At 47.7% G+C, this 259,246-nt stretch overlaps 3 protein-coding genes and 1 non-coding gene across 6 annotated transcripts; 2 read left to right on the top strand and 2 right to left on the bottom strand.

Moving 5' to 3' along the window:
- Window positions 1-7,495: 7,495 nt before the first annotated feature.
- On the bottom strand, window positions 7,496-7,631 carry LOC129550810 (small nucleolar RNA SNORA1). The gene has a single exon (XR_008684939.1). It is a non-coding gene; the product is annotated as a small nucleolar RNA SNORA1 (small nucleolar RNA).
- Window positions 7,632-16,546: 8,915 nt separating this feature from the next.
- Window positions 16,547-175,876, top strand: CEMIP (cell migration inducing hyaluronidase 1). 3 transcript variants are annotated; one of them, XM_055417950.2, is made up of 32 exons: window positions 16,887-17,808; window positions 19,245-19,443; window positions 20,225-20,412; window positions 105,647-106,551; window positions 108,823-108,932; window positions 111,365-111,511; window positions 112,026-112,164; window positions 112,901-113,137; window positions 117,356-117,535; window positions 120,737-120,807; window positions 121,567-121,662; window positions 122,243-122,364; window positions 128,228-128,360; window positions 129,154-129,345; window positions 137,090-137,265; window positions 139,413-139,622; window positions 146,117-146,322; window positions 147,081-147,150; window positions 148,456-148,584; window positions 151,090-151,175; window positions 152,169-152,300; window positions 153,536-153,571; window positions 153,652-153,807; window positions 157,154-157,334; window positions 158,579-158,794; window positions 163,670-163,881; window positions 165,080-165,265; window positions 168,271-168,475; window positions 168,661-168,747; window positions 169,364-169,521; window positions 173,225-173,325; window positions 175,442-175,876. In XM_055417950.2, the coding sequence occupies exons 4-32, from the start codon at window positions 106,544-106,546 to the stop codon at window positions 175,567-175,569; spliced, it is 4,110 nt and encodes a 1,369-aa protein (XP_055273925.2). In that variant the 5' UTR covers window positions 16,887-17,808; window positions 19,245-19,443; window positions 20,225-20,412; window positions 105,647-106,543; the 3' UTR covers window positions 175,570-175,876. The 3 variants fall into 3 exon arrangements, with proteins under 3 accessions (XP_055273926.2, XP_055273927.2, XP_055273925.2); XM_055417951.2 differs by lacking the exons at window positions 16,887-17,808; window positions 19,245-19,443; window positions 20,225-20,412 and adding an exon at window positions 16,547-16,801; XM_055417952.2 differs by lacking the exons at window positions 16,887-17,808; window positions 19,245-19,443; window positions 20,225-20,412; window positions 105,647-106,551 and adding an exon at window positions 16,547-16,801.
- A 21,628-nt stretch (window positions 175,877-197,504) lies between these two features.
- Window positions 197,505-208,067, bottom strand: MESD (mesoderm development LRP chaperone). The gene is made up of 3 exons (XM_055417954.2): window positions 207,801-208,067; window positions 202,453-202,685; window positions 197,505-201,168 (listed from the first exon to the last, which is right to left on the bottom strand). Exons 1-3 carry the CDS (start codon window positions 208,005-208,007, stop codon window positions 200,910-200,912), a joined length of 699 nt encoding a protein of 232 aa, XP_055273929.1. The 5' UTR covers window positions 208,008-208,067; the 3' UTR covers window positions 197,505-200,909.
- Window positions 208,068-222,205: 14,138 nt separating this feature from the next.
- TLNRD1 (talin rod domain containing 1) lies at window positions 222,206-230,415 on the top strand. Its single transcript, XM_055417953.2, has one exon. The coding sequence runs from the start codon at window positions 223,577-223,579 to the stop codon at window positions 224,663-224,665; it is 1,089 nt and encodes a 362-aa protein (XP_055273928.1). The 5' UTR covers window positions 222,206-223,576; the 3' UTR covers window positions 224,666-230,415.
- The last annotated feature ends 28,831 nt before the right edge of the window (window positions 230,416-259,246 follow it).

Raw genomic sequence — 259,246 nt, 5'->3', positions numbered from 1 at the left:
ATGCTTTGTAAGAGGTAATGATGTCTCGGACCCACTCATTAACTAGATGGCTGAGTTTGGGTTAGAACAAACCAGAAAGCATTTTGAAAACTCTAGTTTAAGACTGTCTGCCCTGTCGTAGCTTAATCATTATGCTGCTGCTAAATCATTTACCATTTGGCCGGTCCCGGCTTGTTGACACCTGGCCTTGTCTGGCTCTGTCTGTGTGAAGGTGGGAAGGACCCGGGCCTTCCAGACACACACAGATACTGCCTCCTGTTTTAATGCTGTTTAGAGTTCCCTTCCCGGGACTTCCAGATGCCCCTTAGATGGGCCTTCGAGGCATGTGTAAGTCCTGAGCCCATCCAGAACTTTTTAAGATGGGACCTGGAGTGAGCCAGTATCTCTGGGATGAAAAAGATCCAGGTGGGCAGAGCAGTGGGTCCATTTGCTCGGCCCTGACATCTCAGCAAAGGTGAAGAGAGCCAGCTCAGAGCAGAGCGCAGAGGAGGTCTGGGGAAGGGCGAGGTGCTTTGAAGAAGGCAACTCAGAAGAAGGGATAATAAAAGGTGCCCTCTTAAAACATTTTTTAGACTTTAAAATTTTATCCAAAGGAGTGCATAAACCCTATTTTTATAGTTTAAGAGGAAGAAAGGAACACCAGTATTCCCCACTACTGAACATACGAAATGGAATATTAGCAGGGAGACTTCCCTAGTGGTTCAGTGGTTAAGACTCCATGCTTTCAATGCAGGGGGTGTGGGTTCAATCCCTGGTCAGGGAATTAAGATCCCAATTGCTGCATGGCATGGCTGGAGAAAAAAAAAGAATATTACCAGGACCTTAAAAATTCACTTTCTCCCCCATTCTCCTCCAATCACATGCCTTTTCCTTCCACACCTCACAGAGTAACCACTATCCTGAATTTCCTATTAGTCACTCACCTGCTTTTCTTTATAGTAAGAATGTGTGTGTGTGTGTGTGTGTGTGTAAAATCTGCTATTGGTAGACATTTTGGTTATCTTCCAGATTTTAGCTATTAAAGATACTTTTGTGTCTCTCATAATATGAGAGACATCTGCTTCTTAACCCTAGTTATATGTTGAAATGAGAAGCTTTTTAAATTGCTAATGCCCAGGTCCCACCCTGAGATTACCGTTTAGCCGGTCTGGGTGCCACCTAGGCCTCTGGGCTTTTGAAAGCTCCCCAGGGGCCTCCAGTGGGCATCTCAAGGCAGATCTTGACTCCATAGGTCCATAGGTCCATGATGGGGACCTGGATTCTTCATTTCCAGGAGGCTTCCAGGCGATGCTGATCACAGGGCTCCATTTTGAGTAGTGTGGAGTTGTATGGGATCTGTCTGTTCAGCTTCACTAAGTAACGTCAAGTCATTTCCAGAGGAAGAGCACCGATTTCCCTCCCATCAGCTGGATAGAAGTTCCAGTCATTCACACAGTTTTTTTTGGTCACGCCACTGGGCATGTGGGATCTTAGTTCCCCCACCAGGGATCAAATCTACACTCTCTGCACTGGAAGGACAAAGTCTTTATTACTGGACTGCCAGGGAGGTTCCAAGTCATTCACACTTGACATCTTCTAACTTTGTGAATTTTTGCTTTAAACAGTGGATGTGAAATATTACTTCCCTGATTATGCATGAGAATAAGCAACCTTTTAAAAACACATGGGCCTTATGTAAGTTCTTTCATGCAAAATTTCTGGGCATGACTCTGGTCCTTTTCTGACAGAGTTCTCTCTTTTCTAGGTGATTATATATTCCTGTCCTAATCTTTTACTTTCACATGCTGCAAATATATCCTCCCAGTTTGTTCCTCGCCTTTTTATTGTCTGGGCTTTCCAGGTGGCACAGTTGGTAAAGAATCCACCTGCTCAATGTGGATACCCAAGAGACATGGGTTCAGCTCCTGGGTTGGAAAGATCCCCTGGAGGAAGAAATACAGCCCACAGCAGTATTCCTGCCTAGAAAACCTCATGGACAGAGGAGCCTGGCGGGCTACAGTCCACGGGGTCACAAAGAGTTGGACACAACTGAGCATGCAGGCATGCTTCTTTATTGTCTTCATGACATATTTTGCCCAACAGATATTCTCACTTTTACTTGGAGAAACCGTAATGGGCTTTTGCTTCATAATTAATTTAATAAGTAGACTCAAAATACATTAAAAATTATTTTTTCAAAACCACAAGAAGAAATCGATAAATATCATCAATGCCAATAACCCCAAATATTTAGGTGGCCTAAATATCAAGCTCCTTATAAATAAATCATGCTTCCTATATCCCTAATGTAGTAAAACTTACATTCTAGTGACAGTGGGAAAACAGGCAATAATCAGATAAATGTATTATAGGCTAAGTATTACCGGGTGCTTGGAGGAAAAATCAAGTACGGTGGTCAATCAGCTTACTTGTGCCTGACCCTCATCTCACTTAAGTCTTTTCAGATATACAGACAGATGTTTGTATTCCTAGAAATGCTAAGAAAGGTTTTTTTTCGGCTGAGAGTCACAAAGAGTCGGACACAACTGAGCAACTAACACACACTACCTTCCTAGTAGGCAGAAAGAATCCAGTTCTGTTAACTTGTTTCTCTATTTCTCTTTTCTATGGGCTGGGTGGGGGAGGTGGGACACTGTAAGGAATTTAAAAGAAACTATTTTAGATCGAGGGTTAGAAAATGTTTCCTATAGAATGTTGGAGAGTAAATCTTTTTGGTTTCGAGGGCCATATGGTCTCCACCCTTGAACCCTACCGTAGTTGTACTAAAGCAACCATAGCCAGTATGTAAATGAAGGGGTGGGCCTGTGCTCCAAGAAAACCTGATTTACAAAGCAGGTGGTGGGCCAGATTTGGCTCATGGGCTGTAGTTTGCCAATTCCTGCCTTACAGATTCTTCTTTTGATATTGTTTATTGCTGTTTCAGTCTAGAAATAACGCATGCTCATGGGTGGGGGTGGGATTCGAGCAATACAGTATTTAAAGTAGAAAGATGAGAGGCCCTTGTCTTCTCTCTCCTGCTTTACTGATCCCACTTGTCAGAGATGACCCACCCGACACCCTGGAAGGAAGCCTGGGACACCCCCCCCACCCCGACACACACACACACAGCCACACGAGCATCTCCGGGGTCTCAGGGTGACCTAAGGGAAGATGCACGCAAAGGGCAGGTGGAGTAGCTGGAGAGCGCTGCGCCCTCTGGACTGCCCGCTGTCACCTTAAAGGGGAACTCTGTTCTTTTCAGTACGAGAAACTGATGGGGTTTTTTTCTTTAAAAACAAGACCGGGACTTCCCGGGCGGTTCAGTGGTTGAGACTTCACCTCCCAATGTGTTGGTTCGATCCCTGGTTGGGGAGCTAAGATCCCATATGCCTCGTGTTTAAAAAGCCAGAAACATAAAACAGAAGCAGTATTGTAACAAATCCAACAAAGACTTTAGAAATGGTCCACATCAAAACAATCTTTAATAAAAAGAAAAAAGAAAAACAAGATCACTCAGTGCACAACTAGCAGTCAATAGAAAAAAACAGAATATAACAGGCATTCTTTTGTCAAGTCTCATTTACCAAGGAGACTCATACACAGAATTCTTTCTGTCCCTTCTCCTGTCCCTCCCTGCCCTTCTCCCTTCCTCGCTTCCTCCTTCCCTCCTTTCCTTCCTTTCATAAATGTTTTTGGTTCTAAGGATGCAGCAGCAAACAGACAAAGCCCTTGTCCTCTTGCAGCTTCTCTGCTAGGAAGGGAAACAGACAGTAGTAGGTGAGCACTTGAAAAAGTCGGATCACAACGTCTTCTAAAGGAAACAAGAGACAACCGAGAAGGCAATTAAAGGGATGGAGTCTTTAGGCCTTTGAGATGTTGATGACCTCGGGGTTCAACTTGCATCTGTGGAGTCCCTCTGCCTGAGCCTGAATCTCAGCTCCACCGACTTCTTCCTGTGTGTCACAGGGACACAGTGTGCCCTCTCTGTGCCTCAGTTTCCTTGCTTGTAAAATGAGAATGACTTAGGATTTACATCATAACACTGAGGTGGGGACTGTATAAAGAACGTACTGAGCTCTCAATAAAAATACCAGCTCTTATCAGCTGTAGAAATAGAACACTGTGGTCTCTCCTGAAAGAATTTTGCACGTGAACACATTAGTAAAATCCTCCCGGGAAGATGTGGGCACATGGCAGCATTATTCAATATGTGCTGAGTCTCTATTCACTCTCCATGTCACACAGAGCACTGGCTTTTGTGTAGAATAGAATCCCTGGGGGCTCTTTTTCCTTAATAAGAATTTTCTTTGTAAAAATTTTCCTCTCCAGAAACACAAAGTGTTTTGAATTCTCTCTCATAGACTTACATTGAACAACCCCCCCACCCCACCCCAACCCCCACCAGAAGGTAAGAGTATAAACTCAGGAGAGTGCCAGGCTCTCCTTCTGAGAACAGTGTGTGTCCTGCCAGCAGCATGGTTTATCTTCAAAGACACAGAACAACCTGATATCACCCAGCACTTACACTGAAACAAACAGGGGCCATTCTGCTTGAGTACATGAAAGAGTTTCTAAAGTCAGCCAGCCTCTCCCCGTTGTCTTGTAAGCTTCCTTGCCCCCTGTATATTTGATGTAGATAGGTTTACTAATGTGGCATGGTGACCCACCCTAGTATTCTTGCCTGAAGAATCCCTTGAACAACATTCTATAGGAAACAGAGCCTGGTGGGCTGTGATCCATAGGGTCACAAAGAGTCAGAGTGACTGGAGCAACTTCGCAGCCCTAATGTGACTCATACCTCGACCAGAAGTTCGTATGTTAAACTACCGTCTGCTGCTTGGAGCTTCCTTGGGAAGCTATCAGGTCTAGGATCCCCCAGGACAGGATGGACCACACCTTCAGAGTGGGGAGGAGAGGGAAGGGAGGGGAGGGGAAGGATGAGACAGAGTTTCTACAATATGTCCTGGAATTCATATTTTCTAGTCATTAACTTTAGAAGGAGTAAGTATTATCTTTCTCCTATATATTTACCATTAGTTTTCAAAGGTATATAGATATGGCTGTGATTAAAAGCCATTTTACAAAATCATTTACAGAATTCTTAGACTCACTAGTATCCTATTGTGTTAAGTAATATATTGTTACTGTTGTTGCTTAGTTGCTAAGTAATGTCCAACTCTTTGCAACCTTTACAAATACAATTTTTTTTTCAGTTAAAAAATATTTTTTTTTGGTCATGCCATGCAGCTTGTGGGATCTTAGTTTCTTAACCAGGGATTGAACCCTGGCCCCCAGCAATGGAAGCACAGAGTCTTAACCATTGGACCACCAGGGTAGTCCCTAAATATTCTGTTTGTTGTTGTTTAGTAGCTAAGTCATGTCTGACTCTTTGAGACCCCATGGAATATAGCCCTCCAGGCTCCTCTGTCCATGGGATTTTCCAGGCAAGAATACTGGAGTGGGTTGCTATTTCCTTCTTCAGGGGATCTTCCTGACCAGGGATCAAACCTGAGGCTCCTGCATTGGCAGGTGTATTATTTACCACTGAGCCACCAAGGAAACCCTCTAAATATTTTCTTTGATTACCTTCAAATCCTACACTGCTGGACCAGTAGTTCTCAAAGTGTGGTCCCTGGACCAGCAGTGTCACCATCACCTGCAAACTCATCAGAAGTGTGGATTCCTGACACCATCCCATACCTGCAGAATCAAAAACTCTGCAGGGGAGGGACCCAACAGCCTGTTTAACAGGTCCTCCAGGGGATCTGATTTGCTTCATTTTAAGTTTGAAAGGCTTCCCAGGTGGCGCAGTGTTAGGTAAAGAAACTGCCTGCCAATGTAGGAAACATGGCTTCCGTCCATGGGTCAGGAAGATTCCCCTGGAGGAGGAAATGGCAAACTATTCCAGTATTCTTGCCTGCAGAATTCCATAGACAGAAGAGCCTGGCAGGCTACAGTCCATGGGGTTGCAAAGAGTCAGACACGACTGAGCGACTAAGCACGCACATGCAAATTTTGCAAATCTCTGAGCTGGATTATTTGATGTTTAAATCCAAAAGGGGTCCTACTGAGAGGAGTTCAGGAAAAGACCTGTTGTTCTTTGACCCCTGGAACAAGTACCAGGGGAACAGGTTTTAAAGCTGTCCCAATTCATCACTGACAGCCTCCTCTGGTCAGTACACATGCTTCTGAGGGCCAGCCAATCAGCGACAGCCTTGTTCCAGTGACCTGGCTTCCTTTGCTAAAGGTCACTTAGTGCCTGAATACTCCCACTGTTAAGAGTCCACTAATCCCCAGCCTCATGCTTCCCAACCGCTAAGAAATCCATAGTTTACTGTGTTTTGTCGTTGTTGTTCAGTTGCTCAGTCGTGTCTGACTTTTTGCGACCCCATGGACTGCAGCAGACCAGGCTTCCCTGTCCTTCATCATCTCCCAGAGTTTGTTCAAACTCATGTCCATTGAGTCAGTGATGCCATCCAACTATCTAATTCTCTGTCCTCCTGCCCTCACAAACAGCAAATTCAGCTTTTTGCTTCAGATGTAGCATAGACACCTCTTTCTGCAGCATCCCGCGCAAAACATTGTGTTTAGTTCAGAGATGACAGTTGCTGACACTTATAGGGGCAGAGAGCATCATGAATGCATACAGTGGGCCAGGTGTAAGGCAGTACTGGGTATAGAAGTAGGCATGTGAAGAGGCAGTCGTTATTATGACAGATACACCCCTGCAGGCCCAAATGAGGCACCCCGCAGCCCTGGGGTCTGCAGGGTGTCAGTCTGTAGCATCCAGATTAGCCCTCCTACCTGGGCTTTACTGGGCTTCCCAGGTGGCTCAGTGGTAAAGAACCCGCGTGTCAATGCAGGAGATGCAAGAGATGTGGGTTCAATCCCTGGGTTGGGAAGAGGCCCTGGGGAGGGCATGGCAACCCACTTCAGTATTCATGCCTGGAGAAGTCCACAGACAGAGGAGCCTGATGGGCTACAGTCCACGGGGTTGCAAAGAATCAGATACAACTGATCAAATGAGCACACACACACATTGCACTTTTATGTAAGAGGTGATCTAGGTAAAGAGAATTTGCCCAAGAACAACTGATTAGTGGCAGTTTACATGTCGTCCATTCCCACACCACTGTCCTTTCTTTTTTTCCTGCTCAAAGTGTAAAGGTGTGTAACATGAAATCATCAATAAATTTTTAAGGAATTTCATGTCCCAGTTCTTTTCACTGTCAGCCACCTTAGTTCCACCAAAGTCATAATCGTCCAGCTAAAATAGCCCTTTCAGAAAGAAGTTCTGCCCAGTCCACAGCTGGCATGTCGGTCAGTTCACAATTCTTTTGGTTCAGCTTCTTTGATCTCCAGTGGAATACGGACATGCTTCAAAACTCCAAATTCAAATTTGTCATCTCTGGGATCCAGTTTTCTCAAGCAGTTTACTTTAGGACCCTAGAAGTTAGATATAGCAAGTACATTGCTATTTATTCTTTCATCTTTTCTAATACTGAAGAGGCTTGTGATATGTTAACAGGTCTCCTTGTCACCAGTGTAATAAAATTATAGTAATAGAAGCAGAACCTCTATTCTCAATATAGCCACATTAACAGTTTATGGACACCATGAACAACAGTGCCCATTTTCAGTAGAATGAGGCTTTGCTGTACTTTCTATACTTTTGGAAAGAAGGCAAAAGATTTCATGGCATCATACAAAAACATACCAAATGTGTTTATTATGTTGCCGTTGAAACCATGAAGTATACATGTTGTAGCTAAGGGTATTAGCAGTAAAAGCAAAACCAAACCCTTTGTCTTGGAGGTCTAGGAATTTCATGGAGGATTCAAATACCATTTCATCTATATATATTTGTTTCCCAGGCCAGGAGTTTCTTTGGGCATATTCTATGAATCTCATTGGAGAAATGCTATTTATTTATTACTGCATCTGCTAGGCATCTGCTCAGTCTGTCACTGTGTTAGTCTGGGGACAGAGGGAAGAGGGAGATGCATGTCTGGTCCTCAGAGCTCACAGCTGAGGAGGGAAGGAGGAGGAAGGAGAGGAAAAGGACGAGAGGGAAGCAAACACACATGGTGCTGTGATTCCACAACAGAATTCTCTACAAGCTTCCAGGAGAACCCAGGATCGGGGAGAGCTGACAGGGTACCCAATGGCAGCAACATCTGAGTCGTGAGGAGAGGCTTCACGTCTGCCCTGCAGAAAAGAGATGAAGAGATCTCTTTGAGCAGTGCCCTAATGATCCTGAAACGTAAACATGGAGCTGTCAACTAAACACACTCCGCTCCCAATGGCATTACGAGAATTAAAAGTGAATTCATTGATCATTGGAGAAAGGTCCCAAACATCTCAAGATCCATGACAAATCAATCGGTTTGCTGTACCGATGCTTTGTGCTCAGTCGTGTCCAACTCTTTGTGACACAATGGACTGTAGCTCGCCAGGCTCCTCTGTCCATGGGATTCTCCGGGCAAGAATATTAGAGTGGGGTGCCATTTCCTTCTCCAGGGGATCTTCCTGAGCAGTGATTGAATCTGGATCTCCCGCATTGGCAGGTGTATTCTTTACTGCAAGTGCCACCTGGGAAGCCCAACTGATGTTATAGTGAAATAATTAATATGTATTCGGGCAGCGATGGAGAAGGAAATGGCAACCCACTCCAGTATTCTTACCTGGAGAATCCCATGGACAGAAGAGCCTGGCGAGCTACAGTCCATGGGGTCACAGAGACTCGGATATGACCGAGTGACTGAGCATAGGAAGAAAACAAATATTTGTGGAGTGCCTCTTATTTTATGGAGGAACTGCTCTGGTCACTGGGAATACAGCAGATAATAAAATGACTATATCTGTTTTTTGTCTACATCTTAGTTCCCCCACCAGAAATTGAACTCTTGCCCCCCTGCAGTGGAATTGCAGGGTCCCAACCACTGGTCTACCAGGGAAGTCGCTGGTAGTTCTATTTTTAGTTTTTTGAAAAATGCCATATTATTTTCCATAGTGCCTGCCTCATTTTACATTCTTGCCAATAGTGTACAATCTCTCCACATCCTTGCCAACACTTGTGATCTTCTCTCTCTCTCTATATATATTTTTTGTTTGTTTGTTTTAATAGTGGTTGACATAATGGGTGTGAAGGGGTATTTCGCTGAAGTTTCAATTTCCCTAATGATTAGTGATGTTGGGATCTTTGCACGTGCTAGTTGGCTATCTGTATACCTTTGGAGAAATGAGCACTGCTTCTGTGACCTGCCAAGACGCTATCTAATGTCAAAGTGATTTAGAACCCTCACGGCAGCAACTCTCCCGTAGCATCTACTAAGCTCACAAAGGTTTGGTGTGATTGGTCCGTGACATGTTCTCTTCCAGAGCAGGCAACTTCCAAAGGAAGAACTACAAATGCTCAGACATCAAAGTGTTCCACTAGAAACAATGAAAACTAAAACTACAATGAAATATATTTTTATACTATGTTGGCAATGGGTTAAAAAATAAAAATACCAGGTATTAAAGTGAATTCAGGGAAAGAGGCCCACTGGCATAGACTGTTAGAATGGAGACTGATCCAACTTTTCTAGAGGGTAAGCTGGGTTTAAGTTGATGCAACCTTACATTGATCCCAAGGAAATAATAATAGAGAGATGCAAAGGTGTTCGAAATCATAGTCTTATTTAGAATACTGAAACCAATATTAGGGAACTGATAGTATAAATTATATCCTTATTAGGGAACAGTATACCATTCAAACACTGTGGACGGAGACTTAAGATTTAGGAAGGGAATTCCCTTGTGGTACAGTGGATAGGAGTCCTTCTGCCAAAGCAGGGGACGTAGTAGGTTTGATCCTTGATCTGGGAGGATTCCACAGGCCACAGAGAAACTAAGCCCATGAGCCACAGCTGCTAAGCCTACATGCTGCAACCTGAAGCCATGCACCTAGAGCTTGTGCTCCACAAGAGAAGTCCTCATAACAAGACGCCATGCACCATAATGAAAAGTAGCCCCCGATCGCTGCAACTAGAGAAAGCCCACTCACAGCAATGAAGACCTAGCATAACCAAAAAAAAAAAAACAAAAGACCTGGGGAAATATGTATGCAGTATACTATTAAATAACAAAGGCTTATTATTACATATGAACATAATCTTTTGCCATTTAAAAATTATTCACTTTTTCCTCAGGTAGTTCATTTACTTGGTTCAAAATGAAAAAGCATAAAACCATACACAACAAAAATGTCTATTTTTTATTCCTATCTTCCATCATCCTGTCGCCCCACCAAAACCATCACCAGTAAGATAGGAAATCATGTTACTGGTGTCTTATATAGCATCCTAGATGATTTCTTATGCATCTATAAGTAAATGCAAATAATCATTTTTCCTTTCCCCTTTTGGACAAATAGCTTGTTATATACATTGATTTACACTTTTTCATTTTAATACATAAAACTGATCCTTATTCTTTTTTTAAAAAAATAGCTGCATAGTATTCTATTATATGGACTTTCCTGGTGGCTCAGTGGTAAAGAATCCGCCTGTCAATGCAGGAGACACAGGTTTGATCCCTGGGTTGGGAAAATCCCCTGGAGTAGGAAATGGCAACCCACTCCAGTATTCCTGCCTGAGAAACCCCATGGACAGAGGAGCTTGGTAGGTTGCAGTCCATGGGGTTGCAAAGAGTTGGACACAACTCAGTGACTACACAACTTTCTATTAGATGAATGTAACATGTTAGGTAGCCCTACCACTAGGCAATGAGGCTGTTTCTAATTTTTTGTGATTACAAATGGGGCTGCAAGGTATAACTCTTACATGTCATTTCATATATGGTGCAACTCTAGCTATAGGATATATTCCTGTAAGTGGAACTGCTGACTCAAATATTATGTACATTCTCAAAAATCTTGGCCAACTGCCCTCAGAGGTTGTACTAAATGGAGCTTTCATCAGCCAGGTATGAGGCAAGGCTCTGTTCCCCAACCTCACCCCAACCCCAACAAAAGTATCATCAAACACTTGAATTCTTGCCAATCTGATAGGGATTTCAACATAGTGTTACTTTGCATTTCTTTGTTTATGGGCAAAGTTGAGTCTCTTTGCAAATGTTTATGAACTATTTGAGTCTCTTTTTCTATCAACTGCATGTATATCATTTTAATTAAAAATGTTCATCTAAGGAACTCCCTGGTGGTCCAGTGGTTAGAACTTGGGGCTTTGACTGCAGGGTTCAATCCCTGGTTGGGATGCTAAGATCCTGCAAGCTGCACGGCACAGCCAACAAAACAATAAAAATTAAAAAGTTCCATCTGTGTATTCATTCATTTACAGTATAAACACTTCTTACATACCAACTCTCTGTTGGACATTATAGGAGCAAGTAAAGGGCTTCCCCCGGAGAAGGAAATGGCAAGCCACTCCAGTACTCTTGCCTAGAAAATCCCATGGATGGAGGAGCCTGGTAGGCTGCAGTCCGTGGGATCGTTAAGGGTCGGACACGACTGAGCGACTTCACTTTCACTTTTCACTTTCACACATTGGAGAAGGAAATGGCAACCCACTCCAGTGTTCTTGCCTGGAGAATCCCAGGGACGGGGGAGCCTGGTGGGCTTCCATCTGTGGGGTCACACAGAGTCGGACACGACTGAAGTGACTCAGCAGCAGCAGCAGCAGCAAAGGGCTTCCCAGGTGGCAGTAATGGTAAAGAATCTGCCTGCCAATGCAGGAGACACAGAGATATGGGTTCAGTCCCTGGGTCAGAAAGATCTCCTGGAGTAGGAAATGGCAACCCACTCCAGTATTCTTGCCTGGAAAAATTCCATGGACAGAGAAGCTTGGTGGACTACAGTCCAGGGGCTGAAAAAGTAGGACATGGTTGAGCAATTAAACGCGCACACACACTGTAGGTAGAAGGCTGAACTTGGGAAACTCTGCTCCTTCTCTCCCAGGATATGTGACCTGGTCAAAGAGAAAGATTTTGAGTTTAATGTTGAACTACTTATGGAATATTTATTGGGTTGGCCAGAATGGGTTTCCAAACAAGCTTTATGGCCAACACAATACACACATGTACATGTGCATCTGTATATGTAACTTATCCATAGAAGAATACTTGATTATATACTACTATGAATTAATAGAGAAGATCTTTGAATAGAAGTGATATTTTTTCTTTGGGCTTTTCTGTATTTTCTAAAATTTTTGTAATGTCTCTATTACACACATAATATTTGCAGTTAGGTGATTTCTCCTTTGTTCAGTTTCTGAATTTTCAAAGTCTTTTTGTTTGCTATTTTGCAAAGAATATATATGATTTTTGCATTTAGGAAAAAGAACTAAGTGATATAAAATCATCATGTACACACATACAAGTTTATATGTATTTTTTAGACAGAGGAAAACACAGGAAAGCATGTTTTTTCTGTATGGTAATGACGACATCGAAGAGGAAGATGTAGAAATCTATTTTCAGAGCTCCTAAGTGGTTGGCCAGTATTCCAGAACTTCCCATCTCAAATTCCAGTGTGGACCTCCACTCACCAGAAAAACTGAGTACTTGTCTCTTCTCAGCTGGGCAACCTCATCTGCATCCAACAAAACAGGAACTGAGCAGTTAAGAGTCCTGGAAATCTGGCCCCAGAGCCCAGGGCTGGGAATTTCCCCTTTTCCATGCCAGCTTCAGGCTCAGTGTCCAAGGGCGACCCCTGTTGGTGGAATTTAAAAGTGCCCATTATTTGTGATAGCCCATTATGTGTGTTAGAGGAAATTCTAGTTAGGAAATCAACCCTGAATATTCATTGGAAGAACTGATGCTGAAGCTGAAGCCCCAGTACTTTGGCCACCTGATGTGAAGAGCTGACTCACTGGAGAAGACCCTGATGCTGGGAAAGATTGAAGGCAATAGGAGAAGGGTGCAGCAGAGAACAAGATGGTTGGATAATATCACTGACTCAATGGACATAAGTCTGAGCAAACTCCAGGAGCTAGTGGAGGACAGGGGAGCCCGGCATGCTGCAGTCTGTGGGGCTGCAAAGAGTTGGACAAGACTGAGCGGCTGAACAACAACAACAATTAGGACTGGTATCCCTGAGTGGGATTTTCTTGTGGGGTTTGCTGAAAGCCTTGAACTGACAGCATTCACTCCTTACCCTAGCTCCTTCCCAACTCTCCATGGCCCCCTGTTGCCCCAGATTTGTCCACTGTTTGCCTGGGAAAACCAGCAGTGGCTCTTGAAGGATGAAACCATAGCTGTGGCCGGCTTTTAAATGTCACACAGGCAGGCTGCTTTTGCAGCAAGGACTAGCTTTGCTGGCCAGAGAGTAGAGTGTGGTAACTCCTGCTCTGAGTGACAGAGTTAGATCCTGCCAGTCGACTGAAAATACCAGACTTGGGCAGCTTATGGGAGCAGCGAGCAGGCATATCATTCTACTATAAGGATGTGGTGGAGGAGGCTTCACCTCCCCTGAGAAAGGTAGGCTGGAGGCAGATGCACATGGAGGAACAGCAGGCTTTCTGGATGGACTCATACCATTTAAGATTACTCCCTGGGATTTCCCTGGTGGTCCAGTGGTTAAGACTACACGCTTCCAATGCAGGGGGTGTGGATTCAATCCCTGATCAGGGAACTAAGATCCCACATGCATCAAGGCAAAAAAAAAAATAAAAAAATTTTTTTTTTCTTTTTAATAAATAAAAAAGATTATTTTCTTCCCTATCTGGAGATTTTGCTGGAGGATTCTGACACGAACCAGAAAACCCAGCATGCCCTTTCTTGACCAGTTCCTGTGCCTGCATTTATAAGAACAAGACCTTGGATTGAAGAAAGTATGGGTAGTAATTATGTCAGAGTCATGCTGCCAACATTCATCCAAAAAAAGAACTGCCCACATACCCCGTCCATCACTGAATGCTGAGTGGAAGTGCTGAATGGAGCTCTGGCTGGAGAATCTGGTTTAAGACACGCAGAGCCTGTTTGTAATTCATCAGCATCGCTCTTTCCCCAGGGGCATCAGTCTGTGATAAAGAAAGCTGGACACTGAGGAATGTGCTGGGCATTTCTGGGCTTTGAGAAAACATGACTAAGCACTTCTCAGAGTCCATCAGCAGACAGGACTCCTCCTTTACTGGCTTCATCTCTCAGAGGCCTGTGGTAGAGGCGTCTCACCAGAGACCTCGTGTCATGCATGTCTCAAATCTGCTTTCTCCTGATGGGAGGAGGCGGGGAAGCCTACTTATCACTCTCACTGCTTTAAGCAAGGCTGATTCAAGGTTGGTCCAAGGTCTCCATTTGGACTAAATGCTCAGCATTCTCCAAATGCCTGGTGTCTGCGGGATCTTATTAAGAAAGAAAAGAAATCAGGAATTAAGGAAGGGATGCGGGGGCCCTTGGGTACATTCTATCTAAATTTGCTGGAAAGGGAAGGCTGAGTGGGGGAGAGGCGGGGAAAGGGGAGAACCTGCCATAGTACCCAGCCTGTTACCTGTCAAGAAAGGCTGAGAATCCTGGTAAGGGACCTAGTGATGGTCAAGATCAGTTTTCTGAGAAAGGTCTGGAGAGGCAAGGCGTTGCTTCCCTAGTTTAGTCAGGTAATTAAGGCTTCTGTCCCAGTGCAGAAAACACAGACACAGAGCCCAGCAGTTTCTGTCTGACTTCAAAGCCCAGACATGGATTCACAGAGCCATGTGTGCTGCCTGGAATGAGGATCGTACCTGCAGAGTCAGTTTTCACATTGCACTGGAAGGGAAGGGAGAAAGGACTAGCTATTTTAGGAGGACTCCTGTCCACCAGGTGAGTGGCTGAGCTGTAAGCTCCAGGAAAGTGGAAGAGGTAAGCAAAAAGAAGAAAAATGGATGATTCCAAACCACAAACCAGGTTAGTGGCTGAGTTGGGAGAACATACCAGGTGCTCTCGGGCCCCGTTATGGGCTCTTGCCACTAGGACTGTTTCTTCCAGCAGGGAAATATCTAGACCAGTTGTGCCTTTTTGATCTGACCCTGGAGGGCCTCAATCTGTCCAGTCAAAGGTAGAGAGCTCTCCCCACATACAGGGAGGAGTCTCACTTACTGAAGACCTGCTGTGAACTAGGTATCTGCACTCCTGTGCCCTCACATCCTACTAGTTGGTAAGGAAGCAACACATTTTCCTGATGAGGAAACTGAGGCCCAGGGAGGTTAAGATCCCTGGAAAGTGAAAGTGTTATTCTCTCAGTCGTGTCTGACTCTTTGCAATCCCATGGGCTGTAGCCCACCAGGCTCCTCTTTCCATGGGATTCTTCTGGCAAGAGAACTAGAGTGGGTTGCCATTCCTTTCACCAAGGGATCTTCCTGACCCAGGGGTGGAACCCAGGTTTCCCGCATTGCAGGCAGATTCTTTACTGTCTGAGCCACCAGGGAGTGATAAGATCCCCATCCGCAGTCACATACCTGGCGTGTCTGACTCTGGTTTCAAACCAAGATCTCTTTGACGGAAAAGCCCACGGGTCTTACACTCGGAGCAACTGCTTAATCTTATACTAGGATCTCTTTCTAAAGCCACTCTCTCCTTACCAAAGGCAAGCTTGTGTGCCCAACACACAGTGAGGCCAAGCAAACCTAAATGTCGGAATTTGGAGGAAAAAGTCTATTGCAGGACCTCAAAACCTGAACTCTGGGAAGAGTTTCAGCAAACCATTTTTAAAGGCAAGGTGAGGGACAGGGCAAGGTTGGTGGTTGCAAATGTCTTAGTGTAGTAATCTTTGTCCACTGAAATCGGGTCACAGTGTTCCTATAAACCTCCAACAAGACAAATGTTACTCTCTGTTCTGCAGCTTTTTCTCTCTCTATGCAGGAACAAGTGTTATGCTCAAAGGTCAGAGCCTTGAGAATGGGCTATCCTTTATATTTCAGGCTACAGGCAACATTGTTAAAGCAATAGAATACAAAGGTTAAAGCAAAAGAGATACATCTAATACGGACTCAGATTTGTTCTTCCCTATTACACCCTGATAAGAGTTGGTTATGGACAGGGAGGCCTGGCGTTCTGTGATTCATGGGGTCGCAAAGAGTTGGACACGACTGAGCGACTGAACTGAACTGAAGATTAGGGGGGAAAAAAAAAGATTCTGAGACTTAATAACCCTGAACCTCATCTCTCCGCGATTCTGTGCTAGGCGCTGGGCTTTCTCTGAGAGCGCCTCTCCCCTCGCTGGTTTGGAGTGGGGATTCAGGCCTACGCACCGCGACCCCAAGCCCTCTGAGCGCAGAGAAGAGGCTTTCCACGGCCAGCCGCGGCTGCTCCTTCCGTGTCCTGGGCTCCAGCGCCCTCACCTGGCTGCTGCCGCCGCCGCCGGCGGACTCCGCGCGCCCGGGCTCCGCGGGCTCGGGTCTGCGTCTCCCAGAGCTGCCGCCAGAGCCCGCCCGGGTCCGGCCGGGGCCCGGGGCCCCCGCCCGACTTGGGCAAGGGGGAGGCGAGCTTCAGCGGGGGGCGGGTCGGTGGCGCGCGGGCGTCAGGGGCCCCGGGGAGGAGCCAGCCTGGCGCGGCCGGCTGAAGAGCAGGCAGCACTCTATAAAAGCCGCCGCTCTGGCGGGCGGCCGGGGAGCGCGGGCAAGCGCAGCGCGGTGCACCCCGGCTGAGCCTGGTGAGGACCAGCGGCGCGCGGAGCCGGCGGAGCTGAGCGCGGGCAGGGGCTGAACCCCGCTTTCCCGGACGAACTACCACTCGGCTTGCCCGAGTCCCGGGACATAACCAGGCCGGTCAGTGTGCCACCCGACCGCTCCGACCGCGGCGCTTCTGGCCCGCGAGGCGTGAGAGTGTCTCGGCTACCGACCCAGAGGTAAGCGGGCCGGCTCGGCGCGCCGGGGCTGTGCGGACTGCCCAGCCTCAGAGGGGAGGGGAGATGGGGGGTTCGGCGCCTCCACCGGTGATAGGGAAAACGCACCGCGTCATGGGCTTGTCTGTCTGTGCACTCTGTGCTGTGCTGTCTGTTCGTCTGTCTGTCCACGTGTCTGTTGATGGGCACACGGCCGCTGTGGGATTTCTCTGAGGTTGTGTGAGACTTTGCAAGGAGCAGGTGCCGGGGGGGGCGCCAGTGTCCTCGGAGCGCATCCGGCGGGGAGCACGTCCCCGTTTTCCGTAGAGTTCCCGCGTTCTGAATGTCTCCGGGGAGATACTTGCTCCCCGAAGTGTCTCGTCGAGGAGTGACTGCTCCGAGGGTCAGATCGTGGAGTCCAGCTCACAGGGAGCCGGCTCACACCGTGCACTAGTGAGCGCGCACCTGGCAACAGGTCTGCGCCCTGCTGCTCGGCTTTGAGCACCGTCTTCCTTCTCGTTTCCCATCCGCCTCCTGCTGCCTCCCCGTGCGCGCTCTCCCCGACGGCTTGAGGCACCCAGCATCGCTCTGGCACACGACGGGCGGAGGTTAATTGAATGTTAGATGACAGGAGAACCCCTACTGATGTCTAGACTGCGACGCCCAACCTGGCATCGCTACAAGAGGGTTCAGCAGTCCCTGGCGAGAAATGTCAGCTCCAAAAAAGGTCAAATAAGGTTGGGAAGAAAGACAGGGACCTGGCGAAGCCCAGGCCAGGGCAGTGGCCAGGTCTCCAGCTCGCCGCTCTGGGAACCAGGGCCAGAGACACTCTGGAGTGGAGCCTGCGGGACGCATATGCTCTTGAGAAAGGAGCTCAGTGCGCCGAGGTCCTCCGCCGCAGACTCGCTGTCCGCGCTCTCAAGACCGCCGCGGTTTCCCAAGGGTCCAGCACTACGGCCGTCCAAGGCGCGCCGCCAGGAGCTGGGTTTGAGGTCCTGAGTCCTGCTTCGTGCGGCCAAGACTGCCCACAGGTGAGAAAACCCTTTTAAAACTGAACTTTTGATGTGTGAGCCAGTGCCTGGCTGCAGGCTGGGAGCGAGTCTGTCTCTCCATTCCGGCGGTCTGGAGCGTGATCCCGGGCGCGGCCGGGGGCGGGAGCCGGCGGCTCTGCGTGCCCAGGCGCGGCGCCACCATGGACAGCTCCCAGCCGCTTCCTCCACTCCTGGTCGGTGGCCCTGGGTCTCCCGGGGAAGTGGCGCGGCTTTCCTTCCAGACTCGGAGACTAGGGGTACAGGGCAGGTGGAAAGGGACCGATGGTCTGTGGGAGCCCTCGGGATCCCGTCCCGAGGCGACGTGAGCCACTCAGGAGGATAAAGGAAGCCTGGGTGGTTTGTGACCCTTTCCGAGATCGCCCTGAGGCTGAGCTCTTACACGACTTTCAGTGTGATGTCGTGGGGGCTTCTCTGCAGCACCACGGGGCCCTCCGAGGTGTTGTAATCGTACAACGCACGCTGAGACAGTGAGATGATGCCAGACCTAATTAGAGACCCGCCCACCCCAAACTGTTTCAGGCGCATGACATAGGATCATGTTCCGCTTTATTAAATTCTTTAGTAAATATGATACCGGAAGGCGATACTAGTTTCACAGTTACAGGGACAGAATGGAGAAAAAGCAGATAGATCACGTGTACAGAGAATGAGTTTGGATGCGTTTGCAAAAGCAGCTGTGCTGTTTTCCGAGCCCAATCGCTTCTTCCCAGACGCATAACACTCTTAAAGAAGCTTCCATTGGTTCCTCTTCAGCCCAGTAGAGCATTTTGCAAGTTGGTTGCCTGGAAACAGGCTTGGGAGAACCTGTAGGAGTTAATCTGGGCAAATTAAACATCTCCGTTCTCTGATAAGAAATGACATTGGCTGAGGCTCTTCTTTTTGTCATTTTTCAGCTATGTAGAAGATGTAGCTTCCTTCATCTTAACATTGCCAGAAATTCAGAAGATTTGCTTCTGTTTGTGTCTGGTAGAAAGCCTATAGGGAGTAAAAACACTCAAGCATCTTTATTTATTTATTTTTGAAGACACCTTGTGTGACTTTTCAAAGGTCGCTTAAACTCTGTTTCCCCATATGGAAACTGGGGACAATACAACCAACCTTGCAGAGTTGCCAATGAGAATTAAGTAGTAAAATGTAAAGCACTTATATCCATGCTAAACACAAAGAAAGTTCTTAAAATGGTAGTAATTATAAGTATTTTTACTTTTTTTTTTTGCCATGCCACTCAGCATGCAGGATCCTAGTTCCCCAACCAGGGATCAAACCCATGCCCCCTGCATTGGGTGCTCAAAGTCTCAATCCCTGGATCACCAGGGAAGTTCCCAGAGGTATATTTTAAAGTCGGTTGTGCACTGCTTTTGGATTACATTCACCAGCCTTCTGCTCTCTCTCCTAACCTAGTGATTGTTTGCTAGGGACTCCAGCTCCACTTTATATTCATGTTCAAGAACTTGTTGATAGAAATGATGAAAGTGCTGAAGTTGATTACAGTGTTGGAAAAAACAAAAGCAACAACAACAAAAAACCCCAACGTGTTCACCAAAGATCAGTGGAAGAATGTTTTCATGAAACAAATCAGTTGCCTGTTTTTCCCACCTGTGCCACTTGGAGAAAGTAAGTCATTTTCAAAATGTTATCACAGCCCTCTGGTTGAGATGATCTGTTCTTCCTGATCCTTCTCTCAGAGGAATTCAGGATCTTCTGAGGGAACTCCTTGTTCTCTTGGAGGTGAGGTTCCCTTGGGTATTGATGGGAAGTGCCCTCTGTAGCCCCATTTTTTGATTCCTGGAGGATGAAGTGTGAGGTCGATGTACTAGGGCAGCACATGGTCTAGAAAGCCCCTGAATGGTTGCTCCCAGTCAGGAGGCACATGTCCTCGTGTTTGAACCTTGCTTGGCTGTGAGACCTGGACCAAAACACTACCATACTCTGTTTGGAGCATTGCCACTTAGGTGGTCACAGATAGATCTGAAGATTTCCTCCAGCTCTGTCTTTGAGGTTCTGTCTGGTTTGTGCCTGCTCAATCATGTCTAACTCTTTGCAACCCTGTGGACTGTAGCCTTCCAGGCTCCTCTGTCCGTAGGATTCTTCAGGCAGGAATACTGGAGTGGGTTGCCATGCCCTCCTCCAGGAGATCTTCCTGACCCAGAGATCAAACCCTCATCTCCTGCATTGGCAGACGGATTCTTTATCACTGAGCCAGGTTGAATATGTGACTTCATGCAGAAGTTTGGATAATGGAGTTGTACTGAGTCCAATCTCACAGTTAGATTTTTTTTTCCTACAAAAAGTATGGATGTACATGTGGGTGTCTGTGTGTGTTTTTGCCAGTTTCACATTCTGATGCTCTTAGATTTTCCATATATATATTTTTCCATATTTTTTTTTTCCTTAGTAGATCAAAGTCATCTTAGCTCCCTCCATCTGGAAGGAGTGGAACTGATGAATGCAGTCCATGGATTCTGGGAATCTTTCGTCCACCTGGTGATGTGAATGACGATGTGGGCCCTGGCTGAACTTGAAGTCAGATTCTCTTCTCTGGACTCCTGTACTGTTCCAGTTTCCAGTACACAAGACTTACTGGTAGGAAAACTATCTAACTACAGAATCCTCTTGGAGTAGAGGGCCAAAGAAGGAGAGGAACTGGTGTGAGAGGCAGAAAGAGGCTCTTTATGGATCCTGTAGCATTCTGTCTGCTGCAGCAGCTTCCGAGTGACTGGGACAGACAGATCAAATAGCAAGGCTGGCATTCAGTGGGGATGGCTGGTGGGCTGATGGGGGTGACTCTCAGCATCTTTTGAGGCCTGCCACTTAAGTGACCCCCTTTTAGTACTTCATGTGGTATTGATGGAGCAGCACAGTTTGACAGGATAAACACATTTTGCATTTGTAGTTATAACTCAAAAGATAAATATAAGCATGTTGGTTCCTAAAAGAGACAAAGTTATGTTTATGGGTCAAATCCACAAGATCCCATATCCATGATCAGTCTAGATAACATCTCTCTCTTTTAAATTTTTTAATTAAATAATTTGGCTACACTGGGTCCTATTGAATGGGCATGAGTTTGAGCAAACTCTGGGAGATAGTAAAGGACAGGATAGCCTGGTGTGCTGTAGTCCATGGAGTTGCAAACAATTGAACACGATTGAGCCACTGAACAACAAGAAGCCTGGGTCCTAGTTGCAGCATGCAGGATCTTTAGTTGTAGCATTTGAACTCTTAGTTTCAGCGTGTGGGATTTAGTTCCCTGACTAGGGATTGAACCTGGGCTCCCTGCTTTGGATGCTTGGAGTCTTAGCCACCGGACCACCAGAGAAATCCCTACATCTCTCTTTCCACATGATGGCAAATACCAAAATGGTTCATCTCCTCCACGTATTGCATCAGTTGTTTCCTTTCGCTGCATTTTTTATCATTATATGGAGGCAACTCAGTTTCTTTTCAACAGGGAACTGGAAGTGATTACACTCTTACTCTCCTGGGTCTGGTTAGGTTAGTAGGAGGTTAGGATGGTAATGGGTCTGGGCAGAGACTGAATTCCTTTTTACTGTTTTGCCGGATGATCAGCTGGGCCCAGAGCCTCCTTTCCCAAGAGCCTGGCAGATGGACATTTTGATAAATTGGACAGAATTGTGGTGCCTATTGTGCTCCTCTGGTGGCTCAGCTGGTAAGAACCTGCCTTCCAATGCAGGAGACCCAGGAGACTGGGGTTCAGTCCCTGGGTGGGGCAGATCACCTGGAGAAGGAAATGGCAACACACTCCAGCTTTCTTTATTATTCTTATTATTCTTAATTTGCTTATTTTTAATTGGAGAATAATTCATTTGCAGTATTGGGTTGTGTTTTTTTTTTTGCCATACATCAACATGGATCAGCCGTAGGTATGCATATGTCCCCTCCCTCTTGAACCTCTTTCCCACTTCCCACTCAAGTATTTTTGCCTGAGAAATTGCATGGACAGAGGAGCTTGTTGGGCTAGTGTGTGGGGTCGCAGGGTCAGATACCACTGAGCGTGCACGTGCACACGTGGTATATATCACAGTGAGTCTTGTTAACATCTCCACTTCCAGGGGCTCTCCTAGCCTCTCCGGGAGGTCCCCTATCCTCTTTCCTCTCTCTGCTTTGGTACCAGGCTTCATTCAGACTTGGCTCTTTGGAAGAGAGGCTGCCTGCAGAGAAATGTCATCAAATATACATTTGCTTTCTGCTTTGTACCCTCGGTGCCAGGAAACTCACTTCCCCACCCCAAGGGAGAGAAGCTGTGACTCTCCCCTCCTATGTTACCTTCCAGGGCCCCTCTCTAGGCTCAGTTTGGCTCCAAGTATCTGAGTCCACCTCTCCCTTCCCACCCGCTGCAGGTGAGGGAGCGCTGGTCTGTGTGTGGTGGAGCCCAGGCAGCCACCTCCCCCACCGACGCTCACTCAGAACAGGTTTCCGCTCTCCAGCTCCGGACAGTCTGGCTCCTCGTGTGGGGAAATTGCTGAGGCATTATCTGAATCTTTCACAAGGACAGCCACATGATAGATATAACTTGGGTTTAAAGTGCTTTGACCAGACAACAGCTTTTGCAAACCCTAAGCATTTCTTTCCTTCAGCTGTCCATAGAAGTTCTTAGCCATTAGGCATTTTTTTTGTCACAGGGAAGGCCCATCTAGAAAAGGGTCCTTCTGGCATGCAAAGTATTTGTGCTAGACTATTGCCTCTCTTGTCTCTATCCATCATGGGAGGGGGGCGGGGCAGGGGGCTGCAGACTTCTCCAGAAGCCTGCTATACTATGTGGCCTTTTCTGGGATCAGGAGTTCATTTTGGTGGCCTGAGACTTTAAGGCTATGAGGACAGACACAGCCCATGGGGCTTCCTGGGTTGCACTAGTGATAAAGAACCTGCCTGCCACTGCAGGAGACTTAAGAGACCTGGGTTCAATCCCTATGTTGGGAAGATCCCCTGGAGAAGGAAATGGCAACCCACTCCAGTGTTCTTGCCTGGAGAATCCTCATGGACAGAGGAACCTGGCGGGCTACAGTCCATAGGATCAAGAAGAGTTGAACACAACTGAAGCAACTTAGCTAAGCACATGGGACCAAGGAAGGTACAGTTGCAGAGGTTTTTGAGACTTGAACATGCAAGCAAGTCCCTGGGGCACTTGTAAAAATGCAAGTTCTGATCAGACAGATCTGGGGGGGTGGGGCCAGCATCTGCATTTCTGACAAGCTCCCAGGTGATGCTGCTGGTCCACAGAACTTCCTTTGGGTTGCCAGGGCCTATATCATTATCGACGTTTTGTGACACTAATGCAACTTTTTTTTTTTAAGGTCTTCATACTTAAAAAAAATTTATTTATTTATTCATTGGCTGTGTTGAGTCTTTCTTGCTGCTCAGGCTTTTCTGTAGTTGTAGCGCATGGCCGTCTCATCGCAGTGGTTTTTCTTGTTGCGGCTCATGGAATCTAGAGCACAGGCTCAGTAGTTACAGTACATGGGCTTAGTTGCTCCAGGCATGTGGGATCTTCCTAGATCAGGGATCGAACGTTCTTCTCCTGCCATGACAGGCAGATTCATTACTACTGAGCCACCAGGGAAGCCCTAACTCAACTCGTTTTGGTGTAGTTAGAATCCATTTCTGATGTCCAAGTAGATGGGGCCCAGCTGGCTGGTGTCCTTCTAATGACCTGCTAACGACCCTTCAAATTCTTGGAGATAATTGTTGTCACTCCTAAGCTGTCTTATCAGTAGACTAAATATCTTGAACCCCTTTGAGTTTCCCCTTTTCCCGGTCATAATAAATTTTCCAAAGCTCCCTGGGCCAAGTTACTTTTAAGTGCAAGACCATTGTGAAAATGGCAATTTATCTTTGCCTGGCAGAGGCATTTGAGTGTAATTTTGGTGGTATTAAGAGATCACTTGGGGAATTTCATCTCAGTCCTCTTCCAGACACTGAGAATGCGTGTTTACATTTCAACAACTTTATCTGACTCTGAAGATCACAACTTTTTTTTTTTGGAACCTGAAAATGAAATTTAGGCTCAATGATCTTCCTCAACTGCCCTCCCTATGGCATTACAGTGGGGATGAACTGGCCATCAGAGATGCCCCCTGCAGCCCAAGATGCAGGTATACAACTGCATTCAGTCGCCACTGCTGCATCCAGGAGCAGGGAAGAAATTGACTACTGGTTTGAGCATCTTCTAGTGGGAGACCCTGTGTTAGCCATGGAGGAGGCATAGTTGAATAAGTGATCTCTGTCCTCCAGAGCCAACAGTCCCATGAAGCAGTTGTTGTTGTTTAGTCACTCAATCGTGTCCAGCTCTTTGTAGCCCCATGGACTGTAGCCAGGCAAGCTCCTCTGTCCGTGGGATTTTCCAGGCAAGAATACTGGAGTGTGTTCCCATTTCCTTCTCCACGGGATCTTCCTGGACCAGGGATCAAACTCGTGTCTCCTGCATCGGCAGGCAGATTCTTTACCACTGAGCCACCAGGGTAGCCCCCCCATGGGGAAGCAAGCATCCAAATCAACGGTTGCCATGCAGTGTGACTGGGGCTAGGACAGATGGGTCAGGAGGTGTGGTGGGCAGAGGGCCTGCTTGGGGGCAGGCAAAGCCAGGGGACATCCCCTGAGAAGCAGCATGAAAAGAGGTGCATCTACAAGGATTAGCAGGAGTTTGCAGGGCTTTTCTGGGGCTTCTCAGGTGGCTCAGTGGTAAAGAATCTACCTGCCAATGCAGGAGATGCAGGTTCGATCTCTAGGTTGGGAAGATCCCCTGGGGAAGGAAATGGCTACCCACTCCAGTGTTCTTGCCTGGCAAATCCCACAGAGAGAGGAGCCTGGCGGGCTACAGTCCATGGGGCCACAAAAGAGTTGGACACAGCTGAGCAACTGAGCACACACAGGAATTTTCTGGTGAGACAAATGTGGAGAGTGGAGTTCAGAAGACATTCGACGCAGAGAGGAGGCCATGCAGAAAAATCCAGAAGCACAGTCAGTTCGTTGTGTCTGATTCTTTGCAACTCCATGGACTGCAGCATGCCATGGGGGAAAATGGAGAGGCCATGCAGAAAAATCCAGAAGCACAGACAGGCCTAAACATTTCATTTCTTGCAACCCTTCAGTTCCATGAAGCTCTGTAGCTGCCTCAGGTGTGTGAACTCTCTAAAGCTGAAGAGAGAGAACATCCCTCTGGGCATCTGTAGGTCTCTGGAGCCTTTGTCTCTCGGGCCAGTGGTTTAAAACTACTTTAACCATAATTTTTTTTTTCCTACAATATCTTACTAGATCCAGTTTACAAACCAGAGAAAACGTGGCTGTGGCTGTGAGGGTTTGGGTTTTGTCTTGTGGCCTCTAAAGAATTCCACAGAACTGTAGGGGTACCGTGGAGCATGGTTTGGAAACCTCTGTTCTGAGAAATTTTTATTGCTTTTGGCAGCCCTATGAAGCATGTTATCTTAGTTTTATTGTGATTGGTCTTGACATTCTGGATGCCCTGCTGGTTGTTGTGTCAATAGTTGTCAGTGGAAGGAAACCAGAATTGTCTGTGTGACACTCTGACAAACGTGGGGCACACGGGCTGCCCGTGAGAAAGGGAGTGTGGGAAGTGCTGGCTCAGAAGTCTCTAGCAGTAGCTGTCCACTGGGGGAAGCAAAGAGAGCAGTGAGCTTCTTGCAGAAATGGGCTTTTTACTTGCAACCTTGTCTAACCGTCCAAGACTTTTCAGATTCTAAAAAGGTTGGCAAGGGAGAAAAATAAAAGCATTTTTCTGGGTATAAGACTCAACAAATTCTACCCAGGATCTCGCATCTCTTTTCATCGGTGTAAACTAGCCAAATGTAAAATTTAAAGGCAGGATGTTTTTGAGAGTGAGTTTTGAAAAGGGACTGTTAAGCCAGAAGCTTAAGAATGGAAAAGTTCCACTGGCCCAGGGTGAGGCGGAAGGTTCCAGTTCAAGCTGGAGCTCCTGTGTGCGTCTTACAAAGCTCTCTCAAAGGAGAAAATTGATGCTCTAAATGGAACAATGCCCGAAGGGAGCCCCACCCCTCACTGATGGATGGTCCTCATCCTTAGAAAGGGATCTGAAGAGCTCCCTGAGTGCACTGTGTGGGTGTGCGTGCTAAGTCACTTCAGTCATGTCCGACTCTTTGTGATCCTGTGGACTGTAGCCCTCCGGGCTCCTCGGTCCACGGGATTCTCCAAGCAAGAATCCTGGAGTGGGTTGCCATTTCCTTCTCCAGGGGCTCTTCCTGACTTGGAAATTGAACCCCTGTCTCATGTCTCCTGTGTTGGCAGGTGGGTTCTATATTAGTAGCACCACCTGGACACAGAGCAAGCTCTGAAAGCATCATCATGTGACTGATTTAGGGTGATGAATGTAAGGCATGCTCAGTCTAGAGAGCATTACTGGGTACTTGAGAAACCCTGATGGAGGGAAGGGACAGTGAGGGTTCCCTTCAGGAAGTACACTTGCTGTTGCCTGGGGCTGGGTCTGCTACCAGACCCACAACCCACTGAACTAGACAGTATCAAGAAAGAGCTGGTGATCAGCAGCCTCTCTATCCAGATGGCCTGTGTCCAAGGGTCTTGACATCAGCCCCCATTGCTTTGGAAACTGGCCCACCGGGAACTATGGGATTGACTCCCAAACTGTGAGGATTTGGCTTCCTCTTGCCTCCTAGGGCTGGCCTTACACTGGCTCTTAGGTTGCCCTGATCTGTTGGGACTGGTGACCAATGACACTGGCTTCCTAGATCTCACATGACTGTCTGATGGATGGCCAGTGATGAGCCTGAGCTGTCTACTTGGTTGCAGCGGCTACTGCCCGGCTCTCACCCTACTGGGTGTCCTCCTTCCCTCCGCTCCCCGGAGGGAAAAATGGTGCCTGCGTATGAGTGATGAGGACACTGATGCCCAAGCGTTCAGAGCTGGTACAGAATGATCTTTTTTTTTTTTCCCCTGCATGGTACGTGGAACTTCCCAGACCAGGGATTGAACCTGCACCCTTGCAGTGGAAACTTGCAGAGTCTCAATCCCTGGACCCTGAGGGAAGTTCCAGGAGGACATCTTGTATGTCTGTCTAGCTCTTAGTCCAGTGCATCAGTAACCTGTCTTCTTTCCAGGGCTCTTGTCCTTACTGTGTAGTAGGGGCCATTATTCCCAGCTTGGTCTCCTTGAACTCCCCTAATTCTTGGGGCTTAGGACCCAGAGCTTCTCAGGCAGACAGTGGCCATGCAGAGCAGTTCCCCATCCCGTAAAGAACAACAAGAATGAAACTCAAAAGTACTGAGCCAGGGAGCAGATTTAGGCAAACCGTTAACGTGTTTTGTTTGAAAAACAAACTGGTGGTTTATGACGAGCCTGTTTCAAAGCCGGCTGTGTTATAACCACTGAGTAATTCACTCGTGTGTCAATTTTCCAAAGGATTGGGTTCAGGAAAACCTCAAACATAGTGGCTAAGTACTTTTCCTTTCCTTTAAAAATTGTGTTTATTTTGGGAGGAATTTAATCCATATGTTTCAGATTTATTTCCATGTTACTCAGCGAAAGGTTGGTTTTCTTGCCCAGCATCGCTAAGCCATGAGTCCACTGGGTTCCTTTCTCTTCCCTTCCCACAGCCATCCCCAAGCTTCACCGTACGGGTGCTCACAGCTGAGTCCCAGGCTTGTGGCTGGTTAATTCTATAGCCTTTTATGTGTACTAAGTGCTGAATCTTTTCAGTCATGTCCGACTCGGTGAATCCCATGGACTGTAGCCCGCAAGACTCCTCTGACCATGGGATTCTCCAGGCAAGGATACTAGAGTGGGTTGCCATGCTCTCCTCCAGGGGATCTTCCTGAAGCAGGGATCAAACCCATGTCTCTTACATCTCCTGCATTGGCAGGAGGGGTTTTTTTTTTTTTACCACTAGCACCACCTGGGAAGCCCATTTTATGAGACACAAGCAACTGTAGGTCCTGGAGGCAAGAAGAAAAATCAGTGATACTACTTCTGTTCTTTTGAAAAAATTTTGATGTTTGATTCACTATAGATTTCTGGCATTTATTTAGATTTGTTAAATGTTGTGATACAATATTAGTTATATCGATTGACTGAGTTTTTGGTCCTATCTTAAATTTTGCATCTTTGCCTCAACTTTCTTCTGACCAACCTCCTTCAGGGCTCTTTCCTGTAGTCAAAGTCCTTATCATCAGTGCTGGTTCTGTTCTGATATTTTCTGACACAGGGCTCTCTGTGATGACGTAGAGGGGTGGGATCGGGGGTGGGTACGAAGCTCAGGATGGAGGGGCTGTATGTGTACATACAGCTGGTTCACTTTGTTGTAGCTCAGAAACTAACACAACATTGTAAAGCAATTATACTCTAATAAGACATACATATAAATATGTATAAATAGACAATATGGTTGTCTTGTAAGAATGAAAAGAGATCCATATAGGAGGATACATATCCTATAGGTATGTTGCAGAATGCATGAAAATTTTATGTATGACATGTGCTGTGCTGTGCTAAGTCACTTCAGTCCTGTCCAACTCTTTGCAACCCTGTGGACTTTAGTCCTCCAGGCTTCTCTGTCCATGGGATTCTCCAGGCAAGAATACTGGAGTGGGTTGCCATTTCCTCCTCCAGGGGATCTTCCTGATATAGGGGTCGAACCTGCATCTCCTGCATTGCAAGGGGATTCTTTACCTGCTGAGCCACCGGGGAAGCTCCAATGTAAACATAGGCAGTATCACTTCAGTGAGGGAGAATGTGGTTTGTTCAGTAAACATATCTGGGTATTATTATTATTTTTTACAAAAAGATACCAGTGTCAGGGGAGCAAGCTTTGGGGATGCTAAATGTGCCTCCGGCTCTTAACCTACCTGTTGATTTGAATTGGGGGTGTAGGAGTCTTAGGGAAAGTGGAGGAGTGGTATGTGGGCCCTCTCTAGACATCCATGTGACCTGAAGCTGATATTTTCCGTTCTCCGTTGCTTGTCTTCCTTTCTGGGGAGAGTGGAATTGTGGTGTTCCATGGTAAATATTTTGCCAATTATGCTGGACTGATGTGTCACTGTGTCTGTGAGTTCTTAAGAAGGCACTGAGTTCACCAGATTTCTCAATTCAATTCCTGGGAACAAAAGAGAAAGCAGTTATAGGATCTGGGCTTCGGAGCTTTCATAGGCAAGGATTTCTTCTCAGTGAAGTGATTTTGTGAAAATAAAAAGTACAGCCATCTCGGAGGCACCGACTTGGTTCTCAGCGTTGAGGAACCTCAGAGTTTCCTTTGATGACCTAACTGTGGGCTGTGTATATACTTGAACTTACTTGGTGGCAGAGCTGAAATCTGTTTTTAATTTTAAAATCATTGGGCAACGTTGTTACAAATGGTAATAGATAAACACATCCCGGAATTTTTTGAGAAGGACAGGTGCCAGTGAAGTTCATTTTTACTTTAAACATGCCCCACATACAGTTACTTTAAATAAGAAACTATTTTTAACGTGGAGAATAAATGATGTTTCTATTGAATCTTGCTTATTAAGTGTGAACTTGAGCTTGTACTCTGCTGGGGTTGTTTGAGGACGTCACCTTTTAAAGGTTGGGGGGTCAGAGAGGTGTGGGGTCATATTTTGGTTTTATTTTTCTTTTTTGGATGAGCCTCCTAGCTAGGGGTTGCATTCTGTCACCTCATCCCTTCCCCTCTTTTTTTGGCCAGGGCACATGGCAGGTGGAATCTTAGTTCCCCGACCAGGGGTTGAACCCCGGGCTCAAATCCTGACCACTGATCCACCTGAGGTCATTCGCCTGGGTGTGATGGAGTTGGCAGAGGGACCCAGGTCCGTGTGAGTCTGAAGCCCATGCTCCAAATAATGAGTGAAGTTGCTTGATTCTTAAATTTTGAGGAAGCACATTTAGGGGAATACTGTAATTCATAGTAAAGCGTTTTGAGAATAACAGGAGTTTTAAGAAATACTGGTAACCCAAACACAGTTGTTGATTCACAGTTCTTTCGGGACACCTAGGATTCAGAAGTGACTTCATGACATTTCCGTGCCATGGAGAGGCTCTCAGTTGAGAAGATGGGTAGGCCTTCAGGTGCCTATAGTCTGTGCGGTAAGACGGGTGGACAGTATGGAAGCACTGCAGACTGATGAGAAATAACTTTACTGGGGAAAGAGACAAGGTGTCATGGAGGCAGTGTTTTGAGTATACAACGTTGTGTTAGTTTCTGCTAATACACTAATGTGTAGTGACTCAGCTATACATATACATATATCCCCTCTTTTTTGGATTTCCTTTGCATTTAAGTCAGTACAGAGCATTGAGTAGCGTTCCCTGTGCTCTACAGTAGGTTCTTATTCAGTTCAGTTCAGTTCAGTCGCTCAGTCGTGTCCGACTCTCCGCGACCCCATGAATCACAGCACACCAGGCCTCCCTGTCCATCACCAACTCCCGGAGTACACTCAAACTCATGTCCACAGCGTCGGTGATGCCATCCAGCCATCTCATTCTCCGTCGTCCCCTTCTCCTCCCGCCCCCAACCTTTCCCAGCATCAGAGTCTTTTCCAGTGAGTCAACTCGTCGCATGAGGTGGCCAAAGTATTGCATTTTCAGCTTTAGCATCAGTCCCTCCAGTGAACACCCAGGATTGATCTCCTTTAGAATGGACTGGTTGGATCTCCTTGCAGTATAAGGTACTCTCAAGAGTCTTCTCCAACACCACAGTTCTTATTAGGCATCTATTTTATATACAGCAGTGTGTATATGTCAATCCCAATCTCCCAATTCATCCCACCCCTCTTCCCCTTTAGTGTCTGTATGCTTGTTCTCTATGTCTCTATTTCTCCTTTGCAAAAGTGGTTAGTCTGTACCATTTTTCTAGATTCCATATATATGCATTAATACATGATATTTGTTTTTCTCTTTCTGACTTTACTCTGTATAACAGTTTCTGGGTCTGTCCACATCTCTGCAAATGGCACAATTCCATTCATTTTTATGGCTGGGTAATATTCCATCGTATATATGTACCATATCTTCTTTATCCTTTCCTCTGTTCTTGGACATTTAGGTTGCTTCCATGTCCTGGCTGTTGTAAACAGTGCTGCTATGAACATTTTTGTGCACGTATCTTTTGTAATTATGATTTTCTCAGGGTATATGCCCAGCAATGGGATTGCTGGATCATACAGTAGTTCTGGCTTTAGTTTTTCAAGGAATCTCCATGCTGTTCTCCACAGTGGCTATACCAATTTACATTCCCACCAACAATATAGGAGGGTTCCCTTTTCTCCACACCCTGTCCAGCATTTATTGTTTGTAGATTTTTGATAATATTGTTTGATTGGGCCTTGAAGGAGGATCTGGTTTGCTGGCTGGAGGAGAGAAGGTTAGGAGGGAAGGACTAGCCTGAATTTAGTTTAGAGAATCCAGAAATCAGATATCTGGGGGAAGGTCTAGGAGTTACCTGGAAATGAGACCGTAAAAGTGAGGACAGGTGATGGTGGTCCTTAAAAGCTGAGTCAGGGCATTTTTGTATGTGACTTTCATGAGGGGAGGGGTGTAATCAGTAGGTGAACACTACACCATTGCTCCTGGTGGCAGGTGGCTTGGGTGTCCCTCATTTCTGAGGGTAGTGTTCTTGGCAGGAAGTCCATTCGAGAATACCAGCTCTCACCTGAGAATGTACTTCCTAGGGTCCAGTGAAGGCATTAAGAACTGCACTGCCTATAACGAAACACTGGTGCTGGGGCCAGAGGGAGAACATTAAGCTGGAAGTGCCTCAGGGACCTCATGCCCTCACGTGAGGCCCAGTCTCTCTTTTGAGGAGGATGTTCTGAGACTCGTGTGTCTTTGGAATTATCCTTCCAGGCCAATGCTTTCTGTATCCACTCTTAGTGTGCGAGCAGAGTGTTCGAGCCGTCATCCTGTGACTTTTGTGCTGATTATCTTTATACTTAAAATTTTTTTAAGTGTATTTATTTATTTAGGGCTGTGCGGGGTCTTTGTTGCTGCTCGGGCTCTTCTCGAGTCGTGGTGAGCGGGGAGGCTCCTCTCTAGCTGCAGTGCACAGGCTTCTCACGGCAGTGGCTTCTCTAGCTGTGGAGCGCGGGCTTTAGGGCAGGAGTGCTTCAGTAGTTGTGGCGCATGGACTTAGTTGCCTGGTGGCACGTGGGATCCTCCTGGATCAGGGATAGCACCCCTATCCCTTGAACTGGCAGGCAGAGCTCCACCACCGGACCAACAGTAAAGTCCTATGCTGAATCTTTATAAGCACCTTCCTAATTCTTCACAAATTCTTGGGGAGATTCCTGACTGCTTTGTTTGACTGACCTGCAGCAGAGGTGGTGGAAGGAATGTGGTTGAAAGGGACGGAGTTTTCATGTACAGCTCACCTTTAGGGAGGACAGAGTCATCACTGTGAAGGGTGCTAGTTCAGTTCAAATAGTCCAGCTCAACTGGAGGAGGTGGGTACCCTGAGCGCTCTCTGCAGAGGTGCCAAGGTGACCTTCCAGCCTTTAGCTCTTCTCTGCCCTGGAGATGCAATTAGACATTCGGTGGTTTCAGTGATGAGCCCATCCAGGGTGCCCTGAATATCTGAGAGTCCCTTGGACAGAAAGGAGAGCAAACCAGTCAGTCCTAAAGGAACTCAACCCTCTTGATGTTGTTCAATCACTAAGTCTTGTTTGACTCTTTGCAGCCCCATAGGCTGCAGCATGCCAGGCTTCCCTGTCCTTCACTATCTTCCAGAGTTTGCTCAAACTCATGTCCATTGAGTCAATGATGCCATCCAACCATCTCATCGTCTGTCACCTGCTTCTCCTCTTGCCCTCAATCTTTCCCAGCATCGGAGTCTTTTCCAGTGAGTCAGCTCTTCCCATCAGGTGGCCAAAGTATTGGAACTTCAGCTTCAGCATCAGTTTGTACCAGAAAGCATTTCCTTAAAGAGATGCTTTCCTCCCCACCCCACAACACTTTTGAAACACCTTTAAACAGACCTTAGCAAGGATTTAAAACAGAGATCTGGGTTAGCTTCTCTTTGCTGATTACACTCAGACCACAGAGTGTTTTGTAAATGGATAGGACTGCAGCAAAATTCAGAGTCAGTAATGTGTACCCTCAGCGGGTCCATTTTTCATCGTGGATGCTCTGTTTGAGAACTTGAAACCCAAGATGTACGCTAGAGGAGACTGCTGGAGAAGGAATGAGCAGGCTAAAGGTACTCTGGATGAAATGCTCTTATCACAGGACTTCTGGTGCATGCCCTGTGTCCCACTTACACGGGTGATAAGTCAGTATTGCATTTATTAGTTTGACTTTTATTGAAAAAGATACCAGGGACTTGAAGCTTTGAGTCAGTGCCAGGTGAATCAATAAAACCAGGACATGTTGCATTTGTTTAGCCAGTTTATTCAGCAAACACTTATGAATCCACCACTCTACACCAGACATGGAGTGTACTAAACCCAATAACTCATGCACCTACCTTGCAATTCAAGTTGAGGTGGGGTCATGTGAATAAAAGAGAATAGTAAAACATTCTGCATCCATTCAAGGCACAGAGTGGGCAGGAAAGTGAGAGGATTCCTTTATTCCTGGAGGATTATTGCTTGCTTTGAACATGACAACATAGTGAGAATCTGTCAATCAGAGGTAGGACCTTTGGATACTGGGAGGTCAGACCCTGTCATGAAAGGAGCTACCAGCAATTTAACAAGGTGAAAGTATATGCGCAAAGCCAAGCGGTGTGAGAGATGAAGCTTTCGAGGGAGGGATGCCAGGAGACGGATCTCTCTCCCTGTCTTCCTTTTTGGTTATTTTGTAAAATACATGATATATTTTCATGAGTCCAATCTGTTGACCATTTCCTTCAGATTTTGCCTTCTTCTTGTTCTTTAGTCACTCCGTTGTGTACGACTCTTTGCGAGCCCATGGACTGCAGCATGCCAGGTTTCCCTGTCCTTCCCTATCTCCCGGAGTTTGTTCAAACTCATGTCCATTGAGTCAGTGATGCCATCCAACCATCTCATCCTCTGTCACCCCCTTCTCCTGCCCTCAATCTTCTTCTGTCAGTATATAATTCTAAAGTCTTAGACTACCACTGGTAGTCCCATGGATTGATTTTTAAGCTCCTAGACCTGTGTGGAATTTATTTCAGTTCATGGTACAAAGAGAGATTCTCACTTCATTTTCCCCTGTATCAACCAACCCATTATCCAAGCACAGTTTTCTTGAACAAGCTCTGCTTTATCCATTGGCTCCTGCTGCCAGTGAAAGCTTAGCTGATCTGGTTACAAGTGGAGGAGATAGCAGGGATGTGATAAGGCTAGCATGGCAGGAATTCAGCCAGACATTTGATCTGACCATCTGGGCAGGCTTCAGAGATTCCATCTCGGCGGACTAGACCTGGCTATGTCTGGAAAGCTCTGAAGAGACGCGGCTAGCACTGCTGGCTGTTCTACTCTGAAAATTTAGCCAAATGAGGGTCGGTCCAGTGGCACACTGGGCTGCTAACCTCCCTGGGAAGCGCTGCCTGGGGGAAACCTCCCTGGGAAGCGCTGCCTGGGGGAAGGAGCTCGATCATTCCTCCCTGGGGAGGGTGATCATCTATGTGTCCCAATGAGTCAAGGTCTGAGAAAGACCACCCATGGGAACTCCCAGGCATGCCCAGACTATGGGAGCCCTGGTCCAGAGGGATGCCAGCATTCTGAGTGCGGTCTCTTCCACGAAATAGGAGCTTGTATATACACAGTGTAAGGAAATTTGTTCCTGACCTATGTTGAAGAGGCAGCTGAAATAACCTTCCCATCTTCTGGGTTCCCAGACGCCATAATTTATAAGGCTAGATGTCCAGTCTTCTCCTCTGTTTAGGGGCTCATGTCCTATTTATTTATGGAAACTCAAAGTTTATTGTAGAATGTGATGGAGTCACTGCCTGCTGCCTCTATTGAATGAATGGATGAATAACTAATGATTGACTGTGACTGTATTTTCCATGTCTTCCCACAGCTGTACTACTTAACATTGGGAGTGACAACTCATTGTAAACTGCTGGTCCTTCTCTTTAATAAGATCCTGGTAAAACCTTGACTTTAATGTCATATTACTTCAAGACTTCTTCCTCATTCCAGGCTTTTCTTTTTCATCGAATACATGCAATAGTCACACTCTCTTTTACAAACCATGTTTTCAAAAACCTTCCTTTATATCAGAGTTAGCAAAGAAATTCACATTCTAGAAAAGACTTGCAAGGTAATGGAGGTTCCTACTGTTTCGGATCCTATTTGGAAGATATGTTGGGGCAAAAACGTTGAGTTTACCTATTCTTTTAACTTCTCAGAAACCTGTTAGAAAGTGGAGCTGTTGACCTGCAAGTGTGGGGGTCTATGGGGCACACAGCTTAGCCTGGTGCACCGGACCTTCTGTGGCTGGACTGCACCTGCCAGCCAGCTGGCTCATCTGCATCTCAATTCAGCGGGCAGAACAGCTGGAGGCTGGCTGGTCTAGGATGTCCTGACCCACGTGCTTGGTGTTGGCGGGCTGTCGTCCGCGGGGCTGAGGGGACCATGTGTACTGTGTCCAGTATTCTGGACCATGTATCTCTCATCATCTAGCATACTAGCCTGGGTGTGTTCTCAGCTGGCTGATCCGGTTCTGTGAGACAGAGGAAAAGCATGCATTGATCTCAAAGCTCAGTGGCATACCATCACTTCTACTCCCCTTTAAAAAATGTCTTAGTTTGTGTATTTCTTTTTAAAAATATTTTATTAATTTATTTGGCTGCACCGGGTCTTTTTTTTTTTAAATAAAGTTTCTCTTTGTTTGGCCCCAAACTTTCTTTTGTTTACTTTTGGCTGTGCTGGGTCTTTGTTGCTATACTGGTTTTTCTCTTGTAGCAAGCAGGGTTACTCTTTAGTTGCGGTGTGTGGGCTTCTCATTGCAGTGGCTTCTCTTGTTGAGGAGCACGGGCTCTAGGGTGTGAGGGCTTCCGTAGTTGTAGCTCCTGGGCTGTAGAGCACAGGCTCAGTAGTTGTGGCACGAGGGCTAAGTTGCCCTGTGGCATGTGGGATCTCTCTGGACCGGGCATCGAACCTGTGTCCCCTGCGTTAGCAGGTGGATTCTTTACCACGGAGCCACCAGGGAAGCCCTGTACCGGGTCTTAGTTGGGGCTTGTGGCATCTAGTTCTCTGACCAGGGATCAAACACCAGTTTCCTGCACTGGACGCTCGGAGTCTTAGCCACTGGACCACTAGGGAAGGCCCACTTCTGCTTCCTTCTTTTGGCTGAAGCAAGGCTGGTTCGTGTTCAAGGGGAGGAGATTCTGATTCTGCCTGGTGATGGGAGAAGCTCCAATGTGTATTGCAAAGGACATGGATCCAGGGAGAAGAGAAAAGGGTGGGAGTGTGTGTGTGCTCAGTCTTGTCTGACTCTGTGACTCCATGAACTGTAGCCCATCAGCTCCTCTGTCCATGGGATTCTCCAGGCAAGAATACTGGAGTGGGTTGCCATGAACTCCTCCAGGGGATCTTCCCAACCCATGGATTGAACCCATGTCTCTTGTGTCTCCTGTGTTGTCAGGTGGATTCTTTACCACTAGCGCTACCTGGGAAGCCCACAAAAGGTGGGGTATGGGGCCATGTTTGCAATCAATCCACCACACCTACATTTGATAGAATTCCTTCCTCCATAGTAATCTTGCACTTGGATGTACTTACATGGTGACACCTTGCATGATTTCTCTGAGTCTCAATTGTGCATACATGTCCTGGCGTTTGCGTTCATCTCAGCAGGCAGCTGGGTCATCAGTTCTTCTCTTGGAGATGTGTTGGCCAGCCATCCTCCAAGTACAGTCACAAGGACAAGCCAACACCTGAGAGTGGTCATGTCCAGGAGGGAGGGGACTGTGAGGTGGGAGGGGGCATGCCCCACAGGATCTTGGCTGCATGCCCTGAAGGCTGGCCGAGGCAGTCAGCTGCTGCAGGGCAGATCCCAGAGCCCCAAGAAAGCCCTGTTCACCCTTCCTGGTGCCCTTGCTTTCAGCTGGGTGTGGGTGGGCAGGTCTTGCCAGCTGAGGTTCCTGCCCTGACCCACCGTGTCAGCCGTGCAGCTCCCAGAGGACCAGCCCCAGGTCCTGCCCACACACCCGGATGTTGACAGGGGCACGGCTCCAGCACCAGCTTTCATGGATGGTCTCATCGCTTTTAAGATAATGACCATGGGGTGTGGGCTGGCGGGAGCAGTGACATCACTTTCCTGAAATTCTGGGTCAGTTCCTGCTGCTTTACTCTGCGTCTCTGAATGACTGAAATAAATCTACGGGTTGGGTACATGTCCTGGAAGTTTTCGAGCCTGCCAACACGCCTGTCTTGTGATGTGGCCAGGAGAGTGATGGCTTTGAGATCACAGGTCCTGGGTTCAAGATTCTGTCATTGGTTTGTCGTGTGAACTTGAATGGTAGGTTTCACTTTTCTAGGCCCGAGTTTTCTTATTTGTACCATGATGGATCCATCCCTGATTTTGTGAAGTAATACTGAGGTTGACCAAACCAGTCAGTTCTCAAGGAGATCAACCCTGAATATACATTTGAAGAACTGATGCTGAAGCTCCAATACTTTGACCACTTGATGCGAAGAGCTGACTCACTCATTGGAAAAGACCCTGATGCTGGGAAAGATTGAGGGCAGGAGAAGGGGGTGACAGAGAGTGAGATGGTTGGATGACATCACCAACTCAATGGACAAAGGTACATATGTCTCTTCCCTCTTGAACCTCCCTCCCACTCTTTCCCACCTCTATAGGTTGTTACAGAGCCCCGGCTTGATTTCCCTGAGTCATACAGTGAATTTCCATTGGGTACCTATTTTACATATGATAGTGTATATGCTTCCATACTATTCTCTTCATTCATCTCACCCTCTCCTTCCTCCCCATCGCCCATATCCACAAGTCTGTTCTTTGTGTCTCCATCTCTGTTGCTGCCTGCAAATAGGTTCATCAGTACTATCTTTCTAGATTCCATATATATGTGTTAATATATGATATCTGTTTTTCTCTTTCTGACTTACTTCACTCTGGATTCATCCACCTCATTAGAACTGACTCAAGTGCATTCCTTTTTTATGGCTGAGTAGTATTCCATCACATATATGTACCACGGCTTCTTTATCCATCCCTCTGTTGATGGGCACCTGGGTTGCTTCCATGTCCTAGCTATTGTAAATAGTGTGATGCAGACCATTTTTAAAGTTTTTTATTGAATTTGTTCAATATTACTTCTGTTTTATATTTTGGTTTTCTGGCCACAAGGCATGTGGGATCTTAGCTCCCTGACCAGGGATAGAACCCACACACCCTGCACTGGAAGGTGAAATTTCAACCACTGGACTACCGGGGAAGTCCCTCAGTTGGTTACTATCGTAACAGATCTTTACATCCTAAATCTATCAATAGGAAGAAAGGGTCATTCCAGGCTCACAGATTAGAATCATAGAGATAAGAGTTGGGTATTTCCTTCCTTCCTACCTTGATTTTATCTGGAAGGATCCCTTGTGGGTAAGGAGACATATCTTCACGATGACGAGACTCAACAGAGTTTCTCATGTTTCCACCCATGAGAGCCAGCATTCCAGTTGCCTCTGAGTCCCACGTGGTCTTGGCCAGAAGGAGAAAAAGTACCCAGGGCTTGCACTGGGCACAGACCTTCTGGGGCAGGATGGCTTCTCCATGCCACTGTTCTCCACTGACGTTTCCCAGAGCCCGGAGGAGATGGGGGGGTTCTTGACTCCACCATGAGTCACCCTGCCTCCAGAGCCCACCCTGTATGTCCTCACATAAGAAGACCAGCAGTTACTGCCTCATCTTTTCACCCAGCACAGAAGTGAGGTGATCCCAGGAGATGATGGATGAAAACCAGACTTTGCTCCTCCATGGGTGAAGAGTACCCAGTGTGGACTGTCCCTCCCTGAGGGCCGTGGGATGGCTGCAGTGGGCAGCATTTCTCCCTGGAATGAATGTGTAGTCTTCCAAAGGCTGCGGATGACTTCACACGGCTATCAGGTGACCAGGCAGGAGTGCCATCCTCCCAATAGATGTATGAACAGTATTCAATTCAGTTTTGATCCATATTTTTAGGTCAACTTGGATTAGGAAGTGTCCAACCAAGAAGGTTTAGTTTTAGGAAATTCTATTTTTTATTACAGTATAATTGCTTTACAATGTTGCATTAGTTTCTGCTGTACAGTGAGTGAGTCAGCTATACATATATCCCCTTTCCTCTTGGACCTCCCTCCCACCCCCATCTCACCCCTGTAGGTCATCACAGAGCACTGAACTGAGCTCCCTGTGCTATACAGCAGCTTCCCACTAGCTATCTATTTTACACGTAGTCATGTATTTATGTTAAATCTAATCTCCCAATTCATCTCACCCCTCCCCATGTCCACGAGTCCATTCTCTATGTCTGCATCTCTATTCTTGCCCTGCAAATAGGTTCATCTCTACCATTTTTCTAGATTCCACATATATGTGTTAATATGCAATACTTTTTTTCTCTTTCTGACTTCACTCTGTATGTATGACAGACTGTATGTCCATCGACATCAAAGCAAAACCGAAAAGAATCTTGCAGGAAGCAAAGTTAGTCATGGAAAATTCCCTGGGCTGGAGGTAAGGCATGAAGGTGGTGATAATGATGGTTATAGTTTTTTGAATACCTGCTATCCTTCAGGCATTATGATCAGTATTTGCATCTCTTGCCTCTTTGAGCTCTCCCTGCTGCTCCACAGGCTTGGGTCTGTGTGATCCAGACAACCTAGATGAGGTAAAAAGAGGCCCAGAGAAGTTAAGCAACTGGCTGAAAGACACACAGTAAATCTGTATGTGTGTGTGGTGGTGGGGTGGGTGGGGAGGTCTGCTGTTTGAACTCAAGTCTCTCTTCTTGGTTTCTCTCTCATCTTCTGTTATGGGGAGCCTCCAAGATCCTATCTGGAAATTGAATCTGCTGGACTCTATGATCCCTTTCCAGCTCTGAATGACCCTGATCTCTATGACTTAATGTCTTGCTGAAGAAAATGGTGCCTTCTGCTTGCCCTGTGTGTAAGTGATGTTGCTGCACCCCCAGAGAGTATATGAGACCAAGGTGAGAGTTGTCATTAGATTGTAAGCGTTCCGGGAGAAGGACAGGCACCCTAGGGTTTTTTGTTGTTTTTTTTTTGGCAGCACTGCTCAACATGTGGGATCCTAGTTCCTTGACCAGGGATTGAACCCTCGCCCTTCTGCATTAAAAGAATAGAGTCCTAACTACTGGACCACCAGGAAAGTCCAGGAACCCTGATTTTTATGTTCGGCTTCCACACCAAGTGGCTGTGTGGCCTGAGACAGGTTGACCCTTCTGAGCCTGTGTCCCTACCTAGAGACAAGAAGCTTGGCTGCAGTTGTCCCTAGGACTCTTTGAGTCTTGGAGGAGAATGCCATCTCCTTTCCCCTGCTGCTCCAGACACGGGAGGGCAGGTTTTTAGGCAGAATCAGACTTTTTTTGGCTGCACCACGCAGCATGCAGGATCTTAGTTCCCTGGCCAGAGATGGAACCCTGGCCCCCTTCCTTGGGACCTCGGAGTCTTAATAACAGGACCACCAGGGAAGTCCCAGGATCAGGCTTTCTTGAAGCATCTGTGTTTTTCCTAATGGAGGACTGGGATTTCTTCATATCAGGTGAACATTTCAAAACTTCTGGAAAGGACTCTGACATGAGAACAAATGGATCTCCCTTTTGTAGTAAAATCTCTTCCTTCTGGTTAGGACAAGCCTTTACAGAGTTCTTATCACGATACCTAAACCGCGTGGCGAGCGAAAGACAGAGACTTTTGCCGTTGCTTTTGTCGTTGTTGTTGTTGTTCAGTTGCTAAGTCGTGTCTGACCCTTTGTGACCCCATGGACTGCAGCACGCCAGGCTTCCCTGTCCTTCACTGTCTCCCAGAGTTTACTCAGACTCATGTCCGTTGACTCAGTGATGCTATCTAACCATCTCTTCCTTTGATGCTTTCTTTTCCTTTTGCCTTCTATCTTTCCCAGCATCGCAGTTTTTTCCAGTGAGTCGGCTCTTGGCATTAGGTGGCCAAAGTATTGGAGCTTTAGCTTCAGCAACAGTTCTTCCAATGAATATTCAGGGTTGATTTCCTTTAGGATTGACTCATTTGATCTCCTTATAGTTGTTCAGTTGCTAAATAGTGTCAGACTCTTTGCAACCTCCTGGAGTACAGCACGCCAGTCTCCTCTGTCCTTCACCATCTCCCAGAGTTTGCTCAGACTCTTGTCTATTGAGTCGGTTTAGTTCCTCTGTAATGTGAGCGATAGCCCAGGCCTGAGCTTCTCAGGGAACCAGTGCTGGAAGCAGGTGACGTGGCTGAACCATCATTGCTGCCCTGTGAGTGTACATTTGCCCCTGTGTGCCTTCAGCTAGCACGAAAACCCTAGTTTCTGTGTTAATACCCACCCCCATCCCAGCTCCCACAACCACAGGAAAACAAGAGAGGGAGGCAGACTGATACCTCATCAGCTCAAAGAACCAGCTTGGCACGCTGATAAAACCACCTGAGAGATCCTATCACCCTGGGGAGAAACCAGTCGGCTTCAGCCTGACAAAGCTGCTGGAGGCAGTTTGTGTTCTGTGAGTCCAGTCCAGGGCAAAAGGAACACACAGAAGATGATGATTATGGGTGTTTTAAAAATCTGCTTCTTCCTGCCCAGCCCGGGACAATATTTACAAAGCAGACACGCAAACAAGAAGACCTTCTTTTCAGGTTTAAATGGCCCCATGAGCCAGGCTCTCCCCATGCTGGAGTCCTTGTCTGGCAATCCCTGAGGTAGGTGTTTAAAGAGCGCCTTTGCCAGCCAGTTGAGCCCGCCTGCACTGTGGTGGTTACGGTGTGGTTAGTAAGTCTAGGGCAGTGTTGCTCCTACTTGAATAAGACACAGACCCCTTTAAAGGAAGAACTTTCTCAAGGATGTCCCAGTGTTGACTTAAATTACCCTTATTATTATGTTATTTAAATATGTACAAATATCACACCGGGTATACATTCCTTCAGCCTAGAGTTTTTGTTTTTTAAAAATTATTTATTTTATTTATATTTGGGCTTCCTAGGTGGCGCTAGTGGCAAAGAGTCCACCTGCCAATTCAGGAGACGTAAGAGACGCAGGTTCGATCCCTGGGTTGGGAAGATCCCCTGGAGCAGGAAATGGCAATTTCACTTTCTTTCATTTGCATTTATTTTATTTTTGGTTGCTTTGGGTCTTCATTGCTGCCAGCAGGCCTTTCTCTAGTTGTGGCGAGTGGGGGCTACTCTCTAGTTGCGGTGTTTGGGCTTCTCATCGTGGTGATTTCTCTTGTCACAGAGCACCAGCTCTAGACACTTGGGTTTTGGTAGTTGCAGCAAGTGGGCTCTAGAGAGCCAGCTCAATGCGAAATCCTCCCAGACGAGGGAGGATTGGCAGACAGTTTCTTATCCACTGTACCGCCAAGGGAGTTCCAGCTTACAGTTCTTATACAATTATAAATTTAAAACAATTTTACAAATGATATGCCAACAGAACTGTAACATGAATGAAATTCAGATCATCCACATTAGCTCAGTACACTACCTTGCCAATCTCTGATGTCGGGCTTCAAGGAAGAAAGCTTTATTGCTGACATCTCATATTTCACTTGTTAGGGTCTTGATTGATTTGATTTTGTGCATAAAGGACCGTTGTTTGAGTTATCCTGTATCATCCGCCTGCTCCACGTGATAACACTGAATTCATTTGGAGCCACAAAGCCATTATTTTATTAAGCCACTCTCTAAAAGGAAATCAATGTCTAACAGCAAAAGTAAAAAAAAAGAAGTCAAATACTGGTTCATGGGATGTTCTTCATGGCATGTTTACTGACTGCTGATGAACAGCTGAATGTTAGTGCAGGTGAAGTCAGGATTTGTCTAGTGCATCTGCTAGCAACCTTCAGAATCTCCTACCATGTGGGGAGATTGGTATGCCCGTACCAACATGCAGTCTGGTGACTCACTTCTACCATTTATTCTAATTACAGTGAAAACTTTTTTGAGGGCATTTAGATATCGTTCAGTCAGAACTGGATCCCAGATGATGCAAATGTGGGCGCTGAAACTACACAGCACTTCATTAGAAGGTACTAATCTGGGTGATCCTGAATTTACTTACATTGTAGAGCCCCTGAGACTATGTCAGTAGGGGTCTCTGATCTCCCTAATGGTGGCGGATGGCCCAAGAGAACAGTTTTCTGTTTTCAGAAGCCAGGAAAGAGCACCTGACGCCGCATTCACAGTGATCATCTAGTCACTGTATATTTTTTGGAACTCCATCTTTTTTAAAAGATTTTTTCAATGTGGACCATTTTTTAAAGCCTTTATTGAATTGGTTATGATATTGCTTCTGTTTTATGTTTGGGTTTATTGGCCATGAGGCATGTGGGATCTTAGCTCTCCAACCAGGGATTGAACCTGTGTTTTCTGCATTGGAAGGTGAAGTCTTAACTACTGGATTGCCAAGGAAGTCCCTGGAACTTCATCTTTTTCATATACCTGGCATAAGGGATGGGAAAAGAGCAGTGGTAGAATTAAGTATAACGTCTCCCTTAGACAGTGGCTTAGGAGAGTTTGAAAAGCTCTTTGGAACTGCTCTCTGAACTAGACTGTCAGCCCTGGAAGAGAATTAATATCTGAGGTTTAGAGTTTGGCACTCACTTTGCACAGCAGTATATTGGGTTTTTAATTTTTTTTTTTATTGATTTATTTGGCTGCACTGGGTCTTGTTGTAGCATGTGGGATCTAGTTCCCTGATCAGGGCTCGAACCCAGACTGTATTGGGAGCATGGAGTCTTAGCTACTGGACCACAAGGGAAATCTCTAGTGTACTGTGTGATCATTTTTACTTTCCAGTTCTTTTTTCAAATGATGTCTGATTATCTCCAGGAACTGAATCCTAAGAATGGTAAAAATTTGCCACCTTTAAGTAATGTCGAGAATTGCTGCAGCCTTTCGAAGGCCACTCCCTGCAGAGAGATGTTAGAATAAGTTCCCAGTCTGGTCAGAGGGTGTGTGGGATAAGATAAGAACCATCTGGATGTCTAAGTTCTGGTGCATTTGTTTAAAATACAAGACCCTCAGTTTATGACACAGGAAATAGCCTGTGGAAGTGATTTGATGGTCAGTGCTAAGTGAGCATCAGAAACACAAATTACCGTGAGTTTTTGTGAGAGGTTTGGATTGTGGGGTGGACTTGCTCAGGGCAGATTTAAAGAAGTGAGCAACTGTTTTGGGGCCTAAATCACATCTGCAAAATCCTTTCCCAGTAGCACCTAAGTTAGTGTTTGGCCAAATGACTGAACAGGTGCCAGGAATCTTAGTGAGGGAATCCTGAAACCCTGACGACCACAATTGATACACTGAGTTCTTTCTTAATAGTGATATGTATGTACAACATGATGACATGGTTGGGACCACCCTAAGTGTCTTATAATGCAAAATAAGGCTTCCAAATATAACTTGAAGCTATTTTGCCTTTTGATTTGGGTAAGATTCATTTTGAATTCTCCTGAAAAATGGTTTACCACTTTTTTGAATCATGCTCTTTGAACTTGTTCCTAAAATGGTTCAGTGACTTGGCTTCTTGGGAACTTGTCTGTTCCTTGTTGATCCACCTACCTTCCCTGCCCATTCATCTATCCATCGACTAGTCTCTCCATCTAACAAATTACCCACCAGTCTGTCTGCCCATCCATCTATCCTTCCATTCATCTGTCCATTCACCCATCCATCCAGCCATTCCTTCATCCATCTGTCCTTCCATCTGTCTAACCATCCACCCATACACATACCCATACACATACCCATCCATCTAGCGTTCTGTCCATCTGCTCACCTGTCCAACAGTACATTCAATTCTACTTCCTCTATCCCTCTGCATTCTCAACCTTCCAGCCACTCATTTACCTATCTATCCATCAGCCTACCCATCACGCAGACATCATCTTTGTTATTGATTTGTTAGAACTGTTTGAACACTAATTACGTGCTAGGTCCTGCAGTGGGCACCAGGATGCTAGGATCAAAACATTTACCTTTAATCTGCTTATATCCTACTGGACAAGGGGGACAGAAAAGTAAACAGATCATTACAATTCAACATGAAAATTCTTTTAATAAGAGAATATGTGAGGTAGCTTATAAGCCCAAAGCAGGTGGGAACTAATCACTCTGGGGAAATTAAGGCAAAGGGGAGACTTATGAATTGGCCTTTGGAGGATGAGTCATCTAGCCCCAGTGAAAGCCTGTTGCTGCTCCCCCAGGGCATGGAGAACGCAACTGCTCTAATTCCTTCTGAGTTCGTTGTTTCACCCGGTGCAACTGATACACTGCAGGAATCCCAGCACACAGCCCTGGAGGGCTAGATCAGTGGCATCAGTTTTAGTCTCTCCTGGCCATGGTCAAGGGTAACTGTCATGAACACTTGAGACATGCCAGAGGCAGCCCTGATCCACTGACAGTGATGACTGTCATCTACCATCACATTTTCTGTGAGCCTCATTTAAACACGGCCCACAGACACCTTGATTTCTCTGGCGTAATTTGTCTAGCTGCTTTGAGTGCCAGAGAATTCATGTCACTGTGCCTGAGGGCTCACTGTCGGCATGGCTTTCATTTTGACTCCACGTCCTCTGATTCAATGCAGGTTGTCTGTGACCAACTTTGGCAAACCCCTCGTGATAGTAGGTTGTTCAGCAGTATGTTGTTCAGAGTATGGTCACCTCAGTGGCCAGCTCCAGGAACCACTTCAATGCTTTTCTCTTCATGTCCATTGGAAGCTTTTTTTTTTTTTTTTAACAAAGGTACAGAGTCAATTTAATGGATAAAGGATACTCTTTTTAGCAAATAGTAGGGGGAAACAATTGTATATGCAAATGAAAAAAAAATCCTTTACCTTAACCTCACCCCCCCTAAACTATAAAACTTTAGAAGAAAACATAGAAGGAAATTTCTGTGACTTTGAGTTAGGCAAATTATTTTTAATTATGATACCAAAAGTACAATCCATAAAAGAAAAAAATTATAAATGGAACTTCATCAAAACTTCAAAATATTTTTTTCTGCAAAAGACACTGTTAGGAGAATAAAGCTGCAAATTGTAGAGACTGCTTAGACAATATTTTAAAATCTCCTGACAAAGGACTTGTATGCAGAATTTATAAAGAACTCTCAAAATTTAACAGTAAGAAAAAGCCCAATTTAAAAAATAGGCAAATGATTTGAAAGGACACTTTATCAGAGAAAATAATAAGGTGACAAGTAAGCACAGGAATATATAGTCAACATCATTAGCTATTAGGGAAATGCAAATAAAAATCACAATAAGATATCATTACATACCTAATGCACTGGATAAACAAACAATTGACAATAAGTGCTGAAAGGATATGAAGCAAGAAAGTATCACTCATTGGTGGGAATACAATATCATGTAGCTACGCTGAAAAACAGTTTCTTATAAAGTTAAATATACACTTATATGACTCAGCAGTCTTGTTCCTAGGTATTTACTCAAGAGAACTGAAAACTTATTCACACTTATTTCACACAAAAAATTGAAAACTTATTTAACACGAAATCCTATATATGAATGGCTATAGCAACATTGGGCTTCCCTAGTAGCTCAAATGCGGAGAAGGCAATGGCAAGCCACTCCAGTACTCTTGCCTAGAAAATCCCATGGATGGAGGAGCCTGCTAGACTGAAGTCCGTGGGGTCACTAAGGGTCAGACACGACTGAGCGACTTCACTTTCCCTTTTCACTTTCACACATTGGAGAAGGAAATGGCAACCTACTCCAGTGTTCTTGCCTGGAGAATCCCAGGGAAGGGGGAGCCTGGTGGGCTTCCGTCTATGGGGTCACACAGAGTCGGACACGACTGAAGTGACTTAGTAGCAGCAGCAACAGCAGTAGCTCAAATGATAAAGAATCTGCCTGCAATGTGGGAGACCTGGGTTTGATCCCTGGGTTGGAAAGATCCCCTGGAGGAGGGCATGGCAATCCACTCCAATATTCTTGCCTGGAGAGTCCCATTGACAGAGGTGCCTGGTGGGCTACAGTCTATGTGGTCACAAAGAGTCGGACACGACTGAGCGACACAGCACATAGCAACATTATTCATAACTGCCCAAACCTGCAAATGCTCCAATGTTTTTGAATGGGTACATTGATACAATGAATGCTTCTATTATATAGCATCCCCAAATATGAATATCTCCATATAGTGGGATGATAGCGACCAAGTAGGAGGCATTAGTCATCATCAGGGATTAGAAGGAGAAATTTTGCCTACAAAGAAATAGCATAAGGAAATTTGGGGGGTGATGGAGCTGTTGTGCATTCTGACTGTAGTGGTGGTTGTGTAAATTTATGCATGCATGTGTTAAATCTAATAGAATCAGACACCTTTTAAAAATAAGTAAATTGTCTGTCTCTTTTATTTTATAAATTCAACTTTGTCTTGGCAGTAGATTGTTTTAATGGTATTTTCAGCAAATTGGCATTTGACAAAAATAAAGTACTATGCTACCATTTTTTTTTATTAGGAAGGTACCAGGTATTTGGGAAATAGGCATGTTAACAAGGTACTGACATTTCTCCCTCTTAAGTCCTGTGCTAGGAAGGTCACTCACCCAATTAAGCAGCCACTCCAGATCTCGAAGTTTCTGTTGTCATTTTTCTAGCTCCTCACTACCCCTTTCAAAACATTATTCCCTCACTGACAAAGAAAAAAAAAATCTTTGTGGAGGCTAATTTTTAAAAATTCGCTTATTTAATTTTGGCTGTGCTGGGTCTTCATCACTGTGTGTGGGCTTTCTCTGGTTGCAGTGCTTGTGTGGGTCCTTGTGGCTTCTCTTGTGACACTAAGGTTCAGTTGCTCTGGGGCATAGGTGGTATCTTCCTGAACCAGTGATCGAATCCATGTCCCCTTCATTGGCAGGAGGATTCTTAACCGCTGGACCATGAGGGAAGTCCCATGGAGGCTAATTTTGATCAATATTTCAAGATTATTTTTCCTGTTACTACCCCTGCACTAGTATCCCAAACTGAAATAAAAGGTGTGTCCCTCTGGTGGGGGATATTTTTAAGGGAGGAGGCTGTGCTTATTTGGGGCAGGGAATAGACGAGAAATCTCTGTACCTCTGCTCAAGTTTTCTGAGACCCTAAAATGTCTCTAAAAAAATTAAAGTTTATTATTATTATTTTTTTAAAAAACAGCAATTAATTTTGAAGACTGATTCAAATCCTAGCTCTGCCACTAACCAAGTGTATGGCCCTGTGTGAGTTACCTGTTTTCTCACCTGTGTAATGAAGCAAGTGACATCTGCTCGAGGGCTTGTTCTGAGGATTATTTGGGCTCAGGCAGATGAAGTGAGAAGCCCAGGGCACAGGAAAATACTCAGAGAAGGGGACTTGCTTTTGTCCTCAGCTATTGTGGTTATTTCTAGGGGCATTTGATCTTTTCAAGTTGTAGTGTGAGCATGCTCCTATTTTTCCACAGGCAAACTTGGCTTTCTGATCAGACCAATCAGCTTTATGGTTAACCACGCTCATAAAAAACGTTTGGTCAAGTCTTGCTTAATGCAGTAGAATAGCAAAGTGCTGGGTCTAATTTATTAGGCTAAGAAAACACTGAAATGAATCGTGCAGTTAGCAGACACTCAGCTTAGGCCAGGGGATCATCATGTGCACTTTATCTTGAAAGGTTAACACGCCCCGTCATGGAGAGGGACGGGGCCGAGGCCAGTTATACTCATTGAAGACAGAGCTTGACCAGAAAGCCCTGTACTTTGGAAGTTATTGAGCCTCCATGAATAAACCTAACATTTGGATTCAGTGTTTTTTAAAATTTATTTATTTTTAATAGGAGGATTATTTCTTTACAATGTTGTGTTGGTTTCTGCCATACATCAACAGGAATCAGGCATAGGTATACATATCTGCCCTCCCTCTTGAACCTACCTCCCACCTCCCACCCCTGGTGGCTCAGATGGTAAAGAATCTGCCTGCAATGCAGGAGACCTAGGTTTGATCCGTGGGTCAGGAAGATCCCCTGTAGAAGGGAATGGCTACCCACCCCAGTATTTTTGTCTGGAAAATTCCATGGACAGAGGAGCGTGGTGGTCTGCAGTCCATTGGGTCACAATGAGTCAGAAACAGTTGAGTGACTAACACTTTCACTTTTACCTGGCTAGAACCTGGGAAGAAGGATGACTCAATGATCAAGAAAGAAAATCCCCTCAGTGCCTACACATTCAAATTGTCCTATAACTATTATATTTGGTACTTGCTGGTCTTGAGCATCATTTTGATTAATATTTGCTTGCATAATAAAGTACCTCTTGCTGTTAGGATTTTAAAAAGACAGTTGAGCACAGAGAAGCTTACAGCAGTCATGCTGAAATACTAGAGGACAGGCTTCAAAAGAAATTCATTCTTTTACATCACGGCGTGTTTTTCCTTTTACAACACAGGATGAATTGTCATTTTATGAATGGTTTTGTCTCTTGGAAATAAAGGTGGAATATGAAAAATGAAAATGAGAGCTAATAATACGTATCCCCACTTGACCTTGAACAAGTTAATTACCCTTTTGGAACCAACAGCAGCTCACTTCTAATTCCAGAGGGGTTAGTAAAGTGGGAACATTTTAGCACTTCCTTCAGAAACTTGTCGTCAGGACTAAATGGGTTAGCACAGATGTTCTTCAGACAGCGGTTGGCACATTATGAGTGTTCTGTAAGCGTTAGCTGCTATCATCACCAGCATCATTAGTTGTGTTTATTTATTTATTTTTGACATGAGGGATCTTAATTCCCCGAGCAGGGATCGAACTCATGCCTCCTGTATTGGAAGCACTTTTTAAAAATTGGAATATAGTTGCTTTACAATGTTATGTTAGGTTCTGCTGTACAACAGTGGGAATCAGATATGTGCATACATATGTCCCCTCCCTCTTGAGCCTCCCTCCCACCCCCTTCATCCCACCCCTCTAGGTCGTCACAGAGCACCGAACTGAGCTCCCTGGAAGCCTGGGGTCTTATCCACTGGACCACCTGGACCACCAGGGAATTGCCATCGCCATCACCATCTGTGATAGGAGCAGTGATACTGTCTTAAGAGTAGGCACCAGAGGCACCAGGAAGGTGAGGAAACTTGCCCATGGTCAGAGCAAGGGGCCCCATCTGATTAGAACTTGAGCAGGTAATCTTCCCTGGTGACCTAGATGGTAAAGAATTCGCCTGCAAGGTAGGAGACCCGGGTTCCATCCCTGGGTCAGGAAGATCACCTGGAGAAGGGAATGGCTACCCAATTCCAGTATTCTTACCTGGGGAATCCCATGGACAGAGGAGCCTGGTGGGCTGCAGTCCATGGCTTGACAAGACTGAGTGACTAATACTTTCATAGGTGGTCTCAGAGCATTTCAGAATAATTTTGCGATTTGATAAGTACAAATTACAAATATCTTTCTGAAAGGCAAATTTGATCATGCTCTCTCTCATTTATTTTAACTTAAAAAAAGAATTGGCCACATCCTGCAAAATGTGGGACTTTAGTTCTCTGATGGGGGATTGAACCCATACCCCTGGCATTAGTAGGTAGAATCTCAACCACTAGACCACCAGGGAAGCCCCTTCCCTCTCATTTAAAACCCACTAGTCTCCTTGCTTCTTAAGGATGGGAGGGCAGGATTGGTTTGCTGGAGTATCTCCAGGACCTGGCTTCTTAACTGGCAGTAGGAGAAACTTACTGATTAAAGTTGAGCCTCTGCCTCCCATCCATAGTACCGTCTCTGGCAGGCACTCAGAGCAACTCAGAGCTTGGCTACGTCTCCAACCCTGCCGGCTTCCCGCTGTTCCCTCTGTGCTCCAGCCAGGGCAGCATGCTGGCCCTCAGCTCCAACTCTAGTCATTTAATCCTTTGCCTTTAAAGGTCCTCTTCAAGTTCCATATGTCCCTGACAATCTGTTGTTCGTCCTTTAAGACCAAACTCAATGTCACCACTTCTTACCTCAATGCAGAACATGCGGGTACTTAGAATGTCCTCATCCACTGAGGCTCTTTGGTTGGACCTTAAAGGAACAACTGACTTTGGGTCTGTGAATATGGGAAGGGTACCCAAGCCAGAGGTATCAGCATGGCAAAGGCACAGACCTAGAGGCACTTCCCTGGTGGTCCAGTGGTTAAGACTCTGCCCTTCCACTGCAGAGGACAAAAGTTCGATCCCTGGTCTGGGAAGATCTTGCATGCCACATGATGAAAAAAAAAAAAAAAGGCACAGACCTAGAGAAATGCGTGGTTCTGAGAGAACCATCCAATACTTCCTCCAAATGATGATTTTTCTCCAGTGTTAATTCTGTGATCTTTCCAATGCAGATTTAAATTCTACTGTTGCATCTTCAGTTTCCTTTTAAACTTCCAGGGTCCCCCTTTTACCTCTGTTTTCAGTAGCAGCCTTGGTTTTGCCTGGGTCTTACCTTATCTTGGATTTTTTTTGTTTGTTTCCTGGAATCCACATGTTCTTCAAATATGTTGAAATTGTGAATTAGATATACTGTCAAACTTATCCTTGTGTCTGGCCTCCTGTGAGGTATCTGTTTTTTATGCTGACAGAGTTTTTTCATAGGATCCTTTCTAAGGTGTCTTGTTTTTCACTCATTTTTAATGAGAGGTTTATCTAGACTTGAAAAGTAGGGAACTGTGTTCTGCCTGCACCTCTCACTGGGTGTGGGGCATGTCCAGTGACTCACAGGCTGTAGGAGCTGGGAGGTGGGGAAGTGGGTGGGGGAGGTGGTGAGGGGCCAGACTCCACCAGGGAAGCTTCTCTCTGCAGGGGGCTCCTCCCCTAAGGGACTAGATTTCATTTTTAAAATATCTGTCCATTTTTGGCTATGCTGGATCTTCGTTGCTCCATTTGGACTTTTCTCTGGTTGCGGCGAGCGGGGTCTGCTCTCCAGTTGCCGTGCTTGGTTTTCTCACTGCAGTGGCTTCTCTGGTGGAACATGGGCTCTAGGCATGTGGGCCTCAGTAGTTGTGGCTCACGGACTTAGTTGCTCTGCTGCATGTGGGATCCTCCCAAACCAGGAGTAGAACCCTTGTCCCCTGCATTGGCAGGTGGATTCTTAACCATTGGACCAGCAGGGAAGCCTGGGGCCAGATTTCTGTATCCTACTTTTGGTTCGGTGTAGCCTCCTTAGCAGGGACAGTCTCTGACTGTCAGCACCTTCCTTTCAGATGCTGACAGCGTGTGTCTGTGTTCTACTGGTTGTGTGCCTTCACCATGCAGGGCCCCTCAGTCCTGTGGATCCTCAGGGGCAAGTGGAGAACCTGGACTTGTCCCTCGGTAGCATCTCAGCCCCCTCCACTTCTACCTGTTGGAGCACGTTGGTGAAGCTTGCCTGGAATGGTCCCCTCTGCCTACCCCGTGATACTCTTTCTCAGAAGGGAGAATTTCTAGTGTTTCTTCTGAGGCTTCATTTATCCTGGCCCAACCTATAGCATCCTGGGCAGAAGAAGCTGCTTGATCCATCCAGCCTGTTCCTGGCCTCCTCTCCTCATTATCTGCACCTGTTTTTTAGCCAGGGTCATTTCCATGAGAATCTTATAGGGTAGCTATCTGGTGATTTTCCTAATAGCGTGATCTTGCTCAGACATTATAAAAAGGGTTTTAAGAGAATTACAGTATCATCTGACATTGACAGGAAAACAAAGCAACTCTGGTGGCAGAATTCTAGAATATTGGCTGGGGATAGGCAAAGTCAATGATGTTGATTTTCTGTCTTCTTCCAGTGTTCATATTCATGGGTCTGAACCAAGGGACATAGCTCCTCTGCTTTATACACTTGCTTTGATGACTGGACAGAAGAGCCTGGAGGCTGCAGTCCATGGGGTCACAAAAAGCTGGACATGGCTGAGCATGCACCTGCTTCTTGATGACTGGCAGGTGCTCCGTGCAAGTGGACAGTTCCCCTGCTCCTCTCTCTGAACCCTGAGAGAGTCTTTCCGATGAGATTATAGTAGCTATTCACTTGTTTGGGAAAACGGGGCAGAAAGAGGTTCAAAGATATATGCAGGTAATTCTTCTGCCTCTCTTAAGACTTCTGTGGCTTCAGAACTGAGAAGGCTACTGACTGAGCCTGGCCTTGAAGAGCTCATGCATATGCCAGAGTTTAGGCTGGCAGGGAGGTTACTTCTGTTCTGCCCCCATCTAGTTGCGTACCATTGGGAAAGAAACACGGGGGAACACCATACCTCAGATTCTTTGATCATGAAAATAAGACCACAAACAGTTGCCAGATAGTTTGATGATGAGGATGAAATGAGGTACCTGGTGGAAAAGTGCACAGCATGGTACCTGGAGTGGAGTAGAGACTCAACAAGGTCTCTTTCCCTCCTGCCCTCTTTCCTTCCTTTCTCCCCCCTCCCTCCCTTCATTCCTTCCTTCCCTCCCCTTTGTTTCTTAGCTATAAAAATGAGGAGTTAAAGATTATTTAAGTAAAGAAACTGAATCTGTCCTGTTTTAAAAGTAAAAGACCATGTTTTATTACTGGGCTATAACTTAGAAACATCAAGAAATAAGATTTTTTTTTCCAAAAGGAGGGGGGAAAAAGTCCAGATCTTTTCTGCTCCAGGAGCTCCAGGAGTTAAAGGAAAAATGATAAACATGTCAGAATGACTTCTTTATTTCTATTTATAATCTTTGCCATGCAGCTCAGTGGAGGGTGAGGTGCTTTTTCCAGCAGAGAAGCTTTCCTTGGCCAAGGAAAGGCAAGAATAAATACTTTTCCTGGGATGAATCCATCAGCAGTGCCTTCTTTCCAGTATTCTTCCAGATCGAAATTTATGCATAAAATCCAAGTGAGTTAAGAGTGGCTGTGACTTGCTAAAGCAAGTGTTCTGCAGTGCGATTTTGCCATGCACAGTCAATGCTATTATTTTGGTTTATTTATTGGGCTGCACTGGGTCTTAGATGCAGCGAGTGAGATCTTTCGTTGTGGCTTGCAAACTCTTAGTTGTGGTATGAGGGATCTACCTCCCTGACCAGGGATCAAACCCAGGCCCCCTGCATTGGGAGCATGAAGTCTTGGCCAGTGGACCACCAGGGAAGCCTCTGAAGCCACAGAAGTCTTGAGAGGGCAGAAGAGCTGTCTGGATAGTTCCTCAAACCCATTTCTGCCTCATTCTCCAGAGCCTCCTTCAGGCTGAGGTCCATGCCCAACATCATGGTCTTCTCGTCTCCCGCCTCCTAACCTTGCTTCTGCTTCACCTGGGCCCCCTCCCACTGCCCCTCAGAGAATCCAGGTTTCCCAGCCCAGTTCAAGCTGCAGCTCCTCTGGGATGCCTTGCCCGGCCACTCTGGATCTCGAAATGTCCTTTCCTGACTTGTTCCCAGCCTCCACTGCTGCCAACTCTGTGACTTCCTCCAGTGTTCTAACATGGCCCCATCTACTGCATTTACTTTTTTTTTAATTTTTAAAAAATATTTATTTATTTGACTGTGCTGGGTCTTATTTGTGGCACATGGGATCTTTTGTGGCAGCGTGTGGGATCTAGTTCCCTGACCAGGGATTGAACCCTGGTCCCCTGCATCAGGAGCATAGAGTCTTAGTCACTGAACCACCAGGGAAGTCCCATTTTGCTAGATTTAAACTCTTCTCAGCTTGTTTCTGTGAGGAGGGGAGGGCATGGGTCTTGGGATAGAGTGCTGGGAGAAGAGACGGGTGAGTTGAGGCAGGGAGAATATTGTATCCTGTATCTTCAGCCCCAAGCACAGCACAGGGCATAGCTGCTACTGCTGCTTAGCCACTCAGTTGTGTCTGACTCTTTGCGACCCTATGGACTGTAGCCCACCAGGCTCCTCTGTCCATGGGATTCCCCAAGCAAGAATACTGGAATGGGTTGCCATGCCCTCCTTCAGGGGATCTTTCTGACCCAGGGGACAGAAAAAGGACCAATTCATACTGGTGTTTAGGAACCTACCACATACCCTGACTCCAGGAGAGGAACTACAAACCAAGTGCAAGGGATGGCTTCCCCTCGCCATGACTTCAGATCTTATTTATGTGCTTGAAGAGAGTAAGGAGAAATCAATGGTTATATTTTTATGTTGGTAATATATACTCTGCCTACTTCCAGAAAAGAATGGAGCTAGCTGACAGTAAAGGGCTTACAATAAGGCTATTTATGTAGAAATATAAATTGAAAGCCAGGCAAAAGGAGGAAGGAGCTAAAATTATGATGCATTAGCTGATATAATTATTAGGATTATATATAGCTCGGAACTGGGGATGTGGAAGGCCAGAGGGCAGGCTGCCCAGGAGTGTGTAGTATCTACCATTTGAGAAGAAGTGGCAGGAGAGTGGTTTAAGGAATTGGAAAATAGGATTTCCATAAATAATATGCGTGCGAAGGCAGAGAGATTATGGGAACATTCAGGGGTCGGGTGTGGCTGGAGAGGAGGATTTGGGTGACAGTTGCAAAGATGAGTGAGGTTTTTAATTTAGGAGATTGTGGTGGTAGATTCTGACTTTATTCTTTTTTAAGATTAAATCAAAACTTTTTGGCCGCATGTGTGGCACGTGGGGATCTTAGTTCCCTGACCAGGAATAGAACCTGAGCCCCCTGCAGTGGGAGTACAGTTTTAACCACCAGGGAGGTCCACTGACTTTATTCTTAAATGGTTGTGTTGGGTCATTTTGGAGTTGATTTTGGTGTTTCAGGGTCAATGCTCAAATGATGTTTAATTTTTCAGTGAGATCTATGACTATTTCCATGCCCCACCCCTTGGAAAAAGGTTCTGAGTAGAGTATGTAAGTTTCGGCAAGAAGGGGCTACCCAGAGTAGTCACCCAACTGAGTAGAAGCTCTATCTCAACACAGACTTCTACAATCACCAGGCGGAAGGAAGGGAAAATGGGAACCACGAGCTGGTCCCTAAAACTTCACATATATGATATGCATAACTTCTGCTCATCTGTGATTGGCCAATTGAAGTCACATGACGCCTAAATTCACAGCAGGCAGGAAAGCCCAGACTTACTTTGGACCCAAAGGAGAGGCAAATGTGAGTGTCTGTAGATGGGTTTTTTTTTTTCTTTTTTTCTTTTTTTTGCGTACAGTTGGTTTACAATGTTGTGTTAGTTTCAGATGTACAGCAGAATGAATCGGTTGTATATATATTCATTCTTTTTCAGATTTTTTTCTTGTATAGGTTATCACAGAATATTCTTTGAAGTTTTTAATTGGAGAATAATTGCTTCACAATGTTGTGTTGGTTTCTGCTGTGCAACAAAGTGAACCAGCCATGTGTATATGTATATATCGTCCCTCCTGAGCCTCCCTCCCACCTCCCCCATCTCAGCCCTCTAGGTCATCACTGAGCACCCAGCTGAGCTCCCTGTGCTGTACAGCAGCTTCCCACTAGCCATCTATTTCACACGTGGTGGTGTATCTATGCCCACGCTACTCTCTCAAGTCGTTCCACCCTCTTTTCCCCGCTGTATCACAGGATATGGAGTAGAGTTCTCCGTGCTATACAGTAGGTCCTTGTTGGTTATCTGTCTTACTCTGTGAAAAAGTGAAAGTGTTAGTCGTTCGGTCATGTCCGACTCTGCGACCCTGTGGACTGTAGCCCACCAGCTCCTCTGTCCTTGGGATTTCCCAGGCAAGAACACTGGAGTGGATTGACATTCCCTTCTCCAGGGATCTTCCCAACCCAGGGATTGAACCTGGGCCTCCTGCACTGGTTTTAATTTTGGCACACTGCTGCATACTTGCCCCCCAACAAATAAGAATGTTTCTATGCTTCGACCTCCTGTGTTTGTATCACAACAGAAACCCTGTAAGCTTCAGGGAGCATCCACCCAATGTCAGAATTTATCAGCTATGCCCACAGGGGCCCATACCTACAGCAGGGATCCAGACAGAAGCTACAATGTAGCTCATGAGCTGTTGCAGAGAGAGTGGAGAAGTGTCACCTCATGCCAACTCCTAATGAGCACTGGTGGATTCTGGAAGAGCTGTGTCAAAAGATTGGGTCAGGGGCTCAGACAGAAGGAGAGCTGGGATTGAGTTAGTAATGTCTAAGATGGGAATGAAAAGTAGGGTATGGGAGCGGTCTCCAGGCCTTTGTCATTCTGGATCAATTGTACCTCTCTAAGGGCTTCATGGGCCTTCCCAACTGATGCTAGTGGTAAAGAATCCACCTGCAATGCAGGAGATGCAAGTTTGATCCCTGGGTCAGGAAGAGCCCCTGGAGGAGGAAATGGCTACCCACTCTAGTATTTTTGCCTGGAGAATCCCATGGACAGAGGAGCCTGGTGGGTTACAGTCCATAGAGTCACAAAGAGTTGGACACGACTTAGTGACTTAACAGTCATGCACACACAGGGGTTTCACAGTGGCTGGTATAGACGTTGTATGCAGAGATTTCAGCCAAAGGATGACTTCCAAACTCCACTCCCTTGTGAGAATTCCAAAGCCAGTCCAGAGCTTATAAGGGCTCACCCTATGTCCCCATGTTGCTGTTGTTGTTCAGTCACTAAGTCGTGTCTGACTCTTTGCGACCCATAGACTGCAGCACGCCAGGCTCCTCTGTCCTGCACTGATTCCCAAAGTTTGCTCAAACTCTTGTCCGTTGAGTTGGTGATGCCACCCAACCATCTCATCCTCTGTCTCCCCCTTCTCCTCTTGCCCTCAGTCTTTCTCAGCAACAGGGTCTTTTCCAATGCGATGGCTTTTCATGTCAAGTAGCCCAAGTATTGGAGCTTCAGCTTCAGTATCATTCCTTCCCGTGAATATTCAGGGTTGATTTCATTTAGGATTGACTGGTTTGATCTTACAGTCCAAGGGACTCAAGAGTCTTCTCCAGCACCACAATTTAATAGCATCAGTTCTGCAGTGCCTAGTCCCAGTGTAAAGTGCCTTTCTCCAATAGTTCAGCCTCGTGTGGGCATCTTCATTCATCTTTGGTGACACTGGGTGAACATCTTTCTAGAGACCCAGAGAGAAAGCCATTTTCTGAGTTTCTATGGGCTCTCCAGAAAGGCTACTCAACAACTCACCCAGCCAGTTCTTTTCCAAAAATACCCACTCATATTTTTTAAAAATGGAGGATTATATAATCCTTAAACCGACCTCACCCATTTCCCTTCCTGCAAAGATGCCATGGCTGTCACTGTGTGGTTAGGACCTCAGGAAGCTGTGGGGCAGCACAGGATTTGAAATCTGAGGCCTTGTGAGCCAAGAAGTTGCTCCCACTCCCGGCAGGACTGGGTCCTGATCGGAGCGATGGTCGCTCTTAGCGATGGTCCCAGATTGCCAAGCTGGGTTCAACTCGCCTTCCGTTTGCTTTGTTCAGGAGGCCAGTGGCTGCGATTCAGAAATCACTTTTCATCTGGGGCTTTTGCCCTACCCGTTTATGTCTTGCTCATGGCAGGATATGACCTGGAGTGGGAGCTGAGGTGAGATTCCTCAAATTTATATTCACTGGGACCGTAACACTTTGTGTACATTCCCTCCTGCATTCTACAGGGGTCCTCCACTTCAGGGATCTAATGCCTGATGATCTGAGGCAGAGCTGATGTCATAATAATAGAAATAAAGGGCACAGTAGATGTAATGCACTTGAATCATCCCCAAACCATCCCCTCGCCCCCAGTCTGTGGAAAAATTGTCTTCCACGAAACTGGTCTCTGGTGCCAGAAAGGTTGGGGACCGCTGCTTATAGCATTTATGACAAGAAACTGGGGCATGACTCATTGAGAATGACCATCTAGATTTTTTTGTCAGCCTAGTTTATTATTTTATGGGGGAGAGAGAAGGATCTTACAGAGAGAGTTGGGAGGGAAAGAGAGGAATGTTTATTGAGTGCTTACTATGTACTGTTAATAGGTCTGTGCAAGGCATGTCTGGTACATTATTCATTGAGCCTCATAACAAGCTCAGAGCTGTGGGTCTCAGTTTTCCTGTTTGGCAGATGAGAAAACTGAGGTTCATCAAGTTGAATGACTTGGTCACGTTAAAGCAAGGTCAGGATTCAGAGGCAAGTCTAGGACCCTGGGCTGGGAGCCTAAGAACCGGATTGAGGACATCCCAAACTGCAGAGCATGGTGGTGCAGGGAGAGGGAAGCTTCATCAAGCCTGTCTCTTACTGCTATTCATCCTTCCTCCTCTAAAGTCACAGCTCCTACTCTGGACCTTTCCAGAAATCTTTGGAGCTGTGCAAAAACATGCACTTATTTTTTATGTGTGTGTGTGGTGTGTGTGTGTTCCTTGTCCCTGATTGATTTTCCTTTATTTAATGTGGAATTCTCTTGGACAGTGGTATTCCGTGGTAGCGCTGCTCCCCAGACTGGGTTGGAGGAAAGTGGGCAGCCTGTTCCTTATAAATACGGTGAGTCACATGTCTCCCCAGCTGCCAAAAAAATTCATGCAGAACCCAAGTCCTCCTTTCTCTGGCCTGCATAAATTTCTCAAGGGCTGGCAGAACAGTGCAGCCTTTGTGTTCACAGATTCTCACATTCTCCCGGGGTCTTCTTATCTTGGAAACCTGATTTTCCATGGGTCAGTGTTCTTTCCTAGGTCCACCCAAACCTCAGTTCTGATCACTTGACTCAGGGAGTAGTGGTGGACCTCAGCAAGGGACGTGGAGTTGGGAGGCCTGGCTCAGCCACTCACCAGCTGTGTGATCCTAAACAACTCCCTAAACTTTCTGAGCCTCAGTTTCCTCATCTGTAAAATGGGGTGATAATTGTTACTGAAGGCATAGGCTATGGAAACTGATAGGTCTGGCTTTGATTTCCAGGGACTTGAGAACTGGGTAACTTTGGGAAAGTCTCTCACCCTTTTGCGAACTCAGTTTCCCCATTCATAGAGTAGAGATTGCAGTAGTACTTAACCCAGTAGTTTGTTGCATACAGTAAATGAATTAAAACATGGGAACACTTAGGACAGTTGTTGGTGTCGGCAATGCTCAATGAATGTTGGATATTACAATTTTACTGTTATTATTATCCACTTTACAATGTTGTAGTGAGATTCAAATAAGCTAATGATGTAAAAGTATCTGATACAGAGTTTGGGGGGCTTCACAGGTGGTGCTAGTGGTAAAGAATCTGCCTGCCAGTGCAGGAAACCTAAGAGACTCAGGTTCAACCCCAAGGTCAGGAAGATATCCTGGAGAAGGAAATGACAACCCCCTCCAGTATTCTTGCCTGGAGAATTCCACAGGCAGAGGAGCCTGGCAGGCTACAGTCCATGGGGTCGCAAAAAGTTGGACATGACTGCAACGACTTGGCATGCATACACACACAGAGTATGGAATACAAGAGTTCCTTCAAAATAGTTAAATTAGGGACTTCTCTGGTGGTCCAGTGGTTAAGACTTGGCACTTTCATTGCTGCGGCCCAGGTTTAATCCCTGGTTGGGGAACTAAGATCCTGCAAGCCACGAGGCTCAGCCAAAAGAAAGAGCTGAATTAGGTCTTCAACATAAAGATGTGAAACCTTTGAGAAAGTTGGAGAGGAGCTGTTCAATTGCCAGAGTTCTGTTCAACAGGTTGGATGCCTACTGTGCCCTGAGCTCTGTGCTAATTGCTCAGAACTTAGTGATGACCCTCGCCCATCCGCTGGCCCCTTGGAGCCCATCCTCACAGGGAAACAGCCATTAACCGTGATGGAGAATGGAGGTGGCTAGAGCATGGAAGACCATATTCTTTCTTCCCTGGCTTGTTGTATTCAGGAAGCTTGGTTTCTATTTTATTCCTAGTGGTTTCATACACTAGTGCTGTGTTGTGAGTGACCAGAAAGGTGAACAGAGGCCAGATTATAAAGGGTCATGCTAACAAGTTATGACCCATCAGAAACAGAGCCATGGAAAGAGTTGGAGCAAGAGAAGGGTGTGGGCACATTTGCTTCTTTTTTGTTTTTTATATTTGGCCATACAGCCTGAGGGATCTTAGTTCCCCGACCAAGGATTAAACCCATGTCCCCCTGCATTGGAAGCATGGTGTCTTAACCACTGGACTGCCAGGGGAGTTCTATCACATCTGCCTTTTAGAAAGACAACTATGGCAGCCACCTGGGTTGGATGGGAGAGGGTCAATAATGGTAGGGACCCCAACTTGGAGGTTTTTTGTTTCCGTCAACCAGGTAAAAATAACAAGAACTCAAAATAGACAGATTTGGGGGCTCTATAAGAGATTAAGTCAACAGGTTTTATCCAAGAAGACAGGATGACAGGTCTTAATCAAGGTGTGAGGCAGGGAAGTGAGAAGAGTGAAGATTAAGTCTTGTGGGAAGAAGAGGGGCACTTATATCCCCATGGGTCTCCTCTCTTTCTATGGAACATCCTCTCATGGGCTCCCTTTGACATGACCATGGGTCATGGGATAGAATTGAGGCTGAGAGGAGAGAACTAACCTAAGGTGGAGCTCTGGGGTCCCCTGAGGGGGCCTCCAAGGGGAATCCCCAGGTGAGCGTTTCTGCTTCATCATGGGATTGGAAAGGCTACAAGTCAGGAGCTCTTGATAATTCTTGAGCTTGCTAGAGACCACCATGTTGGAAGACCGTCTGTTATTGGGCCAAGGAGAGTGACTTAGCCAGTTTCCTTTTCCTCCTGGTTATTGTACCTTGAGACTCTGGTCTGGTGATCTGATCATATTTCATCCTTAAGAGGGAAACCAATAAAGGTGCGCTAACTTATCAACATCTTGCCTGTCTCTGATATGGGGTGGGTCTGAGAGCCCCTTCAGAAGCGTCTGGTTGGTTTTGGCAGATGCTTCTAGACATGGCTGAAACTTGACACTCCTTGTACACAGTTGCCCTGCTCCAAGAGGCCCTTGATCAGTGCATTTCCCTTCAGTCCCAGGGCCAAGCCCATGGCCTGGCTCCCCGAGTGGTTCCTGGCTGAGTACATGTACTTCCTTACTGCCTGCTCCTGGGGCCACCACCTCTGAGCCCTCGCAGGAAGTGAGGGTGATTGATGTTTGTAGTGACCTCATGTTGTTTTGATGGTCTTTTCGTGTGTGTGGGCACAGCTCTGCCCCTTTCCAAACCAAACCCATTCTGAGCCAGGCCTCAGGTCTCTGAAACAGAGGCAAAGTTCCCTTTGACGTGGGTCTCGTGAGCCTCCTTTTAAGCTCCCTCTGACTGGCTCTTGTGGTGACGGTTTGTATGAGCCCCATGTCTCCATCCTCAGTTTTCCACTGGAAGAACGAAAGAGACGGTGGACACACACAGAGCAGAAAGCTCTGACCGACTTTAGCAGAGTCAACACCACGTTTAGAAGAGTCACCTGCCCAGCAGTGAAGGCCACCGCAAGGGAGTGCAGTGTTTGTAGAAGCAAGCACAGCTGCTTGGCTGATGGTCTAGTTTATTTCCTCCTGCCTTGTTGTTTGTGGCATAAAGTGAGGACATTTCCAGTTTGAGAGCATCCCTCCACACCGCGTGGTGCCATCTGGTTTCTGTGCCTGTGTCCACTTCCATCTGCCACCACGCAGGGCACCTCGCTCCTCAGCTTTTCAAACAGATGGTCATGAAGCAGAGCCAAGTTTGGGAAACTTTCAACCCCAGAGAGAACACGGCACTGGGAGTGGGGAGTAGGGGGTCCGGAATCCAGTCTTGGCTGGGCTACCAATGGATGGTGTGATTGCAGGAAAATTGTGTCCCCTCCCTGGGCCTCAGCGATCCTGCGCATGAGGACAACAGGAAGACCAAACCGCGAGCACCCTTCTTGCACATTTTGGAATGGAAGAGAGCAGGATTCTGGGAAGGGAACTGGGGAAAGCAGTTTGTTTGAGTTCCTTGTTGAAGCGAGAGTGTGCCTGTGTTTACGCCCCTGGGGAGTGCCAGCCTGTGTGGTTTTCCAGACGTTTGTATGTGCTAATTCCCGCTGAGTTAAGTACAAGCCGTTCCATTGATGGCAGCCAACTTCAGACACGCTTGGACTCCCCAGAGGATTGACCAGTAGCAAAGCATCTACCTGTATGAGGGCCTTTGGAGATGATGCCCTCAGCCAGGGGACTCCAACCTGCCATCCCAGGGCCAGAATTACTCAGGACAGGGAAGAGATCTCAGGATCCCACTGGCAACCACAGAGGCCTCCTGATGGGGACCCTGCTTGACTTCTCAGTCCCAGGCTGACTCTCCAAGAAGCCCCCTTCTTGCCCTGCCCTCTTCTATAATCTGCACACACACACACACCATCACCTGCGGTCTCCTGTTCTGAGACTAGATGTGAGGACTTGCAGTTTTTCCATCCGAGCCATTGAGATGCCCCCCACTAAGCCATACGTAGGTTAATCATAGCAGGCTTGATAGTTATTAAGAGAAGACTTCCCTAGCGGTCCAGTGGTTAAGAATCCACCTTCCAATGCAGGGACTTGGGTTCAAGCCCTGGTCAGGGAACTAAGATCCCACATACCATGGAGCAAGTAAGCCCAAGTGTTGCAACTAGAGAAAGCTCACTTCTCTCAATGAAGACATAGCACAGCCAAAAAATATAATAACAATAATTATTATTAAGAGAAGGATGGAACAATCGAGAGAGTGGCACTGAAACATATACAGAAGTGGCAACCTACTCCAGTATTCTTGCCTGGAAAATTCCATGGACAGAGGAGTCTGATGGGCTACAGTCCGTGGGGTCTCAAAGAGTCAGATATGACTGACTGGCTGAGCACAAATAGATAGCCAGGGGGAATTTGCTGAATGATGCAGGGAGCTCAAACCCAGTGCTTTGTGACAACCTAGAGGAGAGGGATAGGGTGGGAGGTAGGAGGGGTTCAAGAGGGCGGGGACATATGTATTGTTATTGTCGTTCATTTGCTAAATTGTGTCTGACTCTTTGCAACCCCATGGACTACAGCCTGCCAGGCCTCCCTGTCCCTCACTATCTCCCCAAATTTGCCCAAGTTCATGTCCATTGAGTTGGTGATGCCATCCAACCATCTCATCATCTGCCACCCTCATCTCCTTTTGCTTTCAATTTTTCCCAGCATCAGGGTCTTTTCCAATGAGTTGGCTGATCATGGCTGATTCATGTTGATGTATGGCAGAATCCAACACAATATAGTAAAGCAGTTATCCTCCAATTAAAAATAAATAAAACTAAGAAATCTACCAAAAAAAAAAAAGAGCAAGAGAGAGAGGGAGATGATAAAGATGCTCGGTGAGTTGTGTATTTGGTCTGAGGTCAGATGGGGGAGCCTCCAGAGGGGAAATGATGGATACAAGAAAAAAGACAGCCAACCCCCTTTGAACATCTCATACGTGCACGACCAGCAGGCCAGGTGTGGGAATTCTCACGTACACCTGGGACGTGTCCTGACCTCACAGAGAAGGAAGGGCCTGGCTGATGAGTGGTAGGGTTGAAATTCAATCCCCAGTGTGCAGACAGCAAGATTCTAGTGTAGACGTGACACAGCTGAGGCCGATGTGAGCATTGACTCGGCACATCCAGAGTGTGGCACCCTCTGTTGGTCTTTCCTCTAGGCCCGGGGTAGCAATCAGGTGTCGTCCTTCAATATCAACTCAAGGGAGGATTGTGACGACACCTTCGTGGTCCCTGGGAAAGGGTGTGGTGTTTGATTAGTGATGTCTGCTTGGCACTGGAGAAGGGAAGTGAGTGATGTTTGCTTTACCTCTGGTGGGTTCCAGTCAAGTGTCTCGGGCAGGAGTTCATGACTCGGGCTCGACCACCCCCTCCTGCTGGTGCTTCTTCCTCCTCTTGCTCCCCTTTACCTACTCTTGGCCTCTGGAGGCATGAGGTTTTTTCTTGTTTGGGCCTCAGGCTCTCATCTTTGAAGTTTCCAGTGGAAACTGCTGGCGGGCAAGACACCTCTATCCATGCTGGCTGGCCTCCCTGCTGTCTGCCGTCAAGAATCCTGTGGGTCATTGCGGTCCTCTCCTTCTCTCCCCGCTGGCACTTGGAGCTATCTGTGTCCCCGGCCATACATCTGGAATGGTTGTCCTCTGTGTTGGGGGCTGGAGTGGTGTCCACATCAGCCTCTGCCTCCATCCTGTTCTGACATCAGCAGCCTGGCCGGCTTCCCTCCACAGGGCAGCTCTTACCCGGTCTCATTTCACTGATTTATAACTTCATTAATAATGTGAAAGACCATTACTACATAGGAAGGACTCACTGTCTTTTTTTTTTTTTTTTTTGCTTTGGGCCATTCTAGGTCTTGGTTGCTGCGTGGGACCTTTTCTGTTTGTGGCAAGTGGGGGCTATTCTCTAGTTCTGGTGTTTGGGCTTCCCATTGCGACAGCTTCATTGCTGCAGAGCACAGGCTCTAGGGTGTGTGGACTTCAGTAGTTGTGGCACATGGGCTCAATCGTTGGGGCTCCTGGGCTCTAGAGCACTGGCTTAGTAATTGTGGTGCATAGGCTTGGTTGCTCCGAAGCGTGTGGGAGCTTCCCTGACCATGGATCCAGCCCAGGTCCCCTGTGTTCGCACACAGGTTCTTAACCATTGGACCACCAAGGGAGTCCTCACTGTCTTTCATCTTTGATTCCCCTGACCTCTTTGAGTTTGCGGGAGGTGCGGGGGCACTTAACGTTCTCAGTTCCTGTGTGGTGAGTAGACCACCTGGGACAGAGTGAATCAGCCACCTGCCGCCAGTTCAGAAAGTGACCCCCCTGAACCTCTGGGAGAAGCAGGTTGGTCCTACCTGTGGGCCCAGCTTTCATCACTTGGGTTGGGACAAGTAGTGTTCTGAGAGATTTTCCAAGGAGCTGGTACCAGGGAGTCTGAGTGAGGTGGACACTTCTTTCTCCATCTGGGTTTGTCACCATCAGCTACAGAAGAGAGGACCCATCAGCCCCCCAAACTGTTCTCGTGGTTTATTTTACGGGCTGACCTGATGAACGTGCGACGTGGCTTTGAGATGCCTCGGTGTTCCCAGCTGCAGATGAAGGCTGGGCGCTGAGTGTCTGCTGTCTGTCATGTGTGCACTGATGGTGTTGCCGTGCTGTGTGTGTGTGTGTGCTCATTAAATGGCTCTCACAACTAACCCTTCCATTGACAAATGAGGCAACTGAGGCTCTGAGAGTTAAGTGATATCCCTAAGGACACCTGCCTAGGGAACATTCCTGAGCCAGGATGAAAATGCCAAATTCCTAACTACAAGGCCTAAGCTCTTTCTCTCACCCTCAGTAAAGCGGGCATGATTTTCTTCTCTTATTCTTGGAAATGTTCATAAGAATTTCCAGGAGAGGGCCGGGCTGGGAAGGCCTCTATCTGACCCTCGGTTTAACCACTCCAAGTGCTGAGAGTCGGCCAAGCCACTGCATAAATGGCCAGGGTTCAAACGAGTAAGCAAGGCCATCGCGTCTTCTCATTAACATCTGGGAAGAGAACAAAAGTGAGAGAACCCAAGTCTCCATCAGCCACTGCATGCTGCAGCCAAGCCACAGGTCACTCTGGTCAAGGAAGGACTCGTGGCTGACCCTTAGGCTTAAAGGCTCTTCCTCTACTTCAGAGCCTGCAGACAGGCCTCCCACGAGGCCCAGACACATTCTCAGCACCCTGACCCTGTGGGCCGCCTGAGGGTGCTTCCGGGCCTGTTGTCCCGGCCACTCAAACATCTGTGATAAAGGCGAGACCTGGCCTTCCTCCCTGCTGCTATAAACGGCAGAGATTCACCTCCTAGACGTTCCTGCCCCCAGGTGTGTAAGTCATCACTTGTGAACTCCACAGTTTGCACGTCTTTCTTTTCCCCAGGAATAGCTTTCCATCACGTTCATTCTTCTGTGGTGAACCAAGCGCCTTTTGTGAGTGAGTTCAGGCAGCCTGTGTGGTGCGTGCTCATGTACTCAGTTGTGTAACCTGCCAGGCTCCTCTATCCATGGGATTTCCCAGGCAGGAACACTGGAGTGGGTTGCCATTCCCTTCTCCCAGGGCTCTTCCCCACCCAGGGATAGACCCCGAGTCTCTTGCATTGGCAAGCAGATTCTTTACCACTGAGACACCTGGGAAGCCTGCCTATGCATGGTAGGAAAATTAAAAATATATATGATCCCACCTTCAAAGAGGGAATTCTAACTTTATTTCACAGAACGGCACACTTTTTCCAGATGCTTCAAATTCTGCATTATTTATAAAGCTCATTTGCCATTGTTACCAGTTGGGTGTGTTTGTCATCTCCTTGGACTTGAGGAGAATGCAGCTCTGCCCTCCTAAGGCCATTACTGGGGAGTAGGCAGTAAATGAGAGGAAGCTGTATATAAACAGAGACCACTGTATAGCCTGACCCTTGTTAACCTGAAGACAGTGATCTGAGAACTTTAAAAAACTCTCAGAGTCTGGGATGGACATGTACACACTGCTATTTTTAAAATGGATAACCAATAAGGACCTACTGTACAGCACAGGAAACTCTGCTCAATGTTATGTAGCTACATGGGAAAAGTATTATTTGAAAAAGAATGCTGTAGGTGCCTGTTTATGTGTATAAGTGAATCAGTCTGTTGTACAGTTGAAACGAACACATTATTGATCAAATATTCTCCAATATAAAATAAAAAGTTTAAAGAAACTCTTGCTAGAAAAATCCCACTGAAACAACCAAACAAATTATAACAGGAAACTTTATTTGCCTCTGAGAATTGGGGTGCATGCATTCTTATACCTGAGACTTAGAGAGGTTTTAACAAGATATAGTGGAGTTCCTCTCCATCCTCTCTACATGACTGAATCTCTAAGCTGACAAGATTCATTTACTATCAGTTGACTTCTTGGCATTTCTACAATAAATCTAAATGGTCCCCATCTTTTCTTTCCTGTCTCTGAAAGGTTTGAACAAAGGTCTACACCATCTCTGTGAAAATCCCAAATAGATAGGACCAGTTGAGATGTTTGAATGGAAGGTATAAAGGAGAAAGGCATTATTGAAGGGTTTTTAAAAAAAGGATTTTGTGCAAAAAAAAGCACGTTGACTTCCTCTAAGGCTTCTTCAGAACACGGAGTACTAGAACCTGGAAGTTAAAGCTCTGGTCCAAGTCTCAAGCTGTCCGAAATAAATAAGGCTATGAACAGTGTGAATAATTCCATCACTGAGCTTGATTTGAAAGACATGTCTTGAACACTGGCCTTTACTCTTTCAAGCAACCCTATAGCTAATCCCTGGTAATATGACTCCCCTTTTTGTATAGGCAAACGTTTTTCTGAAAATGTACATATATTCTCTCTAGCTTAGCGATGAATTTCACATATGAGGTTTCCTCAACGCAGGGCATACCAGACTTGGATCTGCTAGGAAAAGTAGTAGAAGCTCTGAGATGACAGGTGATGGTTTTCTGCTTTTATTTTTCCCAGCCTGTGTTGCAGTTTCTATAATTACAAATACGTTTTCAGGATAGGTGACACCAACGAATGGATCTCTATGGGAGTGGTCTTGGTAGACTCAAAAATGGAACCTATATTTTGGTGCCAGTTGAATCTGGATGAGCTGGGAATTGGGTAGACATCTACCAGGTGGCTCGGTGGTAAAGAATCCACCTGCCAGGGCAGGAGACATGGGTTAGATCTCTCGGTCGGGAAGATCCCCTGGAGAAAGAAAGGGCAACCCACTCCAGTATTCTCATCTGGGAAATGCCATGGACAGAAAAGCCTGGTGGGCTACTGTTCATGGAGTTGCAAAGAGTTGGACTCAGCTGAGCGACTGAGCATGCACTCATGCATGCACTAGCGACTGCAATTTCAGTCTGGTTCTTGCTTCTTATTTAAACAAAGGGCCATGAGACAGCCTGCCCTTTCTTCCTCCACAGGAAGTGGTTTATAAAATTAAAGTGGAGAATGGCCACTAGGAGTCCATGCCGGGGCCCCACAGTAGAGCCTACACTTTGAGCTAATGGAGGCATTCTCAAGCACAGCTCCTTTTCTGCTCTGCCAGCACCCTGCCTGCCCCGATGGATGCCTGAACCATCTGCCTGGAAGCCCTCAACCTTCCACCTTGAAATCCCTGGCATGGTCCCACATCCCTGACCTTCCCTTAGGTCTCAGAGGGACTTGTCCTTCCCACCTGGGCCCCTCCCTCCCCCTCCTCCATCTCCTGGATTCCTGATGTCTGGACACCCTTGTGGAATTCCTCATCCTTCTCCAGCTGCTGCCTTCTTTCCACTGATACACTGGGGAAGGAGCAGCCTACCTCTGCCTCTCTCAACGCCCCATCACTTCGTCCCTTGTGACCTCCTGCTGTCCCATTCCTGCCTTCACTGCCTACAGAGATTGTTTCAAAAGCCCCCAATGTTTTTTGTTCTTCTGGACTGCCCTGCCACCTTGGGCACACTTTAGACCAGCAGTTCTCAAACGCTGTTCTGTGGAACCCTAGAATCGACATAGATGTCTCAGGTGTTTGGAGGGGAGGCGGTAGCCAGCTGCCCCGAGATCCCACTTCAACCAGTGTACCTCCGTTCTTACCTGTAATTACTGGGATCTTGTGAAGAGATTATGAGATGGGCCATGCTGCTCATGCTCACAGATAAAGTTTGAAACCACACTTCTGTCCACTTGAATTGCTCCTGTTTCTTTTCCCCAGGTAGACCCATCTGAAAGGCCCACCCTGGGGTACTGCACTGCAGGTGCAGGGGTTTCTGCAGGTTGACCAAATACCTTAATTTGTGTTGGGTTTTTGTATGGAGTTTGGGAAGGCCAGCAGACCAGCATTTCCTTGATGGAATTTCCCCAAATTCTACTGTTCATGAATCTCCTCTTGCAAATTTCCAGCTAGTATCTTGTTTTGAGAGCCTCTTGGGAATTAATGCATCTGACAGAGCATAGCAGAAGGGCTATGTGTTTGTGTCTACGTGTGTGTGTGCCTGTGGGTGTGTGTGCGTTCTTCCCATGGGTAGCCGGGCTCCAAAGTTCTGGCCACTTCTGACCTGGTTTTCGTGTTCTTAGGGGATTTGGGACAGTGCAGCACAGAAGACTGTTTGTCTTACAATCCCATGTGGGCCAGGTTTCCTGGTTTGGACTGATGGCTGGCCACTTTCACATCCGCCTGTAGACTTTCTTTGTTCAATATTTCTATTTGTCATTTGCTCCAGATTTTGTAATTTAGTGCTTTCGTCTGTTGGCAGCAAATCACGATTCAGTTTCCTGCAGTAATTACTGTAATCAGTGTGACGCACCAGCCCATAACTAACTCTGATCGTGACGCCCTTAATAGCCTGTACCCACAACTTTTTGTGTCTTGTTAGTGTTACAGTGTTAGAGCAATGCTGTACGGAGGAAGAGACTCCTCTTGCTCAGGGACCTCCCTGAAGTGTCATTCTGGTTCTAGAGCTGTGATCCTCTCCCTCCCCGTGTGCCCATGGCTGAGGCCAGTCTAGGGGGCCCAGAACCTACCAGGATCAATCACCATCCCCTCCCTCCTGCCTAGGGGCAGTGTGGGCAGGGAAGGGGCCCAGTGGAGTTGCCTTATGGATGAATGTCTTTAGTTTCTTTTAGGAGATTCCTTACAGTTTATTTCTGCCATCTGTGAACTCTTTGGAAGGCTGTGTTAACTGGGAACCCAATCATCTTAATTTTTTTTTTTTTAGAAACTGATGTCTTTATATTTGGGGCTTCCCCCAGGGCTCAGTGGTAAAGAGTCTGCCTGCCAAGCAGGAGACGTGGATTCGATCCCTGGGTTGGGAAGATCCCCTGGAGAAGGAAATGGCAACCAACACCAGTATTCTTGCCTGGGCAATCCCATGTATAGAAGAGCCTGGTGGGCTACAGTCCGTGAGATCACAAGAGTCAGACATGACTGAGCACGCCCCCCAACACACACAATTTGTGTTTGTTTATTTTTTGACTGTACCACACCAAGTCCCCGACCAAGGACTGAACCAATGTCCCCTGCATTGCAAGGCAGATTCTTAACCACTGGACCAGCAGGGAAGTCCCTGAACTGTCTGGTTCTTGATTGCTTCACAGAGACCTGCACTTCTGGATGTCAAGAGGGTTGCATGCTGGGAAAGCTTGGTGGTGAGTGTCAGGTGTCGCTGGGTTGACCGCCAGCTCCAGCTTGCTATCCCTCCTCCTGGAGGGCCTCTGGGCACAGCTTCTGGCCACAGGGCTCTTCAGAGGGCTGCAGAGCCACATCCCTCCTTCTTGTAGCCTTCCCCATGCCGCTCTGTATACAGAACTCCCGAGGAAAGGTGGATTTAGAAACAGACTGACCATGAGGGTGAGACAGAGATAGAACCCGTTGTAAGCATTTCCCATCGACTGTCAGTCAGATGAGTCCTACCGAGCATCACTTGCTCTGGCCCAAAGGGATGAGGGTATGTTTGCAAAAGCAGCTCTGGGTGCCTAGCATACACTGAACAGAAGGCCTTCTTCCAAGTTGGCCTGTTTGTTTTGCAAAACCAGGTTCAAAGGTTATGCCCTTTCTGCATTTAGAAATATCTCAGTGGGTGTGAACTGATGGCAGTCATGGTCCTGAGTAGTTCCTTCTTTGATCTAAGTTGCCTAAAATTTACCATATCAGACACTACTTCAGGTTTCTAAAGCATTGGTTTAAAGTAAAGCTTGCAGGGGGTTGGAGGGGTGCTTCTTGAGTAATGAAGTTTTGTTATTTTCCAAAACAGGGATCTATTTGTGTTCAAAGATTCTGTTTCCTGAAAGTGGTCCCGATGAACCTGTTTGCAGGGTAGGAATAGAGATGAGGACATAGAGATCAGATGTGAGGGCCATAGGAGGGGGAGGGAAGGTGGAATGAATGAGAAGATTAGAATCGACACGTACACCACCATGTATGAAAGAGCTGGTGGGAAGCTGCTGTATAGCACAGGGAGCTCAGCTCAGTGCTCTGTGATGACCTGGAGGGGTGGGATGTGAGTGGATAGGAAGTTCAAGAGGGAGGGGACATATGCACACACACAGCTGACCCACTTCATCATATAGCAGAAGCAACACAGCATTGGAGAGCAATTATCCTCCAATTTGAAAAAGAAGTAAGTGTCTTGGGCTAAAAATTATTCTGGATCCTCACTGCTTGGCATTCTGTGGGTTTGGCAATCCACCTCCACCCTTCTGCCTGCCCCTTTGTGTCCCATCTATGGTATTTTTATTTTTTGGTCTTGTGTAGCTAATCCTCCCAGTTCACCGTGTCTCCTACTGTTCCCTCTGCCTGGCATGTCTTTTGTCACAGTGGCTCCCTGATAAAATCCTGCTTGTATTTCAAGGCCTCAGCCAAGTGTTTTGAGCACCCCCATCCCCAAGCAGAATGAACTGCTTCGTCCTTGTGTTCTTGTCACACCATCCATCCTTATATTTGTCACTGTCTGTAGAGGTTGGTTGTGTTCTAGTCTGTCTCCTGCTTAGGGTGTCGGGTATGTTGGCCAACACTCATTGATTCACTTACTAATCATATCCTGAGGTCCTTCTTTTTTAATTAATTTATTTTAATTGGAGGATAAATACTTTACAAGGTTATGTTCAGTTCAGTTCAGTCACTCAGTCGTGACTGACTCTTTGCGACCCCGTGAATCATAGCACGCCAGGCCTCCCTGTCCATCACCAACTCCCGGAGTACACTCAAACTCATGTCCACAGAGTCGGTGATGCCATCCAGCCATCTCATTCTCTGTTGTCCCCTTCTCCTCCTGCCCCCAATCCTTCCCAGCATCAGAGTCTTTTCCAGTGAGTCAACTCTTCGCATGAGGTGGCCAAAGTACTGGAGTTTCAGCTTTAGCATCAATCCTTCCAGTGAACACCCAGGATCGACCTCCTTTAGAATGGACTGGCTGGATGTTTCTGCTATGCAGCAACATAAATCAACCATAGGTATACATACGTCTCCTCCCTCTTAAACCTCCTTCCCTCCTCCCTCCCCATCCTACCCCTTCATGTTGTCACAGAGCACCGGGTTTGAGCTCCTTGCGTCACACAGCAACGTCCATGGCTAGCTGTTTTACACAGAGACACGACTGAGCGACTGAACTGAACTGAACGTATATGTTTCAGTGTTACTCTCTCAGTTTGTCCCACCCGAGGTCCTTCTGAATGTCAGTCCCGGTGCTGGGCTCCTGGATTATAGAGAGGTCCAAACCATTCAGCCCACCCTCAAAGAGTTCCCAAACACAGAGAGACGACTTGAGCACACATGGCACGCCTGGTGATACAGGTGGACACAGACGAGGAGCATCACACACTGGACCTAGGGTTAGGGCTGGAGTGGGCAATATCATGGGAGACTTTAAGGAGAACAGCACACTAGTGCTGAGTCTTGAAGAAGGAGGAGCATTTTTAGGCAGATCGCCTCTCATCAATGCCCAGCGCAAGCACAGACAGGGTGGGAGCTCAGTCAGTATTGGCTCAGCTGTGACATTTATAGTGTCCTGGGTCTACGTGAAGGCCAGGGCCCTGTGTGGCCACCCTCACCCTCTGGGGGCGGCCAGCCTGGGCTGGTCTCGCCCGTAGAAGGGCCCAGTTTGTCTCAAGCATGTGGAATCTTCCAGGCTGTCTTTGGGTGGTCTGAACCTACAGTGTGTCCACAAATTCTGGAAACAAATCCTATTTGATTTTCTATAGATGGGAGATATCCATGAAGACATTGTGCATGTTCTCTTGTGTCTCGAGAGTTTGTGGACACCCTGGATTTCTCTAGGGTTGCCTCAGTCCAAGGGACCTTGAACGTGGCACTTTGTCCTTCGCGGTCTCCCTTCTCCTCCAGTCCCTTTCTCTCTGTCTCACCCTTGACCGCAACCAGTCTAGACAGATCAGAGTCTTGTCCCGACTGGAACATGGCGTTTTTGTTTTTTGTTTTCAAAAGAACATAATAAAAATCTAGCTGAAAATGGAAATATCTCCATATTTATTTTTAAGTGTCTTTTTAAAGATGTTAAGTCCCTTTGTTGGGAAACATCAAAGTAGATCCATGTATAACTTGGTTTGCTCATAAAAAAGTGGCTCCTACTTGATATATTTAGGGAGAAGTGATTTTTCACATTAAGTTTTCCTCTATTTTTCTTTTCAAACCAAAAAGGGCTTGGAAAATGTCTCCACCCTCTCCACCACTGGTGTATTTTCCTGGCTTCACAATGCTGGTTTGGTCTTTCGTTTCCTGAGCTGAAGAGTTAAAGACGCTCAGCTTTGACCTTCAGTTCTGCTTCTTTCAAATGGAAAAAGCATCTTTTGGGGGCAGGTGTTAGTCATGGGCGGGGAAAGGCAGAGTTTGGAAGAGCAGGACATTCTCTGTGAGAAATGAAGGTAGCGGTGGAAAGAGTGGTTTTCTGACATGTAGCTGTCTCTGCCAATTATTGTTCAGTCGCTCAGTTGCGTCCAACTCTTCCTGACCCCATGAACTGTAGCCCGCCAGGGTCCTCTGTCCATGGGATTTCCCAGGCACGAATACTGGAGTGAGTTGCCATTTCCTTCTTCAGGGGTTCTTCCCAACCCAGGGATCGAATCCACGTTGCCTCTGTTGGCAGGTGGATTCTTTACCACTGGGCTACTGGGGAAGCCCTGATTCAGTGCTTCCATCATTCCTGCTTTCTCACTCACTGTGCAAGCGTTCAAATCCTTTCTCTTCTTTCTTTCCTCCTGGATATTCTGCCAGCCACTCCCCTCTTCTCCTCCCCCATCAAATCCAAAGGCGCCCCATCCTGTATCAGGCAGAAAATTTTGGTCTGCTATCAGATTCCAAGCCCAGATTTTCATTTTCCAACCAATAGGGTTTTTAGCAAAAGGCTGTTACCAGAATCATAGCACTAGCAAGTTTTAGGTCATCTTTTTATAAAAAGCCAGACCAATAAGGTAGTACTGGAAGGACCAAGCAGAGAAGTGCTAGACGGATTTCAGAGACCCTGGCTGCATTGAGCCCTATGCTTGTTGTTGTTTTGTCACCAAGTCCTGTCTGATTCTTTTGTGACCCCATGCCCTGTAGCCCACCAGGCTCCTCTGTCCATGGGATTCCCCAGGCAAGAATACTGGAGTGGGTTGCCATTTTCTCCTCCAGGGGATCTTCCCGACCCAGGGATGAAATTCGCATCTCCTGCATTGCAGGCGGATTCTTTACTGCTAAACTACCAGGGAAATCCCGAGCCCTAGCCCACCAGGCTCCTCTGTCCATGGGATTCTCCAGGCAAGAATACTGGAGTGGATTGCCATGCCCTCCTCCATATTCTAGAAACGTTACTTCCAGTTTTTCCCACCCCAGTTCCCAGCCTGCAGAGCTGGCCCGGGAATCACCCTCCCTTTCTCTCGTGACAGACTCAGCCCAGAGGTCCCTTCCTATCTGCAATCCTCAGCTGAACGTGGGCTAAGGGACGGGGTCTAGTTCGAGCTGGGGTGCACCCTGAGGTGCAGGTGGTGATGCTATAACCTCAGAGCAGCACCAGCCTCTCCTGATAGCCTGGGTCCTTGGGGAATCTGACTGCCCTGCAGGATTCACTTTATACAAACAACAGAACTAAATCAGATACTTTAGGACACTGCCAACGGAGAGAGAATGTTGCTGCACAGGATTCCAGGCTCGCCAGACTGATAAATAGATGTGTAGATGGAATGGACCAAGAGAGACGGGAGGTGTATAGATGACCAGTGATACTGTCTGGAATCAGGTCAGTGGAGGGATTCCCAGGCTTTCGGGAAAGAGGCATTCAAAACAGCAAGACCTGAAAGAATGCTGAGCTTCCCAGGTAGCTTAGTGGTAAAGAATCCACTTGCCAATGCAGGAGGTGCAGGAAGAGTCAAGTTCAATCCCTGGGTCAGGAAGAGTCCCTGGAAAAGGAAATGGCAACCCACTCCAGTGTTCTTGCCTGGAGAACCCATGGACACAGGAGCCTGGTGGCCTATAGTCCATGGGGTTGCACAGAGTTGGACACGACTGAACACATGCGTGTGAATATGTGTTGGAACCACATCATCTCTTTGGACATAAGGCAAGAATTCCCATTTTGCAACGGAATACACTGAGGTTAAGATAAATTGGGCAACTTGCTTTAACAGACTCAGCGAGTAACCATCAGAGTGAGTGTTGGGTGTGGCCTGCCTGGCTGCAAGATGCATGCTCCCCACTCCTCTTGGGGCACCCAGAGTGGCCTGTGCAGCTTTGGTGCCCAGGTATTAGGCACACACAAGGGTGTCTGGCACACACAAACTGAGGCATCTTGACTTGCAGCTGAGCCTTTGGAGAGGGAAAGGAGTGGAGGCTGCAGCTGGGGCTTTGGGGGTGGTGGGAGGACGGAGGAGAAGCAGCTGACAGGTGGAGGCGGCAGGGACTCTCACTCACACCCACTCAGGTAAGAGGCGCCCTGCCCAGGGGCCCAAATGCCATTTCTCCTCGGTCAGCAGGAGCTGCATGCCATAGCACAGCAGCGCTCTGTTCAGAGGAGGCGCAGTCAGAAGTCAAGGCTTGTGTGCATATGTGTGTGTGTGTGTGTTGTGTTTTCTAGGCAGGCCAGACTTAGTAATGAGTTAAGCAAAATAAAGCATCTGCCTGCAATGCGGGAGCCCCAGGTTCGATCCCTATGTTGGGAAGATCCCCTTGAGAAGGGCATGGCAACCAACTCCAGTATTCTTGCCTGGAGAATCCCATGGACAGAGGAGCCTGGCAGGATTCAGTCCATGGGGTCGCAAAGAGCTGGACACGACTGAGCAACAAGCACTTTCAAGGAAAATAAAATAAAAGGGGAAAAAAAAGAATGAGTTAAGGACACAAAAAAAGGAAAGGGAAGCTTGTCCGCAACAGGGTGAGTTGAGTATGGAACCTGAGGAAACGAGCTTCTGAAAAAGTCAAGTGCAACGTTGCTGGTGGCTTTCTGCCCTGCTTTTCATCCCTTATCCCTGCCCCAGATTGGGCCTGCAGGGGTCCCCGCACCTCCTTGGGTTGCAGAGCAGGCCAGACAGCCCCTGGCCTCCCTGGGTGGCAGAGGGCGTGCAGGGCACCAGGCCGCTGCAGACTGCAGAGTGGGGAGGGCGGCTGGGACAGAGGTGTTTCTGGCTTCTGCAGCGTCTATGTGGGCTGGGGAGATCAGAGCTGGCTTGTGAAGTGCTCCCACTGCTCTGGGTCACCCACCCAGAACTGAGCAAAGGGGATGAGGATGAGAGGCCTTGCTGAATTGGCAACTCTCCAAGCAGGACTCTGCAGGCAGGGAGCACACAGGAGAAAAGCTATTTCCCTTATACACTGCCACCCCTGTGGGCTGTGTGCAGCCACAGCACAGAGCCAGATGCATGCGGAATGCACTCATTCAGCCGTGGTTCATTGGAACTTTTTAACAAAATAATTGTATTTATATATTTATTTTTGGCTGCGCTGGTTTTTCATTGCTGCATGTGTTTTTCTCTACTTGTGGCAAGCTGGAGTATTCTCTAGTTGCCGTGCGCGGGCTTCTCAGTGCGATGGTTTTTCTTGTTGTGGAGAATGGGCTCTACAGCAGTCAGGCTTCAGTAGCTGCGGCTCTGGGGCCCTAGAGCACAGGCTCAGTAGTTGTGGCGCACAAGCTTAGTTGCTCGGCGGCATGTGGGATCTTCCCGGATCAAGGATCGAACCCTTGTCTCCTGCTTTGGCAGGCAGATTCTTTACCACTGAGCCACCACGGAAGCCCCATCCAGGCTTTTTATTTGTCCAGACATCGTGCTAGAGACTTCACATGTATTTTCATTGTTTAAAAATTGAAATATAGTTGATTTACAGCATTGTATTAGTTTCCAGTGTACATTTTTGCAGATTGTCCTTCATTATAGGTCATTACAAGATAATGAGTATAATTCCTTGTGTTAAATAGTACAGTATATCCTTGTTGGTTGTTTCATTCTTTCTTGCTATTTTATTTAATTATTGGAGTATAATTGCTTTACAACATTGAGTTAGCTTCTGCTGAACAGCAAACATCACACGTATTTTCTTCCTTCATCGTCACAGCAGCCCTGCCAGGTGGGCACTGTGAATCCCACTTGACAGCTGAGGAAACAGAACTGTAAGAAGAGGGGTGGTGTTGGGTCCCAGGTCACAAAGCTGGTAAGCATGGGGTCTGGATTTGAAATTGAGGCTTTTTGAATTTCCTCCTCTCAAGGGTTGCTGAGGCCAGCAATGGAAGAGAAAATCATAAACGCACAATTCTGGTAGGAGGTAGAAAGTGGAAAGGGGGGCGGGTTCAAAGTCCAGAGAGACTTCGGAGGGGATCGGAGGCTGGGTCCCAGAGGGCTGGTGCTCCCCAGGGCCCTGGAAGGGAAGCTTGATTTGGAAATGCAATAGAAGGGAGAGGATGCCAGGCAGAGAAAAAGCAGAGATGACCCAGATTCTCAGGTTCCACAGGGTGATGCAGGGGCTCTGGAACCGGTGAGCTGGAAGCAGGCAGACCCTCTGGGAGCAGCTGGACCTTTCCCGACCCTCCTCCAGGGCCCGGACCCCACCGCAAGTTCCTGTTGTCTTTGCCCTCTGCCTTGGTGCTTCCTCTAGGACTGTGGAAAGATAGTCATCTCTAAATATTTGTTTGGATTTTTTTCTGGAAGCTCCTTGAAGTGGGAATGAAATATCTGGTGATTCTGAAACAGGCTACCCCATTGGCAGGCCTAGTTCTGGCAGGACCCCCTAATGGCCCCGGGAGGGACACAGGCCATACTGCTGGGACTGTTGGGGGCCCCAGCCTGAGGCCCTGGGCCCTGAAGCCCCTGAATGTTTGCCCAGGTGCCCTGGATGCAGCAGCCTGGGCCATGAGAGGGAACGCTAGGGGGTCCAGGCCAGGAAGCCAGAGGTGATTTTGGTTACATTAGAAATACCAGCAGGTTTCCTGGAGTGGACAGAGTCCTGTGGTCAAGAAGCAGGCAGGCTCGGAGGCAGGCTGGCTCCCCACGGAGTGGCCACCTCGCTTCCACTCCATTAGCTGACAAAGCTGCCCTCTGTCCCCACTTGCCACAAATGGAGGAGCTCGCAGCTTGTGGAAACATTCAAGCTGCTAGCCCAGACCCCAGCCCAGCGTGGCTTCGAAGCCACTCCCTTCTCTTACAAAATGGGGAGAGACCATGCCCGCTGTGAAGGAGCAGCTGTAGCTCAGTGCCAGCTGATTGCTGCCATGTGAGAATTTGGCCTCAAGTTGCCAGATTTTCCAGTAAAGCTGAACATCGAGACACTTGTGTGAAATTTCTCAATTTCTGAAATTCTTAATGATGCTATGCAGGCTGAACTACACATCTGCAGGCCAGACTTGGTCCCTCAGCTGCCAATTAGTGTCCTCTGCTCTTGGCCTTGAGAATCCAAGTACTACCTAAGCAAAGGGTCCCCACGCAGGTGATGGGATGAAGGTGGGATGGAGAGAAGGACTGAAGAGGGGCCTTAAAGTCCACAGGCAAGGAATGCACCATCCTGCCTTCACTCCCCCACAAGGGTAGTGCGTGCGTGGTAAGTTGCTTCAGTCATTTCTGACTCTTTACGACCCCCTGGACTATAGCCCACCAGGCTCCTCTGTCCATGGGACTTTCTAGACAAGAATAGTGGAGTGGGTTGCCATTTCCTTCACCAGGGGATTTTCCAGACCCACGGATCAAAACTGAGTCTCTTATGTCTCCTGTATTGGCAAGCAGATTCCTTCCCACTACTGCTACCTGGGAAGCCCCCAAAAGGGCCAAATCTGCTCCAATTCTTCTGCATCTGCCATCATGGTGCAGTTATAGGGGCAGGAGGAGAGGGGGAACGATTTCTAGAACTGGAACCTTATTTCTCTTTCAGGCATTTCCTGTGGCACTTGTCCTGACCTTCTGTGGGTTTAGCTGATAAGGTCTGCCAATGAGGAGGCTCTTTTCTCCCTTACTGTGCCTTCTGTCCACAGCTTACATCCCATAGGTTCTTGTGGCCACCAGAGCCCTCCCCCCTAGGAGGATTGGCCAATGAGGAAGGTGCAAGGCTGGTGGTCAACCAATCAGAGCAGTTGGGAATGTTGGTGGGAATTAAAGACAGTTCAGTTTAGGGGAAGAAAGCACAAGATTTAGAAACAGACAGACCTGGAGTCAACTCACAACTCTTCCTCTAATGAGCTACATGGTCTTGAGACAGTTACCAAATCTTCCTGCCACTCTCTTGCTTCATCTGTAAAATGGGAATAGGAATTCCTCCCTGGAGGGGGTTAAGTACAAAGATCATGGAAGATGCCTGGCATAGTACACAGCACATATGTTAACAGCTAATCTGTGTTTGTCATTGATCTTCTCTCTCTTTTTAAAATTTGTTTATTTATGGCTGCTCTAAATCTTCGTTGCTGCATGCAGGCTTTCTCTAGTTGTGGTGAGCAGGGGCAACTCTAGTTGCAGTGAGTAGGCCTCTCATTGTGGTGGCTTCTCTTGTTGCGGAGCATGGGGTCTAGGGTGCATGGGTTCAGTAGTTGTGTCTGTGGGTTTAGTTGCCCTGTGGCATGTGGGGTCTTCCCAGACCAGGGATCAAATCAGTGTTCCTGCATTGAAAGATGGATTCTTAACCACTGGAACTCCAGAGAAGTCTGTCATAGATCTTGATTTGAATTTTTAACAGAAGATGCAATGCCATGTTCTAAGCAACCAACTTATAAACACACTTTTGGAACAAATAAGTTGGATACCATCTGCTCATGTTTTATAGATGTATTTCCATTTCATCTTTTACCTTCCTCTCTTTTAAATGAAACCATGGTGGACTGAAAGGTAATAAATTATGCAGAAATTACGCTTCCACTTTTCTCCTCTTCCTGCTTCGCCTCTCTCCACCCACCAGGACCTTTCCTCTGGTCTCCAATGTTCACTGACTCATCAGTCCAGCAAATATTTATTGAGTACACGTCTTGCTCCCTGCTCTCCAGGGGCCCATAGCCAGTGAGGGTGGCAGGTGGGCAGATGGATGATTGCAGCCAGGGTGGGGTAGAGGGAAGTTCATGGTGCTGGAGGAGCCTGGGCCAGGGGGATGTCCGGCAGTCCCTGGAGTGAGGCTTGAGAGAAGATCGGGGCTGTGGAGGCAGGGACGGAGAGGAGATAGAGGCCAGAGACCTGCAGAGGGAGGATGAGGGGGACGCACTGGGTACCACGGTGCCAGGGATGAGAAATGAGAAGAGCCAGGAGGAACCCTGGTTTCTGTTTAGACGCTTGGGTGGATACCACCAACTGGGCTTGAGAGCAGCAGAGGAAAAGCGTTGCCCTGAGAAGTATTAAGTTAGATGGTGCAGGGTGGCCTTTGAAATGTTGGTGTTAGGTAGAGTGATCCTGTTAGTGATAATAGTGAACCTGCTTTGTGCCAGAAAGCAAAGCGACTTCAATGGTCTCTCTTACTTCATCCTCACCATGGTCCCAGGAGAGCCAGGTTCACTTTTCTGGTGAATATATAGTGAGATTCAGAAATATTAGATAATTGGGATTGACACGTGTACACTACTATGTATAAAATAGATGACTCATGAGCGCCTACTCTGTATCATAAGGAACTCTCCTCAGTGCTCTGTGGTGACCTGAATGGGAAGGAAACCTGAAAAAGAGGGGATATATATATATATATATATATGCACAGCTGATTCACTTAGCTGTGCAGCAGAAACTAACGCAACGTTGTAAAGCAACTGTGTGTGTGATCGGGCACTTAATTGTGTCACTTTTTAGACCCCATGGACTGTAGCCCACTCCACTGTAGGCTCCTCTGTCCGTGGGATTTCCCAGGCAAGAATACTGGAGAGGGGTTGCCATTTCCTTCTTCAGGGAATCTTCTCGGCCTAGGGATTGAACCTGTATCTCTTGAGTCTACTGCATTGGCAGGTGGATTCTTTACCACCACACCATCTGAGAAAAAACTATATCCAATAAAAATTAACTAAAAAATGTGTATGGCTACTATAGAGTCAATGATGGTATTCACTTTCTCCTGTCCAAAAAAATATATATGTTTTTTAAAAAGTCTAAAATTCCTTATAGTCCCCTATCAGGTATACTGTGGTTTTTGTTTTGGTCCTTCAAGTTAAATTACCAAGTTGTAAAGCTGAAGCTCCAATACTTTGGCTACCTCGTGCGAAGAGTTGACTTACTGGAAAAGACTGATGCTGGGAGGGATTGGGGGCAGGAGGAGACGGGGACGACAGAGAATGAGATGGCTGGATGGCATCACCGACTTGATGGACATGAGTTTGAGTGAACTCCGGGAGTTGGTGATGGACAGGGAGGCCTGGCGTGCTGTGATTCATGGGGTTGCAAAGAGTCGGACACGACTGAGTGACTGAACTGAACTGAACTGAAAGCAATTCTTCCTCATAGAGATCTATTTTCTTAAGAATAGCTTATAATAAATATTTTTAAAAGAAAAAAAAAAGAAACGTAAGGTAATCAGCTGATCCAGGGTCACACAGTGAGCCAGCAATGTGAATCCGACTTGAGAGCCCATCTTCCCACTCAGTTGTTCATGGATTTGTTCAACTGCCATTTCCTGAGCACCTCCTATGAGACTTCCCTGGGTGGCTCAGATGATAGAGAATCTGCCTGCAATGCAGGAGACCCAGGTTTGATCCCTGGGTCAGGAAGTTACCCCCAGAGAAGGAAACAGCAACCTGCTCCAGTGTTCTTGCCTGGAGAATCCCATGGACAGAGGAGCCTGGCCAGCTACAGTCCATGGGGTTGCAAAGAGTTGGGCATGACTGAGCGACTGACACTTTTACTTTCCTATGAGACTGGTACATTTTGGTGCTCTGGGTATATCAGTCAAGGGTATCTGCCCTTCCGTGGGTCCTGCACGTGCCCCCTGTGCTGGGAGGTGGCTAGGCCGGGTGTGTAGACAATGCTTCTTCCAGGTTGGAGGTAGGTACAGTGGGTGCCCCTGCATGGTGGAGACAGCCCATCCTGCAGACTCTTATCCTGGGTCCCCTCTACCTGTCTCCTAGCATCCCCTTGGGGTCTCAGGAGAGAGGCCTGCCGCTCACCAGGAAGGAAAGTTATACTGCTGGTGGCATGGCCCTGGGAAGATAAGAGACCTCCCCTTGTTCTGCCTGGACACAGGGAGGAATCAGACATGGCCCATGGCCTCCCAGTGAACCAGGGACAGAGCCAGTGAGAACGCAGCCCTGTGTTCGCTTGTCTTCCCCTGGTTCAGGTCAGTGACTTTCCACAGGGGCCTGCCGAGGGGGGAGCCAACCTCATATGCTCCTCTCCGAGAAAGGCAGGGCCCCCCAAGGCTGCCACCAGCAACCGCTTGCACAGGTTGGAGCAACCCAAGCTGACCTCCCTGGTACCCACAGCCTGCTCACAAGCAGCTGGTCAGTGGGCGTGGACTTCCTGCTCGAGTGACCCTGGCCGCTCGTGTGCCACCTCCCTTCCTGGGGCTGAGCCGCAGCTGCCCGAGCCCCCCAGGCGGCCTGCACCCCCTCCCTAAAGGCTCAGGGTGTCTCAGGCAGAAGAGCTGGCAGGGCTCCCTCCAGAAGCAGAGGCCAGTAAAAAAGCCAAATGCCAGGATGTAGGGGCAGGAGGGGGTGGCAACAGCTGCAGGCCCCTCTTCCAGATTTAGCTCGGCCACTGCTCTGCCTGCTGCTTCCTCTCTGGGCTTTTTGGGTGGCCCTTGCCTCCACAGTGGGGGTGGAATCCTGAGACCCACCCCCAGAATGACTCACGGGCTGGGGCGGCCTGGAGAGGAATGTCTGCTCATTTCAGTGAAGGCTTTTTTTTTTTTTTTTAAAAAAAAAGCTAGTTGAACCTGAGCAGCTGCTCCATGGTGGGCTGGGGCTGCCCCTCACCTCCTGGGTCCCCACCTCCCCTTCAGGGCCTGCCAGCACCAGGGAGCTTACCTGGTGATAGCAGAGAGTTTGGGGGTGATGGAGGCTGATCTGGGAGCCCGGTGAGGCTGGGGTGAGGAGCCTGTCAAGGCCGGGCTGGACCAGTCCTGGTGGGAGATCTGGGGAGACACCAGACCCAGCTGCCCTGGCAGGCAGGGCCCAGGGCCCTAGGACCATCACATACCACGTCCAGTGCCTGTTCGTGCTTGAGAAAGAATGTCCACGTCAGCTAGTCCACAGTGTCCCAAAGATGAGCGATTTATGAAATGATTTCAAACATGGACAGACTTTAAAACATTTTTGTAGTAATGAGTGATTTGCTGTTGCTGCTGCTGCTAAGTCGCTTCAGTCGTGTCCGACTCTGGATGAAGGTATTGTTTGGAGAGGAATACATTTAAGATATGTATTAAGCAAATGTTGTGTTCCAGCTGGTATATTTGCTGTGCTAAGTTGCCTCAGTCGCGTCTGACTCTTTGTGACCCCACAGACTATAGCCCGCCAGGCTCCTCTGTCCATGGAATTCTCCAGGCAAAAATACTGGAGAGGGTTGCTGTGCCCTCTTTGAGCAGATCTTCGCAACTCAGGGATCGAGCCCACATCTCACGTGTCTCTTGCATTGGCAGGCAGGTTCTTTACCACTAGCACCACCTGGGGAGCACCAGCTGGTATATAATTATTTCATAAAGAAAAAACCTCAGGGATAAATCGGTGAGTAAATGCTGGAAATGCTGGTTGCCATCTTCTCTTCTTTCTGGTTACCTGGTCTTCTGGTCTCCATCCAGGGAAGACAGGTGTTTGAGTAATGTTGCTATGAATTTGATTTTGGTTCAGTGGGACCAGGCCAGCACTTATTCCAGCCTTCAAGAGTTCTGTGGTGACTTGAGCTGTCACCTGCAATGGGGCAGGTGAGCCATAATGAGATAGAAAGTCCTGTCTGTGAGGCAGGTCGAGTCACTGGGTATGACAGGCAGGGCAGGATTAAAGCCAGGAATGTGGGAGAAGGCCGAGGTCATGGAGGCTCATGCAGCTGCACGCAATGACAGGCAAAGCCAAGAGACGATCCAGGGCTGGCCCCTCCCGCTTCTGCCATTCAGATCTGGGTGAGCCCTTCCAAAACACCTCATCCCACCCATCCCATCAACAGCTCAGTCTGACCCCATCCTAGGTGGGCACGCCTCCGCTACACCAGCCCCACCCCGAAACCACTCCTGGAAGGTGACAGACAGGTGCCTCCTCTCCCCGCCTGCTCAGTCTGCATCACCACATGATCTTCCTGCTTCGGGCCGGAACACATGGAATGAGGAAGGACAGTTGATGGAGCAGTTTTTGCCTAATCCTTCTGCAGTATCAGTGGGTGCCTCCGCCTCCCACCCACTCATGCACACAGTGGGTGGGGGACCCGCAGTCACGTGCTCACACAGTCACTCAGCCCGCCAGGAGCACCCTGCCCCTCATCCTGGGGCAGGTCGCCTGCGTCTTGCAGGTCTGGGTATCCGGAGGCTCTCCCTGCCCACCCCCTTGCCAGCCTACATTTGTCAGTACTTCTCCTGCTGTCCTTCATAGCATCCCGTGGTTTCACTTAACGTAACTATGTTGTTTGTTGTTATGCACTTGATTTTGTGACTGTTTGATACATGTTGGTCACCCCAAGAGACTGAACTTCAAGAGGATTAGGATCAAGGCTGTTTTGTTGACTGTTGGTTCCCCAGTGCCTGGATCAGAGCTGGACTATTGAATGAATGAGAGAATGGATGAATGGACGAGAGACTTGGAGTGAGACAAGTCGAGGTCTGAATCTTCATTCAGCTGCTTCCTAGGTGAGGGCCTGTGAGCATCTCTCTGAGCCTCATCTCCATCTGTGCCTACGAACAGAAGCAAAATTGTTCACGGAGCTGTGCTGTTAAAGGCATTATAGTGATACATGCAAATCACGTAAGCCGAGTCCAATTTCATATTGTGATTCTTATGATAGTAATGATTGACGGCTCTAGTGTTTAATGAGTACTCATAAGTGTCCCATGATTCACAAGCACTCTCTAGAGCATTCCCATCCCCACTGTATAGATTAGGATACTGAGGCTGACTTGTCCAAAGGCATATGGCGAGCAAGTGACAGTGCCTAGGGTTTTTTCTAACAGCTTTATTGAGATTTTAATTTACATGCCATAAAATTCACCTGGGGCTTCCCAGGTGGTGCTAGTGGTAAAGCATCCACCTGCCAATGCAGGAGACATAAGAGACTCTGGTTCGATTCCTGGGCTGGGAAGATCCCCTGGAGTAGGGAATGGTAATCCATTCCAGTATTATTCTTGCCTGGCTAATCCCATGGACAGAGGAACCTAGCAGGCCACAACCCATGGGTCCACAGGGTTGCAAAAGAGTCAGATAAGACTGAGCAACCATAAAATTCATTCTTTTGAAGTGGATTGAGATGGCCAAAACGTTCATTCAGGTTTTTTGTAACATCTTATGAAAAAAAACAAGAACTTTTTGACGAACCCAATAAAATGCAATAGTATTTACTATATTGACAGAGCTATGTACCCATCATCACCACCACTATCTATTTTTTGAACATGTGGTCACCCCAGTTAGCAGAGACCCTCCCCATTAGCAATCGCTTTCCACTGTGGCTCCCCAGCCTATAGCGACCAGAAGCAGAACCTCCTCTGTCTCTATGGACTTGCCTGTTCCGCTGCACTGCGTTTTAGTGGCTGCACACAGAATCTCCCATCTTCCTTGGTGCACGAGAGATCTTTTAGTTGTGGCAATTGAACTTTCAGTTGTAGCATGTGGGGTTTAGTTCCCTGACCAGGGATCAAACCTGGGCCCCCTGCATTGGGAATGTGGAATCTTAGCCGCCTGACCATCAGGAAAGTCCAAGAGTTTGCATATTTTTAAATGCCCCAGATGGTAATTATGTAGCTTTTGTGAACTAGTGACTAGTGAACTTCGGGCTGTGTGATTAAAACTACTATCATAAAGCAAACCTGAGCCAACAGAAGGCTTCCCGGTATGAGGCAGAGCCTGGGCACTCCAGCATCCCCAACAGCAATTGAGGACCACTTTGGGAGGATCCAGTGAGCTGAGCGCCGAGGAATTGATGCTTTCAAACTGTGGTGCTGGAGAAGACTCTTGCGAGTCCCTTGGACAGCAAGGAGATCAAACCAGTCAATCCTAAAGGATATCAACCCTGAATATTCTTTGGAAGGACTGATGGTGAAGCTGAAGCTCCAGTACTTTGGCCACCTGATGCGAAAAGTTGACTCGTTAGAAAAGATCCTGATGCTGGGAAAGATTGAGGGCAGGAGGAGAAAGGGGCGATAGAGGATGAGACGGTTTGATGGCATCATCGACTCAATGGACACAAGTCTGAGCAAACTCCAGGAGATAGTGAAGGACAGGGAAGCCTGGCGAGCTGCAGTCCGTGGAGTCGCAAATAGGCAGACATGACTGAGCAACTGAACAGCAGCAATAAGAGAGCTGAGAAGCCACTTGAGGTGGCAGTCAGGTTTGGCAGGGTCAGCTAGTTCCTCCCTTTCCTCTCCAGCAAGATGCCTTTGACCATCCTCTGCAGCTGGTGGCTGTGTGGTAATGCTGGTTGCCAGGAGCAGCAGCTGGCAGTGCCACTGAGAAGACAGGTCCTACTCCACGAGCTCACAAAGACCCATTCAGAGCTCATCCTCTCCCAGCATGGCAAAACCATGGGCTTGTTCAGAGTGTTACAGAGTGACAGGATGCTGAGGCAGGACGTGAGTGCCAGCCGACCATGTGGCAGATGCTAATCAGCCAGTCTGCCCAGACCGGAGGGACCAGAAGCAGCAAGCGCGGATAATGAGCTGCAGAGAGGTATGGCTCCTCCTGGGAGGCTCTCTGTGATTTTCCTAAGATGGTGATGTCACCCATGAAGAGCTCTCCAGCCTGTATCCCCACCTCCTACAGAGACAAAGGGGACTTTAACCCCAAGAGGGGGGCTGCAGAGCTCTCCAAACAGTGAAGAGGATGATCTTCAGACCATTAAGAGGAAGATGACCCTGATAAAAGAGAAAATGGATTATTTAGCAGAAAGTTTGGAAAAATCCCGTGAGAGAGCCCTGCATGGTCTGGGAGAGCTGACGGGGAGATCTCTGACTGTGGCCTCCGGGAGCCATGTAGCTTCCTCCTCCTCTGTCCTCATCACCTGGCCTCCACCAGCATTTTTCCTCCCGAGATCCTGGAGAAGGGGCCGATGAGACAGATTTGGTGCCCAGGCAACCACCCCTCAGCTGTTCCTGCCCCCGTGCTCTCAGCTCTGACACCTTGGGTTGGCCTCACACAACCTGAGAGACACCTTGTAACACATTTACAGGCCCGTTGGCTCAGGAGCAGCTGGTGGGGAGGCAGAGGCCCCAGCCTGCCAAGCCCTAAGCCCCCGAGGCCCGTTTCTCCTTGGCTGGGGCTCACGCAGCAGCTGGCATTTCCAGGGAGGGAGATGAAGTTCTGTTCACATCCCCTGTGTGGGGGAGAATCTCTTCTGGGGTTACTCTTTCAATGAGTATCTGTAAGAAAGGAAACCACCCCCTTGATATTCCTGGAGAGGATTGGAGACTCCTTGGAGCGTCCCATCAGCCTGGGGCCTGTGGGAGCTGGCAGCTGCAGGTGGAGGGGAGGCAGGCACCTGAGCGAGCAGGTGGTGGGCTTGGCCGGCGGCCAGGTGCTGGTGGGTGGATCGCGGGCCCCACACACAGGCACCAGGTGGGGACTTCAAATGCTCTGACGGCTTTGCTGGCCCAAAGGGCACAGGCTGCCCATGGACGGGAAGGCGTGGGGGGGCGGCGGGGAGCCTGGGCTGGAGGATGGGGTGGAGGAAGCTGCCGTGCAGAAACTGGTTTCCCAGCCTCTGAAAGTGGGGCCCACCCTGCAGTGTGGGGCGTACCCACATCAGAGGGGACTCTGCAGGGTCACCCCTGCTGAAGCCTGCTCCCAGGGCTCTCACAGTTCATGTGGCCCCCGTAAACTCACACACCCTCCCCCATGGCTTTGGGGACTTTTTTAAACTATCTACAGCCCACACTTCTCTCCTGATCCCTGGATTTCCCCTCCTCCACACACACACAGAGCTGCCTGGTGCACATTACACTTGGCCGTGACGGCAGCTCCAATCCCGCAGGCTCTTCCAGGCAGCTAAGAAATCTGCGCGCCCTTCTCTTGGTGGGGGTCCCACCCAGGCCACGAACCCCTGAGTCATCCCAGTCTCCTCCCTCTGGCTCACCCTCCCCACCCGCCTGCACACAACAGGATGTTACCCCCTCTGCCGGTGCCTTGGCTTCCGTGCAGGCAGGAGCCAGATAATTGTAGCGGAGGAAGGTCACAAAGGATGTGGAGGGTGTCTTTTAATTGGAAAGTTGGGTTTGGTTAAGAGGAGTGAGCAACACCGAGAAAGAGTTTCTCAGGAAGCGAGGCATCAATTAGGGTCATTGGGAAGTCCTCAAAGTGAAGCAGAATGGAAATAGGCAGAAATAAGCAAGATAATATGAATGAGTGGGGGTGCTTCCCTGAAAGTCCAGGGGTTAAGATTCCATGCTGCCACTGCAGGGGGCATGGACCTGATCCCTGGTTAGGGAACTAAGGTAAATAAGATTCTGTATGCCTTGCTGCTGGGCCAAAAAATAAAAATGGACAAGGGAAAAAACACCCAAACATCGGGTTTGAGTTTCCTATGTCATAGAGCAATTTCCCACTGTCTATCTGTTTTACATATGATAAAGTTAATGTTTCAATGCTACTCTCTCAGTTCGTCCCACCCTCCCCTTCCCCAACTGTGTCCAGAAGTCTGTTCTCTGTATCTGTGTCTCCACTGCTGCCCTACAAATAGCTTCATCAGTACCATCTTTCTAGATCCCATATATATTCATTAATATATGATATTTGTTTTTCTCTTTCTGACTTACTTCACTCTCTAGAACAGGCTCTAGGGTCATCCACCTCATTAGAACTGACTCAAATGCATTCCTTTTTATGGCTAAGTAATATTCCATTTATATATGTACCACAACTTTATCTATTCCTCTGTTGATGGACATCTAGGTTGCTTCCATGTCCTAGCTATTGTGAATACTGCTTCAGTGAACATTGGGATACTCTATGATCACCTAGAGGGATGGGATAGGGTGGGAGGTGGGAGGGCGGTTCAAGAGGGAGGTAGCTGATTCATGATGATGCATGGCAGAAACTAACACACTATTGTAAAGCAATTATGCCCCAATTAAAAATGAAATTATATATATATAAAGAATAAGTGGGAAAGGCATAGAAAGTATCAAGAGGTGAGGCTGTGAGGGGCAGCTGGGGACCTCTTCATGAGGGGCCTCAGACATCAAAGGCTTTACAAGGGTGTAAAGTACAAGATGCCGTAAGACTTCTGGCAGCAGTGCAGTGGATGGATCAGAGGGAGGAAGAGGTTGGGGACAGCAGGCTGGTCAGGAGGCAACTGAGAATGCTCAGAAAGGCAACACAGTGGTTCACGCCCATGGTTGAAGAGATGATACTGCTGTAAGAGGTCACTGCAGAATGTATTGTGGGCGGGATGGGCAAGCAAGACTGGGAGGAGGCACAGTTTGCTGGGCAGGAAAAGGTGCTGGTCTGGGAGTTCCCTGTGGTCCTCCCGAGAAAGCATCGGTTCCTTATGACAGTGGAGCAGGCAGAACAAAGGGCTTCCCTGGTGGTGCTAGTGGTAAAGAATCCGCTTGCCAATTCAGGAGACATAAGAGACCCAGGTTCAATCCCTGGGTCAGGAAGATCCCCTGAAGAAGGAAATGGCAACCCACTCCAGAATTGTGCCTGGAGAATCCCATGGACAGAAGAGCATGGGAGGCTACAGCCCATGGGGTCGCAGAGTCGGACATGACTGAAGCGACTTAGCATGCACACACGCAGCCAGAACAAAGACAATGGCTTGAAAACCAGACAATTTGGACCCTAGAAGAGACATATCACTTACCCATTATGTGAATTTGGACAAATCACTCAATCTCTGGAATATGGGAAGCGGGTGGGCTAGTTAGTAAGTAAATAAATAGCCCAACGTCTGGCACATAGGAGACACTCAATGTGTCATTTGAATCAGAGTCAGAATCTTTGGGATTCAGTGGCTGTTTTCTATATTGATTTTTGGAAATTGGAGAGGTACAAATAATAACTAATACCAGTAATGGAATTAGTCAAGTCTTGAGGAAGGCAGTTTATTTTTATGGCACCAGAAATGTTCTGACTGGCTTATGGTCATTTCCTCTGGCACCATCTTCCTTTGTACTGAAACATGTTTAAAAAAAAACATCTTTTGTCCCATTCAAAGAAGGGCCTGACTCCTCCGCTTTCATGTCATAGCATACTCTGAGGAATATTCTCATTCCCTTCCTTTCACCTTTTTGTGCCAGGGCTCTGGAGAAGAGCCAGGCAAGGTGGTGCTTATCTCATTTGCAGTCCTCAAAGAGAAGACAAAGTGTGTGCTGTGCTAAGTGTCTGGAAGCTGTTTATTTGATTTTTTGGCTTGTCTTTGTTCCAACATGAATTGAACTGTAAACAAGTGGAAGCAGCTCCTAGTAGGTGCTGAAATAGCTGAGCAGTGAAATGCCCCCAATGGCCCTCACTCACGTCTGCCATCTCCATGAATCTTGCTAAGCTCGCTCCTGTCCAGTCCTGGGATACAGAGACAGATAGGGGGCATTGCATCCTCTATCAGTGCAAAGTCTTGGCCACCAGAAGTGGGGTTGTAGCAGCACAAGAGAGTCAATGGGAATAAGGTAGAAATCCATGCGGAAAACTGTGTTGTCTGCAAGATTTAAGGCCCATTTAAGACCTTAGGAAGGCAACGCCAGATCGCTCTTTTATGGGCTGACAAACTAAGACTCTTTTGTTGCAAGTAACAGAAATTAAGTTGAGCTAAATTTAGCAAAAATGAAAAAAAATCAGAAGGGTTGGACTTCTTGTAAGGACACAGAGGGTGTCTGCTAGAATCAAAGGCAGATATAAAGCCAAACCTCAAGAAGGGACTGGACGAAAAGAAAAATCAGCTTAGCTTTGGTCAGTTTCCCCCTCCCCACTGGTCCGATCAGTCTGGTCTAGGATCTGGGACTTCTTTTTTTATATATATAAATAATTTTATTTATATATTTAGGATGTGCCAGATCTTTTTGGGGCTTCCCTGGTGGCTTAGATGGTAAAGAATTCACCTGCGATGCAGGAGATGCTGGTTTGATCCCTGGGTCAGGATGGCAACCCACTCCAGTATTCTTGCCTGGAGAATTTCATGGACAGAAAAGCCTGGCGGGCTACAATCCATAGGTTCGCAGAGAGTTGGACACGACTGAGTGACTAACACTTTCACTGTCAGTTGGATCTTCACTGCTGCTTGGGCTTTTCTCTAGTTGCAGAGTGGGGACTACTCTCTAGTTGCAGCACACAGGCTTCTCATTGCCGTGGCTTCTCTTGTTGCAGAGCGTGGGCACTGGGGCATGTGGGCTTCAGTAGATGCAGCAAGAGGGCTCAGTAGTTGTGGCACATAATAGGGACTGGATGCATGGACAGGTTGACTCATATGAAATTACTGTTTCTGAGGTTCAATATGGTTGAATAGCACCAATTTCATATTGTTCAACTGAACAGAGACATGTGTATGTTGAATTGCACTGGGACCTGGCTTTGAAACTTCATGATGGAACTTGGGGTAAATCGTGGGTTCCATGGGTTTGAAGGTCCTTCCTGACTCCAAGGTGCTGGAAATACAACTTCCAGGTTGAATCCTGGGGCAACAGTCGGAGGCAAGAAGAAGCTTAGCCACCAGAGAACTCTGGGTCATATACCAGCCAGGCATGACCCCTGCTTGTGCAGGCCCTGGGTGAGTCAGGTAGACCTGCCCTGAGTTGATAGCACCACCTCCTCTCTGAGCCAACTCCCTCCCATTTAATGGTGAAAAAGCAAGGGGTAACTTTTTCCAACTGAAGCTTCTGGAAGATCTTAGGCAGCACAGCCAAACTGGGCTGAACCCAGGCCAGCATCCTGGGCTGCAGCTCAGCTCAGCAGAGGAAACCAGAGCTTGAGGTGAGCGCTCTTCCTGGCTGGGAACCAGGTGTGGGCGGCAGCTGAGGGCCCAGGGGACATTTCAGGCTCTGTGCAGTCCCTCCCCTTGAACTCCATCTTCAGTAGCATCCATCTGGCAAGAGGCCCAGGACTGACCCGCACACATGCCCGGGGTCCTGACTTCTCAGGGCAGGATTCTCAGAAGCATTCCGTCTGAAAGAGTGTCCGCTGTTTTCAGCAGATATGAATCAGTCACTGTTCCGCCTTTTCTGAGAGCACAGCTAGGAATGGAGGGTAGGTTTTACAGCATGCTAACTGAAGAGCAGGGGCTCACCTAAGCTCTTTGTGTACATTCTCTCTCTTAATTCTCTCAAAACCTCCTTCAGATGGAAGAGGCTAACAGCCTTGTGTGCTGGAAAGGAATCAGCCTAGAGCACTGGGCAGAGAGCATTTGAATGGGAAAGGGGAAAACAGGAAGAGGAAAAAATAATCCACAAGATACTATCATAAAATATTCTTAAGCCACTCCAAGGTTAAAAAGAAACCACAGAAATTTCCCAGAATTTAAGAGCCCCTTGCTGCTGCTGCTGCTGCTAAGTCACTTCAGTCGTGTCCGACTCTGTGCGACCGCATAGACGGAAGCCCATCAGGCTCCCCTGTCCCTGGGATTCTCCAGGCAAGAACACAGGAGTGGGTTGCCATTTCCTTCTCCAATGTGTGAAAATGAAAAGTGAAAGTGAAGTCGCTCAGTAATGTCCGACCCTTAGAAACCCCACGGACTGCAGCCTACCAGGCTCCTCCATCCATGGGATCTTCCAGGCAAGAGTACTGGAGTGGGGTGCCATTGCCTTCTCTGAAGGTTAAAAAGAAACCACAGAAATTTCCCAGAATTTCAGAGCCCCTTAGTGGATGGTAAGCCTTCCCTTGTGGCTCAGACAGTAAAGAATCTGCCTGCAATTCAGGAGACCTGGGTTCAATGGTTGGATTGAGAAGATCCCCTGGAGAAGGGAATGGCAACCCATTCCAGTATTCTTGCCTGGGAAATCTCATGGACGGAGGAGCCTGGCAGGGAAAAGTCCATGGGGTGGCAGAGAGTCAGACACAACTGAGCAACTAACACTTTCAGCAGTCGTAAGAACTGGACTATAGATTCATGTAACAGTGTGAATGAATCCCAGAGGTGTTAGAAGGGAAAAAAGTTTCACCCAAAACACTGCATCTTGGATAATTCCTTTTATATGATCTTCTAGAACAAGCAAAACAAATCTGTGGTTGGGTTCTGATATTTCTCTGCTAGAGCAGTGGTTGCCTCTTGCGAAAGGAAATTATCTTGGACAAGGCATGAGAGAAGTTTCTAGGTGAATGGTAATGTTTTGTACCTTAGCAGGTACTTGGGTGATGTGGGTATATGCAATTGTCAAAACTCAGCAAACCTACACTTAAGGTTTGTGTGCTTCGTTACATATAAACTTTACCTCAAAAGATTAAAAAATTAGATAAATATTGAGCTTTATTATTAACTAACTGCATGCTGAAGCAGTTGAGGGGTAGTGTACCAGTGCTTACAATTTGCTTTGAAATGCAATTGTAAAAATAAGGTTGATTTCTTGGAATATTACTTAGTCATAAAAAGGAATGCATTTGAGTCAGTTGTAATGAGGTGGATGAACCTAGAACCTATTATACAGAGTGAAGTAAGTCAGAAAGAGAAAGATAAATATCGTATTCTAACACGTATACTTCACTTTCACTTTTCACTTTCATGCGTTGGAGAAGGAAATGGCAACCCACTCCAGTGTTCTTGCCTGGAGAATCCCAGGGACAGGGGAGCCTGGTGGGCTGCCATCTATGGGGTCGCACAGAGTTGGACACGACTGAAGCGACTTAGCAGCAGCAGCAGCAACATGAATATACAGAATCTAGAAAAATGGTTCTGAAGAATTTATTTACAGGGCAGCAGTGGAGAAACAGACATAGAGAATAGACTTATAAATATGGGGAGAGGGGAGGAGAGGGTGAGATGCATGGAAAGAGTAACATGGAAACTTACATTACCATATGTAAAATAGATAGCCAATGGGAATTTGCTATATGGCTCAGAAAAATTAAGCAAGGGCTCTGTATCAATCTAGAGGGGTGGGATGGGGAGGTAAATGGGAGGAAGATTCAAAAGGGAGGGGATATATGTGTATACCTATGGCTGATTCATGTTGAGGTTTGACAGAAAACAACAAAATTCTGTAAAGCAATTATTCTTCAGTAAAAAAAATAATTAAAAAAAATAAGGCTGGTTTCTGGATGAATAGAGAGATGGATGAATAGATAGCTATGTTATAAGGCAAACAGAGCAACATCTTTCTAGTAGCATTTAGGTCGCGGGTATGTTGCTGTTTGCTGTGAAATTCTTTCAACGTGGCTGTGTTTGAAATTTTTCATAGTAGTGTTGGGGACATGCAATGATGTGGAGCCCTGGGGTCCCCTAGTGGTGAAGGAGAGGGGGTCTCCAGAGCTTGTCCTAGAGCTCCTCCCAGCAGGCACCATCCACCATTTTTCCATCCTTATTCGCCACTGTCACAGCTCTCATGTGGGACCCAGTTCTGAATAGGCACAAAAATACACATCTCCCTGGCTCTTCCTTTACAGAAAAAAAAAAAAACCAAAAACAAAACCAGAGGCCCAGAGAAGCCTTGCCCAAGTTCTCCCAGGACTGCTGATCTCTAGTCATTTCTCCACATCAGGTTTATCGGAGCCCATTTGCCCCCCAAGAGCACAGGCTTTTGTTTCCTAGCCTGGAGCGTTGAATCACACCTGTGTACAGGAATACGGGTAACCGATCCCAGGCGTGAGGAGTCAGTGACACATGGGACAGTAAAACAAACCTGGGCTGGGACTCTGCCTGGCGTCAGCTCCCTTATGTGTATTTGAAGTCATAGGAAACCAGAGCAGTTTCTACAAATAAATAACCCAGGGAGAGACAAGCCCCTCAGATCAAAGGAGGACTCTAGCCCAAACTTGAACCAAAACCAAGCCTGCTCTCTCAACTCCGATCTGGCGGGCAGAGAGAGGAGTGGAGAAGGCCTATCGGCTGTGCAAACATTCCCCGTCTCTGCCCTTCCTGGGTTTGTGTGAGTCTGAGAACGGGAGCCGGGAGGAAGGCTGTGCTCTCTGAACTGTGGCCAGGCCCTGCCTCAGGACATTCCAGCCTGGCTTCCAGACACAGCAGGTGCCAGCACATTGGCCTCTTGTTGTGTCCGAACCTAGGGGGCTCCCCCGTGGGCCGCACGGTAGTCTCAGAGCACTCACATCAGCCCTCTGGGGCCCCTGGCCCTTTGTGGTAACTTTCACAGCCCACCTCCCTTGTCCTAAGTCTGGTGGCCCTAATGGACCACTAAATATTGGGCTTCCCAGGTGGCATAGTGGTGAAGAATCTGCCTGCAAAGCAAGAGATGTGGGTTCCATCCCTGGGTTGGGACGATCCCCTAGAGGAGGGCATGGCAACCCACTCCAGGATTCTTGCCTGGAAAATCACATAGACAGAGAAGCCTGGCGGGCTATAGTCCATAGCATTACAAAGGGCTGGACACACCTAGTGACTAAACAACAATGAGAACCTACTGTACAGCGCAGGGAACTCTTCTCAGTGCTCTGTGGTGATTTAAATGGGAAGGAAGTCCAAAAAGAAGGGAATTATGTATACATATAGCCGATTCACTTTGCTGTACAGCAGAAACTAACACAACACTGTAAAGCAACTATATTCCAATGAAAATTAATTTTAAGAAAAGGGCAGGGATTTCCATCAATTGTTCTGCAAATAGTTGTGATTCTGGTGTGCCCGTGAGACGAGATTAACTCAGGGTCTTTGTAGTCTGCTCTCCTGGCTGACTCCATCTGGGCTTTAACTGAGACCCGAGGATTAGTGGAATGGAGGATAGCATTCCAAGGACTGTATGCAAAAAAGTCCTGGGGCAGGAAGGGAGCTTGGCATCTTCAGAGGAAATGATGAAGTGGCCATGGGGGCAGGAATGGAGCCTGGTGTGAGAGCATGTTGATGAGGAGGCTAGGCTGTGTGGGGCTGGACGAGGAGTTTGGACTTCATCCTACATTCGATTGGAGCCATTAGAGGGTTTTATACCAAAACATGTCATGCTTTGGCACACTGGTTGGTCTGTGGGTGATGGACTAGGGTGGGGGTGGGGAGCAGGCTGGTAGGTGGTTCTTGTGGAATCCTACAGAAAAGTCCTGGACCATGGCGGTGGCAGTGACTATCTTTTTTCCTAATGTGAGTCACCCTTCCTAGGGACACACAGGTTTGTGGGGAGGGCACACACAATTGGAGAAAGGAAATCTCTTTTCCCAGAAAACTCATTTGAGGCCTCGTCGATGAAAATGGACGTTTTATGAGAGCAAAGAGACTTGTAAGAATCAACCTTCATCTTGCCCTCCCCTTTGGGCTCCTTAAGGTTGTTTTTCCACAGCAAATGTCAGAGACACAGCTCAAGTTGGCTTAACCAAAAAGGAACTTTATTGGCTCAGGTAGCTGAGAAGTCCGGGGACAGCACTAGCTTCAGGCAGAGTTGGATCCGGGTGCTCAAGTGCTGACTCTCTCCAGGGCTAGGCTCTGCCTGCTCTGTACAAGCTTCATTGTCAGGCAGGCTCTCCTTGCACTGAAGCCAGGATGGCTCCAGCAGTTCCAAGTTTGTCAGCCACGGTAGGATGAGAACCAGCTTTCCCATTAGTTCTTTGTCTCGCATCACGTGACCACCCCTGAACCAATCACAACAGCCAGGGAACTGAGCCAGGCTGGGTCACATGTCTACCTAGGGAACCAGGGTGACTGAACTGGCCCAACTTGAACACAGGGACTGACAGTGGGGAGATGCAGTTCCCTATAGGGTGGTGGTGGTGGTTCAGTCACTCAGTCATCTCCAACTCTTTGTGACCCCATGGACTATAGCCCACGAGGCTCCTCTGTCTTCCACTGTCTCCTGGAGTCTGCTCAAATTCATGTCCATTGAGTCAGTGATGCTATTTAACCATCTCATCCTCTGCCACCCCCTTCTCCTCCTGCCCTCAATCTTTACCTTCATTCATGGATCTAACATTCCAGGTTCCTTCCTATGCAATATTGTTCCTTTACAGCATCAGACTTTACCCTCTCCACCAAACACATCCACACGTGAGCATTGTTTCTGCTTTGGCCCAGCCACTTCATTCTTTCTGAAGCTATTAGTAATTGCCTTCACTCCTCCCCAGTAGTATATTGGACACCTTCTGACTTGAGGGGAACTCATCTTCTAGTGTCATATCTTTTTGCCTTATCGTACTGTCCATGGGTTCTCCAGGCAAGACTGCTGGAGTGGGTTGCCATTTCCTCCTCCCGTGGACCATGTTTTGTCAGAACTCTTCACTGTGATCCATCCATCTTGGGTGGCTCTGTGCAGCATGGCTCCTAGCTTCCCTGAGTTACACAAGCCTCTTTGCCACAACAAAGTTGTGATTCATGAAGAGGTCCTTTTTAAGCCAACCCCCCGTGATTGGATAATTGATGAAGCGCTGATCCAGGTGGGCTCTGCTGTGACTAGAGGCATCGTCTCTGTCCTAGGTTTGTGATCTCCTGCCATCCTCTATCTTCCCCATTGAGCTCCAGCTCCTGACCTCGTGCTCCACCCAGCCCCAGCCCCCTGCTGGGTCCCTCTGCCTGGATTCCTCCCAGAACCCCTGCGCTGTCCCTTCCTTCAGGTGTCCCCTTCTCAGTGAGAACTTCCCTAACCATCCACGTAAATCAGCAGCTTCTCCCCACATCATCTGCTTAACTTTTCTCTATGGCTCTTGACACCATCAAACACATACAGGATGCTCTTATTTGTTCTTTATGCTTTCTCTGCTCCCACCCACCCCCAGTAGACTAAGCCCTAACCTAACCCAGGGCAGGGTCTTTTCCTGAGTGGTTTCCTCTATAGTCCAGCATCTAGAACCAGCATACAGGAGGCCCTCAATAAATATGTGTTTGATTCATCCAACTCCAACAGAGTCCTCTGGGCGGCACTCTGGTTCTCGCCCGTCCCTTCCCTCCGTCCCCGCCAGCAGCATCCTTACAAAATACTTGTGTTACCCTGGCTCCTCTGCTCTGCCAGTGTCCCCCACCCCCACCCCAGCTTTCAGGATAAAGTCCAGACTCCTGAGCGTCACTCCGAAGGTGCTTCAGGTCTCGTGCTGTGTTTGTCTTTGCTGTGTCTCGGCGCAGGCTGCACCCTCCCTCTTATTTAGCACGGATTTTCTGCTCTTTGAAACAAAGGTATTTGTGGGATCGAGCCAACACGTCTCCCTGTGGAGGATGGATAGGAGGGGGCCAGCAGATATCCCAGGAGGTGGCGGTGGTGGGGGAGGGCGGGGGCATTTTCATAGCAATCTTTCTGGAGTCTCAGACTCAAGTGGGCACATCTATGGGGCAACTGCAGGTCAGGAGAAGTGCCACACCAACTGCTGATGCTAATATTTTAGGTTAAAAAACACAGCAGATGAAGTGTTTGTGGCTACAGTCACTTATCTAGCTAGGACGGTGGCCACCACCCACCAGAAAGATGTGGAGCCCGCGGTCTGACACAGGCGGCTCCATGTTCTGACTCTGTCCTGGGAGAGGATCCCCTTTGAGGGTCGCTGTACTCTGTGATCAGGCTGCTCTGAGCACCACCTGACTTTCCAGCTGCCAGTCTCGGGGGTACACAGGGCTCTGACGGCTGGACCTCGGGGCGTTTGCCTGGGACAGGGTGCAAAGGACTAACGCCCCATAGCCAGGCAGCATCTCAGGCTCCCTGATGAGCTTTCCTTCGGCAAGGAGAGGAGAGTCAGCTGGTGGGGCTTCTGTGCCTTCTGTGGTTTGGGACCTGCAAAGCCAGAGTTGGGACCCAGCTCAACTTGTCCTCGTTGTGGCAGTTCCTGACTTCCCAGGCGGCTCTAGTGGTAAAGAATCCCACTGCCAATGCAGGAGACATGGGTTCAATCCTTGGGTCAGGAAGATCCCCTGGAGAAGGAAATGGCAACATATTGCAGTATTCTTGCATGGGAAATCCCATGGACTGGCAGGCAACAGTCCATGGGGTTGCAGAAGAGTCAGACACGACTTAGTGACTAAGTTACAATGACTTATCCCCTCAAACCTACTTACATCTACTGATGTATCTACTGATACATAAGGAGATGAAAGAGGCTGAGGAGGCTGGGGTGGGCTGCTGGAATGTACCCTGTCTTTCCAGATGGGGGTTGCTTATCTGTGGCCCCATCTGATGAACTGGTAAGACCAGATAGATGCCCAGTGGCAGGGAAGGGCAATCTTGGGAGGCTCCTGGGAGACCGATTTTGTAATGGCAGAAAGCATCATGTGCCCTGAAGACTCAATGTTGGGGCCAAAGGGACAAGGTAGAGGGGGACCCAGCTGGCCTAGCAGGGTGCTCTCTCCCCACACCTGTATACTTGGAAAGAATTGGGACACCACGACACTTGGGTTATTATTATTATTTTTTAATATTTTGGCCGTGTCACACGGCCTGCGTGACATCTTAGTTCCCCAACCAGAAATGGAACCCATGCCCCCTGCATTGGCAGCCTGGAGTCTTAACCACCGGACCACCAAGGAAGTCCTGGGTTACGTTTAGAGTAGACATTGCCCTCTTCAGAGAGTTCTGGGTTTGCTGGAAGAAGCCAGGATCCTTGGCTGCAGCCTCTGGGCACCTCAGGCAGTGGCAGAGGCAGGCTGGCCTTGGACTTGGTGAGTCTTGGGAGAAGCACCCATATTAGTAATCTGACTTCCTCTCTTCCTCCATGATCATAGGGGAGAAAACCAGTTTTAACCAACAAGGACCTATTGCAGAGCACAGGGAACTCTGCTCAATGTCATATGGCAGCCTGGGTGAGAGGGGAGTTTTGGGGGAGAATGGATACATGTATATGTATGGCTGAGTCCCTTTGCTGTCCACCTAAAACTATCACAACATTGTTAATCAGCTATGCATGTCGCTGCAGTCATGTCCGATTCTTTGCAACCCCATAGACTGTTGCCTACCAGGCTCCTCTGTCCATGGGATTCTTCAGGCAAGAATAATGAAGTGGGTTGCCATGCCCTCCTCCAGGGGATCTTCCTAAACCAGGTATCGAACCTGTGTCTCTCAAGTCTCCTGCATTGGCAGGCGAGTTCTTTCACCGGGAAGCCCTTAATCAGCTATACTCCAATACAAAATAGAAAGGTTTAAAAAAAAGAAAACCAGTTTAAAAAGGAAAGTTATTCTTTTTTTCCTCAATTGAGGGCAAGCCTTAAAAGGATGTTTTGAAAAACAGTTATAATTTAAAAACTTATTGGCTTGTTCATTGCCTCCGGTTTCTGCTTCAGCACTCCCACCTGTTTTTTCAGAGATCACTGGACACAGAGCCCAAAGTCGCAGAGCAGGCAAACCTCCAAGTGGGTTGTTCCTCCAGCAGTTGCTGGGCAAACCCATTTGCTCATTGTCCACGTCCATTGGGCAGCCACTGTGTGCCGGGTTGTAGGAAAGAAAAATGGGTTTATGTAGTGGCCACCTTTCAGGAGCCTATAGCCCAGTGTGGAAGACATCAAGGTGCTCCAAAGACAGAATGAGAGAATTTAAAGAAAGGTTTGATCAGTAAGCTGTGGATGAAGAGGAAGAAGCAATTGCTGTAGACTTTAGGGCCAGGGGCGAATTCCTCAGGGGAGGTAGACAGGGAAGCTTAAAACAAATAGCCAATCTCCAAAGGTCAAGTGTGGCAGCTGGAAGCATGGTGGTAGAGAAAAAACATTTTAGTCAAGGAATTAACAGAGCATGCTCGAGTCCATCAGGGGTCAGCAGGAAGTTGGTGTAACAGTCTGGGACTAAGAACAAATCTGCTTTCTTCTTTTTTTGTTGTTTTGTGTTAATATTTATTTGGCTGTGCTAGGTCTTATTTGCAGCACACAGAACCTTTAGTTGCAGCGTGTGAACTCTGAGTTGTGGCGTGTGGGATCTAGTTCCCGGACCAGGGATCCAACCCAGGCCCCTGCATTGGGAGTGGGGAAACTTAGCCACTGGACTGCCAGGAGAGTCCCGCACAGATCTGCTTTGAGTACTATTTCCTTCTCCCCCTTTGCCACCTTCCCAACAGACCCCCTCACCCCACAGGTGTTGTGTCTTCATCCATGGAATCTTTCAGAAGAGTGGTAATTTAATACTGGGGAGTGTCAATAAGTCATCTTTTATTTATTTATTTTTGCCTCCCTCCTCTTCCCTTTTGGGAGCTCTGTTTTGCTTGAATCTGAGCCATAAGCCAAGCCCTTGTGAAATAAAACATGAACCAAACAACCAACCCAAAGGACTTCCTCCTCCTGGGTCTCAGAGGGGACAGTCGTCTCCCCTACCTCGCCAACAATCTTTAGAAAAAAGAATTACTTATTTGGCTGCGCTGGGTCTTGTTGGCACTCAGGGTCTTAAGTTGTGACATGAGAACTCCCAGTTGCATGTGTGGGATCTTAATTCCCCAAACAAGGGCTAAACCTGCACCCCCTGCGTTGGAAGGCGGATTCTTAACCACTGGACCGACAGGGAAGTCCCTCGTACTTTTTCTAATAAGAAAGCTATTTCAGGACTCATGACTCTGGCCCGCCGTGTCTGCCACACTTCACACTGTCCAGGCAGAACTTTTGCCCAGAGCCCAGGGTGGGCTGTCCACTAGGTCACATTTGTGTTTTCCCCCCGCTCCATAAATACGTCACTCCACTGGGCATGAGTTTCCTATGTAAAGTCCTCTGTGTTGAGCTTTTGAAAAAGCATTTTTGTGTAGCGGTACCTCTCAGGGAATGGCATAGCACTACCTATCTGTCAGTGAAAGAGGTAAAAAAATCCCATTTGGTAAGTCAGGCCAATGATTGGCCGAAGTAAGTCAGGCATTAAACAGAAACCACAGGGCTGATGGTGATAAACTGACAAATGGCAGCTTACAGTCCAGCAGACCACTCACTGTCCCTATATCTCTCAATCCGTCTAGTACCCTTGAAAGGAAGCTGCAATGATCCCCTCATTTTACAGCTGAGGAAATGCAGGCTTGACAGTTAAATGAATGGCGAAGTTCACCCACGGCTCCTAAATGGGAGATCTGAGGCTTAAATTTGGATCTTGTCACACAGTCTGCATGCTTAGCCAAGGTTCTGCCAAGCATTCCTGAGGTTGACACTTAACTGGTGGTTGACAAGTGTCTCTGGACTAAGTTGATTCTCTGAACTGGTGGTTCTTGAGCAACATCAAAATCCCTGGAGGACTTGTTAAAACACAGATGGCTGGCCCACCCCTGGAGTTTGAATCAGCCAGTCAGTAGGTCTGCAGTGGGGCTGAGAATCTGAGGTTCTAAATGGTGGAGTCAAGGATGCCACCATAAAAACCGTTGCTCTGAACCGTCTCAAAGCTCACTCTAGTTTGATCTTCTAAACCACTCTGAGTATCGAGGCTCTAAACTAGAAGTTTCTACAATGATGGAAATGTTGTAGATCTATGCGCCCAACGTGGTTGCTGTTGTTTAGTAGCTAAGTCGTGTCTGACTCTCTTTGCGATCTCATGGACTGTAGCCTGCCAGGCTCCTCTGTCTATGGGATTCTTCAGGCAAGAATACTGGAGTGGGTTGCCATTTGCTCCTCCAGGGGATCTTCCTCACCCAGGGATCAAACCCCCATATCCTGCCTCTCCTGCAGTAGCTGGCAGATTCTTTACCTCTCGGTAGCCACTAGCTACCAGTGGTGACCAAACTCTTAAAAGTGCCTAGCGTGACCAAGGAACTGAGTCTTAACTGTGTCTGATTTTAATTTAAATGTCCATAGTCACACATGACTTGCTGCTAGTGTATTGGATAGCCTAGTTCTAAACCAAAGGGCAAGTTAGATATGTCAATGTGGCTCAGTTGTTTACTCCAGTATTTAATCTCCAATAAGTCATTGAGGAACTCTTCATTAGGGAACATCTGGTTTGCAGAAGAGTCAGGCTCATCATTTAGACTGCAATGCCTGATGCGGAGGGTAATGGGACCTCGGGATCCCTGTGGGGGCAGGGATCTCACTTCCTTTTCCACCAGGACCAGTGCAGTGCCCACTTGTGGGATGCACAGTCCATGTGTGTTACATGAACAGGAGGGGAGACTGGTTATAGACCTGCCTTCCTACCTGCTCTGATGGTGGAAGGCTTTGTTGCTACCAGCCCCGGTGGCTGATCTGGTGATGAGATGAGAGATCTGGGTGTGATGCCACAGCAGGACCCGACAGGATTTGTTCAGATATTCTTGGGGGTGGGAGTGATCTGTGATGGTGAAGTTCTCTCATCACATGAAACTCTCCTCCTTGGTTCTGCAGGTGGCTCCCCACTGGGGATTTCCCCTCTCAGAGGAAGTATTTTGTTTGGGGAAGATAATTTTAAGACTTTATGGAAGTATAAAGGGTTCCTGAGGCAAGTGTTTACTATCCAAACTGTGACTGAAAGCTATGTCCCAGTTGAAACAGGGGCTGAAACAGAAATGGGCCCAGTCTTACCTCTCCCTTTGCACCCAAACAAGCAGGGTGGCCAGGAAGGTAGCGTGTGCCCCATAATTTGGAGTCAGATGGCAATTCTCTGATCCATTTACTGCTCCTGATTATAAGCAACAATCTTCTGCACTGTGGGTCTCAGTTTACTCATCTGTAAAATGGGAGGGTGGGACTGCACGAGATCCTTGCTACTCAAAGCATGGCCCACAGCCCAACAGCAGAGGCAGCCTCACTTGGGAGCTGGTTGGAAATGCAGAATCAGATCCCACCCCAGACCCGCAGAATGAGAATCCACATTTTAACAAATTCTCCACATGGTTTAGGTGCACAGCCAAGGGCTGGCTAGAAAGGGTCTCTGATCCCATCAGCTCCTACATTCTGTGAGCCTGATGCTAACTGGCAAGTTGCTTGGTGGCGATGGTAGTTTAGATCCTAAGTCATGTCTGACTCTTTGTGACACCATGGACTGTAGCCCACCAGGCTCCTCTATCCATGGGATTCTCCAGGCAAGAATGCTAGAGCGGGTTGCCATTTCCTTTTCTACGGGCTCTTCCCATCCCAGGGATCAAACTCAGTCTCCTGCATTGCAGGCAGATTGTTTACCATCTGAACCACCAGGGAAACCCTCCTGCTTATGAGGAGTATTATTGTTCCCATTTTAAGAATGAGACAACTAAGGCCCAGAGAGGTTGAACGACTTGTCTAAGGTCACATGACTGTTGAGAGCTGGAACTCAGATCAGGTTCTCAGAGTTCATCTCCCAGGCTCTTTCTCCCTTAGTAGCAAGCATCCTTCATACCAGCAGCTCCCACAACTTGTGTACTGACCACGGGTCAGGCCCAGAGTGTTACCATCTTCTATAGAGCCTCTCGTTTGATCCTCAAGTGAGAATCAAAATGACCTTGGAGTTTAAGAGGCATTATTTCAGTTTTATGTGTTAAAAAAGCAAGGCTTGAGTGGTCAAATGATTTTCCTGATGTTGAGCTACATGGCTGGCCTGGAGGCCTCTGGGGCCTGTGCTCCAGGTCCCCACAATGTCCTGCTGGTCTGAGCCGAGCCTAGGTTTGTGGGAAATGAGACTTGCCTTGGTGCAGATGTGACAGAGAGTGACAGCTGTCCGTGCTGTCCCACCGCCCAAACCAGCTTCCGGGTCCCCCTGCAGCCCTACCGCACCTCTCCACACACACTCTCTCCCACTTCCCGCCCCCCACCCCCAGCCCCCACCCTCAGGCTTACACTGAGCCTACCCCACCCCCTTCTCCTCCCTCTCTTCATGGTAATCCCTCAAGGGAGTTGGCTTCTGCTGGCTGCAGGCTCTGAAGGCAGCAAGGGCCCGCCTGCCCCTGGGGGCGGGATGCTGTGGGGCGTGGACCTGCTAATGCTGCTCCTCTGGGGGTTCAGGGGCCTCTCTGGAGGCTCGAATAACCCTGTGCTTCTCTTCTCCTTCAGGTGATGGCTTCTACTACCCCAGGGCAGCTGGAGGAAGAGCAGAGCCCCCGCCCGGGCTGTGTGATGGCAGCGAGGAGAGGCAGAGACAGACGCCCTGCCCCTCTGCGTTCCTGGGAGGCCTGGCAGACACTCGGAGCTACAGCTAGATAGAGTGGGGGTGCCGAGCTTCTGGAAGACTTTAGCTTGTTATTGTGAAGCCTTGTGAAGCAGAGTGTCCTGGAGTTCCAGTCGTTCCTCCTGCACACGACTCTACCCGAGGGGCTCACCGTGCCCTGCAACAAAGGGGCCAGCTCACGACCTGCAGGACCCAGCCAGGCTCCAGCCAGCAGCTCCCCGAGGAAGCTTCTAGCATTGTTAGCCAACTTGCGTGCTTCCCAGGCCTTCCGCGGCTGGGCACCGTTTCCAGACCATATCTTGCCAGCTAGAGAAGCTGAGTCCAGCTCCCGCTGCCAGAATGCTGTCCGTGGCCAAGTGGAAAAGCTGTCCTCCTCCCCTGGGGAAGAAGTCCCAATTGAAATTTGAGAACCTTTGGGATGCATATCAGCAGGACTTTTCTCCATGTTTCTGGGCTTAGGGCCCTGGAAGCCACTCAGGGGGCACAAAAGCCCGGAGGACCACCCCACCCCTCCCCGGGCAATGTGGGGTCACAAGCTCTTTGAGGCAGGGGGCTGCAGTTCTCTCTGCCTCCAGTGCCTCAGACACAGCAGATCTGTTTCATGTTAGGAGAAAGATTTTGAGCATTATCCTGCCCAGTGGAATTGTTTTTACATCCATCCTGAAACTGACGATTTTTGTCTCTGAAATGACCTAGGCTGTAATCAGAAGGTGTCAGGGTCACAAATCCCTGTATCCCAACCTTCCACTGTGCATATCAGGAGTCGAGGCCCAGAGAAGCACATGCCTGGGTGAGGGTCACCCAGAAGTTAAGGTTGGAGGAATGCCCACACCCAGATTGCCTCCCATCCCCTGGGCACCACCCTGCTTAGTGTCGGCCACATTCCTCTCCTAGCTCATGGCCCGAAGTTCAGGTTCATGAAGCCCCAGGATGGCTTGGGGCTTCTTAGCAGCAAAGAACAAGTCAGTTTTGGTTTTGCTGAACAGACGGAGGTTCAAGAGCTGGGCCCTGGCTTTCCCTGAGGACCACAAGACACTCCTGTCCCCAGCGTCCCCTTCTTTCTCTTGCAAAGAACGTGAAAACAGACCCCCTCTTCTGGGGGCCATGGGGAGAAAGGCACTGTTCGATGCCCCACTCCAGCGGCTCTGTTGAGGCAACTAGAATGGGTCCTGTTGTTCTCTCCAGGTCAGGCCAGGGCCAGGCAGGGTGCCCGCCAGGAGGACACTGTGGGCGTTGATGCTGAGAGCATTGTGCCTCCCTCCCCCGGCCTCCCCAGTGCACCTGTGCGGGAGGGACCAGGCACAAGGCCAGGGCGCTTTCTTTCAGACCCTCCTGCCTATTCCAACTCACTGAACTCACACAAAGCACTTCACCTGGATCTGGGAGGTCAGGGATGATCAGATTTATCCCTGAGCTGGTTCAGAGGCAGGAGCCTGTGTGGCATGAGAGACATCTGGCCCATTCCTCCGTGTGGGAGAATATCTGTTTGTTTCCAGGCTCCGGGGAGGATCTGAGGACATGGGCAGGGGAGTTGGAGCAGGCTGCTCTCCCAGCCTCGTTTACGTACTCTAGTGCGCAACAGAGTACTCGAGGACAGAGATCTTTCTCCAAGAGCATTATATTCTGAAAGGGGCATCAGTCATCTATTTTTTTTTTTTAAGTTCCTGTCTTGAGGATTACCTAGACAAATTCCCATAGTCAGCTTCTGTCTGAGTAAAAGGAAAAAAAAAGTGGCTTTCATAAAATAGAAATGAAATAAAATTAATTTAATTCTGTCACACAGAAAAATAAATCCAGAGTCTAGGGCTATTTCAGTTCTCCATGGAGTCAGAGCCTAGCGCTACCATCTTCAGCACAAGGCTCCAACTACCTATGTGGCCAAAGATAGCTGCTAAAGATCCAGCCATCATATCCATATTCCAGCCAGCAAGGTGGGGGGCATGGAGAAAGGCTTCCCCTCTTCTGTGAGGACATATCCTGGAATTCACACACTGTACTTTTGCCATATTGGCTAAAACAATTCCTGAGACTGAAGAAGGTAGCCATTATTCTAGGTGGCTGTGTGCCCAGATAGGGGCACACACGGGTTCTTTTCCAGGGAAAATGGATATTAGGGGACAATTAACTATCTCTGCCCTGCCTTCCTCTTGGATGGGTAATATTAAAAAGGTTTATAATACACAGGCATCCTATTTAAGATCTCAATATTATCATCAAGACTTGTTTTAGAAGCACAGACTAACACTCAGTCAGTTCAGTTCAGTCACTCAGTCGTGTCCAACTCTTTGCGACCCCATGGACTGCAGCATGCCAGGCTTCCCTGACCATCACCAACTCCCAGAGTTTACTCAAACTCATGTCCCTTGAGTCGGTGATGCCATCCAACCATCTCATCCTCTGTTGTCCCCTTCTCCTCCTACCTTCAATCTTTCCCAGTATCTGGGTCTTTTCCAGTGAGTCAGTTCTTCGCATCAGGTGGCCAAAATATTGAAATTCCTGCTTCAGCATCAGTCCTTCCAATGAATATTTAGGACTAATTACCTTTAGGATGAACTGGTTGGATCTCCTTGCAGTCCAAGGGACTCTCAACATTAGAAATCAGCTAGTCCACAGCCTCATTTTTCAGATTAGAAAACTGAAGCCCAGAGAGGATAATCAAATCAGCTGCAATCACACAGGAAGTTAATGGCATCTATTTTCCAGCACATGTTCAGTGGGAGTGTTTTTTGGTTTTCTCTGTTTTTTGACTTAAGAAGAAGAAAAAATAAAGCTTTATTCTGGAGGGTAGCAAGCTCAAGCACAAAGGATGAAATTCCATCCGTCACTGGGTCTCTGAGCTGCAGGACACAGGCAGGAAGTGGATAACGGGGCTGGCATGCCCCGATCTGCCCAATCCTGAGTCATGGCAGCTGAAGACTCGGCACTGGCCGGCTGGAGGGTGCCCATGCTGGCATGGCTTCTGTGTGTGCACGTGCCCTGTGTGTCTCTATGTGTGTCTGCCCCATACACTGACTCCAGCCTGGTAATCTTGCAGGTCTGACTCTGTGTGCTTCTGTTTCAGGGAGTACTCTGCCAGGATGGGAGCTGCTCACAGGCTGGACGTCTCCTTTAGGGTGATGCTGACCATTGGTTGGTTCATCCTAGCCCACTTTCGTGGTGCCGCATCCACAGGTAAGCCACTGCAACAAAGAAGGTGTAGCCACTTCTGAAAGCAAGGGACTGGGGGCCAGGAGCAGGAGCCTCGGGGTAGGGGCAGGGCCACGGGCTTCTGGCCTGACCCTGCTGACTCAGTGACCCTGGGCAGGTCTTACCCTGTGCTTTGGTTTCATCAGGCAGCTTTGGGGGTTTCAAATTCAGTGTCTACAGGTGCCAGGCACGTGATGCAAAGCAGTGAAGCTGGCCAGGTAGAGATGTGGTCACCTGTAGAATGCAGGCCTCTCTTAAGGAACTCACCCTTCTTAGTCCTAGCCAACGGCTCCCACATGGGAAGAGGAGGGCACCTACTGCAGGGTCTATTGAATTTTTAAGAGAAGCCAGAAATATAAACTTTTGCATAAAAGCTCTCTACTTGTTAAAGGATGGCAACCAATTGAAATTTTATCAAATACTCAGGGTAGGGTGGAACAGATGAAAAACACACAGCTGCCAGCCAGCCTGCTGTGTGGGAGCCACCTGACCTTCATGTTCCCTTCCTGATTTGCCATAAGATCTGGTGCATTAAGATACAGCACATAAGATCATGGGCTTCCCTGGTAGCTCAGACAGTAAAGAATCTGCCTGCGATGCAGGAGACACAGGTTCGATCCCTGGGTCGGTAAGATACCCTGAAGAAGGGAATGGCAACCCATTCCAGCATTCTTGCCTGGAGAATCCCACGGACAGAGGAGCCTGGTGGGTGACATTCCATGGGGTGGCAGAGTCTGACGAGACTGAAGTGACAGCATGGACACACACCTTCCCGCTGCTCCATCCCCTCCCCAGGTATTTAAAAATCTCCTGTTTCAGGCTCACAACTTAATTCCTAGTGAGAGAAAAAAAAAGAGGACATTGAGGCTTGTTCACTGAGCAAGCATTCTCATCTTGTTTTGCCCGTGGCCTCTTCTGATCGCTTTCCCCTTCAGGGAGAGTCTCCCTGTTTCTGAGACAGTCTTCTCTGTTCATGGTACCCCACTGGGGTATAGATCTTTCTGAGCAGTAGAAGGAGGGACTCTTCCCAATGCTTCTATTTGCAGTGTAACACCCACCATGGGCGCTTTGAGCTCAGCTAAACCTTCAGACTCACGAGGCTACCACAGGCTGTGCATGTGTGCCTACTTGCTTCAGTAGAGTCTGACTTTTTGTGACTTTATGGTCTGTAGCCTGCCAGGCTCCTCTGTCCATGGGATTCTCCAAGAATACTGGACTGAGTTGCCATGCCCTTCCTCCAGGGGATCTTCTGAACCTAGGGGTCAAACGCATGTCTCCTGCATTGCAGGCAGATTCTTTACTGCTGAGCTACCAGGGAATCCTGCAGACCATAATGAGCATCAGGCTAACTTTGAAGGGTTTAGGACAGAAACACTACCTGCCATTGGTGTTTCATCAGGCATGCCTCTTTCATGGGAGTGGTCTTACTAACATCCCACAAGCCTCCCAGAAGTTATCTTCTTTGGTTTCCCAGGTAACAGCTCCTTAGGTGAGAGGAAACAAGGCCATCATTGGACAGGTGTGGAATTGCCCCATCAGAGCCACTCCATAGATGTAACTTTCAGGGTTGCCGTGTGGGATGTGCCCAGTTATCAGAGTCCCTGCACTCAGGGAAGCCCATAGTAAGACATCTCCAGCAGGATCGTTATAAATATAACGACTGTGTGTATGCACAGTCACTCAGTCATGTCCGACTCTTCATAGCCCCCTCGACTGTAGCCTGCCAGGCTCTTCTGTCCATGGGCTTCTCCAGGCAAGAAGACTGAAGTGGGTTGTCATTTCCTTCTCCAGGGGATCTTCCCAACCCAGAGATTGAACATGCATTTCTTGTATCTCCTGCATTGGCAGGCAGATTCTTTACCACTGTACCTCATAGTTCCTGGTTTAGATGCCACTGATGAAGCAGGGGTCACTTTTGTTATAATTAATGTTGCTTGGTAGCATGGTTTATAGAATACTATCTTTCTCAGGTTTCTAGGGAACAGGGAGAACTAATTAACTAAAAGTCAAGTTCTCATGCAGAAGGGGAAAGGGCTTTGCCAACTTTTCAAACATTCTTTCCAGGGGAAAGGATGCCTTGGAATAGAAGTAATCTAGATATACCATTGTTTAACTTTAGATCCTGGAATATCTTAAGGAGTCATCTGGTCTACCCTTCATTCAATAAAGGGAAAAACTGAGCCCAGAAGAAGGAAATTCACAGAAAATGCATGATGAACTATTGAAGGGCAGGGAATAAATCCCAGGGCTCCTATGTCAGGGGTTCTCTTTTCTCTCTAAGGCCCTGCTTTTAGCTCTAGCAGGGAGGAAGCCAGAGCCAAGAAAGCGCATGATAGCTCCTGCCACCCCATGATCTGTGCCATCCTTGCTGGGGAGGTTGGTGGATGGCGGCAGTGACACCTCTCTGTACTTGGCAGGGTCAGCTGAGTGCCCTGACCAGTGGCCTGAGTTGCAGCCCTGGAACCCTGGCCATGACCCAGCCCACTGTGTGTACATCGGCCAGGGCAGAGCCCTGTTGCTCACCTCTTCTGCCACCGTCTACTCCATCCACATCTCAGAGGGAGGTAAGCCAGTCTCCTTCCCCCTAAACTCCCCATCCCATCTCGCTGGTCTGCTGCCTCTGAGCCCAGCAGATAGATGCAGGTTGCCATAACTTTAGATGGACAAAACAAATGTCACATGCTTAGAGCTCAGGTCAGAGCATCTGGTTGTTGGAGATAACCATCAGCTCTGAGCACTGGAGGAATGCCTTGTCAGAGTCCAATCTTAATGAAAGAAGCATTTATAGAGGAAACTCCTCATTGGTGCTCTGAGCAGTTCCACTTATCTGACTTTCAGATGCTTACTCATTGAAGGCAGAGCACACAGTGAAGGCAGAAAACCACGCAGGCAATATTTACCCATCGCAAGACAGAGAAAAGTAAACATCACAAGCACAGCAAACACAGAAGTACATGAAGGAGGCCTTCTTGCCTGCCTGGAGGAGATGGGGGGCTTGGGAGGTCTGCCTGTCTCTCTGCTCAAATCTTATCACTAACACTTGTGTTCTTCAACCTCACTCCATTCCTACCTTTTCAGGAAAGCTAGTCATTAAAGACCAAGATGAGGCCATTGTTTTGCGTACCCGGCACATCCTGATTGACAGCGGAGGAGAGCTGCATGCTGGGAGTGCCCTCTGCCCTTTCCAGGGCAATTTCAGCATCGTTTTGTATGGAAGGTGGGTAGACGGTCCCCACGCTACCGTGAGTAGCATGCCACCCTTGGATCTGATGCGGGGGAGATTGTCCATAGAAGAGAGGAGGGTGAGACAGCAAGCCTTTAGTGCAAGAAAGGAATTCTCATTACATCCTGCCAGATCACAATCACGAGCAAGACAGACACTGGTGATTTGGGTGAGTTGGAGAGGTACACGAGGTATTTTATTTACTGTGGCTCAGGTCTGGACTTAAGTTTCAGAAACCCCTGCCAGCCTTTCAGCTGCTTTCTAATCATGTCATGGCTCAGGGAGTCTCTGTGAATGTTTATTAATAGGCTCTGATGGACAAGATAAAGAAAAATTCCAGGCAGTATTTGCCTCTGGCTGTGCTCCATCATCAAGCAATTGAGAGTTCTCAGAAGTGGTAGCCAAGAATACACAGGGTATGCAGTAGTTGTCCAGGTGATTCCACATCTGATATGGACCAAAATATAATGCACTTAGACCTGGAAAGAAGTGCCAACATGTTGACTGTTGATGAGTATTTCTGCTTGGCCTGTTGGACTCATTTTGTTCTGGCTTGGGACTGTCTTGGTTGTTCATGTTATGTCTGTGTCTACTGATCTTGGGCAGTCACCAGGTGTGATTGGTTCTACGGTGGCCACAGTGGGAGTCAGCAGCAATGCCATCCCCTCTGGGCTAAGCAGCCACTAAACAGAGATGTTGGCCGACCACAGAGAGCCGTTTTCTCTCATAGGGCTGATGATGGCATTCAGCTAGACCCCTACTTTGGCCTCAAGTACATTGGTGTCGACAGAGGAGGTACCCTTGAGTTGCATGGACAGAAGAAGCTCTCTTGGACGTTTCTGAACAAGACTCTTCACCCAGGTGGCCTGGAAGAGGGAGGCTATTTTTTTGAAAGGAGCTGGGGTCACCGTGGAGTCATTGTCCATGTCATCGACCCCAAATCAGGAACAGTTATCCATTCTGACAGGTAAGGTTTGCCTTCACATCAACACATTCATTCATTCAACACACACTTATGGACGTGTGTCCTAGCCAGAGGCCACTCAGGGTGCTGAGCCGTGAGCAAAACAGAAATCCTTGATCTCAAGGAGTTAGGACTCTCCTTCCTGAGGCATCTTCCTCGTGAGCTGAATTGAACAGGAACAGGCACATTCATACACACATATCCACATGTACACACAGCATAGTTTTAGGCTGGGATCATCAGTAATTAGGGGGAAGACATAGGTGGTGCAGAGTAACTCAGGAAGGTCATCTTACATCACGTGGTCAGGGAGCCTAGTGTAAACAAGAGACATTTGAGCCGAGGACTTTGGGGTGAGGCTGAGTCAGGGAATGATTGTTCAAGACTGAGAGCAGCAAGTGCAAAGGGCCAGGGCTGAGAAAGTGCGTGATGTTCTCATAGGACGGAAGGGCCAGCAGAGAGGTGGGAGGGCAGAGAGTGATGGAAACGACATGCAGTGATGTCGGAGTTTCAGGCAGAGGCAGGTGTGCGGCCTGGGAGGCCCAGTGAGGAGGTAGGTTTTATTAGTAGAATGCAAAACCACCAAAATACTTTAAGAAAAAAAATGATCTGATTTAGCCATAACTATGGAGAAAGAAATGGCAACCCACTCCAGTATTCTTGCCTAGAGAATCCCATGGACAGAGGAGCCTGGCAGGCTACATACAGTCCATGGGGTTGTAGGAGTCGGACACAACTTAGCAACTAAGCCACCACATTTACATTATCCCCTCCCTCTTGGGCCTTCCTCCCACCTCCCCTGCCCACCCCTCTAGGTCATCACAGAGCACCACTCTGACCCCCTGCACTATACAGCAGCTTCCCACTAGCTAGCTGTTTTACATATTGGAGTATGTATATGTCAATGCTACTCTCTCAATTCGTCCCACCCTCTCCTTCCCCTGCTGTGTCCACAAGACCATTTTCTACATCTGCATCTCTATTCCTGCCCTGCAAATAAGCTCATCAGTACCATTCTTCTAGATTCCTTATATATACATTAACATATACTTACGGTTGATTTACATTTTTGTACAGCAGAAATGAACACAACTTTGTAAAGCAATTATCCACCAATTAAAAATTTGTAAAATTAAATAAATAAAATGAAGTAAAAAATAAAGAAGAATACCTTCTAATTTGAAAGAATTGGCTACTCTATAGAGAGTGGATTGTTTGCAGAGAGCTAAAGTAAAGCTCAGGACTTCCCTGGTGGCTCAATGGTAAAGAATCTGCCTGCCAATGCAGGTGACACATGTTTGATCCCTAGTCTGGAAAGATTCCACATGCCATGGAGCAACTAAGCCCATGCACCAGAACTATTGAGTCTTGCTGCAGAGCCCAGGAGCTGCAACTACTGAAGCCCGATTGCCCTAGAGCCTGTGATCAACAACAAGAGAAGCCCCTGCAATGAGAAGCCGTGCACTGCATTGAAGAGTAGCCCCCTGCTCCCTGCAACTAGCTAAAAGCCCACGCAGTAACGTAGACCCAGCACAGCCAAAAATAAATACATAAAATTAATTTTTTAAAAGGTAAAGCTAGCAGAGGTGGTTCAGAGGCTTCCACATGGTCTGGGCAAAAGATGTCACTGGCGAGGATTCAGGTAGAAGCAGCGGCAATAGAAGTGGATGGACTGAAGAGATATTCGGGAGGCAGACACAGCAAGTCTCTTCTCCCTGTCCTCTCTCCAGGCTTGGGTGTGAGCTGGTAGACTCTGCAGAGGCTGGACCTGACCAGTAAGTTCCCAGGGCTTCTTGTTCAGAGCCTGCAGAGGCCAGTCCAGGCCACTTGGAGAAAAAGAGACATGAGGAATGGCACAGCTGTCCTGGTGCTGCTGGAGGATTGGGATATTGAATTCCTCAAAAACAGGGCAGGAGCCATGAGCATCCATAGGAAGGCAGCAAGAACTGGCTATGATATGGTGTAGGCTGGCCCATTCACCTTGCTCTCCAGTGAATATCAGTAACAATAATACAGTCACTTGACTTTGTGCAAAACCCTGTGTTAACTGCTTTCTCCACCATATATAACTGAATCTTCATAAATGCCCTGGGAGGTGATTCTGTTTTTATACAGATGAGAGCACTGAGGTTGAGTGAGGCTAAATTTGCTCAGAGACTTCCCTGGTGGCTCAGATGGTAAAAAAAAAAAAAAAAGAAATTTGCCTGCAATGCAGGGTTTGACTCCTAGGTTGGGAAGATCCTCTGGAAGAGGAAATGGCTACCTACTCCAGTATTTTTGCCTGGAGAATCCCTTGGATAGAGGAGCTCAGCATCACAAGGCTTGGGAGTGTTGGAGCTGGGATTCAAACCCAGATCTGCCCAGACCCTGAGTCACTAAATTGCCCCCATGGGTCCCCTGGTGACAGCCACCTGCTTGGCCTAGGGTGGAGCAATCCTCAGCCCAGGGGTAACGCAACCAAGATGCACTTGATTGACACAAAGGCTATCAGAGAGCTCCTCCCTTCAGAGGAGAGAGAGTGGTCTACTCAACTGTGCTCTGACTCCTGGATGCTGCTTCTTTCTTAAAAATTTTATTATACTCAATTTATTCTTATTTTAGTTTTTGTTATTAACTCTTATAGTTGCTTTCCAATCTTGTATTAGTTTCTGCTGTGAAGCAAATTGAATCAGCTATACATATACATATATCCCCTCATTTTTGGATTTCCTTCCCATTCAGGTCACCACAGAGCACTGAATAGAGTTCCCTGTGCTGTACAGTAGGCTCTCATTAGTTATCTAGTCTATACACTGTAGTGTATACATGTCAATCCCAATCTCCCAGTTCATCCCACTCCTTTTCCCCCCTTGGCATCCATCTATTAGTTCTCTACATCTATGCCTCTGTTTTGCAAATAGGTTCATCTGTACCATTTTTCTAGATTCCACATATCAGTGATATAATATGATATTTGTTTTTCTCTCTCTGACTTACTTCACTCTGAACGACAGTCTCTAGGTCCATCCACATCTCTGCAACTGGTGTTGTTTTGTTCCTTTTTATGGCTGAGTAATATTCCATTGTGTATATGTACCACATCTTTATCCATTCCTCTGTAGATAGACAGGTTGCTTCCATGTCCTGACTATTGTAAGTAGTGTGGCACAGAACACTGGGGTGCATGCATTCTTTTGAACTCTGGTTTTCTCCAGATAGAGCGCTGCTTCTTAAGTAGTACAATATGGATTACTTGTGGCAGCCAATCAAACTGAATTCATCATTGAAGTGGATAATGAGATGTTATACTGATAGCTGGTGTGGAGATTCCAAAGTCAGGATGTCTGCTCCTTCCTTGTCTCCTTTCGGTAAAGTATGAGTCAGTGGGCTCAAGAATCTGACAGCTGAAGGTGTCTGAGTAAAGATATTAATAAACACTAAACACACATGGAAATGCAGGCTATGATCCCTTGAGACCTGGTCACCTGGAGGTTACTTGCATAAGGTTACTCGGAGAAATAAGAACTTAGATCAGCTTTGGGGAGGTAGTAAGCATTTGATTGGCTGGAGAGAAGGTTAGAATGATAGAGTGAAGGCAGGAATGGGCTTGTGGTATGATCATGAGACCCTGAGATATGCTAGGATTGTAGCAGATGTTTCATGGAAAGGTCAGTAGAGAAGGAAGGGGCCTAGGTGGGGGTCAGACAAGGTTATGGAAACAATTAAAAGTAAGTTTGAGGACCCCTGAGCATCCACACATTCCCCCCACCCCCATCCCCTAACCGCCTTTGTTTTCCTTTTCTCAAATCTTGGCTATTTATGCTGGTTTATTTTTCTAGATTCCTTGTAGAACTATTTTGCTTGTTAAGTTCCAAGACAAATTTTTTTGGAATTTCCATTGTCATTGTAAAAACTCTTTATACTTAATAAATATGCTTTATATTTAGAGTTGGGATCATGACAAAATTTTATCTTTCCTTTGTAAATTCTTGTTACCTGTGGTGTAGGTTTATTGAGATCTCCATTTCATAGCTGCTTTATATGTATGAGGATGGATTATCTTTGACAAGTCTCAGATGATTTTTTTTTTTTTTTGCTGTAATAAAAGCTCTTTTCTTCAAAAATCATGACTCTTGACATTTTGGATGGCACGTTAGCTGTCTTACCACAGGTAGGTGCTTAGAGCTCTCTTTTTGCGCTGCTGTTAGGACTATTAATATCCCCTCTCCCTGTCCCTTTCAGATTTGACACCTATAGATCCAAGAAAGAGAGTGAGCGTCTGGCCCAGTATTTAAATGCTGTGCCCGATGGCAGGATCCTTTCTGTTGCTGTGAACGATGAAGGCTCTCGAAACTTGGATGATGTGGCCAGGAAGGCAATGACCAAACTGGGCAGCAAACACTTCCTACATCTTGGATTCAGGTATCGGTCATCACTTCCATCACTTCCCCAGGCTCCAGAACACTAAAGCAACGCTAGCCCAGACAGACTTTACCTAACTTTTCTTGGTTTCCCCAGGCCCACGTGACCCTCAAGGGTGACCCTGGAGGATGCAGGCACACATATCCATCTGCATTGGATGTATTATGACTTGTTTTTAAAGCAAACCTAGTTTTTCTTACAAGCATATTCCACTCTTCAAACTTCAAAGCTCTCTGTGTATATAAACTGCTTCATTCAATCAGTCACTTACTAAATATTAATTGAGTATCCACTGCAGGTAAGAGCTGTGCCTCAGATGTACAAGGAATGATCATTTTCATTTCCTTTGGCAAAGGGATCATAATGTGCCTTGGGGGGTTGGCAGACATCTGTATAGAGCCTATATGAAGTGCCTCTGCCCTGCCAAGACCCTCCCAGCAGAAGGGGCACTTTGATGTGCTCCAGGGCGAGTTCTGTTTGCCTGGGTTTGCAGCATCATGCCTGATTCTGGCGGTGCGCACGCTTTGGCACCAAGATAAATGTGTTATGGTTTATCCGACAGTAGCCACACCTTTGAATCGTGTTGAATCAGATCTCGGTTTAGCGGAAAGTTGAGATCATCTTTCCTGTGGCTGTTGGAGATAGAGATGCCCCGCCCTTCGGCTCTGCAGAAGATGGGCAAGATGGGGGCAGGCCAGAGGCTCTCCTGGGCTCTGAGCAAAGCAATTTTACTGACTGGGTGGAGTCCCCCTGAGCAGAAGCCGGGCTCCGGGTTTCAGGGTGCGTTTTCCACCTGCCCCTGGGCAACTCCCTCTGGAAGGATTTGGGCAGGAAACTTGAGCAGCCAAAGATGACAATGACACTGTAGTATTGCAAAGCTCCTTTTGTTGATAAAAACTGAGGGCATTGCTATTTCATTGTCATATAAGCCAAAAGGTCAGTTTGTTAATCTACACCGAGAGGTAGAACCACAAAGAGACTGGCTACATATGGCCTCAGCAGAAGGGCCAAGATCTGGCATCCAATTTGTCCTGAATCTTGAGTCTTGGCTGGACCTCCTCCTAGGTGATGGCATGCAAATGACTCACCCTCTCTTTGAACTGTCCCCGTGATGTGTAAAATGGGATATTTCAGGAGTCAGCTCAGAGGACTCTGGGGAGGGTAAAGGTGATGATATGAGCAAAGTATTTGCCACTGTGGGTAGCACAGAGTAAAACTCAATGAACATTAGCAACTCTTCTTGAGAGCCATGGAAAGGATTGTTGTTCAGACACTCAGTTGTATCTGACTCTTTGTGACCCTATGGACTGCAGCACACCAGGCTCCTCTATCCATGGGATTGTCTAGGCAAGAATACTGGAGTGGGTTGCCATTTCCTCCTCTAGGGGATCTTCCTTATCTAGTTATTGAACCTGCATCTCCTATATCTCCTGCCTTTCAGGAAGGTTCTTTCCCTGCTGAGCCACCAGGGAAGCCCCAATGTATGACATAGGCAGTATCAATTCAGTGAGGGAGAATGTGGTTTGTTCAGTAAACATATTTGGGTATTATTACTTTTTTAAAAAGAGATCAGTGTCAGAGACAGGAAAACAAGCTTTGGGGATGCTAAATGTGCCTCCAGCTCTTAATCTATCTGTTGATTTGAATTGGTGATGTAGGAGTGGAGGAGAGGCATGTGGGTCCTCTCTAGACATCCATGTGACCTGAAGCTGATATTTTCCCTTTTCTGCTGCTTATCTTCCTTCCCTGTCTTCCACTATCTCCTGGAGTTTGCTCACACTCATGTCCATTGAGTCGGTGATGCCATCCAACCATCTCATCCTCTGTTGCCTCCTTCTCCTCCTGCCTTCAATCTTTCCCAGCATCGGGGTCTTTTCCAATGAGTCGGCTCTTCATATCAGGAGGCCGAAGTATTGGAGTTTCAGCATCAGCCCTCCCAGTGAATATTCAGGGTTGATTTCTTTTAGGATTGACTGGTTTGATCTCCTTCTGTCCAAGGGACTCTCAAGAGTCTTCTCCAGCACCATAGTTTGAAAGCATTAATTCTTCAGTGCTCAGGATGGGTGCTCTTAATATGTTCTATAAGTAAAGGAGATACATAGGCAGAAATTAAATTGTTACCGTTCATTTGTATATAGACCCACTTTGAATGACAAACTCAGAGCACTTAAAACCAGCAGAAGATCTGAAACTTTGGCCCATTGTGAGTTCGTTCATCCAGGAAGTGATTATTGAGCAGAAATTGAAATAAAGCACCAGGAAGGGACTAGTCATACTGAGTTCTTGCGGGAAGTCGTGAGGTCTTGCGGGAAGTCTTGAACTCTCAAGGGAAGGCAGACATAAAAGAATTGATGACGGTGTGTGAAAGAACAAGAAGGGGAAGGAAGAGAGATGAAGTTGGCAAGGTGGGCACAGGATGGCCTTTTGCTCAGGGCCGAGAAGCTTACTGTTTATCCAAGTCAGTAGGCATTGAAAGATTTTAAGCAAGTGTGACACAGTCTAATCCCCAACCTCAGTGAACCCCAACCTTTGATCTGAAGATGAGATAAAAAACAAACAAACAAACAAATATGAGCTATTGATAGCTCATAGTAAGAGCGGGCTGGCTTAGGCATTAGAGGTTGGATAAAGGTGGATAAGAAAAACTCCCTGCCTTAGAGCAGTGCACATTTAGATGGAGAGAAGAGTGTGCAACTTTTCAAAATCAGACCCTTCTTTTTCCTCCTTCGCTCCTCATGAAAAAAACTCATCTCTTTCCTTCCCAAGGCCCAGTGCCGATTGCTGGGGACTCAGACACATCTGCCCAGTTTTCCTCGAGCTTGACTTGGGAGAGAAATAACCTTTCTCCCTTGGGGCGTGTCTCCTTATTTTCCTGAAGGACTCAGAGCTCTTGCTTTAGGACCTCATTGAGCCTGGCAAGTGGTATATGGGTCTACGGGCTTGTTTGTTTGTGATTCATGCCCCATCTACTGCCAGAATGGAATTGCAGAGGCTCAGGATCCACAAACATCAGGCTGGTCAGATGGCCTTTCAAATGGTTAGGAAAGCCAGGCTTGCTGAGAAAGGCTCTTGTTCTTTTGGAAAAAGGAAGCCCAACCCGGGAACTCATTTCCCCAAACAGCCTCACCATGACACCATGTTAACTCCAGTACAGGCTCAGACAGGTGAAAACTTTGCTTTTTGTTGTTGTCTTTTTTTCAGACACCCTTGGAGTTTCCTAACTGTGAAAGGAAATCCCTTTTCTTCCGTCGAAGACCACATCGAGTATCATGGTAATAAATGGCAAAAGGCCATTCCCCCCTGGGTTTTTCTGACCAATAGGCTCAGGGGCTTTTTGAACCACTCTCCTCCCAGATGGTGCAGTGGTAGAGAATCTGCCTGCCAATACAGGAGACATAAGAGACGCAGGTTTGATCCCCGGCCTGGGAAGATCCCCTGGAGGAAGGCATGCCAACCCACTCCAGTATTCTTACCTGGAGAATCCCATAGACAGAGGAGGCTGGCGAACTACAGTCCTTGGGATTGCAAAGAGTTGGACATGACCAAACACACACCCTTCTCCTTCCCCAGAATGTGGCTGATCCATCTTCCAACACACTGTTGAGTGACTAGCTGCTTAATGGCCAGGTTACATGAGTGGCAAAAGTCCATACTGGTTTAAGGCCGATCACTAAGATAATGTTTACATTTGCAAAGAGATCATCATTGGTTTAATCCCAAACAAGTGACACAGGAAAGATGAGAACTGGATCAGAACCAGCAGGAGTAATATTTTGATCTAAAAAGATGCTTTGAGGACTTCCCTAGCAGTCTAGTGGTTAGTGGTCTGTGATTTCACTGCAGGGGACATGGATTCCATCCCCGGTTAGGAAACTAAGATCCCACATGCTATGTCTTGTGGACAAAAAAAAAAACAAGTAAGATGAAGAAGTGCTTCAAGATCTACATGTGCAGGGGACTTTCTCTGCCTTAGCATCACATCTTTCTTAATTTGGGGGTCTGTGTGGTTTCTGATGCCTCCTCTTTGATAGGACACCACGGCTCTGCTGCTGCCCGGGTGTTCAAACTCTTCCGGACAGAGCACGGTGAGCTTTTCAACGTCTCGTCATCCAGCGAGTGGGTTCAAGGTGAGGAGCTTGGGACCCCTTGGTAAAATTCCACAGTGGGATAAAAAGTCGGGACTTTGCAGAAGGAGAATTTTTCTTTCCACCAGTAAGACTGCTTGGCAGCTGAGAGCTGTCTTTAACCTGGGTTCAGTGGGGAATAACCCAGAGGGATATGCCCTTTCACGGAATGCCTCTTCTGTGCCAGGCGATGGCACTGACAGAGAATGTAGACAGCAGTAGGCCCTGGCCTTCAAGGAGCCCACACACGGGAACATGGAGGGTGGTGTGGAAAGCAAGAATCTTCACGAGCACCCTCGGACAATGGGTTCATGACTGGATCTCATCTTTCTCCTTTTGGCAATAATGAAGAATATCTGTTGCTTTTATAAAATAAGATAGTCAATAAGAGGCACTTGCAATGAAAAGTTGGGGGAGGTGGGGAGGTTGGCAGATGGATTACAAGCCTCTGGGAGCCAGCCTGGTGAGAGCCTGGACATATGGTATTTGATTCCCACTGGGCTGAGGGTACTTGGAGGCTGCGCCCAGCATAGCCAGTCTCAGCACCCTGCTTGCCTGACCCTGATCTTTGCTTTCTGCCCAGATGTGGAGTGGACAGAGTGGTTCGAACATGACCAAGTATCTTACACGAAAGGTGGAGAGAAAATTTCAGACCTTGGGGTCACTCACCCAGGGAAAATCTGCAATCGCCCCATTGATATACAGGTAACCAAGAAGTTATCAAGGCTTTGTCTTGAAGAAGATGCTGTAGATCACAAACTCTCTTACTATCTGAGTGGTATGAGTCTCATGGCCCTCCTGTGATGTCGGGAATGCCAGAGAGTAGTGTTCTTATTTTAAAGACTGACCTGGAAGCTGATTGTCTGCTCCAGGCCTCCCACCCGTGACTTTCAAAGCCAGGATTCAGATTCTCTTCTGGGTCCTGCTGAAGAGTTCCTTTTCTGTCTCCTCAACCCGCATCTTCAGCCATGGGTGAGGGTGCCAAATGCGGGGAGTGTTTGACCTTCTCGGCTTCACGCACCCATTCATTTCTTTTGGGGCTTCAAGTTCACAGGGTGTAGCTGGAATTCAGGTGCAGGCTGAGACCAGCCCAGGTGGAGAACACCCACAGCCTTGTTCTCCACTTAGTGAAAGTCAGCTTTCACAGAATGGACAGTATTTGCTTGGGATCTTCACTTGGAGTTAACTCTGTTCAAAGGGGATCTGGGCTTCCCAGGTGGTGCTAGTAGTAAAGAACCCAGGAGATGCAAAAGATGTGGCTTCAATCCCTGAGTCAGAAAGATCTCCTGGATTAGGAAATGGCAACCCACCGCAGTATTCTTGCCTGAAGAATCTCATGAACAGAGGAGCCTGGCAGGCTACAGTTCAGGAGGTCACAAAGAGTCAGACACAACTGGGTGACCGAGCAAAGAGGACCCAGGCTTTCTCAGCTGGCTCCATCATGCAAGGGTGGCACAAACGGGCGACTCTCAGAACTCAGTGGCTCAGCTGGTGAGCGCTCAAAGGAGAATAGGAAAGACAGAGACACAGGCAAGAAAATGGAGTTTATTTCCTTATGCCTGGTCTTCTTCCAAAACAAGATTTGGGGCCACTTAAATGTCTGATAGAGAATTTGGCTTCCCAGATGGCTCAGTGGTAAAGAATCCTCCTACCGATGCAGGAAACGCAAGAGATAAGGGTTAGATCCCTGGGTTGGGAAGAACTCTTGGAGAAGGGCATGGCAACCCACTCCAGTATTCTTGCCTGGAGAATTCCACGGACAGAGGAGCCTGACAGGCTACAGTCCACAGGGTTGCAAAGTGTCCAACATGCCTGAGCACACACACACACGCGCGCGCGCGTGCACACAGACACACACACACACGCAAGAATTTGGAGTCACTTCAGGAAGACCGTCTCTGCCCATTTTATCTTCTTTCAGCCAATAAAAATAGCAACATTTGTATACCACCTTTTCTCAGATTATCTAACCTCAGGTCCCAGATCATCTGACTGTTTCACTCCTCCATATCCCTCCACCCCCAGGGCATGACTTCTGCCCTCTGCCTTGCAATATAGAGGGACCGCAGGACAAGGGACCACCTTTCCAAGAGAGGACAGTCGGTTCTGCGGTCAGGAAAGGCCAGGGGAACCTTTCTCATTGTTTGGCCAAGGCTATCCGTTCACATGGCTCCAGTGTGTTTGAGAAGGATTTACCCAGATTCCATTACACATTATAGGCTCTTCTCGGGTCCAAGAGAATCAAAAAGTGCTGACTCCCCCAAAGCACATACTTCTCAGATTTAACTTTAATTTTTTTCTTGCAACCCTGCATGTTCCAGCTCTAATCCTAAGAGCGCCCCAATTGGATTCCTCCAGTTCATTTGGCTACAGGAAGTCCAGTCCTATACCAGGGCTGATCCCTCCTCAAGCATTTCTGGAAATCCTCGAGGAATGTGTCCATGCTCTGCAAATCCCTCCCAGTGCTTGCTCTGCCAGCTGTCTGGCTCCAGACCACTGTTGTTGAGAAGACCACTTCTCCATGCCAGGAAAATAGCTTTCCTTAGGGATTTCTTACTCTCAGGAACTTTGCTCCCAGCTGATATGAACTCTTCCCAGAGAGTGTCAAAGCACCACTAATCCCAGGCTCAAACAGTCTGTAAAACTTTACTGAAGGCTTGGAGACAGCAGAGGAAACCAGTGAAAACATACGTATTTTTCTCATATGTCATACATATAATAGTATATGACTGCTCACGTCCCAAGTGGCTCAATGGTAAAGAATCTGCCTGCACTGCAGAAGACTCAGGTTTTATCCCTGGATCAGGAAGATCTCCTGGAGAAGGAAATGGCAACCCACTCCAGTATTCTTGCCTGGAAAATCCCATGGACAGAGGAGCCTGGTGGGCTATAGTCCAAGGGGTTGAAAAGAGTCGAACATGACTTAGTGACTAAACAACAATAACAACATGACTGCTCACCAACTCAGTAATCCCAGACCTTCCATGGGGACCCAACCCCAGACTCTGTAACCACTAGTCTGCCACCACACTGCAGGGCCCATTTACTTTGCTGAACAGTAGAAACTAATGCAACATAGTAAAGCAACTATACTCCAGTACAAATTAAAAAAGAAAAGAAACAGAGGAAGTGCTCTATCCTGAAAATGTCAGGCTCACCTCTTTTCTCGCAATCAACCTTTTGTCAGTAGTGGCCCCAGCCTTAGCCAGAGCATTTCTTTATAGTCAGCAGAGGCAATGAGGTAGAAGATACTCTGGGTTTTTCTGAAGTCAAAAAAGCAAAACCAGGCTTATGCTATGTTTACCACAGGTGAGAGAAGCAAGATTTCATTTTCTTTATCAATAGAGTGTGAGACACATCTGCCAGGAGCTAAATGCCCAAGTTAATTAACCCACCAGAGAGACTGAGACAAAACTGAAATGCCCAGGTGCCTATTTTTGCCACCATGGGAAATCACAGGTTACTGGGGTCACTTGCCACCTCTGATCACCCTGAGGGCCCCACACAAGGGGTCCCTGAGATACCTGTCATCAAATCCTTTGGAGGGGAGGGGCTGTTAGGACACTCATCACTTGGGCAGGATGGTGAGTTGGAAAGAAAAAAGAAATAGTTAGGACTAGCACAGTTGACCTCAACTCAAGGAAAGTTTTTCAACATTTGATCATTTGTGATTCTGCAAAATCAAGCCCCAAAACCATAGTCCCCAGTTCCCATGTCCTCACCCTTCTGATGGTTCTCCTGGGCTGAAATCTCCTTGCTTCCCACCTCCTCTCTTAAAACTGACCCGCCTTTCAAGGCCTGTGGAACCTAATGGACTCACATGGCCTCTGGGACCTGTGAGGTACCCAAAACGCCAAATTTAAGGTGGCACTGCCTCCCAGGTGCCAACTCTGCACTCACATGACCCTGGAGAGTGAGTGCTGCCTTAAATGTTGCACCCTGGGTTCCTCACTAGCAATCTTGGCCATATCTATCAGTCAAGCTGTTTATTTTAGTGTCTCAGTTTCCTCCTAAGCAAAAACGGAAATAAAAATTGTTCCTTCTTGGGATTATTTTGTGGATTTAATGCAGCAATACATGAAGCTTCTGACCTACAGCGAGTGCCCATAATTTTCTTATTTTAAAATTATTTGCTTATATTATTATTTATTATGATGTTGCTTGTTTAGTCGCTAACTTGTGTCTGACTCTTTTGTGACCCCAAGGACTGTAGTCTGCCAGACTCCTCTGTCCATGGGATTTCCAGGCAAGAATACTTCAGTGGGTTACCATTTCCTTCTCTAGGGGATCTTCCCGGACCAGGGATCAAACCTGTATCGCCTGCATTGGCAGGCAGATTCTTTACCACTGAGCCACCAGGGAAGCCTATGACATTGCTAGTTATTTTATAATTATTATCAAGAATAACAATCACATTGTATCTACTTAAAGTGAAGATCAAGTTCACAGAACAGTGGGAAAGCCCTTTTTACTCTTCTTATCCAAAACTGAGGTCATTCTTATGATTTAAAAGGGAAAAAAAGAAAAACAATAAAATTGAATAGAGGTTTTCTTGAAATTTTTATTGGATGTTGTACCTTTAAAAATGTCCAACTCCCCTGGATGATGTTTTTAGGCTCAGGTCTCAATATTCAGGGATGTCCTACTGAAAAACATGCTGGCCTCAGGGGGAAAGATCTGGGAATCAGAGGAGTGGGCTTGACAGTCAGGTGACCTTGAACTTGCACCTAAATCCCTGTGAGCCTTCGTGATTTCCTCTAAGGGCGAGTCGGCAGTGCCTGCCTCTCTGCTGCAGGAACCACCCCAGATAAGGACTGTGAGCGTGTTGCCTGCAGGAAAGGGCTGAATTTTCATTCTGGCTAAACTCACATTTCCACAGCTCTCCTCCCAAACCACAGACAGCGGATATCTGCTGGGTTCAAAACAATGTTTCCTAAAAGTGCCCCCCCGCCCCACCTTTTTAGATCGACTGTACTTCGCTTTCCTATTTGCCCAGCCCTGGCCCCTTTGGTCTTTATGCCAAGAAGGACAACAGCTGCGGCACTTGCTCTAAATTGCAAGTCTCTGATGACAGCCACCATCGTGGTGCAGACACACCCCGGCCCAGGGGTGAGCCCCAGCTGGCAGGGACCGTGCCCTCCTCTGAACCCACTCCTGAACCCAGCTCCTGGCCTTGGAGCTGCCATCAGCTGAGACTCTGCTGTGTGCCTGGCCCTGGGTTGGATGCTGAGATCAGGGAAGAAGCAATGCCTGGCCCTTCCAGAGCCCACCACCCCCCTGGTAGGAGACAGACACTGAACACAGGACAGTAGGAACAGCAGCGCGAGGGGCTGCGAGGCACCGCTCTATCACTGGATGAGTCCAGATTCAGATTCTGGCCCTGCCTCTTACCAGTTGTGTGATGCTGGGCAAGTTACCCAACCTCTCTGAGTATGTTTCCAGATCTGTAAAACCAGCATCAACCTCATAGACCTCAGAGCCAGGAAGAGGGAATGCGATAATGTATGTTAACAATGTATGGAACTCGGGGACTTCCCCGGTGGCCCCCAGCGGTTAAGATTCAGCGCTTCCAAGGCAGGAGGTGAGGGTTCATCCCTCGTCGGGGAACTAAGATTTCATGTGGTGCACAGTGAGGCCAAAAAATAAAAAACAAATTGAAAAAAAATGTATGGAGCTCCATAACTACAAAAGGGACTCTCAAACTTAACTTCCCATTGGAATCGCCTGGGGCCATTCAAAGTTCTCATGTCCAGGTTGTACCCCGGACACAATCAAATCCGAGACTCTGAGGATGGGGCCTGGGCATGAGCATTTTTTTTTTTTTGGTGGCTGCACTGGGTCTTCACTGCTGCATCGGCTTCTCTAGTTGCAGAGAGTGGGAGCTACTCTAGTTGTGGTGTGCAGGCTTCTCGTTTTGGTGGCTTCTCTTGCTGCCAAGCACAGGCTCTATGCACTCAGGTTTCAGTAGTTGCAGCACACGGGCTCAGTAGTTGCATCTCACCGCCTCTAGAGCACAGACTCAGTAGTTGGGGTGCACGGGCTTAGTTGTTCCGAGGCATGTAAGATCTTCCCAGACCTGGGATCAAATCCGTGTCCCCTGCATGGGCAGGTGGGTTCTTAACCACTGGATCACCAGAGAAGTCCCAGCAAGAGTATTTTTAAAGACTCCCCACAGGATATGGAGTCACATTTGGGCACCAGCAGATTGATCCAATGAGTCTTCAGTAAATGTTGGCCACTGTGGACAAGTTGTAGAAAGCAGCCCGCCCAGCTCTTAAAAGAGCAAGTGCTGGCGATAAATGCTCTGTAAACCGTTCCCGAGTGTAGTCACTCACTGGTTTGAATACCAAATATGGTGGGACCCCAGGCAAGATGTTTATCCACCCTGTGACTTCACGATGCCCTTCTTAGAACAGAGAAGGGGAAACGTTAGAATAATAGTCTAAAGCCATTGTAAATAAGTTTTGCAGCAGCAATTTTAGACTTGTGAGTATATGTTTGTAACATTAATCATCACCTTTCTTCTTTACAAAGAGAAATGACTTTGTAATTTCTGTGCCATTCCCAGGCCACTACATTGGATGGAGTCAACCTCACCACTGAAGTTGTCTACAAAAGAGGCCAGGATTATAGGTTTGTGTGCTACGACCGGGGCCAAGCCTGCCAGAGCTACCGTGTGCGGTTCCTGTGTGGGAAGCCTGGTAAGCAGCCCCTTACTGGGGACACACTTACCTCCGTGGCTTGGTTCCTCCAGCTGGCAGCTATGCACTGAGAGTTTGGGCGGCGGAGTCAGCCGCCTCCGGGCATCTCAGTGACATGGTGCTCCTGCCAAGTTCTTGATGGAGAGCCCTTCTATGACACAGGAACCATGGGAGGGTCCTCGGAGTTGGCAGGAGCCAGTGGAGCCCCACCCTGCCCATACGCCTTTCAGGAAGGGGAAGGGCCTACTCAAGGCAACCAGGGTGCCGTGGACAGAGCTGACCTTCCTGCAGCCCGCCCCCACAGAGATACGCAGCCCATGGCCTCTCTGGATGCTATTATTTTAAACCCAGTTCCCGAGGTGCTTGTTAGCAGGGGTTGGAAATGGTCGGTTTCTTCTCGAGGGCACTTGGCCATCTCCAGAAGGCAGTCATTAGGGATGGGAGTTTTTTGGAAGGGGAGGCTGACAGCTACTGTAAATAATAGTTGAGAGAAACTATATTTGTTTTACATCTTTTGCAAAGTGGGTGTGGAGAGACAGCCCCATTTAACTCCAGCTAAGGAGTTAGCGGAAAATTCCCCTGCCCAGAGCTAATGAATGGCTCTTTTCTGGTAGAGTTTTTTGATGACTTAAAAAAAAAAAACCCATACCAAGACTGGTTCGGGGCGAGCCTGGTGATTTGGGGTTTGGATAGGCAAACCTGGCATTTACTGATTTAGGGAGGGTCAGGGAAGAGGTGGAAGTTTGCCAGGAGCAAAGGTTTATCTCTCAGTCTCTCCTATTTTGGGTTACAGTGAGGCCCAAACTCACCGTCACCATCGACACCAATGTGAACAGCACCATCCTGCATCTGGAAGACAATGTACAGTCATGGAAGCCTGGGGACACCCTGGTTGTTGCCAGTACGGATTATTCCATGTACCAGGCAGAAGAGTTCCAGGTGCTCCCCTGCAGAACCTGTGCCCCCAACCAGGTCAAAGTAGCAGGTAGGATATTTGCTTACCCCTTCCTAGGCTAGATGAAACTGAAAATTGCTAGGCTTAAAGTTGACTGAAATAAAAGCAAATTTGTATCAGTCAGCTATAGCCATGATAATGCTGCATAACAACAACAACAAAAATTTCTTAAAATTTCATGGCAAACTTTTATTTCTTACTAATGCATCGACAGGCTCTGTAGGGTTCAGCTTTTCTAGACTAAACTTGGTTCCAAGGGTTGGGTTCGGGTCAGTTCCATGTGACTCTCATTCTTCCCAAGGACATATTATTATTCATGGTGGAGACGTGAACAGAATCATAGGCGGACTCCTAAGGCCTGCCTGAGCTCCAAACTTGAACCCTCTCACATCTGCCTTCCAATAGATCATATCGTCCAGCTCAACGTGAAGGGGGAACTCTATTTCTCTCATTAAGACAGAGAGGAGGGAGTGAATATTTGTTAGCAATAATTTAACTTACTACGAAAATGTAAATGTCTTCTTTCTCTACCTTTTACATTTCCTTTTTCTTCTAAATCTTGACTTAAATGCCCTGGTTGTTTATGTTATGTGAGGTTACTGGGACTATAGATGGTTAGAGGTAAAAAGGGTGCTACCCAAATGGCTCAGTGGTGAAGACTCCACCTGCCAATGCAGGAGATGAGGGTTTGATTCCTGGGTCAGGAAGATCTCCTGGGGGAGAAAATGGCAACCCATCTAGTATTCTTGCCTGGGAAATCCCATGAACAGAGGAGCCTGGTGGGCTACAGTCCATGGGGTCACAAAGAGCTGGACACAACTTAGTGACTAAACAACAACAAAGACGTAAAAAGAGACCTTGCTTATAGTCCAGGTCAATTATTCTTTGGGGGGAGGAGTCATGTATTGATTAGAGTTGTTGGTTATAAGCAGCAGAATCCAATTCGACTACCTCAAACAAAATAGGAATTAATTGGGAAACTATTCAACTTAGAGAGCTAAATAGAAGCTGGGCAGTCATGCTGCAAACAAGGACCAGAAATAGGGCAGCTTCAGGGGTCTGGGGTGCAGGAGTGCATGGGCAGCCTCCTTAAGGCATCACTATTTGCATGTCCTGGGACATGGTGGTCGAAAGTTACCTTCCAGGGAGATAGCATTGATTGGGTTGATGGCTCACGTGCTCACCCTCTGGCTAAGACACCATCATTAACTGTCCTTCGAAGACTGCATTGCATGGATACAGTCACTCCCCAGAGGAAAATCGAGATGTATTAGCAGAGAAAGGAAAACCAATACTAGGCATTAAAAATATCAGCTGCTATGTGTGGAATCTAAAAAACAGGTACAAATGAGCTTATCTACAAAACAGAAATAGAGTCGCTGATGTAGAGAACAAGCTATGGTCACCAGGGGCTAAAGAGCAGGAGGGATGAATTGGGAGATTGGGCTTGACACATACACACTGCTGTGTATAAAATAGAGGACTGATCAGCACCTACTATACAGCACAGGGAACCCCGCTCAGTCCTCTGTAATGGCCTGTATGGAAAGGAATTTTAAAAAGAAGGGATGTGTGTGTCTGTGTATATATATATATATATATATATATATATTATATATATATATATATATTATATATATATATATATATATATATATGAAATGGATTCACTTTGCTGTACAGCAGAAATTAACACACCACTGTAAACCAACTATAACCCAATAAATTTTTTTTTAGTACATCAGCTGCCACAGGACCATTGTACCTAGAGAACTATTAGAATCTGGGGGTAGAAGAATACTATGGATTGAGAAAGTATAACCAACATATTGAAAGTATCTATTATCTTAGAAACAAAACTACAAAAAGGAAAATTTGACACAGTCTTTTTGGCTAGTGGGAGTGTGCTTGAGAAAGAATTTGGGGGCTTTCTTCTAAGTGCAATGGCTTCTTAGACTTCCTAGCTTCCCACTTACAGGATGGCACCAAGGGAAGCAATTCCTAGTGAGTGCCAGACCCTTCGGTCTTCCCTGGGTGCCTTCTGTGGCTCCCGAGGACAGTAGACACAGGCCTTCTGGGATGCCAGGTGTCCTCTGGGACGCTTGGCAGGAGTGGCATTCAGACATTTGAGCTTTGTCACTGCCCTCTGTGAGGTGACCCTGATTCTGGGGCTGCCCTTGTGGCTTCCAGCGGGGTAAAAGCTTGCCCTTGAGGCCCAGCCTTCAGGGAGGGAGAAGAAGGAGCACCCCTGGAAGAGGCCCTGGTCTGTTCACACCAGCCCCCATCTGTACCTCAGTGTGGGGCACCTCTAGACCTGGAGGAAGATTTCAACATGAACAGGACCTAACAGGGCAGCAGGTAGTGCCACGAGTGACCTTGAGAAAGGGAACCGTGTGATATGAGGGCACGTCTGCCTCGCCCCACAGCATGGTTCAGGGGTAAATGATCGAGCGTGGCTCCAGGTGGCAGTGTTTGACCAGTGGTTCTAGGAGCTTCTTGAAGATTGTTCAGGCTGGACAGAGTGTGAGATGGGGCTGCTCCGGGTCCTGGGAGGACCAAGGAGGAAAGAGTGAGTAGGGAGGCGTGTACCCCTACGTCAGGACCCTCCAAGCTCCTTTGGTTCATGACTGCCCATGTCTGTATCTCCAAGTCCCACAGTCCAGCCTCCCCTGTTCCCCCTTAAGCAAGGATGGGACCATCTTGCTCAGAAGTTTTAGGACTTTTGTGAAAACAGCAATTCCAGTGAGAAAAGTCCCAGGGAAAGGTATCTGTAAGGAGTGTGTATGTGTCTGTCTGTCTGTCCTGGGGAGGCCCTCATTTCTCCTCTTCGACTCCAAGCCCATTCTCTGGCTGTGCATCCCCCATTGACATGGAGCAGGGACTGCAGCTGTTTTGTTCTTTTCCAAAATGGCGCCACCACCATTTATTGGTGACCATTAGTTACCAATCAGTGTTCTCCTCCCCAGCCTGGCTGCAGAGCGGGATGCAGCCTTCCTGGCTCCTCTTTCCTCACTGCCCCCAAATTCCAGTAAACAGGCCTTTTTGCATTTTAAGGCTTTTCTGATGGGAAACAGATGAGGATAACAAAGTCATGAAAACGTGTGAATCATCTAAAAAAAAAAATTTCCAAGTTTTGCCAACCACAGTGCGATTCTCAACACCTCCTGACATGGCAATAGGAAATGTCTTCAATTTTCTACCCTGTTTTCATTCTCCACTTCCCACTTTGCTTGTAACCACCCAATATCACTCACACACACTTTTAAGTAATACTACTGTTAATTAGTAATAACATTTTTTCAGTTTCCTACAATATGCTAAACACTTTACATGAACCATCTTTCTCACTCTCCATGATAACATAACAAGGTGAAGGCTACTGTTTTCTCATCTTCATGAAACATCTTCATTTCTTCATGGAAATTAAATGTCTAGACTAATGCTTTCCACTATGGTAGCCACCAGCCACTTATGGCTGTATAAATGTAATTTAAATTAATTTAAAAAAGGGAATTCCGTTCCTCAGTCATACTAGCCAGATTTTAAGAGTTCAGTGACCCCTGGGGCCAGTAGATGACACGGAGGACAGCATGCCCTTCATCTCAGAACTTTCTGGGGATTGCTGCTGTTGTAGACCCAACAAGTCTGCTTGGAGGATATAAGCCAAGATCCAGACTCAGAGCTCTCAAGTTCAAAGGCTACGTGTTCTCTCAGCATCTTCATTCAAAGATGACTAGACAGGAGGAGGAATCTAGGGCACTCTATAGCTTAAATCTGCCTCTGCAGGACCCTCCAGCCCAAGTCCCTCTGGGCTTGTCCACATGGTCTGAGAAGGGCAGGCCCCACTGCCCCCTCCCCCAGAATCCCAGGATCATGCTAGGTCGGGAACCACATGCACAGGGTGGAAGATCCTCAATGTCCAGTTTTCTCTCCAGCCCAGAGTGTCCTGTGCCATGATTGCGCTGTAGCGAGGGGGCATTGTAGAACCTGGCCAGCCGTAGGTTGAACACTCAGAAAGCTCAGAGTATTTTTCCTGTGTGGGTCCCTCTGCACCCCACGCCTTTCCCACCCCTCCTCTGTGCTCACAGCCCTTCTGAATGATTTGGGACAAATCCGGCTTGGCCATGCCTGCCTGCTTTACCCCACACCCCCAGTCCAACCGCTCCACCCCCGCTCTCAATACCTGCTTCCTTTGGCCTTCCTGTGTCAGAGCTTAGAGAAGGAAGGGAGGGTGGGCGGAGGCCGGCTGGGAGAATTCTGCAGACAGGACAGGATGCTGAGAAAGCAGAGTGCACAGCTTCCCTGGCATCGCGGCCTGGGAGCGGCCTGTGAACACAGCGGCAGGGCAGATAAAGCAGCCGTGAGGTCTGTCAGAGCCCTGATAGGAAGCCCCGTGGCAGGCGGGGGAGGAGGTGGTGGGACTGGAGAGTTCGCCCAGCTCTCAGTCTGTCTTCCCACCTCTTCTCCCAGGACTCTAATCAACACAGCGCCTCCATCCACCTGGAAGTGCCCCCTACCCCTGGCTTCTTTCCCTCCTCCACCCCTCCACCCCAGCCCATGGAACCGAGAAAGCTGTCAAACCTACTTTCTATGAACGCCCATCATAAGTGTGAAGCCAATGGTGGGAGCCATCAGGCCAAACCTTTGCTTGGGAATAGCTGCCATGCGTCACTTGTGTCACACTAGCCCCCTACCATGTGCCCAGGGCTGTTCCAGGCACATTTCCTGGATAAATTCATTTCACAACTATCTTTGCCTTTTGAGATGTGTGCTATGATTGTCTCCATTGTATACATAAAGAGTCTGAGGTTCAGGGAGCTTAAATGACGCGTTCAGGGATCCACAGCTTCCGAGTCAGATTCAGAATTCTGAGTCAGATTCCGACCTCAATAGCCTGGCTCCAGAGCCACAGTCCTCCCCATCCACGGTCTCTCCCCTCCAGTTGTGTTGAGACTGAATTCCTGAGGAGGGCCCTCGGCCACCCCCAGGAACAGAAACCTCTGGTTTCCATTCTGTCTGCACATCATTTTTTTTTGGCCATGCCACTCAAGATGGGGGATCTTAGTTCCCTGACTCTAACCTGCTCCCCCTGCATTGGAAGCACAGAGTCTTAACCACTGGACCATCAGAGAAGTCCCTGGACACACCATATTTTAAAGTGGATGCTGACAAATCGAGAGGAGCCCCCTGAACTCTCAAATGCATACACTCTGAGGGGTAGTTGGAAATCTGGGGATGCATGGCCTGGTTTCTTGGCTCTGCCGAGCACTGTGGGGACCCCAAGATGTGAAGGCTGATGTTGAGGATGGTTGGGGAAGACTTCACTGAAAAGGAGCTAGATCTTGAGGAACAAAGTGATTTGCTCCATGGACAAAGGGAGGAGGCTGTCCTGGCCAGAGAGAGCAGATTAGGTAAAATCTCTAAGATGTAAAAAAGCAGAGGCTCGCTCGGGGTAGGATGGGTGGTGGGGTCTGGCTGGAGCAGAAAGGGCCATGAGGGAGTGATGGTGTATAAGCCCACAGGAGTCTGGGTTTTACTCTGTCCATCCTGCGGGTGTCTGGGCAGGGTGCTGTGCTTCTTGGAGCGATGTGCGAATATTACCTTGGGGGCAAAAGAGACTTGGTTGATGTCCTTAAGTTAAGGCTCATGAGATGGGAGGTGAGCCTGGATTATCTGGGTGGGCTCGGTGAAATCAAAAGGGTCCTTAAAGTATTTATTTATTTATTTTGGCTGTACTGGATCTTCGTTGCTGCATGAGCTTTTCTCCAGTTGTGGCGAGCAGGGCAACTCTCTAGTTGCAGTTGCCATGCATAAGCTTCTCATTGCGGTGGCTTCTCTTGTTGCGGAGGCTTCTCTTGTTGCAGAGCATGGGTTCTCGGGTGTGCGGGCTTCAGTAGTTAGAGCACTTGGGCTCAGCAGTTGCGGTTCCCCCGCCTCTAGAGCACAGGCTCAGTAGGTGTGAAACATGGGCTTAGTTAGTCCGCAGCATGTGGTATCTTCCCCAGGCCAGAGCTTGAACCCACGTCTCTTGCCTTGGAGGTGGATTCTTTACCACCGAGCCACCAGGGAAGCCCAAAACGGTCCTTAAAAGAGAGAAATAGGAAGGTCAGAGTCAGAGGGAAAGATTGAAGGCAGGAGAAGTGGATGAGGATGAGATGATTGAATGACATCACCGACTCAATGGACATGAGCTTGAGCAAACTCCAGGAGATAGTGAAGGACAGGGAAGCCTAGCATGTTGCAGTCCAGGGGTCACAAAAAATCAGACATGACTGAGCAACTGAACAACCCAGGAACATTGACCACTATCTGGATCTGCAAAAGGCCAGGAGCGAACTCTCCCTGGAACCTCCCAACAGAACCGGCACTCTTGACTTCTGACTGTATGGTGGAATGGATTTTGGACTTCTGAACTCCATGACTGTCAGACATTTCTGTTGTCTTTGGACTTCCCTGACGGTCCAGTGGTTAAGACTCCGTGCTTCCACTGCAGGGGTCATGAGTTTCATTCCTGGTTGGGGGACTAAGATCCCACATGCCACATGGCATGACCAAAAAAAATAAGAAATTTCTGTTGTCTTAAACCACTAAATTTGTGGTCAGTTGTTACTGTAGCCAGAGGAGGCGAATACCAATTCCAAAGGGAATATTTTCTCAGCTTTGCCAGGCACTGGTCTCACATCTTGAACTGAGATGCTTCAAAGAAACCACCACCTTCCTGAGTCTGCAGAAATCCAAGGCAATAAACATCCTCCAAAAAAGTTCAGACCCACCCACAGGATGTAAGCTAGGTGAAGGACTGGACGGAGGAGCCAGCCCTCCCCGTGGATGAGAGGGCAGGTTGAGGTCACTGTCAGTGGGTGCTACTCAGGGCTCAGTACCACCACAGCCTTTGCATATGGGCACCAGTGGTATCAAGGGGCTGAGCTCTGCGTCCTGCTGCTCTAGTCAAGGTCACAGTGAAAGCCAAGCGGTGTCCGTGGTATGGTTCGGGCTGCAAATCATCACAAGAGATTGTTGCTGTCTATAATTACATCCTCGGAAGAAAGAGACGGCATCTAGGGGCCATGTCAGCAGCCTCAGGGGCGAGCTAAATGTAAAGGCAACCTGTTGTTTTTGTTGTTGTTCAGTCCTCTGTCTAGTCTGACTCTTTGCAACCCCATGGACTGCAGCATGCCAGGCTTCCCTTTACTGCAGTGGCTTTGAAGAGGGGGTTTGTCTTGTGTCCATAAGAAACCCAACTGGTAGGCAGTCTAGGGCGTGAGTTCTGTGGGATCATCTAGAGCCCAGGTTTCTCCCCTCTGGTTGCTGTGCCATCTCCAGGGTATATTCTCACACAGGCAAGGCTGGCCCACCACCAGTGCCCACATCCCAGCCCCGGGTGGGGGGAGCGGGAGCCACCTGCAGGGTGCACGCATTGCCTCTGCTCATCCTCTGACCACGCTGACCTGCGGGGAGGCTAGGGAGTATGGTTGTCCCGGTGAGTCTTGTGTCAGCTAAAATAGAAGTTTCTAGTACTGACAAGCAGAAAGGGGGTAGAAGTTAGGGGACAAATAGCCATTTCTGCCATGGGCTTCAGATGTGAGCATTCATGGCTGGCTCTTCATCCCGGCAAGTAATTTCACCTCCCTGGGCTTCACTCTTCTATAAAATGGGGCTCAGGGTCACGGACAAGCCCATGGACCATGGAAGCAGTGGAAGCACCTGGTGGGTCCTGGGCACAGTGGATACAAGCAGCACCTCTGATGCTCCTGCTTCCCCTCTTCTGCCCTAGGCAAGCCGATGTACCTGCACATCGGGGAGGAGATCGACGGCGTGGACATGCGCGCCGAGGTGGGACTCCTAAGCCGGAACATTGTGATAATGGGGGAGATGGAGGCCGAGTGCTACCCCTACAGCAACCACCTCTGCAACTTCTTTGACTTCGACACCTTTGGGGGCCACATCAAGGTACGACGAATCTACCTAGCAGAGTCCGTCAGCCCAACCAGGAGGATTCGCACGATGCCATCCTGGAGGCAGGGGTGCTTGGTAGGGAAGGGATTGGGAGGCAAGGGGTAGGATCAAGAGAAGGGTACTCTCTGGAAGCTGGAGGAGTCTTGTGTATTATCCACCGGTGTGCAGTTCCATCTGTCAGTACTTGGGGATGAGAGAGATGACGAGGAATATCTCCTACTCCCCAGGCATGTGGCACCCATCACACTGTGCTTCCTGCCTTCATGGTTTTCCATTTTCAATCAAGGCTTTCATTCCCTTTCTTCATTAGTTAACCCTGAGGACTTTCTAAAAGAAGGGTCATTTAACTCACACAAAGTCACATTTATAATAGATCTTTCCCAGGTGGTGCTAGTGGTAAAGAACCTGCCTGCCTATGCAGGAGACATGAGAGACTCAGGTTCGATCCCTGGGTTGGGAAGATCCCCTGGAGGAGGACATGGCCACCTACTTCAGTACTCTTGCCTGGGTAATCCCATGGACAGAGGAGCTGCAAAAAGTTGGACAGGACTGAAGCAACTTAGCACACACACACACTGTTAAAATTCAGAGAAGGTGATAAGCAAGGGAGAACTAAAAGTTCTAGCTTCACATTTACCTGTGAGTTTCCCAGTAGAGATTCAAGACCAAGGCAGAGATGATGAGCTACAGGGGTTCTCATTGTGCAGCAAAGAAAAATGGTATCAATTCACTGGAGTTCATGTTTTCCTAACATTCAGCTCATAGGGGAATTCCTTTAGCATCTCTCTATAAGGTGCCTGTACCTGGCATATTGAATATCCTAAGACATGCCAGCCTTCTTCATGAAGCCATTGCTTCCAGTGATTTGAGGTTAAAACTGGTAGAATAACAGTAGTACCCTGGAGATTTGTAAAGATAATTCTTTTGAAGGTAAAATCATATGCTCTAAGGATAAGACATTTTTAGTAATCTAACAGAAAGGAATAATTGAGTGAAACAGTTCATCATGGGGTCCCTGCTGGCATAGGTAAGACAATTTTTTTTTTTTTGTCACAGGGGTCTATATAATAAGATTTCTAGCATCTCCGGCCCCTGCTGATTAAATTCAAGCAGTACATCCCAGTCACTGCAACCTCTAATACCACTTCTACATATTTCTAATCAGTGTCTGGGGAGGAGTGGGGGAAGGGGTGGTAGTATAAAATCATTAGAGAGATTAAAGCCAAAAAAGCAGATTTATGTCACTCAGGCTGCTACAATCCTGTTTCCCATCTTGAGAGTAAATCCCTGAGTGACCAGAGCACTCCTTCCCACTTTGCCCAAATTAGACGCAGAATCATTCTTAACACAGCTCTCCAGGGCAGCCACTGCTAGAGTCGGCATTTCAATGTGTACCTGTTTTTGGAAGGAATGGCTAGCATGTCCTGAAGTCATCCTTCCCTAGTGGAAGTTAGCAGAGCTCAACCTGGGGCAGGAGTTGTTTTGAACCGTGCTTTCACGGTGAGTTCCTGGAGTATAGACATTCATTGCGATCAAGTGGGTCCCTTGAAATGTGTACGAACGGCTCTGGGTGTACTATGACATAAGCGTGTGGAACACCCTACAGCTCACACACACACTGCTAGAGTCACGGGCTGATGAAGACCCCAAGCTCAGCTTCCCCTTCCCCCAACCAGAGAGGGCCTCACATGGTGGACCACACCCTGGGCTCTTACTGCCCCAGGGCCCATCCTCTCTTGGACTCCCTAACTCTCCTAGGGCACACTTCTTGCTAGCGTCCCCCAGGTTATCTCAGGGTTACCCCTTTCTCATAATGCTCAGTAGCTTGGAGGCAGGAAAAGAAGGTTGAGGCAAACCCCAGTCACTGCACATTCCCACTGCACGTCTTGATCCCACACAATCCATTGCCCTGCACATCACTATATTATCAGCAGCACCCTGTCTCCAGTGAGGTAGGAAAAGTCAGGCATCTCAACCCATTTGCAGAGAATGTCTTTGATGTACTGAGTCCCTGAGGTGGGGCTCAGTGAAGCATTCTGAGGACAACACGTGTATGTACATTTCTGAAATGTGGGCACCAGCGAGGGGGATCAGGGAGCAACCCCATGGACCCCTCCTGACTCTGGGCTCTGCTCTCCCAGTTTGCACTGGGATTCAAGGCTGCACACCTGGAGGGCGTGGAGCTGAAGCACATGGGCCAGCAGCTGATTGGTCAGTACCCAATTCACTTCCACCTGGCGGGCGACGTGGATGAACAAGGGGGCTACGACCCGCCCACGTATGTCAAGGATCTCTCCATCCACCACACGTTCTCCCGCTGTGTCACCGTCCACGGCTCCAATGGCTTGTTGGTAAGCACTTCCTTCCCGGGGCAGCAAGGGGTCCAGAGCCCCTTCATCTCCTTGATTTCCCTCCCTGATGCCAATCTGCTCACTGCTGGGCCCAGGGACCATTAGCAATGGCGGGATGTTTTAGATCTAGTCACTTGGTCCAGGGCCATTGGGGGTAGAACCATCCTTGGCTCAGATTTGAGAACAGTATCAATTGAGACGAGGTAACCCACCAAAGAAGAAGGAGAAAATAAGTGTATCCTTGCTAAAGGGCACCAGGCTACAGACATGGGTGAGCACTCAGTGGTCACGGGGAGCCTAGCTCTTCTGCTCATTGCTTTGCCCAAGGATCATTCCATGACTGTGCGTCATGACGAATCTGTTTAACTGCAAATGAGGCAGGGGTCACACCAAGCCTGCCTGACAGGCTTGCAGTGGTGGCAGGAGTGGGCCCTTTCCCCTTTTCTTCTGTTGAACCAAGTGTCTTCAGAGCCATAAGCACTGGGGGAATGCCTTCATTAGTAAGTTGGTGTGTGTGTGTGTGGCTTGTCTTGATTTGCACAGATAAGTTTTACACTCAATTGATCCTTCTTTAAGTGAACTCAGCTTACATCCTCCATAATTTTAAAGCTGGACGTTACAAAATGGCACCCTGCACGCTGAATTCAGTTTGTGTTTTGTTTGGCTTGTATCATATTTAGAGAAACATTTGATAATTTTACACGAAATGGAACTTTCTTTCAATGGACCAAACTCACATTCTCTGTGTACTTTTAAACCGGATGTCACAAAATGGCGCCCAGCAACGGAACCCAGTGGCCAGATGTGTTTTGTTTGGCCGAGGTGTTTAAAGAAACATTTGAATGAGTTTTCATCACTTGAAAATGAAGAGATTTCACATAAAATCTTCGATTCTTGGCTTCCTTTGAGAAGTAGGCTGAATTGGCAACACTAGACCCACATTCCTGCCTGGCCACAATGGACTGGGGCAAAGTCATAGCACCCCCGCCCCAGGGTGGTCTTTACTCTGGTTTACACCATGCCCACCACTTCCTAGTACATTATAGTAAATTCTCCAAGCAGGGCCACTCATCAGTATAAAGGAGAAAGCATGGGTTTGAGGGCATAGTCTAGATGGGCTTGGTCCACAGGTGTTGAGCTATGGACCTTGGGCAACTTGCTCACCCTCTCTAAGCCTCGTGTGGGAAACAGGCTCACGTGGAGTGGGGGATGGTCAGAGCACAGAAAGTGCTGTGGGTGGGGCTGGAGGGCTGCTCTCAGGGGCTTCTATCAGGGCAGTGCTGCAAGGAAGCATCTCCATGGAGACGAAAACTGTGGAGAAGCCAGGGGAAGTGGGATCTTCCTGAATTAGGAATCAAACTCATGGCTCATGCACTGACAGGCAGATTCTTAACCACTGGACCATCAATCAGGGAAGTCCCTTACTCATTTCTTGATTGATGAACTGCTCTCATCTCTCCTTCCCTCCTGAGCCCAAATGAGGAAAACTTGGCCCTGTTTTCCCCCAAAGGCTCAGAGGCTAGGGCTTTCCTTGGCAGAATGGGAAGGAGATGGGCCGAGTCGGGGTGGTGCGGAGTGTGCATCACAGACCAGCACAGACCAACTGGAAATGGAGAGACTAGTTTTTCTTCTCAAGCCCTCCCTCCCTCTACCTGGTTGCGGGGTTCCTGCAGTGCCCTCCCCTACCTATTCCGGACCACCTTAGAAACTCACTCTTTTCCTCATTAGGCAGAATGATTGAGTTCTCAGTTTCCTTTTCCAACTTATATTTGCATTTTCAAAAGCTCATTAACACAGGCTGCAAAACAAATCACCGCCTACTCCGCTCTTTTCCTTAGCAGCTCAAAAAAAAAAAAAGAGGAAGCAGAAATGGCAGAAGCTCAGAAATTACAGTCTTCCTTTTAATAAGGTCATACTTGTGGCCAAGTTTCTCACTAAGACGAATTATATCATACTCACCCTAGAAGGCAGAATCAGGTATACAATTCACTTCTGTTTGTATCTGTTTTACGTTTTAAATTAATTTTTATTGGAGTATAGTTGCTTTACAATGTTGTGTTAGTTTCTGCTGTACAGCAAAGTGAATCAGGTATACAGACACATATATCCCCTCTGTTTTGAATTTCCTTCCCATTTAGGTCACCACAGAGCACTGAGTAGAGTTCCCTGAGCTATGCAGAAGGTTCTCATTAGTTATCTGTTTTTTAAAATTATTTTAATTGCAGGATAATTACTGTACAATATTGTGATGGCTTTTGCCATATATCAGCATGAATCTGTTTTATACATAGTCGTATTTATTTGTCAATCCCAGTCTCCCAATGCATCCCATCCACTCCCCCTATTTGTATTTGTTGCAGTCATTTCCTTTTCATACTGTGTGCGGGTTTTAGGAGGAAGTCCTCATAGTTGGGGTGACCCTATGCCCTGATTTGCATCGAACAGTTCCAGTTTACACCTGTTGTCCCTAAATTAATTACTAATAAATAACAGTTAATTTATGCTTTTGAACTGTGGTGTTGGAGAAGACTCTTGAGAGTCCCTTGGACTGCAAGGAGATCCAACCAGTTCATTCTAAAGGAGATCAATCCTGGGTGTTCATTGGAAGGACTGATGCTAAAGCTGAAACTGCAATACTTTGGCCACCTCATGCGACGAGTTGACTCACTGGAAAAGACTCTGATGCTAGGAAAGGTTGGGGGCGGGAGGAGAAGGGGACGACAGAGAATGAGATGGCTGGATACCATCACCGATTCTGTGGACATGAGTTTGAGTGAACTCCGGGAGTTGGTGATGGACAGGGAGGCCTGGCGTGCTGTGATTCATGGGGTCGCAGAGAGTCGGACATGACTGAGCGACTGAACTGAACTGACCTGAACTGAATTAGTAGTTATGTTAAATAATTATTAACATAGTAATTATTAATTATAGTTAATAGTTGATAGTTAATTGGTATTAATAGTTCCCACTTTCACTCTCAAAAATGTCCTGGTTGAGACAATAAACTACAAGGTCACTCTAACTGAAGCAGTTCCTTAGAGCTGAGGAATTTTACCCCTCAAATCTCGTGCCTAGACTCCACTTCACAACAGTTGAAGACTTAAAACGGCTGTCAGGAATCACTTTCATGATCTCAATCACGAGGGAAGATATCCAGAAGAACGAAGGGAAAATGCAGTTTGGGCAAGAGAATGGCCAGGAGTGTACACACTGCTTCTGGATAGCGTACATGAAGATTCGGTGGGTACACCACATGTCGTGTGTGTGTCTGTTTATCCAGCTCCTTGCTGTCTATCTGAGAGTCCCTTGGACTGCAAGGAGATCAAGCCAGTCAATCCTAAAGGAAATCAGCCCTGGATACTCCTTGGAAGGGCTGATGCTGAAGCTGAAGCTCCAGTACTTTGACCACCTGAAGCAAAGAGCCGACTCACTGAAAAAGACCCTGATGCGGGGAAGATTGAGTGCAGGAGGAGAAGGGGGTGACAGAAAATGAGGTGGTTGGATGGCATCACCGACTCAATGAACATGAGTTTGAGTGAAGGACAGGGAAACCTGGCATGCTGCAGCCCATGGGGTCACAGAGTCAGACACGACCGAGAGACCGAACAACAGCAATAACATCTATCTATCTACCTGCATATCTGTCTGTCATCTGTCTGTATGTACCCATCTCAAGCCATATCACAGCTCAAGTGTCTTAATTCTAGGAACTGTTCTAAGGAAGAACAGTCATCCAGTGTTAGGGCTGGAAGGGATTTCAGAAGTCTCCCTAAGGACACTCAGACAAATCACACAGCAAGTCTGTGGTGAAGCCAAACTTGAACTTGGGTCTTCCACTCCCAGTCCAGGGCTTTCTTCTACCTTATCACACTCCTCTCTTGACTCTATATGCTACTTCACCCCACTTCTAAAGAGAAGAAAGAAATGCAACACAAGACAGGAGAGTTTTTTTCTCTGGTGCTGTTGAGAACTGGTTCATACACAAAGTTTAGATCAGACAGATGGAGAAGCGAGTCTCCATCCGTCCTTGCAAGAGAAGGGACTTGGGCAGCTTTCTAAGTCTCGGTGTCATCGGTCAAAAGGGAATAGTAGTTTGGATGAGGATTGGATGAGATAATATATGTAAAGCATTTCACACCCAGCAAATAGGAGTTATTTTTATTCCTTTCAATAAGGATTTTTCTCTCCAGAGCACAACTCAAGAAGAGGGAATTTCTTTTTCAGGCATTTGTTAGAATAAGAATGTATTCATTATTCACTTGGATTCAAAGAATGACAACCAAAGTATGATCCAGACAACGGGCAGCTGGGTGCATGGGATTTAAGAGGAACTGTGGGCGGCAGGCAGGAGGCCCAGGTCTGAACACGGCTCCACCTCCCTCCTCTGGGCCTCAGTGTCCTCTGTAAAGTGCATTGAACTTACTCTCAGATGTCCCTGCCAGGACAAGCAGCCCATGCTTTCTCACCTCTTCCTCCCAGGCTTGTCTGCCCAGGCTATTCATAAGAAACTTCATTGCTCATTAGGAGGAAATGAAGCAGTCCCATTGCATGACCTTGGTATTGGCTAAAATGCTTATTGAGGGACTGAATAGCATTCAAGATCACTCCCTTGCTTATTATCAAAGATTAAGGGGGTGATACTTGTTTGAGAGAACAGAGAGCTTGCCTGGCACAGGGCAGCTGTGCTTGTGACCCACCCTTATGGGTGAATGGACACAGAAACCTGGGGTTTCAGCCCTGGTTTCACACATGTGGGTTGCATGATCTTGGGCAAATCACTCAACCTTTCTGAGTCTCATTTTCCTCATCTCTAAAAGAAAAAATATCAGTATTGGATTATGTAAGATTTCAGCAAGATTAAAAGGTATAAGTACCCAGGTCAGTGCTGGGACACGAAGGGTCCTAATTCTGGATGCTTCTAGCACAGGGCTGCATGGGAGCTGGGGAGGTAGGTAAGATTTGTCGTAAAAGAGACTTCAGAGGGAAGTGGGGTGTTTACCCTGGATTAGTGCTTCTCAGACAGGGGCAATTTTGTCATTTCCCTTTCCCAGTGGAATTGTTGTTTAGTCGCTAAGTCGTATCCGACTCTTTTCAACCCCATGGACTGTAGCCTATCAGGTTCCTCTGTCCATGGGATTCTCCAGGCAAGAATACTGGAGTCAGTTGCCATTTTCTTCTCCAGGGGATCTTCCCAATGCAGGGATTGAACCTGTGTCTTCTGCATTGCAGGTGGATTCTGTACCATCTGAGTCAATGGGGAAGCCTATCCCAATAGGATTCTTGGAAATGAATGTCTGGAGACATTTCTGGTTGTCACAACTGAGAAGGTTCTCCTGGCATCTAGTGGGTAGGGGCCAGTGATGTTGCCGAACATCCCATAATATACAGGATAACCCCTCTAATGGTAGCAGTGCTGGAGGGGAAGTTGTTTGGGGGTGATGGATGAATTTTTTCCAGGGCCTGTTGCAGCATCAGGTTGAATGATGTCATAGGGGAGCCACAGTTTCCCTGGTTGGGTGACGTCATTGGGCAGTCAGGACCCAGGGGCAGGGATGTGGATGGAAGATCTCAGTCAAGGTAGTGAGGTGTTTCTTGCCATCCTCACACCCCACTGTGGATAGGGTACCTTGAGAGGTAGCCAGCATCTCATCTGGGCCATTCAACTGAACCAGGATGCCCATTTGTCAGGGATGCTAGTGAGCAGAATCAAGAAGGTACACTTCTGCCCAGAAGCCCTCTGAGGACCCTCTAGCTCTCAGATTAATGAGTTCATTGAGATTCAGACCCAGAAGGGGCCTTGGAGATCCTGGAGCTGGACTCCTTCATTGTGAGGTGGAGAGGGTGTGCTGGAGAGAGTTTGAAAGACTTGTCTGAGAGACTGTACCCCAGGCCTCTGCATGTTTTCAAGTGGTTTCTAGGCTTAGCCCCCTGACTCTGTGATTCCAAGAAGGATATTGAAGACCTGGAGTTTGCAACCCTTTCTGGCTTTCTGCAAATGAGGCTTGATATGGATTGCGGGCTTCAAAGCTGGCTTGGGTCTATGGGTGAGGGCAGAGTGAGAAGCCAGTCTTACTGCCATAAGCCCCCCTGGTCTGGTGCTGTTCCCAGGTGGCACTCTCCCCACCGCCCTTTCTGGGGACCTCTTGGTGAAATCCTCTAAGTCCTCGTAGGCAGTGTAGTCGCTGTGTCCTCGCCAGGTTAAGCTCACAGGACCTCGTCCACAGTCTCCTCTGGGGCTCATTCTAACATCTCGTCCTTTCCCCCACCCTGGGAAGCCTCGGTCACAACACCTTCAGCTGGAAGGGACTTTCAAGTCCGGCTCTATCGCCCTGACCCACCCGCCCCAGGCCCAATACCTGTGTCAGGTCCATCTTCAAACGCCCAGTGCCCCTCTCAGAGCCTGGTGGCGCCTGAGGCTGTGTGTGTGTGTGGAATGGATGAATGAGCAAGAGTGGCGACCCTGGGTGACCTGTCCCCTGTCTTGACCCCGGCAGGTCAAGGATGTTGTAGGCTATAACTCTTTGGGCCACTGCTTCTTCACGGAAGATGGGCCAGAAGAGCGCAACACCTTTGACCACTGTCTCGGCCTCCTCGTCAAGTCTGGAACCCTCCTCCCCTCCGACCGTGACAGCAAAATGTGCAAGACAATCACAGAAGACTCCTACCCGGGGTACATCCCCAAGCCCCGGCAGGACTGCAAGTAAGCATCTCCTTCACGCGACTTCCCACCCAGCTTGACTCCTCAGTCCTGGGCTCCTGTGTGGCCCGGACCTTGCAGCCTTAACCACCTGAGGCTCTCAGCTGCTCAGGCACAGTGTTTTCTATTCTCCCTTCTCACTGGGCCTCACAGGCATCGGTCTTGTCCGGAGAGACCACTGTTCTCATCCTTGGGTTTTTCCGGGTGACACACAGGGCTCCTTTGAGGAGAGGAAGCGGGCTGCTACCTCGGTGCCCACAGCCTATGCACACGGCTACCAGCTTCCCAGTGTGCTTCCTGACATGAGAGAGTCAGGACAGAGTCAGAGACAGAACTAGTCAGGGAGAGAGAGACAGAGACAGTCAGAGACAGACAGTCAGAGAGAGACAGAGAAACAGAGCTTCCTATGCGATCACCCTTCTGAGTCCAGGGTCTCTTCCTTAGAAACAGCCACTTTCCTGGGTTCCCCTCATTTCCATTTATTCTAGGATCCATCTCAGATTTAACCCACAAACTTACTTCTACCATCAAGAGCCAGACTCCATTCAAATTCTGAGCATGTTATGGGTGTAAATGCATACCACTTTAATGAGAAAATTAGGCTTCAGATCAACAAATCAAGGGCTTCTCAAATCACTGCTAAGAGGTTCCTCGAAGCTTCATTAGAGCCCTTAACCTGGGGCACCCCTCCAACCCGGACGGCAGAACGGGAGCCAGTGGCCCTCTGTCTGATGCCATTCCATCTCTGCTCCTGCCCACAGTGCTGTGTCCACCTTCTGGATGGCCAATCCCAACAACAACCTCATAAACTGTGCTGCTGCGGGATCCGAGGTGAGTGGAAACATCCCTGCCTTGGGTGGGGCTGGGGGAGAGGAGATGGCCAGGTCCAGCATATGGAATACGTATGCCTTGAGCCCCAGTCTAGACATCTGCACAGACAGGAGCAGGGTGAGGAGGGAAGGGCCAGCTTGGGAGGCAGATGGGCTTGGTTTTCTTTTTCTGTTTTTGGCTGCACCAGCTCTTCGTTGCTGTTCACGGGCTTTCTCTGCTTGTGGTGTGAGGGCGTCTCATTACAGTGACTTCTCTTACTGCAGAGCACAGGCTCTAGATAGTTGTGGCACAGAGGTTTAGTTGCCCTGAAGCATGTGGGTCTTAGCTCCCAGACCAGGAATCAAATCTGTGTCTCCTGCATTGGCAGGCAGATTCTTAACCCCTGAACCACCGGGGAAGTCCAGGTGGACTCGGTTTTAAGTGATGCTTCTGGCCCTTTGTCACACTGATAATCATAGCTAACATGATCAATAACTCACTATTAGATGCCTGGCATATCAGTGTTCTAAGCTCCAATAACTTAAAATTGTTTTCACATTTTAATAATAATTTAAAATTTTAATAATTTAAAAAATTATTTTGTGTTGCTGTGTGTGCAAGTTTATTTACTTTTATTTATTTTTGGCCATACCATGCAGCATGTGCGATCTTAGTTACCTGTCCAAGGATTAGACCTGTGCTTCCTGCATTGGGAGCGTGGAGTCTTAACCTCTGCACCACCAGGGAAATCCCATAAACTCCAGTAATTTATCAACCTTGTTTCATCCCTATGAGATTTGTGCTAAGACCTAAAAGCTGACGGGGAGGAAGATCAGGCGGGGACACGCAGCGAGTCCAAACACGGCATTCTGTCTACCCCGCCTGCCTCTCACCCAGCCCTCTGTGCTTCTCACCTTCCTGGGGGTCCTGAGCAGGTCAGCTGCTGTCTCTGGGCCTCAGCTTCCATGTCTGTGGAATAAAAGGGAAAAGTTAAGAAAAAAGCTCAGGCGACCCTCGTGTTCTGTGTTGGGAGAGGCGGTGGCAATGGACCCCAAGGTAGCTCTGAAGTCCAGTCATTTGTTTCTCATGGCTGATACAGTAGGACCCCACAAAAGGTTTTAACAGTCGGGATGGAACTCCGCCTGCCCGCAAAATATATTTGCCTCATACTTTTCACTGTTTCCTGCAGGTGTGTTTGGGGGTGGGCAGTGGGGCTGTTTGGGTGATAGCCCTAGGCTCACCCCAAGTCTGGGCCATACAGTTACCCCCACAAGAAGCTCCCTGGTGCTGAATTCTGTGCCTTTCCCCTGTGTCCTCCTCCACTAGGAAACTGGATTCTGGTTCATTTTTCACCACGTCCCGACAGGCCCCTCGGCCGGCATGTACTCCCCGGGTTATTCAGAGCACATTCCACTGGGGAAATTCCTTAACAACCGAGCGCACTCCAACTACCGGGTAAGTGCTTCCAGACTGCGCCTCCGCCAGCCCATTGGTCAGTCTTCCCAGCCCTGTGTGGGGTTAGAGCCAGAACTGCCATTGCTGACAGCCCGGAGCAAGTGCATTCCTAGCTTGGACTTGAAGGACACAAAGCGGCCTTCCGTGGCCTCCCGGGTCCTGGCCGTCCTTAGCAAGGCTCTCCTGTGGCTGTTCCTGCCTTGGCCTCTACCTGGCAACTGGTGGGAGCCAAAAGGAGAAGCAGGAAGTGCCATCACTCAGGCTGCTCCTCCTGGTGGCCCCTGCTTGGGGCACCTGAGTTTGACTTTGCAGCGCACATGGTGGGGATGGGAGCAGTGATGAGTGTGCAAAGCCAGGTCGTGTGAGCTGGAGGAGATTAGAACCTGGTCCTGGAGAAAAGTCAGAGGCAGCGTCAGCATCCTTCCCTCTGTTCGCCTTTTTCCCTTGGTGTGCAGCACTGCAAAGGCAAGTGGAAATAGAATTTTCCGGTCATCTTCATTTACTGATCAGCAGCTCTGTGTGTAAGGAAATCGCAACCCTCTCCAGTATTCTTGCCTGGGAAACCCCATGGACAGAGGAGCCTGGCGGGCTGCAGTCCATGGAGCCGCAAAGAGTTTATTTACTTAGCAAATAAACAACAGCAACAACAGCTCTGTGAGTCCAGCCCCAAGCAAGGTGCTGGGGAAAGGACTGGGGTCTCAAGGTGCCCAGGACCTCCAAAAAGGACAACATCAAGACCAGTTTCATGGTCACGCAGGAATGGAGCCTGGGAGCGGGGCTGGGACTGGAGATGCTGCGATGGGGACAGAGGTAGCCTTGGGAATGCAGGGACAGCACGTATATAGAAAGGGTCCGGAATGTCAAGGCTGGTCTTCTGGTCCTCTTCCTAGTGGTGCTGATGGAGGAAACTGATACCCTTAGCGGGGAATGGATGCATTCAGGGTCAAAAGAAGAGATTCAGCTAGAGAAAAGTGTAAAGAAATAATCTCAGAACAGCCCTGGGAGGTGGAGTGGGGAAAGGGGTCCTGAGAGGAGGACTAGGCTGTGTGGGCAGAGGGAGGACCCTGGGCAATGTCATGTCCTAGAAGCCAAGAAAGACGAGCTTCCCTGGACAGAGAGTGGAGGCACAGTGCCACCTGGACAGAGGTGAGGGAGTTAGCACAAGCTCCAGGTGGCTTTTTCTGAGGCTGCTGCGGGCCTGGGAGAGCCATCTCTCTGCAGAACAGGCTTAGGGGCCACATCTCTGTGGGGGAAGAGAGGCCGTGGAGAGACAACTGTTGGCCGCTTGTCACGACCCCTTCCTAGAGAAGCCTCCCCATGAGCGGGGGCTGGGCCACATAGGACCCTGACGTTTGGGGAGGTTGGAAAGGAGAGGAATACTCGAGGGAGGATGGTAACCAGGACTCCTGGGCACAGAGGGAGAGACGGGCCCTGAGGAAGGTGGCAGGGAGAGAAGAGGACAAAGAAGACCCTTGAGCCAGATGGATTCTGAGGCCTGAGTCAGGGAGGAGCCCCATGCATGGTGTTGGCGCCCATGCCAACATGAGCACTGACCCTGTGTCACCGGGTGAGGGCTCTGCCCTGGGCTCTTCACCTGTCCTGTCTTACTTGGTCCTCACAGCAGGACCTCAGTGTCATCAGCCCATCTTACAGAGGCTGCAACTGAAGTCCCAGAGGTGACGGGATAGGTAACACTCATGAGGGAAGTGCTGAGGATGGAGCCCCGCTTCTGACTCACTCACCTCCCACCACTTAATTACACGCCAGCTGAAGATCACAGTAGACAGCATCCTCAGTTCTATAAAGAGGAGATGATGTATTCAAACCTTCCTAACAGGCCGCGGGAATCCAGCCCTGCTGCTGCTGCTGCTGCTAAGTCACTTCAGTCGTGTCCGACTCAAATCCAGCCCTGAGGGTAGACTAAACAGAGTGACCCTGGACAGCCTTGTTCGGTTGCCCAGACTCACACTCACCTGTGGCTGGCAAAGTGTACACCTTGGGGGCCAAATAAGAAAGTGAGATTTTTTTTCCTTGAGTCAGGCAAAAACTGAGACAAAACTAGGGGAGGATCAAAGACCCCTGCTTCAAGGTAAAGACAAAGCTTAAGCTCAGCATTTTCTTTGCATCATTGCAGACACATTTCCCAAGACAGCATACCTATTGTCTTTAGTTTGGAACCCGGGCTTATAACTGCCCAAAGCGGTGTGAGTTCTGGTAATGGACTTAGCTGTATGTCCTTGGACAAAATACTTAACCCCATCTAAACCTCAGCATCCTCATCTATACCTCAGCGACAACACCTTATTCCAGATTTGACTTGAGCCATGCAGAGCAATCCATGTTCTTCACCTCCCTCACTGCAGACCCCCTATCTCTATTAATACATTCTGAGAGCAAAGCTGGTTTTACTGGAGCTTTCAAGAGTACACCGTGAGGCTGGGTGTAAGAAGATGCCTGCAGCCTGTGGTCCACAATAATGTGTCCCTAAATGTCCCCTCTCCCCAGGCTGGCATGATCATAGACAACGGGGTCAAGACCACCCAGGCCTCTGCCAAGGACAAGCGGCCCTTCCTCTCCATCATCTCAGCCAGGTGAGCAGCCCTGGGGAGTCCATGCACTCCGCGGGGACCTCTGCACTCAGCCCTACTCCCTTCATCCACTCATTCGTTCATCCCTCAAGTGTCTTTTGGCACGTTCTGTGTCCTGTGCGTGGAGCTAGCTGCTGGGGGTACTTTATGGGAAAAACTGAGTGGAGCCAAATCTGAGTCAGGGTCGAGGCTTTAGCAGTTGTAAGGGAAAAGAAATTTCAAGAGGTTTCTAGAAACATCAGCAAAATCCAAAACCTGCTTTTTAATAAGTTAACAGGGCCGGGGTATAAAAGGTGAAGAGAAGAGAAAAGAAGGGAGGAATTTTGCCATCAATTTAATAGGCAGAAACATTGAGGTTGTATCTATACATCCATCTGGAGCTCAGCCCAAGACCAGGAGCTGCTTTAAAAATGTGTTGTCCAAACCACTGGGTAGTTGGGAAAATCTGTACCCTTTGAACAGACCAAGGTGCTTGGTCTCTGTCAAGAGTAGGCAACACCAGTGACATGATCCTCCCAGTGGAAGGAACATCCAGGCTCAGCACTCCATTTGGTGGCTAAGATGTAGCAGCCCAGAAAAGACACAAGGTCAAGGTTACTCCCTGGGGAGTAGAGAGCAGGGCATCTCAGACTCCCCCTCCTGGTCTGCATCAAGTGCCAGGGTTAGGACTGGCTGTCTGAACTTTCTCCAGGGCTTTGATCCCACCTTGGGGCCAGGGTTGAGGGGAGCGGTCCTCAATGGCGTTGATGAACAAGAGAAGCGACATGTCTGCAGGCTGCATGGGGCTGGCGCCTGAAGAGAAGACCTCTGACGTTGGCGTCAGGCTCAGAAAGCTCATTGCAGAGCCCAGGCTGGGCAGGTTGATTGCTCTTTAGCCCGAGTCTTCTGGGCACCGAGAGCAGAGAGAAGCTCACCACCGCCCAGAAGGGCAGTCAGTTCAAGAGTGCCCCTTCCCCAACAACTCGGTCACCTGTGCCTCCCCATGGTGCGTTCCAGATACAGCCCCCACCAGGATGCCGACCCACTGAAGCCCCGGGAGCCAGCCATCATCAAACACTTCACCGCCTACAAGAACCAAGATCACGGGGCCTGGCTGCGTGGCGGGGACGTGTGGTTGGACAGCTGCAGGTGAGTGAGGCATGGGCGCAGTTTGGAGCCCAAGCTCCTCCCCACCTCCCCCGGGTGGGAGACAGACACGAGCAAGACAGAGGAGTCCAGACAGACCGATGTTTGACCTTCTGGCTGCCCAGCCAGGCAGGGACGTGGAAGGGCAGCGGGCAGTGACCCAGGAGGCCTGGTCGAGGCAGCATGTGGCTTCTGTCCACCGTGTCAGCGGCTGTGGGTCATGACTGCCCCCAAATAGTCACTGGGCTTGGCTCTAGGTCACAAAGGCGTTCATGTCGCCAGTCAGCAGGAGGAAGGAAGGAGAAGGAGACCAACACATTCTAGGCACTTCCCGTGTGCTGGATATTTAGTCGCATTTATTTCTTACCGTGTTTCTCAGAGATATAAATCCTCATCTCCGTCTTAGACATGGTACACTGAGACTCTGTTGAATGAATTTCCTGCAAGGTGAGCAGTTGAACTGGAACTTAAAATAGCAGCACATCAGACTCCAAGCCCAGAGGAAGAAGACAGGGAACCCCGAGCTCCGATAGAAGGTCCCCATGGACAGCTATGGCCACACTGGGCAAGAACCAGAGGGACAGGCAGCTGAGTTGGGCTTTCCTCTAAAGGAGAAATGAAAAATGTCCTCCTGGTCTGCCTTTGGTATTAAAAGTGGGAGTCCATGGACTATCCTGGTGTTCCAGGGGTTAAGAATCTGCCTTGCAGTGCATGGGACATGGGTTTGATCCCTAGTCAGGGAACTAAGATCCCACGTCAGGGAACTAAGATCCTACATGCCACTTAGCAAAATAAAAGGGACACCAGAAACTGTACATAGGAAATAAGTCTATTTCCCGATTTTATTGTGATTGATTTAAAGGAGACATGGGCTTCCCAGGTGGCGCTAGTGGTAATGAACCCACCTGCCAATGCAGGAGACTTGAGAGATGCAGATTTGATCCCTGGGTCAGAAAGGTCCCCTGGAGGAGGGCATGGCTACACACTCCAGTATTCTTGCCTGGAGAATCCCATGGACAGAGGAGACCAGCAGGCTGCAGTCCATGGGGTCACAAAGAGTCAGATATAACTGAGCATATGAACATACACACACGTCCAGAGGAGAAGGAATTACAGTGAGGGCTTCACTGAAAATGCGCATGTGGGACATTGAACAGGCTTAGATGCATGATATCTCCTCTCTTTTATGTGTGTTAAGTCTGAGATGCTCTTGTCTGACTGTCTGCTCTTGTCCCCAGGTTTGCTGACAATGGCATCGGCCTGACCTTGGCCAGGTAAGAGCAGTGGTCATTGCCCCTGACCCCTATGGGATGCTGTCTCCGGACATCTCATCTCAGACACCTTCCCTCTGCAGTGGTGGAACCTTCCCCTATGATGATGGCTCCAAGCAGGAGATCAAGAACAGCTTGTTCGTCGGCGAGAGTGGCAACGTTGGCACAGAGATGATGGACAACAGGATCTGGGGCCCCGGTGGCTTGGACCACAGTGGAAGGACCCTCCCTATAGGCCAGTAGGTTTGCAAGCGTGGCAGCTTCCTTGTTCTGCCTGTTTTTGTTCAGTCATGAAGTTGTGTCCGATTCTTTGTGACCTCACGCCAGGCTCGCTTATCCTTCCCCACCTGCTGGAGTTTGCTCAAACTCATGTCCATTGAGTTGGTGATGCCATCCAACCATCTCATCCTCTGTCACCGCCTTCTCCTTCTGCCTTCAATCTTTCCCAGCATCAGGGACTTTTTCCAGTGAATCAGCTCTTCATGTCAGGTAGCCAAAGTATTGGAGCTTCAGCTTCAGCATCAGCCCTTCCAGTGAATATTCAGGGTTGATTTCCTTTAAGATTGACTGATTTGATCTCCCTGCTGTCCAAGGGACTTGTGGCTTAACTTAAATGACAGCAGTGGAAGGAAAGATGCTAGTATGTGATCTCTACCTGTTGACTGTGAATTCCTCTGTCCTCTACTGGTCAGAGAAATCATGGAAACAATTGCAATTAGCCAGCAGAGAGGTGAAATCTAGAATGAGAGAGAGAAGTCAAAAAATTGTGTTGAAAGGGAGTCAGCAGCGGGGCAAGCTGTCAAAACATATAATGTGGTTCTGAGCCACATCCATGGGAATTTAGTGTCCAGGATGGGTGACCCTGGCTTCCTTTCTCCTTGGACAGCCCACTCACTTGGAGCATCTCACCCACCCCTGACAGTGGTGTGAGGATAGTCAGCCCTAAGCACTCGAAGGGGAGTAACCCAGAGGGCGACACAGCCGAGTCATGTCACATAGAGACAGGGATTTTCAAGCAGAAGATGGGACCAGACTTGGGGGAACAGCACGGGAGATGCTGTCACACAACCTGCCATGCACTTAGAAGATGAAACTCACCCTGTGCGTGCCTAAGAGTCAGAATTGGTTTTGTGCGGGAAAGAATTTTCTAGCCATCAGGTCTGTTAAACAGCAGAGTAGCAGGGCTGTCCTGGGGAGGGGGTCAGAGGCTCTCTATCGCTGGATGATAACCAGGTGACTGGGGCAGTGGGGGGGGCGGTGACTTGGAGAGGTGATGAGCTAGCAGAGCAAAGGGACTCGCTTAATTCCTCGGAAAACTGCAGGCTGAGTCAGCGGTAAGGATGGTGTTTCTGCTCAGACGTGAATTCAAGCCAGAGAGCGAGCCGCTGAGCCACAAGCAGCAGAGGGCTAAGATCGGCCCTTCCTGCCCCGCCCCCAAGTCTTCTCCTCTTTCTGAGAAATTTATCTTTCCTGCTCCTACAGATGAGACCCAGGCCTAAGCCCCCAGCCCTAGAGGGATGGGCATCTTTGAAAAGATTGTGAGGACAGACCCACAGTCTCCTTGGGCATGAGTGATCAAGAAACCCTTGTTTCTGTCTAGCCTAAGCAATGTAGCAATCCCTTCAGATCATTTTTACGAGCAACTCTGGGTCTGCGTATTTGGGTTTTCACACTGAGGGTTCCCAGCCTCCCAGGGCCAGAATGTCCTGATGACTTACAGAGGTGAGTTTGTTTATGGAGGCCTGACAGCTTGGTCAGACTCGGGCAGGTTCCTCCAACTGCGTTTGAGAGCAGGAGCCCAGGACTATGCAGACCAAATCATGGGGGATCCCTCCTATATAGGCCTGGGTTGGGGTCCCAGTGTAAAGTAAGCACACAGTTTAAATATAGAGCAAGTCAGAACGGGCTGCCCCTACAATACCTTAAATGGAAAGATGCCCGGAGCTGCTCCATGAAAACAGGATTCAAGGCGATGACATTAATCAATTACAAAGAGAAAGATACAGAAATACCAGAAGTCCTTGGCACACGATGTCCTGAAGGCACGTTGCCGAGACTGGCATGACCAGGCCCTTCCTTGGGGAAACTTGTCTGGATGAAGGGAGCCCAGCTCTGGAGATGGAGACAGCTGGAATGTGGTCTGTCTCCATGGACAGACCCCCTTCTCTGCTTTGTTTTCCTTCCTCTGCCCTTCCTTCTTTATGTTTACCATGGAAAGAGAGGTTCCTGGCCCAAAGTAGTTGTTGCTGTTGTTTAGTCGCTCAGTCATGTCCAATTGTTTGCAGCCCCATGGACTGTAGCCCGCCAGCCTCCTCTGTCCATGGGATTTCTCAGGCAAGAATACTGGAGTGTGTTGCCATTCCCTTCTCCAGGGGATCTTCCCCTCTCAGGGATTGAACCAATGTCTCCTGCATTGGCAGGTGGATTCTTTACCACTAAACCACCAGGGAAGACCCCCTGAAGTAGAGATACCAGTAAGAGAATAAAAATCAGGCTTGAAAAATGAACAAGGCTAGATTCGGGGCCAGGCCCAAGACGGATCTGCTCAGCCATCATAGGCCTGTGTTTTCCACACCCTGCTCAGGAGTCTGTGGCAAAGGAGAGCAGCATCTTGTGTCCCCTGCTGCACCCGCGGCAGGATTTCTGAGTCACTGCTTCTCCCACAGCCCTCCTACCTCCAGCTCCAAGTCTTTTGCCTCTTACTCCATCTTTCCCTGCCTCCTGGGTACCAGGGCTTTCTTGAGGTCCTCTGCCAATTCACAGGCTTGCCCTCCCCGTGGGTCCTGCCCTCTCTTCTAAGGGTGCTTGAAACATCACATGGAAGTTACTCTTCCATTTCACTATCACCTTCCATTCCGTGTCCTCCCTCTCCCTCGTTTCCCAAACCCAGCACACAGTCCATCGAAAGGCTTACTCACAGAGAGGAAACGCATCTGGGTCTTAATCTAATTAAATTGTTATAGCAACTAAAACTAAGGGGATAATGACTAATGGCTGTACTCTCCCGAGGGACATGATATTGATACTGGCACTCTCCAAGAATATTCACCATATTTATCTGATGACTCTTGATAGGATGGAAAGATTTGGGGAAATGTCTGTCCAGAACATCCCCCAAACCTCAAGCCAGCAATTAGACATCCATCCATCCATCTAATAATTCATCCAGCAATCATTTATTCATGTGACTGGTGGCTCAACAGTAAAGAATCTGCCTTGCAATGCAGGAGATATGGGTTCCATGCCTGGGTCAGGAAGATCTCATGGAGAAGGGAATGGCTCCCCACTACAGTATTCTTGCCTGGAGAATCCCAAGGACAGAGGAGCCTGGTGGCCTATATAGTCAATGGGGTCATAAAGAGTCAAACGCACCTGAGCACAGATGCATGCATACTGCATCCATAAATGCTTTCTTAGTGAATGATGAATCAACCATGTTGTGTTATAGGGGCAGTTTTGGGAGGTGGAGTAGGAATGAGGAACGACTTACCCAGAAAGTCTCTTACCACCCACCTTGGAGGGTGCAAACAACATGGCAGCCCGGCATGGCCATCAGCCTAACAGCTGACTCCCTTCACTCCACAGGAATTTTCCCATCCGAGGCATTCAGTTCTATGACGGCCCCATCAACATCCAGAACTGCACTTTCCGCAAGTTCGCAGCCCTGGAGGGCCGGCACACCAGCGCCCTGGCCTTCCGTCTGAACAACGCCTGGCAGAGCTGCCCCCACAACAACGTCACCAATATCGCCTTTGAGGATGTCCCGGTGAGTGGGCCTCCCCCCTGACCTGGGGCGGGCTCCCAGCAAACCCAGACTCAGCCAGTGATTCACGAGTCCCTGGGGGCCTGGAGTCAGAGCCATTGCCACCACCACAGGGGTTGAACATCCTCCTCCAAGCAGGTCAGGCCACGTCTCAGGTCTGTCTGCAGCCAAACTGGAAAAGTACAAGTGGAGGTTGCCCCACAGGTCAAGTCTGGGTGAATGCCCGCCTGCCCTCAGCCAGCTCAAAACCCACCCAAGCCTTGGCAGGAACTTTCCGCTGCCCTCAGAGTTCTGAGGCTCTATTCCTCCAAGGCTCTTGGGTTCAACCTCTGGAGTCTGGTGACTGGGCCACTTCAGTTGGCACAATTAATCTAAAAAAAACCAGCAGTTTCCGAAGGAATCTTTGCAGAAGAAGCTCTGTTTAATCTCTCCCGGAGACTGAAACATAAACAGGGCCCTCCTGGCCCTGGACGGCAGCAAATTAGGAGCCTGGGGTGAGGTGGTCAGGATGGAGGGCTGCCCCTGAGACGGGCAGGTCCAGGGCTCCGGGTACATTTTTTCTGGGTTACAGCATTCCCAGACCTCCCCCCTCCTCCCCCTGCTCCTGCCCTTTGCCTGTCTGCCCAGTTCCTGGCAGCTGAGGGAAAAGATGTGAAACTCAAGTTACTTAATTTCTTTACTCAGGCCATTGGAGGCCTGAAAGAGGTCAGTCATGGAACTCTCCAAGGGCTCATGTTGAAAGACTGCCTTCCTGCAACAGTGTACACTCACACACACATACCCACACACACTCACATACACATCCTCGCTCACACATATCCCCCTGACATGTGTTTGTGTTATATATATATGTAACACTCATGCAAACGCTCACCACCACCTCAACCTCATTTCCTCTCTGTCTCTGTCACACACACACTCCTCTGCCCACCTCCCCGCCCCCGGCCGTCTTTTGAGCCACGTGTCATAGTACTCTCTGGGGTTGCACACAGCAGCCAGCCCTCCAGCGAGTAGAGGCCAAAACCGCATGCTGGGCCTGAGGGCCGAAGCACAGCAGACGTTTGACTGTCTTTCTGGCTCCATCTGAAGGGTCAGCCATGCGGTTTCCTGCACTGCCCTGGAGCCTCTCTGCTTTGGCTGGTTGGTAGCATCAGCAGAAATCGGGAACTTCACCCTGGCCCGCCAATGGCCACTACCGCCCACCCTCCACCTTCTGGTTCAGCCTCACTTTCCCGGTTTCTGTTTAGATTACTTCCAGAGTTTTCTTCGGGGAGCCCGGGCCCTGGTTCAACCAGCTGGACATGGACGGGGATAAGACATCGGTGTTCCACGATGTGGACGGCTCCGTGTCCGAGTACCCCGGCTCCTACCTCACCAAGGATGACAACTGGCTGGTCCGGCACCCAGACTGCATCAACGTTCCGGACTGGAGAGGCGCCATCTGCAGCGGGCGCTATGCACAGGTGGGTGGGGCTGCGGGGTGCGCCTCCTCGGGGTCACTGTCATCTGCGTGGGACAAGCATTGAGCCAGGCCAGAAAGAGACATGGGCTTCTTCTTTTTGAAAAATTCATTTTATCTATTTATTTTTTTTGACTGTGCTGGGTCTTTGTTGCTGTGCACAGGCTTTTCTTTAGTTGAGGCGAGCAGGGGCTTCTCTCTGGGCGCGGTGCCCAGGCTTCTCACCGTGCTGGCTTCTCTTGTTGCAGAGCACAGGCTCTAGAGTGCAGGCTTCAGGAGTTGTTCTTGTAGGATATTCCCGGAGCAGGGGTCAAACCTGTGTCCCCTGCATTGGCAGGCAGATTCTTTACCACTGAGCCACCAGGAAAGCCCCAAAGGCTTCTTCTTTTATTTTTTTTAAATTTTATTGGAAGATAGTTACTTTACAATGTTGTCTCAGTTTCTGCTGTACAGCAGAGTGAATTAACTATCCATATACATATATGCCCTCTTTTTTAGATTTTCTTTCCATTTTAGTCACTACAGAGCATCAAATAGAGCTCCCTGTACTTACAGTAGGTTCTCAATAGCTATCTATTTTATACATAGTGTCAATAGTTATCTATTTTATACATAGTGTATATATGTCAATCCCACTCTCCCAATTCATCACCAAAAAATCTACAAACAATAAATGCTGAAGAGGGTGTGGAGAAAAGGGAACCCTCTTACTCTGTTGGTGGAAATATAAATTGGTACAGCCATAACAGAGAACAAAAAACTAAAAATAGAACTACTGTATGACCCAGAAGCCCCACTCCTGGGCACATAAGTGGAGAAAACCATAATTCAAAAAGATACATGCACCCCAATGTTCATTACAGCACTATTCACAAGAGCCAGGACATGGAAGCAACCTAAGTGCCCATCAACAGAGGAATGGATAAGAAGATGTGGAACATACACAATAAAATAATACTCAGTCATAAAAAGGAATGAAATTGTGCCATTCTTTATTCTTTTTATTTTTTCTCTCCACCCAATAGGACTTTCAAAAAGCCCAAGTGAAAACACTTTGTAAGCAGAGGTCAGGGTCCTGCACTTATTTTGTGACCTCGGGCAAGTTACCTAAACTCCTGAAGCCTCTGTTTTCTTATATGTAAAATCAGGATAATAGTTGAACTCTCTTAGTGAGCATGTAAGTGCCCCACCAGTCCTCTCCACAAGAAATATAATACAGGCACATGAGCTCAAATGTTCCAGGAGTTACATTAAAAAGGAAAAATAAATGAGTAAAATTTATTTTAATAATAGACTCTATTTAACTCAATATATTCCAAATGCCCTCATCTCAACATGTAATCAGCATAAAAAATCATTAATGAGGCATTTTACATTCATTTTTTTTTCCTGTCCCAAGTCTTCAAAATTCTCTGCATATTTTATGCTTGTAGCCCGTTCAGTTTGCATTCAAATTTTCTACAGTTAAAGTCAAAGCTAGTCCTACCAAAACAATAAAGCTGTGTTTCAGGGAAAACTCTCTTACACCACTTGTGAAATTTAAATTAATTAAAACGAAATTTAAAATCTGGGGCCTCCTCCACACTGCCCACATTTCCAGTGCCCAGTGGCCACGTGGGCAGCAGGCAAGGAAAGTGCCAGGAATGTGAAAATATTGGTGACTATATTGATGTTCTGTGGAGGAATAACCAGGATTGGACGAGCAAAAGGAACGAGTCTCCAAGGAGACAAAGAACTGTAAGATGAGGAGGGTGGTGAGCCTGGGGGCCCCAGTGGGGGCAGGAACAGTCAGGAATGAGGGAGTCTTCACCGCCACTCCACAGGCCGGCACTTATCACCACTGTGGCCATCCGCATCCACAGTGGGCGTTAGAGGAAAGCTAAAGGGGGACTTCCTAGAGGTTGGATGGTGAACTCCCACTCTCACTGCCAAGGGCCCGGGTTCATTCCCTGGTCGGGGAGCTAAAGTCAAAAAAGAAAGAGAAGGAAAGTGCTAAGGGTGGTAAGGTGGTTTGATATCTGGGGAGAGACAGAGCAGGGAGCTAGGGAAAGGGCCATGGTGGGGCGAGGTGGGCCCCTGGGTGTGCTGAGAATAGATGCCAGCAGAGGCAGGAGGGGCTGGCGTTAGCAAGAGAAGGGCACAGGTGTTTCCTTCCACAGTAGAAGGGGAGGTGATACATTGAAGGGGGCCTGAGCCAGGGGGTCTGCAGAGAGCAATCAGGTTGGAAAGAGTTGCTGCAGAGACTGGGAAATGCTGACAGAGGCCTGCGGAAGGAGTGCTAGGCCATGCTACAAACCCAGTGGAGACAGCTGATGGAGCCTGGAGGGGCACCCCTCCCCACTGCGAGACTTCCTCAGGCCCGCCCCAGTGCCCTTCAGGGGAGGCGGACCCGTGGAATGGTCCAGGCCAAGGGGCTGCTGCGTGTGTGGGCAGGCCAAGGGGTCTGACGCTCCGGGAGTGAGCGGGTGACGTGATGGTCCAGGGCAGCTCAGAAGGGAAGTGTGGTCGGAAGGGAGCTGATGGATGGGAGTCATGACCCACATAATTAAAGGGTGACCAGACCCTTACACCTTGCAGCCGCACTCTGAAAGTGACAGCATCCCTGATTCAGGGCCGAGACATCCCGTGTGGAGGGAGCCTTGATCTTGAGCTTCCTTCCCACCTTTCTTACAGATACGTTGCTCATCTTCTGTGGAAAAGGGCTGACCGAGTTTGGAGGTTATCAGAACTTGCTGCTGGTTATTATTAATATTCTCCTTTCCAGAGAGGGTGGGATGCATTGAGAGAGTAACATTGAACCATATACGCTACCATATGTAAAAGAGATAGCCAGTGGGAATTTGCAGTTTCATGCAGGGAGCTCAACCCGGTGCTCTTTGACAACCTAGAGGGGAGGGGTGGGGTGCAACATGGGAGGGAGGTTTAAGAGGGAGGGGACATACGTATACCTATGGCTGATCCATATTGATGTATGACAGAAACCATCACAATATCATAAAGCAATTATCCTCCAATTAAAAATAAATTAAAAACATAAAAGGATGAGAAAAGAACATGTAAACACTAAAAAAATAATCATGATAATATCCTTCCTCCACTTTACAGCTTACCACAGGCTTTAAGATGCAATGCCTTTACACGCTTAGACTCATGACAACTCCATGTTAGGGCAGGGTTGAAGTTCTTCATCCCATTTTACATGTGATAAAAGCAGAAAGGAAGAGAACTCCTTCTTTCCAAAGGCACAAGGTTATTGAATCTTGATGTGATGTTTTCTCTTGGCCGCAGCCACAGGGATGTCACCTGATGAATATGGGACAGATCCTAAAACAGGACACGGTGTTTTAGTTTATTTGCTTCTTGGCTGCACTGGATCTTTGTTGCGGCATGTGGTCTTTCTCTAGTTGTGGTGCTCAGGGGCTTCTCTAGTTGCAGAGCATGGGCTCTAGAGCATGAAGGTTGGATAGCTGTGGGGCGTTGGCTTAGTTGTTCTGTGCCATGTGGGATTTTATCTCCCCAATAGGGAATCGGACCTGTTTCACCTGCATTGGAAGGTAGATTCTTAGCCACCGGGCCACCAGGGGAGTCCTGGATGAGGTGTTGTTTGTTTTTTAATGGATTTTTAAAATTGAAGTATACAGTTGATTTGGGGGCTTCTCAGGTGACTCAGGGAGAAGGAAATGGCAACCCAGTCCAGTATCCTTGCCTGGGATATTCCATGGACAGAGGAGCCCAGTGGGCTACAGTCCATGGGGTCGTGAGAGTCAGATATGACTTAATGACTAAACCACTACCACCCACCAGGTGGCTCAGTGATAAAAAAAAAAAAAAAATGCCTGCCAGTGCAGGAGACTCAGGTTCAATCCCTGGGTTGGGAAGATCCCCTGGAGAAGGAAATAGCAACCTATTCCAGTATTCTTGCCTGGGAAATCCCATGGACAGAGGAGCCTGGTGGGCTTCAGTCCATGGGGTCACAAAAGAGTTCAACACAAGTTAGCGACTAAACAACAGCATAGTTGATTTACAAGGTTGTGCCAATCTCTGCTGTAAAGTGACTCAGTTATACTCATATATACTTTATTTTCAGGGTCTCTTTCCCATTATTGTTCATCACAGGAATCTAGTTTCCTGGGCTATACATGGGGACCCTCTTGTTTATCCATTCTAAATATCATAGTTTGCGTCTACCAACCCTCGACTCCCAATCCATCCTTCCCCCTCCTCCCTCCCCCTTTTGGCAGCCGCAAGTCTGTTCTCTATCAGGACACGGTGTTTTAAACCAAGGGTGGCTCAAAGCAGTCGGGCTCTTCTGTCCCCTGGACTCAGTGGCTCACAGTCTTGCTTGCATGTTTGCCTCTGAAATGAGACACCATCGGTCACCTGATGTGTGCCAACAGCCACAGGGACCGGCCACTCGAGCCAGACACTGAGGATGAGGGAGAAGTCGGCCACATGCCAGGCTCTTTCTCAAGTGCAGACAGGACGGCAGCTGGTTACAGGGGAGTTGCTTCTGCAGCAGAAGCGTGAAAATCCTCCCTCCCCTCCTCCTCCTCCCTGATCCCCCTGACTTTCCCTGCAATTTGCTCTCTGACAATTAGGCAGACACCCCCCAAGTTCCCACTGGTCTCCCCTCAACAGAGCACTTTTTTGAAGATGAACGGAGCGGGTGGGCTGGCTTGCACAGAATAGCTGGGGCCGCATTCACCAGCAGAAAGAGACACCCCCTTATTTGGCCTCCTCTCATTCAAGCTTTCTAAAAGGACTCTGTGAAGAGCAAGTGCTTGTGAAAGTGTACTCTGTGCTCAGATGTTAACCAGACGCTCCCGGGATGACCCCTCGTAATTGCCCCGTTGTGTGTTTCCTTTTTGGGCTCTAAAAGATGTACATTCAGGCCTACAAGACCAGTAATCTGCGGATGAAGATCATCAAGAATGACTTCCCCAACCACCCTCTCTATCTGGAGGGGGCCCTGACCAGGAGCACGCACTACCAGCAGTACCAGCCAGTCATCACCCTGCAGAAGGGCTACACCATCCACTGGGACCAGACCGCCCCCTCCGAGCTCACCATCTGGCTCATCAACTTCAACAAGTGAGTGGGGGGGCCTCATAGGAGCAAGGTGACCTGGGGACAGCTGCCCTGGCCCCGCTCAAAGCTATGGTGATAACAGGGCCTAGTTTCAAAGTCCTGGGCTTACTGCTCACAGAATCCCAGGCTAGCCCACCCCTGCACGAGGATATACCTAGAGGGCTTGACATCACCTAGTGGTTAAGAGGCAGAAGACCCGGGATGAGGCCCTGTTCCACATGTGGATGACCTCGCACAGGGTGTCTGACCCTCGGAACCTCAGTTCCTTCTTCATCTAGGAGACGAGCCTACATAGTGTTACTTTGCAGAGTTGTAGTGAGGATGGAGTGTGAGAGTGTACGGCAGGCGTTTCACCCAGCACCTGGCTTTACGAAGTGCTCGATGTATGGCAAAACCCCCCAGCATTCCCATTTTACAGAGAGGGACGAGACTCTGTGAGGCGAAGGGGTAAAGCTGAGGGCATCTGGAGAGGGCTTCATGTATTTGTTTATGTCACGTATCTTCTGTGCATGAACATCATTAACTTGGCACAGTATTCCCATGAGACAGATATTTATCAGATGCAGAAAAGAAGACCCAGAGAGCTGAGATGGGCCCCACAATCAGGTTGAACCAGGAGGGGCTGAATCCAGATCTTACAGACCCTGGTTTTTTTTACTCCAGCCCTGTTGAAGTGAAAAAGTGAAAGTGTTAGTTTCTGAGTCTTGTCTGACTCTTTGCAACCCTCTGGACTATGGCCCACCAGGCTCCTCTGTCCATGGAATTCTCCAGGCAAGAATACTGGAGTGGGTAGCCGTTTCTTTCTCCAGGTGATCTTCCTGACCCAGGGATTGAACCCAGGTCTCCTGCATTGCAGGCAGATTCTTTACCATCTGAGCCACTAGGGAAGCTCCTAACCCTGTTGAAAGAAGGTCTTTTTATTTTTCCTAGCCAGTGTTCCACATGGAACACACAGTGCAGACCCTGGGGACACCCCACTGACCCATTGCCATCATCCACTCCAGCCATCATTTCTCCCTCTGTCCTTGAACACTGTGTGACCCGGTCATGACCAAGAGCAAGTGCTCTTTCAAAACTCCGCACTGGAAAGTAGACATGCCATTCAGTGGAGACCGCTTCGGTCTTTGTCCAGTGCACACCCAAGAGGCCCTGTGACTGGGACATTCTCACTCGTCACCTGAGACTGTGCTTCCGGTTCTAGGGGCGACTGGATCCGAGTGGGACTCTGCTACCCCCGGGGCACCACCTTCTCCATCCTCTCGGACGTCCACAATCGCCTGCTGAAGCAGACGTCCAAGACGGGCATCTTCGTGAAGACCTCGCAGATGGACAAAGTGGAGCAGAGCCCCCCTGGCCGCAGCCACTACTACTGGGACGAGGACTCGGGGTGAGGCGCCCTCTCAGGCTGTCCCCTAGCCTTTCCGGTAATCCCAGACCCACCGTGCAGTGGGCAACCCAATACCCTTTCCCAGGCACTTCTGACCTCAGGCGGATTGAACCATCCACCAGTGACATTGTTTTTAAAGCTGTGAAACTTTGGGAGGAAAATAAGCATGCTCTTAATAGACACATGGATTGTAGGGAATCCACCTATTTTAGGAGAAACAGGGTGAAAGCAGTGAATCTTAGAAGTGCGAAAACGTGGCACATGACCTCAACTCCTTACACCCCAGTCGGAGCAGATGATATCATCCTTGATTCAGAAATAAGCAGAGAAGGCACAGGGTGAAGGGTAACGACTTGTTCAGAGAACCTGGCACGAACACGGCACGGCTGGTTTTGAGCACAGACCTCTCTGTACCCCCACGTCCTCCCCTTTTTGCTGAACTACACTAGGTCCTGTTCAGTAGGGACATCGTGGGGACAGAGTCCCTGTTCCTGGAGACAGGGAGCTAGGAGGTCACCTTCCCTAGACAGAGAGAGTTTTACTCTGATATCTTAAGAATGCTGACATGTCTGCAGAGCTATGAGCCTGTTGTTAGCCAACTCTCCAGGGACTAAGGGTAAAGGATTGTTTCATGGCCATCTTTTCCATTCTTTAAAAAAAATTTTTTAAAAATATTTTTATTTATTTATTTGGCCGACTGGGTCTTAGTTGTGGCTCATGGCATCTTTAGTTGAGACATGCAAACTCTTAGTTTCAGCATGTGGGATCTAGTTCTCTGACCAGAAGGGATCGAACCCAGGCCCCCTGCACTAAGCCAAGAGTCTTAGTCACTGGACCATCAGGGAAACTGCTGTACTTTCTTTTCCATTCTTGAATTGAAATCAATGATAAGGAAATAGAGGATGCTTAGAAATATCTGTAAAGATAGGGCTTTATCAATTTGATTAAAGGGAAATTCAGATTTGAAAATCAGAAGTGTAAGTAAAAATGCTGGGGTCCAGAGAGGCAGCATAGAGCACCCCTTCCCCACGTCAGTTCTAAACCAGTGTTGGGGCAGACAGGACAACAGGTGAAGAGAGACCTGTCTCACTAATGACAGAGCTACTGGTGAGCAGAGCTTCCCAATACTGGGTGCCTCTACCCAGCCCTAGGCTACTTATTTCATGAGAGCGGCCATACATTGACACTGAAACCAGCGTTGTGATTCATAAGTAGCCCTGAATGAGCCATCACGCGATGCTGGAGCCGTTTTTCTATAAGCTTTGAAAGGGCAACTAATTTTTTTTTGTTCGTTCTTACCTGAAAACTCTTCATTTGACCATATGATTTTTGAAAAACAAAATAGCACACCAAGATAAAAGATGAAACAAGAGTTCAGATAACTCAGCTATGAAGCTCCTAGTCCAGTGGAGGAGAAAAGCTTGCCGAAGGAAACCTGGTGATGACTGTAGACCCATCTGATGTCCCATGGGAAAGCCTGTTTTTCAAGGAGTCAGCATACTCTTTTTGATATTCCAATGCCTGTGCCAAAATATTAAAGGAAAGCATCCCATGTTCATATGACTGTGGTATTTTTGAATAAAACTCATTCTTTTTGATACCCATGGAGATTACATGGTCTTTAGGGTTTAGGACCTGGGTAATGTTCACGCTTGCAGTAATCTATGAAGATAACGAATGCCATAGGAAATAACTTCCAAGTGACGTGTAAATAGTAAGGAACGCTTCCCTGATGACTGAGTGGTTAAGAATCTGCCTACCAATGCAAGAGAGTTGGGTTTAATCCCTGGGTCAGGAAGATCACCTGGAGAAGGAAATGGCAACCCACTCCAGTATTCTTGCCTCGGAAATCCCATGGACAGAGGAGCCTGGCGGGCTATAGTCCTTGGAGCCACAAAGAGTCAGACACGACTTAGCGACTAAACAACAACGGGGGACACGGGGGGCAGACCAGAGCCTCCCCCCACCCCACCCCATCGGCTGACTTATATACCCACGCCCAGCAGCCCAATGAGTCACTCCACTTTCCCTGGGAAGACGCCAGTGAGGGGACAGGATGGGCCCAGGATTGTAGAAAAATCCCTCCATATGAAAACTAGAGAAGGAATTAAATAGCCCTCATACAACAGCAGAAACTATTATGATTGAAAAAATGTAAATAAGATGAAGTCTTCATCACACCATCTATACATAATATCTTCTTTTAGGATCATGAGAATTGCTTTGTTCCAGAGGTGTGAATTTTTCAAGTGGAAACTGCCACTAAACAAGTTGAACCTTTTTTGATCAAAAAATTTTTAAATTTATGATTTTCCCCTTCGAGCAGATTCTGCTGCTTAATTTACCCTTTTTATTGGTTGCTTAGCTCATCATTATACCTACTGATTATCACACTGGGCTTTAATTCAGTGATAGCCTCAGGGACAAGCTGGGTTGTAGAATGCTTGTTTCCTGTGTAGAAAGCCAAACTCTTAGGCTTTTTGAATTCTTAGGGCTGTTTTCCGTGATCTTTCTGCCTGACAAATATGTTGCTCTTTCTTACGTTCTGAGCACCTGCCTTCAATGGCTACCTTCTATTCTGCTATGGCCTAGGACACCTGATAACCAGCTTGTTATAGCTGGAGAAGTGTCAAGTTAGGAAGCCAGAGAGCATTCTCCTCACCAGGCACAGGGTGGGGATAAAATGCCAGCTCTGCCCCTTCTGTACTGTGTGGTCCTGGCAAGTCGCTTCACTTCTCTGAGCCATGGAGATGTGAGAAATGGGGGTGATAACAGTGCCTGCCGGACTAGATTGTCTGAGGGTTAAATGAGACAATATGTCCGTTGATGGCATGTGCCTAGCATAGCATAGCGTACGTGCTTGGAAAATGAAAATGGTCGGTACTAGCTTTTTCTAGTACTGTGGCCAGCACACAGCGCGGAGGCAGAGGGAGGAAGAAAGCGGGTGGGGGGAGGAGGAAGATGCGGATACCAAAGGGAACCGCCCGCTCTGCTCCTGTGTGCAGGCTGCTTTTCCTGAAGTTGAAAGCTCAGAACGAGAGAGAGAAGTTTGCCTTCTGTTCTGTGAAGGGCTGCGAGAGGATAAAGATTAAAGCTCTGATCCCAAAGAATGCAGGCATCAGCGACTGCACAGCCACGGCCTATCCCAAGTTCACGGAGAAGGCCATTGTGGACGTGCCCATGCCCAAGAAGCTCTTCGGTTCTCTGCTGGTGAGTGGCCAACAGTCAACCGAGCCCCAAGCCCCTCAGGGTCCTCTCTAGACCTCTGCTCCCCTCTTAAAACCCTTTCCCATGGCTGAGGGGTTACAGGGAAGTGAGGGGGCCGACCAGCCCTCAAGCTGGACGTTGGACCCCCCAAACCTGACACTCGCCCTGGGTTTTTGTTTTTTCTCCAGAAGACAAAGGACCACTTCCTGGAGGTGAAGATGGAGAGTGCCAAGCAGCGCTTCTTCCACCTGCTGAACGACCTGGCGTACATCCAAGTAAGCCCGCGACCCTGCCAGGGGCGTCTCTACTCACTGAGACCTGGCGTCAGTGCCTAGGGCTGTGGTTGCCAGTGTTTGCCAGCCAGGTGGCTGAAGACAACAGAACCCCATCCCCGCACAGTTCACAAGCTGGATGCCCGACACCACGGGGCTGGCAGGGTTGTCTCCTCCTGCAGGTACTGAGAGCGAGTCCTTCCCTGGCCTCCTCCAGCTTCTGTGGCCACCAGCAGCCCCAGACGCATCCCCCCTTCCCAGCTCACAGCTGTGTTCCCCCAGCCTCCGCCCCTGTCTTCATGTGATCTTCTCCCCCGTGTGACTGAGTTTCAGCCCGCGCCCTCTTCCTTGTCCTTATAAGGACATCCGCCTTTGGATTTAGGGCCCATCCAAAATCCACACACACACACACACACACACACACACACATCCTTCAGCCACTACTCAGGGCTGCAGGAACTGACCGAAGTGGGTTTTATGCCTTGAACAGCTGCACTGGCGCCCTCTGCCTTCAGAGCCTACGTGGGACCCATGTGGGTAGGACAGCCTCAGGGCTCTGATGCCTTCAGGACCCCCTCCCTGCCTCCACGTCACACTCTGAGTTGCCTGTCGTCTGCAGGTGGACGGGAAGAAGTACCCCAGCTTGGAAGATGGCATCCAGGTGGTGGTGATTGACGGGAGGCACGGGCAGGTGCTGAACCACACCGGCTTCAGGAACGCCATCCTGCAGGGCATCCCCTGGCAGCTCTTCAATTACGTGGCGACCATCCCCGACAAGTGAGTCTGGCCGAGGCCCCTCCCTGTCCCTGGGGCCTGCATCATAGTCCAGGCTGAGGAAGCTTAGGGAGCCTCACACACTGCCCACGGCTTCCCAGATGGCTCATTGGTAAAGAATCCGCCTGGCAATGCAGGAGACACTAGTTCAGTTCCTGGGTCAGGAAGATCCCCTGGAGAAGAAAATGGCAATCCAGTCCAGTATTCTGGCCTGGAGAATTCCATGGACAGAGGAGCCTGGCGGGCTACAGTCCATGGGGTTTCAAACAGTCAGACAAAACTGAGCGACTAAACAATAACAACAGCGGTCTGCCCATCCATGATGGGAGCTGGCCAGGAAGCCTTCCTACCTGGTGCCTCTGATATGGGAGCCCAGGGCCATTGTGAATGTAAGTCAGGCTGAGTCTGCTAGCTACACATGGGAAGCCTGCCCCGGCTCTCCGCCCCCACCCGGCACACTCTCCCAGTGTGAGCTCATCCCCGCCCGCACTCTTGCTGCAATCCAAATGTTGGTGGCTGCCAAGCCTCTCCAGCCCCCGTCTCCCTCCTAAGTGCCAGATATTTTTATCCAACGGCCACTTGGACTCCACCACCCAAATGTCCCCTATGGAACGAACTGAATTCTCATCATTTTTTTTTTTAAATCCTCTAAACCAGCCACCCCTCTTGGCCACATTTTGGTGAAATCGTCATCTCCCATCCAGGCAACCAGGCTACACCAGAGTCCAGGCATCACATTTGGTTCTGGTCTTTCATTTTGACATCACCACACTCAGTAGCCACACCTGACTCTGCCGGCATCGCGGCTTCCCTGCTCATTATCCCATGACGTCCTCTCCATCACCTCCAAACAGTCCGCCACCCACGCTGTCAGCACAGCGACCCCACAGACGCCCTTGCCCACCCTCCCCCACTGGAATCCACCCACTATACTGGGCGGGGGGCATTGAGCTTCTTAAACACAGGTGTCCCCTGTCCCCTTTCCTGGAGGTAATTTCCTTGCCACCTTCCAAAACTAACTCACACATCACCTGTTTAGTGAGGTCTCTTCTGATCCAAACTAAAGTTTCTACCCATCCCTCCCTGCACAGAGGACCAGTGGATGTATCTGCTCCTTCATCTAGGGTCTGGATTTTTATTTTTTAAAAGCCTTTTATTTTATATTAGCGAATAGCCAATTAAATGTTGTGATAGTTTCAGATGGACAGCAAAGTGACTGACCCACACTATACATGCATCCATTCTCCCCCAAACTCCCCTCCCATCTGGGCTGCCACATAACTTTGAGCAGAGTCCCATGTGCTGTATAGTAGGTCTTGGCTGGTTATCCATTTTAAATACAGCAGTACGGGGGTCATATCCAACTCGTATTTTCATTTCTGATATAATGGAGAATTCACTCCAAAGCCACAACCTGGACTAGCAGGCAGTCTGAGTGCTTCTTGTGGTACCTGTCATCCAGGAGGTGCTTGGAAAATATTTACTGATGAAAACAAATGTGCTTCCCAGGTGCTATATGAGGGCCTGACTTGAACTGGACACTGTGTGAGATTCCAAAGACAGGGGTGGTGCTTGACCACCTTTGGTCAGAGCTTCTTAGCATCATGTTTTCACACGCAGATTCATACTGAAGCAGGAGATCAGCCTATCTGGGGGAAAAGAGGATCACCTAGAGATTTTTAGTTTTCGTGCCTTTCGGGGCCAGCGGACTTTTCCTGGAAATGAAATAGGATGCAGAAGCCTAGAATAAGAAAAGGAAATGCAGGAACTTCCCTGGTGGTCTGAATGGTTAAGAATCTGCCTTGTAATGCAGGAGACATTACAAGGGTTTGATCCCTGATCAGGAACTGAGGTGCAGAGCAACTAAGCTCCAGTGCGTTGCAACTACTGAGCCCAAGCAAATTAAAAAAAAAAGTAAGAAACCGAAATGCAGAGCTGCTCTGTTGAAAACCAGGGGTGAGAGGCGTGCGGCCTCCCCATCCAGGGCTCCTGTCAGCCGGTGCTGCAGCCCAGGGACAGCCCTCACCAAGTACCTGCTATGAAGCACGCCCTGGGTTGGCGCGGGTACTCAGGCAAGAACCAGGTACCCCCCAGACCTCAGGGAGAGCAGCAGGGCTTGAAGGAATAACATAAGGCAGGTCCTGCCCCACTGTCCCCGCAGGTCCCAGCCAGGTGGCCCCACCTTCCCACCCCTCCCATGGGGCCGCCCCAGCACCAGGGCTCCAGGGCCCCAGGGAAAGGAGGAGGCAACTGCTCCCACCAGAACCTTCCAGGATAGCTTCCGGGGGCTGCCTCTGTCAGCACCCCTTGGCAACCTTGTGTTGACAGGTGTGGGGGGCTCAGTGGGCATGAGAAGCTCAGGCCAGGCATAGAGGGGCCCCTGGAGAGTACAAGCAACTTCTGGTGCTGCCAGGATGCCGGGGCACATGAGTAACTCCGTCCATCTCCCTCCCCACTCCCAGAGGGCATGCTCTTCACTTGAGTCCAGCCCAGCAAGGAGGCTTAACTGAGCCAAAGGGGTGTTAGCTTCGTTTTTGAATGGGAGCGACAGGGACAGTCTCCTGGGAACAGAGCCCGGATCCAGAATCCAGAGTCAAGGGTGTTGGCAAAGCACTGCCCTCCTCCTCCCCAGCCCTCTGTGATCCAGAGGAGCCTGGGCGGCCCAGCTCCCCTCCTCTCTGCTCTTCCCACACACGAGCTCTTTACTTTTTGTCAGCTCTCCTTCTGCTCCCCATGGGACACGTATGGGGGTAACAACGGCTTCCAGAGTCCTATACAGTTTTTCCATGTCTGGACTGCGGTCTGTGGTTATAGGATTCCTCTAAGAGGAAAACTAGAAGCCCCAGTGGGCCTCTGCCCATTTCTGTTCCTGGGGGAGGTGTGCATTTCCTGCCGTCTGGCACAGCAGGCTGCATGGACCCCCACAATGGCCATTCTCCAGCACTTTGGCCTGATCGCACCCAGGCCAGGGGACTAGAGATCTCAGCTCCTCAGCAGGATTCTTGCAAGTCGAGACCTTCAGTCTGGGCAGCCCCAGGCCTGCTCCTCCTCCTACCCCAGGCACGGCTCCCCTTCGGCAGGTCATCCTAGCTATTGGCTTGGCCAAAGAATTCATTCAGGTTTTTCCATTCTTTTTGTTCAACCCAGTGCTTAGTAACCACGTGTCTTCATCTGCCCATTTGTAGCATGGAACAGTCACGCTGTCCTGCCTGAGTGGAGACAGGGGGGCATGAACTTGAGGGGTTAACCCTCCCCTGAGCACAGGGTGACTCAACACTCTGCTTCTTCCATCACCACATTTCCATCGGGTCCTACACAATCCTTGTACCTTCAGGTTAAGAGATGCACACTGAAGTTGTTTGTGTGCTGGGCTCTGGCATGGATGCTGGTCCCCGATGGTGGGCTCTGTGTGCCAGCTCTTCCCTCTTTGGGGACAGCCATGGAGCAGCACTGAACTGAGAGCAGGCTCAGAGAGAAGATCACGGGCACCAATTGCAGCCAGACGTGTGGGAGGGTGTTCAGGATGTCGGTCATCACATTGGAAAGAGCTGGTCAGCTCGGCACACAATCCTGCTCTCCCCTGGTCCCTGGCAGGGCTCTGGGCACTGCTGACTCAAGTCCCACCAGCCACCATGCAGCATCCCTGCCCGGGAACCCCTCACCCCACTTTGTCATCCAGTCCTCTCATTTGTCCTTTCTGGTTCAGTTCCATAGTTCTCATGGCATCAAAGGGAAGATACATCTCCAGAGGCCCGTGGACCAGAGTGCTGGAAAAACTCGGGGCACACAAGGGGCTCAAACTGAAAGGTAAGGGTTCTTGCATTGACCCTGAGTCTGGATGCCCAGGCCTCCTGCTGAGGCCAGAACACTTCCCCCCAAACCTGGTGTGACCTTAGAATCTTCAACACAACCAGCAGTCCACAGTTGTGCAGGGCAAGAGGCTACCTGGTCACCATCCCTGCCCTGCAGCAATGCCATTCTAACATGTGATCAGAAACCCGAAGGAAATTGATAGAGTCACTTACCCATCCACTCAGCAAGTGGCCCTTTTAATCCAACAAAGTATCAGCAGAAAGGACTTCCCTGGTGGCTCAGTATAAAGAACCCGCCTGCCAATGCAGGAGACATGAGTTCCATCCCTGGGTCGGGAAGATCCCCTGGAGGAGGAAATGGCAACCCACTCCAGTATTCTTGCCTGGAAAATTCCCTGGACGGAGGAGCCTGGTGAGATACGGTCCTTGGGGTCACAGAGAGTCAGACACGACTTAGCGAATGAAAAACAATAACCCACAGAAAAGGGGCTCAGTTTGACCCTCCTGTCTCAGTTCCTGCTACCTGGATCGGCCAGAGTCACTGCCTCGGCCCCAGCTTTCCTGCCAATGGCCAGCGTTCGTACAGTCCTTTGTAGCTGGCAAAGCTCTCCTTTGCAAATATAGATGGCTTGCCCAACGTCACACAGCTCTTCTGCCATAAAGCCTGGCACTGGCCCCTCGGGGAGGAAGCCAAGCAGGACAAAAACGTCAGCATTTCATCGCCATCATCACAGACTGTGCGCCGAGAGAGTCCTTGGGGAGGCTGGGAGGAGGCCAAGCGACCTTCCTGATAGTAATGCCCACTGCATTGGGTTGGTCAAAATGTTCATTTGGGTTTTCCATACGATGTTATAGAACATCGTATTTGTTTCTGGTTTTGTTTTTTTTTTAAACAGAAGAACGTGACTGAACTGTTTGACCAACCCAATAGTTATCATGTAAACGCCCAGCCTTGTGCCTTGCTGAACATCCTATAAAGATCTGTCATTCATTAATAACCTGCATGACAGTTTATTGTGATTTCCATTTAAGGTAGAGCCACTCAAGAATTAGTCATTTAAGATTAGAATTTGGATCCTAATATTCTAACTCAAAGCCAGCCATCCTTAGCAGCCAGGCCATCCTAACTGCAAAACACATCAAAGCTAGCAGCTAGAGGCCTGGGAAGCTTATCCCAGGCCTCTCACAGAGAAAATTCAGAAACAGTGAAAGTCCTTCCAATGAGCCAAAACAGAAAACAAGGAAAAGAGAAGCGTCTTCCCCAGCCCAGTACTGAAAGCATCTAGGGGGCCTGTGTGCCTTAAATTAGGACCCTGGGACTTCCCCAGTGGTCTAGTGGTTAAGAATCTGCCTTCCAATACCAGGGGCGCAGGTTCAGTCCCTGGTCAGGGAACAAAGATCCCACATGCTAGAAGACTGGGCAAAAAAAAATCAATTAATTAAGACCCTGTTGCCAAAAACTGATGAACATAAAGGTGACGTTGTTCAGTCAAGGGACACTTTCCCAGGGTGATGCATGTGTGTGGCCTACCAGGCGAGGCCTTTCCCTTGTCAACGTGGATACCCACATCCCTTGGATGGGGCCAAGCTCTGAGCTGTGCGACAGAGGGCCCTGCGTGGGGCTTGGGATTCTAGAGCTCTGGCTGGGCCACACCATCTGCTCAGGGCCCCTGGGCAAATTTATCTGCTGCTCAGAACTTCCTTCTAAAGCCACAGGATATTGGAGCCAGGGCAGAGATCTTGTAGTTGAATGCCATTACTTGACAGATTGGGACACAGGGCTTCAGAGAGGAGCAGGCACTTGCTGCTAATTGTAGGGTCAGCTTGATGGCAACTGGTTTATTGGGGGGATCCCCTGCATAGAGCAGAGCGAGCACTCCACACAGGTGGCTGGAGGCTCAGGTGAGACCCTGTGTGCCCCGTACAGACCAACGCCAGGCACCATTGGTAACATGGCACAAAACTCTTCCCAGGGGGACACAGTCCATTGCAGCTAGAGAAGGGGGTACCTGGTGGGGGTCAGGAAATGGCAATGGGGAACCCCAGAAGGCAGTGGGTACACAGCCATTCTCTCGTGAAGTTCATGCTTACGCGACTTTACTGCTTTGCAGAGAAAATGGTATTCGTCGGCTTCAAAGGCAGCTTCCGGCCCACCTGGGTGACCCTGGACACTGAGGACCACCACGCCAAAATCTTCCAAGTGGTGCCCATCCCGGTGGTGAGGAAGAAGAAGCTGTGAGGACCGCCGCCACCCCATGCACCCCCACAGTGGACCCTGACACTGGAGTCTGGGCAGCAGCCCGGGGCAGTGAGGCCGGTTCCCACAGCCCCGGTCTGGCAGCTGCCGGGGAAGGCCACATGTCAGCCCTGATGGGCCAGGGGGAGGCTTCTGAGCCCTCTTTTGCTGCCGCCTGCCCCCCTCAAGGGTCTGCCTGCAGCCCAGGGCCCTGTGGGCTGATGCTGCAAACCTTTTCCTCCCTGCAGCCTCCTGGGGGTCTATCTGTGCCTCTGCAGTGGGGGCTGTGGGGACCACAGGGAGCCCTGGGCTCTTCTGGCAAAAAAGGTCCCCTTTGGCAAGAGCTCTGCTCCAGCTGGGAGGCAGCCTGGGGGTGGGAGGGCGGGGTCACTCACAGATCTCCATGCTCTCCTGCACGATGTTAGGGTGGGAGGTGCAGGAAGAATCCTCATTCCTGTAAGCGGGGCCCGACCTCCACCGGTTTCAGAGCTCGGGTGTAGACGGAGCGCACCGAGATGGAACCAGCTGCCCTCGGGGAAGACGAGCCTGCCTCCGGAGGAGGTCAGCCTCTCAGGAGACTTGGCGCCCAGGCCATGAGTCGGACTAGGTGACTTTTAAAGGCCCTTTCAGTTCTGAGAGCCCAGAAGTCTGTGGCTTCTCACGTTCTGTCTGGAGTCCAGCGGTAGCGAGAACATTCTCAGCCGACATCCATGACGCTGGGCACTCCGGGCAGACAGGATGGAGGTGTGAGAAGCAAGGCCCAGGGTGAGGGGCTCGACTGTCTGGCGCAGCAGACTGTCGGTGTAAGTGCCTTCTGGTGCTAGGGAGAGAAAGCTGAGAGGGCTCAAATGGGGGCCGGGCCAGTTCCCAGGAGGGAAAGCAAGGGTTTACGTGCTCGGGTGGGTCTGGAAGCTTCTTGCAGGAGAGGCCCTGGGCTCATAGGGGTGAAGGGCAGGGGGTTTACGGGTGGCAGGGACGGGGCAGCCTCTGGAGCATTCAGAGACTGAGCCCATCCTGCCGAAGCTGGATGACTTCAAGGTGGCCCATTTCCCTGGACTCGCTGGCCCACCCGTAGCAGAGAAGCGTGCATCAGAGGGAGGGCTAGTGGGCCCCTGACACCCAGAGTGTCAGCCAGCCGGCCCCACCCATGACTCCAATAGAGGCTGGAGTCAAGTCGAGAAAGGTGGGCTCCTCCATGGGGGGCCCATCTGCTCCTCACTGGGGAGCTCACCTCACTGGGGAGGTGTGAGAAGCACTCATACCTCAGGGTGCCTGGGCTTTCGGAGCCAGAAAGGGCCTTAGGAGACACCTAGTCCAAAGCCTTGGTTGTATAGACGGGATGATGAAACCCCAAGAAGGGGAAGAACCACACGGCCAGAGCGGGGCCAGGACGGGAGTCCCCATTCCCCACACTCACTGCCACACCACGCTGCCTCAACTGCCGGCCGGAGGGGCCAGGCGCTCCTGAAGGACAAGCCCCCTTGAAGGGAGAAAAGATGAGACTAGAAAGAGAGCTGTTGGCCAGGACTGTTTCTGCCCCGGCCCCCTCACCGTGCACGCAAGGGCGCCCTCCTGTGGGCTCTGGAGGCCCTGCAGCCTCCACTTGGCTCAAATTTACCTGCCCTCCCGAGGGGCGCCCAGCCGCCGCAATAACTGCACTGGTGCTACCTGCATCTGCAGGTCCGCAGGCATGCCCAGCAGACAGTGTCAGGCCACCCCGACACATCTTTGGGGAGCTGGCTAGGTGGCTCTCCGGGGTCCGTCCACCCCAGGCCCTCTTGGAGAACTGCCCACCTTGGAGAGCCAGGAGAGCTCTGGAAAAGGAAAACTCTGTCTGTGGTTTATACTCTCTCGTGAGACCCCAGGGTCACTCTGGGTCTTATGATGACCATGTCTGTCCCCTCTCCTGCCCCAGCCACAAACTCCTTCCCTTCTTGTCCCCTTCTGTTCAGCTGCACCCAGTGAGGCTCAGCCTTAAGTCCACCCCCCACCTCCCCCAGGGTGAGCCAGTCGCCAAAGAGGTTTTTCCCACTAAACAAGTCTTTCAGCTGCTAGGGGGTGACGGTGGGACTCTGCCTCTAAGGACACGGCAGCTTCAGAGGCCCGAGTCCCTGGAGGGACCTCTTCCAGGAAGATCAGAGGCCGTGGGGAGGAGAGTTCAGATGACCTCATGTTCTTCTTGTCTACAGTCCTGTTGAGTTTTCCTAAACTCTTAATGCAAGGGTCTCACACTGTGAACCACTTAGGGTGCAATCACTTCCGATGGCCAGGAATGTTAACTGTCTTTGGTTCAGTTCATGGAAAGAAAATATCTATTTGAAAATCCTCAGAGTTGTACATTTGTCAAACAGCACAGGATCTGTGCATATAATGTTCCTTCCAAAACCATTCACCAAGAGCCCGTGTCTGGGCATGTTCTTGGTAGCACAAATTTTCTTACTGCTTAGAAAATTGTTCCTGTTGTTCTTTCTGTTTGGAAGCCTCAAGATGAGTTAGGCCTTTTTAAAAAATCAAAGCACTCCTCCTAAATGCTTGTCTTTTTCCTGTTGCCGAAATAGCTGGTCCTTTTTCGGGAATTAGATGTATAGTGTGTTTTGTATGTAAACGTTTCTTGTAGGCGTCACTATGAACAAAGATATATTTTCTATTTATTTATTCTATTATGCACTTCAAGAAGTTGTTGTCGGAGAAATGAAGAATCGTCTTAAATGTCTTATTTGGGTATGTCCTTTGGACCGCTTTAAAGGGGTGTACCCAGGGCCTTCTGCTTGCAGCAGACATCGGCTCTGGTTTGGAAAATCTTGCTGTACTGTAGTAAACGTAAAAAGGATGTCATCCACCTGACTGTTTGTTTATTTTCCATTAAAGTGGGTCTCACCTTAAGCCAGAGAGCTACGGAAAATAAGACAGGAAATTACCCTTTGCCGCTGGCCGCTCACTTCCAAGAACTGGTCATGTGTCCTACCTCATCCTGTCCACAAGGGGGCGCTCAGGACAGCAGGTGGAGATGGTCCTAGCGGAGGAAAGTGGTCATTCATGTGGCTGGCACATCCATGTTGGACTGTGTCCACCTTACTCCTGAGCATCCGAAAGCTGTCAAGGCAGCACCCTCCCTGGGGGAAAGCCAGAGGTTAGTGGAGTCTGGACTTGAAGCAAGACTGTTTCTTCCTCATGGGTACAGTTTGGTCAGAGGCCAAACATGATGTCTGGGGAGAACATGGAGACTGAGGTGGCAGATAGGTCCAATCAAGCTGCCAGACAAGGCGGGTGGCGAAGCAGGGTAGAGGGGACCCCTCGGCAGAGGTGAGAGAGGCTTGGGGGTCTGGGGAGGAGAAAGTGGGAAGCTTAGAATGGGGTGAATGGGAGGGTCCCACAACTGTGCTGTGCAGTAAGGCAGCCACTGGCCACACAAAGTCACCTACACTGAGATTAATTAGAATGAAATACGATTGAAAATTCAGTTCCTTGGTCACACTGGCCCATTTGAAGCACTCAATAGTCCTTATGTCTGCATGTGTACATGCTAAGTCGCTTCACTCATGTCCAACTCTTTGCAGCCCCATGAACTATTGTCCATCAGGCTCCTCTGTCCATGGGATCCTCCAGGCAAGAAAGCTGGAGTGGATTGCCATTCCCTTCTCCAGGGGGTCCTCCCGACCCAGGGATTGAACCCATGTCTCTTGATGTCTCCTGCATTGGCGGGCAGGTTCTTCACCAGTAGCACCACCTGGGAGGCCCATAAAACATTTAAAACATTTCCATCAACAAAGAAGGTTCTTTTCTTAATGATTTCCAGAAAGCTTTAGGGGCTCGTACACTGGACTTTTAAAAATCTATGCTCCTAAGGTGTGTGTGTGTGTGTGTGTGTGTATGTTCAGTCCATTTAAAGGGGCTAGCACCAGATTGGTGCTATCAAGCTGTCAATAAATGAAGTCATCCCTTGGTATCCACAGGGGACGGGTTCCAGGATACCCCTGGACACCAAAATCGGAGGATGCTAAAATCCCTCACAGTCTGCTCTCTTATTTCTGTGGGTTCTGTGTCCCAGAATTCAACCAGCCTGTGTTCATGTACTGTTTTCTATCTGTGGTTGGTTGAATCAGTGAATGCAGAAACCTGCATATGTGGAGGGCCAGCTGTCCGACTGGCAAAGCAGCCTGAGCACCCGAGGTCAGTGTGAGTGGAAGGTCCATGGCCCCTGCCCTCAAGAAACTTCACCTGGGGAAGTGGGGAGATCGCATCTGTCTACTCACTCAACAACTAGTTCTGAGCATCTGCTCAGTGCCAGGTGTGGCCCAAAAAGGAACATCAAAGACCTCCATGGAGGACTTCCCTGGTGGTCCAGTGGTTAAAAATCCACCTGCCAGTGCAGGGGACGAGGGTTCGATCCCCAGTCCAGGAAGATTCCACATGCCTCGGGGCAACCAAGTCTGTGCGCCGCAACTACCGAGCCCACTCTAGAGCCTGTGCTCTGCAGCAAGAGAAGCACCCCCACAATGAGAAGCCCGAGCACTGCAACTCGAGAAAGCCCACGCAGCAATGAAGGCCCAGCACAGCCAAAAATGATCAATTAATTAATTTTAAAACATAAATAAAAGGGAAGAAATAACACGAAATGGAAAGAACAAGACCCTGGTGGAGAGCCTGCAGTCCCCATGCCCAGCGAGTGCTGAGGCAGAGAGCTCTGGGGGAGGACAGCATCTCAGCTGGAGTGCCCAGGTGCCCATGAGCACGGGTGGGGCTAGAGGCAGTCTGGGGGTCAAGGTCAGATGAGGAATGGGGCCCTTTCACAAGAGGCCCAGCCTGGGTGCCGGGAAAGTAACCAGAGGTGCGGGCTTGAAGACGGCTGGGCGTAAACCAGACAGCGACCGTGAGAGGGAAGGTGGGCTGGCCAGACACGGGCAGTGTGTAGGGACCACGAGATCTGACGATGGGAGGGGGGCCCCTGGTGACTCCTCAGCCAGCAGTTTGGCTGCTTCAGTAAGTGCACTGGTTTGGTTAGTGAAGTAGAAAAAGCACTTGGGAGGACTGAGAGACCAGACTCAAAGGAAGCAGTACGAGACTGCAGCCAGCCCAGTGCAGAGTGCAAGCAGCAGGAGACACCCCAGAGTGGAGACAGAGGGGGGACATGGGGCCCCTTCACACTTGTCCCTTCAACAGTCACCAGACGCCCAGAGGGGAGTCACTGCCAGGTGTTAGGTGACAAGGTAAGCACACCTGGCCCCTGTCTGCATGGAGAAAGCCATAAAAACGTGGAAGCAATCTAAGTGTCCATAGGCCGAGGAATGGCTAAAGAAGATGTAGTACATATGTACAAGGCTTCACTGCTGGCTGAAGGGTAAAGAATCTGCCCACAAAGGACACGTGGTTTTGATGCCTGGGGAGGAGAGCATGGCAACCCACTCCAGTATTTTTGCCTGAAGAACCCCGTGGACAGAGGAGCCTGGTGGGCTACAGTCCATAGGATGGCAAAGAGTTGGACACGACTGAAGTGACTGAGCATGCATGCATGTACAGTACATATATGTACTGGACTACTACTCATCTGTGAAAAAGAATGAAATAATGTCATTTGCAGCAACATGGGTAGATTCAGAGATTGTCATACTAAGTGAAATAAGTCAGAAAAAAAGACAAATCTTATGTGACATCACTCATATGTGGAATCTAAAAATATAGTATGAATGAACTTATTCACAAAACAGACTCTTAGACATAGAAAACAAATCTATGGTTACCAAGGGGAATCAGGGGAGGGATAAATTGGGAGTTTGGGATTAACATATGGACACTACTGTATATAAAACAAACAAGGATCTACTGTATAGCACAGGGAACTATATTCAATATCCTGTAACAAACTATAATGGAAAATAATTTTTTAAAAATATAGATATATACATGTATATGTATAAACACATTACTTTGCTGTATACTTGAAACAGAGTCCTTTCAGTTGTGTCCAACTTTTTTTGACCACATGGACTGTAGCTTGCCAAGCTCCTCTGTCCATGGGATTCTCCAAGCAAGAATGCTGGAGTGGGTTGCCATGCCTTTCTCCAGGATCTTCCCGACGCAGAGACTGAACCCACATCTTATAGCTCCTGCCCTGGCAGGTAGGCTGTTTACTAGTGCCACCTGGGATCAACTATAATTTTGAAAAAAAAGAATGGAGGATAGGAAATTCAGAAGAGTAGAGTTTGCTCTGGGAGTTCCCCTCTCCTAAGGGGTCACCCCTAAGCCAAGTGAGCGGGACAAGAGAGCCCCTCGTGGGGAGACTGGAAATATCCGGAGGAAGACAAGATGGACATTTGACTTCTCAGCTGGTGCCTACTGAGGCCTTAGGCTCATGGGGCACCAACTGCTGCCGAGCTGGGGAGGAGAGGTCCCTGATGTCCACGTCCCCATCATGTAGGAGAGAAGAGGCCAGACGTGTCTCTGCTCTTGCCCTGGGCGATATAAGGCGGATACAGGCTGGAGCTGCCCTATGTTCCCAAGAGAACAGCCAGCAGTCTCTGCAGAGATGCCCCTCCACTCATTGGCTGGGCGAGGATGCCTAAGATTTCCACACATCAGGAGCACATTGTGGAGGGACTTCCTTGGTAGTCCAGGCTAAGACTCCAAGATCCCAATGCAGGGGGCGCCAGTTCAATCCCTGCTCAGGGATCTAAGATCCCATAAGCGGTATGGCCCAAAACATTAATTATTAAAATCTGTAGAGCGCAAGTAAGTGAGCTTGAAGGAAGCTTGCCCCACACAGGTGTCTGCCCAGGTGAAGGGACACCTGGCAGAGACTGTAGGCATCCTCAAAGGCAAGAGCGGAAAGAGTAAGGGGTGCCGCCTATGTTCAGCGGGGAGATGTATTGCTCAGATCAAAGCGGTAAGTGAGCATCGGACAAGAATCCAGACCATCCCAGGCCAAAGAGCCATAACACCTGCCACAGCAGAGGACACTCAAGGCCAGTTTGCAACGGCACAAGTTATTGAAGACTCTTTACCCCTGTTCCTTGAATCCTCACCTCTCTGTGCCCCAAACCATGCTGGCGGGCATGGGGAGCCTTGGGAGAAGTGGAGTGGGAAGCAAGGCAGAAAAGACAAAAAGAAGAGCCCCGTGTCTCCATCCCCGTCTCCCCTGTACAAGCTCCAAGACAGAGCCCAAATGAGATGGTCTGAGACCTGGGACCCTTCACTGCAGCGTTTGCACTTGGACACACCGCTCCTTCAACAACTAAATACAAAGAAACTGTACATGAGCAGTTGGGGCAAATTCTGGACCCCAAAGATACAAAGAGACCAAAAATCTCAACTGCCACTTTTGAAGTGCCTAGAGCAAAAGCAAGGTACTGCACATGCCCCCTGCACACACAGCGCCACCCAGGGGTGGGCAAACCACAGAAGTCCCTCTCCAGCCTGACCCCAGACACACCCTACCCTCACCCCACCACATAAGGAACAAGCTCGCTCCACCTCAGGGAGCAGGGAAAACTTCTGTTTGTTCTTGCTCCCTTTGATACAGCAGGGACCCCAATAAAGCCTCACCTGAATCTCCTGTCTGGTCTCTAATCAATTGTTACTGATTAAGGAGGCCAAGGGAGAAGGCAATGGCACCCCACTCCAGTACTCTTGCCTGGAAAATCCTATGGATGGAGGAGCCTGGTGGGCTACAGTCCATGCGGTCGCGAGTCGGACACGACTGAGCAACTTCACTTTCACTTTTCACTATCATGCATTGGAGAAGGAAATGGCAACCCACTCCAGTGTTCTTGCCTGGAGAATCCCAGGGACGGCGGAGCCTGGCGGGCTGCCGTCTATGGAGTCGCACAGAGTTGGACACGACTGAAGCAACTTAGCAGCAGCAGCAGCAGCAGCAAGGAGGCCAAGAACTCCAGTCCATAACACACGTAGGGGGAGAGCAGTGTGTGCCAGTAAACTCGCTTTAAGCTGCAGGAAGAGAAAGCGCTGGTTTGTAGCTTTTGCTGGTGTCCATTGTGTAAATACACTCATCACAGCCAGTTTCCAGCTACAGGGGTTTCATGGCCAGATCCCAAGATTCCTGTCTATTAACTGCTGGTTCCGCAAGCTGGTACTAGCTGGCTTCCTTGCAGGCTGAAGGCTGAGTCAACAGAGGGGAACTGAAACAGTACTGAGAAAAAAGATACAGCTCTGCTAGACTGTATCCTTCGAGATCAGCTCCTTCAACCAAACTATGAGACAGAGCAGGAAGGGAAGAATATAAGGACCGCACTCCCCTGGAAGCATCCTGTCAACTCCCTTAAAAGACAGAAGCTGCTAAAAGAGAATTTTGCTTGTTTGTGTCTTTCAAACATCTTTTCCCTCTTCCCACTCCAAAGGGGAAACACTGCATCTGGTTGCTATGCTATGAAGTTGGCGATGAAGAACGGTCTCCCAAGAAAAATGCCAAAGGCAAAAATCATCAAGCTTGGTTCACAGGATGACATAAAATTATTAAAACGTAAAATTCTAAATCATCTTGAAAACTAATAAATTGAGGAAATGAGTTTAAAATCTATACCTCAGGTAAGAAGTGAGTAACTTTGGATGTGCTGGGTATCCTTGGTTTTCACCCAAGTTCATTTCCACGCCCTGCTTGGTACCCAAGGAGGCTGACACGGACCATTAGCAGTTCTGTGGTCCTTTGCCTTCCTGTTGGTTTAGAGGCTCCTTTAGGAGGGAGGGAAGTGCTGTGTCTGGGAGTTCGTTTCAGGGCTCCCTCCTGGCCGATGTCTCAGGGTCAGCTGTTCCCTTCTAAGGAAGACAGGGCTTCGGTCAGGGTGCCTCTATAAGCCACTGTCTGCCTGGGTCCCAGAGACTGCTTTGGCTCCTGCTGTCTCTATGCCAGGGGTGGTAACTGCTCCCCGTGTTCACAAGCACAAGATTATGGCCCTGCTCCTTTTCAGGGTCCCTAAACTCTATTCACCTAATTTACAAATGTTCCCTTCATTAAACAAATTGGTATTACGCCATCTGCTGATACTTTCTACATAAGGTACTCTTTTTTAATATTTGTTTTTATTTATTTGGCTGCACCAGGTCTTAGTTGCGGCATGCAGGATCTTTGATCTTCATTGTGGCATGCGGGATATTTAGTTGTGGCATATGAACTCTTAGTTGCAGCACGTGGGATCCTGTTCCCTACCAGGGTTTGAACCCAGGCCCCGTGCATTGGGAGCATGGAGTCTTAGCCACTGGACCACCAGGGAAGTCCTATATATGAAACACTCTTAGAAAGCAACAAAAGGACGTCAGGGAACACCAAAATAAAAATAAGAAGGGGTCAGCTCACAAAAAAATTAATAAATAGGAAATAAATATATGTATTAATATTTAAAATTTTTCAACCTCATTGGTAATTACAAGATGCAAATCAAAACAACAATGAGATAATATTAATCACTTGCCAAACTGAAAATATTTTAAGAATGATACAAGGCAAGAAGCAGCAGACATTCTTGAAAGTGAAAGTGGCTCAGTCATGTCGGACTCTTTGCAACCCCATTGTCTATACAGTCCATCTAATTCCCCAGGCTAGAATACTGGAGTGGGGAGCTGTTCCCTTCTCCAGGGGATCTTCCCAACCCAGGGATTGAACCCAGGTTTCCCGCATTGCAGGCAGATTCTCTTACCAGCTGAGCCACCAGGGAAGGGAAGCCCTTAGACATTCTTCAGTTCATTTCAGTAGCTCAGTCACGTCCAACTCTGTGATCCCATGGACTGCAGCATGCCAGGCTTCCCTGTCCATCACCAACTCCCAGAGCTTGCTCAAATTTATGTCCATTCAACCATCTCATCCTCTGTCATCCCTTTCTCCTCCCACCTTCAATCTTTCCCAGCATCAGGGTCTTTTCAAATAAGTCAGTTCTTCACATCAGGTGGCCAAAGTATTGGAGTTTCAGTTTCAACATCAGTCTTTCCAATGAATATTCAGGACTGATTTCCTTTAGGATGGACTAATTGGATCTCCTTGCAGTCCAAGGGACTCTCAAGAGTCCTCTCTAACACCACAGTTCAAAAGCATCAATTCTTCTGTGCTCAGCTTTCTTTATAGTCCAACTTTCACATCCATACATGACTACTGGAAAAAACCATAGTTTTGACTAGACAGACCTTTGTCAGCAAAGTAATGTCTCTGCTTTTTAATATGCTGTCTAGGTTGGTCATAGCTTTTCTTTCAAGGAGCAAGTGTCTTTTAATTTCATGGCTAAGACATTCTTAGATGACGATAGAAAAATAGGTTGGTGCAAGCTTTCTCTAAAGCAATTTTGTATTATGTAAAAATGATTTGAAAATGTGGGTAGACTTAGGCTCCAACAGTCTGTCCGAGAATTTATCCTTGGGAAAGAGCTTATAGTAGTGCACAGGATTTGTGACAAGGATATTTACTGCAGCATTTTAGGATAATGAAAACTCTGTAAAAATCTAAATAGTTGGCAATCAGACTGGCCACATTGAGATATAGTCCCTTTCCCAAAATGAAGATTAAAAATACTATTGAAATGTTGGTAAATATGAATACTGAGTGATAAGGAACGGGAATTTTATACCACTCACTCTAATTATGTGTGTGTATGTGTGTACATTTAAAATATTTCCAAGATAAAAAAAAAAGTTCTGGGGCTTCCCTGGTGGCTCAGTGGTAAAGAATCTGCCTGCCAATGGAGGAGACACAGGTTCGAACCCTGATCTGGAAAGATCCCACAGGCTGCAGAGTGACTAAGTCCATGCCTTACAACTACTGAGCCTGTGCCCTAGAGCCCGAAACTAATGAATCCCACACGCCCCACTGTCCCTGCTCCACAGTAAGAGAAGCCACCGAAATAAGAAATCTGAGCACCATAACTAGAGAGTAATCCCCACTTTCCACAACTAGGGAAAGCCTGTGCAGCAACAAAGACCCAGCACAGCCAAAAGCAAATAAATAAATAAAATTATAATTTAAAAAAACTTCTGAAAATTGGAAATAACTATTTAGAAAAAATAACTACTTAGCATTACAGATGAAGAGTCTTAAAAGCACTCCTTTTCATTGACCTACTAATTATTTATTTGGGAATGTAACCCAAGGAGACAAAGCTGAGGTATAAAGATGTTCCTTTAGGCATTAATTATAATCATTTGACATGTTCAAAGAACCTACATGTTTGACTTCACAGGAATGACTAAATAAATTAAGGTCTCGTTTGACGAACTGTTACACCTCACTGAAATAATATTTACAAGGAGTCTGTAATAACAAAGTGCTCATTTGCAAATTCTATTACAAAATCCTTGTGGGTTCTGGAAGTCACAGAATATTACAGGCTAAAAGCCCTGGAGCGCTGTTGGCCTGGCATTCTGCACACTAGAGATGTCCACACACACACACACACACCCCCCTCTTCAGCCTTGCCACCTCCACTAAGCCCACGCTCCCATTCCTTCTTGATGGCCCCACTGCCTTTCAGCCTTTGCACCTCCTCCTCCCTCATCTCCCTCCCTCCTGATTCTGCCTCCCCAAATTCCAAGCAACTAGCTTGCAATAGCAAAGTCCTCCTGAGTGGCTGGTTCCCTTGGTTAAACTCCTTTGGTGAGTACTGTCTGGTCCAACTAAGGTACACAGAGATGATCTATTCTAGCCTGGGGCATACACTGATTTAAAATTAGAAGTAGGAGGGACTTCCTTGATGGTCCTCTGGCTAAGACTCTGTGCTCCCAATGTAGAGGGTCCACGTTCAAACCCTGGTCAAGGAACTAGATCCCACAGGATTCAACTAAAAGATTCCATGTGCTGCAACAAGAACTGGCACAACTAAAATATTAATTACTTAAAAAATAAAAGCAGAAGTAGGAGCCCAAGGGCAGAAAACATCATCCTTGTCCATGAGACTCTAAAAAGGAGCAAAGGTCTCAGGGAATTTGTAAGGAAGCTTCTATCCTAGGGGTTCAGGGACGTCCCTGGCACCGGAATGAATTCCTCTAGTCCTGCTTCTTCCAGACGTCGGTGTGTGGATTCCAGGCCTGGCAGAACTTGTCACCTCTGTTTACAGAAGAGGTGAGGCCCAGGGACATCAAATTGGCCCTCAAGGTCATCCACCGTGAACTTCAGCAGGAGACTGAATCAAAAAGGCCTCAGTGTTTCCAGGCCCATCAGTGAAGCCTCGCTCCCCACAAGGAAGAATGCCGCTGGCCGATGGATGCAAAGCAGGCCAGATGTCCCTGGGATTCCTGACATTCCAGAAGGGCAGCCCTCCTTGCTGCCCGACTCCAGGCCCCAGATTCGTGGGCTCAGAAACCTCACCTTGGAAACTTAGGCAGACTTCTCGGAAGGGAAAAAAAAATTTCTCTGAGTGTGCTAGGGCCCAGAGCTGCTGCTGCCGCCGCCTAGTTGCTCAGTTGTATCCAATTCTTGATGTGACCCCATGGACTGTAGCCTGCCAGGCTCCTCTGTCCATGGGAATCTCCAGGCAAGAACGCTGGAGTGGGTTGCCATTTCCTCCTCCAGGGGACTCTTGCCCCAGGGATTGAACCTGGGTCTCCTGCATTGCAGGCAAATTCTCTATCATCTGAGCCACCAAACAGGAAACAGTCAATTCACACAAAAAAATATATAAATGGGGGACATCCCTAATGGTCCAGTGGCTAAGACTCCATGCTTCCAATGTAGAGGGCCTACGTTCAATCCCTCGTCAGGGTACTAGATCCCACATGCCACAAATAAGACCCAGTGCAGCTAAATAAATAAATAACTTAAAATGTATATATTTGGGAAATAAATATGTGTTTAAAAGTTCAGCCTCATTGGTAATTATAAGATGTAAACTGAAATGACAGATCCTATCAATCACCTATCAAACTGAAAATATTGTAAAGAACCCTACAAGGCAAGAAAGAAATGGGCACTCTAAGATGATGATAGCAAAGTAACTTGGTGCAAGTTTTCTATAAAGTAATTTCGAATTGTGTAGAAGTGATTTGAAAATGTGTGCAGACTTTGGCTCCAAAGTTAACATGTATAGAATGCTATATTAAGTGCTTCACATGGATTTGCTCATTTCACCCTCACAGCATTTCCATGAGGTAGGAGCTTTTATTAGTGCCCATAGGCTTAGGTGAGGTGCTTAGATGATGGACCCAAGATGATACAGCTCATAAAACACAGGACAAGGCCACCCAGCTACAGGGCTGTGCTCTAGGGGCCTCGAACTAACTGCTAACTGCAACCTCGAAGGGTTATGGAGAGTAAATGAAATGATGTACAGAGCCTGCACACAGTGGGTGCTCAATAAATGGAAAGTGACCTTGAACATCTTTTCATGCCATTTGTAAACACCAGGAGGGCAGGGGCTTTTGCTGCCGTGTTCACCTTCATACCCATCTCCTGCACAGTTGCTGAAATTTGTAGGTGTTCAGCACATACTGGTGAGCAGGGGAGTGATGAGGCCAGATGGACAGGAGAGCCCTCTGCCCAGGCAGAGCCCCAAGATCTGAGTTCAAATCCTGGCTTTGTCACTTCCAAGCGACGTGACCGTGGGAAAAATACTTAGCATCTCTGTGCTTCCATTTCCGTGTGTGTAAGATGGGGATGCTATTACAGTATCTTCTACACAGGGTTGCTAGAAGGATGATGTAAATTAATTTACATGAACATGAATAGGATAATCCTTTAGGTTTCAAAGAGAAATTCAGAGAAGTGTATGAATATTTTCACAAATATATGGCAACCACAGATAGAGTGCCCTGCTCGTTAAAATAATAGCTGGAATGGACTTCCCTGGCCATCCAGTGCTTAAGATCTCACCTTCCAGTGCTGGGGATGCAGCTTTGAGCCCTATTTGGGGAGCTAAGATCCCACACACCTCTAGGCAAAACAAAACATAAAAAAGAAGCAATACTGTAACAATTTCTATAAAGACTTTAAAATGGAAAAAAGAGAAATAAATAAAATAATAGCTGAAAAATTCTATCTGATGGATCCGTGGCAAGTCAGAGCTTTGTTGAGGTGGCGGTCATGCAGCACACCGGTCTCTGCTGCCCCCTAGTGGCCATGTCCCTTAATTTTTTGACTGTTTTCTTTCATAGGAAGACACTACAGTAAGGTTATGGTCACTTCAGAGGGACCCCTGCTCTCCAGGATTCTGGCCAAACTCCAGCTGTGGCTTGGTTCTTCGGACGCTGAGGTGGAGAAAATACACATTTCTTCTTCACTTGATAGGAGTTTTGTGAAAGAGGCAGAGCACTGGCTGGTTCTGAGATCCCAGGCAAACCCCCTCCCCTCTCCCTGGTCTCACCTGTGAACAGGTACCGCCCACACCTCCACGGGAGGGTAGGAGTGACGCCCACCCGTGGTGATAACAGGAGGCCCGTGGAAGCTCTCAAGTCCAAAATGTGTTTGCTGTAGTCATTACAACCACATCCTCCTCTGTTTCCCAGCTGAATTCAGCTACACCTGTTCTTCAGACTTTTCCTCCTGGATGTCCACCCTCAAGGAACCCCCAGGTGAAGAGCCCAAAAACCCCTCAGCTCCAATGGCCTCCCCCAGGCTGGTGGACAAGTTACTTCACGGCATCATCACAAGAAAGCATTTTTTTTTCCTTAGCTTTCAGTTGAAGGATTAATTTCTATGTTCAATAAGAAGTGTGCACATTACAAAAATTGGAGTTGAAAAGAATTGGAGTTGGAAGAAAATACAAGTGCTTTTAGAATCCTAGAAGGCTAATTTTGGGACTTAGTTTTAAGAATGAAATTCTAGGGGCTTCCCTGGTGGTCCAGCGGTTAAGAATCTGCTCTGCAATGCAGGGGACACGTGTTCCATCCCTGTTCTGGGAAGATCCCACATGCTGTGGGGCAACTAAGCCCGAACCCCTCAACTACGGAGCCTGTGCTCTAGAGCCCGGGAGCTGCAACTACTGAGCCCTCGGGCCCTAGAGCTTGTGCTCCATAAGAGAAGCCCACCCATCAACTAGAGTAGCCCCTGATCATCTCAACTAGAGAAAAGCCTGCACAGCAAAAATAGAGCCAGCACAGCCAAAAACAACTATTAATAACTAAACAAGTGTTAAAAGGAATGACTTTGTTATTTAAAAAAAATTAGATTATAACTTGCTATTGTAACAGAGATCCTGAAGCAGCATAAATACTTTTTAAAATAAAGTTTTAAAAAAACAATATTCATGAAAAAAAAATTGGAGTTGACAAAGACTCCATCCTTAACCAAACTTTATTCAGGCACCTCTGAACCCTCATCTCAACTAGCCCTCAACCTTGGCCTGTTGAGCTTAATTTTAGCAAAGAATCTTCCCAAGTCAGGTTAATTCCCCACCCTGGAAAACTAAGTCTTGGACGAGTCTTTACTAAGACTCCTGTGAAGACGGTTAAGCAAGAATCAACTTACCCTTGCTAGCTAATCCAACTTTCCATCCTCTCACCCTCTCACTCTGTTCTTTGACTAAAAATTCCCAGCTGTCATTACTCTATTTCGTTACTTTTTGGCTGTGCCATGCACGACACGCAGGAGCCTAGTTCCCTGACCAGGGATCAGACCCGGACCACTGGACCACCAGGGAAATCCACTGTTATTGTTGTACTTAGACTTGAGTTCAATCCCTTTCCCTTATCACAAAAGTCTTAAAAAAAGTCTCCCTTGCCATTTTTAACAAGTGTCAAGTACAAAATTTTTCTTTGAGTACACCAATAGATTAAGAGGCATGCAAATTAATCAGTTCAGTTCAGTCGCTCAGTCATGTCTGACTCTTTGTGACCCCAAGGACTGCAGCACACCAGGCCTCCCTGTCCATCACCAACTCTCAGAGTCCACCCAAACCCATGTCCATCGAGTCAGTGATGCCATCCAACCATCTCATCCTCTGTCGTCCCCTTCTCCTCCTGCCTTCAAGCTTTCCCAGCATCAGGGTCTTTTCAAATGAGTCAGCTCTTCCCATCACATGGCCAAAGTATTGCACTTTCAGCTTCAACATCAGTCCTTCCAATGAACACCCAGTACTGATCTCCTTTAGGATGGACTGGTTGGGTCTCCTTGCAGTCCAAGGGACTCTCAAGAGTCTTCTCCAACACCACAGTTCAAAAACATCAATCCTTTGGCACCCGGCTTTCTTTATAGTCCAACTCTCACATCCATACATGACCACTGGAAAAACCATAGCCTTGACTAGGCGGACCTTTGTTGGCAAAGTAATGTCTCTGCTTTTTAATATGCTGTCTAGGTTGGTCATAACTTTCCTTCCAAGGAGCAAGCGTCTCTTAATTTCATGGCTGCAGTCACCAGCTGCAGTGATTTTGGAGCCCAGAAAAATAAAGTCAGCCACTGTTTCCACTGTTTCCCCATCTATTTGCCATGAAGTGATGGGACCAGATGCCATGATCTTAGTTTTCTGAATGTTGAGCTTTAAGCCAACTTTTTCACTTTATCAAGAGGCTCTTTAGTTCTTCGCTTTCTGTCATCTGCATATCTGCAGTTATTGATATTTCTCTCAGCAATCTAGATTCCAGCTTATGCTTCCTCCAGCCCAGCGTTCCTCATGATGTACTCTGCATATAAGTTAAATAAGCAGGGTGACAATATACAACCTTGACGTACTCCTTTTCCTATTTGGAACCAGTCTGTTGTTCCATGTCCAGTTCTAACTGTTGCTTCCTGACCCGCATATAGGTTTCTCAAGAGGCAAGTCAGGTAGTCTGGTATTTCCATCTCTTTCAGAATTTTCCACAGTTTATTGGGATCCACACAGTCAAGGCTTTGGCATAGTCAATAAAGCAGAAATAGATGTTTTTCTGGAACTCTCTTGCTTTTTCGATGATCCAGCGGATGTTGGCAATTAATATTTTATATCTATTGAACTTTGCCTGGGATGTAGGTGATCAACAAATATTTTTGGATGAATACAAGAATGAATTAAAAATAACACCCACGAGAACCCGCTGTACAGCACAGGGAACGCTACTCAGTGCTCTGTGGTGGAAGGAAACCCAAGCAAGAAGGGGTATATGCGTGTGCGTATAGCCGGCTCACTGTGTTGCAGCAGAAACTAACAAAACATAGTAAAGCAACTGCATACTCCAATAAAAAAAATAATGCCCAGTTCTAGTAAGCTTTTGGCAAAATGGATGTCCGTTCGTATATGGCTGGTGACAAGGCAAACTGATATAATCCTTTTAAAAGTAAAATAACAACGTATAATAAAAACATGTCCTTTGTTCCAATAATCTTGAAAACAATACTAAAGGAGTCCTCTTAAGAAAGAAGAAAAATTAATTTCAATGAAACTGATGGCTGTAGGTAACTAAAAAGAACCCGAATAGTCAACAGTATAGGAAGATGTAAAGAGAGCGATGATACAGCAGAGTGAAGGTCCCTATGTCTCTTCCGTTTTCTACCTTCTATTTTTAAAGTGGAGTTGTGTTAGTTTCTGCTATACAACAACATAAATCAGCCATGCGTATACATATTGGACCTCCCTCCCACCCCATTGCCCCATCCTACCCCTCTAGGTCATCATAGAGCATGGCACTGAGCTCCCTGTGCTATACAGAAGCTTTCCACTAGCTCTCTATTTTATACGTGGTGGTGTATATGTTAGTCCTCTTTGTATAGATAAATGGAGAGTAAAAAAAGGTTTGAGAGAAAGATGAGAGCAATAACAGAACCCTCTTCAAAGTGGCTCTACTCACTTATAGGGATCTAGAGCTCTCAGAATCCAGGAACAAGCAGAATAATCAAGACCCGGGAGGTAAGAACCTCAAGCCAAGTCCAGAAACTTCACCAACAGAAGTTCTGAAACCTTCAGTCTCGCTGTCCATTCACTACTAACGACTCAGCTACCAAGTCATTCAGTCTCTGGCCAAGTGAGAGAGGATCTGATGTGGCAACCAGGTAGGTGGTGCCCTGGGTAAGATGCCCACCTCTAGTTCAAATGGCCACAACCATGCAAGGGAGGCAGAATAGGGGAGCAGGGTCCCTCCTGCAAACAGGGCAGCCTTGGGTTGAAGTAGATGCTCCTAGAAGGGGATATGGATTGTGAGATAGAGATTAGACACATGCCCTGGTAAGAAGTACATGCCTAGGTATGTAGTCCCTCAGTCATCTCCAACTTTTTGTGACTCTATGGGCCGTAGCCCACCAGGCTCCTCTGTCCATGGGATTCTCTGGGTAAGAATACTGGAGTGGGTTGCCATTTCCTTCTCCAGGGGATCTTCCTGACCCAGGGATCGAACCCAAGTCTCTTGCAATGGTAGGTGGATTCTTTACCACTGCACCACCTGGGAAGCCCATTATAAGAAGTAGACTCACGCCTAACACTGAGATCTGGCCTAACTTTCTCTGCAGAAAAAGGATGTGACTGTTACCCAGCCACTGAAATGTTAAACGTGAAGACCACATAAACACAGGAAAACTTCATTATGATATAAGGCTAAGTGGAAAAAGGCAAAAACAAAAGTCTGTTTCTGCTATGATGACAGCTATTTGATTATACAGTTCAGAGTTAATAATCTTAAAAGGAAGCTTGGTCAGATGAACAAAGCTTGAAGAACTGGGATGCTGTGCTGGCGTTTCAATTTCTTTCTTTTTTTAAAGTTTTTCTTTTATATTGAGGTATAGCTGTTAAGCAATGCTGTGATGGTTTCAGGTGCACAGTGGAGTTACTCAATCATGCACACACATGTATCCAAATTCCCCTCCCATCCAGGCTGCCACATAACATGGAGAAGATTTACCTGTGCTGTACAGTAGGTCCCTGTTGGTTGTCCATTATTAAGTGAATTTCTTTCTTTCATAGAGATCTTGTGACATCTCTACAATAAGGATTTCAAGGTTTACTCTGAGAGCATGAACCTGGGAAGTTAGGAAATATAAACTCTTAAAATATGAAGAAATACTGAGGCTTCCCTGGTAGCCCAGGGGTTAAGACATCAGGCTTCCACTGGAAGAGGGTGAAGGTTCAATCTCTTGCTGGGGAACTAAGATCCTGCATGTCACTTTGCACTGCCAAAAAATAGGGGAAAAAAAGAAGAAGAAAAAACACTAAGGACTGCTGGTTTAAAAACCCAGATTGGACCCTACACTTGCACAGCCTCACTGTCTCACGCTCATCCTCACTGACTGGTCCTGTCTTTAACATTTTCATCATCAGGTTTTGTTTTCTTAACATTAACTTGATTTTTAAAATATAGCACTGAAACATTATTGCTTTTTACTGAGTTTTGGAATGCCCCTTACATCATGTGCCTGTATCAAGTGCCCCCACGTCAAAAGCAGCTTTTGGCACATCCTTCCTCCTTCTGCAGAAGCAGGATAAACATGGTTATCAGAAAGAGGGGAGTGAGGCAAGAACCACTCCAGCCTGATCCCTCCCCACAGACGGCATCCAGGGTTCCCGAGTCTGCTGCTGACCTGAGGAACTCTGAAGACTGGACAGGAAGAGTGGTTGCCTCTCTGATCCCCTCCAAGGTCTAGGACTTTGGGTAAGAATCACAGAAGGGCACAGCCTACTTGCCAAGCAAGGCCACCCACAGCCTGAGTCCCTCTGTTTCCTGTTTGGTTATTGAAAAGATGAGAAAAAGCAGGGCTCAGACCTTGAACTGCAGCCCCAGGAAGGCAGACAATGCTCTGATAAGGAGGGAAGCGAGTCAGGAGAATTGACCTAAGACTGATGCTCAGGACCAAGGTCTGGGAAAGGCCTTGTCTGTGAAGCACGGACAGGAGAGGAAAAAACAGAGATGTGGTCTGTCTCCAAACAAGCTGCAATTAGAAAACAACCTCCACAAAGGAATAGACACACAAGCACAGAAAAATATTCTATTCTGAGGAAACAGACATAACGCAAGGTGTAAATCAACTATACTTCTATAAAACTTAAGATAGTAAATAAAAAGCAAAGGTATGAAAAAAATGAGATACAGAAATAAAGTTGGAAATTACTTGTATTTAAAAAAAGCACAAGAGACTCTATTTGGACTTCCTGAATTCACAGAATATTTTTAAAAGTCTTTTTCTTTTGAATTGCTTTTTAAAATATTTATTTATTCGACTGTGCTGGGTCTTAGTTGTGGCATATGGGATTTTAATTCCCTGACTAGGTATGGAATGGGGGCCCCCTGCATTGGCAGCACAAAGTCTTAGCTAGTGGACCACTAAGGGTCCTTGAATTCACAGAATTTAATAAACGCTTGAATTCTAAAAACACAGTTCAATGAAATTGAAAATAGAATGAGATTTTTTTAAATTTATGTCAGAGCTAAGAAAAAAATTGGTGCCCAAAACACCAATACAAATTGAAAATAAGTTAATTATAGAAAATTAATTTTTTCAAATGATGGGAGAAAAAAAAAGCACCTAAATGTGCAATTGGAAATGACACACCATATTCTAGGAGAATAAAAAAAGATTTTGAAAAATCAAGGACTTCCCTGGCAGCCCAATGGTTAAGACTCCATGTTCCCAATGCAGAGGTCTAGGATCTGATCTGTAGTTAGGGTAGTGGATCCCACATGCTGCAACTAAGAGTTCACATGCCAAAACTAAAAAGGAAAAAAGATCTCATGTGCTGCAACTACAACTGAAGCAATAAATAAATAAATTTTTATTAAAAAAATGAAAAATCAATCCTAGGACTTCTTAGCAAAATTACTGAATATTATCAAGAGGAATGAGGCAGGATCTCTAGTATTTAATAGAAAGAACAGTTGCTTTCTAGAGAAAAGATAACCCTGGCCTCAGAACACTCCAATGGAGCCATGAATACGTTATACACCTTGTCAGCATGCAAATAACTCTCTTAAAGAAGAATCCAGAGACAGAAGGAATTTTGAGAATTCCCCCACCCTGATGAGAAGTTAACACATACTGAAAGTGTGAAAGTGTTAGTCGCTCAGTTGTGTCCAACTCTTTGCGACCCCATGGACTGTAGGCTGCCAGGTTCCTCTCTCCATGGGATTCTCCAGGCAGGAATATTGGAGTGGGTTGCCATTTTCTTCTCCAGGGGATGTTCCTGACCGGGGGACCAAACCCGGGTCTCCTACACTGCAGGCAGATTCTTTACCATCTTAGCCACTCAGGAAGAGGTTTAACAATGTAAAGGAAACCACCAGAAGTACTAAACACTACAGTCTGATCATCAGAAACCAGGGAGGTAGAAGGAAGTCTATTAAGTTTCCATGCTTCATAGTTGATAGTCAAAGATGCCATGCGACTGTATTAAAGCAAGAGACATGACAATAAACATGTTTTTCTGTCGTTCAGTCATATCCGACTCTTTGTGACCCCATGGACTGCAGCACGCCAGGCTTCCCTGTCCTTCATTATCTCCAGGAGTTTGCTCAGACTTATGTCCATTGAGCCAGTGATGCCATCCAACCATCTCATCCTCTGTCATCCCCTTCTCCTCCTGCCCTCAATCTTTCCCAGCATCATGGTCTTTCCAATGAGTTGGCTCTTCGTATCAGGTGGCCAAAGTTTTGGAACTTCAGCTTCAGCATCAGTCCTTCCAATGAATATTCAGGGTGAAAACAAACATGCAGAAGTAAAAATGAATTTATATATGTTCACGTGCATATGTATTATATATAATCCCACTCCCCACCTTAAATACGGCACTTCTCTTGTTCATCAATCTGCATGGCTTTTCTGGGCCGCTCCTCTCCTCTCTGCTTCCTGCATCGCTGTGACGTCCTGAGGGCTGGGGCTGGGGCCATCTGAAGACTCACTTGCTCACTTCTGTGCACCTAGGCTGTGAAGGCCCCAGGCGGGGCTGGACCAGGTGGGGCTCTCTGGGCATCTCTATCTCCGCGTGGCCTTTGCACATGGCCTCTCCAGTCTGGGGGCTTTCTCACGGTTTCTTAAAAAAATTTTTTTGTTTATACTTTTGGTTGTATGTGCTGGTTCCTTGTTGCTGCCCGGGCTTCTCTCTAGTTGCCATAAATGGGGACTCTGCTAGAGTTGCAGTGCATGGCTTCTCTTGTTGGGGAGCACAGGCTGTAGGCGCATGGGCTTCAATAGTTGCACCATGTGGGCTCAACAGCTGTGGCACCTGGGCTTAGGGGGCTTAGTGCCTCTGAGACATGTCGGATCTTCCTGGACCAGGGATCCAACCCACATCAGCTGCATTGGCAAGCGGATTTTCTTTTTTCACCACTGAGCCATCAGGGAAACCCTGGTTTTCACATCTTAATGGCAAGTATAATGGTCAGGGCTGGCTGGGTTTCGAGGTCTATTGCTAGCAAAGGTAAGTTAACAAAACCACTTTGAAGGGCCACTTCACCAATAACATACCAGAAGGTGAAAATTTGGTTGTTCCAGCAATTCCACTGCTAGGAATCTGCCCCTCAGATATAAGCACAAGTTTACCAAAGTACGTGATAACATTTATTAAAATGTTCAGGGCAGCATTTTTGTACAAACTAGCGAGACCCTGAAAACTCAGCGTCCATTAGCAGGGGCTGTGCCCATGAATCGTGGGTCACACCTCACCACCACCCAGCTCACTGCACCACCTTTGACCTAGGCCTAAACCACTGAAATACCCTCCTCCAAACTGCCCCTCACGCCGGCTCCTGTTGGCTTCCAATCAGCCCACCAGTGCAAATCAGATGACCCCTCGAATCTACCCCACCACAGCTAAAATTCAGGCCTCTCCAATCTCCAGCAGACCCTGCACACCCCCACACAAGCTCCAGCCTTCACCCTCATTACTGGGTATGCAAGGTCTGGGGCTTCCCAGAGAGGGGGAGGGGGGCAGGCTAGCCAGGGTGACAAGTTTTATTGGCTGGTAAAGTAGTTCCATACCTTACCAACCACCTTAAGAGGTAGATTTTCTTTTTTAAAAGTATTTATTCAGTTGCTCCACATCTTAGTTGCAGCATGTGGGATCCGGTTCCCTGATCAGGGATGGAACCCAGATCCTGTGCATTGGGAGTGCATGTATCTTAGCCACTGGACCCCTGGGGACAGATTCTCTAAGTGAATGGACCCCTCCTGCATAGGAATCTTCTAAATAATCTTTGCTGTCATAATTCTCTGAAAGATCCCACAAACTTGCTAAGCTCAAAGCCCCCAAAAACCTTCCTCACTCACCCGTCCAGCCTGGTGCTGTGCTGTGCCCCAGACTCTCCATCAGCCTTCCTGCTATCGTTCCTGTCACTTCTAACCACAGGGCCTTTGCATGGACTGCTTCCTCTGCCTGGTTACTCCCTCCTCCTGCCTGAGAGGTCCTCTGTGACTATCCCAAGACCCCTCCACGTCTTGGCACTGTTGTTCTTTCCTGTTTCTAACAGTTGCCATGTCACTTTGTACAGGATTACCATTTGTCTTTCCCACCAAATCAGTTTCTCGAAAGCAGGAGCTGCGGGTACACCGTCCCTGGCACTCAGTGGAGCCCAGCACACAACAGACGCTTGTTTAGTACAGGCTGATGTGGCTGCACATCCCACGGGAAGCAAACAGATGGACAGGCACGTTGTGACAGTTCAAAGGGAACACGAGGTGGGCTGGGTGAAGTGAACGCCCTTTTGTTTAAAAAAGACACACACTGGATCAGGACAGAGGCCCAGGCCACCACGGGCACAGATGGCAGAAACCTACCAAAAGGCCCGAGTGAAAACTGAAGACATGTGGACGGTGCTGGCTTCAGGCAGGGCTCGGTGCAGGCGTTCAGCTGACCGCACCAGGACTCCGCTCTTTCCCTGCCTCTCCCCATTGCTTGCTTCATGCTCCAGCCTGAGACAGTTCGCCCCTGCAGGGGGCAAGGTGGCAAGAGCAGCTCCAGCCTCACTCCCCTGGGTGCAAGTTGTGCAAGAAACAGAAAACATCCCTTCCTGGGGTGTGTGTGTGTTAGTCACTCAATCGTGTCCCCACCCTTTGAGATTCTACAGACTGTGGCCCGCCAGGCTCCTTTGTCCATGGGATTCTCCAGGCAATTACTGGAGCAGGTTGCCATTGCCTTCTCCAGGGGATCTTCCTGACCCAAGGACTGAACCCAGGTCTTCTGCATCGCAGGCAGATTCTTTTAACGTCTGAGTCACCAGGGATTCCTGAGGTGGCTCATGTAAACGCACCCTAAGATTAATTCCACCCTGGAGTGGGGGGCCCACAGGGCAAACATCCACCCCCCGCCCCACCAACCCAGCACAGAACAGAAAATGAAGAGTGCATGGATCATTACACGGAAATCGGAAAATAAGTTACTAAAATAAGGGGAACTAGGTACCATGAGGCCAAAACAAACACGTTTCATCCCAAAGATCACTATAAACTTGTTAAGTGTGTTTGTTTTTTATGAAAACAAATTAACAGTAGCTTCCACGGGACAAGGCAGTGGCAGTGGGGGGAAGGGGAAGACGTTCACTCTACCATTCTTTAATTATGGTGTTTTTTAAACTTTTCTGAATTTGCTAAAATCATGATGAAGCTTTTCTTTTTAACAAATAATTTTAGTTCTTAGAAATGATAGCTGGGTAAAATTCTGTAACTCTCACTCAGAGCAGGCTGTGACACAGGAACAGCAACATCAGACAGTAACACGTAGCACATCATATTAGTACCGTACAAAATCACCACAAGTTTAGGCACTTTATCAAAGGAACGTGATTAGAAGCTTGGCCGATGCCCGACTCACACCCTGGAAAATCATCACATTAGATGGAGCACGTGACTCGTGACACTGGCACGACTTTCCTAAGGAAGGTCCCGTTTGGATAGAACCCCTGGATTCACAGACCACGCAAAATCTGACTGATATCAAGAGTTCTCCATAACTGATGAGAGGGGTTTAAATCCAATAAATTTCAAGTGATTACTCGGGATTTTTAAGCTGCATGATTTTCTGTTCTGTGTCTTCTGCAGACGTTTGGGATTCATGTGTCCTGGCGTCCTGACTGTGTATGTAGATGTCGGAGCAATGAGTGGTGCTCCTGTGGCCTGTTTTTAATTTTACAGTAATGGACGTGGTGTCTGCAAGACCCTGATTCAATGCATTTGAGAGTCTCGAGTTCGCCTGATGAGAACCTGGTATTCTTTTAAGAGAAACAATACAGAAGGCTGCAGGTCAGAGCAGGTACGGCCAGGGGTGCGGTGCCATGGTCCAGTCAGAGACGCCTCCACATTTCAGTGGGAAAAAGCCATACCTGCAGGTTTCCACTGAAAGTGACTTTATGGTAAACATGACTCTGTCACTGTTACAGGTTAATACAAAACCTCTGTCCTCTTACTTGAAGCCTTTTAAACAGTAATTCTTTTGCTGACCAGAAACTGGCCACGTGACAGACCTTTCTCAGCAGAGATGGGAAGCCTCTGAGGGTGTGGTCGTCCATGCCCTCCTCTGCACAGCGAGGCTGCCCCGTCACAGCTCTTCCCTCTTACTCCCAGCCCGATTGTCTTCCTTCGAAGCCCGGGGTTTCGGGTCTTTCTCCTTCTTTTTCTTGCCCTTCTCTTGCTTGGTTTGATTCTTCTCTTTGCTTCCTCCCCCTTTGCCAGGGTACACCTGGCCCTCCAGGGTCACGTCGGCACACCTGTCCTGACTGACCAGGAAGTCCTTGATCTCCCATGCGTAGCCCCCATCACGCAGCATGAAGATGGCACGGTCTGACCCCACGATGAACCTGGACAGACAGAGAGGACCACGGTCAGCACACAGTTGGTGCAGGGCTAACAGTTCAGAACAGGCCTGCGGCACTTAACTAAGAAAAGAGAATCCCCTTCAAATTCTACATGAACACAGAACAAAGTGTCCTATTTCCCCAGGCCTAGAAGCTGTTGACATTCACTGTTGGAAAGTACCAGCCCGCTCAACTATTTAACAACTCGGCTCAGATCAAAAGAGAAAGAGGACCAGGGTTGTGTGTCTGGTGCAGGGGCTGCTCGTGTGAAGGGAGGTGTCAGAAGGGGGCCTTGGGAAGATGCAGGTGGGCGGGGCTCAGGGCCTCTCCCAGGGAATCAAGGCGAGGCTGATGTTTGGGTCTGCTTTACAGTCTTAAGTGCCCAGTTAAGGTTTCATGTGACAAAAGGCTTCTGCTGACAGACTGACCAACACAAGTTTGGACTGGGTCACAAGATGCCCACAAAGGGCTCAGGAGGATGCTCGGTGACTGGACAGAATTCAACCCCGGAGGTTAACTGCTACCAGCCAAGCACGTCCACGTTCCGCAGGTCCCAAGGAGCAGAGAGGAACAGAACAGAGTTCGGGTGTGTGTAAAGCACCCCCCGCCACCTCCATAGAGCAGTGAGAGCTCTGGGCCCATCACCACCACAGCACTCACTCGTTCACCCCAGTGTCTACTTATGCTCAAAAAGCACTCTGCCACCCTAGACACTCTTGAATATTCCTTTTGACTCCTTTTGTACTTTCTGAACTAAAATATTGGAAGACGCTACATTTTAGAAACTGTTATTGACTAAGAAAAAGGAAATTCCTCAAAACTGCATCTCAGGATTGTACTGACCCGTGATGACCAGACTCCTTCACTTTAAAGTAAGAGTCTGGTCCAAGCTTCTGTGTGAACACAGCTACACAGAAGAGCTTCTCCCGTGGGCAGCAACTTCTAAAGGAAGAGGCACACTGTCAGACGTCAACTAATTTTCCACCCCCCAGAGGCTAAGCTATATAGCTTCTTACTCAGATAAAAGAGAAGTTCAAGATATATAGATAAATGGCTTTTGGATCAAATGAGATATGAAAACAAACAAATAAATTTACTGGCTTTGACCAAACCTGAGTGGTCTTCTTCAAAGAAAAATAAATAAACTAGGTAAATAAATGTAAAAGCAGACTGACTAGACAGGAAAGGTCCAGGGCCCTGCCAAGTATTGCCAGGAATGACACCCATTACACCAACAGAGATAAAGCCCAGCACAGCCCATGTTTCTCAGGAAGGCTGTGGTTTTACCTCTGGACGTCATAGTTGGCGTTGAAAAGGCTGCCCTGCCACAGGCTGGTGATCTCCTCCGTCTCCTTCTCGGTGGGGTTTCCTGATACAGTGACAAACATCATGAGCGTCTTGCCCTTCTTTGTCATCTTCAGTATGCTCTCAGGCTTGCCCGGGTCTATCTGCGAGAAGTCTATCGGTGCAGAGGGTCTTTTGTGCTCTGGGAGGTCTCCTTCTTCTATGTCGTCATCTTTCTGTAAGGATGGGGGGTGGGGGAGGGAAGCGTTACACAGAGTGTGCACTGCAATCGGCAAAGGCAAGAATGTCTGCATGTGATGTCAGGTGCAGGTTTATGATCTACATCATAGCAGAAGGGATTCTCTGATGGCCCAGTGGCTAAGAATTCACCTGCCAATGGAGGGGACATGGGTTTGATCCCTGGTCCAGGAAGACCCCACATGCCACTGAGCAACTGAATCACGACCTGTGAACTCTCGGCTTGACAGGGGAATACCTACTGGTGCACTGAGGGTAATGAGCTGGGTCCTTCCCTTTGGGCGGGGAGTTATAACAAAAGTAGAATGCACCCGTGGTATCGGGCTGGAATTGGAGGGAGCAGAAGGAACTTACGATTTTTTGATAGACAAGATAAAAATATTTAAAAGAACTGAACTAGTGCTCCATGGGGGAAACGCTAATTCTGGCAAAGGAAACAGAAAATTAGTCTGGAACATCTTCTTGTATCAGAAAGTAAGAAAGTGCTCGGGGAATTATGGGATGTGTCAGGATGACACAGAAGCCAGCACGAAAGTAAAGCTTGTGGGCCTAATCGGGAATAATCTGAAAATCAAAATAATGACAGAATGGTTTAGAACTTCCCAAACAAAGTAAGAACTACTGGATCCAGGCCCACAGAAATAAACAAGACAATTAATTACTAACGGCAGAATGCCAACTAAATAAATACAAGAAAAATAAATTAAAAATACACAAAAGAACCAGTTATTCCTTGGAGAAAAGACTAATTCCAGCAAGGAAAAGAAATCAGTGCTGCTCGATGTTATCATATGTGTGATCCTTGACAACATCACGGTAAATGAAGAAGACCACATATACATTGCAGGAGTCTATTTATACCAAATACCCAGAGTAGACGAAGCTATAGACAGGAAGCAGATGAGAGGCTGCTTGGGGCTGGGAGGAACGCAGGGAGGGGTGACTGAGACCTCAGTTTCTTTCTGGGGGTGAAGCAAATGTTCTCAAATTGACTGTGGTGCTGGTTGCACAACTCTCTGAACCGTCCAGAAACCACTGAAATGTACACTTTAAATGAGTGAACTATAAGGCATGTAAACTATATCACAATTATGCTGTTACTTAAAACAACAACAAAAAACAACCTAAAATGAAACAAAAAGCCCCTATATATCATTACGTGGGCCTCTTGACAAATCACTGAAGGGCTGAGGCTTAAGACACCAACAATAATGTCCTGTATTAACCATATTTTTAATGAGAGAACAAGATAATTCTAAAGCCATGTCTGAAGGTGACCCATATTTGATCTGGCTTCAGCTCCCTAACTCACCTGCATGGCCTTGGACCAGATTTCATAACCCTCTAGGCCAGTCTCCTCATCTATAAAAGGAAAAGCAGAACTGGGTGATCCCCACGGCCCTAGCAGTGTGCGGCCAACCTTTTCCTCAACTCTGCCACCCTCTCACCTGACCCATTTCTTCCTCATTTGGCTCTGAAAGAGCTGCTGGTGACCTGTAGGAAAGCACAGGAGCTACACTGTCAACGTGGGCCTGGGTGTGGCTCCAGGCACCACTCCTTGAGCCATGTGGCCTTAGTGGAAAATCATTTCCCTCACCTATAGTGGAAATATTCTATTTCTCCATAATACCTATTTATGGTCTCCTTAGAATACTGCAAGACTTCAAGCTGGGTCAACAACCTAGAATATTTTTATTTTTGAAGCTGATTCTACTAACAGTCATGGCATTAACTCCATAGGTTACAAGGACCATTTCTTTTTCATGAAAATAGAATTAATCAGAAGTCTAGCACATACAGCAAGAGTAAGAATCTTTTCAAGGACCTTTAATTTCTATTTTATGTGTCTGACTGTGAGTTTCAGTTACAAAAAGGAAAGAAGGAAAAACACAGTACCATAGATGTAAAAGAAAAGGCGGCAGCAGAGGACGAGACGGTTAGACGGCATCACAGACTGAATGGACATGAGTGTGGACATGAGCGTGAACAAGCTCCAGGAGATAGTATGGGCCTCCCTGGTGTCTCAGATGGTAAACAATCTGCCTGCAATGCAGGAGACCCAGGTTCAATCCCGGGGGTGGGAAGATCCCCTGGAGAAGGGAATGGCTACCCATTCTAGTATTCTTGCCTGAAGAATTCCATGGACAAAGGAGCCTGGTGGGCTACAGACAGGATGAGACAGGCTGGATGGCACCATCGACTCAATGCACATGAATCTGAGCAAACTCCAGGAGAGAGTGAAGGAAAGTAGAGCCTGGCGGGCTATAGTCCACAGAGTCACAAAGAGCCTGGCCTGACAGAAAAACCACCACCTTAGATGTAGGTGCAATTGTCCAGGTCTATTCTTAGTTGCACTGCTTCCCTGAGTAATCTTACCTGTTCTATCGCTTCCTTCAAACTGAAAGCAATCACACCTTCACCCCCAGGCACGGCTGCGGGTGGAGAATGTGACCAAGTGGCCTTTCCCACACTCTCTGCATCCCTGCCTCCAGGCTAGTCTTGCATTTTTGACTGGCTTCACCACTTCTCCAATGCTGTCTGTCAAATTTCATTGCTACAGAACTGAACTCTTTTATTCTGTAAATGCTTTTCTTCCCCCCAGGTCCTTGATAATAAGACCAACTACCATCTCCTGAGCAGCTACTATGTCACAGGCATTGTTCATTTAGCATATCCCACCTCAGGACAGGGCTTCCCTGATAGCTGAGCTAGTAAAGAATCTGCCTACCATGCAGGAGTCCCTGGTTCAATTCCTGGGTTGGGAAGATCTGCTGAAGAAGGGATAGGCTTCCCACTCCAGTATTCTTGGGCTTCCCTGGTGGCTCAGACGGTAAAGAATCTGCCTGCAATGTGAGAGACCTGGGTTCAATCCTTGGGTTGGGAAGGTCCTCTGGAGAAGGGAATGGCTACCCACTCCAGTATTTCTGGCCTGGAGAATTCCATGGACTGTATAGCCCATGGAGTCGCAAAGAGTTGGACACGACAGCGACTTTCACTCACCTCAGGACAACCCTGTAGGATGCACACTGAACTGAGCCATGGATCAGGCCCAGAGAAGGTGAATAACTGACTCAAGGTCACAGGCTTGACAGGGTGACACTGAAGTACAAACTCACTTGTCTGGCTCTGCTCTTATCTCCCCACCTATCCCTTCCCTGGCACCTGGTTACAGTAACATAAGAATCACCTTTGGTTTTTCTACACCAGCTGGGACTCATTACAACAGTGGAAGAAGGACCACTGTTTCTGCCCCTCCCTCCCACTCCCTATACACACCTGAGGCAGGCTTCTCCCTGAAGCGATGAAGTTCACTGGCAGAGGATGGGGGAAGACCTTAGGGACCCCCACCAGGGGAGGAGGTACCACTTCCTTCAAAAAAGCGCCCTTAGATTTTCCAGTGGCACAATGGGTAAGAATCTGCCTGCCAAACCAGGGGACACGAGTTCAATCCCTGGTCCGGGAAGAGCAACTAAGCCCATGCGCCGCAACTACTGAAGCCCATGTGCCTAGTGCCCCTGTGCTCTGCAACAAGAGTAGCCACCACAATGAGAAGCCCACATACTGCACCTAGAGAGTAGCCCCTGCTCACCACAACTAGAGAAAAGCCTGTGCACAGTGACGAAGACCAAGCACAGCCAAACATATATTTTTTTTAATAAGAGATTAAAAATAAAAAAGCACCCAGAGATGGATCTACTCTCCCACAGAGAGACTGCAATTTCTGGGGCAGGGCTTTCACACTTGCAGTGTCTGCAAAGGGGAGCTCAATTAACCTAAAAGGAACCTGCAAAGTGGGATGCTATCTAACTTTAAAGATAAGTAAAATTAGAATCACAAAGCTACCAAGGTCAATACATCAGATGGTACTAAAACTCACGTCTGAAAGCCTCTATTTAATACATACACCACGTGCATGCATGCTCAGTCGCCAAGTCGTGCTCAACTCTTTTACAATCCTATGGACTGGAGCTTGCCACGATTCTCTGTACAGAGGGTTTCCCAGGCAAGTATACTGGAGTGGGTTGCCAATTCCTCTTCCAGGCAATCTTACCGGACCAAGGATAGAACCTTTATCTCCTTCACTGGCCGGCGGATTCTTCACCACTGAGCCACCTGGGAAGCCCACATACACACACGGGAAACCACAATATAATAAAACATCAGCACTGGAAGAAATCATCCAGTAAAATCACATAAGGAACCTGAGGTCTCGGGTGGAAACATGACTCACTCAAGGTCACACATGCAGTGGAACCCAAGTTTCTGACATTACTTCACTAGCAGTGCAAATAAACTAGGAAAAAACAACCACCTTTGGATGGGCAAGAGGCAGCAACAATGGTTTTGGTTAGTGAACTTCCCCTAAAAAGGTTAATACCCGCTCCCTGCCATTACAGATTCCAGCCCATTCAAGTAACCAGAAAACTGACTCCCACAATAGCAAGTCATTGCTCCCTTGTACGAAAAATGTGAGTCCCACAACAAAAAAACACTAACCTTTAATAAGACCTCCTACCACGTCCAAAAAATTAAAGGCATGCACAAAACTTGCAAAAACTTTCAGCAGGGACATATACCAAAATGGGAACTGGGAGTCCATACTTAGAACGCGGGAGAACGACGAAAGCTGAAACGGCGCTCCTGGAAAATAATCTTCTCCATACCCCTCACCCACCCACGCACCGCGTTCTCAGGAGCGGGATGGAAAAGGTCTCCCCCCCGCCCTTCATTAGAAGGGCTCGCTGACCACGGGGAGCAACGCGGAGGCGACCAAGGCACTGACGACAAATAGGGCTGAAGAGTGAGAGGCTGACTCGTGACTGGAGTGGCCCGAGGAACGGTGAAAGAGGACATCGGGATGAACGGCTTGGGGCGGGGGTCGGCAGACTGATGGGGAGGTGGTCAGAGGAGGCACTGAAGGTCAGCGGTAGCTGGAGTGGGTCAGTAAGGGCCACTGGCATGCGGACAGAGGAGGTTAGGGGGTCGAAAGACACCAAGACGGAGGTGTAAAGGGTCCCAAGACGGAGGCGGTAAGAGGTCACTAGGAAGGGACCGGGACAGAAGAGCCGGGAGGGTGTGCGCGCGCCGCGGACCTCCCACTGTTCCAGAAGACGGGCCATGTCGGCGTCATTGTAGTCGCGAATATCCTTCTTCTTCTTCCGGGGAGGTGGGGTGGCCTCGCCGGGTGTCTCGGCCGGGCCCTCGGCGGCGAAGGCCCTCGGCGGCAGCAGCAGGAGCAGCATCAGGTCACAGGCACAGAGAAAAACCACCGCGGCGCGCGCCCAGCCGGAGGCCGCCATCTTCGCAGCGCAGCGTCGCGCCGCCGCGTGGACCAGCCCTGCGCGAGCCCTGGCCCCACCCCAGGCCGCCTCCTTCCTGGGCCCGCCCCGCCCTCAGCCCCGCCTCCATGGGCTCAAGGCCACCCCTTGGCCCCGCCCCCAGGCTCCGGTAACCTACCAGGCTCCGCCCCGTCCTATTTCCTCCGGCCCACCTACGGAAGCCCCGCCTCCTCCGCCATTTTGGCTCCGCCCCGCAGCCTCCTCTGGTTGGTCCAGCATAGACGCTGTGCCCAGTGTGGTGCTCTCCTTCATTTTCTGCCAGCGGTCGACGTTTTTCTTTCTTAACAAGTAAGTCAGCTCCAAAAGTTCCCTCAGAGCCTCTAGGAATCCTCCAGCAGCGCCTCACGAGGCCTCAGGTTTTCGCCTGTGAAATGAAGTGGAGCTGGAAGTTCTGGGAGCTCATTTGCTCCAAGAAAGCCCGTTTCACGAAGTCACACGCTTCCTCAGAGTCTCCTACAATTTCCTTTAAAAACGCCAGTGGCAGGTTAAGCAGCTTTCTCAGAAGATCACAAATAGATTGGGCCCAGTGGTTTGCTGCTCAGTAGAAAGAATTCAATCCGTCTCTCAATATTACTGTCATCTCTTGAAACTGAAAAAGTCTGTTTTTTTTTTAAATCATTACTTTTCATCTGTAAAACAACTTAAGTATCTCTTCTGATTTTAGCTTCATATTGTCGGCTGTCTATTCCTTTTGAAGGTTGAATTTTTCTGTTTTTTTGTTTCTTGCTTTAAAAGATTCAGACCAGAAATACTTTAAAATTCCACGGATTTTAAATGGTTGATCTGCTGACTTTTAAATTTTTAATTGGATGAGAAAGACACGCATCCCTTACTGTAGCTGTAAAGTATTCGACCATTGTATAAACAGTGTGTTCTCTTCCACACCAGCCACAATTCTGTCCCACACAAACCAGTTATCACTCTCTAGAATATTGTATACATTTTTCTGTACATTTACAGACACCAAAGTGTCTCTGGAAACGGTTTTGTTGCATTTATATGTGTGTTTATGGCAGCATGGGCTTCCCTGGTGGCTCAGAGAGGGTAAAGAATCTGCCTGCAATAAAGGAGACCTGGGTTCGATCCCTGGGTCAGGAAGATCCCCTGGGGAAGAGAATGCAACCCACTCCAGTATTCTTGCTTGGAAAACCCATGGACATCAGAGCCAGGTAGGCTACAGCCCATGGGGTCCAGAGTTGGACATGACTGAATGACTAACATGTGACCACACTACAAGTTGGTATGCGTATTAGCATTTTAAGGGTTTTTGACTTACCAATATGACATGAAGTTTGACTATACTGCAGTATAGTATGCATTGATTTTTTAAAATAAATTTTTATATGGACCATTTTTAAAGTCTTTATTGAGTCTGTTACAACATTGCTTGTTTTATGCTTTGGTTTTTCAGCTGCAAGGCATGTAGGATCTTAGCTGCCTGACCAGGGTTCAAACCCTCATTGTTTGCATTGGAAGGCAAGGTCTTAACCACTGGACTGCTAAGGAAGTATAGTATAGTACAGTATTAATAAAATATAGTGTGAATATACCTGTACTTTATTTCCTTATTACTCTGTTGATGGGTGCATGCTAAGTCACTTCAGTCATGTCAGCTGTGTTAGTCTCTCAGTTGTGCCCGACTCTCTGCGACCCCATGGACTGTAGCCAGCCAGGTTCCCCTGTCCATGGAATTCTCCAGACAAGAATACTGGAGTGACTTGCCATTTCCTCCAGGGGATCTTCCCAACCCAGAGATTGAACCCACTTCTTATGTCTCCTGTATTGTCAGGCGGGTTCTTTACTAGTAGCACCACCCCAATTTTTATGCTATTACTAAAAGAAAAAAGAGCCATAATAAACCTCTTTACTTCTGCCTGGTGTTATGGGCTGCACGGTATCCTCCCAAATTCTGTATGTGGAAGCCCCAACTCTGGTACCTCAGAATGTGACTGTTTGGATCTCTAAAGAGGGAATGAAGTTAAAATTAGTTGTTGGGGGTGGTCCCTAATCCAATATGACTGGTATCCATACAGAAAAAGAGATTTGGACACAGAGATATATAGAGGGGTCATGTGAAGACACAGGGAGAACATGGCCATTTACGAGCCAAGAAGGGAGGCATCAGAAGAAACCAACCCAACCTTGATCTGGGACTTGCAGCCTCCAGGACAGTGAGGAAATAAATTTCTGTTGTTTATTCCAGCGGTCCCCAACTTTTTTGGCACTAGGGACAAATGTTGTAGAAGACAGTTTTTCCATGGACCAGGGGCAGGGGCAGTGGTTTTGGAATGACTCAAGTGCATTGTATTTATTATGTACTTTATTCCTATTAACATTGCACCAGCTCCATCTCAGATCATCAGGCATTAGTTCCCAGAAGTTTGGGACCCCTGGTTTAAGCCACCTGGTCTGTGCTTTGTTGTTGTTATTCAGTTGCTAAGTCATTTCTGACTCCATGACCCCATACACTGCAGCACTCCAGGCTTCCCTGTCCTTCAGTGTCTCCCGGAGGTCACGCAAACTCATGTCTAGTGTGTCAGTGATGCTGTCCAACCATCTCATCCTCTGTCGCCCCTTTCTCTTCTTGCTCTCAATCTTTCTCAGCATCAGGGATTTCCAATGAGTCAGCTCTTTGTATTAGGTGGCCAAAGTATTGGAGCTTCAGCTTCAGCATCAGTCCTTCCAATGAATACTCAGGGTTGATTTCCTTTAGGATTTTTTTTTACTATAATGACATTTTATTTTAAATAGTCACAACATCTGACACTTCAAAAAAAGATACCACTAATAAATAACAAAAGTGGAAATACTTATCAAAGTTAAAACAGACATGTTTAGCTGAGAATCACTTCAACAGAGTAAGGCTCTAAAGATACCAGACAATGATTTCCTTTAGGGTTGACTGGTTTGATCTCCTTGCTGTCCAAGGGACTCTCAAGAGTCTTATGGCCTAGCAAACTAACATATCTTGCTCAGATAGATTATAGGCCACATATAAAGCAAATCCGAATTTGTAAAAAAAAAAAAAAAAAGTTTAAATAAGACAGAGGCCTTTGTGGTTATTGTTTGATTTCTCTCTCACAAAAGCAGCTGGAAACTGAGCATCTAGGGCTTGTATTTTTGTTCTTTGATCATGTGGCACCCTGTCTTTTCTCATCCTGCTCCCTCATACTGGTCTGTGGCTTCCATCTTCAAGGTCACAAGTTCAAGGTCAAGATGACTTTCATCCCGAGGAAGGAGGGAGGGAAAAAAAGCCAAAAGGAGCACACTTTTTAATGGAGTTATCTTCCTTTAGGCAGCCTATTTGGATGTTCCACAGAGCACTTTTATTTAATCACATGGGCTGGAACCTAGCCTTCTAAGGGAGGCTATCTACATTGTCATCCCAAATAAAACTGGGATTTTGTCATTAAGGGAAAAGAGGAAGAGAAAGTTGAGCAGGTAACTAGTTAACAATGTCTGCCTCACCTTCACACTCCTAGGACTACTGATGTTTAAAGCTTCCACTGTGGAATGATACCCTGTAATCTTTATTTGTTGTTCTTTAGCTGCTCAGTTGTGTTGGACTCTTTGGGACCCCATGGGCTGCAGCACGCCAGGCTTCCCTATCCTTCACCATCTCCCAGAGTTTCCCAAACTCATGTCTTTTAAGTCAGTGATGCCATCCAGCCATTTCATCCTCTGTCACCCCCTTCTCCTATGTACACGCTATGCCGTTTTCTATTGTCATTGAGCAGAAACAAGTCATAAGAAAAAAAGTTTTTTTTCTTTTCTGAAATCATAGGGGAAATGTCATAAGCTTTCTCCCCAGAGTGCACTGCTCCACCCAGTGGCTCAGCGCCTGTCCTGGTGCAGTCATGCTAAAAAACATGCACAGCTGTGGTAGGTCATGTGCTCTGCTGGGAGGGGTCACCCTGGTCATTCATTTTGCCAGCTGCTAAGTTAAGGTGTAAAAGTGCTGGGATTCCTGGTCCATTGTATCTAATGATACAGAAAAAAAAAAAGTCATTTAATGTTTTACAGAAGTTGTTGGGATTGTGTTAAAAAATAAAAAAATCCCAGTACTAGTTTCATCTAAGGAGGAAATGAATTCAGTTTATTATCAAGAGGTATGAAACATCTGGATTGATTGCATTTTCACCCATCTGATGTTTGGAACTTGATTCAGTTCACATTTGACTAAGGGGGTGTGTGTGTGTTGCTCAACTTGATTCAGTTCACATTTGACTAAGGGTGTGTGTGTGTTGCTCAACTGTGTCCAAGTGTGTGTGTGTGTTCCTCAAGTGTGTGTGTGTGTGTGTGTTGCTCAACTTTGTCCAAGTGTGTGTGTGTGTTGCTCAACTGTCCAAGTGTGTGTGTGTGTGTGTTGCTCAGCTGTGTCCAAGTGTCCGTGTGTGTGTGTGTGTTGCTCAACTGTGTCCAAATGTGTATGTGTGTGTGTTGCTCAACTGTGTCCAAGTGTGTGTGTGTGTGTTGCTCAACTGTGTCCAACTCTTTGCCACCCCACGGACTGTAGCCCACCAGGCTCCTCTATCTGTGGAATTTTCCAGGCAAGAATACTGGAGTGGGTAGCCATTCCTTTCTCCAGAACTAAGGGTCTACTGTCATTTTTTTTTTTTTTTTGCCCCACCACAGGGTATGTGGAACTTCAAGGACCAGGGATTGAACCAGCGTCCTCTGCAGTGGAAGTGCAGAGTCTTAACCACGGGATCAGCAGGGACGTCCAGGGTCTACTGTCAATCAAGAACCAGATGGGCACTGATGGAAAGATGAATATGACAAGGTTCCTGCACTAAAGAGCCTGCAAACTAGCAGAGGAGATGAACAGTCCACAGTAAGTATAATGCAGATTTCAGGAGGTCCTGGTTATCATATGATGATAATCATAGGGGGAAACCCTGATTTTGGAATTGCATCATTTGTCTGAGGTCCCACAGCTAGTGAAGTGGCAGGGAAGAATCTGAACCCTGGTCTATGGATGAAGAGGTATATCTTTCTCCCACTGTAACACCATTTGGGTTAATCATTGAGGCACTCAGGATAGTTAAACTGGAGGCCAGATGAAAGACCCATCAAAAAGGAGTCTGGAGGCAGGAATACCCAGATGCGATAAGAATGTGAACCTGGTGACACCCCTGGCAGTCCAGTGGTTGAGACTTCACTTCAATGCAGGGGATGCGGGTTCCATCCCTAGTCAGGGAACTAAGATCCTACACATCCAAAACATAACACAGAAACAACATTGTAACATATTCTATAAAGAAAAAAAGTGTGAACCTGGTCTGAGGGCATGTAGTAAGGCAGGAGAGGAGGGGACAGAAGTGAAAGAGACTGCGTGGTCATGGCTTCAGTGAGACCACCATTGCCCTGGGGTTTAATACTAACCGTGCCTCTAAGAGGTTCAGTGGCTGCAAATGGTAAAATCAAATCTCCCACCAACTTTCCCATCTTAAGGTGGCCTCAGCTGGGCTCCTTCTGGCTAATGTCACACTACAACATGTGAGGGATGCCTCAACTGGAGGGTGCAGCGAGAGTTTCTAGCAGTGTGTGTATACATATGTATTTTTTCTTTTGGCTGCGCAGGGTCTTCATTGCTGTGTGCAGGCTTTCTCTAGTTGGAGCGTGTGGGTACTGCTCTTCATTGTGGTAGGCAGGTTTCTCACTGAGGTGGCTTCTGTGGCAGAACATGGACTCCAGGCACGCAGACTTAGTAGGCACAGAGCACGAGCTTAGTTGTTCTGAGGCAGGTGGGATCTTCCTGGACCAGGGTTGTAACCCATGTCCCCTGCATTGGCAGGCAGATTCTTAACCACTGAACCACCAGGCAAGCCCTCTAGTGATATCTGTAATCAAGCAGGGGTGATATTCAAAATACTGAAAAACTGGAATGGTACAGTTACCAGCTCATCAGAACTCAGTCCTGTGACCTGAAGGGTACGGCTCGGTTCAAGAGGCTCTGTGGTGCCAAACATCAACCCTTTAAAGACTGAATCATGAGGAGTCATGGGAAGAAGGTCCTGAGATTGGGTCTGAGGTGGAGACAGGGGAGACTATGACTGTTTTTTTAATTTATGTATTTATTTGGTTGTGCTGGGTCTTAGTTGTAGCACTCAGGGTCTTCCGTCTTCCTTGCAGCACGTGGGATCTTTAGTTGCAGCATATAAACTCAGTTGTGGTATGCAGTATCAAGCTTCCTGAGCAGGGGTGCATTCAAGCCCCTGCATTGGGAACGTGGAGTCTGAGCCACTAGACCATCCAGCAAGTCCCTATTTATTATACTTTACTTTTGTGCTTTTTAACCCAATGCAAGAAGAATCACCACATATCTCCTGAGGTTTATATTTACTCACGTGTAGCAATGAACTGATTATCTTCCGACAACAATTCCAGATTTCCAGGAGAGAATGTGATTGGCCCAGGCTGAGGTGGGTGTCTGTTCCTGGTCACCATCATTTCTTGTGAAAAGGAGAACAGGACTCATATAATTAAATCAAACATTTAAAATTTGTGTTTTGCCAAACACCATGAAAAAAAGCTAAAAGGCAGATGGTAAACTGGGAGGAAAACTCCAGCATGGCAGAGAGAAAAGTATCATACAGATCAGTAAGAAAAAGATGAACTTTCTGATTGAAACATGGGAAGGGAGAGGAATCATATTTTTATTTCTCCAAAATAAATAAAGCTATTTGCATATGAAAAAGTACAGCAGTGATTATCTCAGTAAATATCAAAGAAGTGCAAATTCAAGTAAGATGTAATTTTTTTGCCTACTGGTGGGGCCAGAATAAAAATTAGGATGGTGTATGTGGTTGGCAAGACTCAGGAAAAAAGCATTCTCATTCTCTCAAGGGGATGGAGACTTTCTACATGAAAATTTGGTGAAATGTATCAAAACTCTTAACTGCCTAGTTCCACTTCCAAGAATGACTCTGAGGAAATAGACAATGAAAATAATAGAAATGGTCATAATCCACAGCACTTACTATGTGGCAGGCACTCTTCTGATCGTTGTACATGTATTTCTTCACTTATCCACTGTTACCAATCCTATGTAACACTCTCTGTAAGATGAGAAAACAGGAGCCACCCTAAATGTTCAACCGCAGTAGGCTGAAAAATCCACATTGACGATGCAAAACAATGCAGTCATTAAATATGATGTCATAGATGTATATTTGTTGACATTAAAGATGTTTATATTATTAAATGACAGAATGTTATAACATGGTATTAAAATGATATGTATATGTATATATGGGGAAATAGCTGCAAATACATCGTGGCTATTTCTAAGCATGGGATTTTAAGTCAGTGGTATTTTTTTGTTAGATATTTATTCATTTATTTATTTGGTGCACCAGGTCTTAGCTGGGGCATGCAGAATCTTGTACTTGTGGCATGCAGGATCTTTAGCTGTAGCATATGGTATGTTGTTGTGGCATGGTATGGTATGGAATGGAATGTTGTGGTATGGTATGGAATCTAGTTCCCTGACCAGGGATTGAACTCGGGCCCTCTGCAGTGGGAGCTCGGACTCTTAGCTACTGGGCCACCAGGGAAGTTCTGTAATTAGTTGTATTATAAAAGTTGTGGGAAAGTGAAAGTGTCAGTTGCTCAGTCACGTCCGACTCTTTGCGACCCTATGGACTGTAGCCCGCCACGCTCCTCTGTCTGTGGGATTCTCCAGACAAAAATACTGGAGTGGGTTGCCATTCCCTTCTCCAGGGGATCTTCCTGACCCAGCAATTGAACCCAGGTCTCCCACATTGCAGGTAGACCCTTTACCAGCTGAGCCACTAGGGAAGCCCAAAAGGGGTAGGGGATGCACATACATGAATTAATGCTTCCCAAATACTGAAAAGTCTAATTTAAGCAAAAATTCTCGGAATAATACACTTAATTAAATTTATCTATAATACTGCAATTGCCTTAAAATTTAGGGAAGTGATTTGAATTCATCTCCTAAGAGGAAAAGGTATGAATTTTATGTGTTATCTGAAACATCTCCTATACTCTGCAACACAGATAGAGGCAATTATGTTTAGAGAACTTACAATCTCTCCGAAGAACTTCTTTCCTGGACTCTCCAAGACAAGTTGTAAGGGAAATGGGCTGAACACACCTGCTAAGCAACGGCCTAGCATTCAATCCAAGAGCTGTGAGCTGTAGGTCATGGATCATACACAGGCCAGGCCCCTCTGTGGGTTCCTGAAGGTCCATAACTTTCTTTCCATTACTCAGTAAGAGCTGTGGGCAACAGGATGTTGGTTCATGGAAAGGAGGACCTTCTTGCAGGGAACTGCAAATGAATTCATTAAATTATTTATTGATGACTACGCAATGCACTGGTGGCTGTTGAGAACAGTATCATCATTATTTTGGAAGCATCAGTGAATTTCTGTGCATCCCCTACCACTTTTAAAATGCAATTGATTATAGGTTTTCCCTGGCAGTCCAGTGTCACAGAGATGCACAGATCAAGTCCTGTCTTTAAAGGGTTGACAGGGTGGTAGGGAGAGTTAAGCAGTTACAAATACACTATGCTAATGGCCAGGCACAGAGCACAGTAGGTACAAGGGGGCAGAAATGCTTGAGTCTGTCTGGGGGTCATGGAGGCTCCATGTAAAGGAGCAATAAGGCTAGTCATTCTGTGCATGCATGCTTAGTCTGTCCACCTCTGCAACCCATGGGCTGTACCCCGCCAGGCTCCATGGAATTCTCCAGGCAAGACTACTGGAGTGGGTTGCCATGCCCTCCTCCAAGGGATCTTACCCACCCACGGATTAAACCCAAGTCTCCAGCATCTCTTGCCCTGGCAGGCAGATTCTTTTATTGCTGAACCACCAGGGAAGCCCTATAGCCAAGTATTAATATTATAAGAATCCTAATTCTCTAATATCTTTAGCTATTGACTAATTTATGTGCTAGGTACATAAATTAGTCAATATAAATAAATAATAAAAGAATAAAAATGAAATTATAATAATAAAATTAAAAGTAATAAAATTATATAACAAAATAAGATTAAAAATAAAATGAAATAATTAAAAAAATAATAAAACATAAATCAGAAAATAGTTAGGCGTGATTGGTGTTAGGTGTCTGGGGAGCCTAGATCTCAGTACTTATTTTTTCTCCCCTACAGAATTCTGGAAAGTACATCCAAAGGTCATTAACCAGCAGGGAAATGGGGTAGAGAATTTATCTGTGAAAGCAACCTTCACTTCCATGTAGGGCTTCCTGGTAAATCAGACTACAGAAAATTCCAGATCTTGGGAACTGAAGACACAGGTATAACTGTCATGCTCTGGCAGGCCCTGCACACAGGCCTCCCTCAAAACACACTAGCTTCAGCTGAACAGAGTCCGTGCAGAGGGAGGGCGGGCAGGCAGGGATGGGGGGTGGCCGTGAGAGTGGATAGGTGAGATCCTGCCCAGGTGGTTTTACTGTGTGAGCACAGGGTATACCAGAGAGAAAGAGGGCATGGTGGGCAAGGAGAGTGACCTGTCACCCCAGGACCCCGCTCCGTAATGAACCACGGGCCAACAGATGTCACTCTCATGCATCACCTGTGGAGAATGACTGCATCTGGGGAAAAGAGAGTAGGGGTAAATTTTCCAGATACAAATTTCTCTCCTTTAAAAGAGACATTGAAATGAAGATGTTAAGGAAGATATTTAGCTATGTGTTAGAATGCCTGAGAATGAATTGGCCCACCTATGACTACAGACCCCCACAGGGGCCTTCCCTGGTAGCTCAGTGGTAAAGAATCTGCTTGCCAGTGTAGGAGATGCAAGAGACGTGGGTTCAATCCCTGGGTTATGAAGAGCCCCTGGAGAAGGCAATGGCAACCCACTCCGGTATTCTTGCCTGGGAAATCTCATGACAGAGGAGCCTGGTGGGCTACAGTCCATGGAGTCACAAAGAGTCTGACAACTGAACATGCATGCAGGTACAAGGACTATTACGACCACAAAAACAAAACAGGAACACTGCTTCAAAGGTTAAGATACATTAGGGCAGGGAATGCCCCTTACTGACCACCAGGTGGCACCGTAGACCAAACACAGCTTGGTTGTTAGTCTATAAAGTCTGCAGTGTCAGTGTTCGATATCAAATCTGGTAGGGCTAGATACATACAATGGAAAATTGAAGTCTTGTAAGGAAAGAAAAGGGACTTCCCTGGTGGTCCAGTGACTGAGACTCCAAGCTCCCAATGCGGGGGCCCCAGGTTCGATCCCTGGTCAGGGAAGTAGATCCCTCATGCTGCAACAAGACCTGATGCAAATAAATAAATATCTTTTAAAATAATAATAAAAAATGGGAGAAAATTCTGACACATGTGATAGTATCAGTGAACCATGAAGACATTATTCTAAGTGAAATAAGCCAGACAGAAAAGGACAAATATTACAGGATTCCACTTAAATAAAGTACTTAGAATAGTCACTTTTATAGAGATACAAAGTAGAATAGTGACTTCCAGGGAAATGAGAAGTTATTGTGGAGTGGTACAGAATTTAGTTTGAGGAGATGTCAGGATTTTCTGAAGACAGATGGTGGTGATGGTTACACAGCAAAGTGAATATACTTAACACTGCAGAACTGTGGCTAGCTTCACAAAAATGACCAAGGTGGTAAGTTTTATGTTATAAATATCTTACCACAATTTAAAAAAAAAATCAGAAGCTCACTCTGTTGTCTTTGTATGCTCAGCCGCTCAGTTGTACCTGACTCTCTGTGACCTCACGGACTATAGCCTGCCAGGCTCCTCTGTCTGTGGAAATTTCCTGGCAAGAATACTGGAGTGGGGTTGCGATTTCCTTCTCCAGTTGTCTTATACCTGCTGAAAGTCCAGGAGGAGGATGTACCTACTAGAACAGGTGAAGAAGGAAGAAAAGCATGTTTCCAACAATCTTGCCCCTCCTGACCTTGGCTTCCTCCCCAAATCCTGAGTCAACTTTCTGTTTGCATCTTGTTCGCTCACTTATTTATTAAATGCCTACTAAGTGTTGGCCTCGAGCCAGGCACTGAGAAGACATTCTGCAGGGGCTAAGCCGTTTTCTGCACAGCTCCAGCTTCCTCTTGTCTATTCCAGTTGCTTTCCCTTAGCCAGTCCTTCAGCCCAAATCTTTTCAGCTTTCTTCTGTCAGTTTTCATTTTAATGAAAAATACTTTGGTTCACATCATATTTTAATTAAAAACAATTTTTTTTAAATTTTGGCTACACCATGCCATATGTGAAATCTTAGTTCTCCAGCCAGGATTGAACCTGCACCCCCTACATTGGCACAGAGTCTTAACCACTGGACCACCAGGGAAGTCCCTTGTTAAAAATTTTTTTGTTTTGGCATATTTTAATTTTAAAAGAAGGCCTTCCCTGGTGGTGTAGTGGTAAGGAATCCATCCACCTGCCAATGCTGGAGACGTGGGTTTATCACCTGGAGAATGAAATGGCAACTTGCTCCAGTATTCTTGCCTGGGAAATCCCATGGACAGAGGAACCTGGCTATTGTCCATGGAGTCGCAAAGAGTGTGACAGGACTTAGCCCTGAACAACAATAAAAATTTTTTAATGAGGATTAGAAGTAACGGGTGGAGTTTTTTTTTTAAAGAAAATGCCCTTACTGCAGAGAATCCAGGGGCAGTCACAGCCTTCCTCTGTTAATCAAGTTAGATGAAAATATGCTACAGCAACAAACAACCCTTGGATCTCAGTGGCTCTCCACAGTGAGTTTACTTTTTGCTCATGTGACCTGTTCAACACAGTTAGTAGAGGGGGTCTGCTCCACGGTCGAGGCTTATGGTAGTTGCACCACCTAGGACACAATTTCCTGAGCAGTGACAGCAGGGGAAGAGAGTGGAGAATTAGACTGGCTTTCCCCAGCCTCCATCTGAGACAGCCCACATCCCTATCATTGACATCTCAAGGCTCAGGACTGATCACATGGTTCTGTCAAATGCAACTGGACTGTTTGGTGAACAGTACTCTATTCTAGTTTCCTTCTAAATCTCCCTATTTGTTTATTTTGACCACACCGTGTGGCATGCGGGATCTTAGTTCCCCAACGAGGGATGGAACCCATGCCCCCTGCATTGGCAGTGGGCCATCTTAACCCCTGGACCACCAGGGAAGTCCCTCTAGTTTCTTGACTCTGCTTTCACTATACAAATAGTGTAGTCATGGTGACCTGTTTTCCTTATTGCCCTTTTTGGACTCTACTCTTCAGAAGAGGTCAAGCCCTCACATTATTTTGTAACTGTGCCTGCCACAGGGCCTGGCATGTGGTAGGTGCCCTTTGTTTGTAGAGCAGATAAAAGATGGCAGAAAGTAAAGGGGACCCAAAGGAAGGTAGAATTAGTACCAGGAAGGATCTGTTTAGGAAGAGGTGCCATATCTGATAAATGCAGCCAGGAGGGCCAAGAAACCAATTCCATCCGATTTTAAGAGCTAAACCAAATGTCACTGAATATAGTGGGATGTTTTATGTGTCACAGATCATTGTTGGGGTTCAGAAATTCCAACAATGACAACCAAAGAGAGTGCACATGTAGAAGCAAAGTAGGACCCCAGGCAGCACCAAGTGGCTTTGGAAAAAAATCCTCAGATCCCAGAGCAGTTTTATGAATAAAAAAAACTGGATGTGAAGGAAAGGGTCTGACTTTCTCAGTTTTCAGAGCTAACTAAAACCAGGGTGCTATTCCTAGGTTACCTGGAAAGACCTTGATTTATCCAACTGTTTTCCTCTGGTAGAGAAATAAAAAGGATCAACCCTACAGAATCACTGCTAGTTTAGAAAATGAGCAGTTTTATAGGCCACAGTTTGCAACATAAGTAGGTTCATATAGAATGTAGAATATATACAAGGACCCTTTAAGTCATAAGCAGGGTGACCATTCAAATTTGTCTCTGTTGTTACTGATTAGTTTATTAGTAACATGTCTCACAGTTACTTTCAAAACTGTTTCTGTTTGGATAATAAATTGCAAGGTCATCCATCCCAGTGACGACTGGCTGGAAAAAGGTGACACTAGGTTCTAGAAAGGGGCAAAAGAACAAACATTTCCATTGGCTGAAAACACCCAGCTTGTGCTGGGCTGGGCACCTAGACGGCCTATTTCAGGGCTAAGAAGTGGGGGGACCTCTGAAACCCTGGCGGGTTTGGGGGATGAGGGAAGCCTGGATGCTTCTAGCACTTCCTGAAGAGCAAGGGCTGGGTCAGATGAGAAAGAGGTAGGCGGTTGGCTCCTTGCCCATGCATTTGCTATCTTCTTGACCTTGGGAAGGCACCATAAGGCATCTGACCATCACTTTCCTAATCTGTAAAATGGAGGTGTTTACCTCCGAAGGCTGCTTCTCTTATTTAACTGTTGGCCACTATTCTTCCATTATGCAGCTGAGGACACATAAGTTATGGGAGGGCAGACTGTGCCAGTACAGGCTCATAATTCTCAGAGCTACATTTATGAGCCAAGTACTCAGGCAGTCGGAAATCAGTGCACAGTATCTGATTTCCAAAGAGAAAACGGAGACTTGGAGAGAGAACTTGTATAAGGTCACACAACTCATACATGGCTGGGGAAGACTGACCCCAGGAAAAAAAAAAGCTGGTTCAAAGCTCACGCTCTAACTATATAAGGGCTATTGAGCTGAAGGGAGGAAGCCACCAGCGGCCAGCTCTGCTCTTCTCAGACTCCCATCTCCAGGGATCTTTGCTCACCCGCACAGTCCCTCCAGGATCGCACCCTGGAAGAGGGGCAAGCACAACAAAGGGCGGAGGAGAGCCTGGCCGACCGGTCGACATCCCACAAAACGCGATGACTGGACCCCAGCACACCACTCGGCGATGGTGCCAAGCGCCCTCCCTTCGGTCCAGAAAACAGGCCACCTTTGAGACTTGCTCCCTGGGCAGGGAGGAAGCGCGGAGCCCCCGGGTCGGGCTGAGAGCTTACGTAAGGCCAACCGGCGGCTGCGCCCGGGTCTCCCAAGGGTGGGCGCCGAGCCCCCGGCCCGGACGGGCCTCCCTCCGGTCCGCTCCCCCGCGTCTCAGCCGGGGACCACCGGCCCGGCGTCCGCGCTGGGCGGGGGCGTCCTCCCGCAGCCACCCAGCTTCCCGGGGGAGGAGCAGCGCATCGCGCAAGCATCCGGGAGCGGCGGAGGGGGCGGGAGGAAGGGCGAGAGGAGGAAGCGGGATTTAAACGAAAGGCGGTGACGCCACACAAAAGATTTCTATAGGCTCTAGGGAGGTTACGGCCGAGGCGGCGGTGGCGAGCCCGGGGGCGAGGCGCGGACGGGAAGAGGAAAAGCTTCCAGCGTCCCCGGCGGGCGATCGGGCGGCGGTGCACCCACGGCCGTGCTCCGAGGTGAAGCCGCGCGGGGAGAGGAAGCGGGTGTTTTCCCCTCTGCCTTTCGGCCCCCGCCCTTCCTTTCAGTTTCCCCCGGCTCGCTCGGAAGTTGGAGGTTGACAAAAATGGCAGGAGCCGGGGCCCGGGCGGGTCTCTGCAGCGCCGTGGGGACCTTCTGAGTTGACCGGGCCGCCGGGGAGACGCGCGCGGCGGCGTCCGATGCTCAGGGCCCGCGGTCCCGGGAGAGCTCAGCCGCTGCGGGCCCGAGGCGAGGAGGAGGTGACGGGGATGGACTCGCGCCGACAGCCTGCGGCGGGCCGTGGGGCGCGCGGTCCGGGAGGGCGTGCCGCCTCCGCTCCGGGCCGTGCTCTGTGAACCGGCGAGGCGGGAAGGGGCCGCCGCGGCGCCCGGCACGCCCGGGCGTGGCGGGCGGGCGAGAGCGCGAGCGGGGCGGCCGCTGTGCGCAATCAGTGCAGGCTCCCGCCCGACTGACTCGGCCGCGCCAGCACCGGCCACACCCTCGGCCCTGCTGCCGCCGCTTCCTGAGAGCGGGAGGCAGGAGATGCCCACGGGGCGGCCGTGCGTCCCCGAGGGCCAGCCCCGGCCGCCGTCGCGGGGAAGTGCCGCCCGGCGGGGTCTAGACGCCTGAAGCCCACGTGCGCCGCCGAGCCCGAGGTGGCTGACAGCAGAGCCTGCCGGAGCCGCCGCCTGCGCTCCTCCCCGAGGAAAGGATTTTGATTTCAAAGAAAGGAAGGAAGGACAACTCCCAGCTTCCCTCTCCCGCCCCCGCTGCCCCGGCAGTCGGACCGGGCCATGCCCAGGAAAGCGGCGGCGGCGGCGGCAGCCCAGCAGAAGGGACTTTCCTGGCACTCCGGCGACGAGGAGCGCAGTCTGTGAGTTTGCTCTGCTCCGGTTCATGGTTCCTGCAAGCCCTCCAAGAGGCCGAAAGCTGCAGCCCCTCACCGCGCCCCGAAGAGCCTCCTGCGTTCTGTGGCCCTCGGGCCCGCTCCGCGCCGCCGGGGCTCCGGCCGCCGCAGCCCAGTGCCCTCTGCCCGCGGCGGTGGATGGCATGATGGTGCGGGGAAGGCACCGCGGCCTTGGCCAGCTGAGTCGCGGGGGCGGCGGCATCGGCAGCGGCGGCGGTAGCGGGCTCCCCAGCGGCATGCCAGTGCCCCCCGGGCGCGATGGCTAGCGGCAGCGCTGGGAAGCCCAGTGTCGAGGCGGCTTCTCCGGCTCCAGCGAGCGCCGTCGGCGGGGCCTCGTCGCAGCCGCGGAAGAGGCTGGTGTCCGTCTGTGACCACTGCAAAGGCAAGATGCAGCTAGTGGCCGACCTGCTGCTGCTGTCGAGTGAGGCGCGGCCCGTGCTCTTCGAGGGCCCCGCCTCCTCCTGCGCCGGCGCCGAGTCCTTTGAGCAGTGCCGGGACACCATCATCGCGCGCACCAAGGGGCTCTCCATCCTCACCCACGACGTGCAGAGCCAGCTCAACATGGGCCGCTTCGGGGAGGCAGGGGACAGCTTGGTGGAGCTGGGAGACCTGGTGGTTTCCCTGACCGAGTGCTCCGCCCACGCGGCCTATCTGGCGGCCGTGGCCACGCCGGGCGCGCAGCCCGCGCAGCCGGGCCTGGTGGACCGCTACCGCGTGACGCGCTGCCGCCACGAGGTGGAGCAGGGCTGCGCCGTGCTGCGCGCCACCCCGCTGGCCGACATGACCCCGCAGCTGCTGCTCGAGGTGTCGCAGGGCCTGTCGCGCAACCTCAAGTTCCTGACAGACGCGTGCGCCCTGGCTAGCGACAAGTCCCGGGACCGCTTCTCGCGTGAGCAGTTCAAGCTGGGCGTCAAGTGCATGAGCACCAGCGCGTCGGCGCTTCTGGCCTGCGTGCGCGAGGTGAAGGCAGCGCCCAGCGAGCTGGCGCGCAGCCGCTGCGCGCTCTTCAGCGGGCCGCTGGTGCAGGCGGTTGGCGCCCTGGTGGGCTTCGCCACCGAGCCGCAGTTCCTGGGTCGCGCGGCGGCCGTGAGCGCCGAGGGCAAGGCGGTGCAGACCGCCATCCTGGGAGGCGCCATGAGCGTGGTGTCGGCCTGCGTGCTCCTGACCCAGTGCCTCAGGGATCTGGCGCAGCACCCCGATGGGGGCGCCAAGATGTCGGACCACAGGGAGAGGCTGAGGAACTCGGCCTGCGCCGTGTCTGAAGGCTGCACCCTTCTATCTCAGGCTTTAAGGGAGAGGTCTTCGCCCAGGACTTTACCGCCAGTGAATTCCAATTCTGTGAATTAGCACCCCCCGACCCCAATCCTCACCCTCATCCCCTGTTCCATCCCCCCCGCTCCCAGGCTAAAGGAAGATAACATATTCTCTGCCCTTTTCCATTTATACCAAAGAAATCAACGGTGAAGCTTCCCCCCTACCCCCCGCCCCGTTAAATGCTCGTGAGGAATCTTCCGGAAGGCAGGGCCGTGCCCCACCAGCCCTAGCACAGTAGGGACCAGCAGGTGGAAGATGTTACATCTGCTGGTTGCGGTGTTAACCCCCGCCCCCTACCCCAGCTCCCCTTCCGGGACTCCTCAACTAAATTTTATTATTAATTGGGCAGGAAGGAGGTCATGGGTTCATTTCTTTTTTGGTCTTTTATTTTCTTCCCTAATTAAAAGAAAGGTTACCTCAGTTTTCACTCCTTAGACATGGATGTAGCTACCTTTTGTTTGTATGTTGTTATTTTTTTAAGCAGTCGTGATGGATTAGGAGTATACTTGGTGTGGAAAGAGTATGACTTTGCCATGTGATTTGCAAATGGGGGGAGAAAGCTACTGTGAGTGTGTGTTTTATTTTTTAATTTACACTATAGAGTGATTCCCCCCCCCCCATGTCAAGTTTTTACCTTGCATGTACTGGAGTATTTATTTCATCTATTAAAATGTTATGTTTCTCAGATGACTTTCTGCAATGATTGTTGATTTTTCAATAATTGTAATGTTGCAGGCTGCCTGTCATTCCTGGAAAGGCACCCTAGAAAGGTTTTGCTTCGGTAGTAGTGAGGTGGGTCCCCGATATGCTTTTTCCTGAAGAGTTAACGTATTTGAACAGCCTAGAATTCAAGAAGAGAGGACTATTTGTAAAAAGAAAACTGTCCCCTTGTAAAGGCAGGAGACATATACAGTGGTTAGATTATCTATAGTGCTAAAGTGGCTGTTTGGGTTTTCTTTTTTTTTTTCTGTCTTGCTTCTAGTTTCTCCTGGAAAGTAATTTTGCATCCATTGTCTCCTTCTCATCTTTCTGTCCTAATGAACAGGGTTCAGGCTAACTGCAGTCTGATTTGTATTCCTCCTGTCTTTTTCAGATTAAGGCTCTTGCTAGTCCCATGTGGAATGCATGTACGGGAATCTGTGTATAGACCTGCAAAAGTACTGTATATCAAATGAGAGTATGTAGACAAGTCTGTTCAGACAGAAACCAACTGCTCTTGATTTTAGAAAACCAAACAAATGTAGACTGTTCTAGAGTGTTCAGTGGAGGGGGAAGTATTCTGAAAAGTGTGATAATAACTTTCTAGACCCAGGGCATGATGGCAGGCGAAGGGCTTATCTTTGTGACCTTGGTCTAAGATACGCCCCGGTTGCGTATATGTTGGATGCTTTGTTCAGTGAAATCTGGAATTACTTTAAGGTAGCGGGTCCTTTCTGCAGACAGTTAAGAAAAAAATACTGGGGGAGAGGTGTATGGTTTTACTGAACCTAGCTAAGTTTTGAACATTTTCCCACTGAAAAATGTATTTGCCATGCCTATGCTCAGAGAGCTACGTGGATAAAACTAGTACATGCTTTAAATTTGCTCAGTTTATTTTTTTTTTCCTTGGGATTTGTTGTGCCTAAACCTTTGCAGTTGCCACAGAGCTGAAAAGAAAAAGATTTTTCCACTGATATGTTAGAGAGAGGAAAGTTGTAGTGATTGTTTTTACTTGAATGACTGTATTTATTACAAGAACATTGTATTCAGCGTGTAGAACCTCTTTAAATCTATGTTGGGTTACTTCACTCCTTGAACTTCTCTGAAGTTTGAAAAAGTCTTTAAGTGGTTGAGTGTATACATTTTTAAAAACAGTCAAGGGAGCTGTTCTTTTTCTCTCTTAGATCCTGGTAGATTTAAAGATGAAAATGACCTTGAATGTTTATTCCTCTCCCCCGGCCCTTCTTTAAGTCTGGATTGGTCAGGTTCAAGAAGCATTTAAGGGGAGAAAACCTACCAAACCTATGTGCCAGTGACAGTCCTGCTTGCATATAGGAATTTTTACTTACTTTTATTCATTGGATTTCCATAAGTAATGCTGACATTTATAATTGCAAGTTTCCTTTAGCTTGTGCAGATCACAAAGAGTCAACTGAATGGAACACAGTAAAATAAAACCAGAGCCAGAAATCTGCAAATTTGGTATCTGATTAGGAAAAAAAGAATTGCCAATTGTTCCTTGGACTCATTCCTTGCAGAAGCAATTTTCAGGACAGTGCAAGCCAAAGAAAAAAAAACCCACTTTCCCTATCTACTTGGATGCAGTTAACTAGCGAGTCACCAAATTAATTTTGAAACTTCTTAGCCAAGTGACCATTGCTTTTAATGTTTCTGTGTATTAAAGATTTTTGGACTTGTAGTTGAAATCTCTGTCGACTGAAATTGATCAAAGATTCCGTTGTGTGTTGACCTCTTTTTTTTCTCCCTCTATCTCTAAGATAAAGTTTAGGATTTTTCATCCAGCAGGTGGCTTGAAGTGAGTTCTGCTTGTATTTTTTCAACAGGCTTCAGGAAAGTAGAGTGATTCTGTGTGTCTGTATCACTTGCTTAGCTGGGCACAAGTCTTTGATATTTTAACTTTCTCCCGATATATTGCTGTTGTTCTTCAGTTGTTAAGTTGTGTCCAACTCTCTTGCAGCCCTGTGGACTGTAAGCTTGCTGGGCTCCTCTGCCCATGGGATTTCCCAGGCAAGAATATTGGAGTGGGTTGCCATTTCCTTCTCTAGGAGATCGTCCAGACCCAGAGATCAAACCTGCGTCTCCCGCTTAGCAAGCAGATTCTTTACCACTGAGCCACTTGGGAAGCCCACTTCTCCCAATGTGCCAAGCAGCTAAACTTGTTTTTTAAATGGCCCTGATTTTGTGAAAGCATCTCAGACCTATTTCATTGGGTTTAATAAGGGCAGCAAAGATACTAGTTCCAGGAATAAAATCACAGTGGCCTGATTTTTTTTTTTTTTTCCCCAGATTAAACCACCCTAGAGTTAATTTAGACAGCTATCCTTGGGCTCTTCTGACTTCTGAGGGCAAGTTTTCTTAAACACGGGCTTAATGGGCATCATCCTGACTGAGAATGTTGAAAAACCTTCCTTTGAATGGTCCTAAGAGAAGGAAATGATTATGGCACTGTTCTTGGAACAGAAGCCATTATTTATGACAGTCAACCGAAGTAAATGGGACAAAAGTCTTTCAAACACAAGATTTCACTAGAAAAAAAGCATCGCTCTGTCTTTCCGTGGCTGTTTAAGCTTGGCCTTTTTCTGTTACTCTTTCTGGGTTGATGTTAGGAAATGCAAAAATTATGTGTTTGTGTGTTTCAAACTCCAACCTCATCTCCACCCCAGTTTTTTTTTTTTTAGTCACATTTCTAAAAAATATCGAGTTCATAATTGTGGAAGCATCATTTAAACCTGATTGGTTATTTTGCAGATAAACTTTTTTTTTAAAGCTGGCATAGGGATCTAAAATATTTGACAGTTTGAAGCAGCTAATTTTAACAGAAACACCTGTTTGTTTGTTTTTTTTTCCAGAATGAATGTGATTATGGTAACATGCAGATCAGGCAGAGGATTTGAAAAATGCCTGCCAGAGCCTCTTCTGAGCTTTGCTCAGTAAACAGGGAGGAGTTAGACAAGAAATCTGTGAAGCCCTAGTGTGGTACTTTCACCGGCAGGCCATCCCCTGGCCTGTGGGTGCTTAGAATTCTAACTCCTGGAAGAGCCATGAAGGAACCCACCTCGGGTTCCAGGGTGGACACAGGTACCTGTGTTCCCTACGGGCAAATTCTTGTCTTGATTGAAAAAAATTTTTTTCTTTTTTTGCATGAGTATGTGTGAAATGAATTGGCTTCTTTTATTGAAAGCAGGGTTTTTATTTGGGGTCATTTGGGTAGGTGAGTTGTCTGGTTCCACTCAATGGCAGAGGTTCAAAGATTGGATTGATCTGATGCTGCAGGGGAGAAGTGTTACTTGTGTCTATGATTGGGGTTGATTTAATTGAACTGTAAAGCCCCTTCAGGTCAGGGATTGTCATACTTGGCACGTGTGCAGTTTTGTTTTTTTTTAAGTAAATGTGTGTCAAGATACCTGCCTCAAGTATAGCCAAGTGTGAAAGTGTTAGTCACTCAGTTGTGTCTGACTCTTTGCAACCCCTGTGGACTGGGGCCCGCCAGGCTCCTCTGTCCATGGGATTTCCCAGGCACGAATACTAGAGTAGGTTGCCATTTCCTCCTCCAGGGGATCTTCCTGACCAAGCGATCGTACTTGGGTCTACCTGCATTGCAGGCAGACTCTTTACCATCGGGCCATCAGGGAAGCCCACTTTTTTTTTCTGGAAATGAAAGTTACAATGTGCCTTTCTTCAGCGACTGTAGAGCAGGGGACCAGCAGTGTGTGCCAGCCACTGTCACAGGCCCTGGGGTCCAGCTCTGAGGGCGTCCTAGTTCCTCCTTTTGTAGAAAGTCGGGTGCTGCTCCAGACTTGGTCAATGGACTGGCAGTAACATCCCCATCATAATCCTGGGCCCTACCTCTGGCCTAATTCTGTCAGCAACATGGGGTGTGGGGCAATCTGAGTCTCCTCCAGCCCTCCCAGGTGGTTCTGACCCAGGCCAAGTCTGCAAGGCCTGCTGGTTCCTTTCTAGTCCCTGTGGACCCTGTAAGATCTCAGTGCTTCTGTATCAGGAGGTAGCAGCATTTCTACAAGTTTCTTGTTTGCTCAGGTAGTTTTTGTTTTTTTTTTCTCCTGGATATTTTGAGCCCTTTTCTTCACTTAGGATAGTTTAAGCTCTCCTGCCAATTTGGAATTGGTAGGTTTTTCTTTTGGGGCTTTGTGTGTGTGTGTACAAGTACAGAGTCCTTGTCCTGTTAACTCCCTTTGGAGATGAACTGAAGTTGTATAATAGTAACTGGCAACTTGGCTTTCTATGTTTTTGCATGCTGCTGACTCTTGTCCTAGAAAACTGGAACTAGCAGACAACCTAATTAAAAATCAACCCTTCAGCTCTTTGGCTGCCCAAGAAAGAACTTGAGTTTGTAAAGTACTTTATTCAGAACCAAATGAAGCATACAGACTTATTCCAAAGCTCATTTTAGAGAAAAGCCAAAGTTTGCAGTATACTCAGGAAATATGTTCTTGAATGCCAGTCATGCCCCAGGAATTAGGAATATCTTTTAGATCCTTCATATTCACAAGGGTGGTCCTGGGAGCTGGCTTCAGCACCAGCAGATCGCAGAATCTTGGCCCTACCCTTGACCTACCCAGTAGTATCTGCTTTGTCAAGATCTCCATGGGTTTCTGGGCACACTCACTTTGAGAAGCACTGCTTGAGGAGATAATATGTAGCCACCATGGCCAAATCCTTGCTCTACTCTTGACCGTGGGAACCTAGGCATTTACTATGTTTATTTCAGTCTTTTCTGTTTATCATGTGTGTTCATGTATGTGATGTAACTGGCTCCTTCCAGCAGTCTTGTGAAGTAGGCAGGTATTACTCACTGTGCGTGTCATCTGAACATTTGTACTTCTGTTTTCCTGTTGTGAAAAGTATTTATGATGAATTCCCATGAAGTGCAAGACCTCCAGAGGAGTCCTGTCCACTTACAAGATGATCGAAAATATTATCTGAAACACTTTATGTTAAAGTCAGTTTCCCCTCAGGATCTTTTTTACCCTTCCGGTACCTTGACTCAGCAAATACATTGTGATATCTTTGAGGAGGGCGAAAATAAAGAGCATAGCCCTGTCTTCTAAGTCTTCTGTTCTTCTCTGGGGCAAACCTACCCAGATTCTTGGAAATGTTGGATGTCTAAAGTTCTTCAAAATGTCAAACTTCCAGGAAGTGTTTAAATGCTATTTAGGTTTGTTAGTACAGTTTCATTAATAGCAAATCTATTTACTGATTTCAAGCTTTAAGTATTCACTAATAACTTACTTTTTTTTTTTTTTTTTGCTGAAGTAGGACATAGAGAACTTTAAAAAAAATCCTCTGTTTTGGAAAAAGAAAAAATGTTAGTCGCTCAGTTGTATCTGACTCTTTGCAACCCCCAGGCTCCTCTGTCCATAGAATTTTCCAGGCAAAAAATTGGAGTGGGTAGCCATTCCCTTCTCTAGGGGATCTTCCCAACCTAGGGATGGAACCTGGGTCTCTTGCAGTGCAGGTGGATTCTTTATCACTGAGCCACCAGGGAAGCCTCTTTGCATTCAAGGTTAATGAGCATATTGCCCTGGAATTTTTTCTGCCAAAATTGCAGTATATCACCTAATGTGGTTTCTGACTTCCTTCTAATTTGCCCAAGTTTTTTTTTTTTTTTTTTTTACCACCTGTGCCCCCTGCAGTTCAAGCATGGAGCCCCAAGCACTGGACTGCCAGGGAATTCAAATTTGCCTGCTTTAGATGGCAAAGATACTGATCCAGTGGAAAATCACACATTGGTTGCCTTAGGTATAGGGGACCAGCCTTCATGTCAGATCCCTAGAGGTTAGAGAGATATTATAGGAAACATAGGTCAGTTTAGTGCTTACTGAGGCCCTTTCCATTTCAACTTTGTCCATCTGCTTCCTGTTCTAAAATGAATGGGTAAGTCATTCCACTACCTTCCTTGAGATAGAGTTTTGGTATAAAAGTTTTTCTAAAAGTTTGCTTAGAGGCTGGGTTTTACTTACATGTTCCTTCTTCGGTAAGTTCCATGATAAAAATATTTCTAAAAACATACATATGATTCTAGTTTTATCACTTGGAACTTTATTTTGTATGTAGGCATTTTAGTAATGCTGAGAAGTTGTCCATAGAACCAACAAAAATAGATCATCTGATATTTCACCTGTCTTGATGGAGTCATGTTGTTCATATTGTTGTTGAGTCACTAAGTCGTGTCCAATTCATGTGTGACCCCATGAGTTGTAGCCTGCCAGGCTCCTCTGTCCAGGCAAGAATACTGGAGTGGGTTGCCGTTTGCTTCTAGAGATTTTCCCAACCTAGGGATCGAACCCGTGTCTCCTGCACTACAGGCAGATTCTTTACCAGTGAGCCACCAGGGAAGCCCGCCTTATATTAGAGGAATGACTCAAAGCCACACCGCATTCCCAACAGACCCAGAAGCCCCATCCTTTGGCATCCTCAATAAAATCAATTTGTGGTGTGGTTTGTTTTCCAGCAGAGATGTTTTCCAAGTATACCTTCTTTTTGTGTTACATCTGTATGGCTACAGAAAACAGACCTGAGAAAGTGTGGCTTCCAAAGGACTCATTGAATGAAGAGTAGGACATAGGTGTTGCCGTGATGCACCAGAGCATCTTCCCTTTTAGACACAGTAGATGGTTTCAGTATCATGGAGGGTTGATTCCTTCCTGGGCATCTGAGGATTATTCACTGTAAATGCTCCAGGGGAAAGTTTTAACTATGTATATATATGAAAAATGGAAGCCGTTTTCTGGAGCAACCAAGGATTTGGTGTCCACCTCAGGTTCTGGTACCAGTCCCCCGCAGATGCAAGAGATGACTGTATTTGCAAATCTTTGACCTCCAGAGTACCTCATTTAATTTAAAAGTCCTCTCATTAAAACCTATCATCCATATCAGCAAGATAAGCAAGCAGGTATTTAGGTAGATAGGGTTTTCCAGGTGGTGCTAGTAATAACATCCCTGCCAATGCAGGAGACATGAGGGACTCGGGTTTGATCCCTGGGTCAGGAAGACCCCTGAAATAGGGCACGGCAACCCACTCCATTATTCCTGCCTATAGAATCCCCTGGACAGAGGAACCTGGTGGGCTATGGTCCACAGAGTTGGGCATGACCCCTGTGACTTAGCATAACACATTTAGGTGGATGTGTAGGTTCAGTTCAGTTCAGTTCAGTTCAGTCGCTCAGTCGTGTCCGACTCTCCGCGACCCCATGAATCACAGCACGCCAGGCCTCCCTGTCCATCACCAACTCCCGGAGTACAATCAAACTCATGTCCACAGAGTCGGTGATGCCATCCAGCCATCTCATTCTCCGTCGTCCCCTTCTCCTCCCGCCCCCAACCTTTCCCAGCATCAGAGTCTTTTCCAGTGAGTCAACTCGTCTCATGAGGTGGCCAAAGTATTGGAGTTTCAGCTTTAGCATCAGTCCCTCCAATGAACATCCAGGATTGATCTCCTTTAGAATGGACTGGTTGGATCTCCTTGCAGTATAAGGGACTCTCAAGAGTCTTCTCCAACACCACAGTTCAAAAGCATCGATTCTTCGGCGATCAGCTTTCTTCACAGTCCAACTCTCACATCCATACATGACCACGGGAAAAACCATAGCCTTGACTAGACGGACCTTGGTCGGCAAAGTAATGTCTCTGCTTTTTAATATACTATCAAGGTTGGTCATAACTTTCCTTCCAAGGAGTAAGCGTCTTTTAATTTCATGGCTGCAATCAGCATCTGCAGTGATTTTGGAGCCCAAAAATACAAAGTCTGACACTGTTTCCACTGTTTTTCCATCTATTTCCCATGAAGTGATGGGACCAGATGCCATGATCTTTGTTTTCTGAATGTTGAGCTTCAAGCCAACCTTTTCACTCTCCTCTTTCACTTTCATCAAGAGGCTTTTGAGTTCCTCTTCACTTTCTGCCATAAGGGTAGTGTCATCTGCATATCTGAGGTTATTGATATTTCTCCCAGCAATCTTGATTCCAGCTTGTGCTTCTTCCAGCCCAGCGTTCCTCATGATGCACTCTGCATATAAGTTAAATAAGCAAGGTGACAATATACAACCTTGACGCACTCCTTTTCCTATTTGGAACCAGTCTGTTGTTCCATGACCGGTTCTAACTGTTGCTTCCTGACCTGCATACAGGTTTCTCAAGAGGCAGGTCAGGTGGTCTGGGATTCCCATCTCTTTCAGAATGTTCCATAGTTTATTGTGATCCACACAGTCAAAGGCTTTGGCATAGTCAATGAAGCAGAAATAGATGTTTTTCTGAAACTCTCTTGCTTTCTCCATGATCCAGCGGATGTTGGCAATTTGATCTCTGGTGCCTCTGCCTTTTCTAAAACCTGCTTGAACATCTGGGAGTTCACGGTTTACATACTGCTGAAGCCTGGCTTGGAGAATTTTGAGCATGACTTTGGATGTGTAGGTAGACAGGTAATAATCAGAAGGTGGGTTACAAAATAGAGCCTTGACAGTTTTTTTTATCTTTTCCTATGTAAACATGTTCATGAAATTCCATATGATGTGAACGTCCATGAATTATGAAGTCTCAGGGCTGAGAAACTACATGTGTTTTTACCTTCTTAACACTTTGAGAAGTGAATTCTGCAGTGTCCAGTGGAAATTCATTTAGATTTTTTGAAGCATTTCCTAATTGCCTAACCTAAATAGTTCCTCCTCCACTGTTCTGGCCCATTTTTTTTTCCAGCTGAAAAGAGAACGGTTCCCATACTGCTTAGAGAAGATAGGACATTAATTGATGCCTCAGGGGATGTCGAGATACTGGGACTCTTCACCCATTTCCAGTGGCCATTTCTTAAGACTGATTCTGTCCTGGGAGCTGGGAATATGGAGATAAGCTTAAAATACAGAACAAGTGATAGAAAGGGAGTACAGATTACAAGAGATGGAGATAAGCACCATAAATACTGTCAGTGAGAATCCTCTAGTCTAGGTCTTTGGCTATTTGTGATCTTTGCAGTTTCTTGTTGTTCAGTAAGTTGTGTACAGCTCTTTGTGACCCCGTGGACTGCAGCACGCCAGGCTTCCCTGTCCATCACTATCTCCTAGAGTTTGCTCAAACTCATATCCATTGAGTTGATGCCATCCAACCATCACATTCTGTCACCCCTTTCTCCTGCCCTCAGTCTTTCCCAGCATCAGGGTCTTTTCCAATGAGTTAACTCAGGTAGCCAAAGTACTAGAGCTTCAGCATCAGTTCTTTCAATAAATATTCAGAGTTGATTTCCTTTAGGATTGACTGGTTTGATCTCCTTGCTGTCCAAGGGACTCTCAAGTGTCTTCTCCAGCACCACAGTTTGAAAGCATTGATTGTTCTGCGCTTAGCCATGCTTATGGTCCAACTCTTTATTGTACCTGGAGTTGATCAAATTCGTGACCAGGGAAGGAGGTTGGCATCAGAACTGGTCTTTCCTACTCTCGGTGCCAGGTGACTGCATATAATTTAAGTGGGGACTTCATGAAATTTATTTTTGGTGCTGCTGGAGAGTAGTTTTCAGTTAGAGACTGCAGGTGCCTTCAAGAGTGGGCTTTATTCCAAGACTTAAGGGTCATTTTCTTTTCTGCTCGTTAATTCTGAGTAGTGTTGATGTAGGGTGTAATGCTGTTCTGACCAGCTTTGCTCTACTGAAAGTAGAACAGCTTTCCCCCCCTTAATTTGAGCTGCTGGCCTGGCCTGGGATCAGGAGCCCTGGGTGGGGCTGCTGGAATCGGCTTACCTGCAGAGGTGTCCTGGGCCTGGCTGCCCACCACCTTTGGAGATCACCTAGCTCTGAGCTTACCTGGTGGCTTAGACAGTAAAGAACTCGCCTGCCAATGCAGGCGTCCTGAGTTTGATCCTTGGGTCAGGAAGATCCCCTGGAGAAGAACACCCACTATAGTGTTCTTGTCTGGAAAATTCCGTAAACAGGAGGCTTGTAGACTACAGTCCGTGGGGTTGTGAAGAGTCAGACACGACTGAAGCGACCAACACCACTTTCACTTTAGAGCTAGGCTGGGGTACTTGAAGATGCATGTGGCTGGGAGTGGAGTTGGCTGACAGACTGGGAGCCTTCCAGGCAAGAACTGGAACTTTTTCATCTCTGTCATCCTTAGCAGGTAGCCAGCATACTCAGTAAACGTTTGTTCAATGAAAGAAGCAAGAGCCAACATCTTTTGAGCCCCTGTGTATGCGAGGAACTTTACGTTGCATCTCTCAGTCCTTAACACTTTGAAGTGTGAAGAGTTGTTCTCCTGTTACAGATGAGGATGCTGAAGTGAAACCACTTGCCCAGGGACACAAACTGGAAAGGAGTGGAATAAGGGTAACAATCAAGGTCTGTCTGGTGGAGCCTAGCATTCTCAGCCGCTTGGCTACAGAAAATGAATGAGTTTCTAGGATGGAGTCCCTCTGCCTATTGAGATTGAAATGCTCACCAACTCTATTAAAAAAAGAAAAACACTGTACCAGGACTTCCCTGGTGGTCCAGTGGTTAAGACTCCCAATGCAGTGGACACAGGTCCCATCCCTAGTCAGGGACCTAAGATCCTGCATGCCTCGTGGCACGACCGAAAGTTAAAAAAGCGCCAAACCCCTAAACTGTACCAATGACAATTTATGTAGGTTTCCTCCTGAGCCTTTGGTCTGAGCCTTTTGCAGAGGGCCCCGGTTGCCCATGACTCCCTCATAAAGTCTCAGCCTTTCTACCAGCTGCTCAATCCTGGTGTCCTGGAGAATACTCACAGATCAACCTCTGCCTTGCCTCGTAACCTCCACTTGGATTTCTCAAATACAAATATCTTAGTTATTGCCCACTTGCAACACTCCATGGTTTCCCCATTGACTTTAGAATAAAAGCCAGACTCCTAACTGAGAGAGTTCTAGATGATCTGGTCCTTTGCTCCCTGCAGACTGCATTCCACCCATGATAGCACCTGCAGAGTCCCTCTCATGTCATTCTCTTTTTACCTGAGCTCTTGCACAGCTGTGTCTTCTTGGACAGTTCATCCTGCACCCTGCCTTTCTCCCCCAGCCTCTGACTCTTCTAGCCTGGGTGGCACCCCTCCAATGAGTCCTTGTGGTACCCTTGACTTCCCTTCTATTGGTTTACCAAGTTCTTGTAATCCTCTGTTTACTTATCCACGTTCCCAGTCTGTATCATCGGATGGTAGAGTCATCTTTCTGTCTCCAGTGACTAATGGAGTTGCCTAACACAAAATGCTCAGCCGACTCTGTGACCCCATGGACTGCAGCCCACCAGGCTTCTCTGTCCGTGAGATTTTCCAGGCAAGAATTCTGGAACAAGTTTGCCATTTCCTACTCCAGGGGATCTTCCCAACCCGGGGATCAAACCTGTGTCTCCTGCATCGGCAGGCAGATTCTTTACCACTGAGCCATCTGGGAAGCCCAACACATAGTAGGCCCCAATAAACATTTCTGCATGAACAGATGTGTTGGTGAGTCATATCAAGCTTTTAGAGAAGAAGAGCCCAGAAGTAAAAGAAACATTAGCTTTTCTCTTTGTCTAGGTCCCTTTTCGTCAGTTACCAAGTTCATCCAAATTTTCTTTCCTAGAACCCTCAGGATCTGTCTTCCCTCAGCTGCAGTGCCAGGACCCTAGTCCAGGGCCTCACTGACCTGTGAATAGACAATGCTGCAGAATGTATCTCCCTGGAGATCGACTGCAGCCTGGACCTCTCGGCCAAGGTTGGCCTGCTTTCTTATTTTCCTGCCCATCACTCATGCCTTTCTGCAGCAAATTGGAACCCTAAAGTGCACCTTCAAGTAGCCAATACATGCATGTGTGTGTGCTCAGTCATGTTCCACTCTTTCTGACCCGATGAACTATATTCCACCAGGTTCCTTTGTCCATGGAATTTTCCAGCAAGAATACTGGAATGTGTTGCCATTTCCTCCACCAGGGGATCTTCCTGACCCAGGGACTGAACCCGCATCCCTTATGTCTCTTGCATTGGCCCGCAGGTTCTTTACTGGTTCAGTTCAGTTCAGTCGCTCAGTCGTGTCCGACTCTTCGCAACCCCATGAATCACAGCACGCCAGGCCTCCCTGTCCATCACCAACTCCTGGAGTTCACTCAAACTCATGTCCATCGAGTCGGTGATGCCATCTAGCCATCTCATTCTCTGTCGTTCCCGTCTCCTCCTGCCCCCAATCCTTCCCAGCATCAGAGTCTTTTCCAGTGAGTCAACTCGTCGCATGAGGTGGCCAAAGTATTGGAGTTTCATTTCTTGAGTACCATCAGTGTGCCACTGGACTGATCCACAGTGGACAGGACCGGGCATCACTCAGGCTGTGGCCACCATCGCCAACCACCACTCAAGCCACTGTTCTAGTGTAACAACTCTCAGACAATCCTATGCCCTCTTATCCCTGACTCTCTGCTTTTGCTTTCATTGGCCTCTACATGAACTGTCTCTCCCATCCTTCTGAATCGTTACTATCCCCTTGAGTGCACACTGCTTCCAGGGTCCTAGGATCAGGACTCTTCGCTGCTGTATAAGGGTGGCCCAGGCGCTCTGGACCTCTGACGACCCTCCAGGGATTTGGATGGATTCTAAGGGGACACTTGAGGGCCCTGGGTAGACCACAGTCTCTTCTCTGTCTTAACCTCAGAGCCTAAGTTTGGGCTTTGGTTTGTAAGCTGCAGGAGTGGGTGCTGACCTGGTCAGGATTCACTCTGCAGGGTGGTACTTGGCCCAGTGGGGATGTGGAAATGAGGCACCACATGATGAAATGAGGTGGTGTTTTTTTTTTCCTTCACACAAATGGACTTAGAACTGTATTCCCCAGGGAGCCCTTGAAACCAGCGTGAGAATTGACCGAGGGAGTGAGTTCTGGCTTTCAATCCCATAATTGTTATGATGCAGAAATTACTCACGGCTTGCCATAATCAGGTTTGGGCTATAATAGTGTACTTAAGCAGAGCTCTGGGGTGGGCGGATGCTCTCCAGCATCCTCTGCCTACGTCTTTCCTGCACAGGCTCTTATGAGTGGAGGCAAAAAGCTAAAGTCTTAGGGAAGAAAAACGGGGTGCTGCCCCAAAGTGCCCCTGGGAATGGGGGCCACCAGAAACCTCAGGGACTGCAATGTCAGCAGCAAACATGTGGTCCTCAGGGCTGAATTGCCTTTTGATACCTAATCCTTTGAGTTGCTCAGTCACGAAATCATGACTCTTTGCGACCCCATGGACTGTAACACGCTAGGCTCCACTGTCATGGGATTTCCCAGGCAAGAATACTGGAGTGAGTTGCCATTTCCTCCTCCTGGGATCTTCCTGACCCAGGGATTGAACCCACATCTGCATTGGCAGGCAGCAGCTCCATTAATTTTGTTTCTTTTTGCATTTGATTGTTGACACTGTCTAAAAATATAAAATGATGGCTGTCTTATCAAAATTAAAGGAATGGTTTAAAACAAAGGCATTCTATCTATTTACTTAACTTTTCCCTTCCAGAAAGGACATTTCCAGTTTCAGTGGAGTAATAAGCAGATAGGGTTACCATGACCACAGTGAATTGCCATGACAATTTCGACAAACACTGAACTGAGTTGATCGTGTCCCCTTTCTGGTGACGTGACATGGATCATAAGAGCACTGGGTGTGACTGAACACTGGGGTGTGGCCAGAAGCCTTTTGTCACAAACTGAGCAGCTGTGGTGTGGGGCCTTGGTGTGAGGGTCTCCAAGTGACCTGGCTTCTCTCAGACTGTGGGGTCAACTTTGAAAACCATGCAGAGAAGACTAAGTGGAAAGAATAATGTTTAGTGGTCTCCCTTTAAGCACGCACAAAAACTTACCACAGGGCTCAAACATGATGTAGGGTCTGGTTCTCCAGGCAAAGGAGGAATCACCATTTACAGTCTGAAAGGGTGATTGTGAGCAGTTGAAGTCTGTGCTTTCTTTTTTTATATTATTTTTGTGTGCATGTGGTTAGTTCATTTGCTAGAGTTATATCACATACACGAAGACTTCCCCAGTGGGTCCAGTGGTAAAGAATCCGCCTGCTAAATGCAGGAGACCTGGGTTTGATCCCTGAGTCTGGCAACCCACTCCAGTATGCTTGCCTGGAGAATTCCATGGACACAGGGACCTGGTGGGCTACAGTCCATGGGATCCCAAAAGAGCTGGACATGACTGAGCACACACGCACTCACACACACAAACATCACATCATATCACATACACAGACAACAGAACAGCTTTGTTAAGATTGGATTCTGAAAATGAATAAGAAAGAAACTGAATTCTGGACAGATGTCAGACTCACTCACCATACTGTACTGGTGGAAGGCTGTGCTTTCTTGTCTTTGCATTGCCCTGCCCTGCCCTCTCCCCAGACGCTCCAACTCTTTCCTATCCCAGGATGCCTGCATCCTGATACTTAGAGATTAGCCCCTAGCAGCAGAGGCAGGCTTGCTGACCTTCTCAGAACAACTTCCTTGATTTCTCAGAGGGAAGTTCTTCTCTGCTCACTGCCTGACCACCTGACCCATGGCTGCCTCTCTTCCTATCCAGTGGGTCCTGCTAGTGTAGCAGGCTCCTCTCCACTGCCAGCCTGGATCTGCTTGAGCCATTTCAGCCAGCAGCTCCCTCCCAGAGCCCTCCCTGGGGTCAGGCATCAGTGATACAAAAGACCCACTCCCTAGGCTCAAAGAAGATTGATGCTTATAAAACATAACTTGTACTTGGGTAGTGAACCCTGAAGCCCTCAAATCCTGGAAGGCTGAGGAATAAACCTGAGGTGGTGTTTGGGGGCAAAACATATTGGAACAGAAATCTGGACTCAAAAGACTTCCCTGACGGTCCAGTGGTTCAGACTCCACACTTTCATTGCAGAGGCGAATGTTCGATCCCTGATGGGGGAACTAAGATTCCATATGCTGCATGGCTTGGCCAAAAGAGAATAAAGAAAGAAATCTGGACTCAGCAGCCCTTGAATTACTCAACAAGCATCTCTCTGTCTCCCTTTATACTTATAAACTCACCTATTAGATCAGTTTCAGGCCTTACCCCTCTGCTACCCCTACCAAAAGGGAAGATGTCATACTCAGTTCCCTGACAATCCACCAACTCATAACTGAAAGTGATTAAAAAAATGTATTAAGATTGTACTTGGTGCTTGTCTTCTAGAAGACAGATACTCTGTCCCTTGAAAATCGTGGTGGCTTCTTCCTGGAGTCGGGGTGGGGAATCAGATTGATCATAACTTCTGTCTTTATAAATAGGCCTTCCTTACTGACATTCTTATAAACATGCTCTGACCTTCACTATTGTAGATTGGGGTAATATGTGAATTATACTATAGATGAAATAACTAAGCCTTGTGGCCTAGATAAAATTGGGCCATGGGAAGAAGCAGAAGAACATGAGAATTGTAGTAATTTGATGCTAAAGTTTACATCAAAACCTTTGGTTCTGATGCTAAAGTCAGAACCACTGACCTTGACCACTCAGGCAATATTTTGAGTTCTAGGGTTTTTCTTTAGGAATGTGTTTGAGTTAGTACAATCATTTTTTTAAAACTATATTTAAAAATTCTTTCAAAGGTAAATCCAAGCAAAGAAGCACTTCAAAAGAGCCACGACATACCTTGTTATAACAAAACCACTGCTTAGTTTTATTAATAAATTTATTGTTGGGGTTTCCCTGGTGGTTCGGTGATAAAGAACCCACCTGCCAATGCAGGAGACATAATGAAACGTGGGTTGGATCCCTGGGTCAGGAAAATCTTCTGGAGGACAGCATGGGAACCCACTCCAGTATTCTTGCGTGGAGAATCTCATGGACAGAGGAGCCTGGCAGACTGCAGTTCATGGGGTCACCGAGTCAGACACGACTGAGGGGACTTGGCATGCTTGCACACAGGAGTTCCACAGTGATGCTGATGCTGTGCTGGGGTCCACACTTTTGAGAACCTCTGGAGCAGGCCCCCATTCTCAACCTTGGCTGCACATTGGATTCATTTGAGGAATTAGATATCTATACATTGATGCCTGGGTTCTACCAGTGGAGATTCTGATTGGATTGTTTGAGATACCTCGGGTATTGGTATTCATAAGAGGTGCCAAGTGATGGGGCAGTGTTTGAGAAATACTGGACTAGGTCACAGATTTAAAACTGAAAATCATTATGTCTTAACCACTAAAATTTATTTCTTGGGACTTCCCTTGCATTAAAGTTTATTTCTTAGGACTTCCCCTTCCAGTGCAGGAGGTGCGTGTTCGATCCCTGGCCAGGGAGCTAAGATCCCACAAGCCTCTCAGCGAAAACTAAAGCAATGCTGTAACAAGTGCAGTAAAAACTTTAAAAATGGTCCATAGCAGGAAAATAAAAATGATAGATGTGAATCTTAAAAAAAAAGTTAATACCTCATCCTAGATGCAGGTTTGATCCCTGGGTCCAGAATATACCCTGGAGGAGGGCATGCCAATCTACTCCAGTATTCTTGTCTGGAGAATCCCATGGACAGAGAAGCCTGGTGGGCTACAGTCCGTGGGGTCACAAAGAGTTGGACATGACTGAGCACACATGCATTCAAATAGGATGTGGAGAAGAGGGAAGCGTTGCAGTCCACACAGTCCCTCAAGCACCCAGGCTGGTGTAGTCTCCACCATCAGGAACTAATGATCTCTGTTCCTGCAGCAGAGAAAGAAGTAGGCAGCTAGTTCTTCAGTGATTCAGCCAGAAGTGACTCAAAGTGGCTGAGCAGAAGTAGTCATGTGCCCTGACTGTGAGAAGCCTAGGAATACAGAGGAACACGTGCCGTTTGGGGAGCAGTAAGTTTCTCTGGCGTATTGATTGTTCCCTGGTGCAGTGAGATCTGGTCCACATATTCTAAAATGTGGCTTCTCCATTGTTCCTTTTACAGTGACTTTATTCTGTCATAAAATGCTTACTGTAGACTATTTTTATTTATGTATTGCCGTGCTGGGTCTTTGTCACTGCTTGGGCTTCCTCTGGTTGCAGAGAGGTGGGGCTACTCTTCCTTGCAATTCATGGGCGCCTGGGCTCTAGGGCACAGACTCAATAGTTGTGGACACAGGCTTAGTTGGCCCGAGGCATGTGGAATTCTCTGGACCAGGGATTGAACTTGGTGTTCCTGTACTGGCAGGCGGATTCTGAACCACTGAACCACCAGGGAAGTCCCACCGCAGACAATGTAGAAGACACCAAAGAGTCTAAGGAAAAGAAATCCCTATAGCCCACTACCTAGGAATAACGGCGCTTTGTTTCTGGTGTGTATCTTTCCAAGAATTTTTTTCTATACACATTGTTTAACACGGTTACTTGTCTTCAAAACATTATTTTGTAACCTGTTCTCTTAACATTTTCTCATTTTGTTAAAATTGAGTTAAATAAAATTATTTAAATACACTTTCTGTAGCATGGGTATACTAACATATAATTGGTCATTCCCTTCTCATTAGATATTTTAGTTATTTAAAAAAATTTTCTTAATTTAATTTTATTTTTTGGCTGTGCCACTCAGCATGCAGGATTTTAGCTCCGCAACCAGAGAGGGAACTGTGCCTCCTGCAGTGGGTGTGCAGAGCCATAGCCACTGGACCACCAGGGAATTCCCCTCTTGGTTATTTCTTGTCAATAATGTAGTACTTGCACAGACATCTTTAGGAGTGACTTTCCTTCATCATTCTGGTCATTGGATAGATTTCTAGAAATAAGTGAACAGCTTTACTTTAACTATCTGTTGTTGTACAGAAACTGTCTTTACACTTCGAAACACGTATTTAGTCAGTACAAGGCATTGGTGGAGAAATTGAACTTGGCTCCAGCCTTCAAGTAGCTGAGTCTAGGTAGAGATGCAGCCAGCTCTAATTTCACAAGAGACATTACTCCAGTTATCTCTGTAAGTGGTTTCCCAAAAACCTTCCTTCTTAGGACCCACAAACACTTAAAAGATGAATTCAGTGCTCCCTGGGAGTCGAAGACAAGGGTTCTAATCAGGGCTTGCCCTCACAAGATGACATGACCTTGGGTGAGTTCTTTTCTAGGCTTTGGTTTTCTCATCTTTAAATGAGGTCATTGGGTTAGGTTCCTTCTAATGGTGCTGTTCTATGCCCCCTAAATAGTTGAAGGGTGTGGGTGAGCATGAGTGTATACTTTCCTTTTTTAGGTGTCTAATTATGTCTGGCAATCTGGGACAGTTGCAATGGGACATGCTGGAAGGCATTGTGGTTGCCCAGGGTCCATTTCTGACCTTGGACTCTAGGATGATACCTTTGTACAAAACAAATTACTGATGAAGGAGCAGGGTCCAGGCTTCTTCCTCTTTTTCTTATTTTTTTCGCTGCACTGCTCAGCTTTTTCAGGGCCTTAGTTCCCCAATCAGGGATTGAATCCATGCCCCCTGCAGTGGAAGTAGAGTCCTAACTACTGAACCCCTGGGAATTCCAGAGGCCAAGCTTCTTGCAGAGGGATTAAGAAATGAAGAGCTTTTAAAAGGAGGAGCTTTTTAATGAGGAGCCATTTGTTTGACATTGGAAATGGCTATTAATGGTAACAATATAGCTCCCACCAGCTGTGTGCAAGGAATCTCCAAACTCATTTCCTACATCATTTCATTTAAACCTTTTAAAGCTCTGGGAGGTCAGTGTTTTTATCCCTATTTCACAGATAAGGAACTTGAAGCTCAAAGAGGAGACTTGAACTGCTTTAGGGTGTTGCCCCAGGAAAAGTGAGGTCATGGTCAAATGCAAAGAAAAGCAAAATAAGCTAATTTTGATTTTTTGAGTCTGAAGGCTTAGGTCAAGTTCTAATAAGGGGACTTTATGAGATTTCTTTAGAAGGATAATTGTGAGAATAAGAACTTTAACCTTCAGTTCAGTCACTCAGTCGTGTCTGACTCTTTGCAACCCCATGGACTGCAGCACACCAGACTTTCCTGTCCATCACCAGCTCCCGGAGCTTGCTCAAACTCATGTCCATTGAGTCAGTGATGCCATCCAACCATCTCATCCTCTGTCATCCCCTCTTCCTCCTGCCTTCAATCTTTCCCAGCATCAGGGTCTTTTCAAATGAGTCAGTTCTTCACATCACGTGGCCAAAGCACTGGAGTTTCAGCTTCAGCATCAGTCCTTCCAATGAATATTCAGGACTGCTTTCCTCCAGGATGGACTGTTTGGATCTCCTTGCAGTCCAGGTGACTCTCAAGAGTCTTCTCCAACACCACAGTTCAAAAGCATCAATTCTTCTGTGCTCAGCTTTCTTTATGGTGCAAGTCTCACATCTATACATGACAACTGGAAAAACCATAGCTTTGACTAGATGGACCTTTGTTGGCAAAGTAATGTCTCTGCTTTTTAATATGCTGTCTATGTTGGTCATAGCAGGCACCTTTTAATTTCATGGCTGCAGTCACCATCTGCAGTGATTTTGGAGCCCCCCCCCCAAAAAAAATAAAGGCTCTCACTGTTTCCTTTATTTCCCCATCTATTTCTCATGAAATGATGGGACCGGATGCCATGATCTTAGTTTTCTGAATGCTAAGTTTTAAGCCAACTTTTTCACTCTCCTCTTTCACTTTCACCAAGAGGCTCTTTAGTTCTTCTTCACTTTCTGCCATAAGGGTGGTGTCATCTGCATATCTGAGGTTATTGATATTTCTCCCGGCAATCTGGATTCCAGCTTGTGCTTCATCCAGCCCAGCATTTCTCATAATGTACTCTCCATATAAGTGAAATAAACAGGGTGACAATATACAACCTTGATGTATTCCTTTCCCGATTTGGAACCAGTCTGTTGTTCCATGTCCAGTTCTAACTGTTGCTTCCTGACCTGCATACAGATTTCTCAAGAGGCAGGTCAGGTGGTCTGGTATTCCCGTCTCTTTAAGAATTTTCCATAGTTTGTTGTGATCTACGTAGTCAAAGGCTTTGGCATAGTCAATAAAGCAGAAGTAGATGTTTTTCTGAAACTCTTATGCTTTTTCGATGATCCAACGGATGTTAGCTGTTTGGTCTCTGGTTCCTCTGCCTTTTCTAAATCCATCTGGAACATCTGGAAGTTCATGGTTCACATACTGTTGAAGCTTGGCTTGGAGAATTTTGAGCGTTACTTTACTAGCATGTGAGATGAGTGCAATTGTGCAGTAGTTTGAACAGTCTTTGGCATTGCCTTTCTTTGGGATTGGAATGAAAAAGATAGGCCACTCACTGAAAGATGAACTCCCCAGGTCAGTAGGTGCCCGATATGCTACTGGAGGTCAGTGGAGAAATAACTCCAGAAAGAATGAAGAGACGGAGCCAAAGCAAAAACCACACCCACTTGTGGATGTGACTGGTGATGGAAGTAAAGTCTGATGCTGTAAAGAACAATATTGCATAGGAACCTGGAATGTTAGATCCATGAATCAAGGTAAATTGGAAGTGGTCAAACAGGAGATGGCAAGAGTGAACATCGACATTTTAGGAATCAGTGAACTAAAACGGACTGGAATGGGTGAATTTAACTCAGATGACCATTATATCTATTACTGTGGGCAAGAATCTCTTTGAAGAAATGGAGTAGCCATCATAATCAACAAAAGAGTTTGAATGCAGTACTTGGATGCAATCTCAAAAACAACAGAATGATCTCTTTACTTTGTTTCCAAGGATTTAAACTTAGGTGTTGTGTTTATAAAGGAACTACTTCCCCCCACCACACCCTTCCACCCCTCAACCTTCTCTTAACTCCCATTTTTTTAAAGATTTTTTTTTATATTTAGCATTTTTAAAGTCTTCCTTGAATTTGTTAAGTATTTCTGTTGTTTATATTCTGATTTTTTGGCATCATCGCATGTGGGATCTTAGCTCCCGACCAGGGATGGAACCTGCACCCCCTGCATTGGAAGGCAGAATCTTAACCTCTGGACCACCAGGGAAGTCCCTCTACTACATATTTTTTTTCTGTCACAAGTGTGTATCATTCCCCTCCTGCAGTTTTATGTTTTCATGGGGATACTCCAGGATGAGCCACATAAGGCCTTGGCCACAAAAATCCTTGGGAAAAGTCTGCAGTTTCAAGTGCATTTGGCCTGTGGAAAATGTACACAAACTACTTCTCAGGATCCCTGGGCAGCCCACCATTCTTTTTGTTGTTGTTGTTAAATTGATTTTTAATTGGAGGATAATTGTTTTACAGTGTTGTATTGATTTCTGCCATACATCAACATGAATCATCTGTAGGGTATACACATGTCCCCTCCCTCTTGAATCTCCCTCCCATCTCTCACCCCCATCCCACCCCTCCAGGTCATCACAGAGCACCAAGTGCCAAAACTAAGACACAGAGCAGACAAATAAATAATAAAAAAACTTAAAAGGATACCCAATAAATGGGTAGATTTTCAGATAATGTGACAATGTAAAGGGAGAGATGTTTAGGAATAGAATAATCCATCTTAGGACTTTCCTGCCTGCAATGCAGGAGGCCCAGGTACCATCCCTGGGTCAGGAAGATCCCCTGAAGGAGGAAACGGCAACCCACTCCAGTATTCTTGCCTGGGAAATCCCATGGGGTTGAAAAGAGTCGAAGGCGACTGAGCAACTAACCCTCCCAGTCAGTTCCATCTAGGAGTCTGCCCCTTAGGGCCAACTCTGCTGAAAGAGTCTTGCCTGTGCTACCCTCTTCACTTTCACCTCCCAAATTTTCTCAAAGGCTCATGGTTTGCAAGGATGCAGGATAAAGGAAGCAAAAGTATGAGAGAGGTTTTGTACTATACAAGTGCTTGCCTTCTGTGAGGCTCTCTACATACACTCTCATTTTATACAACACCTCTATGGAATGGGCACATTGTCATCACCATCTTTCAGAAAAGCAATCAGAGACTTGAGGCAACTTGTCCAAGATCACACAGCAGACAAACAGGAGAGCCCGAATTATTTGGACTCCAGTGTTTACCTACTTAAGGACCCCTTTCTGGTCCAGAAAAAAAAGGGCCTTTTTCTGGCTTGTGGATGTTAATTACATTCTGTGGAGGAGCATCCAGGCAGGATCAGAAATTCCGTTCTGCCCCCGATTGTTTGCATGCAAATTAGTGCTTAACTAGCTTCCTTTCAAGCTCAGGGCTGTGACTGCAAGTGGGACGGTTTTCCGGTTTTCCTTCGGCTTGGCTTCCTTGGCTGCTACTCTGCCAGCATTGCCTCATTCTGTCTGAAGTACTGCTGCCTCCTGACCCCAGAAGAAGGGGTGAGAAGTGCTCAGCCCTGCCTGGCAGGCCAGGAACTTCCCAGGGCAGTGATTCCAGCTTCGGTTCTCTGAAAAAGCGAGGGGGTTTTCTCAGAGAGCCTTTACCCAAGAGGAAGGAAAAATATGGCAACCGAGCTTCAGCTGACCTTAAAGCCCTGTGATCTTAGTCCCTGTCATTTAGTGAATTCTGAATATTACTCAGCTTCTCTATTGTGTAGCTGGAGGAAACTCTCGTGCTGTGTCACCTTCAGTCATCAGTGGGCAGTTTTCTCCCTGCTGAGTTTACTCTTTGTGTATTTTGGAGTTTCAGGATCCTATTGGGTGTCTGGGTGAAAAAAAGGTCAAAAGTTGTTTTTTTTTTTCTTTCCAGCCCCTTTCCAGGAGTTCCCCTCTGAATGGTTTGGGCGAGTAAGTACAGATGATTGATGCTCAGGGGAGAGAGGGACAGGATGAGGCTAAAGTCAAGTTCACACCAGAAAGGTTAAAGAGATCTGACTTGGTGCTTCTGGGAAAAATGAACAAGATTGAGGGGACCTGGGCTCTCTCACTTGCTTGGAATGTAGGTAGCAAATACAGCAGGCACAGTGACAACCAGGAAATCGTTTGGCTGGTGAACTGGCTCATTAGGGAGCATGGAGTGGGTGCAGTTGGAAGGGACCTTGTGACCTGATTGTATAAAGAGGGGAACTTGAGCACCTTACAGAGGGACTAGGTTTTATCCTGGACTTTGTGGCCATTATGGTGGGGGTGTGGGCATTGCAGATTTGCAAAGGAAGGGTCGTGATGAAAGCAGGGATGTAGAACAATCACTTTGGAAGTTGCAGGAGGGAGAGACAGGAAGCAGGGAGGCTAGTGAGGCGGCGATTTCATTCATAAGTCCAAGGAGCTGAGGCCTCCACCGGGGAAGTGGCTGGGAGGCAGGAAGAGGAGGAGACAGAGGCCAGTCCCATGGAAGAGTCTGCAGAGGTGGACGGTAGGCCCGGCAGGGGAAGCTGGACTCAGATACCTTCTAGGGGCTACTTTGTGATCATTCAAGGGAAGGAGGTTTTGATTTAGAGGGGCGTGTGCAGCGTTTTCTTTTCTAAAGTAAACTTTTCAATGCAAATATAACATCTCTGCATGAAAAGTACACGCTTCCAGAGTCTACACCTGGATGAATCCACACAGCAAACACACTTATGCAACCAGCATCCAGAACAGGTCACTGACCATGGCCAGCACCCCAGCACCCTTCCCTCTGTGCCCCCTGCCTTTCCCTCTCTTTGTCTGCTGAGGAGACCACCATTCTAACTTCCCAAACCTTCAGTTACATTTGCCTATCACTCCATGGTTGCGAAATCCATTTATAGGGTTGCATATAATTATAGTTCACTCAGTCCCAAAATTCCACTCTATAAATTTAGCAGCTAGTGGGAAGGTTCTGTATAGCACAGGGAACTCAGCTGGGTGCTCTGTGATGACCTAGAGGGGTAGGATGCGGGGAGTGGTGGAGGGAGGTTCAGAAGGGAGGGGTTATATATTTATGTATATACACATATGGTTGATTCACAAAGTAGTACAGCAGAAACTAACACAACATGGTAAAAACAATTATCCTCCAACTAAAAGAAATTTTAGATGTAGAAATAAATGGACATAGAAAAATGTTCATAACCTGCTGTGAAAAAAAATTTAGCATAATCCATTTAGTCCCATCTGCTGTTGCCGTGTAGACATTTGAGTCACTCCTCGTTTGGAGCCATCAGGACTAGGACTCCTAGGAGCAGCCTCGTTTGTGTCTTTTCGTGCACACAAACACATGATGAGCAGTGGACTTGCTGGGTCACGGGGCGTGTACGCATTCAGTTTACACAGATGCTGCCAAACATGTGCTTGGGTTCTGACAGGTTGAATTTTAAGTGGCAGCTATGAATCAAGTTGGGAGACGGGGTTAAAACTGTAGATGAGAGATGAGTTTACATTTCGTGTCATGAAAGAAAGCCATAGAAGCATGGTATTTTTTAAGATGCAACTCAAAGCCACTTTTGTCCTTGAGCAGTGTATTGGAGCTGTTAGGAGAGGGACCACACCCATCAGAGCAAAGAGCTGCCAGCAGTCTTTTTAGGTTCCTAGACTCTAAGCTAGGGGTATCCCCAGGTCAGATTTCTTTGCCTTACCCCCCCAACCCCCTTCTGGAATATGTGGCTCCCCCAAATTAAAAAAAAATTTTTTTTTTTTCCTGAAAAGTTGGACTACTCCCTGGGTTTATGACATGTGCTCCATTGTACTAATCCGTCCCTCACAGTTCCATCTCTCCATTTGCATAACTGCTGTAGTTTTTAACATTTCAAAAATGGTGCTGTGGGGGAGGGATGTGACAAGATCAGACAGTTTCTGCTACAACTAGCTCCTAGCTGGGTGCCCAGAGACCACGGAGAGCCAGGGAGTCCAAACAAACTCCAGAAGACACAGGGTCGGGCAGGAGATGTCTTCTCTCTCCAGGGAAACTCTGGCTTGTAGCCAAAAAAAAAAAAAAAAAAAAAGGAATTTTCAAACTCCTTTGCATCTTAGGAAATAAAAAAAAAAAGAGTTGTGTTCTGTACAACAAAATACTTATGTAGCCCAGATGTTAGCTGGAGGCCTCCCTACCCCACAAGAGCTCTGCAAAATCAGCTCCAACCTCTACGAACAGATTCCGTGATCCACAAAAGTCAAAGTCCCTCCCTAGGATTGCTCCTAATGCCAGGGGACCTGCAGTTCTCAGGGCCAGGTTGTCCTCTAAAGTTTTGTCATCCAAGGTGGGTCTGGAGACGGGCAGCGTCGACATCCCCAGACAGCTTGTTAGAAATGTGGACTCATCCTCCAATTAAAACAAATAATAAAATACCTTTTAAGAAAAGCAATGTGGACTCAGTCCCAGCCCTAAGGCTTTGATCTGCTGGGTCAGAAGGTATGTTTGCACAGGGTCCCCAGGCGCTCTGTGTGCATGGTGGAGTTTGAGAAGCGTGGCGTATGGGGAGAGAAAGGGCCCTGGAGTCTGACTGCACCTCCATGTGCATGCTCAGTCGCTCAGATCAGTCCAGTCGCTCAGTCGGGTCCGACTCTCCGCGACCCCATGAATCACAGCACGCCAGGCCTCCCTGTCCATCACCAGCTCCCGGAGTTCACTCACACTCATGTCCACAGAGTCGGTGATGCCATCCAGCCATCTCATTCTCCGTCGTCCCCTTCTCCTCCCGCCCCCAATCCCTCCCAGCATCAGAGTCTTTTCCAGTGAGTCAACTCGTCGCATGAGGTGGCCAAAGTATCGCAGTTTCAGCTTTAGCATCAGTCCCTCCAATGAACACCCAGGATTGATCTCCTTTAGAATGGACTGGTTGGATCTCCTTGCAGTCATGTCCTATTCTTTGTGACCCCAGGGACCATAGCCTGCCAGGCTCCTCTGTCCATGGGATTCTCCAGACAAGAACACTGGAGTGGGTTGCCGTGCCCTCCTCCAGGGCACCTTCCCAACCCAGGGATCAAATCCATATCTGTATCTCTTAAGTTTCCTGCATTGGCAGGCAGGTTCTTTACCACTAGCACCACCTGGGAAGCCCGGGAGTCTAACAGATCTGGGTTCAAATCCTACCTCTGCCATCTACTGCTAGGTGACCTTGACCGCGTCACCGAGTTTGCATTTCATCCTGAAGGAAAGAAGGAACACAGTGATTCCACCCTCAACACCACGGCATATGCAGGCCACCAGATTGCCAGTTGAGACAATGCACAAAGGCTGGCACATGGAGATCCTCCAGAAACATTCTCTCCACTTCCCAGACTCACCCAGCCCCGGAAGCAAAGGCATGCCTCCCTCTCCCACATCACAAGGCTTCCAGTGGAAATGTTTTGGAGTGTGACCCAGATATGCCCTCTTGCCTGACTTTAGCAGGGCATGTATCTGAGTTGTTCTGCAGATGGTGACAGACAGGCAGAGCTGCTCACATGTTCCAGCCCCCACCCCCCCAACTCCCACCAGCTAGCTTGTCTTGGTCTGTAAGATTGGTGGAGGGACAAAGCTTTTCTTTCCTTAATCTGTGTATGGGTTAACTCCAAGACTAGCATCAGAATATGAATGCAAGTTGTCATGCTTCTATTTCCACTGTGTTTAAAATCTTCCAGGGACTTCCTTCACGGTCCAGTGGCAAAGACTCCACCCTCCCAATGCAGAGGGCCCATGATCAATCCCTGGTCAGGGAGCTAGATCCCACATGCCACAATTGATGATCCTTCGTGCCACAACAAAGATCAAAGATCCCCTGTGCTGCAGCTAAGTCCTGGCCCAGCCAAATAATTAAAAAACTAAAAATGCCCCAGTGACATCACATGTTATACAGGCTAGGGGACTATCCAGAGAGAAGGGAGAAGTGGGGCCTTGGAGAATGACTTTGGTCTCTTGGTTCCAGGCAACAGAAACCAAGCTTCAATGAGTTCATACAAAACAAGGTTGGCCCATGGTCTCTAAAGGGCTGAGTCCCAAACCAGATGGGTGACTAGGCCTCAGGAATGCTCCAGTCTTGGAGCCTTGAATGCTGAAGGAATTTTCTCTCCACTGTTCTGCTCCGCATCTTTAGGTGCATTGGTCTTATTTTCATTTTTATTTTTTGGCCACACCACGTGGCTTGCAGGATCTTAGTTCCCCAACCATGATTGAACCTAGGGCCACGGCAGTGAGAGTGTGAAGTTCTAACCACTGGACCTCCAGGGAAGTCCTGGTGTCATTTGCACTGAGCCCTGATTTTCCCACATAGTGAGAAGCATGTCCTATACCCATATTGTTGTTCAGTCGCTCAGTGGTGTCTGACTCTTTGCGACCCCATGGACTGCAGCGTGCCAGGCTTCCCTGTCCTTTACTATCTCCCAGAGCTTGCTCAAACTCATGTCCATTGAGTTGGTGATGCCACCCAACCATCTCATCCTCTGTCGTCTCCTTCTCCTCCTGCTCTCAATCTTTCCCATATATGAATCTTCCCCATTCATATATCCACATGCTGCTACTGCTGCTAAGTCACTTCAGTCGTGTCCGACTCTGTGTGACCCCATAGACGGCAGCCCACCAGGCTCCCCCGTCCCTGGGATTCTCCAGGCAAGAACACTGGAGTGGGTTGCCATTTCCTTCTCCACATATGAATAAATAAATGTCTACGTCTACATTTATATCTCTGTGACAATGTAAAGTGGTTCTTCAAACCAAAGACTGAAATGAGCCTGGCAATTAAGAGTGCAGAGAGCTGCCTTTGAGAGAAATCGGTTTGCCTTTCATCTGTTCATGAGGGCTGTTCTCAAGTTGCCCACGGCTTAGACATCTCTCCATGCCGTTAGAAAGTAACCAACCAAATGAAAACGTGAAGACGATTTTGTCAATTTGGGGTTGTGATCTCTTAAAATGGATAAGGATAATGGTATAGAGTCAAGGGCCACCTGTGCTTGCAGTCTGGAGAAAGGAAACTTGGGGAGTTGGCAAAAAGAAAGTTGGGAGTTTGAAAGGGACAACACTGAATGCTATAACCTCTTCTTCTTCAATCAGTGGGGGGCGGGAGGAATAATTTGACCCTGGCATCTCCAGTGGGAACTTATACTTAAGGAAAAAGAGGACGACATAAGGGCTGAAGATGCAAGTGGACCTTGGGAAGTCAAGACAACACTTGCACTCTTGTGCTTGTCGTTCAGTCGCTCAGTCGTGTCCGACTCTTTGGGATCTCATGGACTGCAGCACACCAGGCTTCTCTGTGCTTCACCGTCTCTTGGAGTCTGCTCAAACTCATGTCCGTTGAGTCGGTGATGTCATCCAACCATCTCATCCTCTGCACTTTTACTCCAACACAGTGCTAAATTAGGAGGGTGTCAGTAACATGAGATGCGTGTCATAATCAGAGATGGGAAGTGTTGCATACATAATCCCAGTTCATCGTTCCATACTTGGTAAAAGTGGAGAAGGAAATGGCGACCCACTCCAGTGTTCTTGCCTGGAAAATCCCATGAACAGAGGAGCCTCACATGCTGCGGTCCATGGGGTCACAAAGAGTCTGGTATGACTGAGCGACTAATTCTTCATAAAAATTATTCAGAATTTCTTTCCTCCTTGGATTTAACAGGATGCTGGTAATTTCATTGTGTTTCACTGTTGAAAATAATATGATGCCACCACCACTGGCAGTCTCCATACCCTCTGACTGTTTAATGCTTCTTTGTTTTTGAGATATGGGGTGGCTGAATTCTGTATGCCAGTTCACACTGAGTTTCAAAGATCTTTCTCGGGGACTTCGCTGATGGTTCAGTGGTGAGGAGTCCACTTCCCAATGCAGGAGACACAGGTTCTACTCTTGATCTGGGAGGATCCCACATGTCACTGAGCAACTGAGACCATGCTCCATGACTGTTGAGCCTGTGCTTTAGCGCCTGCGCTCTGTAACAAGAGAAGCCTCTGCAATGAGAAGCCCCGGACACTGCAACTGGACAAAAGTCTGCACGACAACAAAGACCCAACATAGCCAAAAATAAATAATTTTTTTTAAAAACCATCCCCAAACAAAGATCTTTTCCAGGGAATACCCTGATGGTCCAGCAGTTAGGACTTTGTTCTTTCACTGTGGAGGGCATGGGTTCAATCCCTGGTTGGGGAATTCAGTTCTTGCAAGGCGATGGCAGGGCCAGAAAGAAAAAAGAAAAAGATTTTTCCCAGGTCTTCCCTCCCATCTCCTGTCCTGAAGTGTTCTGATTCTGATGCAGGGCTTCTCAAACAGTTCTGTGCACATGAAGCTCCTGGAAGATCTTGTTGAAAATGCAGATTCTGACTCAGCAGTGGAATGGGGTGGGGCTGAGATCCCGGTGATGCAGGCAAAGCTGGTGCAAGGACCACGGTTGGAACATCTTGGCAAGGCCCCAGCATGACACTTCCTCTCCTTAGTCTGCTTTCTGTCTCCACCATCCTTCAAGCCTCTGCTTCTTGGCCATCTGCTTCATTTTTTTTCCTAGACCCTACCTTCTTGTCTTCTAAATTGTCCCCAACAGGGCCATCTTGCTCAAATCAAATTTCATTCAGGTTGCCCAAAAGGATGTTCAGGAATGAAGTCAAAACAACTGGAGTTTCTCCCCCAAGGAGGTCGAGTTGAGAAAAGAAAAGCTGGGGGTAACTGGACATAGAACACAGCTTGTAGGAAAGGAGAGTCAGCAAGACGTAGGTGTGGTCCTGGGGTCAGGGGCTCTGACAGCCAGTAGGAAAGGAGAGTCAGTAAGATGTAGGTGTGGTCCTGGGGTCAGGGAATCTCAAGTGACCCAACTGCTTGAGGACTGGGAGGGCCTGAACAGTGAAATTCTAATCGTGAGATTGTGACTCAGCCTGCGCCGGTATGCACTTATTGCGCTCACCCGTAACTGTCCTCTTCTCCTTGGAACGCGGTTCCCCCCCTCCCAGTCCCTAGGTGGTTCCATAGAAACATGTGGCAAGTTCTGGCCACTGGTCTGTGAATGGAAGTGATTGTGTGCACCACACCCTGCTGCTGCATTTACCTGCTGGCGTGAGACCCTCAAACGTTCTCCTCCCCTGCTTCCTTAACGAGAAGGCCACATTGTCCAGTCCTGCAGAATGGGCCAATAAGCCTTTGTCAGCCTGTTTTCTTTGTTTTTTTTTTTTTCCCCGATGTTGACCAGTTTGAAAAGCAATGGCTACCCCAATCCAGTATTCTTTCCTGGGAAATCCCATGGTCAGAGGAGCCTGGCGGGTTATACTACAGTCCGTGAGGTTGCAAGGAGTCGGTTGTGACTGAGTGCCTAAGCACACACAGAAATGGAATCTAAAAGCCCTTTGGTGCTCAGAGGAGAGAAAAACGGGTGAAAAGGTGAAATGCACACATCCTCCCCATGCCCCTACCTACCTCCCCATTCAATAATACAACCAGGATCTAATCCTTGAATGGGGTGATAGAGAGGGGCTGTAGACAAAGACACGGGTTTGAGAGGATCCCAGAGCTGATTGCATCTTCCCAGGCTATGACCTGGGAAAATCTCAGGCCTTTTAGGACCTGGCCCCAGTTCCTTAAAGCTAGTGACATATTAACATCCAGTCATAGGTAAGATGGGCTTCCCAGGTGGTGCTAGTGTTAAAGAATTCACCTGCCAATGCAGGAGACATAAAAGATGCGGGTTCCATCCCTGGGTCAGGAAGATCCCATGGAGGAGGGCATAGCAACCCACTCCAGTATTCTTCCCTGGAGAATTCCATAGTCAGAGGAGCCTAGAGGTCTAGATCTAAGGGGTCACAGAGAGTCAGGACATGACTGAGCAACTTAGCACGCATACATATGTAAGATATATGGTAACTGTTCCAGAAGCCTCAGTGTAGTTTTAAGCTTTCATAACTTCAGAAATATAAATTCAACAGATGTATCGAAGAGGTCTTTTAAAGATGTAATGCTTAAGTTTCATTTACTCATAAGGAATTTGTGAATTTTGAACAATAATTATAAAGTTAGAAATTAGGGGGACAAAAAAAGGTTGGTCCCTCCTGCAGAAGGTAAGCATTGACTGAAACAAAAAAGTTTAAATGTGTTGTTCCAAGTTCACAAAACTAAAATGGTTTAAGGACTTCACTCTGGACTCAGACGTTAAGAATCTGCCTTCAATGTGGGAGACCGGGATTTGATCTCTGGGTGGGGAAGATCCCTTGGAGAAGGGAATGACTACCCACTCCAGTTTTCTTTCCTGGTGAATCCCATGGACAGAGGAGCCTGGTGGGCTACAGTCCAGGTTGCAAAGAGTTTACACTTCTGATGTGACAAAAGCTTAACAGTACACTAAAGCTTTGGGAACACTGTGTCAGAAGGCAGTTTCTCATCTTTGGTCCTGGAGTTCTGTTACAACCTGGGTCTGGAGGCAGTTGCAGGACTAGTTGCTATGAGTTGCTTATCAATGGCCACCAGGACTTTGACTTTGAAATTGTATAATTAACACCAAAGTCTCAAACATATTTGGGTTTTTTGTTTTATATAAATTTTGGGTTCTTTTGTAACCTCTTATAAGAGCTCTGAGTACTAGGTAAGCTTATCCCCATAGTGAGGCAAAGGTACTTTTGGTTTTGTTTATCATGGAACCTTTTAAAAATACAAAAATACAATGAAACCTTCTCAGCCAACTTCTATTTCCATGATCACTTTTCCTTTTTTTGTTTGTTTTTTGCTACAGTGTTCAAAGTGAATCCTAAATGTGAGATAAGTGAAGTTTTTTTGTTTCGGTTTTTTTTAAATTGGAGTGTAATTGCTTTATAATGTTGTGTTTCTGCTGCACAAGGAAGTGAATCAGCCATCTGTATACATATGACCCCTCCTCTTGGACCTCCCTCCTGCCCACTCCATACCATCCCTCTAAGTCATCACAGAGCACTGAGATGCGCTCCCTGTGTTATTCAGCAGCTTCCCACTAGCTATCTGTTTTACACATGGGAGTGTATATATCCCTGGCTCAAGAAGACCCCCCAGAGAAGAGAAAGGCTATCCACTCCAGTATTCTTGCCTGGAGAACCCCTTGGACAGAGGAACCTGGTGGGCTATAGTCCATGGGGTTGCAAAGAGTCAGATACGACTAAAGTGACAGCACGTGCGCAGTATGTATATGTCAATGCTACTCTCCCAATTCATCCCACCCTCCCTAGATAAGTGCAGTTTTGTTGGGCTTAAGAAGAGAGCGTCTACTGGGGAAATAGAATCAAACAGCATTAGGGTAATTGGCAGAGAGAGAGGGAGGGTGGGAGGGAGACTGGGGCAGAAAGAGCAAGGGCGGGAGAGAGGGAGGGAAGAGAGACCGAAATAGAAGAGCATCTAGAATGAGACCCCTATATTCACCCCTGTGCTCCTCTCCTGCCCTATTTCCAGTTTTCTCCACTTCCCACCTACTTTGTTCTTGACTTTGAGACATCAGCAACCTGGGAGACCAGAGGCATCTCTAAGCAGCGGGGGTTTTCTATCACAGTAAAACAAAAGAGACCACACCCTTTTCCGCCTCCTCTGCCTCCCCACTGCAAGTTCACAGTCTCACTGCCAATCATTCAAAGGACTGGGTGCCTTCCTTCTTTTTTTCACAGAAGGAGCTTGACTCTTAGTCCTGGAACGCGGCCATCTTTCCTTCACCAGCCGGGCTTTGGGAATACATCAGGGAAAGGAAGGGAAGCAGAGAAAGAAATCTGTGACTCCTTGGGGACACCTAACCCTGGAGCAGTATTTCGCCCCAAACTTGCCTATAAATGTCTAGAATTTGGAGTCATGAAACTAGGATTTCCACAAAGACAGACCCTTAGTTTAGTTCGGAGTATAATATTTACAATAAATATTAACCTAAGAAAAACCCTGAGGTGATTTGCAATGATAAGAACTCAGTTTATCTCTGCCTTCTCCAGTTTAGCAGTGGAGCTTTTTTTAGGTCACCTATTAATATCTCATAGGATACTCAGACTTTATAAAATGCAGTTTGGGGGAATGCTGTCCTGAAATGCTTCCTTGCAATCTGAAATCCCAGGATGGGATGAGTCGCTTCTCCCAATTTGTTGAAGGAAGCACAAGCTGGAATCTAGATTGCCGGGAGAAATATCAATAACCACAGATATGCAGATGACACCATCCTTATGGCAAAAAGTGAAGAAGAACTAAAGAGCCTCTTGATGAAAGTGAAAGAGGAGAGTGAAAAAGTTGGCTTCAAACTCAACATTCAGAAAACAGATCATGGCATCTGGTCCCATCACTTCATGACAAATAGATGGGGAGACAGTGGAAACAGTGAAAGACTTTATCTTTGGGGGCTCCAAAATCACTGCAGATGGTGACTGCAGCCATGAAATTAAAAGATGCTTGCTCCTTAGAAGGAAAGTTATGACCAACCTAGACAGCATATTAAAAAGCAGAGACATTACTTTGCCAGCAAAGGTCTGTCTAGTCAAAGCTATGGTTTTTCCAGTGGTCATGTATGGATGTGAGAGACTATAAAGAAAGCTGATCGCTGAAGAATTGATGCTTTTGAACTGTGGTGCTGGAAAAGACTCTTGAGAGTCCCTCGGACTGCAAGGAGATCCAACTAGTCCATCCTAAAGGAAATCAATCCTGGATATTCATTGGAAGGACTGATGCTGAAGCTGAAACTCCAGTACTTTGGCCACGTGATGTGAAGAACTGACTCATTTGAAAAGACCCTTATTAGGTCTGTGCCTTTGCACGTGCTGTCCCTCCTCCCTGGAGTGCCCTTCTTGCCTTTGTGCATTTAAAAACTTCCAATTGTTCCATCAAGATTTCCTCTTTCTGGGAACCTCCCTCTTCTTTGCTCCCATAACTTGTTTTTCTTGCTTCTTAATTCAGCGCTTCTGGCATAGCTATTATACTCATCTAGTTTATGTCAAGAATATATTCAAAGACTTCCTTGGTGTCTCAGTGCTAAACAATCTGCCTGCCAATAAAGACTCGATCCCTGATCCGGGAAGCTCCCATGTGCCACGGAGCAACTAAGCCTGTGGGCCACAACTGAGCCTGTGCTCTAGAGCCCATGCCCTGCAACAAGAGAAGCCACTGCAATGAGAAGCCCATGCACCCCAACTGGAGAGTAGTCCCCGCTCATTGCAGCTGGAGAAAGCCCATGTGCAGCAATGAAGACCCAGAACAGCCAAAAATAAATGAATAAAATTATTTT

The sequence above is a fragment of the Moschus berezovskii genome, chromosome 21, assembly GCF_049115385.1.
Source record: "Moschus berezovskii isolate FMDL1 chromosome 21, NW_MosBer_1.0, whole genome shotgun sequence".
NCBI classification, from domain to species: Eukaryota; Metazoa; Chordata; class Mammalia; order Artiodactyla; family Moschidae; genus Moschus; species Moschus berezovskii.
This window is presented reverse-complemented; position numbering and strand designations above follow the sequence as displayed.

Excerpts from the sequence above, each read along its gene's own strand:
- CEMIP (XM_055417951.2), top strand. Across the intron at positions 113,138-117,355 it reads ACAGTTATCCATTCTGACAG|ATTTGACACCTATAGATCCA; the intron begins GTAAGGTTTGCC and ends TGTCCCTTTCAG. Across the intron at positions 165,266-168,270 it reads TACTGGGACGAGGACTCGGG|GCTGCTTTTCCTGAAGTTGA; the intron begins GTGAGGCGCCCT and ends TCCTGTGTGCAG.
- MESD (XM_055417954.2), bottom strand. The coding sequence starts at position 208,007 with ATGGCGGCCTCCGGCTGGGCGCGCGCCGCGGTGGTTTTTCTCTGTGCC. Across the intron at positions 202,686-207,800 it reads GTCTTCTGGAACAGTGGGAG|AAAGATGACGACATAGAAGA; the intron begins GTCCGCGGCGCG and ends CCATCCTTACAG. Across the intron at positions 201,169-202,452 it reads GCCAACTATGACGTCCAGAG|GTTCATCGTGGGGTCAGACC; the intron begins GTAAAACCACAG and ends CTGTCTGTCCAG.
- TLNRD1 (XM_055417953.2), top strand. The coding sequence starts at position 223,577 with ATGGCTAGCGGCAGCGCTGGGAAGCCCAGTGTCGAGGCGGCTTCTCCG.